Here is a 244,592-nt window from a genome sequence, read left to right as displayed (position 1 = left end):
GATTATTCCACCAGCCAGGAATGGTGAACGAGAATGTTCTGGAGAGTGATTTTGAGCCTCTCTGTGATGGTACCACAAGGCGTCGCTCACTAGCAGATCTCAGACTTCTGGAGGGGATGTAGGTTTGTAATAGTGAGTCTGTATGCAAGCATCAGTGTCTTGAACTGGATGCGAGGTGCCACTGGTAGCCAGTGCAAGCAGATGAAGAGAGGTGTAACATGTGTTCTTTTGGGCTCGTTGAAGATCAGTCGTGCCGCTGCATTCTTTGTAGAGGTTTGATTGTGTTTGATGGCAGACCAGCCAGAAGAGCATTGCAGTAGTCCAGTCTAGAAACAACAAGGGCCTGGACAAGACGTTGTGCAGCATGCTTTGTCAGAAAGGGCCAAATTAGAACCTTACTGTATTGCAGTTGAGAGCTTAAAGATGGATGATATATATATATATATACAGCGGTGGCCAAAATGATTAGAGCACTGGTATTTTCAGCAGCTAAAAATGGTTTTTAAGTCAGTTATTTCTATCTTTTGCTGTAGTGTGTCAGAAGGAAATATCAGTTTACATTTCCAAATATTCATTTAGCCATTAACTGTAATAATCCAGTGAGATGTTAGACTCCACACAGAGATCTGATCTGATCATCATCAGTCTGTCTGGAATGACATGAAGAAACAGAACAAACTGAGACTAAATCCAGAAGAACTGTCTCCAAGACGCTTCAAGAAACCTCCTGAGAAACTCTGCTCAATGCACCGAGGACAAAAGCTGCTTTAAACACAAAGGATGCTCACACCAAATGTTGATTTCATTTAGTTACTAGAAGTTCATTGATCAAGAAAATCTATTTATGGTAATTTGTTTTGACAGCATCCTCATTTTACACCATTTTTACACAAGTAACATTACTGTCGCTTTGCGGGTGGTTTCTTGAAGCATCTTGGAGACGCATATATATAACAAACATTTAAGTTTTTTTATTATGTTGTGACATTATTTACATTTGCCTGATGTTTACATGACATTTCCCCTTAAATTTTCATATATATGCATCATGACAATATAAAAATGCGTATGGCCAAATGGTCTTTAAACAGGATAATTTAGAAATATCGAAATAATTATAATATGACCTATTTGAATTAGGCTAAACATCAAACAAATCAAGTTATTTTTCTTCATGAAGCACAGATTTCCACAATCTATGTTATTTCAAAGCCTTTTTACAGAAACATTTGCCTTAATGCACGATACACCTAAAAATATGATCTGTCAAGTTCTTGTGAAATAAACACTTAAGAGGCACGGTGAGAGTGAAGTATGTCATTTACGTACTTTATTCACAATAAAATAACGGGAATGGAATTCATGCATATGACAATAAGCTGGAAACAGCTAGATAAAAAAAACCCACAATACTCAGAAAACCACAAGATAGCAGCAAGACCAAACAGCACTCAGTGATCAACTTTTTTTCGTGATTTAGGATTTTTTTTTCAGGCCAAATGAACATGAACTTGACAGAAAAAAATGTGTATGGTTTAGCCAAGTACAAAGCCAAATGTTCATGTATTCCACAGGAAATGCTACTGAAAATGAGGAGAGCTGAGAAACGCATTTCTGATAGTTCAGTTTCCTAGGCATATTGAAAAACATTTTTGCAAACCCAAAATGCAATTTAAAACTTTTTTTAAAGATTTTTTTCCAAGACCCTGAATGAGAGTAAAGTGCACAACACATACACTGACGTGTATTTGCTAAAGTGAACGGGTCAAAATAAATGCATTTCCCCCCTCAATTTTAGCCATTAATTATAGCCATTCTACATTACAGTGTAATTGAAAGCCATTATTTTTGACATTTAATAGGCATATAAGAACTTTAAATTTAGCAAACTTAAAAACAATCTTCACATAAACCATAAACTGTATATGTATAAACTATAAATTGAATATTAATCTTTATTCAAGCTACAAAAGTGAATCAGAGAGCAGAGGAGTTACTGATTCTCTTTTTCTTTTGCGCTTTGATTTTGTCAATGACAGACTGCAGCAGCGAAAGCTATTGAAGACCAGATAGCCTAACTTTGAATAAGCGTTCATTCATACCTTTCGAAAACATTTAGCCAAAGTTCAGAGAATGTGCCCTGTTTGCTGGGGAATTGCTCAGGAAGCGCAGAACTGTACATTAATTGGCTGAACGGAGGAATGATTTATTATTTATTTGCAAGGCAGTGCTGCACTGATATTACTTAAATGCTCAGGTTAGTGTTTGTTCGAACCCTGTTCCCCAGTGTATTAAACCTCTGCAATTAATTCAGACCAATGCATATGAAATATTTTCAACCTTTAGTAAAGTGTTCAAATGTTTCAAATAGACTTAAAATGAACATTTCTCTGCTCACACACTAGAGTTTGTGTTCCACGTGACAATCATAAAACCAACAAGACATCATTGCAATCTTTGCATCATTGCAATTTTTGAATGCTGAATTGTGATTGGTACAGGATTTTATTTCTGTTTTATCCATCAACACTTTTTCTATATTTCAGTTTATTTCGTTTTTGCAGTCATTTAACCTAAAACCTTCAGAGTAGTGTTTGTTTTTTGCTGCCTTGCAAGCAGGTTACCTTTATCAGGAAATACAAAACATATTCCAATTATAATACATGCATTATTACTATTAATAGAACATCGGTTTCTTCTAGTTATCATATTGCTGTGGTTGCCGTTTTATGAAATCAGTAATAAAATTACAGTGACTTTACCCCGGGTTGTGCATCAGTAATTTCAGCTGCTGGGGGTAACACATTACAAGTAATGCAATTTACGTCATCAGATTCATTTAAACACTTTTTCAGTTGAGTAGTGTCAATAACTTTGTTTTCCCATTTATTTACTGACAATGTCCTTCAATGATCCAATTCAAGCATACTAAGAAGCAAAAATGACATGATTTTTTTTTGAAGAGTGATGAACTTTCTTCTCCTGCGTCCTATTCTTCATGTAATCCATAAGCTGAGAGGTTTGTTTGAGCTGCGTTCTCTCCTGTACAGACGTGAGTTCATATTTCCTTCAGCCTGACGCTTATTCAGTTCACTTTTGGTGTGAAAGCGCTTTTACATTTGCCAAAAATATAACTTTTTTATATTAAAATCAAACAAGCAAGTCCAGCCCAGTTGAGAAAAACTAACGTAACATTACTTTCCACAAAAAGTAACTAACACAATTAGTTACTTTTTTTTTTAGAGAGTAATGCAATATTGTATTATGCAATTATTGCAATAATGGATTACTTTCCCCAACACTGGCAACGATGGCAGTTAAATAATACAGACTTCAGTCATTTCACCAGACATCTTTAAAGAGAACTGAATAAAAGTACTTGATCATTAAATACACATACGACATGATAGTGGCAAATGAAATTACAGGACAAAAGGGCATGAATGAAATAATGAAGCCCTGAAATCAATATGAACGAACACTTCGGATGGATCACAATATCCAAGTTCATGGTTCCTAATGAGTGTGTGCAGTTTATTATCAAAGGTGCTTCTTTCTTCTGTTTTTGGTCTTGATTTTAGAGTGATCTGTGATTTTAGAGTGCATTTGTCATTCATCTACTTGAAGCTCTCATTATACCATTCCTGGGCTCTTAAATAAAGCTTTCCATGGTTTCACAGAGTAGCTCAACTAAGCACAAATATCAAATGAAACATAGTATCTCAGTCTCTGAAACAAACAGCATCTTCAGGCGTTACTGAGCCGTGCAGGAGTTTCATGGAGGGAAGCTGCCGAGTAAGGCCTCGAGCTGCTCCTCTCCTAAACGCTGCTTCTCATCGAGGTCTTTCTGACGGATGAGTAAAGAAGCCTTGGTCTGAATGAAGCGCCGGTACTCCTGCAGCTGTGTGTCTGTCAGCTGTCTGGAGAGGAAGGTGGAGACCATGCGCTCCCGCCGGTCCAGGTTATCCTTTAAGTCTTTGGCGTCCTCCCTCTGTTTGCACAGGAGACGGTGACGGCTGTCCAGCGATTCCTGTGGGTTCAGGAAAGAGTCACAATTCTGGTCATTTATGACCCTGGACCACAAAACCAGTCATAAGGGTCAATTTTTGGAAATTGAGATTTATAATAAATAAGCTTTCCATTGATGTATGGTTTGTTAGGACAATATTTGGCAGAGATTCAACTATTTGGAAATCTGGAATCTGAGGGTGCAAAAAAAATCTAAATATTGAGAAAAAAAGTCTTTAAAGTTGTCCGAATTAAATTCTTAGCAATGCATATTACTAATCAAAAATTAAGTTGAGATATATTTACAGTAGGAAATGTACTGGGGCATAATCTTAATATCCTAATGAATTTTGGCATAAAAGAAAAATCTATAATTTTGACCCATACAATGTATTGTTGGCTTTTGCTACAAATACACATGTGCTACCTATGACTGGTTTTGTGCTCCAGGGACACATTTGTCATTAGTACATAAACTACAAGGCAATATAAATGACCTGGGACATGAAAAATGCACATCTGTTTTTTTTTTTGGTCTGTCCAGAAATCTTATTTCTTTCATTTTAATACAATATAAACTATAACAGTCATGCATTTTTTTTTGTAGATTTTGATATTTTTCACTTTTATTTAAATCTAAATGACCAGTTTTTACCAATAATTTCAATACAAAATAAGCACAGTCTTCACAAATATATTTTCAGTGCATGAGAAGACCAGTTAAAGCATCAGAAATAGCCACTAGATGGCCTCAAAGCTGGAGCAAATGGAAACTAGTTTTTCCCCCAAGCCAATTATCTTATGCATTTAGATATACATTTAGACATTAACACCAAAAATGAAAAATGTAAGATGGATTTTGATTAGCCATCAATGTTTTTATCGTTCGTCAGCTGGATTTCTATTATGTAATAATTCCTGTCATAGTTGTTGTGTGAATCAGGGATACTTTGGGGGTTGTACATAACTTGAAACAGGTGTGAGCCACAAACACAGCTCCTAAAAATATAATTTGAAAATTATTATGAATGTAAGTTTATAAGCTACAATAGTTTGGTGTCTGTCAGTAAGATTTTAATGTTTTCAAAGCTGTATTTTCAGCATCATTAATATGCTGATTTACTACTTAAGACACTTTTATTATTATTATAATTATTATTATTACTTGAAAACAGTTGTACAGTTTCATATTTTTGTTGAAACCTTGATACATTTGATTTTTTTAGGATTCTCTGATGAATAGAAAGCAGAATTTCTTTACTGACTTTTTTTAAAATCAATTTAATGTGCACATGCCGAGTTATGGTGTTAACTTCTTTTAAACAGTAGTGTCCATTTTAATAATATTTTATGATAATATTTGTAAATTAACAGTAATAAGCATAAAAGCTGACAGATTATTTGATCGGGATGGTGCTTTGTAATGTTTGCTGTTCAAATATTTATCACAAGAGGGCAGCGAGATCGTAAAACTCATCGAAACCAAAGAATAGTTTCGGTCAGGCAGTGTTGACACCATCAACTGCTGATCCAGCACAACACATGACCGTCACTCTCAAAGCAATTTTAGTGTGTTAAGGGCCCCTTTTAGTTATCCACACAAACACACGCCTCATTCAAACAGCCAGTGTGATGTGAACTCACTCTCTCCTCGGCGTCCATGCTGTCGTCTGCCGTGCTGAGGGCGTTCTGCACGCGGGCCAGACGAGCCGACAGGCAGAGCAGCAGGCTGACCACACGCTCCAGGTCCTCTATAAACTGCGTGTAGCGCTCAAGCTCGGCTGACACACAGCTCTCTCGTACCAGAGCCTCCAGAGCATCGCCCCGCTCCCCGTTCACCTTCTCCTCGCTCTGGACGGCGGAGCGCTCTTCCTCCAGACACTGCAAGCGCTCCTCTATGTGTGCTATCAGCCGCCTCTGTGTGTGACAAGATGCAAGAGAAACCACAGACAAGATATGTTTATTTGGGACAGCGTACGATTCCAGAAGGCACCGTAAGAGTGCAGGTTTCTGAAGTAAAAATCCCATGTATTCTCCCCACAGACCTTTATTAATCTATCAGGAAAGAGCTACGAGCTCTGAGGTAAAGATACGTGCTTCTCTAGAATCTAATCTGTTACTGAGAAAAAATCATTTAATTGCAGTTAACGATTACAAAGGGGGTTACATCGGAATATTTTCACACACACATGACTGATTTCTTCTCAGAGGTGGACAGTAGTGAGGTATTTTTACTTTACTCAAGTAAGTTTAAAAAAAGTATCTGTACTTTGTGTTTTTCCTTTGGAAAAATTTTACATTTTCCTTCAATAAATTCCTAATTTGCTGCTTATTAATAGTTAGTAAGGTAGTTGTTAAGTTTAGGTATTGGGTAGGATTAGGGATGTAGAATAAGGCATTAATATGTGCTTAATTACTACTAATAAACTGCTAATATTATAGTAATATGCATGCTAATAAGCAACTAGTTAAGAGACGCTAAAATAAAGTGTTACCTTTGTTTTTTTATACCTTTAATACTTAAGAATATTAAAAATGTAGTACTTGTACTCAAGAAAATCTTAGAATTACTTGAGTAAGAGTAAGAAAGTACAAGATTTCTAACGTAATTAAGTATTAAATGATATTTAATATGAAATGTAGTGCAGTAAAAAGTACAATATTATGCTTTGGAATGGTGTGAAGTTTAAGTTTTCTAAAGAAAAACACTGAAAATTACTTTTAAAGCAAAGTAAAAAATACTTCACTACTGTCCGCCTTCAAAATATTTCAAAAATATGAGACACCAATGTTTCCGGAGTTTAGGACACATGCGTAACTCTTTTATTTCCTATTTGGGTTTATGTATATGCTTCATTTTTTAAGATTAACTGTTTTTTCCAAGGCGCTGTTAGATTCCTGTCATATCTAAGCAAAGAATTAATTTAAAAAATCATAACTATTTAATAGTTTCTTGTTAAAAAGAGGTGCTGAAGTCTGATTTTATGGTGGCTGTGCTTTAAAATTAAATGATTATAATCTTAGTTCAAGTGAAGAAGGCTTTAGAAAGTCTGACAGTAATCAGTGTTGAGTACTGTAAAGTTAAACCTGCCTGCTTTACATGTTTCAAAACATTCTTCATTCGTTACATTACATTAATAAAGTAATTGAAATAGTTACACTACTTATTATATTTTAAACTGGGTAACTTGTAATCTGTAACCTATTACATTTCCAAAGTAACCTTCCCAACACTGGTTATATATTTGATACTGTTCAGTAATAGGAGTACCTTTTTATGGATGATATTTGCGTTGCTCAGGACATCTTTCTGGTTTGAGAGAACAGATGGTTTGTTCACAGATGATGGACGGTTCAGTGGTTTGTCATCTTCTGGCATCTCAGTGCTTTAAAAACAAAAATGCAAAATAAACATGCAGTGGAAATGTAATATTTTAAAACTGATTTGAGTGAGATACGAAGAGCTCTGTATCAATCGAAAAATGTGCCCTCGTGTAATTAGCGTGCTTCACAAACACACAGGAGACTCCAGTCCAGTTTTAATATGCTAATAACGCCATAAACATCAAATACACAAATGGTAGGTCCTACTTATTAGATTAAACCTTTTTTCAGTAGCGCATGAAAAAACAACTACCATCCACCAGCTCGGATGATTTATTTCGCGTAGCTTGTTGCAGAGATCACCTTAGAGTCGATAGTTGTTCACAGTGTTCACAGGAATCTGTCTGAGATGCCTTAAAATACTGTCTAGGTAGGCAGCTTACTATGTAAAGTACACACTGTAAAAAATGATCATGTTTTTTAACAGTAAAAGACTGTAAACATGCTACAATATAAACCTATTAATTGGTAAACAGTAAGTTCCCTTACTAATTTTTTGGTAAAATACAGTTTTTGGAAGAGAGAGAGAGAGAAATAAAAAATGCATTTTACAGTTTGTTTGTTTTTTACAGAGTAGGTAAGGTTTTGAACACAGCCATTTATTTTAATTATATGCACATTTAAAACAGGAAAGATGCTTTTGTATTTGTGCAGTAGTCACCTGTGTGCAGCTTTTTCTGGGTTATTAACCTTCTGCTCCTGTTTTTTCTTGTAGTGTTCCTCCATTAGTAGAGTATCCTCAGATAACAGCTGCTCCATCAGCATGATTGCTGTCTTCCTATTGGTTACGGGGTAAAGGATGCGAGCTAACGATTGGTCGGCTGAGACCACGTCCCGAACCAGCAACTCCCACTCCAGTTTGTCTGCTGGACAGCTCCCTTCCATCACAACAGGGCCGTCTTCCTTTTCTACGTTCCCGTCTTGTTCCCTATTAAGTGCAGGTACCAGGCTGGACTCTGGAGGTGCAGTGATTGGCGTGGTTTCGCTCTCACCAGATGGGCTTCGCGGTGCATTCTGGGGTTCAGCGGAAGTTGCTGTTTCAGTAGATGGCCAATAGCTTGCCTCGGTCTCATTTATCACAGAAGCTGAGATCCACAGACTGGGATCTGTTGTGACTCCATGACTGAGAGAAACCTCTTGACTAGAGAGAGATGTCTCACTCTTATCTTGAGGACAAACATCCTGCTGCTTGCTGTAATGTATCAAAATAAACATCATATTAATATATCAATACAGCCACACAAACAAATTGATAACTATACTGGATTCAAAGAAAATGTAAGTCTGAAAACTCTCTGCGATGATGCCGATTATGGGTCAGGGAGTTGCTAGGTTTTTGCTTACTGGCCCTCTATTGGGATTTTCACACATTTATCCTCTTTTTTTAAATCCTGCTTTAAACCCTGGGTGTAGTAATGTTTTACACTTGTCATTTTTTTAAAGGGCTATCGCACTTTTTTTTTTATACCCCTGGTTATGAAACACTGCGCTTTTAAACCTGTACTATTTTATGCTAAAGTATACAGTGGGAAATACACTGCCATTCAAAAGTTTGGGATCAGTAACATTTATATTAAGCAGCACAACCATTTCCAACACTAATAATAATAAATCAGCATATTAGGATGATTTCTGAAGGATCATGTGACACTGAAGACTGGAGTAATGATGCTGAAAATACAGCTTTGCATCACAGAAATAAATTAAACTTTAAAGTATATTAAAATAGAAAAGCCAATATTTGTAATATTTCACAATATTACTGTTTTTCTGTATTTTTTATCAATTAAATGCAGCCTTGATAAGCATAAGAGACTTGTTTAAAAACATTTAAGACCCCAAACCTTTGAAACAATAATATAAAACTAGATTAAGTAGCAGAAATATGTGAGTGACCCACCGAAATGTAACACTAAAACACCTAACCAAGAATGATCAAAAGTAACAGTACTTACAGAGACTTGCATTAGCAAGCACCACTAGCAAATTCAACAATGGATTCAGATATACCTGACTTCCTGCCTGGAGTAACTTAGCATCGACAGAGCCATGTCTTCTTTACTTTTTCGTCCATTGTGTGAAGTTGCATGGATTTCATCATCATAGGAGGACACATGCTTTATAAAATGGGTTAAGAGCGGGTTCTCAGGGCCTGCCTGAGAGATATCCGTGTGTTCTCCAGAGCTGGGAATCCTCCTTTGTGTGCGTCTTCCTTCAGCAACAAATGACATAGTTCTCCTCTCTGTACCAGGCATGACCTGCCTGCCCTGAACTTGGTCAAGCTGCTCTGAACTTTTGCTGAGAACTTCAGGTCTTGTGACCCTGGATACACCAAGCTCTTCCATAGATTTCCCTCTTGAAGCTCTGACTTGTACGTGCCGCTCATCAGGGACAGATGCTGTATGACTGTGATGGACTACTGTATCTTCCTCTACTTTTCTTTGAACACTGAAAAATAATTAATGGGTATTTGTTCAGTAAAACGAAGAACTAAAACTGTATATCTTTAAGCTTGATAACATTCAATTTCTGGTAATAATAAATAGAGATGCACTGATACTACATTTCTCAGCCGATACGATTCGGATTCTGTTTATTCATTATGATTATTCATAATGATATCTGTTGAAAAAAAATGCATTTGAAAAAAAAATACAAAAAAAAAATCCTTTCCTAACTAATGCTGTAAAATACTGTATACAGGGAACCCTCTCATTTGGTACATTACTATAATATTAGAGGTTATAATTGACAAAAGAGCCCAAACTATTATATTTAAACTTCTATTTCTTTCAGTTATAATAATCACTCAAAACTGAAGTGTTTGTATTCAACACAATTGTACATAAGGTAGTATGCTTTGTTTCTTATCAGAAGTAAAAAAAAAAAAAAAGCAAAAAAGCTCTTTGCAATAAATGGAGGGGAGGCACATTACAAATAGTGTTTGATGAAAGCAAAAGATGTGGACCTGGCAACCCTGACTTGAACGACAGGTGATTAATGGGGTCAAATCGTACCTGCGTTAACAGCTGAATTTTATGAAATTGCATTAATGCATTATTACTGCACTTCGACAGCCCTATATTCTACACAAGAGACATTTGAAGTCTAAAACATTTTTTGCACCCTTTGATTGACAAGATATAATTTGGCTCTGATTATCGGCTGTTTTTAAACGATCGGACGATAATTGCTTTAATCAGCCGATACTGATTATTAGCTCATACATCTGTGCATCCCTAAAAATAAATGCAGGACAGAGATCTAACTTAGATCGCTATCCTACTCAGCAATAAGAGCAATAATATATCACCTTGAAATAGCCTTATTATGAATGGCTGAGAACTCGTCTGGATATTTCCGAACCTATAAAAAAAAAAAAAAAAAAGAAACAATGACGCAAATACAACAATATGAAAATCTACGTGTTAGTCCTGGATCTTATTAATTTAACTGGAAATTCAAGTAAAACTGCAATTCTATTGAACATTTTTATAAAATACCTGGAAAGCATGTGGAGTCGAGGTGCTTCGGGCCCGAAAGAACTTGGGTTGTTCAGGCTGGTCCAGGAGACTCTCCACAGAGGCCGACTTCCCTGCTGTAGAGGATTCCTCTATCCAGCTGGACTGCCTTGAGTGCTTAGCAGTGATGACCTGGGAGTATTTAACAGAACTTGACATTGAGTCGAGAATCTGACCTGCGGAGAGAGGCCTGTGGAGCTTCTTGGAGTCTGAAAGGCCAGAATTATGTCTGGAGCTCTCTGCAGTTGAATTCCTGTGGCTGGGTACTTGTGGAACCGGGCGCTGGGGCTCAGCAACCTTTTGTCCGGTTTTACGTTCCATGTATGCCACTAAGGCTTTATGCTGAAGGTGCTTCAGAGTGGATTTCGAGAAATTTGAGGCAGACAGAGCACGTCCCCGTGTTTCAAACATCTTCCGTCTAGCAGCCACTAAACCGTGATCGCCCTCTGAGAGAAGATCTTCTGCTTCATTGCCAAGAGAGTGGCAGGACATATGAGCCGGTTCATCTGCCAGCTGGTGTAGCTTCTCAGGTTCAGAGTGAGAGAGCTTCTTCTGATCTGCCGTCAAACGCTTCCTACTCCCTACTCGAGGCACTTGCGGTTGAGCAATATTCTGTGGCTTCTCTGGCTCTTTTTCAATTGCCTTCTCAATCTCCTGACCAAGGTCCTTCCTGTACTCTTGAGTATTGTGTATTTGTGGCACGGGAGTGGTCTCCAAGTTGGGCAGCATGTCTTGTAATGAAGGACCAGAAGGTTCGACAGAAAGCTTTTTGTCTGTCTGCTGCTTGATCCTGTGGGGCTGAGAAAGTTGCAAATCTCTCCTTTTAAATGAAGTCTCCCTCAAAACCTTGGATTGGGCATCTTTCAGTTTCTCCTTGTAATACTTCTTGTAGGAGTCGTCTAACGTACTGCATGGGTAGAAGAATTCATTCGGCTGTTTTTCTTTAGACATTTCACTCTGCCAGTATTCACTGCTGGAAGAGGCTTGCTCATCATTTCCAGATTTCTGTTTATCTTTGACGCAGTCTGGATTCTTGACCTCTATACCACTGTCATTGTTTTTGAACTTGTCTGTATATGATGCCCTGTTTGCTCCTGTGAGATGATATAACAGTGGGGTAGCCTCCTTGCTGATCTTGTCACTAGGGATATCCAGTTGGGGCCGTCTCAAAGCCCTTGTCATCGGTTCCTCTTTTTTTGGGTGACTGGTATGGTCTTGCTTAATTTGAGCAGGGGTCATCGTTGTACCAACTGAATTGTCCTCTGGACCACAATAGAAGATAGGGTGGCTGGTGGAGTGATGCCTGCCAGTTTCTCTACTCATGACCCTCTGGTCCTCCACAACTTCAGTAGTCTGCTCTGACTTGAAAGGTGAATGAAGTGCCTTCTCATTAGGATGCTCCACAACTTTATTCTGAATGCCGAATTTGTGTTCCTCTTGGAAAAACAGTCTACCACTCGGACCATCAGGACAGCTCTGCCTTCTACGCTGAGCTTTATAAGACCACTCACTGGAGGTTTCCACGCTTGCACCGTCACCAACACCTTGCACGGCACTGGGCTCAGATGACTTGAAGACACCGGTAACAAAATAAAATGGTCCTTTGTGCTGAATACTCCCACTGATCATGTTCTGCGGCATATTGCAGGAACTCACTAAACACTGGTGCTCAGAAACAGGTCCACCATAAGCTGAATGCGACCTCTTCCGTTGGGTTTCGGATTGGCTGCTCCAAGACTGCTGCAAGTGCTCTGGTTGACAGGTTTGCTGGGGGAATCTTTTTAAAATTCCTGTAGACTTTGGTGGATCAAGCATCTTGTCCTCCTGGTCTTGTTTTAGGTGATCTTTAAGCTGTGAAAATGTGCGACCATAGACAGGCTCAGCCCGGACACCACAGACCTTTGAATTACTTGTCTGCTGCGAAGTAGAAATGTCAGCAAGTTGTCCTTCTGGACTCTGACGTGCCCTTGAGTTTTCAAGGTTCCTGGTTGTTACAAAACTGTTCAGACGGGCAGGAGGTGGTGGTGGTGGTGGTAATGGATGCGTATGAACTGGTGGATCTTCTATGTCAGAGAAGCCACCGCTGCTCCAGTGATGCTCTTGTTCAACAGTTTCCATGGAACGGTAAAGGTGGTCCGTGCTCTTGGAATCCGATTCAAGAAAGGTTGGGCTGTATTTACCTTTGTAGTGCAAGTTTTGCGACTGGAGTTCATCCAGTAGAAAAGGAGAAGGGTAATCAGGGACTGTGGAACCACCGGAGAATGAGCTATAGGCTGAGTCGCCTTTGCTGTGGTGATGGTTATACTGATCAGTACTACTACTGGACTTGGCCGGGGAAAGTCGATTGACCGGAAGACTCAAAGGGTGTAGGTCAAGGTTACTCATCCTCTCAAAGTGGAAATGATAGGAATCCATTTGGACTATAAAGTAGAATTGTGGACCCAGGTGAAATATTTCCTTACTATAGTTACAAAACAGAATCCACAGGAATCTGGCGTTACCTGAAAGAAACAAACAAAAAATTGTATTGTCATTTTGGGGGGAAAAATGTCCTATTTACCACAATACACAACACAATACAGATTTTTTTGCATTAACTAAATTACTAGATTTACATTGATTGGTGTTAATGATTAAGTTGTTAATGACATGATTTGTGCCCCAAATGACTAAAGTATGCTATGTAAGTATAGTACGCTACCATCTAGTGCAGGGATACTCAAATCTGGCTCGCAAGATTTTTCCTCTTTCCTGCAGAGTTTAGCTCTAACCCGAATCAAACAAAGCACAGGTTGGTGAGTTTGATCAGGGTTGTAGCTAAACTCTGCAGGAAAGTGGATCTCACGAGCCAGATTTAAGTATCACTGATCTAGTGTATTAAGTTTAGAAGGTTATTTTGTCATCTAGCATCATCTGATAGCCTGCCCCTTTTTACTACATAACAAGGTGTCCCATAGACTGTAAAGAAAGATGGACGACACGTCTCCACTTCCTTTCACTATAGAAAGGTGAAGCCAAAGCATCCAAGTATGGCCGCTGTCATCTTGCGAAAATTACGTCATTTGGAGCTGGAGTCTACGCAGTAGTGATAGTGAGGTGGAGCCTAGCTATCAAAGTCCCGCTCAAACTCCAGCAAACCCAATTGCAAGCTCACAATCATTACATCACATCCCATTTTTATAGCATTCAAATAACTAACTAAAAGCAAATTTATTAGAAAAATGAACACTTTAACATACATCAGTGTGATAAGAATCACATAAAATGACAGAAAAAAACGTCTTTGGGGAAAAAAAAAAAAAAAAAAAAAAGTGTAATATGATTTTTTTAGTTTGGCTCACGTTACGTCTCATTTGCTTGCATGAAGAGGGCAGGTTTATGACCTATACTGCACCCAGCAACTAGATGGCGATCAAAATGTTTTGGCTTCACTTTTCAGGACGCGTGTGGCACACTAGCCATGTCCTAACCAGATGTGACATGACAAGATTCCAACAACAAGCAATCTGTCCACACCAGATGCGATACGACTACACGAGAAAATCAATCAAATTTCACAGCCAATCAGAAGCGTGTGGGCGGGCACTGCACTCCAACGGAATGGATAAGTTTATAATCTAATTCATAAATATTAAACCTTTTAAACATTATTAAATGTACATACTAAGTGACTGATAACGTATTATGATGGAATAGGCCTACACCTTTCGCAATGAGTTTTTAAACCTACGTTTAATTTATTTTCAAGATCTGAGGTACTATGTTTTGTTGCTTTCAGTATGGCTATAAAAAGGTCACACAAAATGACATTCAGACTCACATTAGATACCGTTAACATTAAATAAAGCACAAGTCCCTGTAATTATCATTGTCTTAGTTTGTATGTTGTTGTTTTTCCAGCTGTGACATCACAGAAAATAGAAATCGTTTCTAAAATAGAATCCCCTGTTACTTGTGTGTCACGGTTGGTTACAAAAAAAACTCTGATTAACGTGGAAAAGATACCTTTTATCACATGTCGCGGCATCACATTGCGTTTGGAAAGCTGTGATTTCAATGTGAATGCACAACTTACTCTATTGACACTACTATACTACAAAATGGCATAAAACAGTGCTTCAGTACACCAACTGGGACGCAACTATGAACTCTATGAGAGATGTGTGTGAATTACAACTTCCTCCCCTGAAAGAATGTGTTTGAACTCCATTCAAGTGTAGTGCTTGGTACAATGCAGTACTCTAAAAGTCCCCAAAGATAATTACGAAGCAATCTGATTTCAGCCTTCATGTGCAAAATTCTTTTAATTCCAAGCGCTATCCTTGAGCCCTATTTACCAGCTCACTATCAGGATGACTTAACCTAGCAAGTTCTTTAAAGGAACCTTGAAAGCTTGTATGATGGAACATTTGCTTTTTTTTAATTAACTAATGGGGAAACTGGTTGATAAAGTGTGTAACAAAGTGCATAATGTTAAAAATGCTTAAACTGCATATTTTAGACATAATATAGACAAAGGAGCATCTAATTAGATTACAAAACTTTTTTTTCTTTTAAGAAAACAAATATATGAAATAATGAACAGCGGCACGGTGATCAATGATGACATCCTTAATGAGAGTCCTGAGGAACAGGTGCTTGGATGGGGGACTGATTGAAAATGTCTGGAATGCAATTTTAATCAGGCGGAAACATTTTGGCAGTAATCATGTGAGAACTCTTAGATGGATTATGAACTTTAGAGAAATTTAATGAATGCCAGCTTTATAAAAGATTCCACCTTAAATTTATATATGCAAGTCTTCAATCCATTCAAACTGTAGGCATTACTTTTAAATATACTAGTCAACATTTGAACTTTCATCAAAGTTGTCCTAAAACCAAAATGCGTTCTTGTCTTAGCACAAGAAGTTGAACTTTTTTGATAACTATAACATAACTGAATATGTTCATTTTGAACCTTGGTGATTTTTCTATCACCAGACAACACTATTAACAATATTTAACTTTAAATATGCTCCCAGATTAAGCAAATAAACTCTATGGTGTTCAAAACTGAGAACAAACACTGCTTTTTTGATTGACAATGAGAACATTATGCCCTAATTACATATTGCAGTATATAAACATGGATGTTTGTGTGCAGGAAATGCTGCATAATGTTCTGGGCATGAGTACAGAGAAACATTCAAGTGGAAGGAAGGGCAATGCAAGCTAGTGACGATGTGGACAAGAGCTAGAGGAAACTACAGAGGTTCTATATCCGGGACAAACTTTTTTGATCACCATTCAGTATAAATGTATAAAGCATGCTAGGCTGCATCAGCAGCATACTTCTCTGCTATCAAAAGATGTATACTACTTTATGCTAACTGCAGTGAGAAATGACACCAGGCTTCTCAGAGTAAGACTTTAGAAAATCCAAGATTCAAGAGAGAGAGAGAAAAAAGTAAAGTCTTTAAACTTCTCTGCAGGCATATCCTGGAAAACATTCTCCTGTGGAGTTCACTTTGATTGGCTGTTTGGTCAGCGCAGAAAATCTCTCCTCAGACAAACGCCGGCAGGATGGGCCTCCCTGCCCGTGACGTCCACCCTGCAAGCGCACAATGGGTGCAGCAGAGGGAATATTTCACCGCTGATAATGGTGTCTGAGGAGTGAAAAAAAGGCCTTGCATTCCCGGCCAGCTTCAGAATAAAGAGGGCCCCGGTGCCATTTATTCCCAGAGTCTTCTGCACGGAGAGAGCTGCCAAACAGGAGGTTTTCAGCACAGACCCTCTCAGAGATGGGCCGACCCTCCCCTCGAGTACTGTAAAGGCTTCATCATCCTGCCCATTATTCCATTCAAAATCATTTGAGCTGGTAGAACAAGAAGAACTTATGTAGAGCCGTTGTCGTAGAAAATGATATTGTGTTACAAAAAAATAAAAATCGCCATGGTTTCTCGTAGACAACAACAAGATGAAAAGGAAGATTTCTTTTAGTAATCTTACATGTGTCCCCTCTCAACAGTTTGGAAGCCCTTTTCCGCAACAAAATAAATGAAAGCTGAAATAAAAAGAATATAAAGTAAGGCCCTAAGAAATCAGTTTCATTTTTTCTGTTTAATTTTTCTGGATTCAGTTTTTTTCCCCCATTTTAATGTGTCTAGAATCTGTTTTAATGGTTAAATTAAATTTTATTCATCAAAAAGCATGTCTAATTAATTGAAATCATGAAACTTATATATATATATATATAAGTTTAACAAAAATTACATTTTAAGGCCCTATAAAATGTTTTATTTTTTCTCAAATTCTATTTTATTTTTACCTAATAATTTTTTTTACCAAATATTAATAATCCAAAGCATTTCTAATGAATTGATTTTTAGAAAATTATAATAATTTATTAGCGTTTTATTTCTCTCTCTCTTTCTTTCAAGAAATTCTGTGTTGTGTATTTACATTTTTCTGCTAAATAAATTCTAGTAAATCATTTTATCTTTAAAAGGTCAATATAGCTTTAAAAATAATGTTTAATAATAAATGTATCATTAGTAGTTGTACTATCATTACATTAAGCAATATTTCTGTCACAGTTTCTTCAAGTTAAACCAAACTTTTATTTTGAAGGGTTGCTGTTTGTATATGATATGAGGACAGTTTTTTCTCAGAATAAATGGTAAAATGCTCATGAAGTGACTCTCAGAGCAGTTCTAGAGATCATGCTTCATATATTGAGGCGGCAGAGACTGAAAACACTAGGAGCGTCACGCGTGCTTCAGTATACAGCAAATTTCACTTTTATGATTGGATTCTGTCCCCGTTTTCCACATCGCGGAAATCATAGGGCCCTAAAAAAGGTAATTGTGACTTTTTATCTCACAATTCTGACTTTTTTCTTTCAATTGCGAGTTATAAAGTCAGAATTGTGTGATATAAACTCACAAAAGTCAGATATTCCAATACGAAATGAAACACATAAGACTCTTCCATAACCATACTGTCTTAAGTAAATCTGTTCAACAAGTACTACTAGCTGGCAAGACCAAACAGTTAAACAACCTAACACCTCTGTACATCACATTCATGCCTAATGTCTTTTCTTCATTGTGAGGAAACCCCCGCAGGTGCACAGCACTGCTGTAATTGCTTCTGCCACTCCCACCTGACAGTTGAACTTCTGAATTCACAAAAGCCTGAGCAAACAAAGGTGAGCTTTTCTTAACCTTACTCAGACTCAAAGTATGTTATCCATCGTCACCTGTTCTCATAAACAGATGAGATCTCTCGACAAAACAAGATAATACTAGCAGTTGTTGTCACGTGCGATTAACGAAGAAAAAGCCAATTATTTCATAATTACATTCATAAATAATGTAAATTACTGGTAAATTAAAAGAAAACATTAACAAACATTATAAACATGTATTATAAACAAGAGCACAAAGACATTCACCACGGTTGCCTAAATGTAATAAGGGATTTTTGAGCATGGATGGGTGGAATTCAGAGAGGAAGATTAAGAGGAACTTTACAGCATGACTTCCATTTCCATCGTGTAACGAGACCAAGACCACCGGAGGATCAGCATACGCTCGTCTGCAGGCTGATGTTACTGCCAGATATTAATCACCTTAATACCTCCTTCAGAATGTGAGCATGAATTGACATTTTAAACAAAATAAATAACATAACGTGTGTCATACATCCATCAAAACGCCAGATCTGGCCAAATATATTTCATTAATTTTCACAACATTTAGCCATCGTTAGATTTTAGAAGTAAAATGGGTTGTGATCTACGTCACGATAACATTTTCCACCCAGTCTCGTCTGGGATTATGTTCATTGCTTCTGACCCAGACTTTTAATGCAGTTAACAAGCAAAGGCATAAAGCAGGATCAATGCAAATTATGAAAATACTTGCAGTAGCATTCGTTAAAAGGCAATTTAGCAATGCAAAATTTTTGCTAAACCTATGGCAATGCTCCAAAACCCTTTTGAAACATGACTAACCAAACAAGGAATGAACACTTTATTATGCATTTGAAGAATGGATGAATTTGTAGTCATAAGTGAAAAATCCAGGAGCCTAATTTATTAAAGACATACACGCTACAAAGTAAAATGCAGCAACACAACACTGAACAAATTCAAATAATGTAAATTTTCTGAATCTGAGCATAACTGAGCCAAACCCATCTGTCAGCAGACAGATCATAGTCTTGGATATGCAATTTCAGTCATTTTGACCAAAAAAGGCTTTTTGATTTATATATAAAAAAAAAAAAAAAAAAAAAATGCATGTTTGAAAAAAAAAAAAAAAAAAAAAAAAAAAAAGCATGTTTGAAAAAAAAAAAAAAAAAAAAAAAAAAAAAAAAAGTTTATTCAATATACAAATAATGTTAAAATCAAACACACCTACAGAATGCCTGCAAATATCCTCATCTGGTGAGACAAAATGCAATACAAAGATTATTCATTCATAATTTGCTGCTGGCAATTTTTGATAAAAATTACCGTGATTTTAACGGTAAAAAACTGAAAATGCTACAGTAAAAAAAATCTGTTAACGGTAAGTTCCTGTAAAATTTACAAGGAAAAACCGTAAACAGACGTTCCCAGAATTCCCTGCGTTGCATTTCAAATTTTCTTTGAATTTGATGTTTTTCTTTGAAATAACTGTTTCTTCTTATTTTTTCCTTATCAGTTATGTTTATTAGGGTTGTATGTTACATCGAATGTTGTTAAATTAATGTTTATTGCATATTTCAATGTAATACCATGATGGTGTTTAGTGTTTGTGTGAATGACACTGTGCACCTTCTATACATGTTATTATTTAAAAGCTGCTTGTAGTGGGCTTTGGTTCATCACGTGACTTTCTCATCACCACCTGCTTTTGGTGGTTATTAGTGTATTTCAAAGGTACAAAACAGATTTCAGTACTTCAATAGGTTGGTATATTAACATTATATCAGTTAATGAAATTATTTAACTGTAAATTTAAGTTAAAACTAAAAACTAAAATGTTACCGTATTTTTTAATGGTAGACCACAGCTGCCGTTTTTTTACTGTAAATTTTACGGAATTGTTTTTACAGTATGCTTTCAACTCAATATAATCAGTTAATATTTTTCTACATTAAATGTTAAATTCACTCACTTAGTCCACATACAGATTTTGAAGGTACTATTATAAAATGTTCATTCGACACAGTTGGGGTCCTCAGCCAGCACGTCTCAATATTTAAAGACTTTGAAAGAAGAAAAAATTAACTTGTTTCCCTGCTGAAAAAAGCATGTCACTGTTGTTTATTAAGTGTCCCGGCCAACAGAATTTGACACATTTAAGTCATAATCAATTTAATACTATTCAAACACACAGATTCTCCAGAGAAGCAGAAATACAAAAGATTGTCGGATGGCAATTCATTATTTTAAGGTGGGGCTTAGTGAAGGGTCAATTAAAAAATGCCTTGTACAGTTTCTGCCTTCAGAAATCCGACTTGTTGAAGTCCATGGTATTTAGGATAAAATGTGACTGTATCCAAATCCTGAAAGTCACTACTTTCGAAGAAACAATGAGGTCAAGCAAACAGAACCAAGTAAAGCCAAGTCAAGTGCAATGACACACACACACACACACACACACACACACAAAACAACAACTCAAATGCAATAAGATGGACACAACAATTATTCAGTAAAAACTTTACAATAAGGTATTAATATTAAATAACGAACTAAAAATATATTTTCTACTGCATTTATAAATCTTTGTTACTGTTAGTTGATAAAATGCAATTGTTCATTGTTTGTGTTAATGCATTAACTAACAGGTAACTAATGCTTGATTTAAAAAGGTATTAGACTGTAAATGTTGGAATAAACAGCATCTGTGTGACAATATGTAGAGTATTAGGCCTTTTTAGATTTAAAGTTGCATCATTTCATATTTTTAAATTGATGTCCCTGGCACATTTTATAAGAAAACAACTCTATTTGAAATATTACCACCCTGTTGAACATCTCCAGAAAAAACTGTTTTACAGATGCAAGTGAAAATCACGAAAGGGCAAGTAAGAACTAGGCTAAACTTTAACCAGGGAAATGTTTGTGCCAAATTACGACACATTCTTAACATCGCCTCGCTAAGGTAACAGGACAAGGTGAACAAGTGTAACAAAAGACCGCAAGCGGACGTGTTGAACCGTCGGGGAGGAAATGGCCCACTTTGAGATTTGACATACTTTATGTTGCCCTTCCTAAAGTCTATGTAGTGGCCGTCCTTTATAGCAAGAACACAACTGAATAAAAAGAAGTGGGATCTTACTAGAACCAGTTTCCTTATTGTCAGCCATGATAAGGATACTGTGAGGAATAATGGTGCGCCCTGATACTGTTCTCTCATTACCAAAAAACTCACAATTAGAAGCTATGAGAATACAGGAAACAGCAGGTAAATGAAGGGAAAGGCACAAAAGGTGTCAGGATGAGAAAAGGGCCATGAACCTTGACGCAATCTTTTCTCGAGGCGTTCCTGTGATCTACAATTCAATGATGTCACAAAGTGTCTTTCTTCCCTGTCACCGACAGTTGCTCTAGAAAGAACAAAACAGGCCTGATTATAGTCATTCACATCCTTTCATAAAATCTGAGCTTGGTTTCCTTGTATTCCTGGAACTGAAATACATTTTACAGTTTGTACTCGCTTGTGCTTGAGTCACAAAATCATCTTCTGTATTCTATATTGTACGGTGGCCGAGAGAGCTCAACGCGCTGCAAATAGAAAAAACACCTGCAAATTAAGAAAACAACTTCGCAAATTTTTACAACACACGCTGCAAATGCTCACAACACAACCAAATAAAGAAACGTGCTGCAAATGCTCACAACACAACCAAATAAAGAAACGTGCTGCAAATGCTCACAACACAACCAAATAAAGAAACGTGCTGCAAATGCTCACAACACAACCAAATAAAGAAACACGCTGCAAATGCTCACAACACAACCAAATAAAGAAACACGCTGCAAATGCTCACAACACAACCAAATAAAGAAACACGCTGCAAACTCACAACACAACCAAATAAAGAAACACGCTGCAAATACTCACAACACAACCAAATAAAGAAACACGCTGCAAATGCTCACAACACAACCAAATAAAGAAACACGCTGCAAATGCTCACAACACAACCAAATAAAGAAACGTGCTCCAAATGCACACAACACAACCAAATAAAGAAACTTGCTGCAAATGCTCACAACACAACCAAATAAAGAAACACTCTGCAAATACTCACAACACAACCAAATAAAGAAACACGCTGCAAATGCTCACAACACAACCAAATAAAGAAACACTCTGCAAATACTCACAACACAACCAAATAAAGAAACACGCTGCAAATGCTCACAACACAACCAAATAAAGAAACACTCTGCAAATACTCACAACACAACCAAATAAAGAAACACGCTGCAAATACTCACAACACAACCAAATAAAGAAACACGCTGCAAATACTCACAACACAACCAAATAAAGAAACACTCTGCAAATACTCACAACACAACCAAATAAAGAAACACGCTGCAAATACTCACAACACAACCAAATAAAGAAACACTCTGCAAATACTCACAACACAACCAAATAAAGAAACACGCTGCAAATGCTCACAACACAACCAAATAAAGAAACACGCTGCAAATGCTCACAACACAACCAAATAAAGAAACGTGCTGCAAATGCTGACAACACTAATGAAGATGCTTTCTTGATTTGCTGGTGCTTTATCTATTTGCATGTGTTTTCTGAAGTTGCAGCGCGTTGAGCTCTCTCGGCAACCATAATATTGTAATGCTACATTTTAATGAACTAAATAACTTGGCAGAGAATTCTGATCATTATTAATAGGAGTGGGCGATATACCAGTAGACACGATTAACCGGTAGAGATTTTAGACTATCGTCTCTATCGCGGTTACACGTTCACATGACGTTATTGTGCAACATGGCCACGAAAATTTTTCGTTTGCACGTTTTTAAACATTGCAGTTTAAAATCGTGGTTTTAAGCCATTGAAAAGCAGTCAGCGGCGAAAGAGAGGAACTCATTTCGCTACATGCGCACACGTGAAGACGGTACTCATACTGTGCAGGAGTATTGAATGGAGGCATTTTTGCTGCTTTACAGGCCTTGAACGGTTAAATACACACTTGTGTCAAAATGCCTGTCTTTGCAAATATCCTTGTAAACACATCCTTGTAATTTAGGTCTTAAGTGAAATCAAACAGCTGAGAAAGAAAACACGTGTAACAGTATATACTGGCTCTTAAAGTAACAGCAGTCTAATATTCCTGCCTTCATTCAAATTAATCAAACAACAAGAGAGAAAATCTCTCACTGCTCGACTAAATCACTTTTGTAACTTTAATAAGAAGAAATATATTTAATATACATATAAATTTAATTTATATTATTTTTTATACATTTGATTACTTTATACAATGTAGCATTTCTTATTCGTTTGTTCTACTGTAGTTTTTGTCATATTGCTTGTAATTAGTTTCTTATTCTTATTTAATAACATTTTTTGTTTTTAAAATTTAGGCTAGTATTAATCTTTTGTGATACTGACACTGGTAACAAAAAATATGCAATTTCTATGGTATCACATTTTGAAATCAAAGAACTTATTTAAAGCAAAAATAACTATATTGTGATATATATCGTGTGAAATAAAATGACTGATATCATGATATAAGATTTTGGTCATAATCGCCCACCCGTAATTATTAATAATAATAATTTATTGAGTACTGGTGTGTTTTTATCATAGTGAGATTGCCAGAGGTTTATAAATGAATAGGGATGTAACGATTCACTCAACTCATGATGCAAAACGATTCACGATACTGATTTCACAATATGATTTTCTCATGATTTTTAAGGAAAGGTGTTCTTTTATAATTTCTCAGACCAAATGCTGCACATTTCCTTGTGAAACTGCAATTTGTCAAATAACAAAACTAAATTGAAAGCAAATCCCAAATAAATAATACAAATAAAATAAATCTCTTCATATTAACAAACTAAGGCTTTGTCTGTGCTCTATTTAAAATTATAGTCAAATACTGCATTTTAAATCACGACTCGTTTAACATCTCAACTGACTTCAAAAGCCACCTCGGCATGCATCGTTACATCCCTATAATTTAAGCATTAAAGCTGCGAGTCTGTGCAGTTAAGGGAGTTTTAAGAACACCATTTACCTATAAAAACAAATTACAATCACATGGTTGTCTATAGGACGCTAACTGACTGAGTGATGGAGCCTGTGAGAATGCACTTATATGCCCTAAAATTCAAGATATGACAGCAAAACTGCCTTACTAACAATTAATAAGCAGCAAATCAGGAGTTTATTGAGGCAAAAGTCGTAGTTAATAGTGACCCCCTAAACTAAAGTTTGACTGATGAAATTTAGGCTGGCAAATCAATGGCTAAATTGGCATTGCATACTTCAGGAGAATGGTGTAACCCGACAGATGCGTGGTTGTGCATTGTCACTTCTCATGTAACCTGATGACGACTAGCTAACAGCATCGGCACTCTTACTGAGTCCTTATCAGTGGTAAAGTGATTACATGAGATGGGAATGTGCAAGATAAACTTACACATGCAACGCAAACACATACGGTATTATGTCACATTGACTCGGGTTGTTAGCATTCATGACACAACTTTCTCTGATGATTCAACTTCAATAGCTAATGTTATTGATAGGACCTGTGCTGACTAGGACTCGACAGCTGAACTGCACTCGCTTGATTACACAGAAATATTCCGTTTACAGCCCATAAGGACAAAGTTTCATTTTTATTCTCCCTTACATAACATGTAAGCCTCACAGAGAAACTCAATGAAAACACTTTACAAGAAAATACTGCAAGTCACCGAATGGCAATGCCAAATGTTTTTCAAAGCCCCTAGGCCTGGTAACTATTTCAAGATCGCTAAAAGACACAAATCTGCCAGGTGCACTTTTCTCCTTTTGCAACTCCGTTGGAAAATAAGCTGGAAAACAGATAAGTAATCCAACCTGGGCAATGGAAATTGCTGAAATTCTCACATTACATTCTCTGAGAGGCCAAGTCAGGTAGAGGTGCTATCAGGTGACACTCACCTGTCAATCAAACTCAGCACAGTAACAAACTAATCAGCTGACCACATCTACAATACAAATCTATGGAGATCAGTATGATTCCAGGTAACAAACGGTTTATTTTATAGCCAGATCCTTCTTTTTCTGGTTTGAAGGCTTTCGGTTTCTTAATTAGATCAGCCCTAAAACAGACAAACAAAAATTATTTATCTCAAGAGGATGAACTTTACAAAATATGCCAAGAAATGTCAGGTCATAGTTTCTCTCAAAATCAAAAGAAAGAAATTATCTATATTTTTTTGTATCAGGGTTATTATAGTTAACTAAAATTAAAACTAAATTTAAAATCATAAAAAAAAAAAAAAACGTGAAATAATATTTTTTAAAAAAAACACTTTTTTTATATATTTTAGCTACTAGCCAAGCTAACATTTCTCATTTTAGTTTAACTTGGTGTACTAAAATATCTAAAACTGGCATAAAAAAAATTATAAAAACTAATATACATATACATATATATATATAAAAAGCAAAAAATCTAATATATATAAAAACTAATAACTATCAGTAACTAATTGATAACAAAGCAAATTTTCTGAAAAAACAATTTATATATTTTATATTGTGCTAAATTTTATTTCTGCTGAAATACGTATAGGACACTTATCTGTAATGGGAAATACTTTTGCATAAAACTTTATGGTCCAGTAGGCTTCATTTTTTAAGCTAATCTTAATCTTCCTTTGTTTTCGGGGGAAATATAGTTTGGACATTGTGTGTTTTCTCTTTACTGTTGCCAAGCCATTATTAGTCAGGTGAAGACATAACCTTAATGTCTGACTGTTCAAACATTCCTTTCTGGATTCCTGTTCACTGACCTTGAGATCGCCGACAGTCATGCAACAACGCAAAGGTGAAGTCATATAACTATGGCAACATTACAAGACCAAGACAGCCAACAGCATACACTAACATTTGTATGCGTTCCTCTCGAATTTGACTTGCAAATAAAAACAGTTTAATCAGCTGAAGAGATCAGGTATGGGACATGTCCACTGATTGCAATGAGGAACCACCATAACTCATGTGCTGACACCCCTGAGAAATATTATCTCAGTCAGATCAAACCAGCCAAGAACATTTTCCCACTTGTTGACATCACCGAGGTGTTACACATAACTGTTCTTCTATGCTGGAAGTTACAATCTTCCAAATATTTTCGCCTTGTGCAACAAAAAAAATTTAAATTCATAACCCAGTTTCTAGACTAATAAGGTGATTTTTAAAGTAATTTTTAAAAAATAATTAATTCAAAACATTCTATCATAATAATAATAAACGTATGTATGCATGCATACATCTTATCTTATAATACTATACATTTTTTCTTTATTTTAAGTCTATTTTTAAGCTAGTAGCTAAAAGCATTTACATAAAATCCTGGATAATTTAATGTACACTGTTATGGGATCTGTAGCCGTTTCTGTTCAGACTGTAGAGCAAAAAATAAAGAAATAAAAAATTCTGGAAGTGAAGCAACATCTAAAAATGTTAAAAGTAGAAAATGGGGAAATCAGAAGAATTTTTTGGATGTGAAGGAATTAAAGGGAACCCTTGCGTAAATATTTATAAAAAAACAAAAATCACATCACTGGATTTTTGTTTATGTGCTTAGAAAAATTATAATATTAACACATAGTACAAGTGTGTGTATTTTTTTGAGGGACAAAAATCTGCACCCGTTCTGCTGAAGGACTGCAAAAGATCTCATCAATAAAGATGCACTTGAAACTACAGCTAATGGAAAGTTCAGCATAACTAGCTGTTCCTTCTTTTCTCTGCGTAGGACGCTTGACGCTCAACACAAAGGCCTTCAAGGTAAAAATAAGATAATAGCTGCTTTTAAAATTCTAATATGGAAGGAATGTGACAAATGTGTTCAATTTCTGCTAATTGCAGCAATGACAAAGAGCAGCCATTACAGTAAGAGAGAGAGAGTTGTGCTGGAATAAAACATTCAACTCCAGCCACAGTTCAGCGCTTGTGGACTTTGCTACCTGGCATTAGTTCAGAGGTGCATGACTATAGAGAGGGAAGAAAAATATAAAAACGTAGAAAGTGGAGAGAGGTGGAGGCGGCATGCAGTGTTGCTGCTCTCTTCTCTGGTAAATCAGACATCTTGGTGTTTGAAATATGCCTGAAATGCACTGTAATTACAGGATAAATGCCAAGCCTACCATATATCGGCATTCTGAATAGCTCTGTTATGAGCTAAAATGACACTGGTTTTAAGAAAAGCACATCAGCGACATGATGCACCAAAGTGGAGGAAACTCCTAGAAACCAAACCTCGAACTTGAACCGACAGTGAACACAGCTTGCAGGGTGGTTGATTATTATTTGTTAGATTCGCCCCCAAATGCACGCCAAGCCAGAGTTTGGTTTACTGCCGTTAGAAAGTGGTGCAACTTTTGCTGGACAACCAGAGTGGCTTTTTCAGTAGATTATCCATAATGGGTGCATTCTAATGTCAGACGTCTCATTGTCCTACACTGGGCTTTTTTTCATGCTCGATCACTCAGAGACGCTGAAGCAATCAGTCACATTCTCCAGGAATTCCTCTGAGGTTGAGCCGTTTGGATCACGCTGCTTCCTCCTCTTCGTGAGTTGCACTAGTTCATATAGACAGCTCTCTCATTTAATGAATTACAAGAGGGTCACATGATTATAAGCGCTAGAAGAATGAAGGGACATGAAATGCCGAGATATTTAGGGGCGTTAAGCACCAGGCAAATACTATACTTTCCCTACTTTTGCCACCTTTTCACTTCATATGACAAGTACATTCCCAATCTTTTTCCTGAACACGGAAGTTCCCAATTCATTCAGAACTATATTTTAATTTTTTGGTTAAAACGGTCTTTTTCTTCACATTTTAAACACCCAACTGAACTGACAGCGTGTATGGAAATAAAATTAAACCTTTATTTTTAAGAGTGTATATGAAAACACAGGTGATAATCATTGGTAACTACAGAAACAAATAGGCACATAATCAGAAAGAAAACCTAAATAGAGAGGAAAAACCGGGACGACTGGAATCTGAACAGAGTTTCAAAATAGAAGTCAACAGACTGGAACATAACCCAAACAGCAAGAACATGAGGGCGAGTAATGATGACAAAGTGTTCATTTTTGGGTGAACTGTTCCTTTAAGGTGTGGTCAGATTTACTGCTGCTTGGAGAAATGGAGTCATTTCAATAGGAAAACACTGTTTGGGTGTTTTGCATGAGGGCAAAAAAGTTCCCTCATTTATATATATGAAATACACAGAATTACAGTGAATCAGACACTCAAGATATAGGCCTATGTAATTGAAACTAAACAAGCCAAACACCAAGTAATCATACAGCAATGTATAAAAGCACTCAGAACACTTATCAATGCACCATCTACAACGCCTACCAAAAAACTGCTGGTGTTTGCATGGGCAAGTGCATCTAACGCTCTTCTCTGAATATGTACAAACCCAGTTTAATTTGCTTCCATGAGCAGGTTCCCTGTAGTTCCCTGAAGTAAGAGCGATCTGAAAAACCTGCTAGACACGTGTGCTCGAGCTGAGACGGTTAGTCAGTGTTCTTCAGTCCTGTTCTCTCAACAGCTCCTCAAATATGGCTTATTCTGCCACAATCTGCACAGCGTTAAACAGTTTATTCACTGATAAGTAGAGATTCCAAGAAACATCCAGTGGTTTTTCCAAAAACAATATTTTGACATCTTCATGCACATCATGTTGTTCTAAACCTGTATGACTTTCTGTTTCATGAAACACAAAAGGAATTTACAGATGATTTTCCCTTTTTATGTAGATCTCATATTAAACAAAAAAGTGTTTTTTTTTTTTTTTTATCATTTTGGAGCATGATCGTCATAGTTCGCCATTCGTTTTCATTATATAGAAAAGACTGGCTGACAAAGCCTTTAATATTTCTCCTGTTGTGCTCCACACTCATACAAATCTAAATGAGGAATGAAGTTTCATTTAACTAGAGTTGACAAGATTAGACAGCGGTCTAAACGAGTACATCTGGCCTGTTTCACAATATTTATTCCAACAAAAGCTCAGGTGACTTTGCACCGGATCCGTTTACCTTCATGCCGGACTAACATCTGCCCATAAAGGCATTTTTAATGCGTGTAACTGAGCCATAAGGCAGACTCAATGTGAGTGTTTCAACATTTTAAAAAAACATGAAGACTTTTGAAACTCAGTTTTTAAATGATGATTATTATTACTTTTTTAACATCAATGCCAAAAGCTGCAGTTCACGATGCATTTAATAGATAAACAAGTTTGTGACAGTGAGCCTGGATAAACCAGTTTGCATTGAGGATGTACTGAACGTTAAAGTAACACTCAAACAATAAATGGATTGTCTCCATGCAAAAGGACATTGCTGAATGTTACATAGCGTGCAAATGATTATTGTAATCCGGACCTCGTCAATAGACATTCCTTTAGTGATATATTACAGCATTTTACCAGGCTTACTGAATAATTCAGCTAAAGTGGACTGTGACCCATGTGATAGAAACAAAACCGAGTGGTGCAACATATCTGTTATGAACAGACCCTGTGCCAAAATACATTGCAATCCTCTTATCTCTCTTTCTACCCAATTATTACAAACACCTGCTGAAGAAATGGACTTAAATGGTTGAAATGAGTGTTTTTTCCCCTTAGAGTATGAGAAAGTAGATGGTCAGAATCTGTTCTGCGTGATTACCTCCTCTTTCTCTGGTCTTCTGTACAAAAAAACTATTGTGTAGCAGCCTTACACTTAGCCCATACATCTGAGTGAATATGCATTATACAGTTGCTTTTAAAGTAAAAGCATTCCACATAATAGCTGTCCACACAGAGACATCATTCATTATGTTGACCGAAACTATCGTATTTACAAAAAGCATTTTAAAACAAACTCCACCTGGAGCTGCTTACCTGCACGCTTCTGTCAGGATGCGACTCATAACAGCAGCTATAAACTGAGTGTTATAAACTTATGAAGCATAACTCCGTGTGTCTCGAGGCAAAGTGAACCGCTGTGTCCAGAGCTAATCAGCGAGCGGGGGGCGGGGCCATAAAGGGGCGGGGCGAGTACAGGAAAAGTTATTGAGCTGTCAATCAATGGCCCTCATATTTGTTTATGTAAATGTTAATGCTGCATAAGTGTACACATGGAATATGAATAGTACACATAGAGTTAAAGTAGTAGTTCACCTAAAAAATAGGGCATTATTTACTGGTTTCCTGTTGAACACAAAATAATATATATTTTTTAAGGAAATCAGTGGCTATGACATTCAATAAATATTTTGGTGCTCAACACATGAAAGAAACACATGCAGGTTAATTTCATTTTTGGGTGAACTATCCCTTTAAATGTTGAATGGCAACTGGACAGGGAAAGAGAGTGTCTTGAGTGACATTTAAAAATGAGAAACAGTGACCAGGAAAATATAAACAAGCAAATTGTCAATATTTTGTGTTTGCATATCTGTATTTGTATCTTCAAACACCACAAATGGGGGGAAAAAACTATGTAAGCCTTGCTTATTAAAAGGAACTGCTACTTTTTTCTTTTTGCAATCTGATTTAAGTGCTTTCAGTAATGCTATGCATGACCCAGCTATGCAAGATCCAAATACCAAGCAGATTGTGATCATAATTATACTATTAGAGCTCAAGTTCTCCTAGAAGTCCAGATGAATGTACATTTTTACTTTTATCTGTGGTAATACATTTATGCTTTCACTAACCTAGAGTTAAGGTAGAATTCAGTGTTGGGGGTAAAGCATTACTTTTTCCAAGTAACACATTTTTAAATTTATAACAAAATATTTGAGTTACTTTTGTTGAATAAGTGCTTTGTTTTCCCATTTATTCATTGACACGTCTCCTGTACTCGTGATCTTCCTTCAGACTGAGGTTTATTCATGTCACTTTTGATGTGAAAGGTATTATACAGTTGCCAAAATGAGAACTTTTGGGCTTTTTGTTATTAAAAATAAATAAGCAAGCTTGGCTCGGGTGACAAAAAGCAACACAAAAGAATGCATTACTTTACATAAAAAAATAACTGATTCAATTGGTTACTTTTTTTATGATATTATAATGCACTACTTTTAAAAGTAACTTTCCCCAGCACTGGTAGAATTGACAATGAGTTCCAGTACCGTTTTAAACCTCCTATGATTTCAGACTGCATAGAATATCTCTAAACCTCTATTTGTCACACAGCAGAATCATTATCTTGAGCTGAAAAAAGGTGATTAAAATGGGAAACGCTGGACTGATCGGTGCATTTCTTTCTGGCATCAAATTCAACACACTTACAGTTTCAAATGTAATTCAAATCAGAGCCAATACTTTTTAATCATATATATTTTATTCTCAATACAGCAAAATACAAAGATGATTTGCAACAGACTCAGAAAATCCATTAGTAATACTCACTTCACCAAAAAAAAAAGTGTTTAAATTACAAGTTATTACAAGTTTGGATAATCAAGGCTCATAAGAGTACCTTTAAATCATATTGCATCCATATATGAATATATATACATATATCTATATATATACATATGTAGATTTCTTCTTGTCAATACTTTTTAAAACTAAAATGATTTTATACTGCTTGCCAATGATTGCTTTGAGATCACTATAAAATGAGTACTTAATACAGACGTCGAGAACCGCTCCAAATGATGAAGTTCCTATGTCACTAATGGCAGATCTTTCTTACACTCAACTGCATTTAGCCCATTTCAACCTGAACAACATCACCATTTGAATGACAGAAAGCCATGTTAATATAGCACAGGAAATGTGAACATGACATCAATAACACAGTGTTCTGTTGAAAAACGAAATGTGCATTTAATATATTCACATTCTATTTACAATTAATACAAATCGTTGTAAAAATTTACCCTAAAAGAGAATTTTTATGTACATCTGTACAGCTTAGTATTTAAATAGAAACATGCGAGTGTTATTTTTCAACTGGACGAAGAAAAAAAAATAAAATAATAAAGTCTCTCACCCTGGGTTGTTATGATCACAAAAAAAATTAAAGATGGTTTTAAAAGCAATCAGTCAGTCTAATCCTCTAAAAGCACGAACTCTAATAGAAAAGATAAAAACAATAAAAGAAAGTACACAGCACAACAACCATGTCTGGAGAAGCACGGGAAAATCATCATTTGAATGATCCATATTCATATGCAGTTATTTTATCATCATGAATCTGGAACAGAAATCATTTACATAAAAGCGCAATTAACAGACCTCACCCCTATAACACAATGGATTTATTGATAGAGGCTCATGACAAGCACATCAGTAAATGTTTAACCTCTAGAAGTTTGTTTTAACTGATGAAAATGTTAACTGGCAGGAGTCCTCGTTAGCTGCTGCACAAACATCTGCATAGACAGAAAAAACAGTTTAGGAGCCAATTAGAGGAAAGATTCTAGTGCAAGAGATGCTAAGTTTCCAGCATTTCATATCTGGTGGATTGATGTTTCACTCGACCTTCCTCTTTCTGGTGCTAAACCCATAAAAGTTTCAATCGGATTTACTGCGTGTATGGATTACGGGTCGGTCTGCGCTAAAGATCACTATATGTACATATATAAACTGCTATTCTCAACAGAACACATAAATAGATCCTTACATGACTGCTTTCTTTTAAAAGAACTGCAACACACAGGTGACTATGACGCTATAAAAGCAACCTCAAGACTTACATTAAATATTTAAATATGATATTTTCATATACAATAGAAATACGTCTCTCATCTCGTATTGCAACCCTGTATCCATGCCCAAGAGTGAAAACGCAACTTGGAACGAAGCGATTTGCCCGTATCTAAATAAAATCTATATCAGGCTGAGCCAAAGTGATAAAATACCAGAAAATCAAGAGCGAGAAAGTGACACCTATGCGAGCGCTACATTTCGTATAAAACAAAATCTCGGCCTGGGGGTTTGCGGTAGTGATGTATACAAATATGACAGGCTATAACTCCGATGTGGCGTCTGTGGATGAGCCAGGCCAAAAACAACAACAAAAAACATAACTCATTAGTAATAATGCCTTGATATGGTGCCGAACAGTCTTTTGGTCTGGTATACAAGAAAGACGCCTGTAGATTTGATCAGTCAGCACTGCATTCATTATCTGCTGAATGCATGCTTCTCGTTTTACAAGCCTTTGGCAATCCACACCCTGCGTACAAGTCCAACCTTTCTACATGTGTATTTCAGTTTCCTGTATATCAAATACAAGGCACAATAAAACCATAAAAGGAGAAAACCTCAATTTTAAAGCACCTTTGGTTAAAGGGAGGTACTTTGGTTGAAATAAAAAGCTATAAACAGCCAATTATTATTCTTGTTTGCTTACAGCTAGCAGAAAATAAACCAAAAAGACAGTCAAAGTAAGAAAGCAGGCTGTTTTTTGTCTTAGCCGATGATATGAGCAGGACGATGCAGTGTATGAGCGCTCTGACAGACGTGCGGTTTGGCCGCCTCCCCTCTCATGAATATTCATAGGGTCTGTGGTGGAGGGGCGGGGCACTGAGTGTTTCCATTTTTGGCAAGCTGGTGTAGAAATGAACACAGTGTCACAGAGATGTCTGAGGCAGATCGAGTGTGTGAGTGTTTTGCGTAGGCATAGATGGGCTACGGATAGAGCGCAGATAGGGCCGCTCTACTGTATGAGCTTGGCGTCCAGTCGTAGCCAGTGCAGGCCCTGCCGCGTGAATCGGACCAGGTCAGTCATGCTGCTGGTGTTGAAGACAAGCGGGCCCATAGCCTTGTCCAGTTCGACGAAGAACTCTGCGGAAAAGAGCATCATCATCAAAACTGACAATCTTTAGCAGGTGCTCACATCCAGATTCATGCAAGCAGAAAATAAAGGGGAAAAAAATCCTGAGCCAGAATCAAGTCACATTAAGCTATATAGTGTTTTTCACAACACACTTTTTTTTTTTTTAAACCGCCTTATAGACATTCATAATATTAGTGTTTACAATATCTTACCATCTCCATGCCTGCATTAAGCAGATTAGAGCTAGTCGATATTGTTAAATTTTTAAATAATTTTGGAATGTGTGATACTTTTTTCAGGATTCTTTGATTAATAAAAAGTAACAGCATTTATTTAAAATAGTTTTTTGTTTTAACAGTAAAGTCTATCACTTTTTACTACTTTTTACATTCATCCTTGCAAAATAAAAGTATAAATCTTTCAAAAAAAGAAATAATTTTTGGTCCCACTTTATATTAGGTGGCCTTAACTACTATGTACTTACATTGAAATTGATCATTTGATACAGTGCACTTATTGTGTACATACATGTTTTTACATTGTACTTATATTTTTAAAAATACCTATATGTAATTACATTTATAATTACACTGTTGACCCATGCCTTACACCTACCCATACCACCAAACCTGTCCCTAACCTTGCCCGTATCCCACCTCAATAGCAGCAGAAGTGTTTACAATACAATATGAACACAATAGTACATTGCACTTATTTTTTGATGTAAGTACATAGTAGTTAAGGCCACCTAATTTTTTTCTGGCCCGGTAGTGTACATTCAAAAGTTTTCTATTTTAAATAAATGCTGTTCTTTTTAACATTTATTCAAAGAATCCTGAAAAAAGTGTTACAGTCTCCAAAAAAATATTAAGCAGCACAACGGTTTTCAACATTGATAATAAATCAGTATATTATTATGATTTCTGAAGGATCATGTGACACTGAAGACTGCAGTAATGATGCTGAAAATTCAGCTTTGCATCACAAAAATAAATTATACTTTAAAGTATATTAAAATAAAACACCAGTATTTACAATTGTAATGATATTTCACAATTTTACAGTTTTTCCCTGCATTTTTGATCAAATAAATGCAACCTTGATGAGCAGAAGAGACTTCTTTAAAAAAACATTATAAATTACTGATCCAAACGTTTGAATAGCAGTGTACATCCAATTTATTTGTGACCCTGGGCCACAAAAACAGTCATAAGGGTCAATTTGTTTTAAATTTATGCATCATATGAAAGCTGGATTTCCATTTATGTATGGTTTGTTATGATAGGACAATATTTAGATGAGATGCAATTATTTGAAAATCTGGAATCTGAGGGTGCAAAAAAATCTAAATATTGAGAAAATCTCCTTTAAAGTTGTTCAAATGAAGCTCTTAGCCATGCAAATTAATAATCACAAAATGAAGTTTTAAAATATATTTATGGTAGGACATTTACAAAATATCTTCATGGAACATGATATTTACTTAATATCCTAATGATTTTTGGAATAAAAGAAAAATGGATAATTTTGACCCATACAATGTATTTTTTGACTATTGCTACAAATATACCCCAGCGACTTATGACTGCTTTGTGCTCCAGGGACACACATATAAAATTCTGCGTGTTAATAGCTACATTTTGCAACAAAATAATAAAAAGCATCTGACAGCTATATACTGCTTTAAATGAGTGCACGGTCTGGGTAAAGTAGATGTACTATATAACCAACCTGTAAAATCTATTGATTCTGTAAGCAAAAAGACAATGCAATGCTTTCCGTGAACATTCATGCTTGCATAGAAATAGAATGACTGAAGAAAAGTCAGAAAAGGTGTGTGGAGTCACAAGACCACCGGAGTACAACTTCAGGAAGAAGGAAACAGACTTAAAGAAGAGAGTAAGAAGAATACCTCTCTGCTCTTTGGCGAGCTGTTCGGCCTGGTCCCACACCTCGATGGCGTAGAGGAAGTTGGAGGTGACCTGGACGTAGCTGGCTGCCATCTGGTGGATGCGCTGCGGGATGGTGACAGAGGAGCTGGCGCTCTGGCTGGAGCTGCTGGAGGAGTAGCTGCCCGCGCTGCCTGGGGAAAGTTTAGGAGAGACCGGAGACGGCATTCCCGCTGTTTTGCTGCAGGACGCAGAACACAGAGACGAGCATGAGTCAGGACACAATGAAGGATCTATGCATGAACAGCTATTCCTTCTGTCCTCACTGGAAGTGTCATGTTTAAGAGACTAACTACCAGGTTTATTCATACATACAGGGTTTCTGCAGGTTTTATATAAAGGCAAATTTAAGACTTTAAAATGTAAAGAATGAATAAATTGCTGAAGAATCAACCGAGGAGAAGTTAAGGCTTGAATAGCACTGCTCCCAAACAGGAGTTTACCCTATCTTCTCATCACACTGAAAAAAAGCGGTGCTCTTTATCAGTATTTTGTCTCGTTTTCAGTGCAAATGTCTCAAAATGCAAAATGAAATAAGAAGTCTTGATTTGAGAAAATGAAGTGCGTTTATGATTAAAGCAAGAACAAATATCTGCCAATGGGTTCAGGAAAAAAAAACTGAGGGAATTTGGGAAGTGTTTTTTTAAGCATAAACTCACATAACTGTTATATTCTTCAATAATTTAATGCATCTTGATGTTTAGAAACAAATACTGAGGAAGATATTTATATTTTTTGCAATGCATGCCATTAAATGTGCATTTTGCAATATTGGCTTTTATGGCTTATCACATTTTAACGCTTTTTTAGAACAAAAAGGCAAGTGTAAAAAAAAAATTACATTACAGGTAATATCAATTTTGTTAATTTGCAAGCTATTCATTGTTTGTTATTGCTTAATGGTATATAAAAGCAGAGATATATTACCCATTGGTGCATTCTTGTTATTTTGTGTGTGTGTGTGTGTGTGTGTGTGTGTGTGTGTGTGTGTGTGTGTGTGTTTTCCACCTGTGGTTGCCAGGATGTTTCTATGTGGTTGCTCACAAGTTCTGAGTGTTGTTGCACACTGACATTTCTATAATATTTACACCATCTACAATAATAATACTAATATAAATCAATGTAACTTACTTTGCTACTCCAGGAGATGGAGCTTGGTTATTACTCAACGAATTCTGGAGGAAATAAACAAATAAAACCTTACTTAATACATCTTGTATATGTTATGATTGAGGAACATTAACAACAACAATAATAATTAAATTTCACATCATAGTAACCTTATGACAGACAAAAACTACAAGGTTTTCATGTTTTCTAGAATTTTGTCATACTGGATATTTCAGACCTACATTACCGTTAAAAAGTTTGGGGTCAGTAAATTTTTTTTTTTTAAAGAAATTAATACTTTTATATTTAGCAAGGACACATTAGATTGATCAAAAGACAGTAAGGTAATAGAAATGTTTGTTTCGACTCGAAACACTTGAACTGTAGCGTACAGTTTGAGAAGAACCTTGACATGCCAACCTTACACTCGTAATTTAAAACACAGAAAATCACATTACCTTCAAGTGTTCAGTGAGTGTTTTAGAGTATTTCAGTGCACTTTCTTTGCGTAGCTTGAAAAGCCTCAAATACAGGAGCGCTTGGCACCTCAGGCTGCAGAGAGACACAGACAGATTAGATCTGCCACTGGTTTACCAAACACAGACCCAGCTTTAACTCCATTTACTTCATGACTAAAGTCAAATAAAGATGGTTGGTATCAAACACCGATAACACATTTAAAGGAACAGTTCGTCAAAAATAAAAGGCCTTAGCCTCCACTTGTTCCAAACCTGTATGAGTGTCCTTCTCCAGTTGAAGATAAAAAGGTATTCTGAAGAATGTTGGTAACCAGACAGTAGAGTATTTTTGTCTATATTATGGAAGTCAGTGTGTGCCAGATACAGTTTGGTTACCAACACCCTTTAAAACACCATCTTTCGTGTTCAACAGAACAAAGAAACTCATAAGAGTTTGGAACAAGTGTAGCATGAATAAATGATGACAGGATTTTCATTTTTGGATGAACTGTCCCTTTAACATCATTCTGTTAGAAATGGAAAATTAAAGCTTGTAAAAGCATACTAAGACCAGGCGGCTCGATGTGTCATTTATAGCATCTCAGATGTTAAACATTATGATAATTTACTCACCCCCATGTCATCCAAGAGGTACAGGTCTTAATTTCTTCAGTTGCAAAGAAGTTAAGGTTTTTGAGGAAAACATTTCAGTATTTTTGTCAATATAGTGGCCAGCGATTTGAAAGTCCAAAGTGCAGCTTCAAAAGGCTCTACACGATCCCAGCTGAGGAATAAGGGTCTTATCTACTTCTTAACCACAAATGCTTGGCTAGCATTACACATTTTTCATTTCAAAATTGCATACTTTTCCAGACTCAAATTTCCAAACCTTGGAATTTCAGACCATATTTAACATAAATGGTTCATAGAGCATTATTTTCAGCTTTATATTTGGTATATAGAACAGTCATCTGTAAATATTTTTATTTCCTCAGGGGTTTTGTCCATTGATTTTCTTGAAGTGACAACATACACAGCCCCAAAAAACATGTAGACAAGAAACTTTTTGTGCCCTCGAGAAACTATTCACATGCGTATGGGAATTTTAGCATGCTTACGCATTATAATTTCTAGTTTCATATAACATACTTCCTTTGTGCATCACTGCCATCTTACTATGAATAAAACGAGAGCATGGATGCACATGAATTAACATATCTATTTGCTCAAAATTTGGCTTTCTTTATGGTAGTACCTCTAATATCAAGGCCTAATGTCCAATTTAACACATCCTCTGTGGTGGCACACAAACCATGGCACGAAATGGGCTGATGGCATAAAACTGGCCAAGTTCGAGGGTCTATAAAAAAGACAGGTACTGTGTAAAAAAAAAAAAAAAAAAATTTAAAATGTGGTTTTTGTTAGGGCAGTATGCCATATTTCAAGGCCTTAGGTCTCTTTTTAACGCATACTCTGTGGAGGCCAGGAAACCACACCGTGAAATGGGCTGATGGCTCAATAGGTGGCTCAGCGTGCATCATCCTATATGCAAAGTTTCTCGTGCACACGTGAAAGTCTGTATATTTTTTATTTTTGCAAAGGTCCTTAAGGCTATGTAATACGGTGCTAAGAATATTGTGAGAAGAAACCCAAAATGCTTATAACCTGCAATTTTGCATAATGAAAAAGTGCACCTTGAATTCATTCAGTATTTTGACTTTGACGTCTCGTGCAATAAATTTATTTTCAAGCAAGCCCAGCATTTGTGGTTAAAAAGTGGATAAATATAATTTTTTTTTAGTAAATGACCAATCGTTTCGCAAGATAAGACCCTTATTCCTCGGCTAGGATCGTGTAGAGCTCTTTGAAGCTGCACTTTTGACTTTCAAATCATTGGCCACCACTGAAGTCCTCTATAATGGAGAAAAATCATGGAATGTTTTCCTCAAAAAACGTAATTTCTTTGCGACTGAAGAAAGATATGAACATCTTGGATGACATGGGGGTGAGTAAATTATCCAGAAATCTTTATCCTTTCAGGCTTCATATTCTCAAATTCTTCTTTGTGTTCGTTTAGAGAGCAACTGATGCGCTTCTGCTACGTACCACAGCACCGCTAGCCTTTTGTCTGCAGAGGTTGCATCCGGGGCCATGTAGCTCTTCAGCTTCATAGTGTACCTGCACAAAACACAAACACACACGTGTGTCAGCAAACTCTTAAAGCACAATGAGGAGATACGCTGGAGGACATATTTTGCCAACTTACTTGATGAGTTCCACGGTTTCTGCGTACATGGGGAAGGGCGATTTGGCCTCCTGGGCGCTTTTCTCCAGAGCGTTTCCACACTCGATGAAAGACACCACAGCATCCAAGTAGTACACAGCCTTCTCAAACCTGTCCATCTGTGGAAAGGACGACACACGTCAGAGCCGAAACTTACTCTACATACACAGACGCTTCTAAGATTCCACATTATGTTATTAAATGTGTGAGAATGCAAAGATGCGCTATAATGGACAATTGTCTTTTTTATGGACAACTTTCATGCCTGCATTGAATTGGTAAAGTGTTACCTAACATGTAAAAGAATGCTATTATATTTTAAAATGACTAATAACTTCTTGCTAATAAATGAGTAAAACAAGAATATTGGTAAAGATTTAATATTACAGTTAATTCGTATTTTAGGGGCTGCAAAAAAGGTCTGGGGTCACAGAAATGTCATGCAGATTATCTGATATGCATGTAGAGAAGCGTAGCCCAGTAAACAAACCCTAACCAGAGCATCTGCGTTGTGTTTCAGTTTCTTCGCTTCTTGAAGGTAATGATCAGCCGAATGAACCCTGCAATTCAGATGAAGGAAGGACTGGCGGTTACTTCACAAAAGAGTGTGACACCAAAAGTTAAAACACTTCCAACATCATGTCCAAAAATTAAGACAGAAGAATGCACAACGATATAATAATAAATCAAACAAATACACGATGCTTAAACGTCCCACTGTGTGTAGCCAATGAGATTTCACCATGCACTGTAAAAATTATTTTGAGTTGTAAATAAAACAAAAGACTTTGATTTTGATTAAATGTTTAATTCAATGTGTTACTTGTTTGTGAAATTACTTAAGCAATATTTAATTTTTATTTTTTTTCAATTTGGGTGTGGCTTCACAATGTGACTAAAAATATTGTCACTTCTCACAATAATAGACCACTGAATCGGATTAACATGGACGCTTTAAATCACAATCACACATTTTAAAAAGACCTTAAGGAATAATCAAAGTAATTATTCAGACAAAAGATGAAAATCTCTATACCTGTCCTCAAAGAGGAGTTTGGATCTAGATTTAGAGCCATCGGAGAGGGGCGGCACTGCAATGGGATTCTCCGTTTTAGAGCTTTTCTCCTGGGAATACAAAATAAAAAACATTGTCTTGACAAAAGTGTTTTAACAAAGCTATTACATAAAGTTCTGCACAAATCTCCAGAAACTAGATGCATTACTGTACATGCACAATACAGGATGCATTAGTTGAAGACAGCACACACTGGCAGCATCCAGCAACTAGTCTCTGAGAGAGTCTTCTCATGTTGGCAGTGTTTGTGTGTATATTTGTAAAAAGGGAGGACGACACGTGCAAACACACCTTGGCATCCCTGCGTAAGGGCTTGTCGTCGCCTTTGCGGTGTTTGGAGTTGGAGCTGCTCTTGCTGCTGGCGCTGCTGGGCACAGAGGCGGAGGACTGGCTGAGGGTCCGCTTGCGGCCCTGGTGCTCCGATTTGACGCTGCAGCGGACGCCCATCGAAGGAGAGGGTGCAGACTCCTTCTCTTTGTCCTGAGCACGCTTAGACGAGCTACAAAAAACATTTGGGGTTTAACATGATTATCAAACAGCTCGGCAGGACAAAAAACAATTGTTCACAACGCTCCGAAGACTTTGAACTTTGCTGATGTCAGAGGTTAATTGTCTGCTTTTCACGTTAATGCAGGATCTCGCACTTTAAGGCATTATTTTCTCATAGGTTTTGGTAACACTATTTCGATAGTCCACTTTAGACATTCTACTAACAGTAAGTAACTTTACAACTACGTGTCAACTTATTCTACTAACCCTAAACCTACCCTACTGAGAGTTAGTAGACATGTAGTAGCAAATTAATAAGAATTAGTTGACATGTAGTTAAAAAGTTACTTATAGTTAGTAGAATATCGAAATAAAGTGTAACCTAGGTATTACATTAACACATATTTGTACATTAACCACCAGTGTTGGGGTAACGCATTACAAGTAACGCGAGTTACGTAATATTAATTTTTCAAGTAACTAGTAAAGTAACGCATTACTTTTTAATTTACAAGAAAATGTATTGACTGACAGTGCACTGTGTGAACATGATGTTTCTGTAGTTCTAGACTAAACATGAATGTGCATTAATTCATCTCACTCACAAAAAACAGATTTAGTATTCCTCAAAATGAATTAAAAAAAGTGAAGTGCAAACTCAGAATATGACTCAAACCTGCAATAATTAAATATGTTAAATAACACAAATGTATCTAATCCCATTTTATTAACCAATGTCTTTGCTGCTGACCTTTAATGATCCAGTTCAACCTACTAATAAGCAAAAATGACTTTAGATAAACTAATAATTGTGCTTCATTGTATTTTTATTGCTGAAGAGTGTTGAACCTTTTTCTCCTGCAATCGTGAATTTACTTTTCCTTCAGCCTGAGGTTTATTCAGTACACTTTTTGGTGTGAAAGGGCTTTTATATTTGCTATAAATAGAACTCCTTGTGTTAAAAACAATCAAGCCTTGCTCATATTTAAAAAGTAATGCAAAAGTAACACAAAAGTAATGTAACGCATTACTTTCCATAAAAGTAGCTAACGTAATTAGTGACTTTTTTATGGAGTAACGCAATATTGTAATGCATTACTTTTAAAAGTAACTTTCCCCAACACTGTTAACCACAATGTGATGCATTTTAACAGTTTTATAGAATGCAAAGTTTTTTGATACTATGTCAATTTGCTGGTATTTATGGTTTACCACAATCTGCAGATACATGTGATCCGATATATAGAAGTAAAAGAGGAGTGATTTTACAAATTGATACATTTAAAAAAAAAAAAAAAAAAAAAAATGCATTTACAGAAAGTTCACCAACATTAATATTTGCTTATCAGTTATAAAATTTGAGGGATTAAAGCAGAATGAACTCACTCTTTACTGCTCGATTTGTGTGATGACTTTTCCTCCAGTTTGGACTTCTTACTGTCTGGTTTGAGACCATCCTCATCATTCTGTGGAAGAAACACAATAGATATTAAAAAGGTACACTATTGTTCAAAAGTTTGGGGTCAGTAAGATTTTATTACTGTTAGTACATTTATTCAGTAAGGCCACATAAAAGACATTTAGAATACAAATACAGAATATTTCTATTTTAAATAAATGCTGTATTTTTTCTATTAATCAAAGGATCTTTACAAAAAGAGACCATAACTATATGAAGCAGCACAACGGTTTTCAACATTAATAATATTCAGAAATGAGCAGCAAATCAGCATATTACACTGATTTCTGAAGGATCATGTGACACTGAAGACTGGAGAGTAATGATGCTGGAAATACAGCTGCAGATCACTGGAATAATTTACAGTTTACAATATTTTCACACAGAAAATAGTTATTTTAATTGCAATAAAAGCTCGCAAAAGCCAATGTAGCCTTAAGTGAGCATAAGAGACTTCTTAAAAAAAAAAAAAATTGTTAATGTTAACGACCCCAAACTGTATGTTTACAATTAAATCAAGGATACAACCAAACTCAATCAGAGCATATTGGGCGTTCAGAAGGCAGGCTTTAAAGAGACAGGAAGTAAAACAGCGTTTCAGGCGTAGAGTGAAAAGTGATGAAGCAGCAGTGTATAGAGACAAATAAATCACTGAAATATCTGACCCTGGAGCACAAAAGCAGTCTGAAGTCGCTGGGGTATATTTGTAGCAATAGCCAACAATACATTGTATGGGTCAATATTATTGATTTTTTTTTTTATGCCAAAAATCATTAGGATATTAAAGTAAAGCTCATGTTCCATGAAGATACTTTGGTAAATTTCCTACCATAAATATATCAATTTAATTTTTGATTAGTAATATGCATTGCTAAGAAGCACCCTCAGATTCCAGATAGTTGTATCTCAGCCAAATATTGTCCGATTCTAACAAACTATACATCAAATGGAAAGCATATTTATTCAGCTTCCAGATGATGAATAAGTCTCAATTTTAAAAAAAATTGACCCTTATTACTGGTTTTTATGGTCCAGGGTCACATTTATTCAAGCAAACCCTAAAAATAAAATCCTCACAAAACAGCTGCCACCAACCTTGTGTTTTCTCTTCCCCTTGCTGGCTCCCTTTTCTCCCGGCTGTTTCTGGAAGTCTTTTCCTTCAGCAGGGGAGTCCCTCTCCACTTTCACCTCAGTTTCCTTGTAGACTCGACCAGGCACTCTGGCCAGCAGACTGAGGTCGATCTGCACCAGCAGTCTGAGTGGCAGCCTTCCTTCTTGGTCACTCAGCGGGGAAAGCATGGGCGAGAACAGGACAGACGGGTTCTCGGCATACTGCTCTCTCGGCGTCTGCGAAGAAGAGGGGACGCTTTCGTTGCCCTCCGAGTCTGACGATGACGAATCGGATTCTATGAACTCGCGCGACTTGCTGGCAGTTTTCTTGCGTTTGTCTTGCGCCGGCCGAGGGGAGGAGGTTTTGGGCTCCTTTTTGATGTTGGGCTTGCGGGGGCCCTTGTTGGCCGCGCGGACTCTGTGCAACAGGATCTCGGGCGAGGGTTCGGTCTCCACCTTGAGCCCACCCTTCGGCTCCTCCACCACAGGTGGCTTGTCTGGCTTTTTAGGCTGCTTCTTGCCCACCTCCTGCCGCCGCCCCTTCTGACTTCCAGGCTCGCTCTGAGCGGGAGACTTCTGACTTCGCCTGTCTTGCCCCTTCTGGTTTGGCCGAAGGTCTCGCCCGGCAGAGGGCGCCGCGTCTTTTGAACCCGAGCCACTGTAGATCCTGCTGGAGTTCTCTCCTCGCCCCTCTTTCTTATACTTTTGTGTCGTGCTGCTGTTCTCCACCGGAGAAGCTGGGGACGACTTGTTGACTTTCTTGAACCAGTTGTCCAGCTGCCATTTGTTAGCCGTGGGCTGTTCCGGCTGTGATGTCAAACAGGGAAACATGCATTGAGTGTGACCTCAAACTCAGTTTAGCATAAACCTAATCTGGCCAACTCAGGGGCGTCGTGCACTTATTATTTTTGAGGGGGCACATCATGAATGATACAATGTGATTGTATCAAATATAACAAATATTATTTGGCTATTTTGTGTCTTTTGGAAACTGCTTTCAAAACCCACTTGGCTCAAAAATCTGAGTGGGCACGTGCTCGCTCACTTTGAATGGGCATGACGCCTCTGGGTCAACTGATATATCGGCATGGCCTAACAATGTTGAGGGAAATACACACACATCATATTGCTAGGATTGGGATTGAGATCCGGTTCTATATTTCCAAGAAGCGTCGATTCAATAAGACGTGCATTTTAATGTGAACATTCAAGCGCAAGAACACACGAAAGAGAACTCAATTCGGCTCTCTGCTACACACACACATCCAAACTGCACTCATATAGTGAGCCAATACCAAACTGAGCGCTCTTTCAAGTCTTCTTGTGCTTGAACTGACAATTCTACACAAAATTGTTCAAATTAGTGCTGTCAATCGACTAAAAAAAATTATGCAATTAATCACGATTAATATATATTGTCTTAATTTCACACTGAATCTCCAAATTAGTGTAGAAAGAACATAAAGATGATATGTTAAATGTGTGTTTAATGGCATCTAATTAGCCTATTATTAATGGAGGCCAGTATCACTGATATCAATACTGCTACTGATGTCTGTCTTAATCAGTGGCTAAAATTGAGGCCAAAATGCATTTCTCTTCTCTTTTGATTTCCATCAATGACAGACTGCAGCAGGTTTCACTTTAAAAGCAGCGCTGTCTCTTTAAAACCTGATGCAGATCTGACACAAATCTGTCTCTCTCTTTATCCTTTACGGCCATTTAGGACTTCTTAACTCATTCAAGACTAGGTTTATGAGGTCACTTGCTAAAAATGGGCATTTTGACAATGTTGTGTTTTTTTGTCTGTGAAAGAGCACTTAGTGCTGCATTAATTGTGTTAAATATTTAACGTACCATAAGTAAAAGCTACTTTTGGCTGTTAATTTTGTTTATTTTGTAGGCTGCTGATTTTTGTTCATGGCATTTAGCTGCAACAATGTTTTGCAAAAAACAACAACAGAATAAATATGTTTGATATCTAAATGTTTGACTTTTTTTTTTTTTTTTTTAACCATATCAGAATCAAAACTGGGACTCGGTAAGAACTAGAACCGAAAAGCAGAAATGGATTCACAAAACCGATACCCAACTCTACATACTGTGTCATTATCATAATCCTGCTCAGCAGTAAATCAGCTTTCACGTGATCTATGTGCGAGTGAAGGCTGTGTTTGTGCAGGCGATTCACCTCGGGTGACGCAGGACGAGGTGGTTCGTTGTTCTCACTGTCTGTAGAGCTGCTCTCGCTCTCGCTGTCTGAACCAGAGCTGCTCTCCGAACCGCTGTGACTGCTGGTGTCCACTTGTTCAGGAGCCTCGCTGTTATTACTGTTGTTACTGGGGTAGACATACAAAGTTTTTACCACCTTGTTGGCTGCGTGTTTCTTCATGCATTCACTTCAACTTTGCAAAGGCACAAATCCAAGCGAGATGATGTCAATATTCCCCGAGCAAGTTTATTCACCAAAACCTTCATTATGAGCAAAGTGCATCTCTTTACCAGTCATTTATAAGATTCACCTAGGGCCGTTTGCACCAGCTGTGCGCAAGTTGCAACTTAACCTAGTTTTGACATAAAGGGGCACTATGTTACAACATACACCCTAATAAATGTTTCTGCATTGCACTATTGAACTTAACAGAAATGCAACCATGTATAAACTAAATATTTACTAAAGCCCATGAGCAGGAGAAATAAAATAGCAGATTGACTGAATTGCATCAATAAGCTCAAGTTTTAGTGCATCTGATGATGATGATGACATTTGCACTCATTTACACAAGCTGTATTAAAGGCATAGCTAAATGTGACAATTATAATGGTTTATGTGAATGTAATTTAAAAGTTTAAAACAATGTTATATATATTTTTTTTAATGTTCTGTAACAATTAAGGCCTATTAAAATGTTAAAAATGATTGCACAACTTCAATGTTGAATGGTTGCATTTCCTCATTTTAACCCAGAATTGTTTTAACAGAGGCATCATCAGTATTGGTGATACTTGCCTGCATTTATAGTACTTAGTCAAAAGAAGCCTTTATATAAATATGTATATACCATCTTTATATAATGTTGATTATACATTGAAAATATATTTATGATCATTTTTACTTTGAATCTCCAAAATAATGTAAAATGCGATTAATCAGGATTACAGGAAAATGTGTAATTAGTTATTTTAAGTATTTGACATTCTTGTGTTATTTCATGATTAAGCATCGTATTTCAGTGGAAATGCATTTTTACTGTTAGTTGCATGAATCAAGGATAAACTAAAATTACTGCATTTTAATATAACTTCTGTTATATTTGTGATTGGATCTTTGAGGGTAAACATCATTCGCCTATAAAGTACTTTTTCGACCTTATGACCTACCACCTACATTCTGAATTAAAAACACATGGTGCAAGTTAGTACAGAGTTACTTACAAACAGGCTAGTAGTTACTAAGTCTCTAGCATAGACTTTAATTAAAGTAGGAACTTACGAACAGCTGGTGCAACCCTACCTTAGGGATTGTAAAGTGTGTGGAGGGCTGGAGGCTTTTGCAAATTTCCTCAAATTTGCCTGCAACCATTTGATGCATTCCCATTGCCATTAAAAACAGCAGGTGATACCTCAAGAAGAGCTCAAGTAACATCATAATCAAGAAACAGGTTTCAAAGATAAACTCCTAAGTTTTTTGAAAGAAGCAAAGTGCATAGTGCATAGTGCAAGATGCTGAAATAACACACTAAAGAGTTTAAGGTTTCAAAACACCAATGAAACCAACAATCAGTGTGATGATTCATTTAGACAGCAGCAAAACGTACTAGATTTCATTTCTTTCACGTAGGTATAATATCATAGCACATTTCAGACTGCTCCTAAATGCCAACATTTCAAATTGTGGTTAGCTGATTTACATGCTGGTAAGATGGTCCATGCTTCCTGTATAAGCATGCAGTTCTCGGCCAGAAGAAAATGCATTACGGTCCAGAAAGTAGACCGGACAAAATTAGGACTACCTTAAATTAAGGCTAACCTAATTGCGCATGTTGAAATGTTTCAGTGTCACCTTACGGCATGGAATCAAAAAGAAAAAGTACACAATTTCTCTGAATATCAGTTGTGGTTTTGAGTGATGATAACTTGAGTCTGTCACCTTGCCGAGGTGTTTCGGGAGGGGTTTTTGGCAGGATCTTGTTCTCCGTCACTGTCTTCACTGCTGCTGAGCTTCAGATCTTCATGCAGCGTGCTGAAATGAGAGCAAGACAAGAGGAGATCAGTAAAGCACGGGACACCAAGCCGACTGCAAAGAACAAACGGCGGTGTTTGTCAATGATGAACTGACTTTAACTGAAAATTGAGTGTTTACGGTTTTGCATTATTACACACTATTTTTTCCTATTTAATACTGTAAAACTGCTTTGACACAATCTGTATTGTTAAAAGCACTATATAAATAAAGGTGACTTGATGGCTGCATCTGGAGCATACAGCCGACTACAAACTAGCATGCATCTCTGCATGCCTATAACATATACACACACACGTATATATACACACACACACACACACACATATACATAAACAGATCAGTTCAGTATATGAGTGGCTCACTTGGACTGCTCGTTGTCGGATGGCTTAGACGGGTGACTGGTGGACGCGCTCTTTCCTGAGAGTTTTTCTAAGAGGGGAAAACAATCATCAGCACACAAGATGCATCACTACAAATGAGCAAAGAGCCATTATAGTTTGATAAAATTATTTCTACAACTTACTTTGGGCCCCAAAAGACAGGTGCTGGGCATCCTACAACAAAAGGCAACAATTACTTATTACTACACATACATCACAAAAACATTTCATTGGTTTAAAATGCTATGCTAACAATAGAAGTTCAAAATGAATCTGGACTCTTTCGAAAACTATATCATCATATGTGACCCTGGACCACGAAACAAGTCTTAAATCGCTGGGGTATATTTATAGCAATAGCCAAAAATACACTGTATGAGTCAAAATGACTGATTTTTCTTTTATGCCAAAAATCATTAGGATATTAAGTAAAGATCATGTTTCATGAAGATATTTTGTAAATTTCCTACCATAAATATCTAATCTTAATTTTTGATTAGTAATATGCATTGATAAGAATTCATTTGGACAAATTTAAAGGTGATTTTCTCAATATTAATTTTTTTTTGCACCCTCAGATTCCAGATTTTCAAATAGTTGTATCTCAGCCAAATATTGTCCTAACAAACCATACATCAATGGAAAGATTATTTATTCAGATTTCAGGAGATGTATAAATCTCAATTTCAAAAAATGTACCCTTATGACTGGTTTTGTGGTCTAGAGTCACATATGTTTGCTGAACGAACGAATGTAACGACATTCAGACTTTGAAGAGCAGTTTACGGGTCTAAATATGTTTTTAGTATTTATGCATGTAGGTATCATTTTCATTATTGTTGTCTGAACAACTCATTGTTTCTATAATGTCCTGCAAACATGAGAAAAATGGACAAGTGTGCGGCAGTCTGACCTTGGAGGTGGAAAAAGGAAACTTTGACGGCTCTGTCTTGCAAGGCGTGTGAATGGCTGTTAGTGGAGGAGGCCAGACCTGAGTCATTTCCTGGTGGAGAAAAAAACCCAATCAACAGAGCTTAGAAACCAGAGGTAATGCTAGTAGTACGTGAACAACTTTTTCCTCCAATGCAATGACAACTCAAAGAAGGCCTCTTTTACACGTGGCATTTACATGCGTTTCTTGTCTTCACCCTGAAGCTTTATAGTCGAATTGCATTTATACCTTCATTCTAATGCATCTCCAGTGGGACCGGACAGAGACGCTTACATATTACATGAGACCAAAACATTCTCGTATTGCCACATTTTTAAAATACTGACATTAATTCCCAGCGCTTTCTGTCATTTCTTGCAACTTCTAATGTAAGTATTATCATTAGAAGTGAAGAAAATGTCAGAAAAGTGCCTCTCTTTGAGGAGAGCAGTGAGAGAAACTAAAGAGAAACTTGCCTAGTCTTGCAAGTTTAAGAGTTTTAAAACCTTGAATTTTAAAGGATTTCCTCAGATAAACTCTAGACTATTTCAGACCCTATTAGACCTCAGACTAATAGGCCTAATAATAATAAAAAAACACATTAAACAAAACCATTAGCATGTTTTACCATGTTGGTAAGCATTGCTAAAAGTTGCAAGGCATTGTTAACATGTTTTTAACATTTAGCTAAGTCTTGCTAGCATGCTTCGAAGCATTGTTATCCTTTTTAACATACCGTTAACACTTAACAGTGTTGCTAGCATGTCGTCAGCATATTTTAACACGTTGCTAGGCATCTTTAACATGTAGTATGTCCTTAGGATTTAACACTGTTAGCATGTTGCTAGGCATTGTTAACATATGTAACATTGCTAAGTGTTGCCAGCATAGTTTGCTAGTCTGTTGTCAGCATATTTTAACATTGTTAGAAATTGTTAACATTTAGCTAAGTGTTGCTAGCATATTGTTACTTTAGTGTTGTTGTTAGGGTTTTAACTTAGCATTAAGTGTTGCTAGCAAGTATAATAGTTTTTATTTTTCAGTGAACTGTTCTTTCAATATTGACAGCACATAAAATGATTTTACCTTTAATATTTCATCAACACAGCTTGCATCTGCTCCCATTGAACCCTGCAAGAATGAACGAAAGCATGCATATATTTGCTTACAGAGCAACAGAAATCAATCAATTAAATATACAGGGTTGTTTGTGACCACAGGTATAACAAGTAGAACTTCATTTGTCATCAAACCCTCATTAGAGCTATAATACATGCAACTTGCCAATGTTATTGTAAAGGGGTCGTAACATGAATATATTATCATCATTATTACAGTAATAGGTCCTTATTATTTTCTTAAAGGTTCATGCTAAACCAGAAAAGTCTTGCCCTGTTTTATGCTGGCAAGCTAAAATGTTACAATAAATCCCAAAGAAAATAGTCTATTTCGATGGTTTCATTAATCAGAACAAATCTTTGCACTATGCTTTGTATAACTCACTTTTTTATGACTAAACAAAACTGTGTGTGATCCAATCGAATGGCCAGGAACTGAAAGGCCGAATTTATGACAACCTCATTGTGACACTAATAAAAACATGTAATATTCATGTCATAAAAACATGAAACTTCTGCGTAATATCATCGGAGGCACAAGAGTATGCAAGACTGCATTGTGGTCAATGATACGTCTTATTTCCAGATCTATTAATTTGTTCAAAAATCCTCTAGACATACAGTGACTGACTGAAAATGCAAATCTCTGACAGTAGGTGGCGCTTATGTTAAAGCAGAAATATTAGGGGATAGCCTGATACTCAACTCTGCAGTTATAAACATTTCTTTATTCGGCATCATATGGAGATTACTCTATACTTTAAGCCTTTTTATGCAATGCATTATTAAAGTAGTTTTAATGCATTAATTATGCCTTGTAATGCACCTTATAATGCATTGGATGCTGAATATTTATAACGACAGTTATAATACATTATACTAATTTTCTTAATTTAGTTCATTCTATTCATTGCTATACCTTTTGAAAGTATAATGCATTAAAAAAAAACAAATGTTATAATGCATTTTACCTTTGGTTACAAGTACTTACGAAAAGATAAAATGCATTATATAATGCATAACACAAAGGCTTTAAATAAAGCAAACGTTACCAAAACCACTTGGCAACACTTTAATTTATGGATCAATTCTCACTATTAACTAGTCGCTTATTTGCATACATATTACTAGCATACTGGCTGTTTATTAGTACTAGCACATATTGATGTCTTATTCTGCATGAGCATATTTAAGATCCCTTAATCCTAAAACTTAAACTCCTAATTTGCTGCATATTAATAGTAAGGTAGTTGTTTATTGAGGAAATGTTACAGTTAATAGTGAGAATTTATCTCCAAACTAAAGTGTGACTAAAAATCTTTCTGAAGACACTCAGTTCCTTTCAAATATATATTAAAAACTCTTTCAATATATTAAAGCCTGTTTCAATGTCAGAATGGCGAATTTTGCAACAAATTCACAGTGTTGGATAAATTACTCTAAAAAAAGTATTTAATTACTAATTACTTTCTAAATCCTACACCAACCGTGACAAGTTAATGATACAGGATAGACATGAAACGGTTCTTTTAATTCTTTCAAGTAACTATATAAATTATTACACTTTAGATTAGGGTCCAATTCTCACTATTAACTAATTAACTATGATTTTTGCATCAATATACTCCTAATTAACACTCAGTAAAGTAGATGTTAAATTTAAGAATTGGGTAGGATTAAGGATTTAGAATAAGGTCTTGCAGAATAAGACATTAAAATGTGCTTTAAGTAATAATAAACAGCCAATATCCCAGTAATATTCATGCTAATAACAACTAGTTAATAGTGAGAACTGGACACTAAAGTGTTACCAATATTCGTATTAACTCAAAGTATTCAAAGTGAGAAGGGTACATAAAAAGCATGCATTTTTAGACTTTAAATTTTGATGTTAAATTCACTATTGTATTGTGTATACATGTTCTACAGTCCATAAATAGTATTAAGTTCAATTACATAAGAAGTAACTGTAATTAAATTACAGAAAGAATAAGAGTAATCCCTTCCTTTAAGTACTAAGTAATTAAATTACTTGGTAATTAGTTACACCCAACACTGCAAATTCACAGATACATACTTTTGAAAAATGAATGAAATCCACTATAGTTTGTCTTTAATCTCCGTTTCAATATTCGGGGAAGAAAGCATACATGCATGACTTACACCGACAGGCTGCGTCGGGATCTTGAGCTTGGTGAGGGAAGCCTTGGCATTGGGCTTCATTTCTCCCACGGCGCTGCTGTGCGATTGACCTCCGTATGATTCAGAGGAGGTCTTGGGCTCGGCCGTTTCCCGGTCGTCCATGGGCCGCACATAGGCAGTGGGTTTTTGGAGCATGGAGCTAGGTTTGATGAGCGAGGGCGGGAAGCTCTGGCTGGGATGCTGTCCGCTGGAGAAGGAATGAACTCTTGAGGGTGAGTCCCAGTTGGCGTCCCTGTCCCGGGGCGACTTGGTGCGGCTGCGCGAGTGTCCGCCGGAGCTCATGGAGCCCTTGGCCGGGCTGGAGTGGGATTTGTGCTCGGAGCTGTGCTTGCTGGACTTCTTGCTGCTGCTGTAGTCTCGCTCGTGCCGTTGACTGCCGCTGCGCTGGCTGCTGCCGTGGCTGCCCTGCACGGATGAGCGCTTCTGCGAGGAGGAGGAAGTTGAGGACGACGAGCAGGGTGTGGAAGAGATGCCGCCGACTGGAGTCCATTTACTGTTCTGACTCTGGGCACCGCCGCGCTGGTCAGAGTACTGGCCGGATTTATCGTCCGAGGAGGAGCTGGAGGCTTTGGGAATGAGTTTGGACATTGGGGGTTCACCGATGGTTTCCTTCATCTCGTCGTAATTTCCCAGCATGCTCTGGATGCGACTTGAGAGTTTATCTTCCTTGCAGGACTGTTGGGAGAAAAGAACTTGAGATGAGTGTGACTCAAACACCAACTAGTGCCATATAAAAATATGGATTCAAGCCTGCGTGTGCAATTTCACAAACTTCAAAATGTCTATTTAAGGGGTTCAAGTTCATTAAATGGTCACATTTTACAACATTTTTTGCTGTTCAAGTCAAACTGATGCCACTAGAAAGTTCGCAGGTGTCTTACTGTAGTAACTAACTCCATTAACCTTGGTATTTTGGCCGAAACATTGCATATTCATATTATCATCATATAGTTATTTAAGGGATGCACCGTAAATAAATTCTGGGCCGAAACCGAAAATTCAGGATGCACTTGGTCAAAAACCAAAAATGGAAATAAAAGTAATTTATCAATTACTTCATCATCAACACTCAAAAGCTGACTTGTATAAACATTTAAATTGCAGAGAAGGCAGTTTTTTAATAACAGAATTGGGTTTGTAAAATTTGTTGTTGAAATATAAATATGCAAACAATTAAACCTTTTTCATGACAGATTCGTACATTAAATATACAGAAAATAACAGGTTGGGAAAAATATAACGAATATGCATATATTTAGCAAAATGCTCCTTAATAGTTTTAATTTATGGACATTAAATGTGACGTTACATAACATTGTTTACAAGTGGTTTTCATGACGTCTTTCTGCAGTTGAAACACTGATGAGACACTCAAATGCTACCAATAATATTTATCAAAGTTCATGCATCAACAGAAAACAGCATAAATGAAAAGACTGATCTTTAGGTTTAAGAATCCATAGTAGTATCGATTAAATTAAAAACTGCACTAGTGTCACACAGCTGAAATTTTTACCTGTTGTAATTTATGACCCTGGACCACAAAACCAGTCATAAGGGTCAATTTTTCAAAATTGAGATGTATACATCATCTGAAAGCTGAATAAATAATTTTTCCATTGATGTATGGTTTGTTAGGATAGGACAATATTTGGCGGAGATACAGCTATTTGAAAATCTGGAATCTGAGGGTGCAAAAAAAATCTAAATATTGAGAAAATCTCCTTTAAAGTTGTCCAAATGAAGTTCTTAGCAATGCATATTACTAATAAACAATTACGTTTTAATATATTTACAGTAGGAAATTTACTAAATATCTTCATGGAACATGATCTTTACTTAATATCCTAATGATTTTTGGAATAAAAGAAAAATAATTTTGACCCATACAATGTATGTTTGGCTATTGCTACAAATATACCCCAGCGACTTAAGACTGCTTTTGTGCTCCAGGGTCACATTTAACCATGGTATGTGCATGAAACGGTCAAAATGTGCCAATCAAATGTCATTGTTTCAGTCAATGATTTCCAAAACTATTTTTCCTGAAACCAGAAACTGCCCAAATTTTTGTGCATCACTAAATATAATTAAACATACTAAGGGGATTAAGAAAACAGTTAGAGAACTATAAATACAAAATAGAAAATTCTGTTTTAAGCTACTGTTTTTATTATAAAACTCATGGTTTTATAGAATCCATAGTTACATCTAACCATGGTAGTGAAGAATCATACATGGCTTAGTCTGTGCTTACCATGTTCTTATTAAAAATACCGCTGTTAAAACTGTATAAATTACTATGGCAAATGTGTAGAATCAAAAGGCTTTAAAGCCTGTATCTAGCTACAATTATTTCCTTCTGTGTAAAACAGTCCTTTTCTAGTGGATATAAAATGTATAAGAATACATATGATTTAAAACTTGAATAGAAAGTCAGGCACAAAAGGTATCTGTAAACAACTCCTCAGATGCTGTGATTTCATCTGCACATTACACTGCATAAATCTAGAAATGTCATAGGAAGGAACATGGTCACTGATCCCTGCAACAATGAAACATGATTTAGAGATAATGTTGAATCACATGACCATTAAGGCACTATGTCCTGTTTTATAACTTGATGTGTCAAGCATACAGGAGCAGATTGTTAGGTCAAGTATTTTTGTACTACTACCCCCAATGAGTTCATCCAGAATAAATGAGTAATACACCGCGTCCCAGCTCGACCGGAGGACATGTCAAAGCAGGGGTTTTCCACTGATAGTACACACCACTTCATCTCACCCCAAAGGGAATATGACGGTAATAACGGGACTGCAGCTGTCTGTGTTCTCTACCGGTCAGGTTGCATTTCTTGCATCCTATGAAAAAGTAAAGCACTTACTGCTGTGTAAAGCTGGTTAGCAGCAAAGATTAGACTGTAATCTTCTTTAGTGTAACCTGTGTGACTACTATGTGTCCTTTTTCCACCCATTGCAGCTTTATATCAGCCCAATTACAATGAAAACCCCCACGAACGTAGAGTTTTAGTCCATTGATTGTACTTCACATCCTGATCTAAATATTAAAAAAAAAAAAGTCAGAAGGAATGCAATGATATTAAATTGGTTCTTGTAGCATCTGACGGTGGATCACCTCAATGTTACAAATAGACATTTCCACTCCAAACTTTAGTCGAATAAGTTTTACAGAAAGAACATAAAAACAATAATAAAAGTCCTTTTGTACGTTCCGCCCAGATTTCCTGTTTAAAAAGGAAACGTGTCCAACACAGCAAAGACACGGTGCTTGTGAGGGAATTTCATGAGCTTAAGTAAATTTATGCAAAACAAAATTAGCAAAAATTTCCACTTTACAACAACAACTAAATTGTTAGACTATAAATTAGAGCAGAAATTGTGATGTTTGAAACAACTCAAATTATTCCAAAGTTCCTCAAAGTTCGTGTGCAACCAACAAGGACAACCAAATAAATGCACTGTCTTCATATCACTTCATGGAACACTTCTCTCTCTCATCATCTGACGTAAAACGATGGAATTCCTTCGACCATGGCAGTGAAAAATAAGTCAAATGTTCTTTCCTTCCTCACAGCTGCAAACTAAACCACACAACGCTGATTCCTGCTGAACTAGAAAGTGAGCAACAGGAGACCTGCTGAGCACTTACCACACATTTAGGACAGGAAATTAATCGGTCGCTAACTAGCAAACATTTTACATCATTCAGACATATTTATACGCAGCCATACTATTAAGGAAAACCTCAAGCTGATGCATCCAACAATGCAAGTACTTACCCATAAAATGCCCTGTAATAACCGTTAGGATTGAAATAGCAAATGAAACCCGTCACCAGTAAAAACAGGACAACGCATGGTTCTTGAGACACGTACCATGGAATAGTTTGAAGCACAAAGAGATGGATGCATATATAGTAAACTCGATTCATTTTGAGATTTCTCATCACTGGTTGGAAACGGTTTCTAATAGGCCAATAAACAGATAGCGGCCACTAGATAATGTTTACATTTCACAATTTACTTTGAAGCATCTTAGTCGCTATTTTGCATCTTATATAAGAGCGATCTGAAAATAATGATCGTTTGAAACCTATTGGCTTTCCTCCACATTTTGAAAAATGTCAAGAGATCTAATGGGACACTTCTAAATGGTACAGTTTTTGCATGTAAAATAAATTCAGTGTGAAAGCTCACATTTGGCATTTTTTTTAAATAGAAATATGTTTTTCTTATCAGTTCTGTACATTAGGGTTTTATGTTACATCTTATGTCGTTTAATTAATGTTTATTGTATTATTTTCGTGTTACTATGATGGTGTTTTCTATGTGTGCATTACACATGCACTTTCTATATATAGTTGTATAGAATATATATTTAAGGTGATTGTAGTTATATTATAAAAGGTAAAAATTTAAATTTAATCTCTAATGCATCATTTTGCTATTGCATTTTACAGTTCTGGCAAGTTGGTGTTTTTTTTCTGCAAATCACACTTTTTTTTTTTTTTTTGACAGTGCAACCAATTAAAACAGCCGTATCTGTCAAGTCATTTTTCCAATAATTATGTAATGACCAAAGCTGCTGCATCACCACAGTGCTTGTATCTGTAAGGGTTTGTCTGCTAAAGAGCAAGATTACTTGAGAATAGAAGCCAAAAAGGAACAACCCAAGATTAAATGAGGTCTACAGGGCAAAATAATAAATAACTGATGATCAAATGGGGAGGAAAAAAAAAAGAAGAAACAAAATGAACTTACTTTATAAGGTTCAGGAAAGAGGGGAGAGTTAGCTGGAAAGGCCTCTCCTCCCTGCTGGATTTCTTGATTTCTCCTTTCCCTTTCTTTCATACGGAGCATATTCCGGTCTTCACGGTTCATGTTGCTAACAACAGAGACACTAAGAGTCACTAAGCAGTGAAGAAGCAGAGAAAAATAGCTTCCTGACACCTTGATCTACACCTGGATCTACCAAGATAAAGTTACACATTTGAACAACAAATAGAAACAAATAGACAGGATTACTGGAGACAATCAGATGTGCTTTCCCTTCAGAAAACAAGCCTGGACTATCTTACAGAATAACAGCAGGACTCGAAAGTTAAAATTCAATCAGACAAAGTTATTGGTGATACTGACTTTAATTCTGTCCATCTTTGTTGTACGCTGCGTGCTTCGGCTAACCCAACATTAGATTACATACACACCATCATTATCTCCCTGTACGTCTGAAGTAGTGACAACATTCGGCCTATATTTAGCAGAATGGAAATTCTGATGAAACCATAGCAAACAGAAACCTTTAAAAAAAAGGTGATTTCAAAAGTTAAGACATTTAAGATTCGCATGAGATGTGCCTTTGGTTAAATGAGGGCTGAGTAATCGATGGTGTCAAGTGAAACTTCCCAAAAAACCTTAGTCTGTAGTTTAGTAATTAGCAAAGACCATGTCCACGTCATTCAAAAAGGCTGATTTTTGCTTTAAAATATTAAGACAAGAAAAAGAGCTCATTTTCTAAAATGTCATTCAAAACCACAACAGGTTGAAAACAACTCTTGTTGAAACATACGTAAATGCTGTACAGAGGCTTGTTAATGAACGTGTAGCTCAAGACTACGTCGATAGATATGCAGGTTTCCACTCATTTCTTAAGTAAAGGTATAGAAAAAGCTGGCATTAGTAGTTATATTTGCTGAAGCCATAACTAGATTTATTTTGCCTACGGTTTCACTACAAAAAAAATGAAGGGAGAACAAATAAAGCAAAAGAGTGAGAAAAAGAAAGGAACGGAGCAAAAATAAAAAAAGACATGTTTCTCTCTCTCTCTCGTCTCTTTCACAAGGAAAGCTTGATTAGATCACCAGCGCTGAGGTTTGGAGATGCGCAGCGTCACGTCGAGGGGGAAGTCAGCGATTCTCAGGGTGGTTTTTAATGTGTTTTTAAGGAGAATCACTTTTGATGCATCAGATCCTGTCAAGGTTTATTTTGTTAAGTTGATAGCCGTGTCGAGAAAGCTCAATGAACGTGCTAATGGGAGAGCATTTGCACGACAAAACCACTCAAATGATCGGTGCGACATGTAGTCGTTTGACAGAGACTCTGCAACAAAATCTAATTAGTCAAAGCATCTCTGGAAAAGCATTAATGAACACCTACACACTGCTTATTAACAGTGCCAGCAGCGGAGTGAACACTAACGGACCTCACGCTGTCATAATGCACTCATCTTCTTATTGTTTTAATCTATATGGCTGTCTAGCTTTACCTGTTTTGTTAGTAAACGTCAGGATTTCAATTAATCAGACATGCATTTTTTTTTTTATCCTTAAAATGAAATTCAGAAAATTTTAATAAAGGATTTGAATAAAATTAAACTGAATTTGGAAAACAATAACACTGATTTCACAGGGATTTAAACTGTTAGGTGCAAGGTTTTCAAAGTGAACATAAGGCACTTTCTTCCCAAATTCGGTTTTATTTTTAGCCGAATTCCATATAGTCTCGGTTCTATTTTAAATGCAAAAAGACACGCCTAATTAATTGAAATCATGGAACTTGCACAATTTAAATGAATGAGTTCACCCAAAATGAACATTCTGTCATGATTTACTCACCCTTGTGTTTTTCTTCCTTCTGTTGAGCACAAAATCATTTTTGAAGAATGCTGATGGTAGCCATTGACTCACACAGTGCAGAAAAATACTATGGAACTCAATGGCTTCCAGCAACTGTTCAGTTACCATGTTCCACAGAAGAAAGGAAGTCATACAGGTTTGGAAAAACAAGAGGGTGAGTGAGCGATGACTACTAAATGATGACTTTATTTACAACTAGATTTAACTACATCTAGAAAAGTATGCGTTTATGAATACAAAAAAAGATGCATAGACTTCAAATTTTAATAAAAAAAAACACTTTTGCCATTTTTTGTAACATTCCACATTGTACTGTAAATTTCCAAGTGCTTTCAGATGGAGCGGCATTTAATGCACAGAGCCGTAGATCACCGACAAGCTACACAATATCACGTTCATAATCGCAGAAATTCGATTAATTTGATTATGAACACTATATTGTGCAGCTTGTCGGTGATCTACGGCTCTGTGTATTAAATGCCGCTCCATCTGAAAGCACTTGGAGATTTACTACTAATCACAGAACCGGCTTTACTGACGAGATGTGCATGATCGCCACATGTGATTGATCGTGCAGCCCTAGTGTAAACTGCATTTTTATGACTGGATTCCACTATAGGGCCCTACATACTTAATCCACTATGAGTGTGGACAGCTTTAACATATGCATGCTACTTGGTGGACCCTTTCAGTTTTTATTTGAGCATTAAGCCACTTGAATATATGCAGCTGTAAAATAAATATTAAAAATGCATTTAAAAAAATATAATAAGGGTGTGTATGCTCACATGAGTGGACTGTGCTGACTTAGTAGCATGCAGACAAGAGAAGTATACTTTGGGCTTGACGGTCATAGTTTTCCACATTACAACCCAGGGGTAGACAATAAGGGAAATTTGCCACTGGTGGCCCTGACGGTTTTAAAAGCACGTCCGGGCCACCGGGCCATTTATATTGTCGACCCCAGCAACCTCTCAAACGACACGCAAGAATCAAGAATCTCCACAACACTGAGTCCAAACCTGGCTTGAAACACGACATCTACAACACGAATAAAATCACTCACATATGCAACTAAATTTCCACAATATGCCACTAAATGTCTATCATTAGCCACTGGCTAACACATTGTTAGATTGCACTGTTGACAACAAGCAGAAGGAGGATCCTTCAGTAGTGGGGGCGGACCTAATGAGCAAAATCTCATTGGCTCACCTATTAATCGACCACGTTTAGGTTTCAGCAAATCAGTTTAGGCGAATGCAGACCATGTGATTAACATTCATTAACCCAGCAGCTCATTAGAGCTTAGCATGTTTCATGTTGTTAGTAGTAGAACTAGCAGTAGTATTAACTTCTCCATATTACTGTTAGTTTATGTTACTAAAACACAGAATGACCAACAATGTCAACAATATGAAAAAGTTCAAAAGAACAGCATTTACTCAAAATATCAATCTTTTCTAACAATCTAAGCCTTTGCTATCACCTTTTATCAACTTAACACATCCCGGCTGAATAAACTAAAATAGAAAAGAAAAAAATAGAAAGAAAAATCATTTACTAACGGCAAACTTCTGAACGGTGGTGTATATGGTTACAAAAGATATTATATTTTAAATAAATAGTCTACTGTTCACTTTGTTTTTATTCAAAGTACCCTGAAAAAAAGTATCTCAGGTTCCAAAAAATATTAAGCAGCAACACTGATGATAAATCAGCATATTAGGATCATGTGGCACTGAAGACTGGAGTAATCATCACAGAAATGAATTATATTTTAAAGTATATTGAAATAGAAAACTGTTTTACATCACAATATGAATTTTTCAGTATTTTTGATTAAATAAATGTAGCCTTGATGAGCAGAATGTATGGCAAACTAACCTGTGGTGGAGAAACAGCATGACATTTAGTCAAAACATCATCTTTTGTGTTCCCTGTAAGAAAGTAAATGAACTTGCATTTTTGGGTGGCCTAACCTTGTAAGAAATGGCAAACGCTAGTTAAATGAACATATGAGATACTGCTGGCGAGGCTCTCCTGCCGTCTGCAGGGCTTTATATTCTATGATGCAAATGTAAAACTGGCCAGGGTGTAGGTTGGTGAACATACAACAGTCAACGTGTATTGCTGAGAAGCTTCTCTCTCTTTTGACTGGAATGATTCAGCTTCTAGAGAGTGGGCAAGAATTACTTTTATGTTTTGATGTAGTCAGAGCATGAAATCCGTGTGGAGGTACTGACATCTTACATTTTCACACGAGTTCCACTGATTTCTACACATTTTTTTTTGCATGTTCATCTAAAACATTGATAACTCTATATTCCAAGGTGCTTCAGACAGTAATATAATCCAGATTATGATCTGTCCGGCCTGTCTAGAATATTCTTTCTTTGGCAAAGCTGCTACAGTGCACTGCTCATTTCTAGACCAACTTAAAAGACAAGATTCAGTTTGGCATTAATGTCTGTGAAATAAAACTAATCAAAAGACATACAAGAAGAACAGTATGCAAAGTGTTGCGAGAAGGCCTAACTTTGCCGTGACTACTACAGGAGTTACTCACTGAGAACATGGCTGGTGCTAGTGCTTACCCTGACTGAGAGGCCATGGCCTCAACCAGTGAACCATTGGAAGAGGATTGAGGGAGAAAATTCCAGACAACTCGATGGTTCTTCCCAGCTACGGCTCCCTCTTGTTTGAGGCACAGCTTCTTGATCAGCAGCTTTCACACTTCAATCGTCGCTGCTGTATTTCCTGGGAGTTGAGATAAATCGGACTCAGGGAGGGGAGGTTACAGTCAGTCTGAGGAACAGACCACTGCGCTGAACAGAGGAGACACCGCTACAACATACAGGTGATGACTACAGCATCAGGATCTGTACCAAAACTACAAATCCTAGTAACATTTGACCATCCAGTGAAACAAAACAAAACTAATAATACACCCAACTAAACAAAATCCTCATCCAAACTCATCCTTCTACATTTGATCAATATTACATACAGATGAAGTTACCTACATAAGTCCTTTTGCTGAGAGCAAACACCCCTCTGTGTGCTGTGGAGAATGGTGCAGTCCACCAGCACCCTTATAAGGACATGTTATTTTATGCCAGTCAGTCACTCCCCTCTGTGATGTAAAGAGTCGCAGCAGCCAATCAGCTGCTGTCTCTCAGTAAACACATGCCCTCCCCCACTTGGGCCTGGGCCAAAATATTTCCTTAAAGGGCCAGATGCAGTTTTTCCTCAGAGTCCAGAGGGAACGCACCTCAATAACATTAGTAAACCCAGGTGGTGATGAGGCTATTAGATTATGGGAATCACCAAAAAATAATTCAGACTAACCACTCTGTGTCCAGCTGCATAAACATAGCCACTATGTCTTTAGTTTGGTTAGCCAAGTCATAATCGGTCTTACTTTGTGACTAGTCTTGACCAGTCTTACAGACTGACTTTTCAGTCTAAGCAGTTTATGCAACTGGCCACCAATGAAAATTAAGCATATCACCCAGCACTAATGCCTAAACTTAACAACTACCTTATTAACTATTAATAAGCAGCAAATTAGGAGTTTGGGGCAAAAGTTGTAGTTAATGGTTTATTAATAGCGAGAATTGGACCTTAAAATAAAGTGTGACCCCAAACGTGTTATTTTGAAAACGGCACTGAGATCAGGTCATCACACACTGAAATGATAGGAATGAATGTTTGTAAAAGAAATTAATTAATTTTACATCATGACGGTTTAATTCTAGGGGGAAAAGATCATGACACTAGAGGAAAAATGTGTGAACAAAAAAAGATACATTACACTAAACCAGGTGGGTCGATGGTAATCAGCCTGTAAATATGCATCTTAAAATAGGCAGGCGAGTGATACTGACACTTTTTAATCAAGTAAAATAAATTGATTAAACCATTTTTAAAAAATATTTAATTTTAAAGGGATAGTTCACCCAAAAATTGTGTCATTAATTACTCATGTCATTCCACACCTGTAAGACCTTCGTTCATCTTCAAAACACAAATTAAGATATTTGGATGAAATCTGAGGGCTCTCAGACCCTCCCATAGACAGCAATGCAACTACAATGTTCCCAGACACAGAAACGAAAGCGGGTGTCCGCACCAGATGCGACAGAATCAATCAAATATCACAGCCAATCAGAAGCGTGCGTGGGCGGGCTCTCTCTGGAAGCGCTCTGCACTCACAACAAAACGGATACATTTATAATCCAATTCATAAATACTAAACCTTTTTAACATAATTAAATGTTCATACTGAGTGAATGATACCATCTTTGTTATGGAATATGCTTGTTGGTTCGCAGTGAGTCACAGTTTTAACGTATATCTTTTATTTATTTTCAAGATCTGAAGTAAACTATCTGTTGTTTTTTTTCAGTATGGCTATAAATGCCATGCAATATGACATTAAAACTCACATTTAACTTTGAATAAAGCACATAATCTGTACCTGAGATTATCACTGACATTAGTTTGTACGTTGTTGTTCTAGCCGCGACGTCGCGTATATAGAGACCGTTTCTAAAATAGAAATTCTGAGTGTCGCCGTCGCGGCTAGTTAGGACAAAAACTCTTATTAACATGGAAAAGATACCTTTTATCGCGTGTTGTGGCGTCGCGTTTAGTTAGGACACGGTGTAATGGTTTGGAACAGCATGAGGGGGGAGTAATTAAATGACAGAATTTTCATTTTTGGGTGAACTATCCCTTTAATTCTTCACCCTGTTTTTGATTCAGTGAAATGAAACACACAGAATGCGTCTTTGCGTATAAAAATGCAAGATGCAGTTCTCAGGAATGTTTTTTTTTTAAAAAGCACTTCCCCATGTTGCCATCAAATAAAACAGTTGCCATGCCAAAAACATTGTGTGAACAGCCCCTTATATGCACATATTAGATTTCATATTTATCCCCTATATCCTCCAGTTCTATATGATTGTCCTTGTGATGTCATTGTGTTAAGAAAGTTTAACTAAAACCTTAACAAGCGACACTGGCTGATGAGTATTTTTGAGACAAGCTTATCGACACTGAACTTTCCTACATGTCACAAATTGACACTAGTCTGATGTCTTAATGGCATTAAAATCATTGAAAATGGTTATATTCACATGGTTTATTAATTTTATACTGCTGGTATATTGGTAACACTTATTCACTATTAACTACGACTTTTCTCAATAAATTCCTAATTTGCTGCTTATTAATAATTAGTAAGGTAGTTGTTAAGTTTAGGTATTGGGTGGGATTAGGGATGTAGAATAAGGCATTAATATGTGCTTAATTACTACTAATAAACGGCTAATATTATAGCCATATGCATGCTAATAAGCAACTAGTTAAGAGACCCTAAAATAAAGTGTTACTGGCATATTTTATACCATTTATCAATGTACAGCTAAAAGTACAGTCACATTTATGGTTGTCCTGTAAATTTCCATAGACAGAATCCATGTGATCTGTAATTTCACGTGAGGGTGTAAGATTTGCCCATGTAATTAGTGAAGTGCTCATTATTACTAATCCATGCTGACCAACAGAATTCTGTTGAGTTGGAAAGTGACTTCATACATTGCTACAATACTGAAAGAGGTAAACGGACTATTTTTGTTTGTCAGTCTGAGCAATGTACAAGATCCCTAATTACTTTAATAAGTCAATTCAAAATGCTTCCAACATCTCCAGTGATGTTAAGAGAACACTTAAGCTTTTAAACTAGGACATCCATGGTTACAAAACATGCAAATAGTTTTAAGGGTATAAACAAATTGTATGTTTTTTCATTTCCTTTGTTAAAATGCAAATATATCCAAGAAGCTAAGAGAACATTTCAGTTGTTGTAATATTCCCTTAGCACTGGAAAATATTCTTCCCTAATTTTATGCAAACTTTTATTATGCCTGAAAGAAGAGCTTGTATCAATTTATAAGTTCAAAGCACAGAAAGACAACATAGCACTTAGGTCAGATTGGACACTAATGTACTACTACAGATAACAAAACATTTTTAAGGCTGACTTTAAGGCAATACTATTTGTATTGCAATAACCTCACACACACACACACACACGGTTGCATCTGTGCAATATTAACTTCTTTAAAGAAGCCCTTTGCACTCAACTGTAAAAAATTAACAATTTTTCAGAAAGTGCCTACTCTTCCATATTTACTCCATTCTACACTGTATTTGTGAATTGGTGTTAAGTGCACAGACGGCACAGGATTTCTTGACTTTCTATGTGACGATATCTCTCAGGATTGTGTGCTCAGGGCGTGTGCCAGAGTCACGCACACTAGCAACCAACCCTGAGCTCGGTGCATGTGCTGATTGTTTTATAGTCGGTGTTTCTGAGCTACTTTGTGGATGGAAAAAAGGGGGAAAACCTGGGGCAAAAAGGGGAGGTGATTTTAACTACATTTTCCAGAGCAAACTCAATCTAATTCTGATAGTAAACCTTATAACATGAAAGAAATCTGGGAAATATGTTGATTAAAATATAAACTGACAATGTTTGCCACGGCAGAATAAAGCATTTTTCTCCAATTATACTGATCAATACAATTTTCCAGTCTGAATTTGATTTAGAGAAAACAAAAACAGCAGACATCCTTCAGTTGTGTTGTCCTCACGCAAGAACCAACACAACACCAGTTTAGTCCATTTCAAGAGCGATGATTCGTTTACACTAATGCTTTGAATCAGCTTGACCAATCCTTCACTGAATGAGAAACTACCCGAGCCAATTCTTGTGTACATAAACATTTACTTAATGTAATTTCACAATGTTTCAAAATTTACGACGCTATAACAAAACATTTTCCTGCCAAACTCTTGTTCTTGCAAAATGGGGGGAAAAACGTCATTGGAAAATGACGGAAACTCGAGAGTGTGTAAACTGTGTAACGTCAGATTGGCTTACAATAATTTTACTGGAGCGATGCGTAATCATATTCAATACAGGCACGTATGCGTTAGCTTGGAGGCTAGCCAAAGCCAGCAAATGTCAATCATGTCATCCACTACAACCCGCCGCTGCGGTCCGCGATCCCATCCGTGCCGTCTATTCCTCTAAACAAAGACGGGATTTCCAGGCTCTTTTTGAAATGGTCTCCTTGCTTGTAGTTACCTCTCTGCGCGCCTGTGACTTCAGTTGCTGCCGAGCGCATTTTTTTTCCCAAGTGCAGAATCGCCTCTAGTCCCGTGTTTGTCAGACCATGTTAAATTCACTGAACAAATGCGTACGGTCTGAGTAAGTGAAACGAGCATCGTTTTGTTTTTAGACCATATAGCCAACTTTAAAAGCCGTTTTAATGCTATTCCTTGATAAACTCTCCTATTTTCCTACTCTATCTACAATCTCAATTAGGAGTGTCAATGGTCCATTTCAGAGATATAAGTGCATTACCACCACCTAAGTCTGCGATCCGCCGTAGAGCAAGAAGACGCGTCACGCGCCGGCTGTTGTGAACGTGCTCAGGACAGCTGAACCGTGCGGCGGATCAGAGGTAAAAAACAATATAAATGCAGTTCAGTTTCTTGCACTGACTGATCATTGCGTGTCTTTAGACCTCAACATATCGCCACGAGCCGCAGGGTTTAATTTGATTTTGTCGGTGTATGTTTTTTTTTTCTCTCAAAGCCGTGAGTCCCATTGACTGCCATTATATGCCTGACAGACTGCAATGGTTGAGTTAAAAATCTTCGTTTGTGTTCTACTGAAGAAACAAAGTCACCTACATCTTGGATTCCCTGGGGGTAAACAGATAAACATCAAATTCAAATTTTTGGGTGAACTATCCCTTTAAGTTAACAGAATCAAGAGTAAAGTACAAAAACTAAGTTTGCTATGAGCTTAAACAGTATGTTTTCAAGTAGAATGACCTCGTGTTAAAAGATCAAAGCATTTTGATTTCTCAATGCTTGACCTCTATAACTGTAACTCAATCATCTGTAAAACTTTCCATATTATATGCACAGGAAACTTGCAGGCTTCAGGCCGAGCAACAAGAATGGTCAATTGTATGTTGAAAAACAGGTTTTTACTCCTTTTACAGACTGGGAATTTACTGCAGTAAATGAATGCTTCCAGCTTTTCTGACCTCAACCAGGGCTGCTCAAGCCGCAAACAACAAACTAAAGTTGCTCTCAAAAAAATAAAAACTCGTAGCACGGCCTGCTGGATCCCTGCACGCTGCAGAAGCTTTATAAACTGACAGAGACAAAACTTTCCGAAGTGTAAGCCACATTCTTTCTAGTCATAAACACAGACGGAGGAAATGGTCAAGCCACGCAGCATAACTGAAACAGGAAACCCTGCAGAGAGTCAAGAGCCATAACGGTATTTATACACGTGCTGCGCGGAGCTCAACAATACACCTTTTGTCACTGGCTTATCCATGAACATGGTGGGCTGTTCAGTGCACACGTCTTCTGATGAAGGTGTGTGTGTGTTTAGTTTGGTTACATAAGCAGCACAAGGTCTGTCCCAGCTCATGATTTGCATCTGTGCCGGGAGCATGCAGACCTGCACGAGTTAGCTGGAAAATTACGCAACATGCCAGATAATGTTTGCATAAACCTCTATTACTTCTGAAAGTGGAATCCAGTGGATATTTCTCATTTTTAATGATGGTTTGTGTAAAAATGTGCTAACGCTTGACAGTTTGGTCAAACAATGAATCAAGAAAAAGATGCTAAAAGCCATGGAGGATTTTAATACAATATAAAGGCGACAGGTTTTCAGCAGCACTGGTCCCGGAAGAATTTTTTTCCCCACATAGATTTAAAAAAAAAAAAAAAAAATCTTTGTTAAAGAGTTATAAGCCATGAATCAGGAGAATCACAAACTTTTATCTGGAGCCAAAAAAGTTAAATAAATTAACAAAAAGGTTTGAGAGTGTGTACTTAGCTTCAGTGAGAGAAAGAACTACAACCCCAAATTAAGAATGACAGATGGAGTATAACACTTCATTTAGAGATGATGATTATGTATATAGAAGCAAGTTTTAAATTATATATTTTTTTGCAAAAATGCATTATATATAAAATGCATTTTTTATAAGTGTCTTATGCTCATCAAGGCTTTATTTAAAATAACATCATCTATCCTAATATTTTTATCATCATTGCTCCAGTCTTCAGTGTCACATGATCCTTCAGAAATCATCCTAATATACTGATTTATCATCAATGTTGGAAACAATTGTGCTGCTTATATCTTTGGAACCTTGTTTTTTTTTTTTTTTTTCAGGATTCTTTAAAAAAATATTCTACCCTACGGTTCAAAAGTTTAGTGTCAGTACATTTTTTTCTTTCCTTTTTTTGAAAGAAATCAATATTTTTATTCAGCAAAGATGTGTTGAACTGATAAAAAATTGAATTGTATTGTTAGAAAAGATTTCTATTTTGAATAAATGCTATTCTTTTTCATTTATTATTCATTAAAGAATCCGAAAAAAAGTATTAAGCAGCACAACTGTTTCCAACACTGAAACAGAATCATGGGTAATGTAGTTCTGAACCAGGAATTCCACTGATAAACATGATTTTTGAAATTATGCAGACAAATAGCCTAGACAAAAGCATATAGTACTGATTAACAACTTCATAGCTCACAGTAGGTCTAAAGCTTTTTTAAGTTAATGTTAAAATCCTTTACCCTACAGAAAAAAACTTTTACTTCTGGAACCTGACTGTCGGACTCTATGGAAGGTGAGGTTGAACCATTGCATTGTGGGATACGGTACATTCTGTTCTCTTTACTAAAACAATAGGTCTTTACTGTTATAACTCACACAGCCTAGCAGCCACTATCAACATGAACATTTATTTGCACCCAATTTAAACATGCTTTCTCAAAATACCATGCAGCACTGAAGTGGTGCTCTTCTCTACATCCAGAAAAGCAAGATGCTGATGCACTCTCGCATTGCCCTTCGGACTGAGAATACACAATCACTAAACAAACACCCTATGAAGTCCACTTTGCAGGGCAGCAGAGGAAACTGGAACGCACCACAAATGCAAAAGATTATCAGAGTATTCAGTGCATAAAGAGAATTTGCATACTACACAGAGCATGCCTACTTTATACCACAGTATGCAGTAGTGCACAGCTCCAAAAGCAGCCTTGTTCCTGCTCTAGCTAATGACTTTAAAATGGCCTCCAAACATGGATAATGCAATAGATTTGCCCTTAAAAGTACATGGAGTACGCACTAAAGCTAGTATATCAAAAAACACACTCAAAGAATGAATAAGAACACTGACAACCAAGAATTACTCAAACATATCACACCTAAACAACTCATTTTATCTTAAAAGGTTAATCCCAAATAAAATGACTAACTATAGCCAAGTATTCCCAATAGCACCTACTCTGAACCGAATTGAGGTGGTGTTTTGACCGTGTTTACATTTAGATCTGACGCCAAAGCACTTCAGCGGAACGTCAAATAGTTACGTCATGACGTCCGTCGTTTAAAGCACTAACGTCACAGTCAAAAAATGTCACAAGATACACTTCTGGAGTCAAACGTTCACCGAATATAACAATAATAATAATATAAACAGTAGAGCTACTGAACCGGTCAACGAGCTGTGTTTACTTGACTCTCCCATTAGCATTTAACCATGTGGTAAAACTCCGCGAATTGAATTGAGATGAGGTAAAAGCCCATTTCTAGTAATAAACGTGCTAAAAACGGCTAGACATAACGTTAGGGAAACGTGTAATGATACACTTGCGATCACAAAAAATTATAGTAAATAAATAAAATGATGTTTCTAGGAATGCTTTGTCTAGATGTGTTCAGGATTGGACATGTTGGCTAAACACTTTAACACACACACTCACACTCTCTCTCTCTCTCTCTCACTCACACACACACACACACACACACACACACACACACGTAGAAAGCGGAACAACGCTAGCTCTGCTTCGTTAACAGCTTGTTATAATTGATCTCCTGAATAAAGGATCAAATGCTACTACGTGTGTAAGCGTGGGTCTCTTCAATTATGTAATCGCCCGATTTATGGCCCACTTACCTCTTGGCTTCTTTAGGCCCGAAGCATTCTAGCTATGAAAGCCTTTCCCTTTGTCTCTGTCCGCTTCCACACTGATCTGCTGTCGCGTCCCAATAAATGTGTCACCCACCAACAAGAAACACGAAAATGCTCTACAAGACACAGCTCGTCTCAGTGAGCCACACCGCCGAGGGTCGTCTGCTCGTCATGGTTGTGTCGGACACATGTTTCCAGCAGATCACGATCATTCTCAGGAGATCATCGCGTTTCTGGATGATTTCGGCTTCATAAACTAACCTGGTCACGTGACGAGAGCGTCCTCTCAGAGAAGGGCTGCGGCTCAAATCTAGAGTGCACACTACCTAGACAGCACACTACCTAGACAGCATTTGTGACCGCTCTCAGATTATTATTACGATTTCAGTTTCTATGTGTCTAAATACCTATGAAAAGGCGTTTACTTTTAATTCTTGCTCATTGCTACTCAAAAAGTGAACGTTTTTATATAATTTTATAAATCAGATTTTTTTATTTATACAGATAATAATCTAAAAAATAAACCGTTGGACTACGGTATAAACATGATGTATATTCTGTTTTTTTTAGGGCTGTCAAATCGATAAATCGCAATTAATCACATCCAAAATAAGTTTTTGCTTACATTGTGTGTGTATTGTCTAGATTTATATGTATAAATACACACACATACATGTATTAAAAATATATTTAAATGTGTATGTATATATAAGCCTATATATATGTATATGTGACCCTGGACCACAAAAAACAGTCATAAGGGTCAATTTTTCAAAATTGAGATGAATAAATAATCTTTCCATGGTTTGTTAGGATCAGACAATATTTGTCTGAGATACAACTATTTGAAAATCTGGAATCTGAGGGTGCAAAAAAATCTAAATATTGAGAAAATCACCTTTAAAGTTGTTCAAATGAAGTTCTTAGCAATGCATATTACTAATCAAAAATGAAATTTTGATATATTTACAGCAGGACATTTACAAAATATCTTCATGGAACATGATCTTTACTTAATATCGTAATGATTTTTGGCATAAGAGAAAAATCAATAATTTTGACCCATACGTTGTATTTTTGGCTGTTGCGACTTAAGACTGGTTTTGTGCTCCAGGGTCACATATAAATATATATATATATTATATAAATTTATATTATGTCCATTACTTAAATATATACACGTACGAGAGTATTTATACATACACGTATAAATACACACAGCACACACACATATATCATGCATACAAAAACTTATTTTGGATTTGACAGCCCTAATTTTAATACAAATAATTATTTTGCCATTATATTTGTGTAGTACACTAATTATTAGTAAATGTGTTTTTATCAAGCGGTGTCTGCAGTGCTGTGAGTCCAGAGTATTCTGATCATCCAATGTTTTTTATTAAGGTGTGTATTTTAAACATTTTGTGATTTTTTTAACGAGACATGCTGCATTTTCAAGAGATTATTTAATATTGCTAATTTCACATTTACATATCCCATAAAAGGTACATTTCTTTCTGTAAGAAATCTGTTTATTTCACAAGACCATCTTAAAATGAAGACCATGTTAAAACTCCTCAGCCTCTACGTCTGCCGCAATTCCTACTTAATGGTCATTCTTTAAAACAAAATGCATTTATGGTCAAAAAGATGCAAAAGAAACCAACTGAATGAATGAATAAATCACTGCAGTATTTTAAATGCTCGAGACACCTCTACGCTCCGTCAAGGGGAGAAAACAAAGTTGTAAATAAGCAAATGCAACAGTGGATGTATTTGATTTTCACATTCTACAAAAAATGATGACAATATACATACATATCTGTCAATTTCTTTACATACATGACTTCCCACCCTACTCTCACATGTTCAATAGCAGAGTGTTGTCAGTACTGCCAATGATGTATATGACACAAATTCTGTATTTGACTCTATTTGATTAATTGGACCCTCATTTCTTCTTTTTTCTCTTCTTTGGAGGGCCTTGATCAGAACTGCTTGAGGAATCGGAATCAGAACTGGAGGAAGACGAGGAGGAGGAGGAAGAAGGGCTGGAACTGTCATCGCTGTCACTGCTACTGTCTTCAGACGAGGATGAGGAGCCCGAGGAATCGCTGCTGTCCGAGGAAGAGTCATTGGAAGAGCTGGACGAATCACCACTACTGCTGCTGCTGCTGGAACTGGAGGAGGACCTAAAAGAAAACAGCATGTGCTATAAGTGCTACTTTACACCACATCGGCCCAAATCTGTGTTTAGTCCTCACAAGTGGCACAGATCAGTTGAAAGTGTGAGCAAAAACAATGAAATCTCACATTTTCCACTTCTGGTCTAAACCACTTTCATGTGGAAATATATCCGATACATAACTGTTTTGCAGGCCAGAGATGTAACGGAAAAGTGCTATTAATTATGAATAATGCCGTCAAACGATTAATCGCATCCAAAATAATAGTTTTTTGTTTATTTAATATATATATGTGTGTGTGTGTGTGTGTGTGTGTGTGTATTTGTGTGTATGTAATTATTATGTACATATAAATATATTTAAAATATAAACATTTTTCTTAAATATTTACATGCACGTGTGTATTTATATATATACACATAAATATACATAGTACACGCACATATTATGTAAACAAAAACATTTATTTTGTATGCGATTAATCTTTTGACAGCACTAATTGTTAATAAACACTGTTTGAATGATATGTCATTATTATAGTACAAGTAATCAATTATAACAACTGATAAAAACCCAAAAGAACAATCAGAAATGAAACCCAACTATAACATTAGTTCAAATTAGTACACTGCATTTGTAATTATACGTCTGAAGCATAGGGCTCAAACTGCAAAATCATTTCATCATAAATATAAAGATGAGTATGATCAAAGAATCTGACTCATTTATTGTTTTGGACATAAATATACTAATATACATTTTATAGTTGCTCAAAACACTATTAAAACCATACAAGAGCAATTAAATTAAGTTCATACCAGACCTAGCATGCAGCAAAAACTTAGTTTATTGGTTCCCTCATAGTAGTTATATAGATATAACATTTGTAAAAGTGCATATCATGCATCAATCATGCATTAATCATAACAGGTTTATACAGATAACACTGGCGTTCCCAAAAAGACAGTGACTCACCTTTTTTTCTTTGTTTTTTTCTCACTGCGTGGTATTACTCCAGCACTAAAAAGTGTCAAGAAAGTACAGTTGAAATATGACTGAGGCTTTCAGTTTTTAACATGACTAATTACACAACGCCCTGCATCGTATTATTTGCTGAATCAAATCCAATACTAGTTTCCTACTCATTTGGGGTGCTGATTTCAAAAATAGTGCATGTTTTCCTCAAGCATGTCACACTTTGTCACAAACTATGATGCATTTTGTATTGTCTTGAGCTGTCCTTTAATCGGCAGAAAAACATCACAAAGACATGATTCCGGTCTGAATCTGGGCCTATAGGTTTAATTCTCAGCCCATCGGCACACATCTGAATCAATACTTTATGCCTAATCCTGATTTCAAGGCCAGAAATCACAGCCAGTGACAGAAGATAATGCAAACATACAAGCCAGATGTTTTCTGATATATCCAGATGGAAAAAGCTTATTTATTTATAAACTTTGTTAAATGTATAAACTTAACTATTTATAAAGTTCATTAATTGGAGCATATATATTATATATATTAATGACAAATTTACTTTATTTTGACAAGATTTCCATATATAGGAATGTGGATTTCAAAAATAATTTATTTTGTGAAAACTTTTGCGATGGAAAGCATGTATTAATATATTAGAGCTCAACATCGTCAAATTAGGTCATATTAGGCCTGTTTTGCAAATCAGCATGAAAGAAATTTAAAATGCAGGGCTGGGTAGGAATTATTAAAAAACAAACAGAACTAGTAATAAACTTGTCTATATTGATTGTGGTTGTCCATTCTATCCACCCTTTTCCTAACGAGGCTACGGTGTTTTAAATTATGGGAGGCACTTCCGGTTTGGGAACAAAGCATTTCAGATCATAAGATTGAAAAGAATCCTTATCCATCATTCTGACTGAATGGGGTGTAAATTTTCATTGATTTTCTATTTTCAGAAGTCAGGAGAATAACGTTACATTTGTTATATAATTAATGTGATGTCATATAACAACGATATCTATAGAATAGCTCTTTTCAGCCCGCTGCATTATTTTCCTCCAGATTATTTTCATGGTTCCTTTGTATTCCGCTGAAAGCAAATGAATAAAAAAAACAACATATGTATAGTATAGTGATGGTATATTATACTGTGCATTTGTGGTCTGCTCTCTTGATTTAATTTACGATATAAACCATGAACAATTCCCTGGAATGCACTAAGAATCTTTCATTTTTCTCCCCAAATCCTCACGTCTCCTTCCATGTTTGTTTTCAAACGGATGCAGTAAATTGTAACTGCTACGAAATATAGACATACAGTCCTATAATGATGTTCCATAATTTAGCTGGAATCTTGAAAGTAATTTATTAATTATTTTTTAATGTCTGTATAGGCTTTTTATTAAGTTTTGGTTTTATTTAATTTGAGTTATTTTAGTACTTCAAACTACATGGAAATGAAAGAATATTGAATTTATAAATGTATATGTGTGTATATACAGTGCCCTCCATAAGTATTGGAACAGTAAAGACAAAATTGCTCTGTTGGCTGTGGAGTCAAGACATTTGCAAATATGATTAAAAGATGAATATGAGACAAAACAACTCATTTTTGGCTATTGCTACAGATATACCCCAGCAACTTAAGACTGCTTTTGTGCTCCAGGGACACATATGTATGTATGTGTGTGTGTTTTTTGGTGTTTGGCTTAGTGTTCATTTCATTTAAATTTTAAGTTTTGAAATGTTGTTGTATGCATTGTCATTTTTATTTAAATGTGTATATACAGTATTTATAAAGTTTTAGCTTTTGGATCTGTTTTAATACTACAGTTGATTGCTTCTGTTAAGTCGCTTTGGATAAAAGTGCCTGCTAAATGACTTCTGCATTCTGCACTTTCGCCTTTATTTAATTCGTTATTTGACAAAGGGACAATAAACAGTCAAAACCTGCCCCAGAATAAGATACAGAGCTCAATCTCATCTGCTGTCCCTGGTCAGGAGAGTACCAGAACAAATGATATAACACAAATATCAGTACAATACCCCCCTCCCCTCCTTTAGATGTAGCTGTCCGTCATTAAAACACAACAAAAACGATACTATTAGAACTACACGAGATTACATAACTTGACATATTGGTAATATATAAGCGAATTATCATCGAAGGGTCTTGATTTATAAATTAGCGACTCGTACATTCAATCTTGTGTGTGAAAGTGTTGTGTTTCTTACCCCAAATCTTCTGAAGGATTGTTCTCCTTGTCTTTTAGTCTCTTTTTCAACTCCGCTGTCCTGGAAGGTCTATAAAGATACTTTCTTTTCCCAGTGCACTCATAGGACCAGTGTCCATGTTCCAGACATCTCTGACAGCGAACATGTTGTTTGTTTGCCTCCCTGCGAGAATAATGAGAATCCACACAATACTGAAGAAGATAAACACAACAGATAGCGAGAGTTCCGCTGGTGAAGACTCGAACTAGACCTGAAACTTCATATTACAACGACACAAACTCCAGTAGATCATGAACACAACGAATACATTATAAATGTGATGTAAAACTCGTATATTGTGTAAAATAACTCACGCTTGTCTTCGAGCGATCAATCGATGCATGGGAGTCGCCATTTTGAAAGCGATCGCGCGAGTCTGACTTCCGGTTTAATTCCGAGCCTGGAAGCATAAAGCGTGCCATCTAAAGCTTCGGAGAGTCTTCATATTTCTGTTTTTATTCCGTTTAATTAGTCTATCTGCCAACACTATCTCTTTGGTCTGTTAACATGTATTACATGTGGTAAGCCTCGGCATCTATAAAGTTACACAAACGCGTCTTTTTCACTATAGCTGTGGTTTTATACACAGAAATGTGTTATTATTTCATAATTATAGTCGAACAATGTCATTATCATCTGCAAATTATAATTTTTTGTTAATATTTTAAAATATATATTTATATTTTCTGTTTAGAATTTTTATTGTGTTTTGTCATTTGTCATAGTCTTTATTTAGCTTTAGTTATTTTAAAATATTTTAAACTGTTTTCAGAAATAATAGCTGAAATAAAGTACGTTTTTATATTGTTATTTTATTTTAGCTAATGTTTATTTTATCTCAAGTAATAAAAATGTTTGGTTTGGATTTTAGTTGAAGATAATAACCCTGATGTAAACGCATTTTTTTTTAAATAATTAACCTGTTATAAATACATTATAACAGAACATTAAGAAATATGACAAAGAACAAAACTAAATCTAAATAAAGCAATACATAAAAGGATAATAAATAATTAAGACAGGAGAAAAAAAACACACATATACTACTACTACTACTAATAATAAAACAGATAATAGGAAATAAAGGAAGCAAATTAATAGGGGAATCCTGAAAAAGGCACAACAAGTGCTTTCCTCGCCTTAGTATTTTCTGATATACAGAGCGTTTCAAACTATTGGTACAACTCTCTAAAAACACCTTAAAATGCAGCTTATTATTGGAGAATTTACTTTTGGATATGATATGTGTCCCTGGAGCACAAAAGCAGTCTTAAGTCGCTGGGGTATATTTGTAGCAATAGCCAACAATACACTGTATGTGTCAAAATTGTCGATTTTTCTTTTATGCCAAAAATCATTAGGATATTAAATAAAGATCATGTTCCATGAAGATATTTTGTAAATTTCCTACCATAAATATATCAAAACTTGATTTTTGATTAGTAATATGCATCGCTAAGAACTTCATTTGAACAACTTTAAAGGTGATTTTCTCAATATTTATATTTTTTTGCACCCTCAGATTCCAGATTTTCAAATAGTTGCATCTCAGCTGAATATTGTCCATCATAACAAACATTTGAATGAATGGAAAGATGATTTATTCAGCTTCGGATTGACCTGTATGACTGGTTTTGTGGTGCAGAGTCACATGTTTGGCTAGGAGAAGTAATTTAGTAGATTTAAAAAGATAAAACTCTTAATCTGTATTTTTATCTGTATCAAGAAAACCAAACAACACATCTTTTCAAAACAAAAACAACAAAAAATTTAGATTACACAAAATCAATCACAAACTTGCAAAAACTATTCCAAAATACTTTCTTGTACTGATGTATTGTTAAAGCATTTTTTTTTTTATTATTTATTGCAAAACTTACAAGAACGGGGAAAGGACTATATTCCTACAGAAAAAAAAACAATAATACAAATAAAGAAAAGAATATTTTGGATTTGCGTACATCAAATTATGGTATTATCTATATTGTAAACGCATTTTTTTATTATTATTATTATTGAATGCTTGAAAAAACCAAGAACAACAACAAAAAAATAAAAAATAAAAAATATTGTAAACGCATCTATCGCTTTCGTTTGGCTGGATTTGTCGTCACGGCTCCGTCATTCACGGAAAGCTCCAGAGCCGTCTAGAACTCTCGAACTCTCGAACTCTCGCGATAAAACCGTTGACTTCAGCGTGATCTCCTCCAGCATTTAACCGTTGCACGTAGCCTTCAGCCGGTCTGCAGCAACTCAGTCAATGGACCATCGAGAGCTATGAGATCGCGTTAAACACGACTTTTATTAATACCGCGCCTGTTGTATATGTTTTAAAAAGACACGTGTTGCTAGTATTCAGTATTTTATCCGGACTATAATCGTGAAGATGTCAGTGGTGGGGTTTGATGTGGGCTTCCAGAGCTGTTATGTTGCTGTGGCCCGGGCCGGTGGGATAGAGACCGCGGCGAACGAATACAGCGACCGATGCACACCGTGAGTCTAATACTTCCATTCAGCTTCACACTTTACTCTTTTTAGAGACTGCATGTGTTTAAAATTGACCTGTCAAAACTAAGAAGTTTCATCACGTCATTTGATTTGATCTAAATAATGTAAAACTAGTGAAGCCATGCTGCCCTTGCTATAGTATCTGATTAACATCGGCTGTAATTACAGTTGGGATGATTAATATTAGTTTAGAGTGTATTTGGCAGTTTTTTATTGTTAGCCGCGTGCTACAGCGTGGCTCGCGCTGCTGTGACGTCACGCCGGCGGCCGCAGGAACATTCTAGCACATTATAATAAAACCCGACGAACACGGTTTATTATACATTTCTCCTTATTGCCGTTCAAGTATATCACGTGAGCATTTACATGACGTGTTATTTAAAATATTAACTGATAGTTTCTGGTGCACCAAGGAAATGTCTTGATATGGGAATGATCTAATGGCGAGCTGATCTAAGAGAAATCAGTGTAATTTACTGTAGATTACTACACTGCTGTAAATTACATGCTTTCCTGCTGTAAATAAATCCAGCTCTGCTTCAAGATTGTGAATCTCAAAAAACACTAATCTCAGGCATTTCATTAACTTGATTTTAGTAGTTATAAAATGGCTTTTTATATCAGAGAGAAAATCTTAATAATAGTGATGTTGTGTATAATTAGAGGATGCTTCAGGTTATTACTTTGTTAAAATGCTTTTAAAAACGTGCTTAATTTAAAATGATTATATTACCAGTCTAATGAAAGAGAATGAATGAATTACATTTATTAAAAAAAAAAACACAAAATCAACGAAAAAATAATTTTGACATTAGTTCAAAAAGGGATGGGTAGAAGCCCTAGGCTAGTACTAGTTAAAGGGATAGTTCACTCAAACACTAACAATATTCTGAATATGTCCTCACCCTCAGACCAACCAAGATGTAGATGAGTTTGTTTCTTTATATCAGATTTGGAGAAATGTAATGGATGCTCTGCAGTGAATGGGTGCCGTCAGAATGAGAGTCCAAACAGCTGATAAAAACATCACAATAATCCACACGACTTCAGTCCATCAGATAATGTCTTCAGAAGTGAAAATCGGCATGTTTGTAATAAACAAATTAATCATTAAGAGACGTTTAACTTCAACATACAAGTCCATAATCCATAAAATTGCTTCCTGGAGTGAAAAAGTTGTCTTGTCTGAATCAGGAGAGAAATATGCACTGATTACAAGCAAAACAGGTTTTACAGGACAACAGGAGACGGATGTTTTCACTGGGTGAAGCGTTTTTATGGATTTTTAGTGCAACAGTTTGATGATAAAATGCCTAAATTATGGATTTGTTTCTTACAAACATGCAGTTTTTTACTATACAAGACATTAACTGATGGACTGGAGTGGTGTGGATTATTGTGATGTTTTATGAGCTGTTTGGACTCTCATTCTGACGGCACCCATTCACTGCAGAGCATCCATTGCTGAGACACTGATGCAATGCTACATTTCTCTAAAATCGGGTGAAGAAACAAACTCCTCTACATCTTGGATGGTCTGAGAGAGTGTTTAAACTTTCAGAAATTTTTTAATTTTGTGGTGAGCCATTCTTTTAAGGAGCATGAAGTTAAAGTTTCAAGAATGATTTATTAAGATAATTTTAAATTGATGTGTGATGATGTTGCTGTCCTTTTCAGGTCGTTCGTGTCATTCGGTCCTCGTAATCGATCGATAGGGGCAGCGGCCAAAAGCCAGGTAAATGTATATTTATTTGAAACAAGTGAGAACGCATTGCATGGATGGACAGAAGTTGTAATGGTAATTTCTGTTCTCACAACAAGGTGGTCACAAACTGCACGAACACTGTGCAGGGTTTTAAGCGATTGCATGGCAGGGCGTACAGCGACCCGTATGTTCAGGCGGCCAAGTCCAGCCTGGTCTTTGATCTCGCTCCGATGCCAACTGGAACCACTGGTATTAAGGTAGGACTAATTGAACCGCAGTGATCGGGTCAGATAGTCACGTGTATGTTTTAACAGCTGCTCTGCTCAGTTGTGTGATTCAGATGTGGCTATTTCACTGTGCTTTTTGCTGTCTGTCTCCACAGGTCATGTATATGGAGGAGGAGAAGGTGTTCAGCATTGAGCAGGTCACTGCCATGCTGCTGACCAAACTGAAGGAGACCGCTGAAGCTGCCCTCAAAAAACCTGTAGCAGACTGCGTCATCTCTGTACGCCTGTTCTCTCTAAATATACTTGAAATATTCACTAGAACTGCATAATGCGTCTGTAATATGCAAAGAGCAGTGTGGTCCTCTTCAGTAGGAGCTGTGATATATGAGGCCGTCATTAATGTCATCATATATATGCACGATTGCACTTGGGAAAATTCTTGATTGTTATATATTCATGAAATTTAAACTCTATTATTGCCCATATATTAAAAGTAAAATGTATATAAAGTACATAATACTATTGTACTGCATGCATGCAGTACACTTTTGTAAAACTATATGTGTATATATATATATATGTATGTGCTGTCATATGATTAATCGCATCCAAAATAAAAGTTTGTTTAAATGTGTGTGTATATTAATGTACATATTGTGTATATAAATACACGTATGCATGTATACATTCAAGAAAAATATTTATATATAATATAAATATACGTAAATACATGTACATATTGTCAAAATGTATACTGTATGAGTGTATATATACACCGTACATGCACAGTATGTAAACAAACTTTTGTTTTGGATGCGATTAATCATTTGACGGCACTTATTTATATATATAAAATGTATGTCTCAAATGTAATTTAAAGTAGGATATATGAATGTGGGAAATTCCTTACTTAAAATATTCTCACATAGGATGATTTATACTAGTGAATCTCAATGCTTGATTACTCGTAACTTTAATCTGCTAAATGCAGAAAAAAAGGTGTGAAGATATTAAGATATTATATGTAATAATGATTTTATATATATATATATATATAAAGGTGCTTAGAATACATTTGACTTAATTTGACAAATGTCACTACCTTTATCTCACATCAGTGTTTTTCGCCTCTGATTTGATTTTGAGTTGAGCATTTCTTGCTTTTTTTTTTTTTTTTTTTTTTGACCCTTACTGTTTGTTCTTCTCTATCGTTAGTCCCAGTAACATCGCCAACGTTATTTTCAGAATAGCGCATTATTATTCATGTCTTTAGTGTTTAGCTGTTGTGGTTACTGTGTAATGAATGAGTAGTTATTGTTTTGTTGTGTGTTCTCATGCTCTTGCATAGGTTCCCAGCTTCTTTACTGATGCCGAGAGAAGATCAGTCATGGATGCTGCACAGATCGCAGGCCTTAACTGCCTCAGACTCATGAATGACACCACAGCAGGTGAAATAATTACGATGGAATTAGTTCACCCGAAAATGAAACCGTTTATGCCAGACATATGTCATATTCTCACTTTCATGTCATGCCAGACGTGTATTTGTTCTGTGGAACACAAAGAAAAAGATATGTTGAATATTTGAGCTTTTCCTTCTCCAACAAAACAGATATGGATTGTACAGCTTTGGGCTCCCAAAACATTAAAAATACAAGCAAATAAAAGTGTTTCCATCTGACTGTAACTCCACCTTTAGTTTTAAGAGTTTAATGTGTTCACATGTTGACTGTAATTGTAGTTGCACTGGCGTATGGGATCTACAAACAGGACCTGCCCGCTCCTGAGGAGAAGCCCAGGATTGTGGTGTTTGTGGATGTTGGCCATGCTGCTTACCAGGTCTCTGTGTGTGCCTTTAACAAGGGGAAGCTGAAGGTGAGGCTTTTCTCTCCACATACTTTATTATGCACATTATTGTGCCATTTTTTACCTGTCAAAACATTAATGTTCAGGGCAGGGTTAGGTTATTATTACCTAAATCTAAAACTATTACAACATGTATGGTGATTGAAATAAACCTACAATAAAATAAAAAAATATTAATGAAAAACTGATTTTATTTATTTATGTTTGTTTGTTTGAAGCACTAAAATGACTAACTTGGGGACCTAATGCTAAATACAAACTAAAACTGAAATGCATTAAACCTAAATAGTAATATTTAAATAAACAAAAGCTAATAAAAATGACAAAAACTCATAACAAAAATACAAAAAATTGTACTAACATTAAAATAAAAACAGTAAGTATAAAAATAAAACTGTAAAACATTAACAAATGAATATAGTATAATATAATATGTATGTATGTGATATTAAATGTAAATTTAGGTTGGAATGCTCATACACACTATTATTATTATTATTATTATTATTATTAGAGATGGGTTAAGATGATGCATTGGCCATCTTAAATTTGTTGATTAGTGAATAAAGTTGATTAGAGATCGACTATAGTTTAATTTTCTATAAGCCTTTGTAAATTTAGAGGAAAAACATGTCAGAGAATAGCTGTAACGTGTGTAATTATTATAAGAATGATTTGAGAGCTTGCTCAGCCGGCAGCACAGGCTCTTATTTACTTCATTAATTGAAAATATTTTTTTTCTTCTAATGTTTGTATTTTTATCTAGACACAAATGCTGCTTATTTTACTTTTTGCATTATTAAATCCCTTAAAATATTAAATAATATTTGATACAAAATTTAGTTCCAATTATTTTATTTATAAGAAAGTCACACTTATTGTCTTCAGTCTGTTTTGACCGCCAAGGATCACAAGTGAACTAAATTAGGAAAACCCAAGGGTTAAAGCACTGATTTTGTAACAAATTCAGTAATACATTTCATAAACAATTATGAAACAACTGGACTCCAGATTGTTGGCCACTAGCTATGTTTCCATCCAAAAATGCCAATTTAACTTGTGCGCAAAACTGGAACGTTGCATAAAAGATCCAGCAAGCCAAAGAGAACAAAATCGTCACTTCCTGATAAACTGGCACTAAATATCACTAAGAAAAGTAGGAGAAGCCACCGAATATAATAATTTTCATATATGATAAATTACTTGCGTCTCAGAGCGAGCAGACGAAACATAACGATAATAACATGTCAGACAGACGAATCATGTGACAGACGAAACATGTCATTGCTTTCGGAGGTGGATGCTGCTGTATGGGAACGCTGCACCTGGTCATGAGACCATTATAACAACCAAAACAACATTTCAGATGCTGTGCAACGAGATCGGTCTGTGGCTTAGTCAAGTTATCCTCAAGTTATCCATGTGTAGTGTCACATGACTTTTTTTTCTTTTTTTATTGCGCATGGTGGAATTTATTCGGTAAATGTGTTTACATAGTTTATGCACATTTTCTTTTATCGGATAAAAAGTTTATCCTATTTAATTGTGTACCTTTTTTTTTTTTTTTTTTTTTTTTTTAAGGGCATTTTCAGAATTTATGCTCATGCAGGCGTTTTTATGCTCTATTTCAAAATGCATATAAAAACAGGCATGTCTTTTGACCAGTGCTCTGAGTTTTCTTTTCTTAAGATGAGCTGTCAAGTCAAAACCATTTAAGCTTAAATGGATAGTTCACCCAAAATGAAAATTCTGTAATTAATTACTCACCCTCATGTCATTCCAAAGCCGTAAGTCCTCCGTTCATCTTCAGAACACAAATTAAGATATTTTTGATGAAATCAGAGAGCTCTCCGGTCCTGCCATAGACAGCAATGATCCTTACACGATCAAGGCACAGAAACATAGCAAGGAGATCGCTAAAATAATGCATGTGACATCAGTGGTTCTTTTTAGTGGTAATTTTACGAAACTACACAATTACTTTTTGTGAGCAAAGAAAACCAATATAACGACTTTATTCAACAATTCGTCTCCTCCGCATCACCCTATAGCAGGGGTTTTCACCCTGTGGGACGTGCCAGCGTCAGCGCATGTCCTAAAAGGTTGAAAACCCCTGCCCCATAGCACCATATGTACGCGCATACGCTGTTTACTTTCAGATCAAAGCGTATACAACATAAACAGGAGACGAATTGTTGAATAAAGTCGTTATATTTGATTTCTTTGCTCACAAAGTGTTCTCGTAGCTTCGTAAAATTACTGTTGAACTACTGATGTCACATGGACTATTTGTCCTTACTACATTTTTGTGCCTTGATCATGTAAGGATCCTTGCTGTCTATGGGAGGGTCAGAGAGCTCTCTGATTTCATCAGAAATATCTTAATTTGTGTTCTGAAGATGAATAAAGGTCTTGGAATGACATGAGGGTGAGTAAATAATGACAATTTTCATTTTGGGTGAACTATCCCTTTAAGAAACTGTTTTTAAAAAGCATAGTTTTGTACATGTCTATTTGGTAGCAACAGTTTGTCCCTCAATGCTTTTGTTGACTGATTAACATAGGTTCTGGGTTCTGCGTTTGACCCTGAGCTGGGCGGTAAAGACTTCGATGAGGTGCTGGTCAAGTACTTCTGTGAGGAGTTTGCACAGAAGTACAAGCTGGACGTGCGATCGAAGCCCCGCGCTCTGGTGCGGCTCTACCAGGAGTGCGAGAAACTGAAGAAACTCATGAGCGCCAACTCCTCGGACTTGCCGCTCAACATCGAATGCTTCATGAATGACATCGACGTCTCCAGCACGCTCAACAGGTCAGTAACCACAGGCAACCGCATGCCACAGCTAAACTGGGCGCTCGGTGTCAGCAGCATAAATTAGGCACTGAGCTGTGACGGGGAAATGTTTGTGCATTATGATGTCAGCGGGTTAATTGGTTAAAATACCACGTCTAATAATATCTTGATGACTCTCTTGTTCCAGAGCCAAGTTTGAGGAGTTCTGTGCAGAGCTGCTGGCCAAGGTGGAGGTTCCGCTGCGCAGCATCATGGAACAGACCAGTGAGTACAAGTGCTTTTGCTTTTAGCTGCGAGCCTTTCCCATCAAGCAGCGATGCAACAGTGGTGGTGTTTTTTCCCCTCCTATAACCAGGACTGAAGAAAGACGACATCTATGCAGTGGAGATCATAGGCGGCGCCTCCAGGATTCCAGCCATCAAAGAGAGAATCGGCAAATTCTTCGGAAAGGAGCTGAGCACGACGTTGAACCTGGACGAGGCTGTGGCCAGAGGATGTGCACTGCAGGTGGGTTCTTGGACATTAACTTTTTAATGGCCAATGCTGATATCTTAGAGAGCAGGGTGGCCCATGGCTGACATGAAGGGGATATATGTCAGACTAATTAAAGGGGTCATATGACGCGATTTCACGTTTTTCTTAGTCTTTGGAGTGTTACAAGCTGTTTGAGCAAATATGTGACCCTGGACCACAAAACCAGTCATAAGGGTCAGTTATTTAAATTGATTTATACATTATAAAGCTGAATAAATAAGCTTTGCATTGATGTGTGGTTTGTTAGGATATGACCAAATTTGGCCGGGATACAACTATTTGCAAATCTGGAATCTGAGGGTGCAAAAAAATCCAAATATTGAGAAAGTTGTCAAAAATAAGTACTTAGCAATGCATATTACTAATCAAAAATGAAGTTTTGATTTTTATGTAGGAAATTTACAAAATATCTTCATGGAACATGATCTTTACTTAATATCCTAATGATTTTTTCATAAAAGAAAAATGTATCATTCTGACTCATACAGTGTATTGTTGGCTATTGCTACAAATATACCTGTGCTACTCATGACTGCTTTTGTGCTCCAGGGACACATATAAGGTCCATAAAGTCACAAAGATTAAAGTCTCAAACCCAAAGAGAACACAAATTCTCGCTGTAGTATTGTTGCATGTTGTGGAGACGCTGTGAGTTTACAAATATGGTAAGGAGCGTAACATTTCCATCACACGCTTGAGGTATTCGGCCAATCACAACACACTGGATAGCTGGCCAATCAGAGCACACCTCACTTTGTAAAAATCGACGAGTTTCAGAAAGGCGGGTCCGAGAGAAGCAACAATGTACAGTATGTGGGAAATAATGTGTGTATTGGACCTTAAACACATTGCATTACACCAAATACACAAAATAATATTCTTTTTAGCAACGTCATATGACCCCTTTAATTTAAAGATCGTAATCACAATGTATAGCAATTGAAGCAATTTAATTTATATTGTTTACATAATATTTGCTATATTATATCATTTGAATTCTTGCCAAATAAAATCAGTCATAATAAGTCCTTATTTTTTATTTTATTTTTTTTTTAGAATATTTATTGTTCCTTATTAATTTCAAATAGTTTATGAATGTTTTTTTTTTATTTAAAAATACTTGTTAATTCATGATGAAGTAACTTATTTTAATGGAAATATATTTTCTCTGTTAATTATGTGAGAAAAAAGAACAGGAAAGGTTAAACGCAAGTGATGTGCTTTTTAAATAATAATTTAATTTAACCATTAAAACAGAATCCAGAAAAATCTAAACCAAAAAAAACCCCTGAATTTTTGTTTTAAAAAAAATCTAACTTATTTCATGGGTCCTAATCTACCAAGCGTGTGATTCTGTATCCACAGGATTGTGATAATAATGACTTCTGGGATCATTTGTTCTTTCAGATTGCTTTACATGCAGAGCTCATTTTTCTGCTGCTTCTCATAATAACAGCCTAAAGTATTTCTCAGTGTTGCAAACAAATCTTTATTGTTCCTCAGTGTGCAATCCTGTCGCCCGCCTTCAAAGTGCGTGAGTTCTCCATCACAGACGTGGTTCCCTACCCCATCTCTCTGAAGTGGACCTCAGCGGCAGACGAAGGCATCAGGTGCGTTCTTGGTTCTGTGTGTCATGATTGACTCTCTTAGTTCACTCTTTAAACAGTCACGTTATGTCTTGCTCTGCAGTGATTGTGAAGTTTTCCCGAAGAACCATGCTGCACCCTTCTCTAAAGTGTTGACTTTCTACCGGAGGGAACCTTTCTCCTTGGAAGCCTACTACAACAATCCCAAAGAGCTGCCGTATCCTGATCCTACCATAGGTATGCTGGGAATGCTTCTTTGCTTTGCTTAATTGGAATTGAGCACAATGCTACTAATTTAGTACTAATCTACACATGTCCACAAACAAACAAATAATATTCAGAGTTTAAATGTTTTACTCTAATAAAGTGAAAACAAACAAATGGGTTGCATTTATTTTACAGCATGTGCGCTTGTACGTGTGTTAACAGGACTGGAATAGAGTGCTACACACAGATGTGCATTTTCAAGGTTACCGCGGGGTCTTAAATCTTACATTTTACAAGAAAGTCTTAATTGTGATTTCAAGAGGTCTTAAATTTGGAGACGGAAAGACAAGAGTTGCAATATGGCTGAATGTGATTAAACTTCAAAATGCTATGATTTCATTAAATAAACACAATCGCTGCAAGTTCAGAGTCTGGTGCTGCGCTGCTTTGTGTGCTGCCTTTACTGGGAAAACGCTATATTTCAGCCAAACGCGACATCTGCTGGCAGAGAATGAATCCGTTAACAGAGGTTAAACTAGGCCGTACGAGTTTCACTGCACGATTCAGTCTATTAAAATACATTTAGAATCATCACATAATTTAAGATATGGGGGCAGAACATGTATAGCCTATATTTACATTATATCATTTCATATAGTTAATAATCACGCGAAAAGTGCCATCTTTTCTCCAAAAGTCAGCATGATTACAAATGTGATTTTGATTTTATGCAACGGTTCAATAAACAAGAAGTTAATATTAAGAGACTTACGTTTTAGACGCCATATTTCCTGCTTTTGCTCTATTTCTACAACAAAAATAACTCCGAACACAGTGTTTTGTGTCTCTGAGCAACATGACAGGGTTTTGTTCCTCACCCGTTTAAATTTCACATTTAAAGTATCTTCATTTTTTTTTTTTTTTTTTCAAACATCAGTTTTAAATATCAAAACATTATGCATTTGTAACTGCAGGTTAGCATTCTATGTCCCTCTGAGCTGCATTAAAGAGTGTGTAAATGCATCTAATGCCACTTCAGATGCATTGCAATGATACATTTAGTTGATACTGATTTCATTTGCTTGGTAACAGCCCAAATGCAAGAATTTGACTCAAAAGATGATGCACACTTTTAGAAAAAATGGCTTGAAGGTAAAAATGCCCATAAAATGTATTGGAAAAGATTCATTTCCATCACTGCTGTGCACTGGCCACACAGAATATGAAGAATATCAAAGAAATTCAGGAGTCAGCTGTCCACGGTGATGTTTAAGATACCAGCACAATACCACGCTCAGCAAAATATCATCTAATTATCGTTATCGATAAAATCCCAGAAAATATCAAGAGATTTTTTTTTGTAAATTTCACACACCCCTAATTCACGTTATTTAATTTATTGATAGTAATTGTTAAAATCAATATAATTAATACTTTTATCCATTTTCTTAAAAATGGTTTAAAGGCTGAAATGTAAAGTTAACCATTTAATAAAACCTTTTGTTTTTGTGAGAACTTGTATCTGAATTGTAAATTATGCTTTTGACAGTCATATACAGTTTAATATGGTACATAGACATTGCCCTACCCCACTCATATGGTATTAATTGTATTTGTGCAGGTCTTAAAAAAGGTCTTAAAGTCTTACATTTGAGCTTAAAAATCCTGCAGAAACCCTGATTTTATTGTGATCCGGCTTAAAGTTACATAGAACTTCATTCACATGACAGCTCTCTGCTCTTATAAATCAAAGTTGACGTGAAATCAGTTTATTTTTTTATTTTTTTTTACACAATACTTGATCTTACTTTGGGCATTTGGAGCACATTATTCACATGACTTCTTTTTCTCTAATCAAAATGTATTCATTTGTGTACTCTTAACCTAATCTGCTAACCTTGATTAGTCTATTGGTTAATGGTAGCCAATTCTACCAATGTCATAATTTAATGCTGGTAACTGTTAAAGTGTACTTAAAAAAAAGAAAAAAATGTGCGTGTGTGTATTATTTACATATACTTTTTTGTTTGTTTTGTTTAACAACTTTCTATTAAAGCAACAAAATTTGTAGAAGTGCATTGATTCAGCAACCAGAGTCACAAACAATATAGTTAAGATTCCCGTTTGGATTTAATACCGTTTATCAATGAGAAGGTTTGCTCACAGATTTAGTCTCAGCAAACAGCACCCTGTGAACGAATCACAGTAGAGATCACTACATAACTCCATACATTTATTTCCTCCATAACATACTTGTTTGTCACTATTTTCAGCATGGTTGCCAGGTTGGGAAGATTCAGTAAAACACTGGGCAGAAAAAGTATCCATCTAAGAGACTGGATACATTTTTGAGAGTTTGACATCTTTTGACCACTGGCGACCTCGAGCAAGAAAGCTTGTGGAGGCTCAATATCAATGCAAGATAATGAAAATGTCAAGAGAAAATTAAACCAGCGAGCCAGTTTCACAGGCAATTATGCTTAATCGAGAAAAGCAGAAATCATGATTGATTAATTGTGCAACCCTATTGATTAATTTTTGCCTGTCCACAGGCCAGTTTAACATCCAGAAGGTGGTGCCTCAGCAGTCCGGTGAGAGCGCCAAGGTGAAGGTGAAGGTGCGTGTGAATGTGCACGGGGTCTTCAGTGTGTCCAGCGCCTCCCTGGTGGAGGTTGTGAAATCTGCGGAGGGAGAGGAACCCATGGAGACAGACATTCCTGCCAAAGAGGAAGAGGTAAAGTCATCCCTAATGGTTTTGTGTATCACATGACATCAGGGGATCCACTGGGCACAGAACAGTTGATTTAAGAAAGAAAGAAAAACTTGAAGCATTAGTTCTGAAAACTAGATTTGACTTGTTTTGTGAGCATTATTATAAATTTAAATGTACTGTCGTTCTGTGTGTGCGCACAGAATACAGGAGTCACGTCTGAAATGAATACTGAAATTGACCGTGATAACCATAGCGAAAGTGTATATGGAAGCTTATTTGGTTACACTTTATTTTAAGGTGTCCTTGTTACAGTATAATTATACATTTAGGTACTGAATAATATTAATTAGCTACATGTACTTTACTATATGGTTAGGGTTTGGTTTAGGGTTACTTGCGTGTAATTATGCATAATTTATTGTTATTATAATAGCAATTGCCATTTTTGTTTACTTTTTATTCTGTGGTGGAAATAAGCTTCCATGCATTTACACTTGTGAGATGCAAAAACAAGTTTATAAGATCATAGGAGCTACTCTTTGTTCCGTACGCATGCTAAACGATAAGTTTTGACTGTGTTTGTGACCATAGTCATTTACCCTGTGAACATTCATTATATTTGTTCCTTAAAGAACAAGATGCAGGTGGATCAAGAAGGGCAGAAGGCTCAAGGTGATGATCAGAAAGAACATGCAGACAAGAAATCAGACACTGAAGACATGGAGGTGTGTGAATACACTTGCACACCAACACCAGATATACAACATTTCAACAAAATACAAATTGATTGAAAAGCATGCATTTCCAGCTGCAGCCTGCTTGTTGTGCATCTAAAAATAGCCAAGGTTCATTCCTCTTGACAGACTGATGCTTTTATTATTTTTAGTTTATTGTCTTATGAAATATCAAAACAATGTAAAAGAAATTGAGAAAGGGAAAAAAGGACATAAAATCAAAAATGCAATTTTTAAAAAGCATTGTACAGCTTGTGTCCTCACATGAATATTATACCATGCTTATGTTAGAGAAAACCTGAACTTTGCATTGGCAACCCAACACTGTACATGGGTCCAAAATATACAGTATAATAAGAGTGATTAAATGCACATAATGCTTTGGATTACTGCATCACTTCACCTGTTTAACGGTAACACATGGTTGGATTGGACACAATTTGACATCAATAATAAAGTTATGGGAGCATTTTTCCCCCTTGAAACCCATAACCCACCACTGCTCTGTAACACCTAATATTTGCAATGGAAAATGGGAAATTCACTGTGACTATAATGACTTTTAGACTTCAGAAGACAACAAACAGAAGAATGAACCTCCACAAGCCAAGAAAGCCAAAGTGAAGACAAAGATGGTGGATCTTCCCATCGAGAACAGCCTGCACTGGCAGCTGGCCAGTGAATCGCTCAATCTGTTCGTGGAGAATGAGGTACATCACATCACTGATTAGTGTTCTGTAGGAGAAGCTAGAGCTGCACAATTCTGGATCTATTGAGAATCACAATTTTTTGGTTTCAAAAAGAGATCAGTTTTCCACGTTTCTGAACTAAACAAAATAATGTCTAATTTACTTATTAATTGCTGCAGTCGGTTTAAAAATGTTGAATTAATTTGAAATACATATTTAAGATAAAATTGGTTTGAATGAATGAGGGAATGATTTACTCAAATACTTTACTAATGATTTACTCAAATACTAGCCTTTTGAACAAATCTCTATATGATTCAATGACAAATAATTATTTTTGACAGCCAATTGTCGCCATCTACGAAAACAATGTAATCAACACAAACTTTTTATTTGAAGCACCAAATACTTTCAAAAGGTGATTTGCTCTATTTTGATTGCTACAACAGACATCAGTGTTTATATGCAAACTATAAACCTTTATCCGTCTAATTCTGTGATTATTTGAATGATTGTAAGACAGAAATAATAATGTGTGGTTGAAAAGGCTTGGTTGATGACTGTTTGAAACGCAGGCATGACTTTGTCAAAGCTTTAATAGACACAGACAAATTGTCATTTAGAATATATTTAATATTTAAAATGTTTCGATATCAACATCATACAGTGCAGTAAAGATGACATTACACTGCAGTTTCCCAAACTGGGCTTAATGAAAGAACTGCTAACTAACAATGAATTAAATCATAAAAATAATTTGAACACTGATAAAAGATGCAGGTGCCTTTTCTAGAACTGGTTTCTAACATTGTGCTTTCTTGCCTGTAGGGGAAGATGATTATGCAGGATAAGCTGGAGAAGGAAAGAAACGATGCCAAGAACTATGTGGAGGAATATGTTTATGAAATGAGAGACAAACTGCACGGAGTGCTGGAGAACTTTGTCAGCGAGGCTGTGAGTGTCTAACATGTATTTGCTTTCATTCATAAAGATAGCTATGCTTCTAAGTGATGGTGTTTATTAAGCAACGTCTTTCAATGCAGGATCGAGATTCTTTCTCCTTGAAACTGGAGGACACTGAAAACTGGCTGTATGAAGAAGGAGAGGACCAGCAGAAGCACGTGTACGTCGATAAACTGGCTGAGTTGAAGGTAGATGAGATGTGTTAGTTGAAACTGTTGCCCATTAAATAGAATGAAAAACTGAACCTCCAAAAATCATTTGCTCCTAGAAACTGGGAGAGCCGATTCAAAACCGATACATTGAGGCAGAGGAGCGGCCAAAAGCTTTGGATGAGCTCGGAAGGCAAATCCAGCAGTACATGAAGGTCGTCGAGGCTTATAAGGCCAAGGTAGCCACTCATTAAGTCAAGGCACATTTATTTAAATAGCCTTTTAGACATTACAGATTGGATGAATCACACGTCTGTCATCTCTTAACTCAGGATGAGCTGTATGATCATTTGGATGAGCTGGAGATGATGAAGGTGGAAAAGCAGGTGAACGAAACCATGACCTGGATGAACAACAAAATGAATCTGCAGAGCAAACAGAGTCTCAGTCAGGACCCTGTGGTTAAAGCCCAAGAGATTCAGGCCAAAACAAAGGTACAGACCTCACCGGTATTTTGATTATCCTTCTTTAAAATCTGCTAAGGGGTCGTTAAATATAACATCATGTAAAAAAGTAATTTTATTGTAAAATTAAATAATTTGATCAAATGTTGAAGATGGTGAGGATCAGCTGTCAAGTTCCAGAATCTGTGGGACATCATATGTGACCCTGGACCACAACACCTCAAGTGTCAATTTTTCCAAAATACATTTGTACATCATCCGAAAGCTGAATAAATAATCTTTCCACTGATGTATGGTTTGTTATGATCGGACAATATTTGGCTGAGATACAACTATTTGAAAATCTGGAATCTGAGGGTGCAAAAAAATCTAAATATTGAGAAAATCTCCTTTAAAGTTGTCCAAATGAAGTTCTTAGCCATGCATATTACTAATCAAAAATGAAGTTTTGATATAATTACGGTAGGAAATTTACAATCTTCATGGAACATGATCTTTACTTAATATCCTAATGATTTTTGTCATTAAAGAAAAATTTATAATTTTGACCCATACAATGTATTTTTGGTTATTGCTATAAATATACCCCAGCGACTGGTTCTTTGCTCCAGGGTCACATATGAGAGTCAAATTAGACGACTACTACATATGAGAGTCAAATTAGACGACTACAAGATCATTCATTTAATAGTTCATCTATTGCCAAAATTACGAAAGGAAAAAATATCAGTGAAGAATAGAAGATTATTGAAATGCATACATTCCCTGGACCTCTGCTTCTCATAAATACTAGTGTATTGTGCATGTTATATTTTTTGACAGACATCGATGTCATGGTATTCAAATATGGATTTAAAAGCATATGGATCGTACGGTAATAATGATTTATTTCTTAGCCAGCGGCAGGTGTTCAGTGAGGTCACATGTCAATGTTTTTAGTTCTAATATATCAACAGAGAGTCAGCCTATGATTTTGTCGGACATGATAATTTTGGGGTGTTATAAAACATGCTGGAGATGTTCGAATTAAACTTCATTACACTTACTTTACAGAATGAAGTTAATTTGCGTGTCACAATTTAAGAGTCTGATATGTTTGGCTTTTCAAAAATGTTACGTTCTGTAGCATTTACTTTTGTAAACTAAGATTTTACCAGGAAATTTTGATGCACAAGTTATTTTTGTCTTTTATAACAAAAATATTTAATTTAAACCCATGAAAATGCAGATCCTGCTGTAAATAATAGTGATAAACCACTTTTTAAAACTGCAGTTTTATTATAACCCCTTAGCAGATTTATGTCCTCTTGAGAACCGAGTCTTCTAACGGTGTCTTCATCATTATACAGGAGCTGTATTCTGCTTGCAATCATATCGTCACCAAACCCAAGCCCAAAGTGGAGCCTCCAAAGGAGGAGACGCCGGCCGAACAGAATGGCCCTGTGAACGGACAGGAGGGTTCAGAGGCACAAACGGGCAACCCAGAGAAGGGCCAAGCTGCCCCGGAAAACACAGGGGCCAAGCTTCCCGAAATGGACATCGACTGAGTTCGCTCGGCCCTCGTCTGCATCCGCTCCAGCCTCTCTCACGCCTCTTACATGCCTCCGAGTTTGGATTCAGAAAAAAAAACTAAATAACAAAAAAAACATTTGATTTTGGTGAAGCAGGCTGCCCAGTTCAGTTCTCTTCCTGTCGGTGGCGTCGGTCTTACTTTCTCTGTTTAAAAACAGGATACATAGAGATCCAATCTCTCTCTTTTATTTCTTCAAACAGGAAAAACATGTTAGATAAAGGACGAGAACCTTTCTTTTATTTTTTTTAATATATATCCACAGTTCCAGTTTCCCTGAAACAAAGGCGGACAAGATTATCAAGCGGGACGGACTGGTGTAGTGCTGTTTAACAGATAACACGTTTCTGTTCTGATCTACTGTTAGGAGAGTTTATTAGCATTGAATTTTTGTTGCACAGACTAACTTCACAAGTGAAGTTTCTAACCACCAGATCTTGGTGAAAGCACTGAAACTGCTGAACATTTTCTCGAGGCAGAGGCATGAGATGCACTGTATGTCCAAGTAGAGCTGAGTTACTGTTATGCAGTATTTCGTTGTGAAAGGCAGGTCATTCTGTGTCGACGGCCTGCGTGTGGTCGCTTTTGGGGTTAGCCCTGTTTGTATGTTTTCCTTTTCTACTGTGCAGCCTGTGTGAATGGTGGAGACTAATTTGGTGTCCAGTCACAGATTATGAGAATAAACCATTCATTTTGGTATGCAGTCAAAAGAATTTATTGGAATGTATTTATTGGATGTACTGTACATACTGGTTTACTTTTAGTGTAACTACAGTATCAGTTTAGTGGGGTGAAATAAAATCATCAGGTATTTTGAACATCGCATCTGGAAAAAAAACCTTGATGTGTCACCAAAGTACGATACGATGAAATGTCAACAGGTATATAAATGATAAACTTGAGATCAGCTTACTACCCAGTCCGACGCATGCATCATAAGCAGTCAAATATATACCGTCAGTGACAAGACATGGTATGAAATTAAGATTTCAGAGGACTGACAGTAAAAGGTCTGTTCTGCGAAAGGTGACCAGTGGCCAATACAATATCTAACGTGTATTACATTATACATGTATAAACCCCGCCTTCTGCAAGGGCTGCATTCATTGAGTGCCACGCCCACATCTCAACATCCAATCAACAACCGATGGATGGAACCGAGACCCCGCCCTACATTTTTTATTAGTTAGCCTGATGTGTAATAAATTGAACAAACACAGAATGCAACACTTCTAAAGCTTGTAAAATGTGTCATTTTAATATTTATACAGTCCGATAAATATACTGAAAGCTTGCATGTTGCTTGATCAAGTTAACTGAAATATAAAAGATACTTGGAATTAAAGAAAATGCTTGTGTTTTTGAAGGAAATGTGAGTAATGCTGGACCTGCAGCTAAGATGAGTGCTGGGTAGATTACTTACAAATATTACAAAATGTTACAGATTACATGATGAAAATTGTATAAGTTACTCATTTTAGGTAATGTATTCTGACTTTTTTTTTAATCTAAACTCACTATTAAACATAACACTGATATAAAAGAGAAAAGATATTCAGTTTTTTGGAATCGACGTCATAAAATGCAATAAATATTACACTGTGGTTTCCCAAACTGGGCTTAATGTAAGAACTGCAGTGGGTTTGTGAGTTAAAATCATAAAAATGTAAATAATAATAATAATTTAAACACTTAAATATCTTATTTGTTTTCCTGCATGTCAATGCGACCATTAACCGACATCAGAGAACTGTAAACATGTAAAATTATTAGAATATTTACTTCCTCTGAGATATTTCAAGTAAATAATTTAAGGAGTTTGGATGACAAAAACGTTTGGGAATCCCTGCATTATATGAACAAACATTAATAAACATGGAAACAGCAATGACATTAAGCTCAAAGTCTGATATATTTTAGCCCAGACTTCCAGAATTAACAGATACTGAAGGATATAATGTTTCACATCACCAGTGTTTAGTAACTTAAGCATAATTATTTGTATCAGTTATTGGTTATAAAATGTATTTACATGACAAGAAAAGAAGAATTAGGGAGAATAAATACATTATAATTGTAATAATACAATCAAATCAGTTCTTTAACTCACTCATTACACCGTTTAGGCTATCTCAACATTAATAATCACCATCTTTACTACAATTTAAAGGGCAATGAGACTGTAATTAAAAAGTAAAAGTTAGCAAATAAAGAAAACTCTTTGCACCCGTACATCCTGCTCAATCTGTCTAAAATCTTTGCTTGCAATTCAGATTCAGAGTTTTGTCATCAATTATTATTATACAAACTTTTATTTTTTTTAAATTACGATATAATTTGTTTTGCTCTCAAGCTCTGTATGTGTTGATTATTAAAAAGAATAATAATAATAATAGGTAGTGTAATAAAAATCATCTATCAAAAGACACATTTAAGCACATTTATGTTGAAAAAAAATGTTAATAACAGATAATGAAGAAGATGTTTTCTCCTTAACCCACATCTGCGTCAGTTTAAGACAGCTAAAAGCTTACGGCTTAATATTTAACGTTAGGCCTACTAACAGATTTAAGATAAAGGTATTCTATAGTCTTTGATTATACTCACGTTACCTTTTGTATATCTAATAAACATGAATAAATACTTCATTATATTCATGTTAGTAATTATTTATGGAGATTGATGAACATGGCTCATTTTGTTTAGATCATCCGTGCACGTCCAAGAAAAAACTGCTTATAGTTGTGATCTGACCTCAAAAGATGTTTTAATATATTTTGAATCAAAAAGTGTATCTGCTGATTTTATGTTGAATCTTATGATTTTATTTGGCAAATTTCATATTCATAAAAGTAGAAGGGATAATTCTAAACCTTGTTTAAAGGTTTGGTTGATTTTCATTCATATATGGATTCTCTTCACTGTATTAATAGTAAAAAATGTATTGTATTTGCTAAACAGTTAAACTTAATTGGAAAGTAAACTGGCTGTAATATAGGCCTATGCTGTCTGTTATTGACATTTTGCCTGTATTTTTCTCTGTATTGTTGTTAAATTGTGTTGCATATTATATCTGAAATGTAATTTATTTTTAGTTATTTTTATTTTATTTGGATATCTTGTTAGAATTGTTTCTGCCTTGTTGTAGTTTCTAAAAAAAAAATTATAATAATAATAAAAAAGTTAGACTCACGTTGCCTGGTTACGTTCCTCAATGGTGGACCACGCCCACTTTAAGGACGGCAACACATAACGTATTAATGATGATTGGGTTTGTGTGATTGTAGGGGCATTGATTCGGTTTCTCAAGTATGATTGTTAGGAAAGGACCAAGTGGAAAAACCACCGGGCGCAACGCGACGCCACTGAGAGCTGCCCCGTCCTACAGTATGAAGCGTACAGTAGATCTAACCTTAATTCTGCGTTAATTATCGACTCCTTATTATTTTTTTTGAACTCCTAGATTTTCAAAGGCACGGGGCTAAACGCAGTCGAAGTGCTCGCCAGCTCTCTAAATTAAAAGCTAATGGATGCAACAAGGACAGGTGGGATTATATTCGGAAAGATTTCTGCTAAATGCGCTACATCTGTTGCTAGTGAACGACTCATGAATATTAATGAGATGTGTGACGTTTCTTCAGCGCTGGGCTGTTTGCTGTAGGACTGCGTCACAATTTGAATATTTATACTACGCCCTAAAAGTATGTTGTTGTTGTTGTTTAAAGAAAACAGATGCTTTTGAGTTTTGATAAGCTTTGGGACAGACCATGTTTGTAGCCGTTTTCGGTGTTGAGAGTAACGCATTACAAGTAACGCATCAGATTACTTTTTTATAGTAATTAGTAAAGTAACATTACTTTTTAATTTACAAAAAAAGAGATAAGTACCAGCAGTTACTGTATTTTTCCATTTGTGTTTCTTTATTTTTATATTTTTTTATTGTTGAAGGGTATTGAACTTTCTTCTCTTGCTATATTCTTCATGTAATCCAGAACAGCAGCAGCTGAAAGGTTTGTCTGAGCTGCGTTCTCTACTATATAGACGTGAATTCACATTTTATTCAGCATGACGCTTATGCATTTCACTTTTGGTGTGAAAGCGCTTTTACATTTGCCAAAAATATAACTTTTTATATTGAAAATAAACAAGTAAGCCCAGCCCAGATGAAAAAAATTAAAGTTTATTAAACTGTCCATAATAAGTAACTAAGTTACTTTTTAGAGTAATGCAATATTGTAATGCATTACTTTTAACAGTAACTTTCCCAACGCTGGTTGTTTTTATTAGTGTTTATGGTTCTGAACCGAATCCGTGCATGCCCTCTCAAGTGGCCAAGACCACAAGTGTGGGTATTTGGACAGGCCCAGTGAACGGAAATCTACTGGAAATATTACATCTTGGAATTTTTGGCATACTCGACATGCTATGCTTTGAAACACTTATGCCGTGTACAAAAATCTCACACTCAAGTACTTATTTTGAGTAAGCAAATCGCGACTGCTAAAAAAGTATGTTTTGTATAGTATAAATGTGTGTGCTATGAATGTAATCTGGACGTAGTACAGTCACATGTTATCATTATATGTGACCTACCAGCATCAGTTGCGTAGCTTCACTGCCATTCACAGATCCTCTCCTGTGGCCTCATGGGATAGTACAGTGTCCATCACATGCATACTTCAGAATCTCACCGGAAGAACTTTTTTATGTACTGTTTTGTGCATACTGTAAATTTGGAAATACTACTTTTGTCACATACAGTTTTTCGCCTACTATATAGTAGAGAAATATGTGATCTCAGGTGCAGCCTCAGTCAAATCTCGGATACAGCTGTGGAACGTTACCATGCAACACAGCATGAACTGCTTTTTTTTTTTTAAGCCATATTCTGGAAATTTAAGTTTCAGAGTAACAAAGGCTGGTGGAAGATGTCTGAATGGCCAGTCGTTGATTTCCGGATGCAGGAGAGGTCATGCTGAGGTACGAACGCTCTACCACTGCTGATCTCTAACAATCTGCTGATCTCTAACAGTAATGACTCTCTTCTGCTCTCAGCAGGGCATGTCGACTGCCAGTGCCTCCAAGGACTTCAGCCAGGTCTCCACAAGTGGGTTTGACGCTCCCTTTTCAATGCTTTGAGTGGTTATATTTCCTCACAGACCTATGCAGACCTTTTCTCTGTTATTGACCAGGTATAACGATGCCCTCTGGTGTTTCCAGCTTCTTGTTGGATTGTTTGGATGTTGATTCTCCAGCTTCAAGTACAGACACGACGCTTTCATCCATCGAGGAGTTTCGCAGAGCTGACAATTATGGTATAATTTGTTACCATTTACTTGTGTTGTATCAAACCCACATGCTGTAATTTCTTACACGGAACACGGGACAGTCGTGGCCTAATGGTTAGAGAGTCGGACTCGTAATCCAAAGGTTGCGGGTTTGAGTCTCGGGCCGGCAGGGATTGTAGGTGGGGGAAGTGAATGTCCAGCGCTCTCTCCACCCTCAATACCACGACTGAGGTGCCCTTGAGCAAGGCACCAAACCCCCAACTGCTCCCCGGGCGCCACAGCATAAATGGCTGCCCACTGCTCCGGGTGTGTGTTCACGGTGTGTGTGTGCACTTTGGATGGGTTAAATGCAGAGCACAAATTCCGAGTATGGGTCACCATACTTGGCAGTATGTCACTTCACTTCACTTAATTCTTAATTCAACCCAAATATCAGTCAAACTGCTTCAGTGTCTCAGTACAAATCATTATATACATTATCTGCTGTTTGTGCCTCTCATGACCACTCAGACGAGGGAACAGCATTTTTTGGTGAAGATGGGATGATGAACATGGTGAAAAACTCAACTCTTCTAGATCACAGCCATGCGCAGGATCTAGCGCTGCAGCACCCTCCAAACCTCTCCTCCATTCTTGGTAAGTCATGGCTGTTTATCATTCATAACTGCTATTAATGCAGTGAGGGCTGATGCATTTCACATAAACGTTTTAGGGCTGTGTTGTCAATATGAAAGGCGGTTATGCTTTTATTTTATGTAGAGCTATCAATAAACCCTACTGAAGAGAAATCGTTTCCTTCGTCACCCATTTGGTAAGGCCTTTATACATGCATGCTGTATATATAATACTAAACAAAAGTTTGGAAACATGATTTTTAAATGTTTTAATAAAGTCTCTTCTGCTCATCAAGGCTGCATTTATTTAGTTTAGTAAAAACTGTAATATTATTAAATGTTATTGGCATTTGAAATAACTATTTTCTATTTGAAAATATTGTAAAATGTAATTTATTCCTTTGAAGCAAACTTGAGTTTCCAGCATCATTACTCCAGTATTTAGTGTCACATGATCCTTCAGAAATCATTCTAATATGCTGATTTGCTGCTCAATTGTTATTGGTGCTCAGTTATTAATAATGTTTTTTATTTCCATCAATGTTTTTGTGGCTTAATATTTTGTGGAAACCTTTTTTCAGGATTATTTGATAAATAGAAGTTAAAAACAGCATTAATTTGAAATAGGATCTTTTGTAACATAAATGTATAAAGTAATTCATTTCTATTAAACAAACACACAGGGTCATGTGACACTGAAGACTGGAGTAATGATACTGAAAATTCAGCTTTGCATCACAGGAATCAATTACATTTTAAAATATATTACAATAGATAGCTGTTTTTCTATTATATATATATAATTAAAAAACAGCATTACTTTTTTTGAGCACATAAATGCAGCCTTGTAAAAACATAAAAATCGTAATGTTTCCAAACTTTTGACAAGCACTGTATACATGAATATATAATATGTGCTGATATACTTTTCAGTCATCACAAAAATTTGACTAAAATGATATATTTCCCAGCCTCTCTCCTTTACGTGTGCCCTCTGAAACTGTGGCATCAGATATTGCATCAGGTACTTGAGTTTCACTCCATGCAAGTTATAAATACAGTAGATGGCATTACTCCTTTCTTTCTTTAAATAAAGCTCTGTTTCTGCTGTTTGCAGGAAGTGTGATAAAATCAGCGAATGAGAGAACGCCTGTGAATACTAGGGTTGTAGTTATTTCCCCTGTTGTGAAAAAGGTGATTAATACTGTATTACGTCTTTCATATTATGCCTATGTATGGTCACATTCATGTGTGCGTGACTAATAGCTTCCTCCTTGCATTCTATTAGAAATGAGTAATGCTACTTATGAGTAATATCACAGGGTGTCTGGCTGGTCACTATGTATAGCATCATAACATAATAATGAGGAAAAACTTCCCTTTTTAGTGTTTTGCAGAAAAGGAACAACTAATAAAATGCAGAAAAGTGACGTTCAGCGACATTGTGAGCATTCGAAACGTATCAAGCCATAAACGTGGTAAGAAAGACCGGCAGGACTCTGGAGTAAAGCTGGTTAAAGCAGGCAGAAGCGTGCTGGAGGGATCCCGAGACGTTTCCTCAAGGCCTGTCAAGTTTTTTGACTTTGCAAATGAGCATGAGAGGGAAGCCTTTTTCCAGAGACTCAAACAAACACGCTTGTTTAAGTTTCCTGCCAAACCGGTAATTTTCTTTTCTCATTCCATTTTTGAAATCTAAATGAATTTCATGTTCCTTTTGTGTGCATTTCTCTTGTTTATAGATAATCTCAATCTGAGAGGACTTCAGTCGAAGATCAATGTCCTTACAAGTGAAGAAGCTCACTGGATCATATCTGACCAGCAGTGGGCAGTCAACACTTCTACTGCGTGCTTGGTTTACATTGCTACAAATATTTGAATTTAATTTAATGGCCTTGCAGTGTTTTTAAACCCTTAAAATGGATGAATGCGTGTGCACTGGAGTGAGACTAATTAAACACAAGAGCTGAATAATATACAACTCTTGGAGTATACCCATGTAAAATGGTTAAAACAGATTATGTACATAATGCAGAGTCATCAAAATGAGAAAGCTGTTTGCTGTGCTAGATTTTTACATGCTTTAAATTAAAAGAGAACCTTACAAATTAAATTATATTAGATGTTTGGATAAAAAAATAAATAAATATTAAAATTACTATACCATTATTGTGCGATTGCTCTTTCTTTTAATGTCTCACTGAGCATAAAAAGAACAAAATGCCCGTGAAATACAGATTAAATGCATTGGTCTTAAATTTAACACCACAACATCAACACAGCCATTCTGACCACGTGGCCTATGAATCAAAATATCAGCCAATCAGGAAAGCGGAGGTTAGCGCAGCGAATAATCGACCAATCAGAGAGCAGTGGCGTTGCCAGGCAGCTCGTGTGATTAATAGCAGTCATATGACTGGAGTCCGTCTGCTGGAGTAGAATGTGGCTCAAGAATTAAACACAAAAAGAGGATTTTTCCTTCAAAATTGTGGGTCCATTATGGCTCCCACGTTATTTAATAAACTTTTCAACAAAAGAAGCGCGTTTTCACCGCCCGCGAAATGCAGCAAAGAGGACACGGTGTTCAGGTAAGTTAACATCTCTAAGTTAGCTTCCGGAGAGCAGTAATGCTAATATCACAGATTCACCCCAAGTTCTGTGGATATAATATATTTAGCCTAGAGTCGTGTGTGTTTATGGTTACGTAAGGTTATCTCCATCTGTTGCCTGAATGTTAGCTTCATGCTAGTTAGCTCAGTCTGGCGACCCTTTGTTGTTGTTTATGTCACCGGATCTGACGAGCGGTTTTCTAAAAGTATGGTTTATTCCACACAGTATTTCAGTAACGTTACACTTATTTTATTTCCTGTCAGTCCTCGGCTTTTCTGTGCGATCATTAAATGCAGAACTAGCGATGCTGTGTAACCTCACCGAGTCCATAGTCCGCTGCACTATTAGCGGTCTTTAATCTAAATGGACTTTATGTTGGTGATGATAAAAGCAGAGACTGGCACGTGACCTCGTGCTGTCCGTGCATTCAGATCATTTTCCTGAGATGTGCAGGTCACTCAGGGACGCGGATCTGAGCCAGTGCTGCATGCATGCAGATGCACAGAATATCGCCACAAGTCTTCTTACCATCAGAGTAAAGCACTGAAATTTGCATTGGATTCATTTCTGTTGCACACTGATAACATCATATTTTTTTGGATCGTTCATCTTTAGCTGATTTGGAGTGTTAGATTTTAAGCATTTGGAAATAAGATTGGGATTTAAAGGATCCTAAGTAATAGGGGACTACAAGGCTACTGGCTACTTCTGCTTGTGAAAACAAAACTGCTTATTTTCATGGAAATTAGAAATGGCAACATGGAAACTATTCAGTGAAATTATTATATTCCTTAATTACAATAACTGAATGTTCTGCATGGTCTAGACTTAATTACCAATGAATATACATGATTTTTTGTTGTTGGTATCTATTTTAAAAATTATTTTACTCACAAACAGGTATTTCTACTTTATAAAATATTATAGAATATGATATTCAGTTTGTAAAAAAAAATATATATATATATATATATATATATATATATATATATATATATATATATATATATTTATTACTCACAAATAGCCATTTGTACTTGATAAAATATAGGATATGATATTTGTCTTAAGTGTCAGTTTTTCAAAATTTAGATTTATACATCATCTGAAAGTTTTCCATTGCTGTATGGTTTGTTAGAATCGGACAATATTTGGCTGAGATACAATTATTTGAAAATCTGGAATCTGAGGGTGCAAAAAAATCTAAATATTGAGAAAATTGCCTTTAAAGTTGTTCAAATGAAGTTCTTAGCCATGCATATCATAATCAAAAATTAAATTTACGATTTAAGACTGCTTTTGTGGTCCAGGGTCACATTTGTCATTAAAAAAAAATGAAATGACTATTTGTATCAATTTCCATGACCTTTCTCCATTTAGAAATCACACTTTTAAAATTCCCACATACAGTGTATGGTTGTCCTAGAATAAAAATGAATTAAATTGATTAAATTCAGTAAATGAATTAAATAATGGTAGTCGATAAGGGATTGAATTAAAATAAGAAATATGATTTCAGCTTGCATCTTGATTTTTAGCTGTTTTAGCTTATTTGAAACCTTGTTTTGTCTTATTTTCAATCATTTTAAGCCATCTTTTGGCCCCTAGCAGGTCCCGGACTTCTGTTTGAGAACCGCAGTGGTAGACATTTTTTATATTGCGAGACAAGGAACATATAAACATTGTTAGACACACTTACTAACATGGAAATACAAGAGAACCATTTAAAATGGAAGAACTGATAAACACAATTGTAAATCAGTATAGCGTTAAATGGTGACTACTTTGTCAAAGTAGAGCACAAGTTTTCAGTCTTTCTACTTTAAGTACAAAATCATGAATAAACAAGGAGGGTATAATAGACTATGTTGGGTTGACAGGCACATGTTCGATGGGTTCCTCACCATTAAATAATAAAACTGTTAGTGTCTAATATATATATCAGTTAACTTGATAATGAAAATGTTATGTTGTCAAATATTTGTGCTGATTTAGAAAGTGTATATCTCATGTGCTGTCAATCACTTGGCACTCTTGAAGTATATCGATATCAGTTAAAAAGCCCAAAATATGACCAACCTTTCAGAATATGCACACTACTGTATGGTGTAAGTTGAATGTTGTTTTATGATTCACTAGTGTTGAACATGTTGATGTTATCTCAGAGGACAAGTGATTGAATGCTGTGAGATCAGGACAGCAGCTGAATGTACCGTAGTATTTGAGTGTGTGCCGTGACCTTATGACCTCTCATCCTGTATTATGTCTTCTCCACACCACTCTCTCCTTACATGTGTTTCCCGTTTTCATTTGAGGTCGCTACAGGCAAAATCTAGCCAGGAACGCATCCAGATGAATACAAGCAATTCATTCAGTTAATATGTGAAACCGTAATTAGATTAAACTTGGTGAAATAATGCTCTCTGTGGTCTTGTTGGCCTGTTTCTTTAAATATTGTTGTGAAGAGCTAGACACACAACAACAGTGGCCCGTCGTGCGTAAGGGGCTGTAGTACCTAATATAGCAGAGAGGGCAGCTACATGGGTGACCCCTCTCAGAAAAACCAAAGGGCTGCTCACATTTCTGGTTCTTTGGCAGGACAGATTGTTCTTGATTGAGCCCGAAAGCTTTTGTGTGCTCTACCAGTGATTACCTTTAGCCAGACCCGGAGACCTCACGTCATTTGTATGCAAAATGTACAAAATTGTACTCGCGTCAGACAAGCTTTTGGAAATAAATAAAAGGCCTAATGTTTCAGGCACTGTAGCAATTAATCAGCAAATGTTTTTTTTTTTATTGATTACGGTTTATTAAAATGTGGACAAAATGTTGATGTATTTAAAAAAAGATTTTTAATAAACTATTATAAAAGTACAATGGTAATGCATTTTTTTAGGGCCCTATGAACTACTGTTTAATTTTAACCAAGTTCTGTGTTTTCAATTTTATTTTTTTGTGGATTCCATTTTAATAATCAATTTATTATTTAATTATTTATTTTTTTCAGCAGAAATTCTGTTTCACGCACTTTAATTTTTCTGGTATTCAAATGATGGCATAAAACAATTTAATTTTTTAAATCAAATGAATATTAAACAAACTTTAATTTATCTGAACAGAGGTTTACTGTTACAATTAAAACATGGAAGAAAATTGGCGTGGCTATTTCTTAAATATAAAGTTTTAATTATAATTTTGTTAGCAGAAGTAGTAGAAATATTCTGTCACAATTTCTTCAAGTTAAACCTAACTTTTATTTTGACTAGTTGCCTTTAGTTTGTATCCGTGTGTGTAGCTTTTCTCAAATGAAACAGTCAGATGGTCTTGAAGTGACTCTCAGAGCAGTTCTGGAGATGCTTATGTATTTATGTCATCATTTAGTGAGACTGCATTGCGGATATTTTGAGATCCAGACGAGCATCACACAAGTTAAGGATGTGTTGTAGAGCAAACCGAGACACGCACAACATACAGACTTCACATTTACAGCAGTCTTTCTGTGCTTCAATATTCACAGACAATAGACCATATTGTGAACAGCCCTACTTATGATTCATTCATCCAAAATTGCACAATTCCATCAGAGTTTTCTGCATCACTGAAATCATAAGGCTCTAGGTTTGTGTATTTGATATGCACTCAGACTCTTGTGACTGAAGGATTGCTGCTGTCATCAAGTGTCTGTTTCTGTGTGCTCATGACTGGTAGAGAGAGTTTGAGATGAGACGATAACTCAGTGAGTGATTCATGAGCATGTGCTTCATTGATGTCATTCTTTTACTTTATGTCATGTGACTGTGGTGTTGTATGTTGTGCCGGTCAGGACTCGTTGGACAGCGAGAGTTCAGGACTAGAGCTGGTTCTTGCACAGTCAGTTTAGTTTTCAACACACGTGGCCGCTTGTGCTGTAATGTCATGCTGTGTTAAAATGATCGTGTTCCCAGTGAAATCTTGAACATCTTTCTTTTGGCTGTTTTTGTGTTGCGGTTTAGTGCAGACTGACGAATATGAATTCATCTGCAAAATCATCCTGTGGCTGAAAGTATATTTTAGTAAAAAATGATCTACAGGGCTGCAACAAACAATTATATAATCGATTAATGTAACGATTATTACAGCAATTAATTCAGAAACGTTTAGATGGCATTTTCTTTTCATCTTGTATATGTATAATACATATTAAAGTAGTGTTTATAGCTGTATGTTTACAGCGGTAACAAAGAAATTGCTGTATCGCTGCTGTACCATAAGCGCCACCTGCTGTCAGAGAGCAAATTTTCATTTTCATTCAGTCTGTCTGCTGTTTTTGTTTCATTCAGATGTTTTATGTAGTATAGTTTCACAAAGCTAAGGTCAGACTTCAAAAATATAGACCCTTTTAGGGCCGACGTCACAATTACGTCACAGCGCTAGCTGGAGGCAAAACAAAGGGAAAACTGGAAGCGGCCCATTCAAACCAGTGCAGATTCGGCTACATAAGGAGCTTAAAATATCGTCTTGTTGTGATGTTGGGTGCCCGAATCGATGTTGTAGAGGCTCCAATTTGAAATTTTAAGCCATACCTGATTTCACTGCCAGACAAAAAACCAATGACAGCAGAAACGATCGTCAAAATGCTCGCATTTGCAGCACATACTTCTTATCAGAAAAGGTTAAATAAAGTATTGTCTATTGTTATGGGCGCGTCTAAAGCTTTCTTCTGCATCTCACTATCGTGTATGAAATAATGTCTGTGTACATGTGTGTAAAGCAACAAATTGACTGATTTATATGCTTATGTAATTGTATATGCATTGTTGTGATTAATTGTGGCTGAAATAATAATGTAGCTGTAAAAATAGTTGCCTGCTGAAATTGAAATATATATGCATCTTCATGACTAGATAGACACTGTGAGTTTGTCTTAACTATACACGTTAGATGTGAGTCACTCAACCGGAGGGAATCCTGTCAGATCGTCCATCCTTTGAGTAAAAGCGTGTGCGGGTCAGCCAATCTGGTTTTGTCCGTTCAAGTTAACCTTTTCAAATAACAATCGCAGTCCTGGACAGTGCATCTATACCTTACATATGCAGGTAAAATCAGAATTTCTCCAGTTATTATTAAAAAACAAACTAAACAGACTTCATAGCTAGCGTTAGTGAAGCGGTCAGGGGAATCTTTCTGCCTCCAGCTAAGCTCCGCCCACAGAAAAACGTCACAATGTTTACTAACAGAAAAAGGGTCAAATTTAATGATGCAGAATGTATGCAGCATCTTTGTTTGGAATCGTGAGTAAAATGCACTGGTTGCCCTTCATTTTAAATGGTAAGAGCACAGGCAAAGCCTTAGTTTGTTCATAAGAAGAGATTTCATTTGCGTTATTTATTTGATTTGTGATTTGTTTTGAAATTTCAAATTTGTTTTGTTTATTAGGAATAATTTTGTCTGAGAAATAATAAAAGGACACCTTTTAATTTATAATTTGTCTTAAATCTCATTTTGTTAAAAGTCGTGAGAAAATAATATCATGATTCATATCGTGAGTTGAGTGAATTGTTATATCCCTACTTATGAGCTAAATGTGATGTCAGTCTTAATTTTACACTTGACTAATATTTCTCTTTCGATGGACTCGATCGCATCAGAAAATGAAGCATGTGTGTTGTTTAGTGCTTTAGTGAAGGATGCTGTGAGTTGATGTGCCGTAGACCAGTAGCTGCACTCCTTCACAGACCAGATACTGAGCCTGAGCTATTATTGTCCTCGCTGGACTCCCGTTGGCTCTACTTGAGCGAGCTGACAGGAATGCTGCCTGGAAACATTCCCACCGCATGCATTCAAAAACGACCCCAGTTAGCGGACAGGAAGTGCGTCATGGTCTGGATGCTTTCTTTATGTAACGGCCGCTTGCTCTCATTATGATCAGACGCTGACCTCCGCTCGCAGGAGTCCGGAGGGGACGGGCTAGCCTCTCTATGCCCACATCACACTGTCTTCAGTTTCCAGCGGCGCGTCCGCATGTCTTTGTCCGACGCTGTCCAGCTCGGCCTGGAGGTCACCTGACAGTCTCATGTTGTTTTGTGAATTTAGTTCATTGCTATTCTTAGCAGCGCTCTGTGCTGAGGACGAGCGAGCCGCGGGCTGGGGAGGATGGGAAAGCACACGGGTGCAAACGCTCTGATGCCCAGGTACCTGACAACCGTTTGCTTTCTGCTTGTCTGTGGCTTTGCAGTCATTGCGTGTGGTTGCTGTAGAAACAGCGTGGCGGCATTTGTGTTGCCTTGTGAGTGAGAGGTTTTGCTGTAGGTATTCATCCTCCTCGCTGTGAGCTTTAATGATGATGTGCTCTTATGCAACGTCCTGCAGATTAAGGTTAAGCAGCTTAAGGACTCGTTTTCATTCTGGAGCAGTGCATATAAGATCACTGTGAAGATAATAGTCTAGGTCTTGTCACCTGTCTCCCTCTGAAAATATCAGTTGCCTTATTATTCTCATTACTGTCAGGAAAAAAATTGCATTACTAATTTTAAATTCAGCTTTTTTTTTTATGCGTGTTGCTGATAGAGAGAGAGGGTGGCTGATGGCATATACACACACACACACACACATAATATATGTCATTCATGCATGTACTGTACAAATTTAATTCTCCTGTTCGCATCCTTTTTGCATTTTTTTTTTAACCAAAATTACCAAAATGTTTGCGATTTTTCTGTAAATGATTATTGCACATTCAAAGACTTATTCAGATGATATAAATGTCTTTGCATAACGTCAACAGTATATGAGAAAGTATTCTCGCACATGCCTTCCTAGTAGTAGAAAGGCAAACTCTATAGCTAATACTTGTCCTGTCATTTACTTTCTGTTTAACATTTCTAATAATTTTGGACAGAAATGCGAAACAAAGACCATGAATGAATAAAGACAGAATAAATCTGTTCATCTTGACAAAATAAAAGCCCCGCCTCCAAAAATTTATGGTTAAACAGAAAAACTTATTGACTGATGAAATGTTAAACAAAGACCAAAATAAAAGTCCTGCCTCTAACACTTAACGACCAAACAGAAAAAACTAATCAACCGATAAAATGTTTAACATGTCTAATAATTTTGGACAGAAATTTTAAACAAAGACAATAAACGAATAAAGACAGAGACTACTCTTGTTCATGTGGACAAAATAAAAGTTCCAACACTTATCGACCGATAAAATGCTAAACATTAGTAGCTAATCAATCATTGATTTACCACTAATCAGTGTTGAATGACGGTTTTTGTGTCCATCAAAACTTTTCTTCCATCACACGAAGTGTCCGAGAGAACAGTGCTTTGCGATTAAATCCTACTCCGGTATGATGATGAATACTTTATTGATCCCAGAGGGAAATTTAAACATCCAGTAGCTATACAATATAATACAAAATGGAAAAAAAAGCCATACAATTTCATACCTTTCACAAACTGTGCAAATTAACAAAGCATGGTATTATATTGAATTCACAGTGTACTGTGTGTGTATAATTACTGCAAGCAAACTTATCTGAGAAAATTTATAACTGGTATTATTTTTTAAATAACTGACACAGGGTCAGTTACAGTTTTCACTTACTTTATTCATATTATTTTAATTATTTATTTGAGAAAAATATATGACTGTAGGATTACTGACCATATCATGAGGCCTCTATCTAAAGTTTGAATCTGATTTTAACAGGTTTATCAAGTTCAAATTTATTATTATAAAGTGAGTTTTCTTCAGATCAGCTGTGAGATTTATGGTTGAGTTTTCATGTTTTGAAGGGGATGGTTGTGCATCATGTTGTCTTTGTGCACAGCTTGTTTGTCTTGATTCCTGATAAAGCCGATGATGTGCTCCGTGTCTAGATGGCGAATGAGTCCAGTCGTCAGGAATGTGACGAGTAAACAGCCGCGCGCTCTGGGCCTTTCTTCACCTGCCTTGACACAGAGCACAGAAATAACTCGTGCCCATGCCATTCCTGCCCTCGTTGCCTACATCCTGCTCAAAATCCCTCACAGATCCTGGTTAGATGAGTGGCAGCGGCCCAAACCATCACTTCTGATGGCTGAAGGAAGCTTGTTAGTTAAAGAGATTGTTCACCCAAAAATGAAAATTCTGTCATTAATTACTCACCCTCATGTCGATCCAAACCCGTAAGACCTTCGTTCATCTTCGGAACACAAATTAAGATATTTTTGATGCATTCCGAGAGCTCTCTGACCCTCCCATAGACAGCCAGGATGCTTACAAGGATTATTTTAGCGATCTCCTTGCTACGTTTCTGAGCCTTGATCGTGTAAGGATCCTTGCTGTCTATGGGAGGGTCATAGAGTTCACGGGATTCATCAAAAATATCTTAATTTGTGTTTCGATGATGAGCGAAGGTCTTACAGGTTTGGAACGACATGAGGGTGAGTAATTAATGACAGCACTTCCATTTTTGGGTGAACTATCCCTTTAAGCTTCAGTGTGTTTGTGGTGCTGATGTTCGTGTCTCTGTCCCTCAGCTGGTCGTCACCGGAGCTGGAGCCCAGCCAGATCCGTCTCATCGTCTACCAGGACTGCGAGCGGCGTGGCAGGAACGTCCTCTTCGACTCGGACGCCAGAAAGAGAAGCACGGAAGATGCCCCGGTCACGGTGAGTGCTGTGTGAACCAGAGACCTTATCTCCAGTAATAATGGCATCAGCTGACACTGAGTGTGTAAGCATTCTTTCACATTCACATGACTGAAGGCGTGTCGAGCTCTCTGTCATGTCTGCTGGTTGTTTGTCATTAGCTGTCATGAGGCTGTGGGTGCAGTGCAAAAGCCGGTTCACCAAAAAAACCAACATTTTCCACACCTGCTCTTGTCATCTGACTGCGATGCGAAATGTGAAGGGAATTCTGATCTGTGTTTCCCCAATCAGTCTGCACTGAATGTGATAAGACAAAAGAAAACATGAACCTCAAAGTAATTCAGCTCATGAAGAGTGTTCATGTTGCAAAATTGATGACCGCTCCAAAGTGTTTTGTGCACCTTACAGGATTTCTGCGGATCTTAATTTAGTGTTCCACAAATGAAGACCTTAAAAGGTCTTAAATCAGAGCAGAAAGTCTTGAATTCTTAAAGTTTTGGCATTAAATGTAAAAATTAATCTCTCTCAATATTTGCCTTGATTTCCAATATCTACAAATATGTAAACATCTTTAAATCAAGATACATTTACATGAGACGCAAATAGAACATATGAAGTCTTCATATGAACAAAACCTTGTTTTTAAGCTGAATTTTCTGAGCACATTGGCAGATATTTGTTGTTGTTTTAATCATAAGCTCACTCAATTTGAGCAGTTTCTCATAAAACAAGATTTCTTATCTTAAGTCATTTTGCTTCTCAAGTAAATACACATTTATTTAAGAGCCTTTAGACATTTGCTCTGGAAAACAAGACTGATCAGAAGGTTCAGTAAAAATTTAAGTCAGTGTCATTACTGATTGTTCCAAAAGGTACAACATTATAAATAAGTAAGCCCTGGATCATTCATTCAGTGGCTTAACATTTGATATTTATCAGTCAGTTCAGTATGGCTTTGACCTGCAGCCTGCTGAATAAAAACACACAGCATGAGTCTAAATCATTGCTGTGGTTTGGTGATGATTAAAAACCCTCCTAAACGTAAGGCATGCTCTTTTAAAATCCGCTGCAGGTTCAAGCTGCTGTTGGTGCGCAGTGCAGCCAGATGAATAATAAACAGCCTGTCTAGTGTGTTCGGGTGAGGCTCTGGAGATTGCTGATATGGAGCCGAGCTACGGCTGCAATCACATGATGCTTTTGGCCGAGGATATTGTTTCACCAGGGAGAGGGAGAGACAGAGAGTCATTGACTGAAAGCAGAAGAGAGCGAGTAAGCAAACAGCCCTGCTCACGAGTTGTTAAGGAAGTCATATGACAGTCTCACATGCTCGAGTTCCTTTGTGCTCTTCACGGACGAGACTCAGTGTTTAAAAGTGTTTATGTGCACACTTAGCTGTTTAGAGATTCATGTCTCTAAGTCCATGCAAACAAAACTAAAACTTCAAAATGTTCAAAGACTAGGGATGGCCAGTATTGCCAAATGAGAATACATATCTTGATATTTTTTGGCTGAATTGTGTTATACGGTATACATCTCTATAGTCTACTTTTTCTGTTAGGATTGAAAACAAATTATTTATGTGAGGGGGGGGAATCGCATCCTGCCCAATGTTGTCCAATGAAACGATGTTCATTCATATTAAAGGCTATGAAAACAAATATAGTCAATGTAACCATCATGTAGGCTAACCTGTATATTATGTGCAGAAAAGGGGTAAAATTACTTTACATTTTAACATTACAATCTAAAAACAAAAATAATGCTGTTAAAGTAAATGTTAAATTCACTAAACTAAAAAATGAAAATAAAGCAAACAAAAAAAATATACATGTGTGTATATATATGTATGTATATATATATATATATATATATATATATATATATATATATATATATATATATATATATATATATATATATATATGTATATATGTGTGTGTAAATGTATGTAAAGAGACTTGATCACTTTATATGATGAGCAGATCACATTTAGGCTCCATTCATGTGGATTACGTTTTATAAGTCATTATGAACTTTTTAAAGCGTCAGTTTTGATTGCATGGACTTTCAGTGGAAGGGCAGAAATCTCTGAACATAAATAATTGAGTAACTGCTCTGGATTCAGTGAATTAGTAATCAGACTGACTCATCTGCTTTTGAGAATCGTTTTGAATGATTCATTTAAAGAACGACTCATACACAAGATTCATCTGATTGTGAATCATGTTAAACTGGTCTCGCTGTTTCTTTTTGCATGTTTCTTTGCTTTACGGTCATGTCTCATCATTCAGTTCAGACTCTCCCCCTCACACCTTTAAATAACGATCAGTGACAATTGATTCAACATTAACTGTTTAAAACAGCATTCGCTTTTGTGTGCTGCTGCATTCACACTCCAGACAATCATACACCTTAAATGTCTTTTTTGCAGAATGTGGGTCTTGACGAACCGGTGTTTCTCAGGTTTAGTGACTGCGCTCATGAGCATCTCGCAGGGTTGTTGAGTTTGTCCGTGTGTTGTTTGCAGAGGGTGTGTGGAGAGGCACAGGCGAAGATGTTTGGGAAGTGTTGTCAGCTGAAGCCTACGGGCGGCAGCTCCAGTTCCCTGGACAGCAGCTCGTCCTGCGCCTCCGAGCCCAAAGAACAAAACCGCTTCCAGGTGAGTCCCGTCACAAGCCTTCGCTCGCTCTCTTCATGCTCTTCATATTCTGTGCAGTGGTCAGCTCACAGAAATGAACTGTTTCATTAAGGGCCAACATTTTCCACCTTAAATTGAAAGCAATTTTTTTTTTTCGTTTATTTTTATTCAGATTTTTACATTTTAACCAATACATTTAGTTTGAATAATGAGACACTAAAGACTGTCACCAATCAAATAAAATCAGTATCAACAAAATCCATTTTTGCAAGCTGCATCTGAAGCATTTATATCTATTTACACAGCAAATACAAAAATACTTTGAGATTTTGAATAGTAAAATATGTTAAATATGAAATTAAAATTGCCAGTATGTGGCGGCAGTTCACTGTTTTAAAGAGCGAGTCATTGAGTCTTTTATTTAATCTGGGCGATTCTTATGATTTTATCAATTAATTATAATTTATTGCTTTTCCATGGTTATTTTTATTTAATTTTTTTATAAATCGAGAAATCGTGATTTGTAAAAGAAATATTACCAAATGTTAGAATTAGACATTGCTTTTGCTTGGTTTGTGCAAACTCAGTGATGCTCATCAAAGTCAGTTAAAACAACAATTACTGTATCATTGGAGAAGATGCATATCACACACCCCTGTGTGCTGCTCCTGCAGATTCAAACCTGTGTGTATTGCTCTTTCTTTCGTTGTACCAGGGCTCCTCACGGTGCTCATCAGACGCTAACATGCTCGGAGAAATGATGTTCGGCTCGGTGGCCATGAGCTACAAAGGCTCAACGCTGAAGATCCACCAGATAAGGTGAGAGCATACAGATGTCAAGTTGATGGTGTGTGTGTGTGATGAGCAGTCTGAGCTGAACAGGTGTTTGTGTGTTTGTTCCCAGATCTCCTCCACAGCTGATGCTCAGTAAAGTGTTTACAGCGAGAACAGGCGGAAGCGTCTACGGCAGCCTGAACACGTAAGCCACACACACACACACACACACACACACACACACACACACATGTTCAGCAGTGCATTCGCTGTGGTCTGTTTCCTCATTGCACCTCTTGATTACTTGACAGACTGCAGGACAGTTTAGAGTTCATCAGTCAGGACTCCGGCGTGCTGCGGCCCGAGCAGAACACGGCTGCCAACGGGTTCCTGGGCAGCATAGGTAACACAAGATCCTCTGTGCCTCAGCCTTACTCCACATGCACTTTCAACACAGTTTCAGTTGCCACATTGTTCCTTTGACGACGTTTGCCGTTTCAGCTGGCAAAAAACATTTGTTTCACTGTTTTATGTTTTATGATCTCAGTACTTTCCCAACTTTTCTTCTGTGTCTGTCCTTCTCCATTGTGCGCAAGTTTTCTATGAAATCGTCACATCGTCACTGTTTTAAACATTGTAATTATGTGTTTGTTTTGAGGACTCATTGAGAACATGTCTAGGTCATAGTTCTTCTTTTACACTTTGGCATTTTACTTTGCATAAAGAAAATGTTTAACCCAGACGTATTTTTATTTCAGGATTTAGGATTGTCACATCCTCTAGGAATGAATTGAGACATTGCAAAGCATTTTTATCTTTTTTTTTTTTAATTATTTTATTTTTTAATGATCTAGTGTTTTTTTTTTTATTTTTTATTACAGTCTTTTTTTTTTTAAACATTAAACAAATTTTTCCTTTCCCTTTACCTCCCGGATAAAAAAAGAAAACGAATATATATATATATGTACGCACACACACACACATGCAGTGCCCTCCAAAAGTATTGGAACAGTAAAGACAAAATTGTTCTGTTGGCTGTGGAGTCAAGACATTTGCAAATATGATTAAAATATGAATATGAGACAAAACTACAGAATGTCACATTTTATTATTGGGTGATTCAACACATAGATGTTTTACCAGCTAAGAAGTTCAGCACTTTTAGAGTTTCATCCCTCTATCTGATGAGAGCATAAGTATTGAAACAGTTGCCTCAGGTCTTTCTAAGTGATCAGCTGTGTCCTGTTGCATTAATTCTTCAGATATTAAAAGCAGGAAATGTGTTGTATCCGTTATATCCATTACTTCTGTATTCTGAATCTTGCATGTGATGATGACACACACAAACCAGGATGAAGATGAGGGAGCTGACTTTGAGAAAAAAGCAAGCAATTTGGATGCTAAAAGAAAAGAGGAAGTCAGTTAGAGCTCTAGCAAAAACAAAGGGCATGGAGAAATCAAGAGTTTGGAAACAACCAGTGACACCAGCAACCAACAACTACCTGATCGGCTGAGAAAACAACAGTAGTTGATGACAGACAAATCATAAAAGCTGTGAAAATGAACCCTAAAAGACGTGTCTGTAAAATCACCAACAACTTCCAGAAAGCTGGGGTGATGCTCTGACAATCTACTGTCCTCAGGAGACTTTGACACAGAATTACAGATGCTACACAGCAAGATGCAAACCTCTGTCCAGCACCAGAAATAGAAAGGCAAGATTAGAGTTTGCAAAAAAGCATAAAGGTGAGCCAGAAGAGTTTTGGAACTGTGTTTATGGACCGATGAGACAAAGATGAACCTTCATCTAAGTGATGGAAAAGCAAAAATGTGGAGAGAAAAAGGGAACTGCAATGATCCCAAGCATACAGCCTCATCTGTAAAGCATGGTGGAGGTGGTGTCATGGCATGGGCATGCATGGCTGTCTCTGGAACAGGCCCTCTCAACTTTACTGATGACTTAATGTATGATGACAGTAGCAGAATGAATTTGGAAGGGTACAAAACCATCTTGCCTACCAATATTCAAGAAAATGCCACCAGATTCATTGGGAAGTGCTTCATATTGCATCAGAACAATGACCCAAAACACCCTGCCAGTTCAGTCAAGGAATTTATAAGGGCAAAGAAATGGAAAGTCTTAGATTGCCCAAGTCAATCTCCAGATTTAAATCTGATTGAACATGAATTTCACCAGCTGGAGAGGAGAGTAAAGGCAGAAACTCCCCAAAACAAGCAACAATTGGGATTGGCTGCATTAAAGGCTGGGAAAAGCATTTCAAAGGATGAGAGCAAGAGTCTGGTGATGTCTATGGGTCACAGACTCACTGCTGTGATTGTGTGCAAGGGATCTGCAACTAAATAATAGCTTTTAATCTTTTATATCTGCCTTATGTTCAACTGTCCCAATACTTATGCTCACATCAATGAGTGGGATGAACTCTAAAAGTGTTGTTCTTTTTATTTGGTAAAACATGTATGTGTTGAATCACCCAATAATAAGTGAAGTGAAAGTGAAGTGACATACTGCCAAGTATGGTGACCCATACTCGGAATTCGTGCTCTGCATTTATCCCATCCAAAGTGCACACACACAGCAGTGAACACACACACACACCGTGAACACACACCCGGAGCAGTGGGCAGCCATTTTTATGCTGCGGCGCCCGGGGAGCAGTTGGGGGTTCGGTGCCTTGCTCAAGGGCACCTCAGTCGTGGTATTGAGGGTGGAGAGAGCGCTGGACATTCACTCCCCCCACCTACAATCCCTGCCGGCCCGAGACTCAAACCCACAACCTTTGGATTACGAGTCCGAATCTCTAGCCATTATGCCACGACTTCCCTAAAAATAAAATATGACATTCTGTATTTTTTTTTAATCTGGGAAGTAAAAGGAAAGGAAAAATGTGTTTATTTATAAAATATATATATTATAATTTATTATAAAAAAAAATATTATAAAAAACTATAATTTAGTATAGAAATAAAATTTAAATGTGAAGTTTTCTCTTCCCAAAATCATGTTTTTCTTATGTTATAGGAAAATAGCTTATTGTTTATGAATAAAGAGTATTTATTTTTTTAAATATGAAATTAAGGTGTTTTATCTTATATTACACCAAAATGATGTCGCTTGAGAGCTAATGCAATAGAAAATAGTAGTAAATATCGCAACTTTCATCAGTCATTTTGATTTTATGTTGTCATAAATAAATGCAGCAAAACAGGACAGTGATATACAGTCATGGGTGAGGATGTAACATCGCAACATTTCATTTAATATGAAATGTTGAAAAAAAAAAATCATACTTTGAAAGAACTGCCCATTATATAGTGTACATCATGCATTAGAGGGTTAAAGAAAAAATAAGTGACACAATAATGTGAATAAAACTGCGGAGACCGAGTCAGAAGTGAAAAGTAAAAGCCTCATTTGTCACACAGATGTGAAAAAGACAAAAATAGCACTTGTATCCTTTGGTTAGCTCATGGTGCTGTCATTTATTATCCAGCCAAATGTCCTGAAACATTACAGCAATGAGAAAGAAAATCTGATTAGTTGTCATGAGCATAAAGTTCAATACGACAAATCCTAATGGTCCTAAATATAGGCTTGATTTCTTTTTATGCAGAATGTAGTTTTAGGCTGAACCATGACCCGCACATGTTTTTTGAGCGTTACCTAATTATCATGTATATTGAGTCCAGTTTTCAGAATTTTTTGTGTGCAACACCCACAGAATTGACTGCACAGATTATTGAATTGAGCCTGAATATAAATTTTTCATAAATTGAGTTGTTCTGTGTGGTGTTGCCATTCATCTGTCTGTCTGTGTCACCCTGACAGCTTAAGATACACTACTGGTCAAAAGTGTGGAGTATTACGATTTATAAATGCTTTTTAAAGTCTCTTTTGCTCACCAGGACTGCATTCATTTGATCAAAGAATATTGCAAAACAATAATATTGTGAAATATTATTACTCCTTTAAGTAGCTGTTTTTAAATATTGTAAAATGTAAATGATTCCTGTGATCAAACCTGAATTTTCAGCATCATTACTGTAGTCTTCAGTGTCTCATGATCCTTCAGAAATCACTCTAATGTCCAATACAACATTTCTGATTATTATCATATTGAAAACAGTATCATGCTTACAGTTGTGCTGCTTCATATTTCATCCAAAAGCATTTTATTTTTCAGGATTCTTTGAATAGAAAGTTCAAAGTAACAGCATTTATTTGACATGGAACTCTTTTGTAGCATCTTAAATGCCTTTATTGTCACTTTTGATAAATTTAATGCATCGCTTTTGTTTTTTTTATTTTAATATTATTTATCCATGACTTTTAAAATATGAAGCAGCTTAACTGTTTTTGACATTGATAATAATCGGAAATGTTTCTTGAGCAGCATATTAAAATGATTTCGGAAGGATCATGTGACACTGACGACTGGAGGAATGGTGCAAAAAATGTATGTACATTATTATTTTACTGTATTTTTGAAAAAATAAATGCAGCCTTGATGAACATAAGAGACTTCTTTCAAAATATATAAATGATTCCAGACTTTTGAGCATCTGTGTCTCTCCCTGTACTTAACTAACAATTGGATGTGTGTCTTTCTCTTCATTTGTCGTCCTGCTCTCCTGATCGCGGTACCATACAGGTTTCTCTCAGCTCTGCAGCCCGCGCCGGGCGCTCTCAGAGCAAGGCCCGCTCCGTCTCATCAAGAGCGCCTCTTTCTTTTCAGGTTGGCGTGTGTGTGTGCACGAGAGTGTGCATGTGACACTAGAGTTTTATGCATGTGCATCTAAGGTGTTTGCTAGTGCTTTGTGTCAGCATTTAAGATGTGTAACTGGTAGATCTGTTCTGGTGTGATCTCTCTAGCTTTGACAAGCCCAGGGTTTCTTTCTACCCCATCCCCCATAATGCACTGCTTTCACTTCTCCTGCCTGCTGCGTGTGCATGTGTAGGTAGATCACAATGGTGATAAGATGGGTGGTGAGTAGGGACAAGCAATCTTTTTAAAATCGCCCCTGCATGACTTTCTCTGCTTCCTCTCAGGACACAGTAACCCCATGGACATGCCGGGCCGAGGACTGCATGATGAGAGAGACAGCGGTATCGCCCGCTCCGGTGAGTCTGTTCACACATGCACATATCATATAGGACACATTTATTTTCAAACACACAGTTACTGCGCGTGATTTATTTCTAGGCTACAAGTAAGACATTGTTATATTTAGGGCTCCATGACATCTGGGCCCGTATTCCCAAAACATTTTATCTTACCACTAAGAGTTCTCCTAAATAGCAGCTTTTAGTTAATAGTCTTCGCTTCTCTTAACACCCATTCACAAAGCTGCTGAGACAAACTTTTCCTAAGGAATAGAGAGAAGTCTTAAGCTAAGAGTAAGGGGAGGGGGTTGACCTCGTTGCTATGGATGATGTCAGAATGCTTATTAACTATGCACACAGTGATTGGCTGATAGGAGAGGGGAGGGGCCTCTGTCAGAGATTTATTCATAGAAATATTAGAAAATAGAGTGCAATATTATGTTGCCAAATTCAAATAAAGATTTTAAAATGCAGGCTAAGTGTCACTAATTAAACAAGTATATGTTCAGCTAATTGTCAGCCTCTTGCATGCTTCTCATAATTAGTGAATATGCCTATAAACAGCTTTTTAATTAACAGAGTAGAATAATCATGGTTGATAGTAAGACATGCAAATGTAAAAGAAAACCAAACTGGACGCAAGAACATCTGTTACTTCTTGCCCAGCTGGTAAAAAGGAAAATTTGGAGTTGGGATCATTTCCAAAACCAAAGGTGTATGTTTTTCATTTTCACTTTTTTTGCATTTAATTTTAATAGTTTAATTACATTTTAATAATAATGTCTTATCATGGAATTCATAAAGCTTTAGCAATGTATTAGAATTTTAACAATAATATTGCCCTATGAAATGTTTTATCTTTTCAGAAATACAGTTTTATTATCAAAAACAGAGCTAATTATATTAATGCATAAAACTTGAACAATTTAATTCATCTTTTAAGTGCAATCAAATGTAAATTTAACAATTCCTTTTTTTGGCAAACAAAGTGCTGCACAACAGAGGTTTACGGTTTAAATTAAAATGCACAAAGAAATGTGTGATATTCCTTAAATAGTGTTTTAATATTTTACTTTAGAAAGTATATTCTACTTAAATAGTGTTTTAATATTTTAATATTTTAGAAAGTATATTCTACTGTACGACAGTAATATATATGTGTCATAATTTCTTAAAGTTAAACAGAACCTTTATTTTGGCAGGTTGTAGTGAAGATCTTTGAGTTTTAGTGTGTTTCTGACAATAGTTTGTCTCAATTGGTCAAATGGTGGTAAAGTGGCTCTCAGAGCAACTCTGGAGATGTTCATAGGTCGAGCACAAGCATCACGCAAGCTTCAATATGTGTAGTAGAGCAAACTGAGACATGCACAACATGCAGACTCCTCAGCGCTTTGGATGGTTCACCCAAAAATTAATTTTCTCACCCTCAAGTTGTTCCAAACCTGTATGAGTTTCTTTCTTCTGTTGAATATGAAAGAAGATATTTTGAAGACCGTTGGTAACCAAACTGCTGCTGGTAGCCATTGACATTCATAGTATGGAATAGTAGTATGGTTTGGAACAACATGAGGGTGGCCCATTTCACCATTTGATTAAGTGCGTGACCCTACTTGAATAAATGAATAAATTCAGTGACATTCCACATTATACAGCTGATTTAATTTTTATTACTGGATTCTATGAATCCATCTGCTTTTTTCACGTCATAGAAATCATAAGGCCCTACACAGTCAGAAGTGATGTGGAAAGTCAGTGTGAAGAGTTTTTCTGAAAGGAATGCTCATAATCTTGGTGTCAGGATGTTTTCTTATTGAACATTACTGAAGGTTTAAAACTATGAAAGAATTAACACCTGACTTAAAAAATCCTCCCCAGAAATCCCTTTTAAATTACTCTGTGATTACAAAAAAACCTTCATATGTAGCTGTCATTTTTTTTTGTTGTGTCCTAAATATACATGATACTACAGACAGGACATCGTGAAGCTCACAGCACAGGAATATCTGCCCTGTGCCATTAAGATGTCCAGGTTTCTGAAAATGCAGCAGACCTGGAAAAGCTTGTGCAATGGAAAGTGCCTGATAACCTGGGCGGCATAGCTGGGATCTCTCGTTCTGGCTAATGCAGCATCACATGCACAGACGTTTATATTTAGCGGTTCCCAAAACTGCCCGTCTGCACTCGTAAATGAGGTGGCTAATTAAGGCCTGGGTCGACACGCGTGTCTCATCTCCATTGAGCTCTTTGAGCGTGTCACCTCGTTCTGAACATCACTCTCTTGCGGCCTCTCCGGTGACCCTGAAAACCTAAATGCTATCACTGCTCATTTTATCATGTGATGGGGTGATTCTTAAAGCAATAGTTCACCCAAAACCTCAGGCCATTGAAGATGTAGATGAGTTCGGTTCTTCATCAGATTTGGAGGAATGTAACATTCCATCACTTGCTCACCAGTGGATCCTATAAGCAGTGAATGGGTGCCGTCAGAATTAGGGATGTCAGCGATTAATCGACGATCGATTAATTGTCAATAAGAGATGCAATCAGTTAAAGCTATCGATGGTCGATTAAGCAGTCTTATTTTGGGCTGCGTGCGGCTCGTGCACAATATATGCCACTGCGATAGAACCATTTTGCAGTATTAAGGTTAAGTATTTATCAATTAATTGATCGTTAATTTAAATGATGATCGATCACGGAAATCGATCTCTTACATCAAAATGCACCTACTTATTTATATAGAAATGTTTGGGCTTGTAAACAGTGTTTGATCTGTACATATTTCTCTCCTGATTCAGACAAGACAAGTTTTTCATTGGCGGAATTGTTATGGATTATGGACTCGTGTTTTTGAACTATTCCTTTTAAAGCTGCAGTAGCAAAATAAATAAATAAATGCTCAGAAATGATGCACATCCTTCCGTTTGCACGTCATTGCAAGAGAACCTTATTTTTGCCATGTGTGAGTGTTTGCTCCTGATGATGGGCATGTGATCACACTGACACACTGATCCTCTCTTCTCTCCACAGCGTCTTTAAGCAGCCTGTTAATCACCCCGTTTCCATCGCCGGGCTCCTCTCTCACCAGCAGCTGTGCTAGCAGCTACCAGCGACGCTGGTTACGCAGCCAAACCACCAGCCTGGAGAACGGCGTCTTCCCTCGATGGTGCGATTGCAACACACTCACGCACACACTGTGTCTACAGCTAGCATTGGGCGATTGGACCAAGAGTTTAAATGATGATATAGGAGAAATTTTACTTCACCTTAATAATATGTCACAGTAGTCATATTTGGCTGAAATAAGGTTGTTACAATAGCAAAATATTAAATACAATTGGAATTGCATGATTCATGACACCAAGTTTGATATCACAGCTAAACAAATACAATAGAACAATGATACAAATGCTTTAATCTATCAGAAATAAGAACTACTACAGAAACTGAATAAGAAATGTCCAAAACACTGCATAGTTCTCACTGTATAAATTAAATATACAATTTTACAAGAGATTCAGTCGAAAACAGCGAGTGATTTTTCTGTCTTTCGATGTTTGATGAACATTAATGACACAAACTTATGCACAATTTGATTGTTCGATTGTCTTCCAACTGTTTACATTCATTTAACAGACACAACTGACTGTGATGATCAGTAAAATTTTTGTGCATTGTTGACTGATCAGCAGTGAAAAAGATTTTATTACTCAGATGCTGTGTGAGCGGCTGCTTTATGGGCGCTCTCAGACAGAGCATGAGTACAGAGTAGCTCTCTTTCACATCTTGTTGCGTTTGAATATTTTGAAGTCACTGGTTAGGCTTACAAATGCATGCAAATGTAAACTGTTTATGCAACATTGCATGGTTGAGTGTAGCCGAGACAGAGATGAGAATTTCATGACAAATTTCTACCGGTTTACGGTTTCTATCAGTATATCGCCTACTTCTAATTACAGCAGAGTTTTCTGTCATCAGGACCTTCACTTAACCCATGCAAACTTGAGAGAGAAATTCAGAAATGACAAACAGTATTGAGGACTCATTAGTGCGTTTAAACTTCAGTGTGAGACTCTTGTCACCCGCTCCCATTTCCCCATCTAATCCAGTGGTGCATTTGCATTCCAGGTCTGTGGAGGAGAGCTTCAACATGTCTGACGAGAACAGCGGGCCGAGTTTGGGTGTTGCCAGGAAGAAGAAGATCTCTATTGGTGTCATTTTCATGCTCTCGCCCAACGAGGAAGAAAACGCCAAGTTCCAGGATTTTTTCTTCTCTCATTTTCCTCTCTTTGAGAGTCACATGAACAAACTCAAAAGTGCAATTGAGCAGGTTAGACATGATTTGTGTTTTTGTGGTTTGCCGTCTCCCTGCTCCATCTGCTGTGTCTCTCTTACGGTGTGTGTTTGTGGCTCTCTGTTTGTTTGAAGGCTATGATACTGAGCCGCAAGTCAGCTGATGCCAGCCAGAGAGCTTTGGCTTACAGTCGCATGGTGGACGGCCTCAATGAGTTTCGGTGAGTTTGTGGTGACATGTCTGTGGACGTTGCTCACCAGGTGTTTTGTTATTTGCATTCACTAAAAGTCCAGCCAAGGTATACTGGACACTTAATCCTCTAATCCGCTCATGTGACATGAGACACACGATCTGAGAGCGCTTTCACATGCGATGACTTTGTGTCCAATCTTAATGAATGCCTCTGGAGGCATTGCTGGAAGTTTCCTGCTGCTGCACTGAGCACAATGACCTTTGGCACGATTCACACGATAACCCCCGTATCATGTTCATGGCAGCAAGAAGCGTAATGCATTCAAAGAAATAAAAACAAAAATCAGCCTGTCAATCATACACTATAGGTGTCACATTTTTTAAAATTCTGTCAATTCTCATTATAAAAAGGCATTGTTTTCATGCTTCCTTTGATCTCAGAGTAATAAGCCTTATTCAGACTGTCAGTCTAAATCTGATTTTGTGCATATCCTATTGAAATCCGGTCTTACTGTCCACACTGTGTATCGCAACTGTTCAGATCCGATTTGTGTGTCCCATGGTTTTTTTTCTGAATCCATTCTGAGCGGTCAGACTGAAAAGGATTTCCAGGAATGTGATTTGAATAGGATTGTTGTAACAATCAGTTAATTGATTAACCGTGAGGAGTTTCTAATTTGCTTTGGATAGAAGCATCAGCTGCTAAATAAATAGAAATGGAAATAACATGTGCACATCTTGCTTTATCAACATTTAAAATTAGTTCTAATTTACTATAAGCTTTAAACTGACCATTAATTTATTAGTGTTAAATAATAATGCTTATAAATAGGAGCAGAATTATTAATAGTATTGAATGTAGAGCATGTAACATCTTGTGAAGGAACCAAGCAGAAGGCCGTGTGAGCTTGTGCTTCAGTCCTGGTCTGTGTAAAATAAGCTCTGTCTGTGTCAGTGCTTCAGAGGTGATACTTCTGAATTCACCCTCTCATACTTCCAAGTCATATGCTTGTTGGTCCGTGGCCAGAGCAACCTGACCCCAGTGCCACAGAAACCTTATCTCCCTCACACACTGTCAGGACAGACCAGAATAGTCAATAATGTGCAAGTGAACAGACAAACAAATATTTCCGATTTCCCACCTCCAGCGGGATAATTATACACCTTGGCGTTCATCCTCGGGGGGGGGGGGGGGGGATTAAGATTCTGTTAAATCTTCTAGTGTACTAATGACATTTATCAACATTTTAATATTTGTAATATATAGTAAGGCTTTATAACACTTGAAGGTGTTATATTGTGAATTCCTCTAATACTGTATTGCTTAAATAATCACCCAGGCCTTATTTTAAATGATGAATGTTTAGCGTATCTCGTTCTGTCAGTCCTCATTTCAGGGTCTAGGTTTGTGAAAGTAGACCTCTGAGCTTCATAACTCCTACCTAATCCAGTGCTAAAACAGTTCTGTCTGTCTGTTAGCTACTGTTGCATGAGGCTTTTTATAGGTCACTACACATTAACTTCAGTACTGGGAAGTATAGTACGGCTTGGGAAGGGAGTACATTGCCCCCCCCCCCCCCCCCCCCCCAAAAGGGCCGGGTTGTTGGCAACACACTCGGGTGTTTGTGCAAACATCTGCATTTTTCCCAGTGCCTAATCAGCACGAGTAATGCTTGTAATGGTAAACAACGTTGCTCCGTTGCAGATTAGTGTTAAAGCTGCATCCAGAGATTTGCTTTGCGTTTAATTAAGTGGAGAAAGCACGCTAGTTTTGCAGAAGCAGTCCTACTCGTGACTCTGCAGTCTTTCCTGAACTCCTACCATTTAGAGTAGCATCTGGGTGTTAAGATCTGGACCGTGGCCAATGCTCCCGGGCTGCGTGACATTTGCAGAAGTTAAATATGCTGCAAAGGTCTTTCCCAGCTGGGGCAGCCCTATGCAACTGAAGCGCTCTTTGTTTCAGCTGTTGACAAAAGCTCTTCTGTCTTTGTGTGCGGACGCCCTATAGGACGATCATCTGCAACCTGTACACCATGCCACGTGTGCCTGAGCCCGTCTGGCTCACCATGATGTCGGGTCCACCTGAAAAGAACCAGCTTTGTGGCCAGTTCATGAGGGAGCTGGCCCTGCTCATGGAGCAAGCCTCCAAGAACCAGTTGAGTAATGTCACACATACTCCTCAAGCCATCGAACACCCATGATAAGCATGAATGTAACCATGTTCTCACTTGCTTTGTCTCTTGCCTTTAGATTCCTCCCGGCGCTTCTCACTGCGGTTCTCACTAATCATCTCGCCTGGGTTCCCACGGTCATGCCCAACGGTCAACCACCCATAAAGAACTTCCTGGAGAAGCACTCCTCACAGAGCGTGGACATGCTGGCGAAAACACATCCCTACAACCCACTTTGGGCACAGCTTGGTAAATAACGCATGCTAGAGTGCAAAAATGTGTGCATTTCGCCACCTAGTGGAGTGTTGATGGAAGTGACTTGCCACAGTGAGCTTTAGAGCAGGGTTCTTTCTGGAGGCACCACAACAATACACATTTTGGATATTTCTGGTCTCTACTAATGAGCTGATAAGCAGGTGTGTTTGCTTCGGAAGAGTTTGAACGTGCGTAGTGTTGGGGTGCCTCTAGGAACAGGGTTGGGAAACATTGCATTTAAACAGGAGTCTTCAGCCCTGCTGCCCTGCAGCTTTAACCTGAATCAAGCACACCTGAACCAGCTAATCAAGGTCTTCATGACTGCTTGAAAATCACAGGCAGCTGTGTTGAAGGAGATTGCAAATAAACTTTGCAGGACAGTTTAGTAGTCAGGGCACAGTCTTAATCGCAAAATCCCTGGAACATCCACTCCCTGAAAATCCCACAATGCACCACAAGAAACGGGGAGCATCGATGCTCACTACACTTAAAAAAAATAAATTAATTAAAGTTCTTTATTGGCATCTATATGGTTCCATGAAGAACCTTTAAAGCAGTGAGTGGTTCCCAACCTGGGGGTAGTGACCCCCACTAGGGGTCACTAAAGATTTGCAAGGGTAGCCAAGCTCTTTCCAGTTTGAGGGTTAAAAATAGAAACGGTTGCAGTTTGAACAACCCATGAGAAATACAGCCTAGGTTTTGTTTTGTGTTTAACTACGGCAGAAGACAGTGAAATGATTTACAGAGGGAAATAATATGAATTAAAGTATGAATTGAATCTCTGAAGAGAACCAAGGGAGACAGGACTAATACAGCACACAAATGACACTCTCTTATTTCCAGTGCTGGGTAGATTACTTACAAATTGTAGTCTGTTACTGTTTACAGATTGCATTATGACATTTGTAGTTGGTAACGTAATCTAGGTTATTCATTTTAGGTCATGTATTCTGACTAATTTTTTACATAATTTATTATAAACTTACCATTAAATGTACCATTATTTGATTATTATCAACATGAAGTGCATTAAACATTACATTACACCAGCGTTTTCTAAACTGGAGTTAATTTAAGAACTGCAGTTCAAACTCCTATAGGGGCTTTTGCACCAGAGGAACCTTTTCATAGTTCCTAGAACTATTGGGAGAAGTACCCACTCTTTGGCGTGTTCACACCACCAGAACTAGGAACTCTAGGAACAGTTCTAGGAACTCTGTTTGGAGGAACTAAATTAGCTCCTACTTCAGAGTGGGGTCTAAAACAGTTCTATGGGACCTACCAGTGACGTAAGCGTACGCTAATTGGCCAAACGCATACAAAACAACGGCTACCCTGGCATTTTTAAAAAGACATGTAAAAATACTTACTCCATGAACATGGAAAACAGCGATAACGGCATTTACCTGTTGTCTGCAGTGTTGTGTTCTTTTCTCAGCTTCAATATGTAACACTGCAATTGTCATAGAGATTTCGTCTCTTAGCCTTTTTGCTCTTTTAGTTGTGTAAATTGTGCATTTACATTCCATCTCCGTTATCACAAATCCCAAAACACACAACAAAAACAGCTCTGATCATGGCGTTTGTTGACGTATGTAAATGCTGCACATAAAGACCTCACTGTTGGTTCCTAGAACTAAGTTCCTAGAGCTATGTGGTGTGAAAGGCCCTTATAAGAGGAAAAAATCGGAATCAGTAAATTCTGAATATTTTACTTCCATTTTATTAATATGTAAATTAAGTAACTGTAATCTAATTATGAGCATTTTAAAATGTAATATAATCCAGTTATGTGTATTCAGTTTTTTATAATATGATTACATAATCCAGATTACATGTAATCCATTACTATCCAGCACTGTTTATTTGTTTCCTGGCAAATGTGTAAGAATAGTTTTGGTTAATAATGTTGTTATTGTTGCAGGTGACCTGTACGGGGCAATCGGCTCACCTGTGCGTCTGTCCCGTACGGTGGTGGTTGGCCGACGTCAGGAGCTGGTGCAGCGTCTTCTCTATGTGCTGACCTACTTCATCCGCTGCTCGGAGTTACTGGAAACACACATGCTGGAGAGCACCGAGGACGTGGCCGTCGTGATGCCCGACTCGCTCATCACCACGTCGCTGCGCCGCGGAGAGGTGGAGGAGTCCGACTACGTGCTTGTCACCGTGCACAAGCCGAGCCAAGACTACCTGTCCCAGGGTGCCGAGGGAGAGGACGGCTACCCGTCTGATGACAACAGCTTACAGAGCAACACATACATGGACACAGAAGCCACAGACGAGCACAAGCAACAGCATCCTTCAGCACCAGAGACGGACTGTATCAGTGACGCGCCTGTCTGCAGAGAAGCAGGGAGCCCACGGCTCGAGACTCGACTGGAAACTGTGGTAAAAGTTGGCTCCAACTCGCCGTGCGAGAGAAGACCCTCGCTGGAGATTCAAGGGGATGTGTGGCCCGAGGTGGAGTCTGGTGCCGTGCCCATCAGGATCTTCCATTCATCAGATATCCTGCTAGAAAAGAAGCCCCCTGACAAGAGCTTTGATAACGCTGGGAACGAGCCCTCTGCTAAAGTCACATTCCTCATCGGAGACTCGATGTCTCCTGAATCTGACATGGAGAGTCGACAACAAAAGCTGAAGGAGGAGATCAAGAAACACAAGAAGCTTCTCAAAGACAACCAGCAGAAGCAGTGTAACAGCGAGGCGAAACTCCAAGAGGACCAAATCAAGACCAACGATAGCAAGACTAGAACTAGAAAGACGTCTCAGTGGTGTCCGAGAGCGCAAGGCGACTGCATGGACATGTTTGACGAGTATTTCAGCGATGACAATCCCGTGGAGACGAGGACTATTGATGATGTCTTCCAAACGGCGATGAAAAGTGCAGGAAACCATGCCCCACGGTTGGTCAAAGTCGGGTGTGAGTGCGACTCAGGAGACGTCAGCGCAGGCTGCTGTAAAACCTGCTGTTCTGCCGAGCAGGACAAGGGCATCGAGATGTCGCTGAGTGTTCCTTCACAAGGCACCGCTGGGGAGAAAAAGAAAGCAGTCCCGCTGAACGACTGGGAGATCCCACGCAACGAGAGCTCGGACAGCGCGCTGGGGGACAGCGAGAGCGAGGACGCCGGACAGGAGCTGCCCAGGCAGGAGCCCGATGGGCCGTTCTACGCTGACGAGCAGGCCGACTGGCAGGATGAGCTCGAGGTGCCTTTACCCGGGTAAGAGCAGAGATGGGTTATCAGAACCATCTGCTTTGTTTGTCTTCTATATTTTATAAACAATATGGAATGAGACAATACCGTTTATATCGATATACATTTACATTTAGACATTTAGCAGACGCTTTTATCCAAATGATGACAATGGAAGCAATCAAAATCAACAAAAGAGCAATAAGCAAGTGCTGTAACCAGTCTCAGTTAGCTTAACGCAGTACACATAGCAAGTTTTCTTTTTTAAATTATATAATAAATAAAAAGAAAATCGATAGAATACAAAAAGAAGCTAGTGTTAGAGGCCTTTTTTTTTTTTTTTTTTTTTTTTTTTTTTTTTTAAGAAAACAAACAGTTAGTAAATGAATAGATATGTTACATGTAATGTTACAATTTTAGTATGTAATGTGATTTTAACCCTTTTTGCACATAATATATAGCATTGCCTACATGGCTACATTCACTTTGTTTTCATAATTATATAAACATTGTTTCATTGGACAACATTGGGCTGGATGTAAAAAATAAATTAATACATATTTTTTTAAATATCCAAATAAAAAAGCATAGAAAATACAGAGATATACCATATATCACAATTCAGCCAAAACAATACAACGATTTTTTGACCACATCACCCAGCCCTAGTCTGTACATTATAAGTGTTGCTAATGAACAAGGTTGTGTGTTTTCTAGAGCAAAGCTGGTGGAGAACTTCTCTAAACCAAGCATTGCTAACTTTGGGAGGTCGCTCTTCGGAGGATACTGTCCTACGTACGTCCCAGATTTTGTTCTGCATGGAGCCCCCAATGATGAGAAACTGAGGCAGAACCTGGTGTCGGATCTGGCCCATGCTGTGCAGGTAAATACCACCTCCTGCCGAACACTTGAAGGGTCAAATCACTTCTGCTGATAGTTACGGTTATATAAGATTAGGGCTGCAATAACTAATCGATAAAATTGATAATCTTCTACAATGACAATTATTGGCAACAAATTTGATTATCAACTAATCATATCTGTGCCAGTTTACAAAAACTAAAATGAAAACAATAAAAAAAAAATTGTTAAAGTTTTATTTCAGGTAGTTGCCAAGGCATCATTTTTCCTTTTTATTTAGTGTAACTTGATGTACTAAATAACTAAAAAAAAATAAAAATCAACATAATTGTTAGTTACAGCCTTGCATACGATCCCCAAACACAGCTGTTAATCATTCATCATCACAAATTACTTTTCTCTCGTGTGAAAAAGAGTCCCATACATCCCACCTACAGCACTTGAGTGTCACTGAGAGTCCTAAATGAACAAATATGTGAAAATAATGTGTGTAAGTGTAAATTGATACGAGCTGAATTGTTGTTGTGCAGCATCCTGTGCTGGATGAGCCCATCGCAGAGGCTGTCTGCATTATCGCAGACACCGATAAGTGGAGCGTGCAGGTGGCCAGCAGCCAGAGACGACCCTCGGACAAGCTGGGCAAAGAGGTGCTCGTGTCCAACCTCGTGTCCAACCTGCTCCAGTCCACCTACCAGCTCTACCGACACAACCTGTCGCCAAACTTTGTGAGTGCATCTTTCTCACGTTCCTTCTGCTTTATTTACTCAATCATCAGCACATCTGTAAGGAAACGTGAACATATTTTAAAGCCCTCACTGTTGAAAGTAATCAATTAATCAAGTAATTAGATATTGTTTTTGAACGATAATTGGATGAATAAAGTATCATAAGTAAGTAATCTTATGGTTTACTGTTAGGAGAGAATGCATCTTTGCATCTAAAAACGCGAGAGACAGCGCTCACAAATGGTTTAAAACAAAAAAGTGCAGCACAGAATGCTTGTTGCCGTCAAATAAAACAGTTGCTTTGCCAACTTGCTACTGTAAACAAAAGCTCACAACGCTTGCCCCGCCTCTGGGCTCTTCTGATTGGTCCGCTGTTTTGGAACTGGATTTGATGAGCGGTGCAGCGTTTGAAAGTTGAAATTCTTTTAACTTGACACGGCATCTTAATAACGTGGTGCTCATGCAAGATTCTGCGATGCGCAAGGCTCATACGTGTTTGTGGAGCACGTCTACATAGAAAAACAATAGAAAAGTAGCGCACTGGAATGGAAAAAACATGTTCTTTTTGAACGGCTTCATTCATGCATTTTTGATACACATGCTACAGCAGCTAATTTAATAAAACACATGGACATCAACACATGCAAACTCAAAGCCGGGCTTTGGACCTTTATTGTGAAATGAGCAGGATTGGAGTCAGTGCTGTATTCTGGCATGAAGTCTGTATGGTGTGTGACACAAGCTGTTCTCTCGCTCTTGTTTTCAGTGTATAATGCATCTGGAGGACCGGCTGCAGGAACTCTACTTCAAGAGCAAAATGCTGGCCGAGTACTTGAAAGGACAGACCAGGGTGCATGTGAAGGAGTTGGGCATGGTTCTAGGGTAAGAGTTTATCCATCTTTCTACTAGTTGTAATCGGTGGTCGACCGATATATAGGCCGATATTTGGCTTCGTTTTTTTTTTAATTCTTGGCGAGTTTTTTCTCTTTGGCATTATGTTGGACTTTTATTATGACAGCGCACTAATGAGAACACTAGGGCCAGAGTGCACGAAGCTCCCATTATTTTACTGTCCCTGTTTAACAGACTAATGGATTATTACACAGAACTTTACACAAAGTAAGAGGTATATGAAAAAGTGTATAGAGTTTGCTTTCTATTACAATACTTTCTCATCAACCGTCAGCATTCAGCAAATACACATTTCATTTAAACAAGTCTTTGAATATCTTAAGTCGTTTCATTTCACCAATCTAGCAAACTTTATGGGATTCAGCTGTGAGATCTGAAGTGTGAATAAAAAGGACTGAACTTTGTGTTTAACGGTCGGTCTGTGAGAACTAAACACAGGCAGGAGGTAGCAGCTGTCACTCATTTTTAAATGATAGATTTGAGTAAATATTATGTAAGAATACATTTCATTTCAGTAATTGTTTTACAATGGTTTTACTGTTTTTAAATAAAAAAAATAGCATGTAAATCGGCCACCCTGAAAAGATCCTTGCACACGGAGTCCAAAATTTTTGTTTGCGTTTTTTTTTTTTTCATATTCGTAATCCTAAAAATTTGTCACGCATAGAAACCTTGAGTCCGATGCGTATTAAGCTAAATTGTTTCGCATGCTGCATTGGTCGTGATATGACGTCACGCTGTGCAGCATCTTTTTAAAAACTTAAATTCAACACGTAACAAATTATTATACATCTAAAATGTAAAAGCATACAATCTACTCCAAGTGGAGCAAAGCTTTGTTTTGCCCTCCAGATGGGCGTTCCTGTAAGGGTGTGACTTCACGTGAACACTATCAATAGGTCGACCACTAGTCGTGATGCATGTCTGTGTTTTTAACAATCTGATCTGGTTTATCCCCACAGGATCGAGTCTAACGATCTGCCCCTGCTAGCGGCCATAGCGAGCACACACTCTCCGTACGTGGCCCAGATTCTCCTGTAAGCCACACGGAGAGCGAGAGAGACTCCATTCCCCCGCCGGCAGACGGGTCGGGTCCTCCAGGTTCGGGGCCCCTCGAAGCCCCCTGAGACTCCTGGAGCAGGGAGGCCCTTGAGTTGGCGTTCGCTGGGAACGGTCTCAGGGTGAGCAGACTGCAGGACAGACGCTCTGCCATTAGATGACAGTCGAAACCCAGAGGTTCCCTGAAAGTGACCTGGGAATATCACTTTTCAACATGGAGTGTTTTTTTAATTCCATAAACCACATTTTGTTTTATTTCTTGTTCCTTTACACAACGTAAGAATGTAAAAGCCATTGAAGAAATCCAAGCAGCCCTTGCGTACATCAAGAACAAATACTGAAGCTGTTCATGGCACCTTCTTCAAATCAACGTAGGAAGCTAATACATGGTTATAAAATCAGTTTTATGATTTTAAATGAATATATCATGGACTGTTCTCAATTGATTGTGGGAGTGAGTGATCATGTAATATTCCTTTCCTTTGTGTTTACAAGAGAGCTTACCCTGTCGTGTCCAGTTGAAATGAGCTCTACCTCAAACCTTCAGTATCACACACACATACATCTAACATGCTAAATTCAACATTTGAGGTAAAGTTTTCATTTTTGGTTTTCAGTCACCCAGTAAAGATGAAACCATGGCACGATTTCCTATGAATGAGCTCTGAGGATTCAGTTTTTTATAAATTTTTTAGGCAGTGTCACTAGCTGTAACAGAAGTGTTTACCTGTCCTGTGGAAATGATTAAGGGATGTATTTTTATTTTAGACATGACATTCTGTGTGATGTGATTTTAAAAAATAAAAGGGGAATAACTTGGTCAAGAGAAACGTGATGTCACCAATCACTACGTTGGGATTTGTGCTGGACCCTTTTTTAACACTGATCCAGGGACATTCTACAATCATCTTGTATTTTCAGGATTGAAATGCTGAAATTTTTTTATGTGTCGTCTTAGCTTGCAGACAGATTGTTTACTGATGGAATAATGGAAAAATGAACATGCAATGATTCAATCAGTTAATGACTTACCAAGATGTTTATGAATGGTTGGCTTACTTTGTCTTTGAGTCAAACCATACATCTAAGTCTTAATCGACAAAAAAATAAAAGAAAAAAACAAAACAAAAAGAAACCACAGGCTTTGCAAGGTGTTGCAGGTTATTTTAGCTGGTTAAAACATGTAGGAGTTGCTTCGGTGGGAAACATTTTTTATAAAAAAAAAAAAAACATTATCTATATCCATTTGTCTTCTCCAGAATGTGTATTTATATCTAATTATTTCTTTATACAGAAAAGCATTTAATTTATATACTTGGCATGCATTGGTAAATGTTAGCTGTATATACTGCATAGATTTTCTTGATGTATTTGTACATAAAGCCTCTCTTTTCTGACCTTATCTTTGTTTCCCAGTTTTTATGGGAATATTGTGCAATAAATATGCCAACATTACAATTATATATGTTGTTGATTGTCACTTTGTACAGCAGCTGTCATAATCTCTCTGTCTGTTAGTGCGTGTTCATCTGTAGTGGGGTCTGAAAGTGGAAAAACAATCTAGATTACGTTAAATTGGGGACACTGAGCATGTGAACTCTTTGTAAAGGTCAGATTTTGTTTTCTTTCTCAACTTCTAATCATCATGATTTCTGAAATCAAGTTTATTTTACCATCACATACACTGCCGTTCAAAAGTTTGGGATCTGAAAGATTTTTAAGAAATCTTTTCTGCTCATCAAGACTGCATTTATTTGACCAAAAAATACCGAAAAATAGTATTATTGTGAAATATTATTAGAATTTAAAATAATGTTTTTCTATTTAAACAAAATATAATTTATGCTGTAATGCAAAGCTGAATTTTCTATTTTAAAAAGATTTCTATTTTAAATAAATGCTGTTCTTTTTTTACATTTTATTCATCAAAGAATCCTGAAAAAAGGAAAACAGCAAAAGTCTGTAAAGAAAGCTGTGACTGCATGGTGTACATCCTTCCACACTTCTTTTTGTGGTTAAAGTGAAATAAAAATTGTTATAGAAGCTTTAAATTTATAAATGATGAAATGTGCATGTTATGTTCAGAGTGTAAGCTGAAATGGCAAAAATCAGATTTTGGAATTGAAAGTTGAGGTTTTCTTATACATAAACTTACAGAGTTAGTTCCTAAAACATGCTTTCTGAAATACCTCCCGGTTTCACATCGCTCAGTGATCAGTGTAGTTTAGTATGCACTGATTTCTTAGTGATCAGTGTAGTTTAGTGCGCACTGATCTCTTGTCCTTTAAAGATTAGCATAGTTTAGTATGCACTGGTTTTGTGTCTGTCTTGATTTGCGTAGTTTACTATGCTCTGGTTTTGTGTCCGTCTGATCAGTGTAGTTTAGTATGCACTGGTTTTGTGTCTGTCTTGATTTGCGTAGTTTACTATGCTCTGGTTTTGTGTCCGTCTGATCAGTGTAGTTTAGTATGCACTGGTTTTGTGTCTGTCTGATTAATGTAGTTTAGTACGCACTGGTCTCGTGTCCCTCAGTGATCAGTGTAGTTTAGTACGCACTGGTCTCGTGTCTCTCAGTGATCAGTGTAGTTTAGTACGCACTGGTCTCGTGTCCCTCAGTGATCAGTGTAGTTTAGTACGCACTGGTCTCGTGTCTCTCAGTGATCAGTGTAGTTTAGTACGCACCGGTCTCGTGTCCCTCAGTAATCAGTGTAGTTTAGTACGCACCAGTCTCGTGTCCCTCAGTAATCAGTGTAGTTTAGTACGCACCGGTCTCGTGTCCCTCAGTAATCAGTGTAGTTTAGTACGCACCGGTCTCGTGTCCCTCAGTGATCAGTGTAGTTTAGTATGCACTGGTCTGTCCCTCATTGATCAGTGTAGTTTAGTATGCACTGGTCTCGTGTCCCTCAGTAATCAGTGTAGTTTAGTACGGACTGGTCTCTCATCTGTCTGATCAGTGTAGTTTAGTACGCACCGGTCTCGCGTCCCTCAGTGATCAGTGTAGTTTAGTACGCACTGGTCTCGTGTCCCTCAGTGATCAGTGTAGTTTAGTACGCACTGGTCTCGTGTCCCTCAGTGATCAGTGTAGTTTAGTATGCACTGGTCTCGTGTCCCTCAGTAATCAGTGTAGTTTAGTACGCACTGGTCTCGTGTCCCTCAGTGATCAGTGTAGTTTAGTACGCACTGGTCTCGTGTCCCTCAGTGATCAGTGTAGTTTAGTACGCACTGGTCTCGTGTCCCTCAGTGATCAGTGTAGTTTAGTATGCACTGGTCTCGTGTCCCTCAGTAATCAGTGTAGTTTAGTACGCACTGGTCTCGTGTCCCTCAGTGATCAGTGTAGTTTAGTATGCACTGGTCTCGTGTCCCTCAGTAATCAGTGTAGTTTAGTACGGACTGGTCTCTCATCTGTCTGATCAGTGTAGTTTAGTACGCACCGGTCTCGCGTCCCTCAGTGATCAGTGTAGTTTAGTACACACCGGTCTCGTGTCTCTCAGTGATCAGTGTAGTTTAGTACGCACTGGTCTCGTGTCCCTCAGTGATCAGTGTAGTTTAGTACGCACTGGTCTCGTGTCCCTCAGTGATCAGTGTAGTTTAGTATGCACTGGTCTCGTGTCCCTCAGTAATCAGTGTAGTTTAGTACGCACTGGTCTCATGTCCCTCAGTGATCAGTGTAGTTTAGTATGCACTGGTCTCGTGTCCCTCAGTAATCAGTGTAGTTTAGTACGGACTGGTCTCTCATCTGTCTGATCAGTGTAGTTTAGTACGCACTGGTCTCGTGTCCCTCAGTGATCAGTGTAGTTTAGTACGCACTGGTCTCGTGTCCCTCAGTGATCAGTGTAGTTTAGTACGCACTGGTCTCGTGTCCCTCAGTGATCAGTGTAGTTTAGTACGCACTGGTCTCGTGTCCCTCAGTGATCAGTGTAGTTTAGTACGCACTGGTCTCGTGTCTCTCAGTGATCAGTGTAGTTTAGTACGCACTGGTCTCGTGTCTCTCAGTGATCAGTGTAGTTTAGTACGCACTGGTCTCGCGTCCCTCAGTGATCAGTGTAGTTTAGTACGCACTGGTCTCGCGTCCCTCAGTGATCAGTGTAGTTTAGTACGCACCGGTCTCGTGTCTCTCAGTGATCAGTGTAGTTTAGTACGCACTGGTCTCGCGTCCCTCAGTGATCAGTGTAGTTTAGTACGCACTGGTCTCGCGTCCCTCAGTGATCAGTGTAGTTTAGTACGCACTGGTCTCGCGTCCCTCAGTGATCAGTGTAGTTTAGTACGCACTGGTCTCGCGTCCCTCAGTGATCAGTGTAGTTTAGTACGCACTGGTCTCCAGCAGCAGCTCGTCATGTGAATGTTGTTGAGGCGGCTCGGCTCGGGGCTGAACTGCAGTCATGGGCTGTTGCTGGACGCTTCTGCTCGGAGGATCCTATGAACCTCCGATTATTTATGATGTTTTACCGTCACGAATGGAGAAATTTCCCAGGAACGAAGGATTGTTTTTGGACAACTTTGGCTGTTTCTGATTCGCGCTTCGCTTCAACAGCGACTTCACTTCACATGCTAACCGAAGCTAACTCAAATCAATGCCAGATTTCCCGGACTCTTCAGGAGATTCATGATGACATTTTTTATTTTGTTTCATTTAACTTTTATATTTAACTTTATTATATCGACACACGTGAATATATGAAGTTTTTATATCCGGAAATCAGAGAGTTTAATATGAATTCCTCAGTGGATTTATCGCTGAAGAAAGCGCTGAAAACTGCTCCGACACGACGAACATCTGAGGTAAAAACACCCAATAAATACTTTATCACTACAGATATGACTAAAAGAAACACTTCAGAATGTCAATAACTCGCGGTAAACTGTGAAATATTAGCACAATGAAGTTTATTAGTTTCGATTCAGGATTCATTCAAAAAGATTCATGACTCGTGCTCGATGTTTGATCTTATTTATTTGATTGCAGCTGTTTTATTGATTTGTTTGGGGTCTCTAGTGATGTTTTTATTATTATGTAGTACAATGACAGATGTTCAGCTGCTCCACAGACTGACTCTCAGTGAAGTTAGTTACTGATCAGTAAACATTAGCTCAAAGTGTGAACATTTGAAAGAAGTTACGTGTTTTAAGTCTCAAGTCATTTATTAATGACAGAAATCAATGAAACTTTACTGCATTCCAGCGGTGCAGCCGCGGGCCGTGTCTCAAATCCCAGCGAGCTGACTAGATAGACATCGGCTAGCATTTCTGGGCCTCACGGTCTAAACAAACCTACTCAAATAGTTTAATATGCTGTATTTGGCGGGCTAGCCTGAATGACAGTCCTGCTATGACCCCTTTGTAGTGTGTACACTATGAGGTGATTCACACATCTGGATCAAAGCTGAGCAACACTACACAGACTACTTTAGACGTTCACTTTCAAATCTAGGCGGCTTTTAAGAAGACAACAATAGCATTTTTTGACGTACAGAGTAAATCAGGGTCATTAAAAGCATGTTGGAAGTTTGGCTTAAATATCAGTTCAAAGTGCAAAGGTTTGTTTTATCACTCAACAATAATATTCATTTTCAACCAGCCAATAACTGAGATGTTCACTTGCCGTGCCAAAATAATGACAGGGTTTCTGTGGGTCCTGAAAAAGTCTTAATTTGCCCTTCCACAAATCCAGGCCTTAAAAGGTCTTCAATCAGAGCAGAAAGTCATGGCATTAAAAGTTACATGCACTTCAATAAATGCATATCCTCCAAGACTACTTAAAATACTGATAAAAAACAACACATTTAGCAGTTATTTCTGTATTCTAGTTGTTGGGATCAGAGCTATTCAACAGCCTAAAGCTGTTTCTGTTAGTTAGATGTATTAAAAAGTAATGGAGATCTGTTGGAAGTTGTATTTCCAAACGTTGAAGTGTTGCTAATACAACTCATTGTGTACTCTATACAGATTTCTATTTAGAGACTGACGTATCGTGTTTATTCCTTAAATGTCTTGGTGTTTAAAAAGCCTTAAATTTACCTTCATAAAACATTCCAACATTTTTGTGAATTAAAATAATTGTTTTTGATTACACAAAGCTTGAAGTGATCTATATTGTAACTACATAAATTGAAAAAATCTACTTTTGAAAAAAAAAATATATATTTTTTCATAAAGTATTTTATTTCCAACATTTTTGTGATTCCAAATAATGTTTCTTTACAAAAATCTGGAAATGGCATATATTAAAACTACATAAATATGATCAAAACAATCCTTAATGATGTTTTCAAGGCCGTCACTAGTCATTTTTGTAATTTCAACCAAACCTCATCGGTGTTAACCAGCTAGATATCATGCTCTTGGTGACATATCAGCTGAGTTGGCAATGACAGAAAACCAAAAGCTTGCGTTTGCAAAGCACTAAAAGAGGTTTTTAGTGGCAGTAAAAGGGCAGCGGACCCAAAACTGTGCCACCCTTGTTGTCGAGTTTGATTAAAGCAGGTCTCTTCCGTGCCATTTTTGGGAAGTGAGTTTAAGAAACCAAGAGAAGCTGGTTTAGGGCTGGTCGTCTGTGCTTCATTGAGAGCTTTCTGCCGCACTCATGTCTTTCTCCAGAACAGCGAGTCTGTGTTTACAGGTAGTGAGCAGCGCTGTGGATGTGTGCGCTTTATTTCTGATTGTCTGAGTGCAGTGAAGCTGCTGATCAGACTCACAAACACAAACTGCACCAGCTCTCTTTGCTCTGATACTAAGTTTACAGATGGGTCCAGATGGGTGTGTCGAGTATTACGTAAGAGCAAAACAAATATTCCTTGTCACAATTTGCATAGCATTATGCCGCCCGCCTTGTCCCTCAGGCTGCTTTGCCTGATGAGAGTTTGATGGTGCGCTCAGATGTGCTAAAGACAGTGCAGACTCAAAAAACGCAGATTGTGGCACAAATAAAATTCTCAAAATCCAGCAGCCTATTGCACAAAACCCTTTATGGTCAGGAAATCCTTAGCGATAATTTACTCATAACTGCTCTCTTAGCTTAAGGGTTTTTGTGCAGATATTTAGATTCAACAGAGGACCTGTAAAGTGTGTATTTGAACTTAATTTTGCTTGTGAAAATGTTATTAGCGTGGCTGGTTCACATGGAGCCGCTCCATTCAGTTTGTGTTTACTTTTAGCAGACTGTTGTGTTTGTCCACATGTGCTGGACAGTATTTCTCTATAATACTTTTGCATGTGTAAAATATTTTTTAATTAATAAATAAATTACTGAGTGCACCTTTAACTGCCAGAAAATAGTTGCATTACAAAATCAGTATGATTTTGTCTTGTTTCTTTTGACATGAGACTGAGGTATTTTCATAATTAAGTAAATGCTCTTAGATGCCATTGGAACTTCCACTTTAATTGGTCTGGTTTACACTTTTTTCCATTTAAATTTTTCTGGACTCTGTTTTTAAATAGTATTAATTAAAAACATGTCTAATTAATTGAAATCGTAACACTTAAATAAATGAGATTTAAAAAATGTTGTCCTCTGGAGCTCAGCGGGGACGCACAGAAACCCCTTCCCCTTCATTCTGTTTGAGCGGCCCACACCCGCGCAGCTCCTGACCTCACCAAACCGGCACATGCTTTATCTTTAATTGCAGCGGTGCAGAACATCACCCAATCAATCTGATCTTCTGTGTTCATTTCTGTAGCTGCAGATCCTGCTGAAGGCTTATCAGACACTTCTGCTTTACTAGGTCAGCCTTAGGGGGTCTTAACCAGTTCTGCAGCCAGGTGTCATCTGGAGAGAGATGAGAGATAATGACTTGATTTATTCATTTACTAATTGTCACCCATCCATTAAACTAAGTGATTAAAGTGCCCCTATTATGGATTTTTGAAAATGAGCTTTCATGCAGTGTGTAACACAGCTCTAAGTGAACGTGAAACAAAGTTTTAAATCTGAAAGTGCACCTTGTATAAAGTTATTGTCTCTCAAAAGAAAGCGTCGACTCTGAATCATTGAAAGGAGTCGTTTCTAAAACAAATCCCAAGCCGTTTCATGTTGACATGAAACATTAGCATATTGCCCGCCCACTTGTTGCACGTGCAGACCTGGGGAAACTTGATTTTCGTGTTGGTATGAATGAAAATGCAAATTCATTCTTTGCCACTAGGCGCCGCTTTTTAGCGGTAAAAGCTCACAAACACTGCTTTAAATGAAATCGACCAATCACCGCAGATTAGCGTCACGCAAAGGAGTGGTTTGGAAAAATGAATCGTTGAGCGAATCGTTTGGGAGTCATTGATCAAATAAGGTAAAAATAAATGCATAGTATAAGAAAATTAAAGTGTTTTTTGATCTTGCATGCATGACAACCTTTTGTTGGGGACTCTCAAAACCAAAATATGAACCTTTCATAACCCATAATAGGGGCACTTTAATGTCCACTATCCAGTGCTGAATTTCAGGACTGTTGTACATTGACACTGAATGTGACGTTTCTTACACTGTCACTTTCTCCAGCCCTTTAACAAAGTACCTAACAAATATTCAATAAAAGCACCTGTGAATTCAGTGCAAATTTTTATTAAAATGTTAGCCATTAATTTGTCCCTCAAATCATACGCAAGCAGTTTGTTGTGTGCTAGCTAGGTTATTGTTGATCCACACAGTGTGTGTGTTTTTCAGGTCTTTTAGCATAAGAAAACACTGAATCACTTACTGACGTGACAGAAAAGCCAGGAGTCAAACTCATTCAGCTGCTTGTCTTGTGACTCTGTGGGCTAATAGTGATTTCTCATATTGAGCATGTTTGAAGCTCAAGAGCTGTCAGAAGGCTAAAACTAAATTATAATTTTATACTTAAAGGGATAGTTCACCCAAAAAGGAAAATTCTGTCATTAATTACTCACCCTCATGTCGTTCCAAACCTGTAAGACCTTCGTTCATCTTCGGATTAAGATATTTTTGATGCATTCTGAGAGCTCTCTGACCCTCAAGCAAGGATCCTAACACGATCAAGGCTCAGAAACATAGCAAGGGATCGCTAAAATAATCCATGTGACATCAGTGGTTCAACCGTAATTTTACGAAGCTACAAGAATACTTTTAGTGCACAAAGTAAACAAAAATAACGACTTTATTCAACAATTTGTTTCCTCTGCGTCACCCTAGCGCCATTTTTGGAGAGTATCACATAGAATCACAGGAGCACAAACCAAATAAATATCTTAATAGAGAAATTAATTTCTTAGTTTCTGCATGTTCTAATGAGTGATATTGTTTTAAATCATGAAACGGGTTTGTGTTGCCTGACTTGTGTGACTCGTATATTCAGCACAGTTTGCAGTGCAGTCTGCAATATTAATAATATTAATTGTCTTTTGTCTTTTAGAAATGCACATTTGACCGTAGCTTAAGTTGATAGTAGTAGTAGCTTGAGTTAGGATGCAGATGTAACTTTATGTTCACACAATGTGTTTAAAAGCACAGTTTTTCCTGATGGTCTAATAGGGCCGGATGAATTATCAAAATAAAACCAAAATCGCGATACAGCTTAGTGTGATTATGAAACGGCAAAGGATGTGTCATACGTCAGGCTGAGGCTGTAAACTGACTCCATGTTGAACTACAATGCCAGTAGGTCATGCATGTCCATAAGCTGTGCTGGTAAAAGACAAAACCAACATAAGAGGACAGAGAATAAGGTCAAACCTGAAATGTTAGTTTTGAGTTGTTTTGATCTCAAGGCATGCTGGGAATGTGAGCGGCTCTTTTTACAGAACTTTTTGATACATTGTGCAGTCCTTATGAACCATTCACCAGTTTCCTATTATCTAACTCATAGAAACTACCTAGAATAATCAAACTCCCAAAAAACAAAACCCCAAAATGTTGTTACATTAAAGTTATAGTTTAGTTTTGCACAGAATAAACTAAATACGTACTTTATAATATACATAAATAAATACTTTTATTCGGCGAAGACCGTAAAGACACTGTTACAGTCTCTATTTCAAATAAATGCTGTTCTTTTGAACTTTGTTCATCAAAAATCCTGAAAAATAAAGTGTATTGTGTTTTCCACAAAAAAAATATAAAACAGCACAACTGTTTTCAGCTTTGATAATACTCGGAGATGTTTCTTCAGCAGCAAATCAACATGGAACGATTTCTGAAGCATCATGTGACACTGAAGACTGGAGTAATGATGCTGGAAATTGAGCTTTGCATCACAGAAACGAATTCCTTTTCATATAACAGAAAACTGTTAATTGTACTATTGTTGCTGCCATGTCCTGGTGACGCTGTGTTTCGTTGTGAAAGCAAAACTACTTTGTTTGGGCTTCCAAAAGAGGGCACAACTAGAAATCAGTGATTAAGTTGTATTTACAACCCTGTTCCAGAGCAGTACAACCCAAATATTTGAGTGTGTGCAGCGCATTTTACGGAGGACTATTTCCTGAACCTGGCAGAGTAGCCTACAATGCAGTGGGGCAATTCCAACTTTGTAAGGACAGGCTGGTGCTTCTGACTCACAGCCTGTAAGTATGCTTGCTTATTTATTAAAGAATTTGCCAATGACTATTCAAATGCGAGTTTTGAGCAGTATCGAGTAGGGCTGAGCGTTTAATTCCATTTGCGATAATATCGCAATATGAAAAAACGTGATTTTTCAACCGCAGAGGCTGCGATTACACTGTCAGGTGACACGCGAGAGCAAAGAGATGTGTTCGACTTGAAGATCGATCGGTGTATGATATCAAAGTACGGCGAGCGAAAGCATAAGGAGACGTCCGTTCTCTTATAGCTCTCGCAGTATTTGATGACACACAGCGATCGGTCTAGCTGCGCTGCTTCAAGTCAGACATATCTAAGCAGTCTTCAGAGGAAGCATCAAGTTGGCACGCTATGTTGCCAAGTCTGCAGTTTGCGGTCTTACATATGCAGAATTGATCGTACTGTTGTTTTAATTGAATAATGTGAGTATTGTGCTTTTTATGTCTCATAATCACACAGCAGCCTTGGGACTGAATGCACAAACATGTCAACTACAGCAATTTCACATGCACATCTACAGCTTACACGTTTGCATTTGTGACTCAGTATTGGTGACTCAGAGTCAGAAGGCCCCGTAAACTCGAATATGTTCAATTTTTTTCCAGAATAAAAATCAAGTTTTGTTTACCTTCTGAAATGTACTGTGACTTATATTCCAATGAAATATAATTTCAAACGGCATAGAAATATACACACATAACATATCAGTTCATAGGGGAACTAAAATACTAGTTTATAGTGTTTAGAAAGTTTCTAAATGTGTTGTTTTATTTACTGGTATTTTACATTTTTTCCCTCAATGTAATAAAACACAACTTCAAAGCAAAATGCAGTTGGGACTTATACAGGGTTTTTCCTCTCAACAGTGCAGTTTCATTAGTCAGGTGGGATGTTTCTTCCCAAAAAATACCGTATTTTGCTTCTTTTCTTTCAGGTGACGTGCCACTGTGCAGCACTAAAGTTCAGTGGGTTTAACAACCAATTTGCTCTATATTGTGTCATGAATTATATGTAGGCCTATCGCATCACTAAACCGTCGAAATTGACTGCAGCAGATGTTTGCCACAAATACTTTCTCTGATCGAGGCAGGATTAATCCTTGATACAATACATTGAGGCAGGATCAAATCCAAAATCTTAAACTATACCACTGCAGACAGTACACAAGACATGCTTCATGTCACGCTGATCTGCCCGATCCTGATCATTGGACTGATGGTTTAGTGCTGCGGTGTATTGTGGGAGCGTACAAGTCAGAGCATGTAAGGAGTGTGTGCATGTTCTGTTTCCCATGTCATTCAGCGCACTAGAGCTGTTCCTGTGGCCCAGTATCTGCATCATAGTGTTGTCAAAAATATAGATTTTTTTGATGCAAATTGATACTGAAATATTTCAGTAATACTGAATCTATTTCAGTACTCAGTACAGCAGCTCTTTCTCGCTCTCTCTTCTCTCTGACAGTGAGTATTTAAATTAAATAAGTATTTGTAACCCTGGACCACAAAACCAGTCATAAAGGTCCTTTTTTTAAATTTAGATTTATAAATCATCTGAATGCTGAATAAATAAATGTTCCATTGATATATGGTTTGTTATGATAGGACAATATTTGGCAGAGATGCAACTATTATTTACAAAATATCTTCATGGAACATGATCTTTATCCTAATGATTTTTGGCATGAAAGAAAAAATATGACGGATGAGTGGGAAAAGTCATGTGACTGAAACAGATGTATAATGTTTTTGTATCGCGAGTCGTTGTTTTCACCGTTACGTCTGCAGATGAACAGTGATTGTGTAACTTTCCATCTTCTCCATGGCAGCGGGAAGGTTTGTGTTTCCTGTATGGTTTAGCGTGGCACGGCTCCTGCCCTCTTGACTTTCCATGCCACATGGCACTTTCCTTCCCACTGCACCGTCGTCGCCTATTTCACTCATTATTCTTCTGATGAAGATCAGTGCTCACGCTCCTCACTGTGAGTGGGATTAGTTTAGCAGAAAACACTTGACCGGCCCCAGTATACATGACCAGCTACATTCATGCTGCAGAATGTGCCGTCACAGGGCATTCTGGGTGCTTTCTTACTGGCCCAACTTCTGCTTTCAGTGTGCATATGTGGGATTTTTGACGTATTTTTGACGTATTTATTGTCCAGCAGGCAAAACTGGAGCAAAACTGCAGCTTTTTGGATTTGTGGTGGCATTCTTTTCACAGTTAAGTGATACGTTTTGAAAACTCACACTTTAGAATGATCACACTTGTAATACCAGTCATTCTTTTAAAACCTGGTCTCGTGCTGTCATTACAGTTGCACATATTTTCTTTCTAGCCATATATAACCACAAAAACAGGTAATTACAACATTTGCTTTAATCACCAAAACACAACTGTATGATCTTCTTTTAATTTAGTACATTCCTTTAATCAGTTCATTCAGTGGCGAACAATATTTATACATGTTTCTACATGTTTCGGATATATTTGACAAATTACAAATCTTTCTCTCTCTCTCTCTCTCTCTCTCTCTTTCTCTCTCTCTTTCTCTCTCTCTCTCTCTCTCTTTGTCGAGTTCAAGTGCAACGTGAGCTTTACTATCATTCTGCTATTACACAGACACCTCACAGGGCCAGATATATATAAAAGCAAATATAAAAGAAGTAATCAAACCAAACGTCATTTGATTATACAGGCATTTAAAGGAATAGTTCACTCAGATATGAACATGTGCTGAACATGTGCTCACCCTCAGGCCATCCAAGATGTAAATGGGTTTGTTTCTTCATTGGAACGGATTTGGAGAAATTTCGCGTGAAATCTCTTGCTTCGATTATTGCAGTGACACACCTTTTAATTTTAGAAAATGTTAACTGGTGGACTGGAGTGGTGTGGATTACTTGAGGATTATATTGTGATGTTTTTATCAGCTGTCTGACGGCACCCATTCACTGCTGAGCAAGTGATGCAATGCTACATTTCTCAGACAGTAGAAAAAGAAACATTCATGGAAAACTGTATATACCTGTATACACAACAATATAAAGATATACAATAAAAGAAATTATGTAGATGCTTCAGACAACTGTAATGTATGTACATGTAAACATATGTTTCTCAGGTGACTCTGGGTAGCAGTCTGTTTGTTTGGAGCATGCCAGTCGCACCAGAGTTTAATTTAATTGGTCCTGTGTCACAGCAAATTCCATCCAAAGTCCGAGATTGGTTTCATTTCACCTCTGGAGTGAGCTTTTATATTGTTTTCTCCATGGAGGAATTAAAAAGTAAATCACAAACTATCAGCATTTTCCACTTCTAATCTGAAGCAATGTAAGACCATGTTTTCAAGGTTGTGTTTCAAACACTAGGAGTCGTGTGTAGATGTTGTTTTCAGTTCAGATGTTGGTTTACTTGTCCATGTTTCTGAATGGATGTTTTGTAGTGAAGTGCACAATGGCTGCTCTGTCCAGTCATGAGTTGAAGTGTGGTGCGGTGCGGTGGTGGAAGCAGCATCGTCTGTTTGCTCATGTTTCTCTCATTGTCTGTGTTGTTTGATCTGTTTTATTTGGTCTTTGTCAGTATTTCCAGCATTGTGTGAATCACAGGAGGCAGAGAAGCCTTTCAAAGATTTGACTAGAATCCAGAGATGAAACCTGAGTATTGATAAGAATTTTAAAAGCAGACTTATAAATCAAATGACCAATGTCTTTGCTGCTGAGTTCTGACCTTCAATGGTGCAATTCAACCACAGCAAAAATGACTTTAGATAAACATAACATTTGTTTCACTTATTTTATTGCTGAAGAGTATTTAATTTTCATCATGCAGTTAAGAATGGCAGCACATAAAGGTTTGTTTGAGCTGCGCCCTCTACTGTACAAACGTGAATTTATATTTTCTTCAGCCTGACGTGTTTTCATTTCATTTTTGGTGTGAAAGGGCTTTTACATTTGCCAAAATAGAATTTTTAATATTAAAAATAAACAAGCAAGCCCAGCCCAGATGAGAAAAAATAACACAAACGTAACAAAATGCATTACTTTCCATAAAAGTAACAAAGTAATGCAATTAGTTACCTTTTAAGGGCACACAATACACAATATTGTAATGCATTACTTTCAAAAGTAACTTTCCCCAAAACTGAACCTGATATGATTTATTTAGTTGTATTTCAACATTGTAATCTGTTTATATAACATTCTGACATTTAATAACGGTGCCATATCTTCATGCTGTTGCTTAATAATAATCTGTGGCTATATCAATACTAAAGATTTGTCTTTGGAGCTTGTAATAGATATACTGTATTTCTCTTATTCAGTGTATCAATGCTGTGTATGATCTCATTCTCTTTACTGGTCACCGTTATCTTTGATATTCATCATAATTATTCATAACTGTTTTGAATTGAATGTTAGTACAATGTAAAATGCACCATAATTTTGCTTCAGCATGTTACTTGGGTTAGAGGGACTTTAAAAATAAATAATGGCAATCTGATCAGCCAATCACAGTGTGAACAAATGATCCTGATGCTGATCTGGGCTAAGAGAGTGTCTGGTGTGGCTCACTAATGTGTGTTTGTCTCGTTTAGGACCTGAACACCATCTACTCTCATCTGTTCCACATGGATGTGCTGTGTCACCTCAGAGAACATCAGCTCAGGTGAGACCCACCTCAACATCACGGCCTTAATCTGATCAGAAACCGATGCATCAAATGGTGCTTAACCTTCAGAAAATGATTGTCTGTCAACCTTAGGACATCAAAATATTAGGCCTATATGATCACACTTTCTTTAGTTTGGGGACCAATTCCCACTATTACCTAACTATTAACGATAACTTTTGCCTCAATAAACTTCTAATTTGCAGTTTATTAATAGTTAGTAAGGTAGTTGTTAGTTTAAGTATGGGGTCGGATTAAGAGACCTAAAATATGATTATACAGAATAAGAAACTAACATGTGCTTTATAAGTAGGGATGCACCGATACCACTTTTTCCAGAACGAGGCCGATACTGCTATTTTTTTATTTTTGGTACTTGCTAAAAATTGGTGCAGAATGAGATGCGTAATCTAGCACATTTCTCACAGGCTGCTAGTTTTTCTTTCAATTTAGATAAAGTCCTGCAAGCTTGACATTTAAACTGAATGTTGTGGACAGACCAAAATCAGTTTTTATAAGTGGGTGTTTAATACCAGCTAATTTTTGTGAAATATTATTACAATTTCCAATAACTGGTTTCTGTGTGAAAATATAGTAAAATGTAATTTATTTCTGTGATCAAAGCTGTATTTTCAGCATCATTACTCCAGTCTTCAGTGTCACATGATTCTTCAGAAATCGCTGTCATATTCTGATTTGCTGCTCAAGAAACATTTCTGATATTATCAATGCTGAAAAGAGTTGTGCTGCTGAATATTATTGTGGAAACCTTGATGCATTTTATTTTTCATGATTATTTGATAAATAGAAAGTTCAAATGAACAGCGTTTATTTGAAACAGAAATGTCTTTACTCTCTCTTTTGACAAATTTAATGCATCCTTGATGAATAAAAGTATTAATTTCTTTGAAAAAAAATCTTAATGACCCATAACTTTAGTGTACATTCACTTTGAACTGAACGCAGGTTTATTCACAGCGGGACGTTAGTTCAGTTGTTCTGGATGGGAGCACGTGTGGAGCAGATCAAACACTCCCAGACATCGTCATCATCTCAGCTTTAGTCCTCCTCTCAAACCTCTCTCTGTGTTACAGGTCCATGTGCATGACGGCCAGGTACGAGCGCTATGAGGCTAACCATGTTCTCTTCTAGTAAGTACATCTCTGCATGTTAGTAGTGTTGCTAGCACATACTGATAGATAGCAGTTGAATCCAGGTTTATCACCTTTACCTAAAACTGAAATCCATTTTCATTGCTTTGAAAAAAATAAAAAATCAACTAGTTGTCGAAGCAACATTTATATATTTTTTTATTTATTTTGAAGTACTAAAATAACTCCAAATAAGTAAATACAAACTTTAAAAAAGTAGATATATTTCACAAAATAAAACAGAGCAAATAAGTGTAATGATATTAATAAAAACGGTATTCTTCCACCAAACAATGTAGTTCCTCAGAAACTTTGTTGCCAAGCGGCTTTCATCGGCTCTTTGAAGTCGGCTTGGTGTGTCGTAGCCTTAATGGTGTATCAATTATTGCGTTTATGTGCACCCTCTTAATGTGATTATAATGAGATTTTGGCAATATTGTGATTAAACTTTACCTGTAAATGCAGTACTTTGATCTAAATAATGCGATGAATCTCATAATCGCAGCAAGCATAATCGTATTAACATAGGTGGCGTATGCTAATTTTAAGCTAAATGTATAGGCATTATATGTTTTGCATTAGATGTAAATAAATTAAAACAGTGGCCAGTTTACACACCTACTCTTTCTGAGTCCATCATTTGTGCTGTGCAGAGAGGTATGTGAATAATAGCGATGAAAAAAATTACCACATTCTTAGCGAATAATATGAAGAGTAAACATCATATTGTGATTAATAGGGCTGGGTTTTGACACACATTTTACGATTCGATTGAACTCTCATTCACAAGCTTGCGATTCAATATAGATTATTTTGGGTATATATCAGGTACAGTACATGCCACATTTTCTCAAAGGAAAAAAAATCTCTCAACTAATGCTGTAAAATATACATGAGTCAGTTGGTACTGCATTACTATAATACTAAAGGTTAAAATTGACTGATATAATAATAAAGTTACAATTACATAATAATATTTCTACTTCAATTTGTTTAGTTTTTTTAAATATAAACTTAATGGTGGGTGTCATAACTTGATGGTTTTATTCAAACATAAATTAAACATTGAAGAACAGTAAAGTTTATAATGAATATGTTATATGGTGCATATATGGTGCATGCATGCTCTCTACAGTTTATTTTTCTATCTGACTAACGAGTTTATGGTCACCGAATATGTTTTTCTGAGGTGACATTACGTGACATTGTTTACAAGCTGTTATATTGACGTCTTTGTGCGGCTGAAACACTGATTGAGCGATTACATGAGACAGGATACGGATTATAAACTTGTACTCTTTCTTTTAGCTTACCGTCGGATGTTTAGTGAAAAAAACCCTCTCCAATATTTAGAATTTGGACTGCAATACTTAGTTCAATCCTACATACAGCACCTTTAAGGCCCTGATATAATTCAAACGAAGTTTGTTTTCATTCTTCGTTTGGCGGCAAAAAGAACTTTGAAAAGGCTGAGTGACGGTATGCTGTTTTCGAACATTCTGACACCCCCGCGCTGCTGGAGGCGGGCTGTAGATTAATGTAAACATGTTTCGTGACGCTCGCGCATCTACCCTAAACACAACAACGATGCAATGATGCTGTTTCTAGGTCTTTTATTTAACTGAATAAATTATTACACGTTTTTATATTTTATGTGTTGTCATAATTTGATAAGAATAAAGGTTTATTATTGTATGTTCTTTAAAGTCTCCCCGTGAATGATCACAGGTGCGGATATATTTGTGGCAGCTTAGCTATTCGACACAGTGTATTTATGTTGCTAGTGACTTGGCGATGTTGTTCCCCTGCCTGACCTTTTATTGAGTGAAAAAATCACGCGTTAAAGAAGGCGGAGTTCCCGAACCCACCCTCTGATTGCATAATCGCCACGGACCAATGGTAGCTCAAAGGTGTTTAGAAGCCAAAATGAACTCCCCCAGAAAGTTTGCTTTGGTGAGCTGTATCGAACTGCCAGAACGAACTTCGTTTCGGCCTGATTTTGTTCGAAATGACGTCATATCAGTTCATTCTTCGATTTCGTTTGAAGTATATCTAGGGCTGGGTATAGAGTTCAATACTCTTTAGGCACCGACTGAATTGCCTCGATACCATCGAGTATCGAAAAACGTCTTGTCGTTCGGTACCAAATTTTGATACCTAAGGGGTTAATCTCATCAACTTCAGTGATGCAATAAGCCTGCAGCACTAGATGTGTTCAACTAGAAATGGCGCGGAGCTGATTGATCAGTGTTTGACATCCGCAAGAGCGATTCAAAAGCGTACGGAGCAGTCTGCTCTGTTCATTACGTGGTTTCGTTTACTACACACACAGACTGAAGTGCTCGTGATGCTCGCGGTGATTTCAGCGTCTGCCGTCTCACTAAATGAGGACATAAACACGTGAACAACATCTCCAGAACTGCTCAGAGAGTCACTCCATGAGCATTTTACCATTTGATTTGACTAAAACTAGCGTCATATCATATACACACAGAACTGTAAAGGTATTCATGGCACTGATTTATTGTGTTGGATATATTTTGTTCCTTTGTGCAGTGGCTCAGGAGATGAGTCTTTGAGTCTGTATAAATGTCAACAAACTGAAAAAAATACAACTAAAGTTTTTTGAGATAATGTAATCTTGTAAAAACTGATTTCATAAAATTGGCATCGAAAAAAGTATCGTTCAGGAAACTGTATCGAACTCAAGGTATCGTATCGATATCGGAAATTTTTGAACGATACCCAGCCCTAAGTATATCAGGATTCTTGGGATTTAAGAATCGATATTGTTCCATAAAAATGAGAATTGATTAAAATCGAGATATCTATATTTTTTACTCAGCCCTAGTGATTAGTAATCTGATTATTGGAAATAATCGCATTATTCATGCACATGTAAACGTAGTCTATGATACTAACACACACGGCAGCAGACGTCCTGATGTGTGACTGGGCTCATGTGACCTGTGTTTGTGTTCCAGTGCTGACAGCATCTCCACGTGCTGGTACGTCCTGCTCTCGGGCTCGGTGCTGGTCAAGGAGCACATGTATCTGGCGCGATGCTGGTATGTACCTCACTTCACTCTTCCACACGTGTGTGAGCTGACAGATGAAACGTGTCTGACTGCATGGTGAAGTCATGATGTTATATGTGTCAGCCAACGATGAGGCTCAAACAGCAGGAGTTTCACTTCCTCAACATGCCTTTCGTTTCTCTTTACTCATTCCAGCACGAGACTTCCTGATGGTTTAGAAAGAATGTTAACTAGTGCTTCATAAAACAAGGTTTTAGTTCAGACACCATTTATATTTTAGGGTCTCTTAACTAGTTGCTTATTAGCATGCATATTACTAGAATATTAGCCATTTATTAGCACTAATGCCTTATTCTACATCCCTAATCCCACCCAATACCTAAACTTAACAACTGCCTTACTAACTATTAATAAGCAGCAAATTAGGAATTTATTGAAGGAAAAGTCATAGTTAATAGTGAATAAGTGTTCCCTATTCTAAAGTGTTACCCATGTTTTTTATATTTCAAGAACAATTTAAAGTAGAAAAATAGGTAACACTTTATAAACTGCGCACTATGAATCATTAGTTAAGCATTAGTAAATAGTCAATTCATCTTTATAAAGCATTTTTCCAACATTAATAGGAATTAGAGAGCAGTTTATAAATACAGCTATACATGTTTTGTTCTTGATCATTTAGAAAGAGTGGGTGAATGATTAATAAACTATTTCAATGTACATTTATGAACCTTATTATTTAGACACATGATAATAGTTGCTCAATGTGTTAATAAATGCTTTATTAACACATATTCCTGCTGTCAGGTAATTATAAAACGTTCAGTAGTTGCCAGTCATCTGTTTTTGTGAGTTCATCTAAAGTGAGGACTATTTATATCTTGTAAAGCATTTACTAAGGAGATCTAAAGGCTCATTTATCTTCCAAACACAACTCAGAGCGATACAGAACAAAGAAATATTTTTTCAAGATGCAAATAATGAAACAGTACACTTGATACAAAATGAAAAATAAACCTCTGCAATTTCATAGAAAACATTTAAAATAAAATAACATTTCAAGTGTACGGTTAAAATTTTTTTTGCATCTTGAAATAATATTTCTGATTTCTGTATCCCTCTGTCTTGTGTTTATTTATTTATTCTGTTTCCTGATAACTGATACCTGAGTTTTTAAATCTTCTTTGTAAGATATGCTTATAAATCAAGAACAAGGCATTTATAGCTGTATTTATAAACTGCTTACTAATGACTATTAATGTTGGGACAATGCTTTGTAAAGGATGAACTGACTAATTACTAATGCTTATCTAATGAATCATGGCATGCAGTTATTATAAAGTGTTACTGAAAAATAATGTATTTTTTTTTTTGGCCACACTTTTGTGTGTGTTTTTGGTCACACTTTATTTTAAGGTCCAATTTGTTATTAACAAATCATTATGGCTTTTGCCTCAGTAAACTCCTTATTTGCTGTTTATTAATAGTTAGTAAGATAGTTGTTAAGTTTAAGTATTGGGTAGGATTAGCAATGTAGAATATGGTCATGCAGAATATGTGCTTTATAAGTACTAATAAACAGCCAATACTCTAATAATTTGCATGCTAATAGGCATCTAGTTAATAATGAGAATTGGTCCCTATACCGAAGTTACCATTTAAAAAAACAAATTGACATAAAAATACCTTATGTGCAATTTAAATGTTTGTTCAGCTTCTTTTTTTTTTTGGAGTGTTAGCAAGAGTTTGACTTTTTATTGATTATTTAATAAAAATTATTTTTAGTTTCCGTTTTTGGCCAAGTGCATCCTGAAGTTTTAGTTTCTGTTTCACCCCAGAGTTTTTTGATGCATCACTATTCACAATGTTTTTGCAAGTGGGTTAGTGTACTTTTTTGAACTTTTATTCTTTACATTGCATCAAAATTGAAAAACACCCATCTTTGCAAGTTACAAGCAAATGCTATTATTGTTGTTATTTCTAAGACAGGAATCCACTACTGTTGTAACACAGGTGTTCTGTAAAATAAAAATGTTTTATGATAAGTATACAATGATTTTATGTGAATAAGGGGAAAGGGAAGTGGTGTGTGGCCAAGTATGGTGACCCATACTCAGAATTTGTGCTCTGCATTTAACCCATCCAAGTGCACACACAGTAGTGAGCATACACCCGGAGCAGTGGGCAGCCAATGCTGCGGCGCCCGGGGAGCAGTTGGGGGTTCAGTGCCTTGTTCAAGGGTCTCACCTCAGTCATGGTATTGAGGGTGGAGAGACTGTTGGTTATTGGCTACCCACGAAGTTCGGGTTACAAGTCCAACTCTCTATCCATTAGGCCACGACTGCCCTTAAAAATTACAATACAATTACAATGCCCTTTAAAATTACAATGTTTATGTCTTAATTTCTTCACTTGCGAGAGTTTAACCCTCAACCCTTTATTTTAGCAGGCAGCTGCAGGAAGACCTTTAATAAAAATCCTGTAATCATTTGTCCACAAAAATATTGTAAATTATATGAATGTGAAAAAGTATAACTGGCTCAAGCTGCGTTCTCAAATGCACATTAACACAGTCTGTATACTTATAGACTATATACTTATTTCATTAAGATAACTATCTGTTGTCTGAGAGAAGGGAGAGTGAGAAAGTACAGCTGGAGTCAGTGTACTGCACAAAATGAGCATTGAAACAGTTTTAAGTATCGATGCGTATAAAAATCTATGCTTTTGACATTACTGAATTCCACAAGTAGACTAGTTAGTAACACTTTAGAATACTGTTCCATCATTAATAAATAACTACACAAGAACACATGAGTAACGCGGTATTAGCACTCTAGTAACTACTATTAACTAACAAGAAACTCTGATTAATGAATTAGTAAGTGATGGTGCTTAGTCAAATGTGGTAGTTCACTATTAGCTAATCAGTACTATTATCTTTTCTTACCGTCCTAAGAGCTACTAAGAACTACTGTATACAGGTTCATAATTAATATGAATACTACATAATGTATAATTAATTATAAAATGATGCTCCTGGTAACCCACTAGTAATGACTCAAGTATTACCAACTTCTTCAGAAGGAATTGCTAATTATTTGGATAAGTATTCTAAAGTGAAGATCATGACAACTCCCTACTAATTACTGAAGTCATTGTAAACTTTTGAGGTTTTTATAAGGTCCTGGTTAGTAATTCATTTTGCTTTGCATTTGGTAACACTTTGCGACATTACTAGTGGGTTACCGTGATCTTCACTTTAGAATACTGATCCAAATAATTTGTAGTTTCTTTAGAAGGATGTAATAACACTTGAGTCATTGCTATCCAAAACCTTACATATATCTCAAAAGCTTACAATGAAGTCAGTCCTTTGGCCGCTCTGGAGGCCTCTCAGGACACACACGGACACAAACACAGGACAGGGACCTTCAGTGCGGAACAGATAGAACGGAGGCCATGGTGGTGCAGGGAGCTCAGGAGGCCATGGCTGAGCAAGGGGCTCAGGAGGCCATGGCGGTGCAGGGAGCTCAGGATGCCATGGCAGGTCCCTCGGTCCGGCCACTCCAGCCGGAACCCTTCTATCCCCACCCAAAATTTCCATGGGGTAGCTAGGGGGTATCAGGAGTCCTCTGTTAGACAGACAGGACAGGACAGCCCACACAGGGCTAAACACACAGGAATAGGACAGCCCACAGGAACAGGAAGCCCTCCTGGGCTAGCTCAGAAGCTGAGGTTCTTCTGGGCATGACCAGGAGTCAGGGGCTCTCACAGGGTCCCTGAGCAACTGCTTACACTTCTGCGTCAAGAAGAGGCAGGCGGCTAGGAATGGCCTCCGTGACCTCGCCCCCGATGAGTCGCCACGGACAAGACAAGACATGATTAAAACTGTTCCTGTGGGCACAACAAGACTTAAAAATCCATGACTTCGGGGACATGGCATGGCACTCCTGGCCATGATGTGGACTGGATCCACGGGTTTGAGTCAGCAGTGGGCCTGCGGGCTTGAATCAGCGGCGGGCCGGCGGGCTAGGGTGAGCCGTGGACAGCGGCGTCGATCTCCCATGAACTGCGGGCTTCACCGAGCCATGGATGGCAGCGTCAATCTCCCGCAAATGACAGGATGGCTTTCCCCGCGGATGGCAGACTGGAGGGAGCCGCAGACGGCGACGTGACTGGAGGGAACCACGGACGACGGCGTGACTTGAGGGAGCCGTTGACGACGGCGTGACTTGAGGAAGTCATTGACGGCGGCGTACATGACTTCCGAGCCGCGAATGGTGGGCTTGGAGGGAGCCGCGGACAGCGGCGGACTTGCGGGATTCGCGGCCAGCGGACTCATGGCGATCCCACTGAATTCCGCATTGGAGTTTGGCGGAATGACGAGCGCCAACTTCCTTGCCGTGGGACAGACAAACAAGAACAAAACAAAAGACTTTCAAAAACGAAAAACAAAATGGTGAAAAGGGGCGCCACTCACTGTTTTGGTCTGGTCTTTTGTCACAGTGCACACAGCAAGGATGACAGGAACACGAGACGAGGGTGTAAACTCAAAATAACAGTCTTTAATCAAATCCAAACAAGGCAGGGCAAGACAAGGCAAGGTTGACACAGACATGAACACCGGGGAGTAACAAGTAGACCAGACTACATCAAACTGAATAGACAGGACTATTAATACACAGGTTAATAGCACAAGCACAGCTGAACAGAATAAACTAATAATCACATTAAACAAGGACAGGAAACAAACCAAACAAGGACACATGAGGCAGGAACACATGACACACACGACAGAGGACTGACAGTAATAGTAATTACTACAATGGTAATAGTGCATTAGTCATTTGTTCCTGTGTAGTTATCGATAACGATGGAACCGTATTCTAAAGTGTTACAGACTAGTTAAATTGTGAGAAAGGATTTGTGTTTGTTTGATTTGTTTTTCACATATATGAAGCCTCATGGCTGGAGTGTTTGTGTTCATTGTGGGTGTGTTTTGTCCGGAAACATAAAGGGAAGTGTGTGTGTTTGCTGACCACTGCAGGGGTCAGGGGCAATGAGGAATGCGGAACTCGTGTCGCTAGAGTTTTCCAGCTGTGTGTGTCATGAACGCATCCAGATAGGAAGCGGCCCTCACCCCTCAGTTCTGTTACCAGACGCCATACACACACGCACATGGAGACCACAGCACAGAACCGGGAAGTTTGCTCATTGATGAGCCGTTTCCCTTCAGGATTTCAGAATTCAAGCTTCTTAAGTTTCAGAGCATGAAAATCACGATTTCTCAGAAATAAGTTGTTGTTCTGCCGGACAGAAGAATCTTGAGTGGGAATGTTTCGGATGCTTTGAGCCAGTTTGACTGCATTACTTTCACTCTCTGGTTGAAGCCGTTGGTCCTTGCGTCATGGATAAGCAACTCTCATCTGAAGACGTTGGGCTCCTGTAGCAGCACCTGATTCATTCTTAAAGGACCGGTGGAGGTGTGATTGAGCTGTACATCTCACAGTCTGTGTCATCATGTCGTTTGTCTCCTCTCACTGTGAGTGACAGAGGTTTTTCTGTGACTTCTGAACTCAAATCTGTGTGCTCGCATGTTGTGCAGCTTTAACTGCAATCACTGGCTGTCGTGGTTTGTGGGTTCAGTGTCAGAGCTCTGTGTTGTCATGGACACATGGCTTTGTCATGTTTTAACATCAGTGTCAGGAAGAGAAAGTTCAGCTCAGACTCTCACTTCTGCTGATGTTGAGCACGTTCAGCTCTCAAGCGTCTTTATATCACTCGTGTTGACGTGTTCATGTCTTATTTTATATATGAAATGATAATCTAACAGAACATGATTTTTCTCATTTGAAATGTTAAATTTGAAATTTTTCAAATTTGCGCCAGTTACTGAGGTGCTGTGAACTACCTTACTCACAATTAATAAGCAGCAAACATTATTGAGGCATATGTCATAGTTAATAGTAATAGTTATTTAATAGCGAGAACAGGACCTTAAAATAAAATGTGACCGATTTAATAGGGCCCTAGTAAAGTAGCAGCACACTCTCCTCAACAAAACACATGACCTGAGGAATCATTCATGTCTGGAGCTCAAACGGGTAATGCGTAAACAGCGGTAATGCGGGACATGGAGATTCAGGAGAGTTTGCATGAGTCGACGCTGGCACTGAAGCTGCAGTACATGTGCTCATCCACAGAGGGGAGCGAATGATCTCTCAGCGAGAGCCGGGATGGTCTTGACAGCTCTTCCCTTCGTCTGACAGCAGGGTTCAGTCTCACTGGAGCGTGAAGAGATGTCAAAGCAGACCTGACCTCTGACCCCCTCTGGCTCCACTCTCACAGTAATGACGCTTCTGCACTGTGATCTGAGAGCACAAACTGAGAGTCCATTCCTGCCAATGCATTTTCACTTTAAAAATGAGCTTCACTGCTTACAACATCAGGGCTTGAATTTCAGTGCAGGATTGAGGGTATTGTGCATAAATCTGCTCATTCCCTCAGTTTCTGTGCTTGTAAAGTGGGAAATTCCCTCAAATATTTCATCATGAAAGACGCTCAGGACAGATGATGGAATGTATCATATGCACCTGCTTTTTAGTCTGTGCAAGATGACGCCAGAGAACTGGATTCAGTACTGGCACAGACTCTTTTCTGTGAGCTCACACACAGAGCCGCACCTGAAACAGCACTCGACTACAGAATTAAGCTTTGTGTTGAACCTTATTGCGCATAAACGGCCAAATACATACTAAATTATGTCAAAATGATGGGTAGTGACATAAACACAGTCGATTTATACTAAACATGGTTGGTATATAGGCTATTAAGTAAATGTAAATGGCTGAGAAACAAAACTTATGTGTAACAGCATATGTTAGATCCGTGCATGAGGTCTTAAAGAGAGCAACCTAAATAAACCTCCTGTCTGCTATTAATGTTTATTTATACATTGAAGACTAACCAGTGTTATTTTAAAGTTGAATAGATTATTCAGTTTCTGTGGTATTTCTTTATCTGAATATTACTGTTATACCTACCTGAAAAACGTAAAGCACAGTTAATTTCAGTTATATCTTGTTATTGTATGTATTTGTGTCCCTGGAGCACAAAAGCAGTCTTAAGTCGCTGGGGTATATTTGTAGCAATAGCCAAAAATACATTGTATGGGTCAAAATTATTGATTTTTCTTTTATGCCAAAAATCATTAGGATATTAAGTAAAGATCATGTTCTCATTAGTGAATTTCCTACCGTAAATATATCAAAACTTAATTTTTGATCAGTAATATGTAGGCCTCTCGCGATAACCGCAATATCGTGATACTGCGCTATTGACGAGTATAACCGCAGAGGAATGCAACAACCCAGAAACCGCGATATTTCCTTGTTTTCTTTTTCGTAATGTTACGCCCTTCTCGTTTTACACTTCGTGCATGTGTACTGAATATTAGTAATGATAACAATGTGTACTATGTTGATTTGTACAGATTTGTACAGCGATTACCTGCGTCTGTCCTTCAGGCCGAGTCATGCATATTTGTGAAAACAGGTTGTCATGTCCAAGGAAAGCGAAATCTGTCTTCGCATCGACACATTGCTGGTTAGCTGAGCCTTTAAAAGTGGCACATGTGTATATATATATATATATATATATATATATATATATATATATATATATATACATCGTAACGCATACACACATATTTTCAAATATTTGCATCTCGGCCAAATATTGTCAGATTCCTAACAAACCATACATCAATGGAAAGCTTATTTATTCAGCTTTTAGATGATGTAGAAATCTCAATTTCGAAAAATTGACACTTATGACTGGTTTTGTGGTCCAGGGCCACGTTTGTGCCATTGCTTGTTATTTATTTGTGCTTATTTTATTACTGACTGTTTACTTGTCTTTTGTAGTTAAAATAAATTCAGTTTAAAATCAAATGTCTTTTTTTCTTCCTCATAATATAAAAATGAATCAACAACATGATGAATTGTAAAACACAAATACACTGCATAACGAAACATTTTTAAATTGGATTATTGCAGTTTAAAAATATGTCTAAAAAATACCCCAACTCCCCCCTCAAAATGATAAAATCCCCCCATAAGAGTCACCCAAACGGGGAATACCACCCCCATTTTCCAAAACGAAATTCAGGCCCTGAACATATATTTAGAATATATTTCAAATATATTTTGGCCAGAGAAAAATATATTTTGCGATATGGTACAGTTGGTCTGTTCCAGTCTAAGAGGATGGTTCTTGGTCAGAATGAGCTACAGTGCTTATAGTCTAAAGTCTGACTACTGTCATTGAACAACTCTCTGGAGTGAATGAATGTGTTTAACATGTCAGTTTGTGTGATTCATCCAGAGAGGTTCATGCTCTGATTCCACTCTCTGTTTCTATGTGTCACTGCAGTTTCGGGACGCAGCGTGGAGGAAGACGAGGCTGTGAATGCATCACTTTAGAGCCGTCTGAGATGATTGTGGTGAGTGGCACGTTACACGTATCTCCTCCTGTATCAGCCGTCTGCTCCGGCCTCAGACTGACTAAAGCAGGCGTCCAATCACAACATGCTTTCCTAATACATATGCCTGATCTGGCGCTTCATCAGTACACGTGACAACTTCCTCTAAAGTCTTTGTTTAATTGTAAATAACATGCAGTTCAGTGTCTAAATACATCACATTCAGTATGAGTATATTCTTATAAAATAGAAAACCTTGGAGTTATCTCCATTGCTAAAACTGCCCGGTCCTGTAGATTTGCTTTATTCAACATCAAGAAGATCAGGCCCTTTGTTTCGGAACATGCTTCACAACTCCTTGTTCAAGCTCTTGTTCTGTCCAGATTTGACTATTGCAATGCTCTCTTGGCAGGTCTTCCAGCCAGTTTTATAAAACCTTTACAATTAATCCAGAATGCGGCAACAAGATTAATTTATAATGAGCCGAAAAGAATGCACGTCACACCTCTGTTTATCAATTTGCTCTGGCTACCAATAGCTGCTCGCATTAAATTCAAGACTGTTTGCTTACAAAACCACCACTGGCTCTGCACCCCTTTACCTAAATTCATTACTTCAGACTTATGTGCCTCTAGAAGTGAACGTCGCATTATTGTTCATCCCAAAGAGGCACAAAATCACTTTCACAGACTTTTACATTAAATGTTCCCTCCTGTTGGAATTTTTTTCCAAATGTTTGACTGATTCTCGATATTTACGACTTTGGTAACACTTTATTTTAGGTTCTCTTAACTAGTTGCTAATTAGCATGCATATTAATAGAATATTAGCCATTTATAAGTAGTAATTAAGCACATATTAATGCCTAATTCAATTCAATTCAAGTTTATTTGTATAGCGCTTTTTACGATACAATTTGATTTGATTACGATACAATTTGAGAATACATGACCTTATTCTACATCCCTAATCCTACCCAATACCTAAACTTAACAACCTTACTATTAATAAGCAGATTAGGAGTTTATTGAGGGAAAAGTCATAGTTAATAGTTAATAAACATTCCATATTCTAAAGTGTTACCACGACTTTTAACTGGTCAACTTGAAAATGTAACTACAACATGATTCAAGTAACTTTTTCTTTTTTAAGCCTATATAGTTAAAGAAAATTATATTCCAAGTGTACCACACAAAGTTGTCAACATGATGTAAATGTTAAACAAATCAGTTGTTAAATATCTTTGCAGAAAAGATGCATGAACTACAAAAACATCTTGTACAAACTTGTCTTATACATATGTTCCCCTGGTTTCACAGACAAGGCTTAAACCTAGTCCTAGACTAAAGTGTAAATCAGAGCTGTTTTAACTGAAAGAAACTTGCACTGACTGATCTTAAAATATATCAGTGCCTTTGTTTTGTCTCAAGATGCACACCAGTAATGTTTTTTTCTAAGGCATGTTAATAAAAATTACTTAAATTTCCGAATTGAACAATGGCCTAATCCTAGTTTAGTCTAAGCCCTGTCTGTGAAACCGGGCCTAAATGTTTAAAAATAACACAATGAAAATTCTTTAAAAAAATTCTCAAAAGTCAAGGTAATTCAATTCAAAATGACTGAACGTATAACACCAGGCTATTATTAACTATAAATGTTCTGTAAAAACAATAGCAGCTTTCAGCCTGTCACCATGATACAAACATGAAATATCAGACATACAGTAGTAGCTCTTTGCAGGTTTTTCATTTGATCGCGCTGATTTTCCATTGTTTTTCAATGTAAACATGGATGCATTTGACTGCTGCACTCTCGTCTTTTGCAGTGTCTCGTGCATAAAAGGGCATTCTAAAAGTTAACAGAAGTTCACTCTCATCTTGCATTTTTTCCTGTTCCACTGCCTGCGTCGCAACACAAAAGTGCATTCTGTGTGAAAGGTGTCTAGCGATATGAGCGGTCAATCACGTGCACCGACATGCGGTTGGATCATTATTTTCTCTTTACTGTTTTCACTGACATATTGTCAAAGTGTAAATTTTAACGTTTGGTAATATTTCTAATCAAAATCGCGATTTCTCGATTTCTAAAAAAATTAAATCGTGGCAAAACATTACATTCGAATTAATCGATAAAATCTGAAAAATCGCCCAGCCCTATCTGAAGTGTACGGCTTTTTCACAAGGGCCTCCAGGAGCAGTTTGACAAGATCAGATATGGTATAAGGTGACAAAATCAGTCACAGGGAAGAGAGTTTGTTTGGGTAATAATATCGTCTCTTATCTGTCGTTTTCCAGCGTGCAGGAAATGAGCCATTATATGAGCTTTATCTTACATGAGCTGATGGTCATGAACTCTGAAAATGAAAGCTCAGGGTTAATGTTCTCCCTCATTGGCTGTCCTGAAGTGACGCATCTGTTGACTCTGCTCAGAATGTAGATGAAGGTACATGTTTAACTGAGATCAGTGTAAATCCCACAAGACCTGATGAGACACATGTGGTCCTTTTGTATGTGACGTGACTCTCCGCAATGGCGCATTATTCTGTGCTTTACCACGCTGAACCTGTTGAAACTCATCAGCTGATCAGTGTTGGGGAAAGTTACTTTAAAAAATATTGTATATATTGTATATTACTCCATAAAAAAGTAACTAATTGCGTTACTTTTTATGTTACACACAAGTTACTTTTTATGGAAAGTAATGCATTTATGTTACATAATTACGCTTTTTTATCACCTGGGCTGGGCTTGCTTATTTATTTTTAATAACAAAAAGCCCAAAAGTTATGTTATGAAACGTGAAATTAATAAGCCTCAGGTTGAAGGAAGTGCCTCTGCACCTCACTCACAATTTCTCTCAATAGGGCCACAGGAGAGGCGTCAGTGAACAAATGGAAAAAGTAACTTGCATTACTTAAAAGTAACTCAGATATTTTCTTGTAATGTTACTTTCCTAATTACTTGGAAAAAAAGTAATCTGATTACGTAACTCGGGTTACTTGTATTGCGTTACCAACAACACTGCAGCCGATTGATATTTTTCCACTATTGTTTTTATAGTGGTAAATGTCAGTAAATGCTGCCCTACAAAGGCAAAAGACCTTAACTCGCTAGAGTGTGAAACAGCGCACTAAACAGTGCGGCTAAACAAAGTCAGAACGCTGTAACTCAATTTGAGCGTTCCAAACAAAGTCAAAGAGTGGTAACTGGTGTTAAACGGTGTTCTGCCTTGGTTTCTCCAGGGCTTTTCGAAGTTATGGTTAAAACAACCCATTATTTTCTCAGAAAAACAACGAAATTGACTAAAGATACTTATGCATATGATAAAGGATGTCTTGAATGTCCCAAAAATATCAATAACTCATTTTCGACCAAAATCAAAGTTACTGTGTTTTGCCTTTGCATGGCAGAATGGTCCTCTGGTTATGTCACATTCATAGTGAAAAAGAGGACGTTTTTGTGAGGTGATTAAATGATATCAGTGTAATGGTATAAAAGTGTACATTTCTCGTAAATCACCACCCTCTGCTTCTGATAGGAATGACAGAAATAAGCTGGAGTTTATTTTATTTGGTGTCTTTTTGCAAAGCATTCGGTTGCAGCTGAATACCATGAAGAACATCATCAGCCTAAAGAATACTTACATGAGTAACTTTTGCTTATGGTTTTAACAAAAGTACTAACTAACTAGACTAACTAATATAGATTGCCAACATTATTAAAGACAAGTAATCAGTCGGTAATAAAATGAGAACAAATAAACAATTAGCATTAGCACAAATAATACAACTGAACAAAGTTTGAAGTACTTGATATAAAGCATGCAGAGTCAGAAATGAATGGTGTCTTGGGGCAAAAATGGCACCAAAAATGCCCCACAGATTTAATATAAAGGTTAAGTTAGATTTATTATATCTGTTACGATTAAAGTGTTGATTCCAGCGTTTCATCTACAGTAGATTTGCTCATATTGCATTGGTTTGCAGCATTGAGTGTTGTAACCAAACACACACATTTCTGTTGAGTTTATAAACACAAATGTCCAATATGAGGCATTCACCACGGTTCACCACAGAAATGCAGAGGTGCAGAAATGATGTAAGAGATTGATTTTGTAGCTTCAGTGATTATAATGGGACTTATATTACATGATTCACATTAGACTGAAGTCATGCAGTGCTTCAGTGTTTCTTTGCTCAATTTCTTTAGATAATTTATTCCCAGTTTGAATAACTGTTTTGTTTTTCATGCTATTGAAATCAATCAATCAATCAATATTTATTTATATAGCACATTTAAAACAACACCAGTTGACCAGTTCATGCTACTGAAATAACCAATGTGAAGTCTTCCTAACCTGAAAAAGCAATAAACACAGTCTCAGTAATTTCTTAGATTTCCCCACAAAAAGCCATTAATGAACATTAATAATCATTATTACAATTTCCAGAGCAATACTCAACAATAATGATTTTGTCATGATATTGCAGCTTCACACTCTGATGATTGCCTGTTTTTTAATTTATAGGCTATTTACACCATAATACATGAACATGAGCAGCATTAAACAAATTCCACCTTTGCAGTGAAAAGATGGCTTTTGTTGATGTTTAAAAACATTGATTGGTAACAGTCTATAGTATTGTAATTGAAGTAAGTATTTGACATAAAAACAACAAAGATACATTTAGAAAGGTAATTATACAAATTGCCTCTACAAATGTAAAAGATGGCCAGGAAATCAATTCCAGGGGGCGAATATTGCTCCTTAAGTTCATTTCTGACCCTGAAAGCATGTCATATATTTAGGACAACTTCGATTGTGTACTTTTCCTGCAGCAGTTCGATTTTGTATGTTGTTATTGTAACATCATATATATTGATATACTGGTATTGTGCCATCTGAGAAGCTCTGAATTTCTGCTCTGCACATGCAGTGCTTAACAAAAAACCTTGCATTCCTTCAGTACACATACATGCCGAACCGAATGACTTATACCGAACATCAGAATATCTCTAACATTAGACCCCTATTTGTTTTAGGCAACTCATTTAATTGGACGATGTGTTTTATGTAACAGCACTGTAGCATTTCACTGTCTGTCTGCATCCGCTGCTGCTTTTTCATCATGAGAATATTGTCATTTAGTTTTTTACAGTCCATTTACCCGTCTTTGTCTCACACACACTCGTCCAGAGCCGAACACTGAGATGTGTCTTTTCTGCCATCTGTCCCCTGGATGCTTAAAGCTGTGTGTCACATTAATGGTGTGATGGATGACCGTTCTGCTCCGACTCTGTCTTTTCACTCCGTGCACCTCCATGTGTGCCTCCTTCATAGGCAGCATCTGTTTAAGGGAGCATTCACACTCATAAGTGACTGATCTGACAGATTACACTCCTCACATGAAGCGCACAAGACTAATGGCACAATAATTTAACATGTTTAAACGCTCTCAGCGCACACGTATTGACTGAATTTGTCCATTTTTATTGATACGTTTCAGTAGAAACATCAGCATTCTTTCGACTCATCCACCATCTAGCATGGATTTTCTTGCGATGCATTCTGGGATTGCATTTTCCATTTATTAATTTAAAAGATGCTTTTATCTCAAGTGACTTACAAATGAGGAACAGCGCGACTGGATTTCTCCACAAAGCGTGCATGTGATGGTGTAGAGTGTGGCTTAAATGAGTTATGTGTGGAGACAGCTTAACGTTTCTGCCAACCTCTTCACGTCACCCGCACCCATGAGGCCTTGAAGTGCTGTCTAGGTACACTAGGGTTTGAACAGAGATGACACACACTTTAATTACACCAATTCACCAGATGAAGAAGCTTTGCTTCGTTTTGCTGTCTGTTGTTATGTCACATGCACGGTTGAGTGAATTTAGTGCAATTTTAGGATAAAATCAATGGCAGATGCTTTTTATTTTTCTCCATAAAACTTAAAATGTTGCAACTGTAACCACACCAGAATTTTACTGTAAAAAATACAGTAACAACATGTTAAGTTTAATGGAAAAAAAAACATATTTCATTAATTATAATGTGGTGTTTACATATCAAAATACTAAGGTCTGTTTTTGTTTTTTTTACCTTTATAATATATTGACAAGCACCATAATCGCACAAATGCAAAACTCATCACGGTAGCACACAACACTGGATAATGCAATACACATTAGTTTAACGACTTAGGATGTACTGCTGAGAACTGATAAGAAAAAAAAAAAAAAAAAAAAGTTATTTAAATGAAAAACAGGCTTTAACAGAATCTTGTTTTTTTTTGGTTTTTTTTCCCATACCATTTTTTTATAGTGTTTACTGTTAAAATTAGGAATTGTTTTATTACAGGCCTTAAAAAGGTCTTAAATCAGAGCAAAAAGTTTTACAATTATAAAAAAAATCTTCCTCTGGATTTTGTCATGTTTTCAAAAACAAATATCTAAACATCCTTAAATCAAGATACATTTACTTGAGATGCAAAATGACACATGAAGTCTTGTTTTCTGAGAAATTGAACAAAATAAAGTGAGTTTATGCTTAAAACAAGAACTAATATTTTTCAATGGGGAATGAAAAATCTGTTTTCCCTTTGAATTAAGTTTCTTTTTCTTAGCCCATTGGAAGATATTTGTTCTTGTTTTAATCATAAACTCATTTAATTTCAATCAGTTTCTCAGAAAACTAGACTTCATCTGTCCTTTTGCTTCTTAAGTAATTGCATATTGATTTAAAAGTCTTTAAAGATTTGCAATAGAAGAAACAAAAAATACTGTATTTACTGTATCAGAAAATGCAGTTATTTCCATATTAGTTAAATTTTTGTCAAAATATAGTGAAAATCTTAATCTGAAGGAAGTTGCATTTACAAACTTTGAAGTGTTGCTAATACAATGCATTGCATGCTCCCTATACATTTACATATACACACAGAAAAATAAGGGGCCAGAATTGTACCTTTTAGGTCCCTGGAGCAGCACCCTTAAAAGGACATCTTTGTACCTTTTTTACCCCTAATAGGTACATATTAGTAACTTAAGGGTACATATTACTATACAACGGAAAGCTTATTTATTCAGCTTTCAGATGATGTACAAATCTCAATTTCGAAAGTGGTCCAGGGTCACATATTGTGCTATGCAAGTGTGACTCCCAGCATCCTCAGCTGCTGCGCAGACTTCATACAGATTCACTGGAAACATGTTCTTTAGACACACCACCAGTATGTGAAGTTGAACGCTGGCTATATTTACAGTTTCAAACACAGCATGCTATACAAAGGGCTCACTAGAGACGTGTTGTTTCTGCTCGCAGAGGATATTTGTGTATTTACGGCTTCCTACAGGAAGCTGTGGCCTGACTGCTGCTCTGCTGCGCGACGCTCGCCGACTCCGTCTCTCCAACACGACAGACCTGCTTTCGTTTGTCCCGTATAGCATGTGAACGCCGTCCACATGAGTCTCCTGCGCTTCCACAGGCTCTCAGTGATCTGGAAGAACTGGATGTTCAACCAGGATGCTGACGTCTCTGAATCTGGTTCCTTACAGGTGGAGAACGCCAGCGAGAGCGACGACGCGGCTCTACAGGGAAACTCGCGCCGCCGCTTCCATAAGGTGAACGCCGGAGGAGAGCGGCAGCTGATTGTAGACGCCACGGTAAGATGCAGACGATCTTTGACTTCATTCAGACAGGATTGATTTCTAGTGTTAGAATAGCTCAACAACCTTTGGTGCAGGAAATATTATGATTTTATACGGCAACCTCAGTACTTCTGAGAAACTTTTGTGAAGTTTCTGGTATTCATCAATCAAGAGGGGAGATTCTTCTCCTGATTGCATCAGTAGCTGTCAGTTAGACTTCTCAGTAATCTGTTGGACACAAGGCTTTCGCCGTTATCTGCTGCTGGTAGTTTGTTAGCAGAGGCTGTGTAGTTTCCTGTGCAGATAGTGAGAGACCGTCATCTTGAATGTGGTGTTCTTCTCTCTGTACTGATGTCATGTGTCTCAGTAGCAGGTAAGCGCTCAGACTCTTGCTGCGTCCCAATTCGTCTACTTATACTATGCCCTAAAAGTATGTACTCTTTTTGTGAAGAAAAAGTAGATACTTTTGAGTATGTAGCAGAATAGTAGGCAAGCTTTGGGACATACTACTTCGTCATTAACATCTTTAACAGACGCTCTGTTGCTTAGTGACGTGCATTCTGTCACCATTTAAACTGCCCTGTCAATCATCTTTAATTTAATTTCCTACCGTATTGGAGAGAAATAAAGAGGCACATTGATCTGCCAGTCGTGGGTCAATCATGCCGTGATGTCTCTTCATATGTTTGCATAATGATGCATTTAAAAGTTAATGACTAAACGTATCATTATAATAGTTCACAATGTTGCTTCAGATGAAATATAACGCACATAACCTTAAATAATTTTTTTTTAATCAGGTTAGACATTGGTTATTTATCACTCAAACCCCTTTCTCTGCCTGTCAGTCGGTCTCGCATGTCCGCCATGTTTGAAGTTTTTAAACACTTTTTATGCGTGTTTGTAGTTCTGGTCGAATCCTTGTCCAACGCGCAATGTATTATGGGTAATATTAGCCGTTAGGGTGCGCATTGATCTGCGCTTCGAATTTTAATCTCAAGTAGTAGACCATCCGGACATCATTTTTTTTCAGAAAAATCAGTAAGTCTCAAATATGATCATCAGGCTTTTCTGGAACGTTTGTTTGTTCATCTCTCAATCATCATTGCATTGCATTGCATTATATGTTTTGATCATCAAACTAAGCATTTAAATATCATCTTACTAAGACATATTATTTGAGGTATAGAGTGACGATTGATATTAATATCACTTTATGTAAACATAAAGATCTCACTGATTTATATCAACATCTGCACCAAATTGTATGTTTGCTCAGTTTGGGCCTCTAAATTAAAATTTAGGTGTTTTTTCCTCGATATGTGTCCCTGGAGCACAAAAGCAGTCTTAAGTCGCTGGGGTATATTTGTAGCAATAGCCATCAATAGATTGTTTGGGTCAAAATGATTGATTTTTCTTTTATGCCAAAAATCATTAGGATATTAAGTAAAGATCATGTTCCATGAAGATATTTTTAAGATAATTTTTAAGATAATCAGAAGATAATTTCCTACTGAAAAGATATCAAAACTTCATTTTTGATTAGTAATATGCATTGCTAAGAACTTCATTTGAACAACTTTAAAGGAGATTTTCTCAATATTTACATTTTTTTGCACCCTCAGATTCCAGATTTTCAAATAGTTGCATCTCAGCTAAATATTGTCCTAACAAACCATACATCATTGGAAAGCTTATTTATTCAGCTTTCAGATGATGTACAAATCTCAATTTTGAAAAATTGACCCTTATGACTGGTTTTGTGGTCCAAGGTCACATATTCGCTCTATATCATACTATATGAGCCATGAAAGCCTGATGGATCAAATATATTCTCATCAAAACAAATATGCAAACTTTTTGCGCATAGGGCTATAAAGGGCTATATATATATTTAATTTTTAATTTTCATAAATCTTAATTCATAAATGTCAGTTGGTTTTTGGAGAGTTGCACCAGATGACTTGCTGACCTCAACACACGTTCATGAGAGTCTGCTGATATCCCCTCTATGATAACATACAGCATATAACTTATAAATCTAACAAAAAAAATCACATTCATCACAGAAGAGTTACATTCAGTCTATTGAATGTACAAGCTGCGTGTTTTTAATGTATTACTGAGTAAATGAACAGATAGGACATGGTTGTGTGGTTGTCAAAGGCTCAGTTGTTATGTGAAGTGATCAGCAGTGAGAAGGAAACATGGGAACGAAAACAAGAGCACAATGCTGGTTTGTGGTGTTGTGTTTCCTGTTAGTCTGCAAGACGTCTGGGCCATCGATTGACAGTCAAGCCTCGATGATTCAACAGACTTCTGCAATCAGAAGTTCATGCTGTGTTTCTCTTGCATCTCTTACTCCATTTCTCATGAAGAGCTCAAGGTGTTTCCTGAAGTTACAAGATCAAAAGTCTGCAGAGACAACTGTAAGACTTCCTGAAAAGTGTAAACAGCAGTTGCATGCTGGGAAACCAGTTCATTACAGTGCATTTGCATTGTAAGGCTTAATACATAGGTCTGATCTTTTGACCATATAGGACTGTATTTTTTTTGTCCTGTCTGTTCATTTAAGACTCATAACCGACATGTGCTTTAACATTAATCAAAATGATCGCTTCACTATCAACAGAATTGTATCGTTGTGTTCACGCGTGTGCAATGATATCCAAACTGTGTCAGAAGTGAGTTTGTGCCTATATCTGCTGTTGTGCTTGGTGTTGAAATGACTTGAGCTTTTCACTGACAGCAGCGGGTGTTGAGCTGTAGCAGTGATAGTGCAGTGTGTCATGGCTGAATCATTCCTATATTACTAATGCTTGTGCTCATCGTCACTTGGGATTCTGGGCCCTCTTCTACAGGTCATTGTTTTGCTCCCTACCTGAGGGCCACTATAACTCTGTTCCACTGTGACCCTCTGTCCAGCGTCCTTGACCGCCAGCGTTATGGTGTCATCATGACTTTACTGCGTCTCTAAGGAGCCGTTCACACAGAACGCATCTTTGCATCGCTTCTGAGACAGGATGCAATAACAGAAAATAGCCAAACAGCAGAATAGATAGTTCAAGTTCAAGTTTATTTGTATAGCGCTTTTTACGATACAAATCGTTGCAAAGCAGCTCTACGGGAAATTAAGTTTCCACAATATATTTATATATTGCAGAACCTTAATATATTTAACTTATGGCAAAATTTGGTAATTCTGTATGTTGTCTGAGCGTTGGCATCCTCTGAGGTCCTCTGAGGGGTTGGCATTATCTTTCTTCAGGTGTTCGGTCGTCTCAGATCATTTAAGGGTTGGATCCAGACTGAAGCTTCTGTAATTCCTAGTTACCACGGGATGTTAATCAACAGAGAAACAAATAGAGACATAATTAGCGTAGCTGCTGTTCCATCTAAGCAAAAATGATTTGTTCAACCCAAGCTAAAGAATAATAATAATGTACATTTGATCAGATATAACTGCAGTACAAGATTATAAGATGCATTATGTGAATGCTTGGCTAAAGAGATGTGTCTTTAATCTAGATTTAAACAGAGACAGTGTGTCTGAACCCCGAACGTTATCAGGAAGGCTATTCCAGAGTTTGGGAGCCAAATGTGAAAAAGCTCTACCTCCTTTAGTGGACTTTGCTATCCTAGGTACTACCAGGGTTGGATTGTAGCGTGGTAGAAGACAAGTTAGGTACGCAGGAGCTAAACCATTTAGGGCCTTATAGGCAAGTAATAATATTTTGTAAATGATACGGAACTGAATAGGTAGCCAGTGCAGAGACTGTAAAATTGGGGTAATATGATCAGATAGGAACTATTTTGAAATATATAGAAATGTTATATAATTCAGGCTATCCAGACTTAGCCACTATGAGTGCCTCGTCTGCCATGTTGCTGTAAAAATAAATCAGTAGCCATCCCATCTTGCTACTGTAAACAAAAACTGACATTGATGAGCCTATCAGTAAACTGACACTGTTATGATTGGCTAACGTCACTGCATCAGAGACAAAATCAACGCCCACTCGCTGTTGTACATATGTTTTGATAACATTATCCATATCAAACCATAATTTAAAGCGCATTATGAAATTACTTACACTGCTGTTCAAATGCTTGGGATCAAGATTTTTTATGTTTTTTTTTTTTAAGTTTCTTCTGTTCATTAAGGCTGGTTTTTTTTTAATAAAAAATACAGAAATATTGTGAAATATTATTGCAATTTAAAATAACGGTTTTCTACTTAAATATATTTGTATTGTAATTTATTCCTGTCATGCAAAGCTGAATTTCCAGAATCAATACTCCAGTCTTTAGTGTCACTTTACTTCAGAAATCATAAATAATTTATTATCAACGTTGGAAATAGTTGTGCTGTTTTTTTAACCTTTTTTGGAACTCTGTTTCAGGGTTCTTTGATGAATAAAAAGTATAAAAACAGCATTGATTTAAAATAGAAATCTACACTACCATTCAAATATTTGGGAATTTGGGGTCAATCATTTTTTTTTCTATTTTTTGAAAGAAATTATTACTTTTATTCAGCAAGGATATGTTAAATTAATGAAACAAAGTGATAGTAAAGACTTATATTGTTAGAAAGATTTCTGTTTTGAATAAATGCTGTTCTTTTGAACTTTACTCATCAGAGAATCCTAAAAAAAGTAGATTCCAAAAAAATGTTAAGCAGCACAACTGTTGATTTCTGAAGGATCATGTGACACTGAAGACTGGAGCAAGGATGCTGAAAATACAGCTTTGCATGACAGCAATAAACTACACTGCCCTCCAAAAGTTTGGCCTGTCTGACTTTGACATGTATATATTACTATTATTATGTTTTATTGCTGGTCTTCAATGATAATGTCAAGTTACTTTAATGTATTTGCACCAAAAAATTATAAGGATTTATGCTGATATCGTCCAAAACCACACTTTGCCAGTTGTGTTTCCAAACGTTTGGAGGGCAGAGTATATTAAAATATAAAACCGTTATTTTAAATTGCTGTAATATCTCACAGTATAATTTTTTTCTGTATTTTTGATCATGTAAATGCAGCCTTGATGAACATAAGAGACTTTAAAAAACATTAATTGTGACAAGCTTCTCACAGCGCATGCACATGAAACACTTGATCAATATGCTAATAACCAAGGGAGCACTTTGAACCAGTTTCTGCTCACAACTAGAAGGCATAATGGCATTTTCCACTAAAATATTTTAGCGCTCCAGTTTATGGAATCTCAATGCAATTATAAAACGCTTGTCGATGCATGAGTCGGTATTTTCAGCTGCAGTGCAGGAGCGCCGCGCTTCGTGTTCATGTGACTCTGTGCTGATTAGATTCCACAAACGCTCCGATCTGCCAGTGGAAACAGAACAAGCGCGTTTTAATATAGGCGGCCTATAATGATAGGCGGCCCGGGGCTTTCCTTCAGTGTAATGAAGTCTGAGTGACCTTAAACTGTCAAGCAGAGCACGTCTTGTTTCCTGTGGCTGAGAATCAGTGTTGTAGTTTGGAAAAATGCACTTGTTTTGTGATCGAGTGTGCTGCACGAGAGCGGCTGGAAGCTTCACATGGACACGTGTGAAGGTCCATCTCTGCAGCTGCTGTTCGTGCTGGAGGTCTAAATTTAGAGGATGACATCATCCAGCTCGGCCTCGTGGGCCGCTTCATATTTTCATCCACTTACAGCAGAGGAGATCTCTCATGATGGATGGTTTTCACTCTGTCGTGTGTGCTTCAGATCCAAGCTCACTCTACAGGAAGTGTGTGTGAAGAGCTGGAAGAATAGCAGGATGTGAAGTGTAAACCCTGCAGACGGTAGCTCCCTAGTACTGGACACTAAGCTAAAAATGGTAATTTTCCCTGGAACACAAAAGAAGGGACTTTGGAGAAACTTGTTACAGTGAATGGAGTCTGACGTGTTCACACAAAATCATCATATCAGTAGTCCATACAGTTCATGTGCTGTTTTCCCTTTTTGTTGTCTTTTTGTGAGGAAAACAGTGAATTTTAAATAGCAGTGTCCAATTCTAGAACAAGTCGATTATTTATTTTATTTTTGTTTTTATTTACTTATGTATTTATTATTTTATGTATGTATGCATGTATGTTACCAAGGATGTAAAAAAAAAAAAAAAAAAAAAATTCAATCTAACCAATAGCACATTCTCTTTGGACGCACTAAGTTGTTATAATAATAATAATAATAATAATAAACGATTTAAAAATAATAATAAACATAGCATTATTATTATTATTATCATCAACAAAAATAACATTATTATTATTATTATTAATAATAATATTTATTTTTTATTATTAATTAATAACAAATCATGATTCATGCTTAATTTATAAAAAATGTAGGAACAGTGCACACACATGCAAAAATCACACTCTGGGTGGCCTTATAATTTGTTAAGATAATTTTTTTGAAAGACTTTTCATCCTAAAATATCTTTCATCACACACAGCTGGCTAATGAGAGCTCTGTAATCTGGGTCTGTGTTTAAACTGGTTTTGAGGACAGGACACTGCAGCACTATAGAGCAGGGGTACTCGAGTTCAGAGGCCAAGGGGGCACATTTAAACTACATAAAATGCAAAGGTAGCAATATTTGCAGTTTTACTGATATAGAAATGCAGTTTATTACTTATCTAAGTCTTGCTTGTTCTTGCCGTATTTAAAATAATACTGAACATGAAAAAAATAAAATCTGGAACAAAAAAAATGCATTCATACTCAGAGTATCAAAGAAACTCAATTTCAGCAAATTTCTTTAGAGAGAAGTATTATTTCGGTTTCATTCATACTGGACGCCAGAGGGCGCCCTCGTGCAGAAACTCCACATATGCATCACAGAAGTAATAGAAATGATGACATTCCAGGAAATCCCTCATATGGGCAAAGGCATACAGCTATTTAAAAAGAAGATAGAAATGATTGAACCAATCAAACATGAAGACAGTAAACACACGACAATATGCGACAATCTGGGTTCAAGCCATCTCTGGTATTTTCATAATAATAAAGTATATTTATAATCCAATGCTAATCGACATTATTACAGTAGTATATATTTTCTGCCTCATTCTGTGATAAGAAGCCACATCAGATGAGGTGAAGTTATATAAAACACTTGACTGATGTTGTGGAGTAAAATCATGTTATTGAATGTTCTCTTTTGATGGACAGCAGGTTTATAAATGCTTCTCTAAGTTGTTTGGGGCATGTGGCTTTTTCAAATGCACATTGTAAGCGATTCAAACTCACAGCACTTGCAGAGATCAAGCAGCATTTACTACTGTGCATGTGTATATTTAATTAAAATCACACTGTCTAATATTTGCGCTACTTTTGAGTGCAAATTATAATAAAAGTACATTAATCTTCAGCATGACACAGGCCGCCTGTTGAGTACCCCGGCTACAGAGTGTGTTCTGTGTTTGCTGAGAGTGATGAAAGACTGTAAAGGTTTCGCGGAAAGCCCTTATAAGGTAATGGTGTGGGCTTGTTTTATGCAAATGACTAACCTAAATCGCTCATTTACAATATTCTAAGTTTATTTCATGAATTTAACGTCATAATTTGTCACATTAGAATGAATTTTGGTTCTCCAGTGCTTAAAAATGAATAAGCTCCAGTAATTTTACTGACTGCAGAAGCTTTTAATGAATTGTAAACACATTTTGGTTAGATAACTTCATTTGATTGTTTTTTCTAGTGAGCTGCTAGCGTATATTTTGGTTGGCATGAAGAAACTGATGAATATCAAGCCTGCGTGAGAGGTATTGTCCAGGTGGTCTGAGTCCCACCGGCTTGTCACTGTCACTCTTCTGAAAGCCGCAGAGACAGCGAGAGCCGTGGGCAGACAGACGCCCCTTCCCTCGGTGTGCTATCATTAGTTACAGCACAGACACATTAATCAGCCACGAGACGCTGCTGTCCTCCAGCACTGATACGCTGTGTGTCTTAATGCTCCGCGCACACGAGTCGAGGCACCAGCAACCATGACACTGAACTCTTACACAATTTGTCTGACAGGAAGCACATCCTGCCAGTCTTCTGTTTACACTCTACAGCCTCACCGCAGGTCTGTTCATGTGCTCAGTAAACATGGCTAAAGCAGGTTTGCAGTGGGATAGTTCACCCAAAAATTTTTATCATTTACTCACCTTCAAGTTGTTTCAAAGCTGTATGAGCTTCTTTCTTCTGTTTTGCACAGATTCGACCATCACACTCTTCTTGTGAAATTGATTAACTTTATGAAGTGGTATAGATATATACATTTTCTGCCCCCATGTCTTGAATTTTGTGATCATTCTAAATGCATTTTAATAGACCGAATCAAGCAGTGAAAGAACGCACTCTGAATCTTATTCTGTTACGGCTGTACGTCACAAAGTAACACATTTGCATAATGTCCGGCCATGGCTGTCTTTCGCGCTGTACGCGGTAGACCAATCACAAAGGACTGCGCCATCTGACCAATCACAGCAGTGAGGGCTCATGGAAAGGAGGGGTTTAGAGAGACTGAATCTTTGAACTGCTTCGCACGAGTCGTTTAGGAATCATTTAGAAATGAGGTAAAATTAAAGCTATTTTTTGAGAAAACTAAAGTGTTTTTTGACCTTGGATGCAGGTAAACCTGTTTTAGGAGACTCATAAAACAATATTAGCTACCTTAAAAATGGCATAATAGGGGTACTTTAATAACAAGGTAATTTGACAACTTCTGTTATTGGAAAAATACCGAGGTCCGGACCTCAATGGTAGATACGGCCCTGCCTCAATGTATCGTCACGAGCCGCAGGGTTTAATTTGGTTTTGTCTGTGTATGTTTTTTTTTCTCTCAAAGCCGTGAGTCCCATTGACTGCCATTATATGACTGACAGACTGCAACGGTTTGAGTTAAAAACCTTTATGTTCAACTGAAGAAACAAAGTCACCTAAATCTTGGATGCCCTTTGATAAACATCAAATTTTCATTTTTGGGTATCCCTTTAAACTATACCTTTAATCACACACATTTTACTACGTTACATAAAAATCTCTATAATACAACATAGTTTTAAAGCTCTACCAAGTTGACCTGGCTAATGTTTTCTTTTTTTTTTCAAGACATATATTTAACATTTTATTTTTGTAGAATCAAACCACATGAATGATTCACGAATAGTTGACTGCATTAAGTGGAGACTAAAAACAAACATCACTGTTTTCACATACATACTGTTTTGGGGAACCTTTAAACCACCTGAATATTATATTATTACATGTATTATAATGTAGTAGTGATTTGTTTGTGTGTGTGTGTGTGTGTTTGTGATTTTTTTTTATTATTATTATTTTTTTTATAAAACAAAAAAATAATTTTATAAACAAAAAAAATACTATTACATAGAAAAAAACATGATGTGTTGATGCTGTTTGCAAACAGGTTTAAAGTGAACTGCACCAACACTGCATTGCATGCCATTTCTGTGTACACTTACTGTTTCCATTTGAATACAGGTACATGTTAAGTGTTCATATCAAATAAATGCGACAAGATACAGTGATGGAACCCTGCAGAAAAGCCGTCTTAGGATTCCGCTCTCAAGTGTTTCCCGTGTGTGCTGCGTCTCTAATTCTGATCTGTGCCTGAAGCGAACCAAACTGAGGGATGAGAAGCTGCTCAGAGGCAGCGCCTCGCTCAGTCCTCGGGAAGCTCCATGTGCTGCGCTCCCATTGGCTGCCTCTGAAAGAGATGATGTCATGCTTGAGCTTCTGAGGCGAGCAGGCATGGGATTTAGACGCACTTCCCATGACATCTTCAGAGAAGAAGCGAGAGTTTCAGTGTGTTCACGCAGCTGCAGCAAAAATGACATGCAGCGTTTTTAATGCAGTGCTTTGCATTGTGTTCCCAGCCTGACCTGATTACAGGCTCTCTTTTCCTCATGCCACTGCAGAAGTGCGCCTTTGTCGCGCTCACAAAAAAGAGCGCAACAGATCACGGTGCACGTGCAGAAGGAATACATTTGCATAACGAGCGGATTTCGCCATCCATCTCCTCCAGCAGTGATTTATGCTCACTGTCATTGTCATTTATGAACTGTGTTTGTGCACAGTGGAGTTTGCAGAAGACGCTGGCTGTTGTCTGATCAATAAAGACGCTTGCGTTTCCTCTCCTCTCTTCTCCTCCGCACAGCCAATCGCTCTAATGCAGTCCCCCCATCCCACCCCTCCCCTCCCAGCACAGGTGATGTCATGCTTTTCTGCCGGGCTTCTCTCCTTGCCTCTCACTCCTAAACGCTCCGTCTTCAGTGGCAGAGCGTCCAATCGATGGACGTGTCTCAAGAGAGAGTCTCCGGCCAGGGATGCGCGCTCGGAGGCTGGATGAAGCAGCGGGACGAGCCCCAGAGCCGGATTCTGCTGTTCTCCCCAGATAGCGTCTGCGTTGGGCTCGGTCTCCAGTGCAGCGCGGGACCAGAAGGGTGCAGACGCGTAGAGTTTTCTGGACTCCTGGAGTTGTGCTCGTGTGAAGAGGAAGTTTGTGGAGTGTTGATGGGTCTGGACGGGGTTCTGTAAGAGTGCACAGAATTTATCCTGCAATGCTCGGTTCTAGTGATCCCTGATGACACGGATACTGCGTGATTCGCTCGTTCTTTGACATCACGGCCAGGTCGAGTGTTTATTTGTTTGGATTCTCAGAGGAACTCGCTCTTGCTTTTCTCGTTAGCCTGGAAAGTTTCCCTCTCTTATTTGGGAAATGGCTTTCCTCGTCCGTTGCTATGCCAACTGCTTGCAGCCGTGGTCCTCCAAAGTAAGTGATGTCATTATTTTGGTGTGTGTTGACTGCGTGTGTGTTTGTGCTTTGCTGTGGATATGCATGCGGTTTTCTTTTCTTTCTTCATGCATTTGCTGCCAGAGACAATGAAAAGCATCTTAAAGATATTTTTCTGATTCTCATGAATCGATGAAGGCTTGAATGCATCCCATTTCACAGAATATCCTGCATGCAGTGAATATCAGAAGTTTCACCAGTTCTGACCATCAGTCAGGTGTTATTACTGTACATGAACCTTTGTGTCTGTAAGTGTGTCATTTCTGAGTGTTTCCCAAGCACTCCCCAGCTGCCATTGTTCAGGCAAACCGATAGTCCCGCCCCAAACTCGTGTGATTGGTCCGCTCAAATAAACAGAACAATATTCTGAAAGCATCACTCATCAGGAAGTCAAGCTGCCAAAGACTAGAACTTTGAACTATCCAAACGTCAAGCAAAGCACACATTCAATAAGAGAAACACTGGTTTTGATTGGATGGTGAAAAGTAGGCGTGTCACACAGTAGTCAGAGTCTGAGTTTTTACGTTAATTATGAATGATTATGAAGAATAACATGCAAAGTCAGATGCGTTTGTGCTCTGATGGATTTATAGAGGAACTTTTCCACCTCTGAGCCAGAGAGAGAATAAATAGCAGCAGTAGCTGTGGGTTTGCTCTCTTCACGAAACTCTGTTTCAACATGCAGTCAAGTCCAGACTTTACCAACACGTGTCTGATCTGCGGTCGCTGGACACAGGCAGTCTCTTCAGTGATGATTCATGACAGGAAGCCGCTCTAGTCCTGATGCTGGTACAGTACAGCTCAAGACATTGTCCTGGACGTGAATGGAGTGTGACGTGTGTCTGCCTGGTGTTTGTCTTCATTATGAAGCTTACAGGCGTCTGTGCACATTCACACGTCACTCTGCTGTTACTCATTCACTAATACTGTAAACACTGAGACTATTCTATATGTTTTATGCATTTGGTAGGCTAGGTCTAAAAAGAAAACTCACTCATAATGCAACGCAAAACAATATCAACAAAATAAATTTTTATTGCAATCCTACATAATTAGATATTCAAATAATCATGAAAAAATGCAGAACAACAAAATTCAGACACATTAGGGGCCATTCACAAATGTGGCCACACTTTACTCACTTTTACTCAATAAACCCCTAATTTGCTGCTTATTAATAGTGAGGTAGGTGTTAGTTTAGCTATGGGATCGAATTAAGGGATCTACAATATGGTCATGCAGAATAAGACAATATGTGCTTTATATGTACTAATAAACAGCCAATATTCTAGTAATGTGCATGCTAATAAGCAACTAGTTAACAGTGAGAATTGGTCCCTAGACTAAAATGGAACCCAAAATTTTCATAAAATTCTGCCACAAAAAAAGGTGAAATTCTGGAGGGACTGTAATCTAATACGCAGAGGATTTACAGGTTTGAATAACATGAGGCTTGGGTGAACTGTGATCCGTTTAATTTAAGTGGTTCAAAGGTCACGCTAATTTTTTAGGGCTCACGAAACGATAAATATCTCTGTACGTGTCTCGATTCCTTAGAGTTCATCATAATCAGAGTTTGCATCATTTATTTCTCTTTGTTTGAATGCTGTCTTCAAACATGCATTTCTTTTCCTCTCCATTCGTGATTTACAGTTGATGTTCAGCAGGCTCATAACGTTCTGGTGATTTGAGCTCCGCTCGTGGCCTGCTGTGATATGTCCGAGCTGGAAGATCTCCATCATTCATAATTCAGGAGCCGATAATTGGCCTTCAGCTTTGTGTCTCGGCTACACTCTCCGGCTCCATTAGTGTCCCAGGGTCTGGCCATCTTTGAACTTGGCAGCCAAACGCCTGGCAGTGTTATTAAAGGCCTTCTGAAAGCTATTTTCCCCTCTATACTGTCCATGGACGAGTGTCAGTGTTTTAGTTCTCGAATGTCAGGTGCTCTCATGTCCTGTTGGAGGCTTCCTTCTCAAGAACACTAATAAGAGCCTGCACTGACAGTCCACTCTTTAAAATAAAGGTTCTTTATTGGCGTCCATGGTTCCATGCAATCTTTCCATTGCACTAAAGGTTGTTTAAGTGCATTGCTGTGAAAGCCCCCTTAAAGAACCTTTATTTTTAAGAGTGTAGAGGGGCGCTGGACAGGACCGGGCTGTTCTGATATCATGTACAGACTGACTTTAAATCCTGCAGTTTTAATTCTATGAGCAAAAAAACTCACTAGCTCTTTGTTGTGGGTTACATCCAGATAGGTTTGCGTGCTTCAGACAAAATGATCTAGTTAAGTTGCTCAGAGTAACATTTTTGTCTGATTGAAAGAGGCTGTACAGACCTTGACTAATCTGTTAAATGTTGGAATAATTGTAAAAGTGTTGAATACCAACACTTCCACCGCTGATTTTCATACACATGTGCATTTCGTGTCACATCTCCTTGTTTTTTAGGAGTCTTGCATCAAGAGCTTTGCATTTTCAAGACGCTGTCAAGATAAAAACAGTTCTAAGAATGCATGTGATATCATGCAAACCAATGTACCAATGTTATGCATTTAGCAGATGCTTTTATCCAGAGCGACTTGCATTGCATTCAAGGTATACATTTGATTAGTTCTGTTTTGAAATAATTTTAGGTAATTTTAGTTAAAGTTTAGTTAAATAATTTAGTTGTGTGTTTTTGCCATTTTTATTCTTTTAGTTTGATGTCTATGTAGTTTATATATATATATATATAATTTTTTTTTTTTTTTTTTTTTTTTTTTTTTTATTATTGCAGATTGATTTCTTTTAGTACATCAAGCTAAACTAACTTGGGGAAAAATAATAAAAATAAATAATAGTTGATAAAATTTAGTTTGTTTTTTTTCATAGATTTTAGGTTTAATTTACTTTAAATGTTTTTCATGGTTTTAGTTTTAGTTACCTATAATAATAAATATTGCCAGTACTAAGCGACTACTGTGTAAAGATACATGGAAATCTGATACATGACTTAACAGAAATAACATCCTCTTTGTACTTCACACATTAGTTTATCCTCCGAGTCAGTCATGATATGTGAATCCATCATTACACTTCTGTACGTGCACCATTTACCAAACCCAATGGTAAAAATTTTGGAGGCTCTGATTTTAGTTTTTGTTGTGTTTTGCCAATGGTCACGCTTTCACTCGTAGATTTTCTTTCAGTCAGCAGATCTGGTGTGTAACAGAAAGTGGAGGTAAGCTGCTCTCTTAAAGTGCAGCATTTTCCTTGACTCATAATTTAACGATGGAACGGAACGTGTCGAGGCTAATGCTGAGTGTATTGATCCTGATCGCCTAACCTTCCTGTCCACATGACACCCTAAACCTCCCAGGATAGAGAGGCTAAAAGCTCTCAGCATCTGTTTGGATAATATTCAGATGGTAAGAGAGAGGTTAGGTCAGCATTTGTCTGTTGTCTTTTGCTTGCTCTCTGAACGACTCCACATGTAAAGAATGATGCTTTGGACTATATAGTTGTGCTTTTATGACTGAGTTCACAACAGCATCAAGGCAAACTGTAAAACCAGTTGCATCAAGAACATGGTTTTCTCGGGCCGTATGTATGTAAGTTAAACATTGGCTTTCAGTTCTTCAGTGCCCATTATAGTCATCTGTTTCTAACTATAAACGCTTTGGTTTTCGCTCATCAATAGAAGGACTGTGTTCCCTTTATAAAGCCTCCGCAGCAGACACATGCTGGTGTGTTGGGGACGCATCTGTGATTCCCATCCCGAATCATTAGCTTTTGATCTTCCTATACTTGTTGTGTGAAGGCAGATGGGATCAGATCATGCAGTTGATTGTGGGTTCAGGTTGAAGGTCTGACATCGAGTGTCTCTTTGTAAGGAAGACCTTGGGCTTTGCTTGTGGAGCGTACGGACAGGGCAGGGTGCCATATGGCTGCTCTGTTCACAGCGCTCACATGGTGTAAGTTGGCACCTTGTTTGCCCCTGGATAGCACTGCCTTAAATACAAACATACCATCTGTCTGTCTGTCTGTCTGTCTGTCTGTTGTGCCCATGCAAAATGTTCTGGCATGATGAGTTGTTGTAGGTGGTTGCTGGGGTATTGCTATGCAGTTGCTTACACGTTTAAGCTGTTCTCACTGTAAAATATAGTTGTGTTGCAATTTAAAATGCAGCTTGATTAAATATGTTTCAGGCTTCATATGCTGGTTTGTAGGGATAGATATTATTATTATTATTATTATTATTATTACTAAATAAAATATTTTTCAAAATAAGAAATATTACTATTGTAATATTTGACTAAGATTGTAGACTGTAAGAAAATATAGTATTTATAGTAGGGCTGCTCGATTATGACAAAAATCATAATCACGATTATTTTGGTCAATATTGTAATCACGATTATTTAAAATGATTATTAGTAATCGTATGACCAAAACTTTCTATGAAAGATTTATTTAAAAATAGTGATATATATCAAATACATATTTTCTAAAAATGTAGATGTCAACCTTATTTAATGTCACAATTCTCAATACCACAGTAGAATAGAGTAACTAATATTAGTTAAAAAGACAAAAACAACAACAAAACATTATTGAAAATAATTAACATTAATAAATTTAATTAACTAAAATAAATCAAGCACGTCCCATTTTGCAAAAGTGTCGTTACATGATTTTACTGATTTGCATGTGAAATTGGGCTTTTATGGAGGAACGAAAGTGCACCGCTGGAAAGGGGGCAATAATCGTTTTATCTCGATTACTGTATTTTCATAATCGTTGGAGGCCGAAATCGAAAACTGAATTTCGAGTAATTGTACACCCCAAATTTATGTAGTTAAAAAAATAATAATACGCCAATTGTCTGAATCCCCTCATTTTTAAACATTAAACCAGGGCCGTAACCACCATAGTTCCCCCCAATAAATAGAAATTCGAAGCACGAAGCATCAGTTTTAACTGGAAGTAGTGAAACATTTAATATTTCACAACTGTTTTATGATAGAAATGTTCATATCCATTCTATTTCTAACTTGCTTTTAACTGATTGTCATTCTGTATCTTTGTGTTCTAATTTGTGTTTGCTTGTGTTGTAAAGTAAGAGATAAAATATGAGTAAAAGTGAGCATATTTAAAAAATATTATTTGCAAAAAGTTCAAAATTGTTATTTCCTAGAATTTCCTCCAACATTCTGTTTCTTTATACTTGTAATTTATACTGCGTCTGATCACTTAGTAAAGTAGCAGCGTATTCTCCTCAACAGCACACATGATTCATGTCTAGTATAGCACTGTGTTTAGGGGTGCGTGTGTTGGTTTGGGCAGGTCAGTGTTGGTCTGGTTCACTCAGAGTTTAATGCGTGTGCTGCAGGACTCTCCTCTGCTGTAATAGCATTAAACATGCGCTGCATTGATCATAGCTGTACGCTGCAGGGCTCATTTATGAGAGCGCTTGCTCCCGGTGAATTAGTGCAGGAAGAAGCATCTAACGTGATTCAGCCTCCATTCACATGCAGCACGAATGCAGCTGGACACCAGGCCTGCAGGACAGCAAACGGCACAGTTTGTGTCTGAGTCCTACTTCATGATCCGATCCGTGATCTGCTTGTGGTTGCATCACTAAATCGTTGATGTGTGTATTAATGGAGCATGTCTATGGAGTGTGTGTGTGAGCTGCTAGAGATAACAAAAAAATTCCCTTAATGTGAACTTTATTAGTGAGTTAATTTACTGATCGTAGGAGACATCTTGAAGCGCTACTTGCTGATTAAGCACCTTGTGAAGTTATCCCAGAAGGTGCTCTTTGGTTGGGTTTAAAGCAACTATTACAAAAAAGTCAAATCGAGGTGTGATTAATTTATGCTCAATTAAATAAATCTGCAATGTAATTATTTAGATTAAATATTTAATTGCTTGACAGCCCTAATAGATAATGAATGCAGTATTGATAATTTACTGTCTAAATGTGCTTTTTTCAGTTATATCTATTATATAAATATTATTCTGTATATTTTGATTTTTTTAACATTAGAGCGCTTGCTTTGCTGTATAAATGAACAGGAAGTGCATCAGCTGTCATTCACTCAGACATACAGTTACAACGCTCACACATGACACTTACCAATGAACACAATAAACCTGCTTACTTTCACTTGCTGTAGCGTGGCATATGCAACAGTGATACCTCAGTGCAAAATAAGTGGTAAACTATGAAAAAAATATGATTTTAAATGTTGTATCATTGATTTTTATAATGTCTAAATATAAATCCAGCAGCAAAACCTATTATTAGTGAGTTGAATGAGCCCATTAGTGGCCCTCTTCTGCCATCTAGTGATTATAATGGTAATTTCAGGAAATTTACTGCAGGAATACAGTAATTTTTTAGCTATTATAGCGCCAACTCTTGCCCAATCTCCATAACATTTTGCATGCTTGTTTAGAGTCATATGATGCATTAACTTGCATGATTTTGTTAAGATTGGAGTTATCTTTTAGAATTCATAGTCTTTTGGGTACACTATGGGAAGACCATATTTTTAAATGGCCCTGTTATAACTGTCCAGAGAATTGTACTGCTCTTTTTAATGATGTTGAGTGTAAAACCCAGGACTAGTTCGCAAAAATAGGTTTTTCAAAAAATCCAAAATAGCTGAAAATTTCATTACTGTTCTTGAATCCAACACATACTTTTTGCTACGCACTTGAACCCCTAATAATAATAATAATCCACACTGAATAATAACAATACCACTGTGTTCACTGTGAATCAAGCTGTTCAGAGATGCTGAAAACATGAGCTGCTCATGTGTAAATGAAAACAGAGCTTCTCTCTGAAACACACAGTGTCACAGACTATATATACTTCATTACATTGCAGCCTTTTTCTATTTGATAAGCGATTTATTCTGAAACTGTGACAGGCTGCCCGACTTGTACATGTGAACTTTATTTAATACAGGTAATGCAGCTCGACATTTCTGCTTTCAAACTCTCTGTCTGCTCTTTTACCCTTTATACTGTTTTATCAAGGCAGTCGTTTGCCCATGATATTGTTTTCACTGGCATTTTATCTTTTAAGAGGGCATTTTTTAATCTAATACTAAACCATCACTATCATCAAACATATAAAATTGTAGAAAACACAGAGGGCATCGCACACACATCGTGCTGTTGAAGTGATGGTCAGTCTGAATGTTGTCTAGTCTAGACGTGAGTGCGGTGGGACGCATGAATAATTCAGTGGAGTTCCCACAAGGACAACGTCTCTCAGCACCCCTGAGTTATGTCCCATAAAGCCTCCTCATAAAAACATCTCTTCCTTAATTAGCTGCAGTATGTGTATCTTTGAGTATTACATTGAGGCTCAAACACACTGTTTATGTGAATACCATGCATTTCCATCCAGGGGAGCGTGCACCAGTGCATCAGGCTTGTGTGCATTCATATTTAATCTCCCGGCATCATTAATTGAGGCACCGGGGAGAGACCCTCGTGTGAGCGAGCACAGTACGGCTGCAGCAATTAGCAGTGCCTCTCGTTTGCCCTTATGCCACAGTTACGAATCACGGATGCCCTTTACACAGCTGTCCGGCTCATTCACAGGATGAAAGGCCTGACGCACCAGCGCTCTCATCAACAGCTCCTCTGTTTAACTCTTGTTCAACTACGTGATGATTTTACATGGAAAAATGTAACAAAAGATTTGTAACACTTTTGCATTTGTAACACATCTTAAGGTTTGTGGGCAGAGCAGTACACACCACAAGCGCTCAGGCTAGTTTATGGTACGCGTTTTATTCAAACCCTTTCCGCTCTGTGTGTGTTGCTTCTCTCCCCTGCTATAAATGGAAAGCGCTAAAAGAGCTTCAGATGATGGTGGTTATTTTAACAACAGTTGCATAGAAACACAGTGAAACGCTTTTGCTAAAACACTGCAGGAAACAGCAAATGCATGAATTACTTTTGCATAAATTATTTTTATCTGTCACGCATATGACTCTGACGGTTCTTATATACCTGGTTTCATCTACATATAGCATTAATCAGCGTGTTGAGAGCATTTCATAGTAAACAATGTTATTCTTTAAATTATTTTGCAGATGGCAAGGAAAGACATTTTGAAATTACTTGTTAACTTTATTTTCCATTCATGATGAGAGCATTTTGATTATTATGTACATTGTTTGTTTTTAGTTATATTTTAAGCAAAACTTAGAAATTACTTCAGATTTAAAAAAAAAACCCTGAAGCTCGATACAGTATCTTTTCTCAGTCACACGGGTATCGAAATATATAAATAATAATATCCTGATAAAACGTCTGATCTTAGCTTTTAATATTCATATCTAATTGGGCTCAACTGATGAAACATCAGTTGCTTTGGCTCTTGGGGCCCAATATCCTCATCTTTGATGTTTAGTATTTTTTCCTTTTACAAAGCACTGCTGCCCAGATAGAAATGTATAATTATTCCTAAACAGTATTGTTCATACCTCTGTTGGGAAGGAAATGTAGAGACCAGACCTCTTGAAACTTAAATTAAATACCCCAGCTTTAATGTAGTCGTTCTTTGTGTAAACAGGCCTTCTCTCTGTGTCTTCAAGTTGTCTTATGTATTTTTGAAGTTGGTGTATTTTCCTAACTCACATTCAGAGGCAGACAGGTCACTCATGAGCTGCATTATAAATGATGTCCTCAATTCAACATTTCTCACTTCCTGTCTCGTCTGCACAGCTTCCTGGTGACCTCAGCAAGATGCACCTGACAGACCACCCCCACCAGCAGATGCACATGCCGCCCAGCCAATCAGGATGCAGCATCGCCAGTGACTCGGGGAGCAGCAGCCTATCAGACATCTACCAGGTAAGGCCACTTCTTCTCCTGATCACCTGAAGAGCGCTAAAGGCTGGAGCACAAAAGCAGTCTTAAGTCGCTGGGGTATATTTGTAGCAATAGCCAAAAATACATTGTATGGGTCAAAATGACTGATTTTCCTTTTATGCCAAAAACCATTAGGACATTAAGTAAAGATCATGTTCCATGAAGATATTTTGTACATTTTTTACCGTAAATATATCAAAACTTCATTTTTGATTAGTAATATACATTGCTAAGAACTTCACTTGAACAACTTTAAAAGCAATTTTCTCAATGTTTAGATTTTTTTGCACCCTCAGATTCCAGATTAACAAGTTGGATTTTTCAATGAAGTACACAATGAGGTATTAGACAAAAGAAAGATTTTTTTTTTTTCTGCTCATCTGAAAATACTGAATGATGTCTGTCATATATGCACATTCACTGATTATATGCAAATGTATTTTAAATACATTTTAATGGCATAATGCAGGCCATGATTTAATTACTGGTGAAATTAGATATTTGACAACACCAACAAAATCAGATCTGTCTGAATCCTCATAAGAGGTTTATGATTTGTATGATTAAATATGAATATGATTATTAAAAGGGAAGATGCATTAGGAGTGTGTTGACTCCCTCTGGTGTTCACATGTTTTGTTGGTCAGACAAAACGATGAGAGATGTGGGGAAAAACTGTTTTATGCATTGCATTGTTCACATGCATGATGTGCCTTTACATTGTATTTTTACACTGCTGACTATTCATAGGTTTGGATGAAAGAACACAAGATTTAATGATACTTAATAAATGAAAGCTCTGATGTCAGTTCCAGAACAGCTTCTTCAGGTGTTACACACCATTCATCTTCATTACACACATGCACTACAAGCCAATTAACACACGACAGACACAGCGCTATGAGATGCAGTTTAATATCTACAGCGCTGCACATGCGGCTCATGACAGGAAAGCATGCAAACGCAGCGCCAGACCTGATATTTGCATCCAGAGCTTGAATCAGTCAACCTCTTGCAGGTTTCTCAAAAGTCCCTTCTTAGCAGAGATTACATTGACATTAATGAGAAAGGAAGTGCTGAATAGCAGTGAAAGCAGGAGTCCAATGGGACACAAGCCTTTCCTAAATCTGAGCAGCCGCAATCAATGCTGTTTGTTCCTGCGCAGGCCACCGAGAGCGAGATGGGTGACGTGGATCTGTCCGGCCTCCCCGAAGCTCCTGTGGACTCTGAGGAAGAGGAGGAGGATGAAGATATCGAGCGCTCCTCGGAGGCTCTTCTGGGCAGAGATCTGGTGCGAGAGTGTCTAGAGAAGGATGCAGTGGATCGGACCGATGACGACATCGGTAAAGCGCTTGGTTGTTGATGAAAGAGAACAGGCAACAGGGTTTCTGCAGGTCTTAAGCTGATATTCAGTTCACATTCACCGTTCCACAGATTAAGGCCTAGAAAGGTCTTAAATCCGAGCAGAAATTCTCAGATTGATAAAGTCGTGGCAATAAATGTTGCATGCATTGCTAAAAATTAACATCCATTAAATTAATGTCTTCTTCAGTATTTTTGCATTGTTTTGGATTCAAATATCTAAACATCCTTTAAATCGAGATGCAAAATGAAGATATGAAGTCTTGTTTTCTGAGAAATGTAGAAGTCTCTTCTGCTCATCAAGGCTGCATTTATATGATCAAACAGAAAAATTTAATATTGTGAAAATATTATTGCATTTTAAAATAACAGTTTTCTATTTTAATATACTTTAAAATCTAATTTATTTCTGTGATGCAAAGCTGTATTTTCAGCATCATTACTCCAGTCTTCAGTGTCACATGATCCTTCAGAAATCATAATAATATACTGATTTATCATCAATGTTGGAAACAATTGTGCCGCTTCATTTTTTTTTGGAAACTGTTATTTTTTTCAGGATTCTTTGATGAATAAAAAGTTTAAAAAAGAACAGCATTTATTCAAAGTAGACTACCGTTTAAAAAAATTGGGGTCTGATTATTTTCTTTCTTTTTATTTAGCAAGGATGTGTTAAATTGACAAAAAGTGATAGTAAAGACTTAGAAAATAATTTATTCCTATTATTAATCATTTATTAATTATAATTGATAATTTATTAATAATACATTTTAATTAGGTTTTAAGCTATTACGCTTAAACTTTTTTTTTTAATAAAAAATTTATTAAAAAATAATGGAGATCGGTAGGAAGTTGTGTTTTCAAACTTTGAAGTATTACTAATTCAGCTCATTGCCTGCTCTTAAGACATTTATATTTGGAGAACATTGACGTATTGTGTCCCCTTCATTTAATTCCTCAAATTTTCTTTACTCGGTCTTAAAAAGCTCTTTAAAAAGTCATACATTTACTTTCATGAAACCTTGTCTAAGTGCTCTTGCTTACTGGAATCAAAAATGTGTTTGAAAATCAGGACAAAGATGGTTGCACATAATTGTCACGAAAAATGTCACAATGCCAAATAGTGTAATGCTAACGGAGTTCATTTACTTAATACACAGTAATCACTTCTTGTTATATTTAGTCCAAATGAAAAGCAAGCATCACACTCATCAACATCTCTCTCTACAGAGCAGCTCCTGGAGTTCATGCATCAGCTGCCGGCTTTCGCTAACATGACCATGTCCGTCAGGAGGGAGCTGTGTCGGGTCATGATGTTCGAGGTGGTGGAACAGGAGGGCACCATCATTCTTCAGGACAAGCAGGAGGTAGAGACATGCCGTGTCAGCATCACTAGTACTAGCAGGGCTGGTAGAATCGATTCTATTACCATTCACACGCTTTTATGAATTCGATTTAAGCCTCGTTTAAATGCAGATGAATGGCATAAAAACAGATGTCTATATGATCTTACTCGCACAATCATGAGCCCCAAAACTGACAAAACATTGATCTGTGATGATCTGACGTTCCTTTGTTCAGAGATCTGGACTATGGGTCAGTTTATTTTTTCAGCACATTTCATACACATAGACGTGATTAAGAGAAAGAAGAGAATCATTTAAGAAAGGACGAATTATTCATGAAGACAACAGTAGACAATCCAGCCCTCTAAACAGCACTGTGTGTGTTTTCTGTTGAGGCTGAGCAATCTGTCATAAAACAGTAATTATGTTAGATGTCGGACCACATGAAGACACTTTGAAGCACCTCATAAATGAGTTTAAAGAAGAGCTGAGAGGGGAAATGCACAGAGACATTTAGCCGTGTTATTTGTGTGTGGGCTACTGTGAAGGTCAACAAAACAAACACGCTTCTGTGTGGATGAGAAGGAGACAGAAACACACGGAGTGGGAGCAAAGGTCAAGATATTGCAGCAGATACACACACACACACACACACATTTTCACATGAATGGAGCCACTTCACCATTTCAGCCTGGGCAATATGGCCAAAAATATTATCGCAATATTTATTTCCATATCATACAATAATGATATTTAGCACGACACTCATTTGCCATTAATGGGGAAGGAAATGCTTTCCACGTGCTTGTTAGACCTTGTGAATGAATGTGAAGATAAACACAATTAAACTCCACAGGGCTTCCTTTTAATTTAGGGCCCCATGATATCTGTTTTATTTTCCTCCAAATGCTTTCCCTTTCCCTTCTATTTTTTACTGGATGATTCAATACAAATTTAAAAATGGTGTCTAGTTAAATGCATTAATAAAAGTTTAATAATTTAGTTAATGTAATAAAAACATAATTTACATCAAACATTGCATTTTTATTTTTTGTCAAATAAAATGCTGCACAACAACACTGTATAACTGTATTAAATACATTGATTGTATGACATTAAAATTATGATTAGTATTACTTGAGATTTACATTTTAGTATACAATGGTAATATATTTCTGTCATAATTTCTTTAAACTGGACTTTTATTTTGATGGGTTCAGGTAAAGGTCTTTCAGTTTTACTTTCAGTATGTATTTGACGGTAGTTTTTCTCAAATGAAATGATGAAAAGCTCTGGAGATGAAGGTCATGTTCTCATAAGTCACCGTGAGCGTTGCGTATGTTTGAGTTTGAGCATCAGACAAAACTGCGCCATTCATTGACACAGAGACACACAGAAGATGCAGAGTTAGCCTATTAGTGTCAAACACTGACTGCTGTTATCGCATTTATTTCTGCTGTTAGATGAATCCTTATTGAGTAAAAATGTCTAGAGCTTATCATCATTATCGACACGATCCCTGGAATGCCATCTCAACTGTTATTCACCACAGTACCAGTGTCTGTAACAACCGATCTGACATGCATAAAACTCATTTGATGTCTGTGGTGTGATCGTAGTGCACTGTTGTGTTTGCAGCTGGACCAGTGGTACGTGATCCTGAATGGTGCTGTGGAGATCAGCTATGGAGACGGCCGAACAGAGATCCTGTGCATGGGCAACAGCTTCGGGATCTCACCGTCTCTAGACAGACAGTTCATGAACGGGGTTGTGTGCACCAAAGGAGATGACTGCCAGGTGAGAGCAAGCTCATTTCTGCCACGTAAGAAGAAAATCATGCTTTTATGAGATAAATTTGAAATTATGATATACAGTGTCACATAATTATAAGATAAAAGATAAATTATTAGAAATCATGAGAAAAAAGACAAAAGTATGATAAAAAGTAGAAATTAAATGCCAAATAGATTAAAAACAATTTAGACTTACTAGGTTATATACACGCACATAAATTATAAATAAATATATAAATTATTTTATTGCACTGAGATATAATTCTCTTAATTAAAAGATAAATTCAAAATTGTCATAATTATAAATCGAAATTATGATATTATGTATCAATTAGGAGATAAAAAGTCAAAACTATGACATAATTATGTCGTAATTGAGATAAAGCTGAAATTATAACATACTATTTCATAATTCTGAAATAAGTAGAAATTATGAGATAAGAAAATTTTGACTTGCTAAATCAGAATTATACATATATATATTATGATAAATTATATCAATGTACTATGAGATAATTATTCAAAATTATATCATTCAAAATTATGAAATATTATGTATTAATTATGAGTTAAAAAGTCAAAATGATGTCATATTAAAGGGATGGTTCACCCAAAAATGAAAATTCTGGTATTAATCACATAACCACATATTTAAATCATCACTAGCTCTCGGATTTCATCAAAAATATCTTAATTTATGTTCCAAAGATGAACGAAGGTCTTACGGGTTTGGAACGACATGAGGGTGAGTAATTAATGACAGTATTTTCATTTTTGGGTGAACAATCCCTTTAAGTCATAATTGAGATAAAGCTGAAAACATAACACACATAAAGTCATAATTATGAGATAAAAAAAAAGTCGAAACTAAAATATAGTTGTAATTATGAAATAAAAAATGTAATTTGAGACAAGTAAAAATTCTAAGTCAATTATGACAAAAATAGAAAAGGAGGGAGGATATTTTGAAAGTCATTGGGGTCCAAACAGCTTTGACATTTGGAACAACATGAAGGTGAATGTTCATTTTTGGGTGAACTATTCCTTTAATGTGCAGCACAAACCACTTGTGTGAACTTCTCATTAGTCTGCATCACAACGCACAAGTTAAAACTCTCACGGACTGCCAGTTTCACAAACCCTCGCAGTTTCCCTCTACATCCTCGTGACGCACCTTTCTTGTTGAAATCAATGGTGTGTAGAAGTACTAACCTTCAAGTTGATCCAAACCTGAATGATTTTCTTCCTTGAAACATTTTGAAGAAGCTGCATGAAATCACTTAATAGCTTAGTGTAAGGAACTGACTGAAAGTTAAATGATAAACAAGGTCATGGGTTCAATTCCCAGAGAATGCATGAACCAATACAAACGTATATTTTGAATGCAATGCAGGTAGCTTTGGATAAATGTGTCAGTTAAATGCATAAATGTAACGTGTTTTCTAATGACGCATTCAGTTGCATGTTACATTTCATGAAGCACATGTAATAAGCGATTTATTTTCAATTCATAGTCAGGTAGTTTGCATCACTGTATATAACTGTCAGGTATCAATTATTTCTGTCATGAAGCATACATCTCATCTCGTACACTTTGAAGCATCACACTGGAAATCATGCTCGACTTCTGTGAACAGAAAAGCCCGCCTTCTTTGATTTGATTGGCCATCTCAAACATATTGACTAGTGCTGGTTTTCAACTTAACAACAAACCGATCAGTGTGTAATGAAGTCCTAGATATAGGAATATCAAATGGGACAGTTTATCCGCATCTGATTATTGGGTGGTTCATGTCCCGTTAAATGTCTGCATACTCACACTTAATTCAGTTCAATCAAAGTTGGGAGTGAGCAGTGTTATCACTGACATGTCACACAGTGCTGTGGTCAGGGTCCGAATGCAAATGCCTCCTGAAATAGCAACACTGCTGATTCCCTAAAAGAAAGTCTCCACCTCAACTTCCTCTTACGCCGTAAGTCCGGCACTCACACACATCCTCTTAGACACGTTGCACTGAGCGCGCTCCACTCATGAGTTGGTGCTATGAGTATCCGTGTGTGGTGCGGACTAACCTCCTGCTCTACTGTCAGTTCATTGCTCTTCCTCATGTTGTTGTGGACCAGTTTGTGTGCATCGCACAAGAGGACTACTGCCGCATCCTCAACCATGTGGAGAAGAACACGCACAAGGTGGAGGAGGAGGGCGAGATCGTCATGGTGAAGGAGCACCGAGAGCTGGACCGCAGCGGCACCAGGAAGGGCCACATCGTCATTAAGGTGAGGAAGAGTCACCGTAGTTTAGAATCGATCATTGCTTTGGGCTGCTGTTGTAGGATCAGCAGTCAGTTTAATGCTGGTCAAAAGGATGTGGCAAAAATAACAAATGATGACCGATTTGAAAAAGAAGCATCACGTCATTGAGACACTAACCCAAGGTAAAGCCTTGGTATAGATGGCTCTTGATCACATCAGATCAAGGTTTAAAGCCTGACTTAACTTAACATCCAAAATACACATTTTATGCTTTATCTTTATATCTTTAGATTTCAGTTTCAGTACATATGTTTAAAGGCTGTGAGCTTCTCCACTTCAGCAGCACTTACATACAACAAACTTTACCGTTTTATTCCTATCTCTATTCTGAAGGGGTTTTTTTTATAGAGGGGTTTGTTCATTTATCCGTCACCTGATGTATTTAACATTTTAATCCTAAAAACATGATGAGGATTTTTTTTTTTCGGTCTGTTGACAGTATTTTCTGATTTATGGAGAATAAAATCCCAAATCCTCTCTGCAAAAAACATTAATATGTCAACAAAATCAAGCAAGCACTTTGGACCTGGTCTTTTTATCCAATGTTCAGATTTCTGTGTTGGAAATGTATGCAAATTAGTGCATACATAATTTAATTAGATAAAGTTTCCTTTACATATTTAAACATGACATTTTTTGGCATGTAATACAAACTACAAATAAAACTTGTAATACAAAATAATTATGTAATAGTCTTAATATACTGTGATTAATTAACTGGGGAAGTATGGTGAAGTCTGTTAGTTTTAAAATGTTACCCTGTTGACCTGTGGTGGCTTGGGTTTCTGTGCGAGTTAAACTAGACTGGACTTTGCAGCCTGAGCATTTCCCATTTGTCTCGTATGAAGCAGTGCTCTCCGTCACCCGTCAGATCTGTGGTGGCAGAGCTCTCAGAGCAGAGGCGTTCAGTTTCAGGCCGGCCGCTGTCGGTTTCTGTTCCTCTGGAGAACGGCTGCTCTTCGTGATGTCTGCATTTTCTGATGTTGATATAATAAAAATGGAATATATTTTCTATCTATGTCAATATGTTACATTTAATAGTAAGTTTAAAACAAGTTAGATAAAAAAGCAATCTAAAAAGTAGTCAGAATAAATTAGGTAAAATTAGTAGCCTAGATTACGGTACTAACTACAATTTTCATCTTGTAATCTGTAATCTGTTACAAACTAAAATTTGTAAGTAATCTACCCAGCTCTGTAACAGACCCTAGCAACTACCTAGCAATGCCCTAGCAACTGCATAGAAAGGTTCCTATCTGCAAGCATGCTCTCTATCATGTGCCCTTGTGTTGTTTGTATCAGGGCACTCCTGAGCGTCTGATCATGCACCTGGTGGAGGAGCCATCAGTGGTGGATCCCACTTACATCGAGGACTTTCTCCTGACGTACCGCACCTTCCTGTCCAGACCCATGGAAGTGGGCAAGAAACTTCTGGAATGGTTCAAAGTGGACAGTCTCAGAGACACGGTCAGTATGTGTGTGCATCAGTCTTTCTGTTTCTTACAGTGTTGTTTTCGTGGTAAATAATGGATTGCATGTCTTCACATATTTTGGGATCTTGCAGGTGACGAGAATTGTGTTGTTGTGGGTAAACAATCATTTTAACGACTTTGAAGGCGATCCGGTCATGACTCAGTTCCTGGAGGACTTTGAGAAGTTACTGGACTCCTCGGTGAGTGTCGACATCAGACAAAACCAGACTGATTCAATAAAACAGGGTTCCTACGGTCGAGAAAAACATGGAAATATCAGGCATTTCTAAAATAGTGATTTCTAGACCTGGAAATCCTTGTGAAAAAGAAGTAACATACTTAAAAAAAAAAAAAAGAATACTCTGATATACTTAAAAAAAAATTAATGTCACTTTAGTTAATTGGAAATGTATTATAATTTATATACTGCATTTATATTAAATACAGTTATTTACTTTTTGACCCACTTAAGTAGGACTTGAGTACATCTTGGTTATATATATGTAATTTCATAATTATTTCTATTATTGTTTTTGAAATATGGCTAAAGTGTACTGCTGAATGTAGTGACAAGCATATGATAAACCTCTGTTATGAAATAATCTGTAATGCCATTTAAATATATTTGTAATTATGCATTTGTAATGATTATTAAATATGAAATATTATTTTAAATGTAACATCGAAAAACACTGCAGTTAAAATTATAATCAAGTACTTTAAGTATTATTAAATACTTTTTAGTATTTTAGTCAACACATCAAAATAAGCCTACTTCTTTAAAGCAATACAAAAGATTATTAAAACCCCTTGAAGGCATGATATTTCACTCATCTTCAAAACGCCTCTCAGGCAGCTATATATATTTACAGATTATGAACATATATGTACAGTATCATGAATAAATGGGAGTGGTTTTATTTCTTAAATATGCATTTCATTGAATTGTGTCTCAGAAAATGAAGGGTCATCTGCGTCTGCTGAACATTGCGTGTGCTGCTAAAGCCAAGTGTCGTCAGATCACTCTGCAGAAGCCGTCCCGAGAGTCTCCGCTGTTCTTCACGCTTCAGGGCGGCAGCGAGCGGGGCTTCGGCATCTTCATCGAGACTGTGGAGGAGGCCAGTAAAGCGGCAGAAGCTGGGCTCAAGCGTGGAGATCAGGTACAGATTACAGGAACGCGCTCTGCACTGAACAACTCTTACCATATTATACATATTTCAGCATGAACACATTGCGTCTCGTCTGTCCTCAGATCATGGAGATCAATGGGCAGAACTTTGAGAACATCTCGTACTCCAAAGCTATGGATATCTTGAAGAACAACACACACCTCTCTCTTACTGTGAAGACCAACATCTTCGGTATGTCACAGAACATACAGATTGTTATTTTATCACAGTACTGCTTCTTGCTGATTGGCTGACAGGTGTTATGAGGTGTTGATCTGATCTGCGACGCAGTTTCTTGAATTTGAGAAAATGACAAGTTGCCTGTGGATAGGATTCTTTTAGTTATTTTATGGAAGCACCATGACATCATCTAGTTTGGTAGATAAGTGGCTGTTTCCATCTGAGCTGCTCATTTAATTCAATGCAAAAAAAACAGAAATTCAGAAAAACATTTGGCGAATAAAGCAACGTTTCCACCCTATGTGTGCAAAAGATTAAACTGATCACTTATGACAATGAAAGTTGGAAGTGCTGTTGTATTAAACGCAATAAATGACTTCACACAGCCGAGCGTTTTATTGACAGACTTTGTCTCAGACATTTCTCCACAGCATCGTTTGACGTCCCCTCTCAGATGGTTATTTAGTCACTTGACTTCTCTTGATATGCATCTTGCAACTTATTCAGTAAATGTGATTCCATTGTAGTTTTAGAGCATGTTTGCTTACCAAAGTGAGCACATACATGCCAATGCACATTTTAGAAATTGTATCTCCATTCAGCATTTTATGACACAATATCAAAATTCAAATAAAATCTGTAGATGCAAACAACAGCTGTTACATGCAGACTCATGGAGATGCTCACACACCCCTGACTGTAACATCTGCTTTTTTTTTAATCATATTTTTATGAATACTTTTCTTAATCACTTACTCTAGCTTGGACAAACCGACCAACATTTAAATCTGTGCCTTTATTATGGTATCTTAAAGGCTCCTAATTTTGATTCGGAGGTCTCCTACATTAGGTTTACATGCACCTGAGGTTAAACAACACTTTAATTTTCTCATAATATGCATTGCAGCATCACCTCTGTTCTCACAGTGCCTGAAACAGTCCGTTCAAGGATCAATGTAAAAAAGAGTTTGACCACTGACTCTTCACATCCTCATCCTTCATCCTGCAAAGTGGTTTTGCTTTCGGAGCGAAGAAAACAGCACAGCGTCTTCTAGACATGACAATGACACAATCACTAACGACTCGTTTCAGGCAGTTCAGAATCGATTCTTTATTTTGGAAGACAATAAGTCCATTTGTTGTGCACTTTGATCTCTGAAACCATGCAGACCTTTTACATTCACAGACAGAATGGTAAATATCTGAAGGGTAACATCCAAAAAAGGGGCACTTTATTAGAACAAAGCTGCTACAAAACCGTGTGTATTGTGAAAAGCTGTACACAAATACATGTGGTAACACTTTACTTGAGGGACCAATTCTCACTGTTAAATAGTTGCTTATTAGTATGCATTATACTAACATATTGGCTTATTAGTACTCATAAAGCACATTAATGTTTTATTATGAGCATTTTTTTAATCCCTTAATCCATCCCATACCTAACAACTACCTTACTAACTATTAATAAACAGCAAATTAGGAGTTTATTGAGGCAAAAGTCATAGTTAATAGTGACAAACTGAATTTTTTGACTTTGTCGCAGTTTTCAAAGAGCTTCAGAGCCGCGTGAGGAATGAGAAGAAGAACGGTGGTCCTCACATCCCTAAGATTCAGGAGAGGAAGAGCAACCGCTTCTCCATCCCGGATCTGCCCGGTGACTTGGAGTTTCCCTCAGACAGCAAGAGCCGCAAGAAGATGAAGGCCAACACAGTGACTGGAGGACGCAACAAGATCCGTAAGATGTTGGAGAAGACCAGATTCAGCATCCTGCCTCCAAAACCCTTCAGGTAAAGACTGTTCTTGAGTGGATGATGGTTGAGAGTCTAGTTGAGTTCATGTCTTCTCATGAGCCTCCATTCGCTGCTTATCGCCTTGTTCATGTCCTAAGCAACATGTTCATGGAGTTACACGATTGCTCCATCAGCATCACGACTGACATCTGTCGGCCGCCACACTGAGAACATGAGCTACTGCTCTTAGTGTCTCTAGAGGCGTTTCACTGCATGACATTCTCACGCTGTCACAGGGTTTAAACAGACCTCCATCCATCCATCAGTTTGGTGTCAGAACAGAGGATGAGGAAGCAGATGCACCGGTCACTACTGGAGCTCATGAAAACATGTTTTACTCATATTTCATCCCACAATCATTCTACATAAAGTAAATTAAAGAGTTGTGCCGTTATTTTCATGACAGTTAAGCACATTTTTCACTGCTGTAATGTATCCAGGTTAGGGCTGTCAAAATGGCTGAAAAACTAAATTTGAATTTTGTACTTAAATATCATCAATATTTGAATTATATTAGAATTTAAAAGGCATAATTTCAGTTAGGGGGGAAAAAAGCTTTTGGCTTCTCTCTTGAGGCCACAAGAGGGCGCATCGAGAAAAATATTACTAATGCATGTTTCTTCAAAGCAATAAAATAACACGACTACCTTTGAAAAAAGTGCAAATTGTATTTTTTCATTTAGAAACATGAGATGATGCAGTGGGATGGGAAAAAAACGGCATAAAGTCTCGAGACAAGTTTTTTAAAAGTTGAACTTGCATTAATTTTACATGGCTTTCTAAGCATGCGGCTCTCTTGTACGAGACGCGAGTGTAACGGTGATAGATATCCCTCTAGAAAATGCGATAAATAGTATGTGTTCTGTGTGAATGGCTTAGTTCCAGTTTTGGCGTAAACAGCATCTTCTCCACATTGATATTCTCTTTTTTCGCAATAATTTGAATGAACTTAGCAGCGCCGCATCCAGTGGGTTCAACTGGATAGGCTAAAAAAGCATTAAAATGTAACAACACCTACATCGTCATCGTATCTTGTGTGCCACTGATAAGGCTGCCTGACGCACACCTAAAATTCACTAGAATACAACTTTTTTTTGCATTTTGCATGTGGATTTATATTTTAATTTTTTTTTTGACAGCCCTAATCCAGATGTTATAATTAATTTATTTAGAAAACTTCAGGCAGGTGTGTTTGAGCTTGTATGATTTTGTTGAGAAAATGTGCTCAACTGTCATAAAATAATCAAATTAAACCATTTAACATGAAAATACATATTATCTCAAAGTCCTAGTCATAAAGTCCACGTGTTTGTACACAGTTTGAAAGTTCACGTTTCCTTTCATTTTCAAGATCTAAGGTAAAATATCCATTGTTGTTTTCTGTATGGTTATTAAAATAATGCAAATAACTAAAACCTATTTAACAATTATACATGCACATTTAATCATTTAGCAGACACTTTTATCCAAAGCCACTTAAAAATGAAAACAATAGCAATCAAACCAACAAAAGAGCAATATGTAAGTTCTGTGAAAAGTCTCTGTTAGTCTAACGCAGTACATGTAACGTTTTTTTTTTTATAGTTAGTTGGGCTAGTGTTAGAGGGTGAAGGCATTTTTTTATAATAATAAAAAAAAACAAGTAGATAGAATAGAAAAAGAAAAGAACGCTAGTGTTAGAGGGTCAAGGTTATAAATAAAGAAAACAAGTAAATAGAATAGATTCAAATGGAGGGCGCAAGTGTTAGAGGGTCAAGTTTTTTAATAAATAAAAAGAAACCAACTAGATAGAATAGAAATAGAATTACACAAAGCACATAATCAGTAGCTGAGATCATCGCTGTCATTGGACACACCTGTATGTATGCAGAAATCGAAACTCCTCTTTTTAGTTAGAACATGGTGCAATGACACAGTGCAGATGATCTAAATGTCCTAAAACATGCTTCATGTCGTTCATGCACAGTATGTGTTTTATTTTTGGATGGTGGGGTTAAGGTGTGTGTGAGTGTGTGTTTGAGCACTTCACGGGCTTGTGTTTGTGGTTCACCTGAGTGCTTGATGCTTGTACTAGTTGACATCACGTGTCTTCTGTTTTTATGGCTGCTTCACTGCGCAGGGGACTGTTTGGGTAAGAAACACCCGCTCGACTCTCTCTCTCTTATGAAAAAATCATGAAGTCATAACGTTGGGAGTAGTGCAGCACGACCTCTGCCAGAAGAGATTGTTTGCGTGAACGTTGTGTTTCGTGTTGTTTCATCCTCATACCAAGTGTCTTATTGTGCTTACTCTTATTGTGCATGTTTACAACACATTTCACTGACACTTTTCCTGTGTGTTCATAAAAAGTTGCATCACATCCTAACCAGGCACAACATTTCCAGCAGCCAATCAGAGCATGACATTTAATACACAGTTATGGGGATTTTTGACCGGTGCACCCAGCACAGCATAACAGACATCATATGCTGCAAAACGAGCAACATGTTGACTAAAGCTGTAATTGATGAGGAAGAGAGCGCTTGTATCATGTTTGTGCCTGGTTAGGTGTTGTCCGTCATTGGTCAACATGTTTTCCTTATGTAAATGAACAGCGCAATGTCACAGTTCCTATGTAGTTGTCATTCTTTTCACTTCCTGTTTCTGTGAAATCACAAGCGCTGTTTGTCACAGGACCTGGCAGTGCATACTAGCGTAATGCTCTGGTATTATTCTGTGTAGTATGTGTGATTGTACACAGTAAAATCGTCAGTGTTAATTAAGCAGTGTTACTCTCCGTTTACTCTTAAGGAGTTAATTTAACAACAAATAGTGAAAAATGCCCTCTAGTGTCGGTGAAAATGATCAGAGTTGAATTCTGCATTGTTAACTTTACTCTGTTAAGCTCCGCCCCTCAATCTACCCCGAAGACCACAGCACAAGTTGTCTCGTCGCCATTTTCTTCTGCCTTGCGCCAAAAGGTAAGCTCTTTTAATTCATTTGTTAAAACATAAGTTTGATATTTGAGGTTAATAATTATGCTACTATTAATGCATAAGTTGTAGTTATTTTTTAACTTTGTGTAATTTGAATGGTTTAAACTCGGAAATATCGAATAGGCAAGTCAGTATGTTGGAGAAATGTGCTTTTTCATCTCAATGTGGTAACGTTAATGATAAAGTTTAAATGATGTCAGTAATCTTACTTAATTAGATTGTCAGATGTATTTAGCTTTGGTGTACTCGCTTCATTTGTTTTTTAAACGTTCAATTATGTAACGTCACAATGTACGTAAATACGTTAAGATGACTAATTTTTATGTATTGGACGGTCGAAATCTTCTAGGTAGGGCCCATTTAGATATGGCTCCGACCTCCGTTTATACTCATCTCACTGTTCAGCTCACGAAAGACTAAATGTGTCCAACGGCATTAATTAAGTACTGTGAAGACAAATTAGTCGAACGCCGCCATTGCATCTTTACTGAAGCCGCGTAGATGGCGCTGTGGGAGTAAGTTAGCTGTAAATCCGCTCAATGCTCGCGACGAAGAAGTCAATTATGGGGCAGGCGGAACGTCTCATTTAAAAACAGACGCGTCTTTGTTTTTCGTTATTTATTATATTTTGTTATTAGACATGCACAGTTAGTTGGCCTGATCATGTAAGTACTGGTACAAGTAACGTTAACGCATTTTAAAATGTTGCTTGTTTATAAAGAGTGACTGTTATTGGCATGACATAGTACATATTGCAGAACTAATGTATTATCTTTCTCCTGTTTTTAAGTAACAAGCTTCTCCTGTACAGTCAACTCAGTCCCTGTCTTCATCCTTTGACTCCAGGACACACTCATTATTGAAGAAAGGTCTTCCAGTAAAGGAATGAGATTAGATGATGGAGCTGAAAGGTGGGCAAGAAGTTATTACTTATGCATTTGGGGGACTGTTAAACTCATAAATCTACTTAAAAACACAACATTAATTTGATCTCTATAAGGTAAAAGTATTTAAAATTAAGTATTATTTGAAGTAGTACTTTCTTTGTTTATATACCATATTTATGTTTTTGCTTTGCTTTTTTTTTTAATAAGCTGGTCTGATCGATTCTCGATGAAAAAAGAAAGTGTTCTGACAGCTGACATTAAAGAAAATAATAGGTAATATTTCATATAACTGTGCATATATGATAACGATATGATATATATATATATATATATATAATTTTTTATATTTAATAATAATAATAATTTTTGCAGTGCATCACCACCAAGGAAGGTGAATGAAAACTGTGCCAGAGGAATTGTGCCTTTGTTCCTGTACCTTCTTCAAAAATGGCTACGTAAGTATCACTGTTTTTGTCTTAGTTTTAATACATTGTTGACAACTATTAAATGTTTTGATCACATGCCCATAATACAGGTGGTGTATTTTTCTCTTGGATTTTAAAACACTTTCTCCTCCTTTTTCTGTATTTTTGTCTAAGAAGCACCGGAATCATAACTATACAGAGAGGCATTTCTAAAGAACGAGGAATAACATTTGAAGATACAAAATGAAAAGAGAATTCTCATTGTGCCACTTTTCACAGCAGTTTTGTAGCCATTGAGTTGCTTTAACTGTGACTAAGGATTGACTTCGTATAGTATTCTTTAAGCATTGTTGATGATCTTAAAATGCTTTGTTTGTGTCTTTTCAAGGACAGAAGAGACAAGGAAAGGTGTCTACGTCTCAAGTAAGGATATCTTCTAAAAGGTTTGTTTTTAATTATTGTTTTTGTTATTATTTTTTGTATTTTTTTTTTTTTTTAATTTAACACATCAGTGATAGTCCTCTGCAATTTGCTTGTTTTTTTCAGAGTGGAACAAGCATTGAGGAGCATATTCAAGACATCGCTGGAAGTGCTCAGCCCTGTCTCCTGGCTTAGGAAAGAATTATTCAATTCACCAGTACTTCAGTTTTGATCAGCAGGCCATTCCATGCAAGTCAATCTTTGTTTAATGGGGTTAATTTACTCAAAAATGAAAACTGTCATCATTTACTCACCCCCATGTCGTTCCAAACCTGTAAGACTTTCTTTCATCTTCAAAACACCAATGAAGATATTTTAATGAAATCTGAGAGATTTCTGTCCTTACATTGAGAGTCCACGCAACTAGCACATTCAAGGCCCAGAAAGGTAGTAATGACATCATTAAAGTAATCAATGTGACTCCACTGGTTTAACCTTAATTTTATGCATGCATTCACAAAATGTCTGCTTTAATTTCAAACAAAACACTCATCTGTCGTGCTCTTGTGTACGCTTGTCAGGGATTAATATTTTCATAAAGTGGTAAACTTGTATATATTTTTTTTCCTTCGTGCAAAGAAAGCACTCATGTTGCTTAATAAAACATTAATAAAAGTTAAATCACCATAGTCTCACTGATTAATTTAATGATGTCTTTAACACCTTTCTGGGCCTTGAAAGATGTAGGATAGAAGTCTGCCAGATTTCATTACAAATATCTTCATTTGTGTTCAGAAAATGAACAAAAGTTGTATAGGTTTGGTATGACATGAGTTTGTTCACCAAAAATTTGAATTCTCATTAAGGCACACTTTGTTTTTGGCACCACTGACCACTGTGTTCAACAGATGTTGGCAAAGTGAAGGTCCTTGTATTGCTGAGGTTAGAGCAAGGCTGCTTAGCTAGGTGGTTCAACAGCTTCTGTACTGAATATAGTGATGTATTGTCATTTAATGCAGATGTGATGTATTTTTGTGAGTGTAATTGTGTTTCTTGAGCATGACAGCATTGTAATAAATGTTTTAAATCTGACGTCGTTGATCTTGTTTTTTGTTGTGTTTGTAAAACACCAGATGGGATTTAAAATTAGAGAATTTTTCACTATTATAAATGTAAATGAATTCTACATAAGTGAAATATTAACACTAATTAGAGTACATTTTCCTGCAGAGTTAAATTGTGGTAACACAGAACAGAGTTAATTTCCCATAGTGTTAAACTCTGGTAACACACAACAGAGTTAATTTTCCCTAGTGTTAAACTCTGGTAACACAGAACAGAGTTAATTTTCCCTAGTGTTAAACTCTGGTAACACTATTCAGTGTTGAGCAGTGTTAATTTTTTACTCAAAATAGAGTTGATTTAACTCTGAAAATTTAACACTATGGCGAGAGTCAATTTATCACCAATTCTGAGTGGGACCAAATACACTCGGGCCGAGTGTTAAATTTAACTCTAATAGAGTTCATTTAACACTGCAAAATTTACTGTGTACTCACACACACTTTCTGTAGGTCCCATTCAGAGTCCAATAAATCTCCAGCCGTGTGTGTGTGTGTGTGTGTGGTACCCATGTGTATGGAAGGCCATTTCTGCCATGTAAGAAAAAAAAATCCTTAAATTTTCAGTCTCAATTTAAACTGGGTTTGTTCAAGGTGCTTAAAGTACTTGAATTTTATTTTTTGAAATGTATGTTCAGGAAAACCTTTGGAAACAGCCATATTTATGAAGAGGTACTTGAAAAAGGGATTGAATTTTTGAAAGACAATATATATATACATTGGTGTGAAAAAGTGTTGGCCCCCTTCCTGATTTTTAATTATTTTGCATGTTTGGTCACACTTTAATGTTTCAGATCATCAAACAAATTTAAATATTAATCAAAGATAACACAAGTAAACACAACATGCCGTTTTTAAATGAAGGGTTTTTTTTTATGAAGGGAAAACAAAATGCAAACCCACATGGCCCTGTGTGAAAAATGAAGAGTTTGGAGTGGCCTAGTCAAAGTCCTGACCTGAATCCTATTGAGATGCTGTGGCATGACCTTAAAAAGGCGGTTCATGCTCAAACCCTCCAATGTGGCTGAATTACAGTAATCCTGCCAAGATGAGTGGCCAAAACTCCTCCACAGCGCTGTAACAGACTCACTGCAAGTTATCACAAACGCTTGATTGCAGTTGTTGCTGCTAAGGGTGGCACAACCAGTTATTAGGTTTAGGGGGCAAGCACTTTTTCACACAGGGCCATGTGGGTTTGCATTTTGTTTTCCCTTCATAATAAAAAACTTCATTCAAAAACTGCATGTTGTGTTTACTTGTGTTATCTTTGATATTTAAATTAGTTTGATGATCTGAAGCATTGAAGTGCTTCCGATCATCAAACAATGATTTTCATATATATATATATATATATATATATATGAAAGTAGTGTTTCATTCTTTTAATAAAACACAAATACCATATTTTCACACAAAATTAACACCGCAGCCTGTCTAATATAGAGCCGTATAACATGAAAAGTTCAATTGACTGGTGTCATCATGACTTTATATCTCATATGACTTAGAATGTCAAACATTTGTCTTTATTTCAGAATTTTTACTTTATCTTATAATTATGACAATATAATGATATCTTTTATCTCATGTCTTTTTAACTATCTGTTTCAGGCTTTATCTCATAATTATGACTCTGTGTCGTAACTTTATTTTTTATCATAATTTTTGACTTAGTATTTCAAATTATCTTATAATTATTATTTTTAACTTATAATAATGACATAGCATGTCATAACTTGACGTTTCTCATAATTGTGACTTAAATGTCAAAATTGTCTTCTCATAAATTTTTACATTTTTTCTCATAATTAAACAGTATTTCACTTTGACTTATCTCATTTTAATCTCATAATTGTGACTTAGAATATCAATTTATCTCATAAATATGATTTTTATCTTATAATTATGACATAGCATGTCAATTTAAATTTGATCTCATAAATCTGGCTTTTTAATCTCAAGATTGTGATTTAGTAAAGCGTGTTTTTTTCTTGTGGTGGGAATGGGCTTGCGTACGTGTGTCTGAGTGATGTGCTTTGTATCTACAGCAGTTTGGGGTGTTCTTTGGGCACTTGTATTGGTGTTTCCTGCAGCATCAGATGTGTTGATGAGGATGATGTGATGGATGGAGAGGCAGTGTTGTCCTCTCAGAGCGGATCGTCTTGTCTTTTCTCTCTGCTCTGAGAGTGAGACAGCAGCATGTTAATTAGCCCGTCTGTGTAAAGGTCAGCATCTGATTGGCACCGAGTTTACCCATGAGACAGCGCTGTTTCCTCTCGTCTGAGACTTCACGTGTTCTTGCCCTTCTTTTGCTGCGTTTGCTCATCTCAGCCTCGTGTCTCATTCATGGATTGTGTGTGTGTTCATTCTGTGTTTGTGTCTGTTTAGAGCGCTTTCACACTGAGGCTTCTGGCATCACAGTTTGCTTTGACTTTGCAGCATTTCTCATGGCCATCGGTGAGCAGCTCGCATTCTTCGTATCCATTGCAGTATGTCTGCAGCAGATGAATGCGTGTGTAAACAGCAAAATAATTCATCAGTGATGCTACTCCAAGACTTTCTCTAAAGCATCTTTACTTTTCCTTTGACATCACTTAAGGGTTCCTGGATGATGTTAAGCAGTAGTTAATCCACATTCAGTCTGGCTCATCCCGTTCAGTCAATCAAGTGTGAAAACGGCCTAAATGTCCATGTGCAGGGTTTCTGCAGGTCTTAAAAAGTCTCAATTCACAAATAAAGGCCTAAAAAGGTCTTCAATTAGAGCAGAAAGTCTTAAATGTATAAAATCACAAATACAACAAAATACAATCTATTCACACAAAGTTAACGCTGCAGCCATCTAATATAGAGCCATATGACATGAAAAGTTGAATTGACTGGTGTCGTTATGACTTTTATCTCATAAATTATTTTTTGTCTTTTTTATCTCAGAACTTTTACTTTATCTCATAATTACGACAGTATCATAATTTACTCTTTTATCTCATGACTTTTTATCTACTTCAGACTTATATCTCATAATTATGACTTGGTTTCATAGCTAGATTATTTATCCCATCATTTTTATTTGTATCTCATTATTAAGATATAGTATATTTAAATTTTTACTGTCAATTTTTCTCATAATTATGCTTTTTAATTAAATGTTTCATGCACTGCAAAACATGCATATCTTCCTCTGTATTTGTGTCTCATTTTCCAATACAAATATCTACACTTTCTTAAATCAAGGCAAATTTACTTGAGATGCAAATTGAACATAAAAGTCTTGTTTTCTAAGAAATTAAGCAAAGATTTCAATTAAGCGAGTTTATGCTTAAAAGAAGAACAAATACCTGTCATTGGGGTATGAAAAGTTTTCCCTGTGAATTAAGTAGATTTTTCTGAGCCAGTTGGCAGATATTTGTTTTTGTTTTAATCAATTTCACAGAAAGCAAGATGTGTGTCATTTTGCTTCTCAAGTAAATGTATCTTAATTTAGGACTGCTCAGATATTTGCACTGGAAAACAAGACAAAAATAATGAGGAAGAACATCAGTTTCTTTTTTTGCAGTGTGATCAGAAGGTACAGTAAAAGTTGTTTTCCATATTCTAGTGGTTTGGAGCAGAGCTATTCGAGCCATATGTTTTTAAATTTTTTTATTTAGTGTAATGAATTAAGAAGTAATGAGATCTGTTGGAAGTTGAATTTTCAGTGCTAATAAAAGACATTGACATTTAGAGACCATACTGATGTACTGTGTTCGATTTCTTTTATTCCTTGACATTTCTTTACTTGGTCTTAGAAAGCTCTTAAATTCACCTTTGTAAAACCTGCAGAAACCCTAAGGTGAAAATCTCTTCTGTGTGTGTGTGTGTGTGTGTTTATTAACATGCAGTATTAGTGTTTGTGCTGGATGAAATCCATCTCTCTCTGTGTCTGCAGTGACAGTGGCATGTCTCAGTCTCAGGACGACAGTATAGTGGGCACTAAGCAGTGCCGGCACAGCGTGGCCATAATGCCCATCCCGGGCAGCCTGTCGTCCAGCAGTCCTGACCTGCTTCAGCCTGCCGCCAGTGCTCTGGACTTTTCCAACCCTTCAGGTAAGACATCACACCATTGAAGCACGAGTTCAGCCACCGGCAGCTGATATAATGATCATAAACATGTCATCATATGGTGCAGGTGCTGAAGTTAAACACAGCTTGATTTAACACAATTTTTGTTCATAATTCTCAGATTGTCCTACTATTTAGTCATTTAAATGCATTTAATAAAACATTTAACTGTAATACATTTTCATTTAATTGTACATTTCATGCAATTAGTTCATTACACTGTTTGCACTTTTAAAGTATATTATTTCCATATTGAGTGCTCATTTTAGTTATGCCAAAGTCTGCTTTTTTCACAATGGAGGGTTTCTGCTGTAGATGAGTGCACCTGCTGCTGTTTGCTCCTTATTTCAAGCTCTGAAAACCTTATGCATGCAAATAGAGATATAGTTTGAATACATGAGGATGCTGGGAAGGATTCCTGTAAATGTTCAAATGAAAGCTTGCGGCCGGTTTCAGATCCTCTGCACAGGAATGTGGAAACCAGCTGAAGTTAAAGGGATAGTTCAGCCAAAAATGAAAATCATTATTTTCATAATTTATTCACCCTTGTGTTGTTTTGAGGCTGTAAGCCCTTCTTTCTTTTTCAGACCAAAAAAGGAGATTTTTAAAAAATAAATTGCCCTGCACACGCTTGTCTATATAATGGCAGTATATGGTGATCAGCATCAAGCGTTTTTAAAAAGATGCAAAAATACCACAGAAAGGTCCCATGGGACACATGCTGTATATTCCAAGTGTTCTGCGGGTATACGATAGGGTTTGGTGAAAAACAAACTGAAATTTAACAAATTATTTTACAAATATCTTTGGTCTCTGTGTACAACTGAAAAATCAAGATTAATAAAAATGTGACATGAAATCCAATCCATGTGCTTTCTTCTCTCAGGTAAATAAATCTGTTGTGCTCGTCGTTATCATGTCAACTCATTCTGACAGTCATGACAACTGGAGTTCCTGTCCAGATATATTAGACAAAGTGAATTAAGTACACAGATACTTTTTTTGGAGATTTCTAGGCATTTTTTAATGACGTATTTTTATTGATTTAGATTTTTTCACAAATTGTGTGCTTTTCCTGGATGCACGGTCGTGCACAGAGACCAACTGTCAAGGTCAGGGCATTTGTTAAATAATATATAAAATTTTGGTTTGTTTTTCACCAAACCCTATCTTATACCCCCAATACGGCACGTGTCATATAGGATCATTCTGTGATACTTTTGCATCTTTTTTTAAAAAGCTTGATGCTGATTGCCATGGAAGAGTGTGTTTCCTTTTTTTTTTTTTTTTTTTTTAATCTCCTTTTCTGGTCCGAAAATCAAAAAAGAGCATATGGCATTAGAACAACACAAGGGTGAGTAAATGATGACTTAATTTTCTCTTTTGGTTGAACTATCCCTTTTATATGTAGCGTGACGTTCGATACGAGAGGTGTTCATAACGCGGAGGCCATCTCTAGATTAGTTGTGATGTGTCCGCTGGTGGATTATGTGTTCTGGAGTGTCATCTCTCTCTCTCTCTCTCTCTCTACTCTTTGTGTGTTTCTTGGCTCCTCGAAGTGGCTGGTTTCTACTGTAAGTACATCCTACGTACACGTTTTCAACTCATTTGCACGTGATCATGGGTTTGTGGCATGAAATGTTTTACTCTCGATGTCCAAAAGCATGTGAAAATGCATCAGTGTGATGGATGTTCCAAACCGATAAGACTTCATCTTCAAATAGTGTGGAAGCCAACGGCTTGAACAGATCTGAGCCAAACATCTTGTCATTGAGCCATTGACCTCCCCTTTCATTTCACCTGAGGTGTAGGCCCTGCTATGAATATGTGTACATCTTCACCTGTGTTGTGTTTAACTCCATCTCTTTCCTCTTGACACAAACAGACATTCCAGATCAGGTGATCCGTGTGTTCAAGGCCGACCAGCAGAGCTGCTATATCATCATCAGTAAAGACACCACAGCCAAAGATGTCGTCTCGCATGTGGTCAGTGAGTTCGGCCTCATCGCCGCTTCAGAGACCTACTCGCTGTGTGAGGTTTCCGTTAGTCCTGAAGGAGTCATCAAACAGCGCCGACTGCCCGACCAGCTCTCAAAACTAGCGGACCGCATCCAGCTCAACGGCAGGTAAGCGGGAACCAGAGCAGAACCAGCACCTCGGCCACAAAAGAGACATGTGATGTACACTGTGTAATTAGACTTTAGCTAAACACAATTAAATTAAAATGCCTAAAGCTAAACTTCCCTTGTAATGACTTGTAATGAAAAGCGTTTCTAAACCTGTTGTCCAACAAAAGAGAACATTATAACGTTTTTACTCCACAACATCAGTCAAATGCTTCCTTTTGTGATCTGATGTGGCTTCTTGCCACAGAATGATGCAGAACAGGTTCTATACTGTAAAAAATCTGTTGATTAGCAGTGGATTATATACTTGACTATCATGAAAATACCAGAAATGGCTTGAATAACACAGATAAACTACATTGTCGCAGTCAAGTGATTATTGTCTTTGTTTTATCATTCAAAGCATTTATATCTTCTGTTTACTCGGTTACAACCATAGCAATGCCTTTGCCCATACTAGGGATTTCCTGGAAGTCATTAGTTCTGTTGCTTCTGAGAGCATATGTGGAGTTTTTGCGCGAGGGCGCCCTCTGGAGTCCAGTATGGATGAAACAGTCATTAAATGTTTTTATCGTGCTTATGGCCAATCCATCCTATCTTGGGTAAAAAAAAAAGAAAATGATGTATCGGGTAAGGCACCGGTACCGTTTTATAAGTTGCGATTTGGCAACAGTATCGTAACAAACCCAAACGATACCCAACCCTATATAGTGATCCCATCATTAATGTTTACTCAGGTACTACCTGAAGAACAACATGGAGACAGAGACGCTTTGCTCTGATGAAGACGCTCAGGAGCTCTTGAGGGAGAGTCAGATCAGTCTCCTGCAGCTCAGCACCGTGGAGGTAGCTGCGCAGCTCTCCATGAGAGACTTTGGCCTGTTCCGTAACATCGAGTCCACCGAGTATGTGGATGACCTGTTTAAGCTGGACCCTGGCAGTGGAGGCAGCAGCCACCTGAAGCAGTTCGAGGATGTCATCAACCAGGAGACCTTCTGGGTGGCCACTGAGATCCTGCGCGATCCCAACGCGCTCAAACGCATGAAGACCATCAAGCACTTTATCAAAATCGCCCTGCACTGCCGCGAGTGCAAGAACTTCAACTCCATGTTTGCCATTATTAGGTGAGTCTCACAAACTTCTGTGATAATCAGTGATACTCTACATTGCACATTTAATCTCGCATTTACATCGTGCCTACACTTGGTTTGTTATAATGAGAGGCGCACAGAATTTAGCTCTTAACAAAATTCTGCCTAAAGCCGGGCTCACACTACAGGAGTTTTAAAATCCGAACCGATTATGAAATCTGGTTGCAGCACACACATACAGAGAATCTTAGCAGATTTTCTTACCCTCAAATCTTAAACATGCACACACTTTCAAAATTAATTAAGATTATTATGCCGGAGGAAGCTGCGCACGTGATTGAAGGTTTAGCAACTTATGTTTACATATGTAAGCTAGCCTGCTAGCAGCTTTCACTCACCCAGCCGGTACGTTCAAAACTGAGGCGATATCACCCCAGCACTTCTCTTTCAGACAGTCGTGTTATTGCAAAACTTACACAAGCAGTTTGTCCATCTCCACTATCCAACGGATCTGTACAGCAGCTGTTTTGTGGTCGCGCATTGGCTATTGTGAAAGTACCAGGGGCGGAGCCAGGGGGCGCCGTGGCCACCCTACTCACAACTGTAGTTTTTGTCCCTTTTATCTTGACAAGAAGTGCATTTAATTAGACGCGCAACCGCTGTATCTCTTTATGCCCGCATCAAACGGGAGACTTTTCAGATGCGCACTTTAACTTCCCCTCAGTGCCAGATGCAAGTCAAATGAGCGCGGAAAGGAACATGTGCCAAATGAGCTTGAGTAGAACAACAGTGGACTGCGGTCTGATGAGATGGTGTTAGGCTATATGTCAGTAAAACAAATTTCCTGTTCTGTCAACCATCACATGTGCTCATGAGTCATGGCGCACACCCTTCAACTTTACGCAAATATGAGGCGCAAGCTCGATATTGCTTCATTATAAAGCACACAAAAAAACTATGAACATACAATGTAGTTCTGTCGTCAGTTAAGTCATGAAATTACCAAAAAGACGATTAAAGTTGCAAACTGTGCATGCATGTATAGCCTATGTGCATCAAATTAAACATCTCTCAAATACTTACTAAAATAGCCTATTCTGCCAATCGAGATCACAATATAAGGCGCAAATTGACAAGCTGTGTATTTTTTTTTTTTGTAATTTAATGCACAAGTAAATGTGAGCACAGTGCCCTTATACTAATACTTATACTCGTTAATTAAGAACAAACCATTTAAATGCATAAAATAGCTCATTTTACATTCTGGCATTTATGTGCTGGATGAATAGGATTTCTGGCCTTTTTCAGTTTCTTATCACTATTTGCTTGTCTCATCCATTAGTATGCAACGATGGAGAACAAGCTTTTGAGAACCAGAACCAAGCTGACTGAGCAATAAAGCTATAGTGAGCCCCTTTATTAATGAGTACTTATACCTGGAGGTGAGGAATAAAACAAAACAAAAAATGTCATATTCACTCAGTATTACTTGACCTAATTCACAAATATCTCAACTGCAATTAAGTACAAATTAGTTGTATTTAGTTGTTTAAGGCACTAAAACATTCCAGTACTTTACAGTGAAACACATTTCTATATTGAAATAATGAATGACTGGTTACTGGCCCCTCCCTGGCCACCCCTGTGAAAACATATAGCGAAACATATACATCCGAAATCATATAGCGGTCATCATCCCGATTTAAATCCTAAATATCAAACATGTTTGATATGATTGGGGTGGCCCCGATTTGTGTGCGAGCAGATCGGGAGGTACAAGATTCGATCTGTGAACGCATCACATTACCAGATAATCTGCGGCAAACATTGAAGCCAATCGAGGTTCTCGACAAGATTTTTGCTCCGATTCTCGTGAGGGAAAATTCGGGGCTAAATCGGGTTAAAAATCCTGTAGTGTGAGCCCGACTTAACTTGAACACCTCTGGTTGCACTGTATTCAAGAAATCAACAGACATGTCTTTGAATGGCTACATTGCTCAGTGCTGCAAAGCATGTTGTAAATAGAAACCTTTGATGGCTTTCCTGGACTGAAGTGTTTGCAAAATCTGTTTCGCAAAAGCACTCCGTAGATCGGGTCACTTGCACTGGTGTGCCCAAATATTTATTTGCATGCAGTAAATCCAATTGCAACTGAAATGGTCGCACTGTAGAGACCTCTAATAGATATTTCTGAATTATCCACAAGAAAAAATTATTCATAATTTACACAAATTATGCAGTTGTGCAGCTTCATCAGAACAGAAAATGCAGCTGTAATCTCTCTTATTTTGCAAATGGTTAATCATCTGGCAGATTCTGTAAACGTCAGTGCAGAACCGTACGTGATGTTCATGTGCTGTGTTTTTATGTGCTCTTCAGTGGTCTTAATCTGGCTCCAGTAGCTCGATTGAGGAGCACGTGGGAGAAACTACCCAGTAAGTATGAGAAACTGTTCCGTGACCTTCAGGACATCTTCGACCCGTCGCGCAACATGGCCAAATACCGCAACATCCTGAGCAGCCAGAGCGTACAGCCTCCCATCATCCCGCTGTTTCCTGTGGTCAAGAAAGACCTCACCTTCCTGCACGAAGGTCAGTAGGTCAAGTTTACCTTCTTAAATACACATGTGCAGTGCAGATTGCTTTTAAATTACAAGATGAAAATTGTAGTTCGTAACGTAATCTAGGACGGTTACTTGTTTTAGGTAATGTATTCTGACAACTTTTTAGATTACTTTTTAATCGAATTTGTTTTTAACTTGCCGTTAAATGTAACATTGATATATAAAAAACAATGAGAAAGAGATGTATTTCTTTCCATTTTTTTTATATCAACATCATAAAATGCATTAAACATTACATTACACCACGGTTTCCCAAATTGGTCTTAATGTAAGAACTGCAGTGGGTTGGTGAGTTGATAAAAAGCAATTAAATTAGCTTATTTACATTTTATAAAAATGTAAAATAAAAACTTATATATTTTTTTTTTATTTGTTTCACCTGCATGTCAGTAACTGACATCAGAGCACTGTAAACTTGCAAACTGTTAAATTATTGGAATATTTACTACTTCAGAGATATTTTAAGCAAACATTTTATTTTAAGCAGTTTGGCTGGCAAAAACATTTGGGAATCCCCGCATTACACAAACAAATATAAACCCTCTTGAAGTCCATTTGAAGTCTGCACTGGTGCGGTCTGTCTCGTTGTTTCTTGATGGCTGTGAAAAGAACTAAAAAAACGCCGTCATTTTATTTTCACCTTCAGTAACTGTTGATTCTGGAAGTCTGGACAAAAATATTTCACACCTGGAAGACTTTGGGCGTGTAATTTCATTGCTGTTTTCATGTTTAAGCATAATTATTTGTTTCAATTATTGGTTTGCAAATTTATTTGCATGACATATTAAGGAGGATCAATCAAGTATGAAAATATGTAATCTTGTAATCTATAAAAAAGTATCTGTAATCTGATTATGAGCATTTTAGAATTTAATATACTCTAATTACAAGTACTTAATTTTTGAGGTCTGATTACTTTTGGATCCAGATTACATGTAATCAGTTACCTAGCTCTTGTTAAAAATACTTTTCATGTGTCAGGTCTTAAAGCTGCCCGTCATCTCTTATCTTTCTCAGGTAACGATTCGAGTGTTGACGGCTTGGTGAATTTCGAAAAGTTACGAATGATCGCCAAGGAGATACGAAATGTGGTGCGCATGACGTCAGCCAACATGGACCCGGCTCTCATGTTCAGACAGAGGTGAAGACTGCAGACATTTGCACTAGGGATGTCAACGATTAATCGACGATCTAAAGTTATTGAGTCCAGTAGATGTTCAGTCATCTGCTCACTTTTCACAGTCCAGTCGGATAAAATCTCATCCGTTTTACCTTTTGATATTTTTATTTAGACGTCAAATTCATTCATTGTCATCGAGTCGCTCGCACACATGCAGCAGATGTTTTCTCTCTTTCTCTGATAGGATCAAGTTTAGTCTTTGTTGGTGGTGCTTTCTGTCTGTCTGAGTGTTTCTCTCTTTCTGTTCACCTGTTTTCTGCCTCTCATGGGCTTTGCTTGCAGGAAGAAGAGGTGGAAGAGTTTAGGGTAAGTGTGCTGTCCTGCATGTCCTGAATGTGTCATGACCATTAACCTGGACACACCAACTCCTGCAACTCTTCCTTCCTCTCTCTCATCCTCTAAACCATTGATCTTCACGTAACAGATCGTGGTCGTCACTTTTGATTTATTTGTGTATTTTTTGCATTAATGGAACTGAACTTGTTGCATGGCCGCATTACGCTGCTGTAGTCATTGTTTGCTTAGAGTGGCAAGTACATGAGGTTTAATGTTTCATATTTCACAAATAAATGGAAGGACTTTTACGAATAGAGTTCTGCAAATACAGTACTGGTCAAAAGTTTGGAATAATTAAGATTTTTAATGTTTTTGAAAAAAGTCTCTTCTGCTCACCAAGGCTGTTTATGCTCATCTATTTGATAAAAAATACAGCAAAAGCAGAAATACTGTGAAACATTATTACAATTTTAAGTAACTGTTTTCTATGTGAATATCTGTTAAAATGTGATTGATCAAAGCTGAATTTTCAGCATGATTACTCCAGTCTTCAGTGTCACATGATCCTTCAGAAATCAGCCTAATATGCTGATTTGCAGCTCAAGAAACATTTCTGATTATTATCAAGGTTGAAAACAGTTGTGCTGCCCAATATTTTTATGGAAAACGTGATACATTTTATTTTTCAGGAATCACAGATGAATAGGAAGTTCAAAAGAACAGCATTTATTTGAAAGAGAAATGTCTTATATATATATATATATATATATATATATATATATATAAAATGACTTTTGATCAATTTAATGCGTCCTTACTGAAATGTTTTTTTTGTTCTTACTGATCGGTAGTGTACATGCAAGAAGCTCATAAACTATGCATGAAACTCAAGATTCACAGAAAAGACTTTGCATTTTTTTCTTTGCAAGACCAGAAAAAATGTTATATATCAAGTTTAATTTATTCGTGACACCATTCCAGTCTTTTTTCTGTTTGTGATTGTCCTCCCATTTATTAGTGAACGTCAGGAATGAAGCACCTGGCGTGTTTGTCAGTTGTTGGTCTCACTCCTCATCCGTTTCCTCAGGTCTCTGAGTCAGGGCAGCACCAACTCAAACCTGCTGGACGTTCAGGGCAATCACAAGAAGCGTGTGAGGCGCAGCTCTCTGCTCAACGCCAAGAAGCTGTACGAGGACGCCCAGATGGCACGTAAGGTGAAGCAGTACCTGGCACACCTGGAGGTGGAGATGGACGAGGAGAAGTTCCAGATCATGTCGCTGCAGTGTGAAGCGGCCTACAGCACACGTGCGTACTCTGATCAGCAGCCTGTGCTGTCTGATGAATTACTGATCTTGTTATGTGAAGTGGTTTGGGTTCTTTTCGTTAATCACGAATAGGGCTGAGTGAGTAGAAATATGTGAACGGGGTTTTTTATTTTATAATTTTTTTTTTTTACTATAGCCAGGGATGCATTTGGTGCTCACACTACTTATAATATAACTTAAATATAACTATAAAAAATAAAAGAATTAATAGTAGTAATAGTTGTATCATTGCACTTTATTTATTTATTTATTTATGTATTTATTATAAAATAATAAATAAAGTGCAATAGTACTAATAAACGTTAAACTAAAAAGTGATTATTAAATAAAAATAGTTATTTTATATTACACTTAAAAATACAATGCTAATTTTAATTTTCTATTCTTTTTTACTTTATATATACTATATACTACTCAAAATAAAAAATGTAATTATGTATATATATACACTGCCGCTCAAACGTTTGGGATCAGTAAGATTTTTAATGTTTTTAAGGGAGTCTCTTCTGCTCATCAAGGCTGTATTTATTCGAACAAAAATACAGAAAAAAATGTAATATTGTGAAATCTTATTGCAATTTCTTATATTGGTTTCCTATTTTAATATACTTTAAAATGTAATTTATTTCTGTGACGCAGCGCTGAATTTTCAGCATCATTACTCCAGTCTTCAGTGTCACATGATCCTTCAGAAATCATAATAATATACTGATTTATTATGAGTGTTGAAACTGTTGAGCTGCTTCATATTGTTTTTTGGAACGTGATACTTTTTTCTTTGATTCTTTGATGAATACAAAGTTAAAAAGAGCAGCATTTGTTCAAAATAGAAGTCTTTTCTAACAATATAAGTGTTAACTATGACTTTTTATTCATTTAACACATCCCTCCGGAATAAAAGTATTAATTTCTTAAAAAAAGAAAGAAAAAATGTACTGACCCCAAACTTTTGAATAGCATTGTATATTGTAACACAACATTCATTTTTTAAATAAATTCTGTTCTTTTTTCCCAGCACATTTTTTATTTTGGTTGTGCATGCACTTATTTGCATCCCTGACTATAGCCTAGCATTTAAAGAAGGTATTTGGACTCTTCAGCTATGTTAATAAATGTAGGGTGACCGTACGTCCTGGATGGGCTTTATAAATTGCCTAAAAAAATGTGATACTTGCTGAAGGTAATGGCTGAAAAGCAGTATGACCAGTACGACCAATTGTGGACGGATGGTCCCCCTAATAAATATCTGAATGCCATTGATGTACCAGAGATGCACAAACACACTTTCCAAATGAAACATCTGACAGCAAGTGTTGTGTGTTTTCCTGCAGTGTCTAAGAACCTGAGCGAGCGGCGGTCCACTAAATCAGAGATGTCCCCGGTGTCCATACGCTCCGGTGTGTCTTCAGCCAAGTCTCAGAACCGCGTCTCTCAGGTGCTGCAGGTTCCTCCCGTCAGCCTGTACCCTCTGCGCAAGAAGAGCTTCGCCAAAGACCTGTCCGCTGCCTTCGGTACGTAGCCATCACAATCTTCCTGAAGTGATAGATTACATGCTGCATGCCTGACTGTTCTTCATCATCATCATCATCATCTAGATTTTTTTAGTCCTCAGACACAATTTCACATTATAGCCAAAAAGGCGTAAGCTGAAGCTTATTTTATTTACCATTTTTCATAAGCATCACTTCCACTACTAAATTTAGATTTATACAAAAAGATGAAAAAATTGCATTTCTTAAGACCGTTATACTATACAAAATTGAACATCTTATAGATTAATACAACTGTTTAAAGTAGTTCATATGCAAATGATTAATTCTGAGTTATATATTTGTTTATAACCTTATTTTTAACTCTCTTTTTTAATTGTAATGTGATATACACATTCTGAATTCCTTGTCATTGTTATTCCATAATTTCACCTCTTTGACATATTTTCATCTATTCTTTACCCTCATTATACTGACTCTCATTTCAAACAGTCTCTGAATACATTTGGGAAGTGAACTCTTTTTGCTTTATACATTATCTGTGCAATTTCAAAATCAACCAGATCATCAAACTTTTAATAATTTTATAAAATTATTTTCTTACTCAGTATTTTTGTTTTATTTTCTATTACAAATGTCTGATATTCTCAATTTAAAATGAATATACTTAATAAGAAAAATTACCTATGATATAAGGTCTTATTTTCTGTATCAAAATTAATAACAGATGAGGAAAATAAACAATCCAAAGAGAAACGGACAGATATTTTTTTCTTGTTTCAAGCTTATATTACTTCTTGATGTAGGAATGTTTAGATATTTGTGATAGAAAACAAGATTATTTTGTTTACCCATTGGCAGATTATTTAGCTTGTTTCAAGCAAAAACTCACTTAGTTTTGACTTGTTTTTTCTGAAAACAAGACAATAATTTTTTACTTGTCTAGAAAATCCTTCTTGATTTAAGAATTTTTGGATATTTTGGCTGGAAACAAGACACAAAATCTAAGAAAGAAAAGCATTTTTTGCAGTGTTATATTACATTATAATGCGTTAACATCGCTTTTTTTTTTATCGCAATTTATACATTAAGCTCAAATGAACTTTGCCCGTGAAATAACAGTTTAAGGACTGAGGCAGAGTTAAAACAGACGGATCACAGATTTAATTTATGAATTTATGTTTGATCTATTTGTACTTATTTTAAGTAAAGTGCACCATATTTTAAGTATTTTAAAGCAGTACACAAATGAATGACTTTGACAATGACCATTATTTCTATGCAATAACCATTTGTAGAACCAGAATTGAAGCCAGCGGCTGCAATGGAACACAGCACTTTGGAAGGTGTTATTCATTTTTATGGCCACAGGATAAAAAAGCGTCGAGTAATGAACCTTTTTCTGATACAATTGTGTTGAAAGCTTTGCTGATTCTCTCTCGTCTTCACTATCTCTCTCAAGAAAAGTATCAAATATCAAACCAAAAGAATGTGATGATACAAATAACCTCAGCAGTATTTCACAGTGTGAACCTCATTATGTTTATGGAAGAGTTCATGTTTTTAGCAGCTCAGGAAGTGATAATGGTTTAGCGTACGGCTCCCTCTGCTGTCTGAACTGAGTCAGTGTCTGCTGTGCTCTTCAGCTCCTAACTCACCTCAGACGCTGAAGAAAGCAGCTGGCGCGGCCGATGACACGAGCCTCAAGAGACCCGAAGACACGGCCACCGTCTCGTCTCTGCACTCCAGTCCTACCGTCTCCCCACAGGGATCTCCTCGCAAAGGTACGACCCCGACAAACCTCCAGTCACCTGTATATCACATACTGGAAAACTAAATAAACACATGGCTGCGCCTCCAGTTCCTGATCTTCAGCTGTATTCAGCTCAGTAAGTTTTTGTCATTCATTTACTCATAACGGAAGCAGCTGTTGTTAACTATATTTGATACATAGATATCGAAGGCCTTTAAATTATCAACAGGATTAAAACTTGATGAAAGTGATAGTTTATAATAAAGTAACTGTACTAACATCCATCTTCAGCTCGTGCTTCACGGGTCTTTTTGCTGTGACATCTTTACAGATTTTTATAAAGTAGGCATTAGAAAATAATTGATGATATTAGTAATATTTTAAGATAAACACTTACTGGACTGAAGCAGCTTTGCTTTACTTGATTATCCAGACATCATTTTTTTTTAGAAAAATCTCAAATCTGATTGTCATACTTTTGAGGAACATTTATTTATTCATCTCTCAATCATCATTGTATTGCATTGCATTATATGTTTTGATCATCAAAATAAGCATTTAAATATCATCTTACTAAGACATATTATTGGAGATATAGAGTGACGACTGATCTTTATATCATTTTATGTAAGTTTCTGCTTTAATGTTATAAATCTCTCATTGGTTTACATTACAAGCATCAGAATTTCGTCACTTTTGGCCATGTAATTATCAGCATCTGCACCAAATTAAATATTTTGCTCAATTTGGGTCTCAATTAAAATTTAGCAATTTTTTCCTCTCCCTATTCTCACTATATTAGACTATATGTGACCCTGGACCACAAACCCATTCATAAGGGTCAATTTTTTAAAATTGAGATTTATTCATAAATAAATAATCTTTCCATTGATGTATGGTTTGTTAGGACAATATTTGGCAGAGATACAACTATTAGAAAATCTGGAATCTGAGGGTACAAAAAATAAATAATCTAAATCTCCTTTAAAGTTGTCCAAATGAAGTCCTTAGCAACACATTACTAATCAAAAATTCAGTTTTGATATATTTATGGTAGGAAATTTCTAAAATATCTTCATGAAACATGATCTTTACTTAATATCCTAATGATTTTTGGCATAAAAGAAAAATTGATATTTTTGGCTATTGCTACAAATATACCCCAGCGACTTAAGACTGGTTTTGTGCTCCAGGGTCACATATGAGCCATGAAGGGCTGATGTATTAAATATGATACAAAAATAACTTTTTTTAAATGATTTTGCCTAAAGGTTCAGTAAACTGTTTCAGTTTTCTAACTATTATTTCTCATGTCAGGCTTTACAGTGTTAATCATGTCTTTCGTGATATTCAAGCTTCAGTGTTTCTGAAATGTTCCCATCATTCCCTCACAGTGGGCGGAGCTCCCAGACAGAACTGCGGCCAGCTGAACCTGTCGGGTTCGTCCTCGTCTCTGGCCAGTGAGGGCGGCGTCAGGACGGCAGGCGGACGCTCGTATGGCATAGGTGGGGCTTTCCTTCAGAGACAGATCCTGAGGATGACCTGTCAGAGCAGCAGACAGGAAGAGAACAGACAGGGACAGGAAGAGACACGCAAGCGCTTCAGGTCCCCCTTCAGGCTCTTGAGAGACAGGAGCAAGTCCAGGGACAGAACTGGGACAGTGAGACAGGATGAGCAGCAGGCAGACAGTCTGAAGACAGACAGACACAGGAGAAGGACAACTGTGTGACTGGTTATTATGTGCTGTTCATGTTCCTCCGCATCAGTGTAGTTCAGCCAGAGATGAAGACCCTGTAGTCATTTATTCACATTCAATTTTTCAGATTCATCCGTTCATTTGAATAATTGAAGTTGCATGTCAAGAAAGGTTGTGCCAGGTTGTATGCCCGATTATGTTGAATGTGTGATTCATTCTGGTTATTTTTTGCACAAAACCATCAGTGTTGGTGTTTCTCAGAAGGTGAGTGAAAGATGACAGGATCAGGACCGGATGCTTTCATGTGTCATAGTTGAGACTCTTCTTCACTGTTTCTCTGTAATGATCAGACTGTGAGCTTTCCATCAGTTGTGTAATAAAGGCAGCGGTTTGCGTTGCGCCGTTAGGTCCGTGTCGTGCTCAGCGATGTCCTGCGAGTAGGGTTGGGTATCGAGTTCGATACTTTTTAGGCACTGACCGAATTGCCTCGATACCATTGAGTATCAAAAAACATCTTGTCGTTCGGTACCAAACTTCGATACCTAAGGGGTTAATCTCATCAGCGTCAGTGAGCCAATAAGCTTGCAGCACTAGGTGTGTTCGCTAGAAGCGGCGCGGCGCAGATCGATCAGTGTTTGACATCCACAAGAGCGATTCAAAACGTACAGATCAGTCAGCTCTCTATAGCTCTCGCAGTACTGCAGTACACCGATCGGTCTGCACAGTCGGTCCGCGTCAAGTCGAACACACCTACTAGTTTACACCGGTTACACTCAGAGATGTGGCTCACACGTGAGGTTGTAGTGTGAGAGCGTCCCAACTAGGGTTGGGTATCGTTTAAATTTTATCAATTCTGATTCCGATTCTGCGTATCAATTCCAATTTTTATCGATTCCCATTTTCGGTTCCAAAGTGGTAAAAAAAAATGAAGTCAAACATTTAGATATCAAACTTATTTATTTTGTGTCTCTTTTTGCAAAACATTTAATTGCTGCTGAATATCATGAATAAAAATCAGCCAGCTACATAAAAACTGGACTCGAATAAGAGCACGATTCTGGATAAATTGAGATAAAAAAAATAAAATTAAATTAATGGAGCTTGTAGTTCTCTCACAAATCTGAAGAAAAAATATTAGACAAGTAAACAAAATCTCATGGACTTTATGAACGGAATGATTCAATGACTCACTCAAGATTGACTTGTTTCATTAATGGATGAATCAGTGTTTTTGAATGAATCTTTTGAATGAATGATTCAAAGACAAATACTTTTTTAACAGCCACTTTTCGCCACCTAAATATAAAAGATGCCCACACAGGAATTTATAGGTGGAATTAAAATGTTAATTTTACAACAAGTATCCTGACCTTAAGTATCTGATTCTGGAATTGGAATTGATTTTCGATTCCCAACCCTAGTCCCAACCCCCTTAGATGTAAGTACGTTTACACTGGTCCGTTTTTGTTATAAAATGAAAACGATCCTCGTCCATACTGGCGTTGACACTGTGTTTCAGGAAAGATCTTCTCCGTCCATACTACACGACTCTAGACCATTCATGCACACTGTAGCATCATGCTACATAAGACAATAAATAAGATTTATATTCCCCTTTTACTCAAAACTCACTTTAACCATCGAGTGTTTGTAATAACTTCCGACTGCCGTCTAATGTGTGTTTTGGCCATGTAATGTTGCTGAAAAATGTTATTTACTTTGAGTCAGAACAGTGCTCGTGGAAGAGAGAACACAGGCAGACAGACAGCGCTGGAATCAGCTAATGCTCATCAGTAAATCAGTGGAAAATGAATAGAAATTATGATTCTGTCTGAGCCATTCGCTTTAAAACAAACGCGCACTAGTGTAGTGTAACAGAAGTGTAAACTGAAAACTATTTGAACTTTTTTAAAAGTATTTGCACTGATTTATTGTGTTGGTTACATTTTGTTCCTTTGTGCAGTGGCTCAGGAGTTAAAGACTCCTGACTCACCCTCATGTCGTTCCAAACCCATAAGACCTTCGTTCATCTTCGGAACACAAATTAAGATATTTTTGATGCATTCTGAGAGCTCTCTGACCGTCCCATAGACAGCAAGGATCCTTGCACAATCAAGGCTCAGAAACATAGCAAGGAGATCGCTAAAATAATGCATGTGACATCAGTGGTTCAACCGTAATTTTACGAAGCTAAGAGAACACTTTTTTTTTTTGCGCAAAGAAAACAAAAATAACGACTTTATTTAACAATTCGTCTCCTGCGCGTCACCCTATAGCGCAATTTTGAAGAGTATCACATACGTAAACAACATATGCAACATATGCTGTTTACATTCAGATCAAAGCGTAAACAAGCGTATCTGCATGCATACGTTATTATTTTAACGATGTCCTTGCTATGTTTCTGAGCCTTGCTGTCTATGGGAGGGTCAGAGAGCTCTCAGAAATATCTTAATTTGTGTTCAGAAGATGAATGAAGGTCTTACGGGTTTGGAACGACATGAGAGTGAGTACTTAGTGACAGAATTTTCATTTTTGGGTAACCTATCCCATTAAGCCTCTGAGTCTGTATAAACGTCAACAAGCTGAAAAAATAATAATAATGTAATCTTGTTCAAATTGATTTAAAAAAATTGGTATCGGAAAAAGTATCGTTCAGGAACTGGTACTGAAGTCAAGGTATCGGTATTGATATCGATATCGAAAATTTTTGAACGATACCCAGCCCTACCTGCGAGAGTGACGGCAGATGTGCTGATCTTCTGTCTCCTCTCTCTCTCATAGGTTATGCACTCTTGCCCGCCGGCAGGTCCGACCTGTCCGACTCCAGCGAGATCTCCTCCCGCTCCAGCATCGTCAGTAACGGCTCTGTGGACTCCGTGCCCACAGCGCCCACCATCAGCGTCCCGTCAGAGACGCCCGCAAACGCTCCAGCCGACTGCAGTCGGCCCGGCACGAGGTAGCGTATCCCACAACACCTCAGAGAGTCTCGAGCTAAGCAGCTTGATCCGAATCACTTCTGCTGGATTCATGATGTCTGTGCTGTAAAACAAGTTTGAGCAAACATTCTCAGGGTTTCATTAAAAAGGCTTACATTCAGTTTAAGGCCATAAAAAGAGTGAAATATCAGGGTCTTAAGTCTTAATTCACCCTTCCACAAATTAAGGCCTCAAATTGGTGCAGAAAGTCATGGCATTAAATATTGCATGCACTGTAAAAATTAATATCTTTTGGTTTGTCTTCAAATACAAATGTCTTAACATCCTTAAATCAAGATATGTTTACTTGAGATGCAATTTGAAGAAGTCTTGTTTTCTGAGAAATTGAACAAAATGAAGTGAGTTTATGCTTTCCCTTTGAATTAAGTTGACTTTTCTTAGCCCATAGACTCACAACTTCACTTTGATCAGTTTCTCATAGACTTCTTATTTTGCTACTCAAGTAAAGTATTAGACATTTGCACTGAAAACAAGACAAAAATACTGATGAAGAACAGCACTTTTTTGCAGTGATGAGAAGGTACATGTTCTAGTGGTCGGGAGCAGAGGTTTTTATTTTGTGAAATGAATTAAAAAGTAATGGAGATCTTTTGAAAACTGTATTTCCAAACTTTGAAGCATTGCTAATAAAAGACATTGCCATTTAGAGACCATATTGACATATTGTTCCATTTGATTTATTTCTTACATTTTCTGATTTTAAAATTTTTACTTTGGTCTTAAATTTACCTTCATAAAACCTTAAGAAACTCTGTTAATAACAAAAGTCCTAGCAGATGAAAGTAGTAAAGCATGATTAAAAGTTTATGATTAAAAGTACCACATTATGCATAAAGTTAATTTTTTTCTGGATAGTATTGGTATTTTGTTTACACAACAAATTGCATCTGCCATTTAATTCAATGTAAACTCTGTCCATAACAGGAAGGATGAGAACATTATTTATTTATTGCTTCTGTTATCCTCATTTGTAAGTTGATTTGGATGAATCGTCTGCTAAATGATTAAATGCAAATTTAACACATTCAGTATACAGATTTTTACTAGTAATGACACACAATCTTTTAATTGCCTTTCTTTAAACACATGATTATCATATCATCCTATATCGCTCAAATGCTAATTAGTGTGTACTGATAAATTAGTATGTAAACAAATTTGAATTCATGTGTACAGCGTATTTTGAATAAAACAGAATATTTTAAACGTGCACCATGTTTTGCAGTTGAATGCGATGTATGTTTAGTCAGTGTGCTTTTCTTTCATCCCAGTTCATCTTCGGCCCGACACTCCGCCGTGAGGGACTCCGGCTTCACGTGCTCCAGCAGCGCGGAGGAGCTGACGGTGCCCGAGCAAACCTCCATCTCTGAGATGGCCGACAGCGGTCGCGGGAGCTGGACCTCCTGCTCTAGTAACTCCCACGACAACCTCCAGACTCTTCCAGGCCAGCGAGCTGCGGACCTGCTCAACCATCGTCACACGCCCATGGGCGGCCCGATCGCCGAGGTGGAGATCGGCCCGGGTTTGCCTGAGGACAGCTGCTCCAGAGACGGATCTGAGCTCAGTCAGTCCAGACAGAGCTGGACGTCCTCCAGTTCTCTGTCGGACACCTACGAGGGCAGCTACGGCACCATCAAACGCAAGACGCAAGATCAGCAAAGCACAGACGCTTCATACAAGACGGTCACGTCCAGCACAGAGAAGGGACTCATAGGTGAGCTCCGGCTTCTGAATGTGACACCAGCAGATTTCACTGTCCTCTCGTTAGATGATAAATGTGCAGCTCTTCTGGCTCGCTTGTGTCTTGATGCCTCTAGGACACTTATATCAGTAAAAAGATTCACCCAGGATGTCCTGCGCTTCCCACAAATCAGGCACAAACTGGTGTCACTTAACCATGTGATGCGTTTAATCAAAGTGAAATGTGACCATTTCTGACAAAACGAGTCACAATGAGCAAATTTTCAAAAATTAGTTTTTTTATTTTTCAGAAACATATTTTACTGTAGAAGAAGAAACTTGAGGAGCTCAGGCCGTGTTTTGTGCCCTGTTTGTGTCAAGCGGCTGAAGGTTAATGCAAATCTGCTTGTGTTGTGATTGGTGCAGCTGTGTCAGTGTCTTAGTGAATGTCTTTGATTTACGTACCCCTTTTCATTTATTAATGTTTGCTTTGTGTCTGTGTGTGTGTGTCTGTGTGTGTTTTGTTTCTTTCTGTGCTCCTTCCCCCTCATCACATCACTTCCTGCACCTCTCCGCCTGCTTCCTGCCAGTGTACTGTGTAACGTCACCCTGCAAAGACGATAGGTTCAAAGCGCCGCCCCCCACTCCGCCGGGCTACCAGGGCCTGACGCTGGGCGATGCGCAGGATGGAGGAGCCTTGCGGCCGACCCACGTAAAGCCACCCGAGTATAGTGTGGCCTTGCAGAGGTGCAAGCTGCGACACAGCCTGGCCGAGCCGAACCTGTCCAGACCGTCCAGTGTTACTCTCCATTCTCACGCTGATAGTGAGGAGGGTATGTGGTCAAACCCTGCAGGGCAGAGAAACACGTCCGGCTCGCATTTCACCCCTCAATCCGAACAACTAAACGGTATTTTACACTACAAAAATATGATTTTTGACTACTTCTTATAGGGTTGCATAGGGGTGGTAAATTTACAGAAACTTTCCCAAAATTCCTGGAAGATTCCAAAAAATCCTGGAATGTTTCCGAAATTTACTGGAAACTTTCCACCTTTTTGCAACCCTATTTCTGCATTACGCTAGTATTTGTAACGAAGCTGATATTAAGGCAGGACACTAAACAGTTTTTCATGCATTAGTCAATTTAGTGATTTTTGGCTTTTTGTAATGTGTTGTTTCAGACTAATGTAGGGCTAGACAATAATTCAATATCAATATATATCACGATAACATATTGTTCAATAACGATATGATTTTTAAACACATTTCCGATATTTCAGTATACATTACCAGTGTTTCCCATACAGTAATTTACCACAGTTTGACTTTGTTGAATAAACATGAGCACTGCACGTTTCAAGGTCAAAATGTGGCGCGGGTGATTTATATGAGTGTATCTTTGAAGGAAACCGACTGTCTTCAGAAACGTTTCGATGGCGTTTTAACTTTATCTGGTAAAGTAGCGTTCATGAGCGCAGCACTGCTTTGTTTACAGCCGTTACCGGGGAAACCTTCTTCACCATGTTTTGATCCAAGGATTCTGTACTCTTTCAGAAGATGCGTAATAGCGCCCTCTGCCATATAACAGTGAAAACACAAAGACAGAAAATTCTGTCAATGGCGGGGAAAGAGTTAAAGACCCCCTTTGGTGGAAATCAAGGTTTGAAGCAACACATTATTAGCTGCAAATAAGCCAATTATGTTATGTGTGTGATATTATAGGGAATGCATTACAATTCTGATACATGGATTTGTAAATTAGGATAATTCACTGCGTTTTCTTCAGAATCAGTATATGGTTATATGGTAATACTGTATATGGTTGAATTAATCATATTTTGCCACTGTATAGCGTTTACTACTCTAGTTAACTGAGTGAAAGTGGAGCAGGTAGGCTGAGCTGGTGTGATTGGGTGGAGGTGGGGCTAATTTAAAGATTCATGGCTAAATGAGGAAAGGGTTTTTAAGGCTTGAAGCAATTATTTTCATTGGGAAAAAGTTAACATGTCAATTTTTTATTAGTGAGTTTTAAGGGATATAATTAGTGACTGCAGGGGGTTTATTTTAATGCACTTTATATATTTGCGTCTGTAGTTTTCAGTTATATGTCTTTAAAAGATTTCTGAGCCGGAAATCTCCATTTCAGCAGCACTTATGTAGACCAAACTATAGTTTTATTCCTATCTACCATCAGCCTGTGAGATCGCCGATACACGATATTATCATGCTAATTTATTTAATTATTTACTTACCAAGTTTCATAGCCGGAGAGTGAACAAACTTCACTCTACAAGTTCACAACGTTGCTGCAGATGAAATATAACACGGATAACATTAAATAAAAAAAATTTTCATCAGGTTAGATATTGATGATTTATCACTCAAACCCCATACCTGTCCGTCGGTCTCACATATCTGCCATGTTTGTAGTTTTTTAACACTTTTTATGCATGTTTATAGTATAGTTATAGTATCCTCGTCCAACACGCAGTGTGTTGTGGGCAATATTAGTCGTTAGAGTGTGCATCGATCTGCACTTTGAATTCTAACCGGAAGAAGTAGACCGTCCAGGATTCTTTAGCGTACTCATTTCAACATACTATGATTTGGGACATACTAATTCTATTTTCGAATACTATTTAGGATGGATAGTATGCGAACTGGGATGCAGCAACTGTCTTAAGAATGCGGTGCTCATGTGTGAGACTCTACAAAAGATGCAAGACGCACACAATGGTCATACACATCCGTCTAACGTGTTTACATAGAAAAACAATGGAAACATATCACATTGTAATAGAAAAATCAGTTCTGTGTGAACGGCCCATAAATGATGTGTTTTTCAAACTAATCACGTGGTCGTCGTACAAAATAGGCTTCATTTTACAAATAATTAATTCCTTTATTTATTTATTTCTGTTGGGGTGAAATGTGGCCTGGATGTGTTTTAGTGCCATCAGGTGTGAGTAGCGTTGCTGTCAGTCAGTGTTGATGAAGAGCTCAGTGCAGACCAGCAGTGATGCTTTGAGCTCAACTTCACGTGCTTGTCCTCCTGTGTTTCAGATGAGCAGGTTTCTGCTGTTTGACCGGATGCCGGCGCTTCACGGACACTCCTGCTTTACACTCCAGGTTCGTGCCAGAGAAGGTCTGCAGCATCTTTAAGGTCATTCAACCACAAAACAAGCCTATTCTTGATCATCGACCAACTCGAGATGGACGTTTTCAGTGCCCGGTGAAGAAAGATCTCTCAGAAATGAAGCCGCCACATCTCTCCAAATGCTTCCTCAAGCTGACGTATTATTTTTCACCCCTCTGTCATGCACTGTTCACCATCCGCTCAGTTCCTCTCGGAGAAGCATCACACCGTGCATGCAGCACTTCTTGCATCCAACACAGATCAAATATGCTTCAGAGACAAACCTCTATGGTACTTTAACGATGCCCACTCTTTTGAACAAGCGTTGTGAGATCAGGACGGTTCGGCAGCGACGCTTGAGTTCAGCATCTGACGTGTTTACACACATTCTCGTTTTACAGTGTTTCTTCTCGCTGAAATGCGCACCGTGCTGCGTCTGCCTGTTTTTACTCAATATAAGGATGGTGCGGATGCATCGTCTGATTTGTACAGTCTCAGCTACTGGATTTGCTACTCCTGTCGTTGTACATAGTAAGTGAGATCGATACTGCTTGTCAAGGGAAAATATATTTATATGCTAGATGTGCATTTTCATTCCTTGTAAGCTCATGCTCTTTGGACGGGACATTTTGTATAGAATGCAAATGGTTTAATAGTCGTTTCTCTCTGTAAGCAAATAAATACATTTGTACATGAACTAAACCTTAGATGTATAGGGTTGAAATGAAACAAATAAATGTATTATATTAAGGGACATAACTGGAGTATTACATTTTTATCATTACCTGTCTGGACCCAGATGCTTTTCTTCTTGTTATTTTTTAGTACGTGTTGTTTTGCTATGAACAGCATTGATTGTATTAATGATATAAGCATAAAGTTTTTTTTTTTTACTGTGTGTTTTGTTGTAAATGAATGTTTCCGATCATGTACAGCTGAGAAGAGAGTCCACTATATAAACTGTATTTTCACTATTTTGTTGAAATAAATCTGGGGTTGTGACTGCTCCTGTTGCCGGGCAGAAGTTATTAGTTTCTCTAAACTCTAGGAATGTTACGGGTTCAGTGTTACTGGATCCATTGCTACAGACCATCATTTCAAACCGCCTCATCTTTGTACTTTTTGTTCATAAATACCCTGAAACATGAGAATTTCCTATTTTGTCAGTATTTGGTGTGTCTCAGCGGCACTGGAGCTAAACCAGCATGATTGAAGATGATCCAGCATCAACACAGCAGCAACTTTTGAGCATAGTAAGTTATTCACTTAGACCAGTTTTATATTTAGAGGTCTTCTTTCTGGCCCTAGAGAATCATCAGGCCTGGACTTGAGCTAATTCAGCCCATCCGGCCCACATGATCCCACATTAATGTGTTGCTGGCGTTAGAGCATTTAAATTGGAATAAATCATTTATTTATAAATAAAGGACAGAAATAATAATAATAGATATTTTTTTAATAAACTGCAATTTATAATAATTATAATTTATAAAGTGCATTATATATATTACATTATATTGCAGGTTCTTAATATTTTACTTCAATTAATGTTTATTAGAAGTATTAAATTCTCCTTTGTATTTGAAAAGCTACTGTAATTCTTGAATCCAGAGTTAAATGTAGTATTAGTAAGATTATGACAAAAAACATGCTCCTCGTTACCATGGTTTTAGGGTTTCTATAACAACAATAAAACTAATATGACTACTACTAATAACTGTACAGTAAATAAAGCTGCAACAGCAGTTAACCCATTTAATCCCAATTTTTTACCAGACATGAAAATATCCAAATGATGTGTCATTCGTAACACTTTGAAATGTGATATTATGACACAGAGTTAGAGTTTAGGAGCCTGATGGCCTGGGGGAAGAAGCTCCTCCTAAGTCTCAGTTTTTGCCATCAGGCTACGGAAGCGCTTACCAGATGGAAGCAAAGTGAATAGAATGTTAGCAGGGTGATTAGACTCCTTGATGATTTTAACAGCTCTATTTTTGCAGCGTTGAGGTAGATGTCCTGCAGAGAGTGGAGAGCAGACCCTGAGATGCGCTCAGCTAAGCGCACAACTCTCTGTAGTGCTTTGCAGTCCTGACTGGAGCTGTTTCCATACCACACTGAGATGCACTGAGTCAATACACTTTCTATGGTCCCTGAATAGAAAGTTTTCAGGATTGCTGGTGAGACCCTGAATTTCCTCAGCTGTCACAGATGGTACAGTCTTTGCCTGGCTTTCTTAACCTGTGTTTGGATGTGTGTAGTCCAAGTCAGGTTCTCTGAGATGTTTACACCGAGGTACTTGAAGCTACTCACCCTCTCCACAGGGGTCCCACTGATCATAAGAGGAGTGTAGGGCTGCTGCTGTCTCTTCCTAAAGTCTATGATCAGCTCTTTAGTTTTGCTCACATTCAGAGAGAGAGACAGTTGTCCTGGCACCATGATGAGAGTCTCTCTACCTCATCCAAGTATGCGGTCTCATCGTTGTTGGAGATGAGGCCCAGAACCACAGTATCATCAGCGAATTTGACAATAGATGTGGAGCTGTGAGAGGACACACAGTCATGCGTGTAGAGAGAGTAGAGCAGGGGACTCAGTTCAGCTATTTTAAACCGTTTGATCACATTCTAGGGTTACTATTATGCATAAAAACCCTTCTACAACACTGATAGGAATACTGTGATAAAAAAAATATGACCAGCAACATATTTCATTTTCTTTATTGTAATATATCTTCAAATTTTTATATTAGTGCTGCCAGTATTACAACATCAATATTGTAACATAATTTGTTTCATTTGAACTTTTAATTTAGTGCATTATTTTCTCATTGCAACATTTTAGTGAAATTTTCACAAACACCTGCAACTAGATTTATGTTGTATAAATAGTATATAGTATATAGTTCACTGTTATCCCAGCGGTCACAATGTTTACTCATTCTATGACCTCACTCAACAAAACTGAATAAATGTGAATTCATATATTTATACTAGACACCTTAAAGATAACATGAACCAAAACTCTTTGTCATATCTTTATGTTAACATACTTTACTAGCCTTTTGTTTTGGAGCTTTGATGCAGTCATCATCTTCTCAAGGTGCAAACAGGAAATAAACTTCTCTGGTCATGTGACAATTTGCACTAATCATGTGACACTGTACATATTTAATTCAGACCCTTCATTTTTTTCCATATTTGCAGGAAATGCACTAAAGCATCAGTCAGTAAGGTTTTAGAGCCACTATTGTGACCGGTGGGATTGAATGGGTCATGGGGCCAAGCACAAAGAAGGATCCATGAATAGATGAAAGGATGAATAGAAGTAAGCATCACAATAAATACATACAAGTGAACAACACACGAGAACTTTTTGTTTGTGCACAAGCTGGATTTTCACTCAACCACAGTACTTCTTCTAATCTTTTCTTTTTTCCTGATCCACTAAAAACTAGTAACTTGTTTATTGATTGCTGATTTTTATTTAAATTCTTTACTTCATAAACCTTTTTTTGACCTCTCTTAATTTTTAATTTTATCCTCCTCTGATTCAAATCTCCAATTCCATATTAATTAAATGCAGTGCAGAGAAGAGGCTCTCTCAATTTCTCTCTCTCTCTCTCTCACACACACACTTCTCTGTCACAGACAGCCCCTCCTTCCTCACACACACAAGGTTTCTCTCACAGCCCCTCCTTTCTCTGACACAGACACTTTTGTGTCATACGCTCACTCTTATTATTAGATGAGAGAAACAAACAACTTTAATGGTTTTACTTTATAAATTGTGACAGTTTGGAAGAAGTCCAAATAATGATAGAGTCAAATTCTTGGAATGTTCTTAGTTTTTGAAATAATTCTTCTAGTCCCCCCCCCCCCCACCCCCACACACTATCCCTTCCTCCTACTCGCACACGTCACACACACAAATCTATAAATGTATTTTGCTATAAACCTTCTCACGAACCACATACACTAGTGACGTGTCTTCTTTTCACTCCACTCATTCTGTTAGAAGTGAAAGTGAAAGAAGACATCGCTGTAGGACTAGTTTACTGCGCAGCCACAAAGAAAAAGAGAAAATACACAGAAGCGGTGGAAGTATGGAAGACAAGTATAGAAAATTCGCAAGTGAACATTCAGGTCAGTTAAAAGATGTACTTACATTAAACTTATATGCAAAACCAACAAAGACATTTTGTGTGTAGAACTGTTGGCAGGTTACACAGAACTAGTTACGGTGTTATTTCTAGACCAACGTTACGTAACGTTCAAGTCTCACAAGAGAAACACGGCACAGCATTTTAAAACGCCAAACTAAATTAAAACAAGTTAAACGTTTAAAAAACACGAGACGTTTTGCGCCTCCACCCTCCTTTCTACTGCTGTTTTTAAAAAGTAAAAACTAGCGCCTTTCTTTCTCCGTTGTTCATTTTGTTATTGTTAATGTGTGTATTATGCTCTCATTTGTATTTGTTTTACGGTCTTGTTTTGTTTTGTCGTGGGACAGACAGCCACAGAGTGTATGTCATGTGACCTCATCAGTGACTGAATGAATGCACGCGCCTGTTTTTAATAAAAGTGTGTTAGTCAGAGCCACTGGAGAATGAGAAAACACCACGTATTTCGTGTGTTATTAATGAGCTCTGCCAGATAACGTATCATTATTTCAGGGCTAGACAGTGCGAGCATTTCACTCGCATTTGCGACTAAAAATAGATGTGTGCGAACTGGAAAATGTATTTAGGAGCACAAGTGCGAATACAAAACAAAATACAAAACAGCCTAACTTATACAGTAGCTATAACAAACGTATTAATTTATTCTGTTTATTTATGGAAAAATTGCGATGCAGCCTCTATGATTACTTTAGAACTTTAAAAGGGCGGTTTAATTTAAATGAGCACAGATGAGAAGAAAAGGGGAGCGAGTTAAAGTGAAGACGCGCTGAATGAGAGACGGAGACTGCAGCCTGGAGCAATGGGCGTGCTGAAATTAGGCGTTCCGAAAGGTGAATCAGTACAAATGATTTAAAAGCCTTGTGTACTTTCTGTATTCTGATAAATTAAATAATTGTGCTTGTAAATGTCTCTTTGTATCCCCTTATTAAGCTAAAACACCTCATTTGAAAAATGTGCATTGCGCTCCTAAATTTTTTTAATGCGCTCCTAAATTTTTTGACTTAGGAGCACATGTGCTCCTTGAGGAAAAGGTAAGTGTCAAGCCCTGTATTTGTGTCTTGAGATACTGGGTGAAAGTCGAGTGAGACGAAACCTATACCGAAAACACGAGTAGAAGGCCAAGCGAAGCTGTAACAACAAGCCGCTGGTCGAGATTGTGTTGTGTTGAGTTGTGGGAGACAAAATTTTAAGGTCACCTGTATTTACAGGGATTGAAAGAGACTATTTTAAACGAGCTTTCTGACGAGGATGAGGAAGATGGTCATTGGTTAATGGTGACTGTGGAGATTGACAGGGTTAAATTCATCTTGGTATGTGTACATGGTTACAGCAGAGCCCTAAACAAACTATTTTATGCTGATTTATGTGTTAAGATTAACCAATGGAAGGTGACACATTCAACGGATGAAGTTATCATAGGGGGGGGGGGGGGGGGGGGGGGGTTTAATTTGGTCCCAGACAACTCCGTTGACCGTCTTCCCTCTAGACGGCACCACCACACTTTTGATGATATTTTCAATAACCTGGTTTCAAATACAAATTTGATTGACTGCTGGATCAAGAATTAAGATGTTAGACAATACACATGGTTCAATGCATCTAACAACGGACAGTGCTCCAGGTTGGACTACTGGCTTATTCCATTTAACTGGTTTGATAATATCTCTAAATGTGAAATCTCTACAGCTCCCCTAACAGACCGTTGCTCAGTGACTCTGATCCTTACCATAAATAACAACAAGCGACCTCAAAACAAGTTGGAAATTCAATAGTAATCTTTTACGTAACAGTGACTTCTGTGAAGAAGTTAAAAATCTCATTGTCGAGGTGACATCTTTAGATTCTTCACCATTAAATAAATGGGAGTGGTTTCAATTCAAAGTTAAAGACGCAGCAATTAAAATAGGAAAATAGTATTCTAAGCAAATGCGAGTTAAACAAAAGGAAATTGTTACTACTATTACCATTATATGCTCTAAAGCTATTTTGTCTAGTGAGGAAAAAACCCAATTAGAAAATCTCAAAAATCAACTAGATAATTTATTCTTAGATAAAGCTCGGGCTGCTTTTATTCGCTCTAGGGCTCGTTGGATAGAGGAGGGTGAGAAAAATTCTTCTTACTTTTTTAATCTTGAGAAACAAAGGCAAACGAAAAAGAAAATTTCTAAATTAAGTATCAATGGTGCTGTTACTGGAGATTTAGATCTAATTAACAAGGCAGTTAGAGATTTCTATAGTAACATATTGTTCAAGCTACTCTGAGACTAGTTGTAAATCCTTTTTTCAGTCAATTCTAGGATGGATTGATTTAATTAAGGATGACTTTAAAAGTATTATGGAGGATGATTTAATAATTGAAGAGTTGGATAAAGCTATCAATCAAATGGCCAAGGGTAAATCACCTGGCTTAGATGGTTTAACTGTCGATTTTTATGTCTTCTTTTGGAAAGACATCCGTCAGCTTTTATTCGAAGCCCTTGGTGAATGTATCTTAAGACAAGATCTCTCTCCCTCAATGAAGCATGGCCTCATTACTTTGATCCCAAAGGCCGATAAAGATCCACTTTTGATCGATAATTGGAGACCGATAACCCTTTTGTGTACGGATTACAAAAGACTAGCTCTTGTATATGACAAATCGCCTGAACAGTGGCTTGTCAAAGGTTATTAGTGAATGTCAGTCTGCCTTCATAAAGGGAAGGAATATACATTTTTATTCAAGACTGATTCTAGATATGTTGGATTACAGTCATCTAATCGATAAGGAGAGTCTAATATTATTCCTTGATTTTTTTAAAGCGTTCGATTCGCTTGAGCACTGTTTTATTGTAGAAACATTCAAATGTATGGGTTTTGGAGACAAATTTTGTAACAATCAAAATGTTTTATTCTGATATAACTAGTTTGGTGTCTTTAGGATCTGATATGACGCCTAGCTTCAAGATGTTTAGAGGAATTCACCAAGGATGTCCCATATCTCCAAAACGATTTATTTTAACTACCCAGATGCTCACTTTGGCTATTGTTAATGATTTAAATTTACAAGGCATTAAGATTTTTGAAAAGGAATTGAAGATTAGCCAATTTGCAGACGATACTGCAATTAAAAAAAAAAAGATAGTATGGTTGATATTGCACTAAAATTAATTAATGCTTTTTCTGATGCTTCAGGTTTGTCTCTCAATATTAAGAAATGTGTGTTACCTATCCACTCTTGTCCAGAGAGATCCATTGCCTCGATAAAACTTTTTTTGCTTGTTCCAACTCTATGTGGTTTCACATACCTAGGGCTATTTTTGGAAAGCTTGGTGGTATGGATTTTTTACTGAGATGTGATTTCGATATTAATAAGATTCCACTTGCACTGTCTAAATTTCATAGTCAAATACTACACTTTTGGAAAATTATATTCACACATAACTTTACTCCGCACAGTTCGGTTCTGTGGAACAATAGAACTATACTTATAAACAGAACATCAGTATTTAAAGCTGAATGGTTTGATAAGGGAATTATCTTTGTAACTGACTTGATGGATTGTAAAGGCGTTCTGGATCACACCAGCTTTGCTGAACGTTCTAATATAAACTGTTCTTACAGAGAGTATCAAAACATTTGTAAAGCTATCCCTGTAGCCTTGATCCACCTGATCCAGAATACTTTGACTTACTCTGATTTCACTCCAATATTGCCGAATTTATCAATTGGTCATCATAAATTAGTAGATACAAATTTCAATAATAGGGTTGCTACAGATGCTTTTAAATTTAAATTGTTCCATGATTATAATGAAAACAATGTGCCTGTAAATCTTTCTGATATGCTGGGAAAAGCCTTCTCTAAATATGTTAAATGGCCAATTCCACCTAAAGTTAAAGAAACACATTTCAAAATTTGTCATAAGATTTATCCAGTTTCCAATTTCCTTCACAAGCGATTTATATTTGACAAGGCGGGTTGTGCTTTTTGTGATTTTACTGATGAATCTCTAGAATACTTATTTTTTGACCTGCTCCATTTCATGCCGGTTCTGGAGTGATGTTAGAGACTGGCTGACTTTAAAAATGTCAAACATCCCTGTATTCATCATCAACCATATCCTGTTTTATGTTGATGATTTAGATAATTCAATATCAGACATTGTGAATATTGTTTTCCTACTTGCTAAATATCATATACATTGTTGTAAGTGGAGAGACTCTCGCCCCTGCTTTGAACATTTCATGAACGAATTTAAACTATTCTACTCCTCACTGAGATTACTTAATATTTGTCGTGCCCCGAAACTATCATCGGATATATAAAAAAATAAAAATAAAAAAAAACATTTCATCGTCAAAAAAACACGTCATCCTCTTCTTCGTCTTCATTGACTGTTTGTTTATGTTAATGAATGATATATATCCATCGAAAGACTTCCTTAGATCAAAATTTCACATTGAGGAAAACTCGTGTCAATTTTGTGAAAGTGACATTGAAACCACTGAGCATATTTTTTTCAACTGTATTCATTCAAAGCTGTTTTGGTCTCAAGTGAATGACAGATTGTCTTGTGTTAATATCCATATTAACCTTCTTAACTATAAACCAATTAAGTTTGGAGTATTTAGAAAAGATTGTATGCAACACTATTTAGTTAATAACCTTATTTGTTGTGGTAAATTCTTTATTCATAAATGTAGATTTTTGAAAAGCACCCCTTCTTTACCTCATTTCATAAATGAACTTAGAATTATTGCTTCTCTACATACACTTGAAAGTAATAAAGCTATTACATTAGCTAATTTTTTCAACCAATTTAGTGACTCATAATATCTTGTAACCCCTTCTGTATTTCTTTTTATTTATTTGTTTAATTAATTATTTTATTATTATTTTTTTTTCTAAATCATATTTAATTATTGATGTTAATGATGTACAATGTATATAACTTAGTTGTGTCTGCCTTGTATCTGCAACTGTGTTTTTTTTCTATGTCTTAAGTTTGTTCATTTAAAGCCTATTTTGCTTGTAAATTTTTTGATTTTCATAATAAAAAATAAATAAATAAATAAATAAATAAAGGTTTTTCACTGATACTCAGGTCTAAGAATGAATATGAATAAATCAGTTCTGTTTCCTCTCAAAAAAAAAACAAAAAAAAAACGTTTGTTTATGTTAGCATGAGCTAAGTGCAACGCCGCCGTTCCCTATAGTGACCTCTATAGGACGCAGTTCAAAGTTCCCTCGGAAGGGAACTTCCAGTTCACAAGTTGTAATTAACGTACAAGTTCTACGAGGACGTGAATGCTTTTTACAAGTCGGTATCTCGTAATTACGATAATTACGATATGGCGTGAACGCACCTTTATTAATTGACCTGTCGGTAAGCCCCACCCCCCTTAGTTACCGTTGCTCCCTCGGAGTTGCTCACTGTCCTACAATGAGTGCGTTTACATTAATTGGAGGCAAACGAAAACACGCGATGTAGGCAAAGAACCACCCAACACCTGGCCATGGACTATCCTGCTAATAATGTACCATTACCATAGTATATAATTTCCATGACTTTTCCAGTTTTAGATATGTACAGGTTTTCCAAAATGATAAAAAAATGTTGATTAGGAGTAAATCGTGTTAATTCAATGGTTAATTATGAAAATAATGTTACTTAACTTATTTGATATAAAACAATTACTTAACTTAATTGATATATTTTTGTTCTGTCTTATTTTTGTCATTTTTTGAAGTGTAAATAACATCTTAAATTCCTCTCTTTTTATCAGATCTCATGATTGTGCTGTTGGGTAAAACTGGAACAGGAAAGAGTTCAGCAGGAAACACCATCCTCGGCGACCTTGTGTTTAAGACTGGTATGTCACCTAAGTCTATTACTAGTCAGTGTAAAAGACATCTGGCAACAGTGGAGGACAGAAACATCTCTGTGATCGACACTCCAGGACTGTGTGATACGTCACTGAGTGAAGAACAACTGAACGCTGAAATAGAGAAGTGTGTCCAGATGTCTGTTCCTGGTCCTCATGCATTCCTGCTGGTCATGAGTCTGGACATGAGATACACAAAAGAAGAGAAAAACACAGTGAAATGGATTCAGGAGAACTTTGGAGAAGAAGCTTCTCGATACACAATCATTCTGTTCACTAGAGGAGATCGGCTGAAGGAAAAAACATTAGATGATTATATCAGTGAAAATAATGATCTCAAGGCTCTTGTTAATATGTGTGGTGACAGATTTCATTTATTCAATAATGAAGACATGAAGAACCGCTCTCAGGTCACTGAACTGCTGGAGAAGATTGAGAAGATGGTGAAAGAGAATGGAGGACAGCACTACACTAACGAGATGTATAGAAAAGCCCAGAAACAAATTGAATGGGAGGCTTGGAAACAAAGTGCTAAAGATTATGGAAGAAGAGCACTAGAAGTAATAGGAGGGGGAACAGTAGTAGCAGGAGCAACAGCAGCAGTAGTAGCAGGAGCAGTGGCAGTGGCAGGAGGACCAGGAGCAGCAGCAGCAGCAGCAACAGAAGTAGGAGCAGCAGTTGCAGCAAAAGCAGGCTTGAGACTGTAAAGCACAGTTACTCTAAATAACAAAAAAGAAAATAAATATCCTGCCGACAGCTGTGTGGGGAGCACACCACGTGGCACAGTTGTGCTACCCGAGCTTGAGTCCTTGCTTGTGGTTCTTTACCATTTCTGTCCTTCTCTCTCCTGCTTCACTTCCTGTCAAATGCTTTCCAGTCCAAATAAATGTCACAAATATTAATATGCTGTTTCTAAATGTCTAATCAGTTCTTTGCAAGCACGTGCAGATTTAATAGAGGGTCTGAGTTTTTAGTTTAGCAAGCATTGTATTAAATGTCTTAATTATTACTAGTGCTGTCAAATGAATAATCGCATCCAAAATAAAAGTTTTTGTTTACATAACGTATGTGTGCTGTGAATATTTATTATGTATATATAAATACACAAGCATGCATCTGTATGTTTCAGAAAAATAGGTTATGTTTATATATTAAATATATTTATTTATAATATAAAATATATAAAAAATTATACGAATATAAATATAGACGTACATATTTTCAATATATATACTGTATGTGTGTGTATTTATGTATACATAATAAATATACACAGAACACATATATCATGCAAACAAAAACTTTATTTTGTATGCAATTAATAATTTGACAGCACTAATTATTACATTTGTATTAAAGTTTAGTTTTTTTGTCATTGTCATTGTATTGAAGTATATTTGTCATTGCAATTCTTTTTTATTTACTTTTCTTTTTTAATACGCTTCAACTTCACTTGCTTAGTCCTGGTTCCTCCTTAATTGGCTACTCATAGACTTTTTTATGCCCTCTGTTAATTAGCCAATTACTGCAGCCATATACTAATGGATCCTAAATATCTGCATTGATGCACAATAGAATGAGAGAATTTGGAGCTGCTTGATTTGTAAGGGCTGTGCGTGATGAGCGATTCATGAGCAATGTAAATTTGTGTCTTTGTTTAAATAGAGTGTCTTTGACTCTGTCACCTTAAATATGGTTTAATTTGATTCAACTGTTTGTATACACACCCATATTCACATAATGTGCTTCATGCTAATCTTTGCTCTACCTGCTTCAATAAATAAATAAAGTGGTCATATGGAATTGTATCACTGGACTTTGTGTTCTTATAGACATCCCAGACGTTTTCTAAACCCTAACCTCCTTTACAAGATGTATTAATGACCTTTGCCACGGTCACCACTTGGCTTGCTTAGTTGGGGACACTTAATATTTGGAAGCTGTTTTCTCCAAAGCTGCTTTATAGATGACTTGAACACATTCCATAATTGATTAACTTTTCACAGTTGTTGATCTGAACTGAATCATCAATGTACTAACTTAAACTGGGAAAACCCCCCAAAACAAAACACTTTACAGCTGTCCTCATTTTAGAGAAGATTAGAATCTCAGCTTTACAAAGAATATCATGACATTTGTGTGTTACATAGAGAAGTAAGATAAAGCTTAAAGATTTTAATCCCTGCCGCCAAGATGCTCCTCTGTCGCTCACAGATCATGGAAACTTAAAAGCGTCTTTCTTGTCACATTTTAATTTACAGCATTATCATAATAGACTGTATATTATCTAATTGGGAGAAAAACAGTAGGTTTATGTGAAATCAGACATTGAACACCCCCATATGGCCAAAATGTTCGTAGGTTCATTCTATGAATCAAACGCATATTCGAGATGTGATCCTAAAATCAAATTTACGATGGTTTCTGCATAACATTTTATGAATTAGGACCATAATCTCCAAAACTATGCCATTCGTTTGTGCTGATTTGTGCCACAAAAAGAAACATTTGTGCTGATTTGGTGTTTTGAGATATTATTAAAAGATGTATATGGTTTATATAAATCCAGTTTGGAGAC

The 244,592-nt window shown here is 37.2% G+C and overlaps 8 protein-coding genes and 1 long non-coding RNA gene across 17 annotated transcripts; 6 read left to right on the top strand and 3 right to left on the bottom strand.

Annotated features, from left to right (window-relative positions):
* Positions 1-1,303: 1,303 nt before the first annotated feature.
* On the bottom strand, positions 1,304-30,186 carry LOC306862095 (protein Shroom1-like). Its single transcript, XM_079404727.1, has 8 exons — positions 30,079-30,186; positions 10,896-13,414; positions 10,706-10,758; positions 9,403-9,840; positions 8,054-8,584; positions 7,280-7,394; positions 5,653-5,925; positions 1,304-4,030 (listed from the first exon to the last, which is right to left on the bottom strand). Exons 2-8 carry the CDS (start codon positions 13,326-13,328, stop codon positions 3,776-3,778), a joined length of 4,098 nt encoding a protein of 1,365 aa, XP_079260853.1. The 5' UTR covers positions 13,329-13,414; positions 30,079-30,186; the 3' UTR covers positions 1,304-3,775.
* Positions 30,187-31,511: 1,325 nt separating this feature from the next.
* Positions 31,512-70,808, bottom strand: LOC306862659 (AF4/FMR2 family member 4-like). Of its 5 annotated transcripts, none has more exons than XM_079405578.1 (21): positions 62,039-62,210; positions 61,329-61,381; positions 57,568-57,691; positions 52,746-53,459; positions 50,551-50,595; positions 49,447-49,536; positions 48,677-48,707; positions 48,516-48,582; positions 48,058-48,150; positions 46,099-46,246; positions 43,893-44,714; positions 42,725-42,804; positions 41,141-41,348; positions 40,811-40,899; positions 40,265-40,334; positions 39,757-39,893; positions 39,597-39,668; positions 37,491-37,584; positions 37,054-37,097; positions 35,886-36,103; positions 31,512-33,981 (listed from the first exon to the last, which is right to left on the bottom strand). In XM_079405578.1, the coding sequence occupies exons 2-21, from the start codon at positions 61,346-61,348 to the stop codon at positions 33,854-33,856; spliced, it is 3,294 nt and encodes a 1,097-aa protein (XP_079261704.1). In that variant the 5' UTR covers positions 61,349-61,381; positions 62,039-62,210; the 3' UTR covers positions 31,512-33,853. The 5 variants fall into 5 exon arrangements, with proteins under 5 accessions (XP_079261704.1, XP_079261706.1, XP_079261707.1 ...); XM_079405580.1 differs by having other exon boundaries at positions 40,271-40,334; XM_079405581.1 differs by lacking the exons at positions 61,329-61,381; positions 62,039-62,210 and adding an exon at positions 70,527-70,633.
* A 991-nt stretch (positions 70,809-71,799) lies between these two features.
* LOC306862355 (uncharacterized protein) lies at positions 71,800-76,360 on the bottom strand. The gene is made up of 4 exons (XM_079405119.1): positions 76,303-76,360; positions 75,950-76,111; positions 73,706-73,750; positions 71,800-72,736 (listed from the first exon to the last, which is right to left on the bottom strand). Exons 1-4 carry the CDS (start codon positions 76,341-76,343, stop codon positions 72,496-72,498), a joined length of 489 nt encoding a protein of 162 aa, XP_079261245.1. The 5' UTR covers positions 76,344-76,360; the 3' UTR covers positions 71,800-72,495.
* A 1,804-nt stretch (positions 76,361-78,164) lies between these two features.
* Positions 78,165-96,233, top strand: LOC306862494 (heat shock 70 kDa protein 4-like). The gene is made up of 19 exons (XM_079405314.1): positions 78,165-78,481; positions 80,174-80,231; positions 80,318-80,458; positions 80,584-80,706; positions 81,777-81,876; positions 82,170-82,303; positions 84,859-85,103; positions 85,273-85,349; positions 85,441-85,592; positions 87,123-87,229; positions 87,309-87,442; positions 89,965-90,146; positions 90,758-90,850; positions 91,426-91,569; positions 92,377-92,502; positions 92,592-92,699; positions 92,780-92,899; positions 92,993-93,154; positions 94,474-96,233. The coding sequence occupies exons 1-19, from the start codon at positions 78,375-78,377 to the stop codon at positions 94,669-94,671; spliced, it is 2,511 nt and encodes an 836-aa protein (XP_079261440.1). The 5' UTR covers positions 78,165-78,374; the 3' UTR covers positions 94,672-96,233.
* A 1,678-nt stretch (positions 96,234-97,911) lies between these two features.
* Positions 97,912-102,758, top strand: LOC306862492 (uncharacterized protein). Its single transcript, XM_079405312.1, has 11 exons — positions 97,912-98,081; positions 98,158-98,239; positions 99,596-99,674; positions 99,750-99,801; positions 99,887-100,009; positions 100,493-100,618; positions 100,742-100,793; positions 101,568-101,620; positions 101,714-101,790; positions 101,984-102,256; positions 102,336-102,758. Exons 1-11 carry the CDS (start codon positions 98,006-98,008, stop codon positions 102,348-102,350), a joined length of 1,008 nt encoding a protein of 335 aa, XP_079261438.1. The 5' UTR covers positions 97,912-98,005; the 3' UTR covers positions 102,351-102,758.
* Positions 102,759-102,967: 209 nt separating this feature from the next.
* Positions 102,968-135,478, top strand: LOC306862491 (folliculin-interacting protein 1-like). Of its 3 annotated transcripts, none has more exons than XM_079405309.1 (18): positions 102,968-103,181; positions 111,715-111,844; positions 114,351-114,482; positions 115,177-115,280; positions 115,366-115,440; positions 115,547-115,638; positions 119,906-119,989; positions 120,304-120,375; positions 123,388-123,523; positions 124,486-124,687; positions 124,786-124,871; positions 126,852-126,998; positions 127,094-127,263; positions 129,194-130,487; positions 131,178-131,343; positions 131,852-132,046; positions 132,813-132,928; positions 133,921-135,478. In XM_079405309.1, the coding sequence occupies exons 1-18, from the start codon at positions 103,093-103,095 to the stop codon at positions 133,997-133,999; spliced, it is 3,369 nt and encodes a 1,122-aa protein (XP_079261435.1). In that variant the 5' UTR covers positions 102,968-103,092; the 3' UTR covers positions 134,000-135,478. The 3 variants fall into 3 exon arrangements, with proteins under 3 accessions (XP_079261435.1, XP_079261437.1, XP_079261436.1); XM_079405310.1 differs by lacking the exon at positions 102,968-103,181 and adding an exon at positions 109,095-109,373; XM_079405311.1 differs by lacking the exon at positions 119,906-119,989.
* Positions 135,479-138,309: 2,831 nt separating this feature from the next.
* On the top strand, positions 138,310-233,123 carry LOC306862612 (rap guanine nucleotide exchange factor 6-like). Of its 3 annotated transcripts, none has more exons than XM_079405506.1 (29): positions 138,310-138,796; positions 149,137-149,207; positions 150,305-150,361; positions 153,346-153,429; positions 161,836-161,905; positions 169,441-169,548; positions 189,097-189,225; positions 190,409-190,586; positions 191,836-191,972; positions 193,590-193,748; positions 195,869-196,021; positions 197,360-197,524; positions 197,622-197,729; positions 198,486-198,689; positions 198,782-198,890; positions 200,425-200,668; positions 210,425-210,582; positions 212,483-212,723; positions 213,461-213,847; positions 216,194-216,405; positions 217,455-217,578; positions 218,981-219,198; positions 220,550-220,729; positions 222,355-222,492; positions 223,856-223,966; positions 226,942-227,116; positions 228,428-228,870; positions 229,427-229,669; positions 231,901-233,123. In XM_079405506.1, the coding sequence occupies exons 1-29, from the start codon at positions 138,692-138,694 to the stop codon at positions 231,921-231,923; spliced, it is 4,734 nt and encodes a 1,577-aa protein (XP_079261632.1). In that variant the 5' UTR covers positions 138,310-138,691; the 3' UTR covers positions 231,924-233,123. The 3 variants fall into 3 exon arrangements, with proteins under 3 accessions (XP_079261632.1, XP_079261631.1, XP_079261633.1); XM_079405505.1 differs by having other exon boundaries at positions 138,337-138,796; positions 229,427-229,744; positions 231,901-232,996; XM_079405507.1 differs by lacking the exon at positions 229,427-229,669 and having other exon boundaries at positions 138,337-138,796; positions 231,901-232,993.
* LOC306862613 lies at positions 203,320-206,470 on the top strand. Its single transcript, XR_013783587.1, has 6 exons — positions 203,320-203,631; positions 204,437-204,557; positions 204,741-204,806; positions 204,906-204,988; positions 205,352-205,401; positions 205,505-206,470. It is a non-coding gene; the product is annotated as an uncharacterized lncRNA (long non-coding RNA).
* A 2,813-nt stretch (positions 233,124-235,936) lies between the features above and the next one.
* LOC306862155 (uncharacterized protein) lies at positions 235,937-243,075 on the top strand. Its single transcript, XM_079404823.1, has 2 exons — positions 235,937-236,112; positions 241,916-243,075. The coding sequence occupies exons 1-2, from the start codon at positions 236,073-236,075 to the stop codon at positions 242,719-242,721; spliced, it is 846 nt and encodes a 281-aa protein (XP_079260949.1). The 5' UTR covers positions 235,937-236,072; the 3' UTR covers positions 242,722-243,075.
* Positions 243,076-244,592: the final 1,517 nt, after the last annotated feature.

Source organism: Barbus barbus (genome assembly GCF_936440315.1).
Source record: "Barbus barbus genome assembly, chromosome: 43".
NCBI lineage: Eukaryota > Metazoa > Chordata > Actinopteri > Cypriniformes > Cyprinidae > Barbus > Barbus barbus.
The sequence above is the reverse complement of the archived record's forward strand: the minus strand, read 5'-3'. Positions and strand labels throughout refer to the sequence as shown.

Bases quoted from the DNA above. Each gene is read 5' to 3' on its own strand.
- LOC306862095 (XM_079404727.1), bottom strand. From the start codon at position 13,328: ATGGATTCCTATCATTTCCACTTTGAGAGGATGAGTAACCTTGACCTA. The intron at 10,759-10,895 runs GTATTTTATAAA...TTTTTTTTATAG, and splicing joins CGACTCCACATGCTTTCCAG to GTTCGGAAATATCCAGACGA. The intron at 4,031-5,652 runs GTGAGTTCACAT...CTGAACCCACAG, and splicing joins GCATGGACGCCGAGGAGAGA to GAATCGCTGGACAGCCGTCA.
- LOC306862659 (XM_079405578.1), bottom strand. From the start codon at position 61,348: ATGCTGTTTCTCCACCACAG. The intron at 49,537-50,550 runs GTAAAATCATTT...TTTCTCCACCAG, and splicing joins GTGTTGATGAAATATTAAAG to GAAATGACTCAGGTCTGGCC. The intron at 40,335-40,810 runs GTATAGAGATTT...TCTGAATTGCAG, and splicing joins AAACTCCTCTTTGAGGACAG to GGTTCATTCGGCTGATCATT.
- LOC306862355 (XM_079405119.1), bottom strand. From the start codon at position 76,343: ATGGCGACTCCCATGCATCGATTGATCGCTCGAAGACAAGC. The intron at 76,112-76,302 runs GTGAGTTATTTT...TTATTCTCGCAG, and splicing joins TTGATCGCTCGAAGACAAGC to GGAGGCAAACAAACAACATG. The intron at 73,751-75,949 runs GTAAGAAACACA...GACACTTTTTAG, and splicing joins AATCCTTCAGAAGATTTGGG to TGCTGGAGTAATACCACGCA.
- LOC306862494 (XM_079405314.1), top strand. From the start codon at position 78,375: ATGTCAGTGGTGGGGTTTGATGTGGGCTTCCAGAGCTGTTATGTTGCT. The intron at 78,482-80,173 runs GTGAGTCTAATA...TGTCCTTTTCAG, and splicing joins TACAGCGACCGATGCACACC to GTCGTTCGTGTCATTCGGTC. The intron at 93,155-94,473 runs GTACAGACCTCA...ATCATTATACAG, and splicing joins AGATTCAGGCCAAAACAAAG to GAGCTGTATTCTGCTTGCAA.
- LOC306862492 (XM_079405312.1), top strand. From the start codon at position 98,006: ATGATTGTTAGGAAAGGACCAAGTGGAAAAACCACCGGGCGCAACGCG. The intron at 98,082-98,157 runs GTATGAAGCGTA...TTGAACTCCTAG, and splicing joins GAGAGCTGCCCCGTCCTACA to ATTTTCAAAGGCACGGGGCT. The intron at 98,240-99,595 runs GTGGGATTATAT...TGGAAATTTAAG, and splicing joins AATGGATGCAACAAGGACAG to TTTCAGAGTAACAAAGGCTG.
- LOC306862491 (XM_079405309.1), top strand. From the start codon at position 103,093: ATGGCTCCCACGTTATTTAATAAACTTTTCAACAAAAGAAGCGCGTTT. The intron at 124,872-126,851 runs GTGAGTTTGTGG...GACGCCCTATAG, and splicing joins GACGGCCTCAATGAGTTTCG to GACGATCATCTGCAACCTGT. The intron at 130,488-131,177 runs GTAAGAGCAGAG...TGTGTTTTCTAG, and splicing joins CTCGAGGTGCCTTTACCCGG to AGCAAAGCTGGTGGAGAACT.
- LOC306862612 (XM_079405505.1), top strand. From the start codon at position 138,692: ATGAAGTTTTTATATCCGGAAATCAGAGAGTTTAATATGAATTCCTCA. The intron at 138,797-149,136 runs GTAAAAACACCC...TGTCTCGTTTAG, and splicing joins CGACACGACGAACATCTGAG to GACCTGAACACCATCTACTC. The intron at 191,973-193,589 runs GTAGAGACATGC...TTGTGTTTGCAG, and splicing joins TTCTTCAGGACAAGCAGGAG to CTGGACCAGTGGTACGTGAT.
- LOC306862155 (XM_079404823.1), top strand. From the start codon at position 236,073: ATGGAAGACAAGTATAGAAAATTCGCAAGTGAACATTCAG. The intron at 236,113-241,915 runs GTCAGTTAAAAG...TCTTTTTATCAG, and splicing joins ATTCGCAAGTGAACATTCAG to ATCTCATGATTGTGCTGTTG.